This window comes from Scyliorhinus canicula, chromosome 18, assembly GCF_902713615.1.
Source record: "Scyliorhinus canicula chromosome 18, sScyCan1.1, whole genome shotgun sequence".
NCBI classification, from domain to species: Eukaryota; Metazoa; Chordata; class Chondrichthyes; order Carcharhiniformes; family Scyliorhinidae; genus Scyliorhinus; species Scyliorhinus canicula.
This window is the reverse complement of record NC_052163.1, coordinates 112,761,071-113,049,428: the sequence shown is the minus strand read 5'-3', so window position 1 is coordinate 113,049,428 and position 288,358 is coordinate 112,761,071. Positions and strand designations below refer to the sequence as shown.

The following is a 288,358-nucleotide window of genomic DNA, read 5'->3' as shown; positions in this document are numbered from 1 at the left end:
AGAGTGTAGAGGGAGCTTTACCCTGTATCTAACCCTGTGCTGTACCTGTCCTGGGAGTGTTTGAAGGGGACAGTGTAGAGGGAGCTTTATTCTGTATCTAAACCCGTGCTGTACCTGTCCTGGGAGTGTTTGAAGGGGACAGTGTAGAGGGAGCTTTATTCTGTATCTAACCCCGTGCTGTACCTGTCCTGGGAGTGTTTGTTGGGGACAGTGTAGAGGGAGCTTTACTCTGTATCTAACCCTGTGCTGTACCTGTCCTGGGAGTGTTTGATGGGGACAGTGTAGAGGGAGCTTTACTCTGTATCTAACCACGTGCTGTACCTGTCCTGGGAGTGTTTGAAGGGGACAGTGTAGAGGGAGCTTTACTCTGTATCTAACCCCGTGCTGCACCTGTCCTGGGAGTGTTTGATGAGACAGTGTAGAGGGAGCTTTACCCTGTATCTAACCCTGTGTTATACCTGTCCTGGGGTGGCATTGGAGGCGGAGGTGGGATTCCTGGGGGACCTTTGCAACTCACTAGGGGCAAAGGTAGAGGAACAGGAAGATAGATCTAGAAAGCAGAACCTGCGTATCGTTGGCCTGTCGGAAAGTGCGGAAGGCAGGAGTGCTGCGAGATACGTCTCGAGGATGCTGGCTGGGCTGCTGGTGGAGGGTTGTTGGACAAGGCCCCAGAGATGGATAGGGCACACAGGTCCCTAAGGCAGAAACCAAGAGTGGGGAGGCAGCCACAAGCAGTGATTGTGAGGCTCCACAAGTGTGTGGAGAAGGAAAAGAACCTGCGATGGACCAGGGATAAGCGGAACTGCGAATGTCTGAATATATCAGGACATTGGAGCAGAGATGGCAAAAAGGTGCACCAGGTTCAACAGGGCCAAGGCGGTTATTTATGGGAGGTAGATTAAGTTTGGGGTGCTGTTTAGGGGGTGGCAAAGGGAGGTCATTACTAAATTGAGGGACCTGGTTATTGGCGGGAGGTTTGCGGGCCTGGGGGAATTGGAAGATAAATTTGGGCTTCCCCAAGGGAACATGTTCAGATACTTGCAGGTAAAGGTGTTTGCTAGGCGACAGGTAGAGGGATTCCCTCTGCTGCCCTTGCGGGGGACGATGGACAGAGTGCTTTCGGGGGTGTGGGTCGGAGAGGGGAAGGTGTCTGACATCTATAAGGTAATGCAGGAGGTGGAGGAGTCGTCAGTGGAGGAGCTGAAGGCTAAATGGGAGGAGGAACTCAGGGAGCAGATAGAGGACAGGACTTGGGCGGATGCCCTGGAGAGAGTCAACTCTTCCTCCTCATGTGCGAGGCTTAGTCTCATCCAATTTAAGGTGCTACACCGGGCCCACATGTCCGGGACTAGGATGAGTAGGTTCTTTGGGGGTGAGGACAGGTGCACCAGATGTTCGGGGAGTCCAGCGAACCACGCCCATATGTTCTGGGCATGCCCAGCACTGGAAGAATTTTGGAAGGGGGTGGCGGGGACGGTGTCGAGGGTGGTTGGATCCAGGGTCAAACCAGGGTGGGGACTCGCGATTTTTGGAGTTGCGGTAGAACCGGGAGTGCAGGAGGCGAAAGAGGCCAGTGTCCTGGCCTTTGCGTCCCTAGTAGCCCGACGAAGGATCCTGCTGCAGTGGAAGGATGCGAGGCCCCTAAGTGTGGAGACCTGGATCAGTGACATGGCGGGATTTATGAAATTGGAAAGGGTCAAATTTGCCCTGAGAGGATCAATACAAGGGTTCTATAAACGATGGCAGCCTTTTCTGGACTTCCTGGCTCAAAGATAGGTATCTTGGTCAATAACAGCAGCAACCGGGGGGGGGGGGGGGGGGGGGGGGGCACCGGGGGGGGGGGGGGGTGTTCCTTATTGTAGTTTCTATTCTGTAACTTTATATTGTGTTAATTTGTGTTGTTAAAATGCTGTGTTGTTCATGGAGGTGGGGTGAATGTTTATGATTGCTAATATTATTGTTATTTTTGGTATTTTACTATGGTGCGTTACTGTTGTATAAATTCAAACATTTTTCAATAAAAATTATTTCAAAAAAAAAAAGTTTGGGTTGCTGTACCCGGCGAAACTGTGGGTGACTTTTGAAGGGTGGGAGTATTAGTTTGAAACCCTAGGGGAGGCCGCTGATTTTATTAGAGATCATAAACTGGGGGGAGAACTGAATGTTGATGGGAGTCAGAGGAGTTGGAACAATGGAGTTCGGAAGATGCGGGTATTGTGGGGCGGCTTTTTCTCGGGTGGAGTGATTTTGCCATTCTGATTGTTTGCCATGGGGCAATAAGTTTGTAAAGAGGCAATTGCCCCCATCCCCCCCCCCCCCCCCCCACCCTCACACACCCCTCCCCTCTTTTTTGGATCAGTTTTTTTTTGGGGGGGGGGGGAGGCGGAGGTCCACAGGGAGCCATTTACACAGACCAAGGAGGGAAGGGTGGGGGCAGGGTTGGAGCCTTTGGGCACGGGCTGCCACATTGGCAGGTAATGCTGGTGAACGGAAGTGAGGTGGAGGAGATGGCCGCGGAGGGCCAGGGGTGGGCAATGCGACATGGCAGTGTTGGAGGAGGAGCGCGATCATGGATGGAGAAGAGGGCCATCTTGGATGGGCCCAGTTTAGGGCGAAACTAAAGGGTACAGAATCGGCAGGGGAGGATGGCGCACAGTAGAGGGGACGGAGGCGCAAGCCTCCAGGTCAGGTTCGTGATATGGAAGGTACGAGGGCTGAACGGGCTGGTGAAGAGGTCTTGAATCTTTGTGCACTTGAGAATCTTGAAGCCGGGGGTGGTCTTCCTGCAGGACACGCAGCTCCAGGTGAAGGATCAGGTTCGGTTGAGAAAGGTTGAGAAAGGGATGGGTGCATCAGGTATTTCACTCGGGGTTTGATTCAAAGCCAGGGGGTGGCTGTCCTTTTGAGTAAGAAGACGGGGTTTGTAAGTGCCAAGGAAGTGCGGGATCCAGGGGGGAGATACGTGATAGTGAGCGGGGTGTTGCAGGGGACGTCAGTGGCGCTAGTGAATGCATATGCACCATATTGGGATTGTGTGAGATTTGTGAGGGGGTTGTTGGGAGCGCTCCCTGACCTTGGACATGCATCAGTTAATTATGGGAGGGGACTTTAATTGTGTGCTGGAGCCGAGGGTGGACAGTTTGAGCCCCAAATCAATGGGAAGGTTGAGGATGGCGAAGGAGCTGGGAGGGTTTTGTAAAGGATGGGCATGGTGGACCTGTGGAAGTTTAAGAACTCGGGGAGAGGGAGCATTCCTTTTTCTCACCCATGTACAAAGTATACTCCAGATTTGATTTTTTTGTGGTAAGCCGAGAGGTGTTGGTGGGGGTGGTGGGGGGAGAGTATGCGGGAATCGTGATTTTGGACTACGCACTGCACTGGCTGAAGCTTGAGGCAGGAACAGAGACCAAGATGGAGGCTAGACTCAGGGCTTTTAGCGGACAGGGGTTCTGCAATAAGGTGCGGTCGGTGACTAAGGACTACTTGAGCTGAACCAAAAATGGGGAGGTATCGGTGGCCACATTATGGGAGGTATTGAAGGCGGTGGTTCGGAGAGAGATTATCCCGTTTAAGGCAGACGGAGATAGGAGAAGGAGAGAGGAGTATGGATGATTATTGGATGAGGTTGATGGAATATTCAAGGGCCAGCACCGTGGACGGATTGGCGATACAGAAAAAAGTTACAGGGGCAGTTCGACAGGCTGACGACGGGAAAGGCTATTGGGCAGCTACGGAGGACGAGGGGGTGCAGTGTGAATATGGAGAGAAGGCAAGCTGCATGCTAGCCCATCAGCTATGGGGGTAGGGCTGCGTCCAGAGAAATCCTGAGAGTACGGACAGGCTTAGTGACAGAACCGAGGAAGATAAATGAGGCGTTTAAGGAGTACTATGAGGAATATTCAGGACCGGTCCGATAATAGGACATATGTAAAAAATAAATGGGTATGATTTGGTGGGGATCACTCAGTATTCCGAAAGGATAGACAGGATGGAACAGGAGTAGAGTTGCTTTATTGGTTAAAGATGACATCAAAGCTGTATGAAGAAATGAAATTGGCACTGATGGCCAAAATATTGAATCGATCGGGGTGGGAATAAAAAATGAGGGAAAAAACTCCTTGGTAGGAGTAATTTATAGGCCCCCGAGCAATACTTCCAAAGTGGGGCACAGTATAAACCAGGAAATAATGAGGGCTTGTGAGAAAGGCACGATGGTAATCATGCATGATTTTAACATGCATATTGACTGGATTTTTTCTTAGAGTAATATATTATGGAGCCAACCAGGGAATAGGCTATTTTAGATTTAGTATTATAGATCGAATTTACAGTGCAAAAGGAGGCTATTCAGCCCATCGATGCAATGAAGAAGGGCTGATAAGTCTTGTTGTTAAAGATCCTCTTGGAAGGAGTGATCACAGTCTGCTGGAATATCAAATTCAGATTGAGCGAGAGAAGACAGGGTGCCATACTAGAGTTTTCGCGTTGGGCAGAGGTAATTATACAGGCCTGAGGAAAGAGTTGGCCCAAGTAGACTGAGTACAAATAATTGAGGGTAGGACAGTTGAGTCACAATGGCGGATGTTCAGGGAGATATTAAATACCTCTCAATATTCCTGAGAGGAAGAGGAATTACAAAAGGGAGAAAAACGTCCAATGCTAAAACAGGAAGTCAAAGAGGATATCAAGGTAAAAACTAGGGTATACCATATTGCAAAAACTAGTGATAAACTGGAGGATTGGGTGAACTTTAAGGTTCGGCAAAAGGCTACTAAAAATAAAATCAAAGGAACTAAGTTGAATTATGAAAAGAAACTAGCAGACAACATAAACACTGATATCAAAAGCTTCTGTAAGTATATTAAGAGGAAGAGAATAGCTAAAGTCAATGTTGGCCCTTTAAGAGGACGATACTGGTGAGGTAATAAAGGGGAACACAGAGATAACGAAGGCACTGAACCAATATTTTGTCCCTGTGTTCATGGTAGAAGATGATAAAAATGTTCTAAAAACTGCAGTTAATGCAGAGGAACGTGGTGCAATAGCCATCACAAGGGAGAAAATATTGAATAAACTAATAGGATTAAAGGCAGATACATCTCAGGAACCTGATGGACTGCATCCTAGTGTATTAAAGGAGATGGCAGCAGAGATAGTAGATTATACTATTTCAGAATTCCCTGGACTGGAAACACACTAATGTGATGCCCCTATTCAAAAAGGGAGAGGAGCAAAAAGTAGGAAACTGCAGACCGGTTAGCTTGACCTCTGTGGTGGGGAAACTGCTGGAATCAGTAATTAAACAGGAGATGACTGAACATTTGGAAAGACAAAGATCAATCCACCAGTGTCAGCATGGTTTTATGAAGGGTAGGTCATGCTTGACAAACTTGCTTAAGTTCTTTGAGGATGTAACCAGCAGGGTGGATAATGGGGAACCCGTGGATGTGGTATATCCAGACTTCCAGAAAATGTTTGACAAGGTGCCACATAAAAGACTGATCCAGAAGGTGAGACCGCAGGAGATTGGGGGTAGAATACTAGATTGGACTGAGGATTGGCTGACTGACAGAAAGCAGAGTGATGGGTTAAATGGGTCTTTCTCTGGCTGATGAACTGTAACTAATGGGGTGCCTCAGGGTTCAGTCCTCGGACCTCAACTGTTTACAATCTATATAAATGATCTGCAAGAATGTAACATAGCAAAATGTGCGGATGACACAAAATTTTGTGGGAAAACAGGTAGTGAAGAGGAGATAAAGAGTTTGCAGATGGATATAGATAGGCTAGGAGAATGGGCCAAAACGTGGCAGATGGAGTTTAATGTGGATAAGTGTGAGGTTCTCCATTTTGGTCGAAAAGATAGAAAGGCAAATTATTATCTAAATGGAAAGCAGATTCAAGGGCCGGAATTCACCCCTACCCAACGAGGCGGGGGGTCCCGGCGTGTTGGAGTGGCTTGAACCACTCTGGCATCGGGCCGCACCTTTAGGGGCCAAGCCCTCACATTGAGGGGCTAGGCCTGCGCCGGAGTGGTTCCCGCTCCGCCGGCTGGCGTGAACGGCCTTTGGCGCCACGCCAGCCGGGATCTAAAGGAAGTCCGAACATGCGCCGGAGCGTCAGCGGCTGCTGGGTAAGAAAAAGAGTGTCCCCATGGCACAGGCCCACCGGCCGATCGGTGGACCCCGATCGCGGGCCAGGCCACCGTGGGGGCACCCCCCGGGGTCAGATCGCCCCCCCCAGGACCCCGCCGCCCGGCCTCCCGCGCCGCCTGCTCCCGCCGGTAAGGTAGGTGGTTTAATCCACGCCGACGGGAGAGGCTTGTCAGTGGGCGGGACTTTGGCCCATCGCGGGGGATCACTGCGGGGGGCCCGCCGACCGGCGCGGTGCGATTCACGCCCCCGCCGAATCTCGGGTGGCGGAGAATTCGGGACACGACGGGGGCGGGATTGACGCTGGCCCCGGGCGATTCTCCGACCCGGCGGGGGGTCGGAGAATCCCGTCCAAGATGTGTCTGGGCAGAGGGATCTGGCTGTCTTTGTTCTTGCATCGCAGAAAGTCAGTACGCATGCACAGCCTGTAATAAAAAAAGCAAATGGAATTTTATCATTTATTGCAAAATGATTGCGGGGGCAGCACGGTAGCATTGTGGATAGAACAATCGCTTAACAGCTCCAGGGTCCCAGGTTCGATTCCGGCTTGGGTCACTGTCTGTGCGGAGTCTGCATATCCTCCCCGTGTGTGCGTGGGTTTCCTCCGGGTGCTCCGGTTTCCTCCCACAGTCCAAAGATGTGCAGGTCAGGTGGATTGGCCATGCTAAATTGCCCTTAGTGTCCAAAATTGCCCTTAGTGTTGGGTTGGGTTACTAGGTTATGGGGATAGGGTGGAGGTATTAACCTTGGGTAGGGTGCTCTTTCCAGGAGTCGGTGCAGACTCAATGGGCCGAATGGCCTCCTTCTGCACTGTAAATTCTATGATGATCTAAAAGGACTGGAATATAAAAGTAGAGAAGTAGTGTTGCAATTGTACAGGGTGTTGGTGAGACCACATCTGGAGTATTGTGTCCAGTTGTGGTCTCTTTATTTGAGGAAGGATGTGGTGGCAGTTCAGAGGAGGTTCGCCAGATTGATTCCGGGGACGGAAGTGTTGATGTGTGAGGACAGATTGAACCGTTTGGGCTTATACTCGCTGGAATTTAGTGGAATGAGAGTGGATCTGATCGAGGTATATAAAATAATGAAAGGGATTGATAAAGTAAACGTAGACCAAATGTTCCACCTTGTGGGGAAATCTAGAACGAGAGGTCATGGATATAGGTTGCGAGGCGGTAGATTTAAAACTGAGATGAGGAGGAACTACTTCTCGCGGAGGGTGGTGAATTAGTGGAACTTGCTGCCCCATAGTGCGGTGGAATCTGAGTCATTAAATGGTTTCAAGAAGGAGATTGATATTTCTGATTTTAAAAACAGGATAAAGGGAAAAGGGGAACAGGTAGGGAGGTGGATTTGAGATCAGGAAGAGATCAGCCAGGATCTGATTGAATGGCGGAGCAGGCTCGAGGGGCTGAATTGCCTACTTTTGCTTCTAATTCCTATGTTGTAGCTTTCGTGGTCACCATTACTGGAACAAGCTTTGTATCCCAGGTTTGTTTGTTGAAATTAAATTCCACCAGCTGCCTGGTGTGATTTGGACCCCAGGGCAGCACGGTAGCCTTGTGGATAGCACAATCGCTTCACAACACAAGGGTCCCAGGTTCAATTCCCAGCTTGGGTCACTGTCTGTGTCGAGTCTGCACATCCTCCCCGTGTGTGCGTGGGTTTCCTCCGGGTGCTCCGGTTTCCTCCCACAGTCCAAAGATGTGCAGGTTAGGTGGATTGGCCATGATAATTGCCCTTAGTGTCCAAAATTGCCCTTAGTGTTGGGTGGGGTCACTGGGTTATTAGGATCAGGTGGAGGTGTTGACCTTGGGTAGGGTGCTCTTTCCAAGAGCCGGTGCAGACTCGATGGGCCGAATGGTCTCCTTCTGCACTGTAAATTCTATGATATCACAGTTGGCTGCAGGTTTGGAGTCAGGTGTAGACCAGACAGGGGTAGCATGGCAGATTTCCAGACATTTGGATCCTCGGTAATTAGATCTGTTTTTGACAAATCTTTCATCCGAGGTGCAACCAATAAAACAAGGGTGTTTGCCCCTGCCTCTGGGACCCCTCTCACCACATCCATGACTCTCAGGCCCACCTTCATATGTAAGGAGGCAGCTTCCTTGGCAAGGTAGCAATGTGGTTAGCACTGTGGCTTCACAGCGCCAGGGTTCCAGGTTCGATTCCCGCCTTGGCTCACTGTCAGTGCGGAGTCTGCACGTTCTCCCCGCGTCTGCGTGGGTTTCCTCCGGGTCCTCCAACAAGTTCCAAAAGACGTGCTGGTAGGTGAATTGGACATTCTGAATTCTCCCTCTGTGAAGCCGAGCAGGCGCCGGAATGTGGTGACTAGGGGCTTTTCAGAGTAACTTCATTGCAGTGTTAATGTAAGCCTACTTGCGACAATAAAGATTATTATTTTTAAAAAGGTGCTGTCGACAGACGTGACATTAAAGCCATCACAGAATCCATTTGCAGCTACAGGACACTTTTATCGAAAGGTTTTCAGGTCACAAATCTCTGGAGAACTTGCGGAGATGAAAGGAGATTCGTTCAGCAGTGAAACTGCGGGTCAATAGAGATGTATCACAGGGGGAAATGAAAGGGATGCACCTTTTCATTGCTGAACTTCCATTGCTCTTTCTGTGATTCCTTTGCGCACTGAGTGAAACGACTGTGCCATTCAGCTGGAGTGGAAATGGGCAATTTCCTCATCAATCAACTGCTGCCAGTTCCTGGAATCGATTTTACTCTTAATCTCAGTTTGAGCGTGACTTTGATTCGAATCTGATTCTCTGGCAAGTTGATTTGACAAACATCCCCCCCCCCCCCCCCCCCGCCCGCCCGCTCTCTCTCCTGGTGTAAGTCATTGAACTCCCGGGGTAAACCCTCTCTAAGGTCAGCATTGGAATCAGACTGAACTTCCACACACACACACATACACACACACCCCCCCCCTCCCCAGCCAACCGCACAAAGACATCACAACCTGGGGCAGCCTTTCGAAGAACAACTTAATGAATGGATTCTTTCAAAGTCACTTGAACATTTCGTTCACGAGGCTGTAAATAATGAGCACAGAATCCCATTCTCCACTTGTCCGCACTGATTAAAGTGCTAATAATTCTTGCTGTTTGTAAAAGCCCTTCCTATTGATCAGCATGCTGCACAATCTCATCCTATTTGACAAGGTTATGCAGTTGCTGCCGAGCATTGAGTAAATGCCAGTTCATCTCCAGTCTCCTCCTTGGCCCTCTCACATCATCTCTCCCCGCACCCCCCCCCCCTCCCGCCGCCGCGCCCCCGCCACACACACACACACACACACCCCTTTCACTCCACCTGTGTGCCTTCAGCTGACTGGGCCCCAACTCTGGAATTCCCCTCCTAAACCTCTCCACCTCTCTCTCCTGCCAAGCCACTTCTTAAAAATCTACCTCTTTGAGCAAGCTTTTGGTCACCTGTCCTACTATTCCCTAACGTGGCCCAATGTCAGATTCTGTTTGATAATCACTCCTGTGAAGCGCCAGTTTCCTCTGTTAGAGATGTAGGTTATAGTTGCTGTGATTACACCACACCTGGAGCCACCATTCATTCAGTCAAGAGTTCAGAAGAATATTCCTTGCCACCACAAGGGGCGGTTGGGTGAAATGTTTTAAATGCATTCAAGAAGAATCTAAATGAACAGATGAGGGATAAATGAACAGAAGGCAATGGTGGTGAACGGGTGAAATCAAGTAGGGGAGGAGGTGGCTCAATGTGGAACATCACCATGAGCCAGACGGGCTGAATGGCCTCTTTTCAGTACTGGAAACTGTATAATGTTGCTGACTCCCAAATCTGACAGATTCTGCAGTGGCCCAGGTGGCTCAATGGGAGGTCTCCCATTACTGAGTCAGAGAGCTGTGAATTCAAGTCTCTGCCACCCCCCCCCCCCCCCCCCCAAAGCGATTTCAGCACACAATCATGACGACCCAACTCCCAGGGCAGATTTGAGGTTGTGCGGCACCGTGGATGGTGCAGTCCTTTTGATCAGATTGCCCCTTTCGTAGCACGGTGGTTAGCTCTGTTGCCTCACAGCTCCAGTGTTTCCAGGTTCGAGTCCCGGCTTGGGTCACTGCCTGTGCGGAGTCCGCACGTTCTCCCCGTCCCTGTGTGGGTATCCTCCGGGTGCTCCGGTTCCCTCCCACAAGTCGCGAAAGATGTGCAGGTTAGGTGGATTGGCCGTGCTAAATTGCCCCTTCGCGCCCAAAAAGGTGAGGTGAGGGTTACTGGGTTACAGGGATTGGGTGGAGGTTTGGGTTTAAGATGGGTGCGCTTTCCAAGGGCCGGTGCAGACTCGATGGGCCGAATGGCCTCCTTCTGCACTGTAAATTCTAAAATTCTATGATTCTCTACTGCTGATCTCCATCTGAACCGCATCAAACTCTCACATACACACACACACAGATACACGGTGATTGAATCACAATCCTGAGGGGATTGTGAACACTTTAAGCCAGGGATGCTAAAATGGAATTGTTGCAGCCACACTACCCCCGACCTGGACTCCGAGATCTGCCAGCTAAAGCTCAGGGACGTTTCTGTCCTCAGTCTTAAGCAACCTTGGAGGGTCCCTTTGAGCTTGTGGACTGACAGACTCAGGCTGGCTACACAGGTGCTGTGTGTTTGCATTTTGGTTTGCGTTCCTCCCCTGTGTCCTCTGTTGTGACCTTGCATTCCATTCTTTTCTCGTATTCTGCCTCTCCACCAGTTTGCGCTGCTTGTCCATTATTCTCCCATCTGTCGCCCTGTCCCCACAGGGACACAATCTGCACAAGCAAACCGGAGAAATACTCAGCGGGAGCAAAGTGCGTGAAAAGTATTTTCAGAGTAAGGAAGGAGAACAGAGAGAGAGAGAGAGGGAGGGAGGGAGGGAGCAGAGAGGGAAGGAGGATGGACAGCGGGAGAACAGAAAGAGAGCAGGGAGAATAGAGGGATTGGGGGGGGGGCAGAGACGGAGGGGGAAGAATTAGATGGGAGGGGAGAACGATGGAGAGAGTTCAAGAGATGAGAGGGAGAGGAAGAAAGGGGAAAGAAGGTGGAGAGAAAGTAGAGGGGGTAGGCAGGAGCTTTACGAAAGATCACAGTCTGAGGTTGTAAAGAGAAAACAGGTAATGATTTAGGGAGTGAGCAATGGGGATAAGAGAAAGGACTGAGAGAGGAGAGGAGAGAGGGACAGAGGCAAGATTGAGGAACAGTGTGAGTGACAGAGGAACAGTCAATGGATACATGAAGCCAATGGAGAGTTTGAGTGAGGGGGGGAGGGTGGATAGTGAGACAATGTTTACATTAAGGATTACCAAACTCAGCACAGACCTGGGATCCTGACCTCATCTGTGCGCCAAAGCACCATCTCAAAAACACGAGCAGGGGGGCTAATGGTGGGGGTTAGAGCTGTTCGCATTCAGCTCCAATCTGACGAGCTGTGGGAAGCTTGGTCTCTAATCAGAATTGGCTGGAGTTGTTGGGGAGAGTGGGGGGGGGGCTGGAAAATGACAATAGTCATTTATTGAAACGACTCGGCAATCTGGTGGCTCTGGAGAGTTCACTCGGAACCGCAGCTATTTTAAGAACAGCCAAGAACAGCATAAAAAAGATTAAAAGCAAATTCTGCCCCTTCTGCCTGCCAGCATTCATTTGGTGGATCCGCTTTGTTTAACCCGTCCTTGACACCAGAAATATAGGAGCAGGAGTAGGCCACTCGGCCCCTCTAGCCTGCTCCGCCAGTCCATGAATATGGACTGATATTCTGCCTCAACTCCACTTTCCTGCACTTTTCCACATTCCCTGACTCCGGTTGCAGTCTCAAGTATATTCAACACCTGGGCGCCCTCTGGGATAGAGCATTCCAAAGGTTCACAACCCTCTGCGAGAGGAAATCCCTCCTCATCCCAGTCTGAAATGGCCATTCCCTGATGCCCTTATGTTGTTCTGTGTTCTAGACTCACCACGAGAGGCTGACTCTGCACCTTGCCTGGAGGATCCTGAAATAATGACCGTGCAATCATTCTCTCTCACTGCACTGTCCGAGGTCCCGTCTTTCTAATGAGATGTTAAGCCAAGGCTCCATTTTCCCTCTCAGCTGAATAAAAACAATCCTGTTACTCTATTTAGAAGAATAGGAAGAGAGTTTTCCCTAGTTTCCTGGGGCCAATATTTATTCCCTAGACCAACAAATTGCTAAAAACAACTGCTAAAATGAATGCTTCTGCCAGTGTCATTTCCAGTCACTGCCTGGGCTTCATTCTCCCTCCCTAACAGCACAGTGGGTGCACCTACACCACACAGACTGAACAAAGAACAAAGAAAAGTACAGCACAGGAACAAGCCCTTCGGCCCTCCAAGCCTGCGCCGACCATGCTGCCCGTCTAAACTAAAATCTTCTACACTTCTGGGATCCATATCCCTCTATTCCCATTCTATTCATGTATTTGTCAAAATGCCCCTTAAATGTTACTATCGTCCCTGCTTCCACCACCTCCTCCGGCAGCGGGTTCCAGGCACCCACTACCCTCTGTGTAAAAAACCTGCCTCGTACATCTCCTCTAAACCTTACCCCTCGCACCTTAAACCTATGCCCCCTAGTAATTGACCCCTCTACCCTGGGAAAATGTTCTCTGACTATCCAACTACCCTGGGAAAAAGTCTCTGACTATCCAACTGACTGCAGCGGTTCAAGGAGGCAGCTCATCCACCACCTTCTTAACGGCGACTAGGGATGGACAATACATGCTGGTCTAGCCAGCAAAGCCCACATCCAACAAAAGAATGAAAGAACATTCTGGATCTGGCACGTCTATTAGCCGTTTGTCCCAATGATTTGGGCTGCCTGTTTTCTCTGCAAGGGTTCTCATTAAAGGAATGTTAGAGAAGTTTCCTATCATCCCTGAACACATTGCCAGTTTCTCAAATTTTCCCTCCCCTGGATATCTGAGACACAAGAAGATTATGATTGGCTTGCCTTTGCTGCATTGTTTCAAAGTTTCATAGGCACAACAGCACCTATACTTCCTCAGGAAACTAAGGAAATTCGGCATGTCTGATGCACTATCAATTACGACGAGACGAGAGTAGAATGTAATCGAGGCTTTATTATTACACAGAGATGTGTGGCCTCCTACAGCAGCTGCCGAAATGGCTGCAGCTCGGTGAGCCCACACATTTATACTCCGCCTACTGGGCGGAGCCAGCAGGCAGGGATCTACCCCCGTACCTGTAGTACAGGAGCCTTACCGTAATACCCACATATACAATATAATACAACAGGGGCCTTACCGTAATACCCATATATATAATATAATACAACAGGGGCCTTACCGTAATACCCATATATACAATATAATACAACAGGGGCCTTACCGTAATACCCATATATACAATATAATACAACAGGGGCCTTACCATAATACCCATATATACAATATAATACAACAGGGGCCTTACCGTAATACCCATATATACAATATAATACAACAGGGGCCTTACCGTAATACCCATATATACAATATAATACAACAGGGGCCTTACCGTAATACCCATATATACAATATAATACAACAGGGGCCTTACCGTAATACCCATATATACAATATAATACAACAGTGGTGACTACCACATTCACCCCCTGTTAAAAATGAGTCCAGCAGGGATGGTGGAAAAGTATATACATACAGATTGTTTTTAAAATTACAGATAATATTACAAATTCAGGCGGTCCGGTGCCTGGATCTGTCGTTGAGAGCGCCGCAGTGCTGGTGGCGACTCAGGCAGCGGCTTGGTCTTCGGTGACTCCAGGAGCGTGCCAAAATCCTCTTCATCCCCGGGTGGGAGGAAGGGGAGGACGGATTGTCCTGGAGCGGGGGCTACGGTGGGGTGTGCTGGGGGAAGGGAGGGTGGCGCCGGGGCAGGGGGGTTGTGTGGGGACCCAGCTGGTGCCAGATCCCTGAGGGAGCCTGTGTCTTGGAGGCCATCAGGGTACGCCTACATAGGCGTACTGCGGGTTTACGTGGAGTAGCTGTGCCCTCTCAATCAACGGGTCCACCTTGTGGAGCCGCACGTGCTTGCAGAGGAGAACAGGTCCTGGAGCTGCCAGCTGCGTTGGGAGCGAAACCCTGGAATTGGACTTCATGGGGAAGGCAAAGAGACGTTCATGGGGGATTTCGTTAGTCACGGTGCACAGGAGCGACCGAATGGAGTGAAGTGCGTCGGGGAGGACCTCCTGCCAGCAGGAGGCCGGGAGATCTCTGGACCGTAGGGCCAGCTGGATGGCCCTCCAGACCGTCCCATTCTCCCTCTCCACCTGCCCGTTTCCCCTGGGGTTGTAGCTGGTCGTCCTGCTCGAGGCAATGCCCCTGTTGAGCAGGAACTGACGCAGCTCATCGCTCATGAACGAGAATCCCCGGTCGCTGTGGACGTAGGCGGGGAAACCGAACAGAGCGAAGGTGGTGTTGAAGGCTTTGATGACGGTGGCAGACGTCATATCGGGGCATGGGACGGCAAAGGGGAATCGGGAATACTCGTCGACCCCATTAAGAAAGTACGTGTTGCGGTCGGTGGAGGGGAGGGGCCCTTTGAAGTCCACGCTGAGGCGTTCAAAGGAGAGGGAGGCCTTCACCAGGCGCGAATGGTCTGGCCGGTAGAAGTGCGGTTTACACTCCATGCAGACCTGGCAGTCTCTGATAATAGCACTGACTTCCTCGATGGAGTAGGGCAGATTGCGGGCCTTAATGAAGTGGTAAAAGTGGGTGACTCCTGGGTGACAAAGATCGTTGTGAAGGATCCGGAGTCGGTCCATTTGTGTGCTGGCACATGTACCTCGGGACAGGGCATCGGGGAGCTCGTTGAACTTAGCGGGCGATACAAAATCTCGTAATTGTAGGTGGAGAGCTCGATCCTCCACCTCAAGATTTTATCATTTTTGATCTTGATTTTTGATCAGTGTGTTGTTAAACATGAAGGCAACCGACCGTTGGTCAGTGAGGAGAGTGAATCTCATGCCGGCCAGGTAATGCCTCCAATGTCGCACAGCTTCAACAATAGCTTGGCCTCCTTTTCGACGGAGGAGTGCTGAATTTCGGAGGCATAGAGGGTGCGGGAAAAGAATGCCACGGGCCTGCCTGCCTGGTTGAGGGCGGCAGCCAGAGCGACATCTGATGCATCGCTCATGACTTGGAAAGGGAGCGTCTCGTCGACTGCGTGCATCGCGGCCTTGGCAATTTTGGCCTTGATACGCTTGAAGGCTTGATGAGCCTCGGCCGTCCATGGGAAAGTGGTGGATTGAATGAGTGGGCGGGCCTTGTCCGCATAGTTTGGGACCCATTGGGCGTAATATGAAAAGAACCCCAGGCATCGTTTGAGGGCCTTGGGGCAGTGGGGGAGAGGGAGTTCCATAAGGGGGCGCATGCGTTCGGGGTCGGGCCCTAGAACTCCGTTCTGAACCACATAGCCGAGGATGGCTAATCGGTCCGTGCTGAACACGCACTTCTCCTTGTTGTAAGTTATGTTGAGGAGTGTGGCGGTGTGGAGAAATTTGGAAAGGTTAGCATCGTGTTCCTGCTCGTCGTGGCCACAGATGGTGACATTGTCCAGGTACGGGAAAGTGGTCCGCAGCCCGTACCGACCAACCATTCGGTCCATTTCCCGTTGGAAGATCCCGTTGGTGACGCCGAAGGGAACCCTAAGGAAATGGTAAAGGCAGCCGTCTGCTTCAAACGCAGTGTATGGGCGGTCCGCCTTACGGATGGGGAGCTGGTGGTAGGCAGATTTGAGGTCCACTGTCGAGAAGACCCGGTACTGTGCAATCTGATTGACCATATCAGATATGCGTGGGAGGGGGTACGCGTTGAGCTGCGTGTAACGGTTGATGGTCTGACTGTAGTCAACGACCATCCTGTTCTTCTCCCCGGTTTTCACCACTACCACTTGGGCTCTCCAGGGGCTGTTGCTGACCTTGATAATACCTTCCTGCAGCAGCCGCTGGACCTCAGACCTAATGAAGGTCCTGTCCTGGGCGCTGTACCGCCTGCTCCTGGTGGCGACGGGTTTGCAATCCGGGGTGAGGTTTGCCAAAAAGGGAAGGCGGGTCGACTTTAAGGGTCGTGAGGCCGCAAACAGTAAGGGGTGGTAGGGGCCTGCAAAATTTCAGGGTTCGGCTCTGGAGGTTGCACTGGAAGTCCAGGCCGAGTAGCAAGGCAGCGCAGAGGTTGGGGAGGACGTAGAGGCGGAAGCCGCTGAACTCTATGCCCTGGACAGTGAGGGTGGCGATGCAGTACCCCCGGATCGCCACGGAGTGGGATCCGGAGGCCAGGGAGATTCTCTGGTTGGCAGGGTGTACCACGAGGGAGCAGCACCTTACCTTATCGGGGTGAATGAAGCTCTCAGTGCTCCCAGAGTCCAGAAGACAGGATATCTCGTGCCCGCCGACCTTCACCTTTGTCGAAGCAGTCGCGAGGTTGTGCGGTCGAGACTGGTCGATTGTGACCGAGGCGAGACGCAGCTGGTCGTCGGCGGTTGCAGGCGATGAGGTGCCCAACGGGCAGGGGTCCTCAGGCAAGTAAGATGGCAGCGCCCATGTGCCGCACATGTCCTGAGGCAAGTAAGATGGCAGCGCCCATGGGCCGCACATGTCCTGGGGCAGGCAAGATGGCGGCGCCCAGGGGCCGCACGTGGCCTGAGGAGAGGAAGATGGCGGTGCCCACTGGGCACACGTGGGGGGTGCCAGGACAATAGCAGTGATTGAGTGGGCCTGGCACACTGCAGCGAAATGTCGCTTCTTGCCACAGGCGTTGCAGAGCGCGCTCCGCGCCGGGCAGTGCTGCCGGGGGTGTTTTGTCTGTCCGCAGAAGTAGCACTTGGGTCCCCTGGGGTTGGTTGGCTGCTGCGCAGCGCAGGCATGAATGTTGTGTGAGGCGACCGTGAGTGAGAGCGCTAGTTTCTTGGTCGCCGCGAGATCAAGCGTGGCCCCTTCTAAGAGGCGCTGGCAGATGTAGTCAGACCCTATGCCCGTAACAAACGCGTCTCTCATTACCAGGTTCAAATGGTCAGTGGCGGAAATGGCCTGGCAGTCACAGTCTCTCACCAGGGAGAGCAGGGCACGCCAGAAATATTCCACAGACTCACCGGGATGTTGGTGCCGCGTGAACAGGAGGTGCCTGGCATAGATCTTGTTGGTCTGCTGAGCGTAATTCTCCTTCAGTAGCGCCATGGCCTCTGCGTAGGTCGGCGCGTCCTGGGCGAGGGGAAAAACGTTGGAGCTCAGCCACGTGTACAGAATCTGGAGCTTCTGTGCTTTTCAGATTGGGTCTGGCACAGACCCGATGTATGCTTCAAAGCAAGCTAGCCAATGTTCAAAGTCCTTTTTGGCATTGTCTGCTTGAGGATGCAGCTGCAGGCGAAATGGCTTGATTCAGAGGTCCTTCTCTGAAAAATCTCTGTGTAATAAATTGATGCACTTATCAATTACGACCAGACGAGAGTAGACTGTAATCGAGGTTTTATTACACAGAGATGTGTGGCCTTCTACAGCAGCTGACAAAATGGCTGCTGTTCGGAGAGCACACACATTTATACTCCGCCTACTGGGCGGAGCCAGCAGGCAGGGATCTACCCCCGTACCTGTAGTACAGGAGCCTTACCGTAATACCCATATATACAATATAATACAACAGTGGTGACTACCACAATGTCCACATTAACTCTTACCAACTTTTACAGATGCACCATAGAAAGCATCCTATTGGGCTGCATCACAGCCTGGTATGGCAACTGCTCAGTCCACGACCGCAAGAAACTTCAGAGAGTCGTGAACACAGCTCAGTCCATCACACAAACCTGCTTCCCATCCATCGACTCCATCTACACCTCCTGCTGCCTGGGGAAAGCAGGCAGCATAATCGAAGGCCCCTCACACCCGACTTACTCACTCTTCCAACTTCTTCCATCAGGGAGGAGATACAAAAGTTTGAGAACACGCACAAACAGACTCAAAAGCAGCTTCTTGCCCGCTGTTAGAGACTCCTAAACGACCCTCTTTTGGACTGACCTCATTAACACTACAGCCTGTATGTTTTGCCCGATGCCGGTGTTATGTAGTTACATTGAGTACCTTGTGTTGCCCTATTATGTATTTTCCTTTATTTCCTTTCCTTTTCATGTACTTAATGATCTGATGAGCTGCTCGCAGAAAAATACTTTTCACTGTACCTCGGTACACGTGACAATAAACAAATCCAAATCCAAGTTCAAGCTGAGCTCCATAAAGAATGTGGGGCCTGTTCCTCCAGGACCCCGACCGGTGCCACGCCAACCACGCCGGCGCCAATGGCGGCGATTCTCCGCGCTGTGTCAGGGTGGCGTGGCGCGATTTGCGACGGTCACGGGGATTCTCCCCGGGCTGAGAGAATCCCGCCCCCAGTCAACGCCAACCATGTCAAACCCCATCATAATAGTAAAGACCTCTGTCAGGTCACACTTCAAAAATCTTCTCTTTCCAAGGGAAGGACTCCCAGCCTGTTCAGTGTTTCATAGAATCCATTGAATCACGATAGTGCAGAAGCATGCCATTCAGCCCATCAAATCTGCTACTCCTCCGAAAGAGCGCCCTACCCCTAAAACTCCGCGCATTGATCATGGCCAGTCCACCTAACCTGCACATCTTTGGACTGTGGGAGGAAACCGGAGCACCCGGAGGAAAGCCACGCAGACACGGGGAGAAAGTGCAAACTTTGTACAGTCACCCAAGGCAAATTGAACCTGGGTCCCTGGTGCTGTGAGGCAGCAGTGCTAACCACTTCTCTGATAGTTTCCTGATAGTTAGAACCTCTCAGTTCTCGCATCATTCTTGTAAACCAGTTTTGCACCTTCCCTGGTGCCTTTTTATAACATGGATACCAGACCAGAGAAAACTTTATCACAAGTAACTACTGAGGAAAAGGCTCGAACATTAGTTTAGCGGGAACTGCAAAAGTATTTCAGGAAGTTTAATATAAAATGAGATGGGGAAAGGGAAAGAGAAAGGGATAAGAGGGAACACCTACAGGTGATGGGCTGAATGGCCTCTTTTTGGATGTAAGTTCTCAGAAACATTTGTAAATGAAAACCTTCCTCTCATTTGCTGATGTTAATTGTTTCACCATTTTAATATTTTAAAATGGAATGGGCATTAGAGGTCATGAAGAGAGATTGGAGAAGCTGGGATTGCTCTCTTTAGAACTGAGAAAGTTAAGAGGAGATTCAATTGAGGTATCCAAAATTATGAAGGGTTTTGATAAAGTCAATAAGGATAAACTGTTTCCCCCAGCAGAAGAGTCGCTAACTAGAGAGACACGGATTTAAGTTAAATAGCTAAAGAACCAGATGCTTTTAATGCAGCATATCTCATAGAATCTCCACAGTGCAGAAGGAGGCCATTCGGCCCATTGAGTCTGCACCAACCCTCTGAAAGAGAACCTCACCTGGGCCCGCTCCCCAGCCCTACGCAACCTGTACATCCCTGGACACTAAGGGCAATTTATCATGGCCAATCCACCCAACGTGCACATCTTTGGAGTGTGGGAGGAAACCGGAGCACCCGGAGGAAACCCACGCAGACACGGGGAACAAAATGCAAACTCCAAACAAACAGTCACCCGAGGCTGGAATTGAACCCGGGACCCTGGCGCTGCGAGGCAGCAGTGCTAACCACTATTCCACAGTGCTGCCTGGCAGCAGTGCCAACTATTGTGCCACTGTCCTGCCTGTGGTAGTCACCACTAGCAGTATTATATGTATTACGGTAAGACACGTATAATAGAGGTACATGGGTAAATCCCTGCCTGCTGGCTCCGCCCAGTAGGCGGAGTATAAATGTGTGTGCTTGCCGGTGCTGCAGCCATTCTGGTAGCAGCTACAGGAGGCACAACATCTTTGCTCAATAAAGCCTTGATTATTCCACTACTCTTGTCTTTGTGGTAATTGATAGTGCATCACTGCCCTTCTTCATATTGTCGTGATTGGGGACCCACCACTGAAAAGGTGGCGGAAGCTGATTCAGGAGGAACTTTCAAAAGGCAATTGGAAAAATATTGGAATGAGAAAAGAGCGGGGAGAGTAGGACTATTTGGATAGCTCTCTCAAAGGGCTAGTGCAGGCACGATGGGCAGAACGGTCTTCTGCAATGTAAGCTCTTTTGATCCTATGATTAACTGCTAAGAATTAAATGACCAGCCTTTATTTGTTGCCCACGTGACCAGGAAATACTCTCAAGACCCAAGCTGTCAGTTACAGGCCATGTGTGAATGTCACTTTGACGAGAAGTTAACAAAGAAACTCTCCACATTATTGAGAGACGCCATTAACCTTTCACTCAACACTGCCAAGACATTGTCGTGATCAACAGCATTTTCCACTTTATTGATGGGGTGTCAGACATACACAGAATCCTTCAATCATCCTGCGAAGCTCGTACCCTCATGTCACTATTTTTAAATGGAAATAAAGAAATTCATAATTTATCACAATCAAACAGTAATTTATTTTTTTACAATTTCTGTGTCTACAACCTTTCCGCTGCAAATTGAGAATAGAGGTCATTGAAATATGGAATTTGACTTCTTCATAATAATTCGACGGGCGGCTGCTGGTGTGGGTTTTACCTCCTGCAGGTTTCCCCCAGCCTGGTGGACCAGCGAATTGCCCCCAAATGGCCTCCCCCCGCATCCCTCCCCCCCCCACTTGCCCCCTCCACTTGGTGCAATCGAGACCAACTTCCAGACTTTTGTCTGATTCGAGTCGTAATTCTGATTTTCACCCATTTGTGAAGCTGCACTGACTTCGCAACTGGAGAGAGAGAGAGAGAGGCAAATGCGGATAGTACGGTGGGTGTGGGGAGGCACAGTGAGAGAGACTGACACGAACCATGGTGCAGTGAGAGAAGGAGACAATGCGACTCAGAAACACGGCCGGAGAGAGAAAGACAGAGGGAAACACAAGGTGGAGGAAGGCAGAGAGACAACATCATTTAGACAGAGAGAAAAGAAGAAGAAATACGTAAAAAAAAAGAGGAAAGCAGGAGAGAGGGACACGCAGACACACAAGGACGCACACACTCAGACACCCATACACAGCGCATGCACATAAACACACACACACATACAGGCACACAAACATAGATGCACATACACAAAGATACGTACACACAACACACATTCAAAAACACACACAGGCACACACAAACACATAAAAGCACATAGAAAGGCACACACATGCAGTCACACACACAAAGACACAAAGGCACACACAGATACATATAAACACACACATAAAGACATGTACATAAAGGCACACACACACAAAGACATACACAGATGCATGCACACAAAGACACACATACATAAAAACACACACAGATGCACACAAAGACACACACAGAAACACACATATGCAAAGACACGCATACAGACACACAGAAACACACACACACACAGACACATACAGACACACAAAGGCACAAACACAAAGACACACACAGAAGCACACAAACCCCAAAATACACAGACACAAAGATATACACAAGACACACAGAAACACACATACAAAGATACACAGACCCACAGACACACACACAAAGGCACACACCCACAGACACACACACACACACTCAAAGACACTCACAGACACACACAAAGACGCACACAGACGAAGACACACACATGAACACACACACAAAGACATACATACTCTCACACAAAGACACACACTCACAAACATATACAGGCACACACACACACAGATATACACAAAGACACACACACAGAAACACGCACAAAGGCACAAACATACAACACGCACACAATAGACACACACACAAAGAAACAAACAGAAAGGCACACACACACACATCATGGATACACAGACACACACCCACACACAAAGACGCACAAACATAAAGGCACACAAACACAGAATGCACACACACACACACGCACTAGAGACAGAGATTCAGAGAGAGAAGAGGTTAATGTGTTAAAGGCCTGACTTTAATTTATACCCTGGCTGGAAACTGCCAAGATTTGAAGGGAAACCCATTGTCAGTAACCCATTACTCCGCAGTTGTGTTAGAAATCCCAGTGGAGCCCTGGAAATAACAGGGGATTCCCCTGCCTTTTAAACTCCAATTTCAAATCCAATCTCCTTGTTTATAAATCCTCCTGTCAGCCGGTGTTTTGCTCATCAAAGATGGTGGTTGCCACGACAACCAGGCTCCTTTAGAATTTACCCGGGGGGAATTCGACACACATACACAAAAAAAAATCCATGTTATTGAGGAATCAGTTGAAAGCAGGGAATGCCCAGGGATCAAATCGTGTCTGCTGAGTATGATTGATGGAGCAGCTAATGCAGGAAGTATCAACGGTTAAAAATAACTCTGAGTCTCAGAATAAACCAGAGCTGTGAAGAGGCGAGAGGGAAAAGAACCCCATGATTTTAAAAAAAAAATTTCACCTTACTAGAGTTGCCAACCGTTCAGGGTTGCCCTGGAGCCTCCACCAATTAAAGATTAATTTCTCAGAGTCGAAGGCAGGAGAACATTAAAAAAAAAAATTGTGTGTTTTATTCTCATTTTCTTTGAACATTTTATTCACTGTTGAAAATATAGGAGATGGGAGAAAGGCTGTTTGAATGGCGGTCCAGGATCGTCCAATCAGGTAAATCAGAGCCTGTTTGCTACCTAGCCAGCGGTGAAGGTCATGCTGAGGGGTGGGCCCGGCAGAGACTGGAGGTTTAAATCGCCTGGAACGTTTTCAACCTGAGTTGGCAATGCCTAGTTGGATGTTGGAGCAGTGCCCAGGTTAGATAGGGAAAAAATACCTGGAAACATAGAAAATAGGAGCAGGATTAGGCCATTCGGCCCTTCGAACCTGCTCCGCCGTTCATTATGATCATGGTTGATCATCCAGTTCACTAACCTGTTCTCGCTTCCCCCCCCCCCCATATCCTTTGATCCCATTAGCCCCAAGAGCTATATCTGACCCCTTCTTGAAAACATTCTCTCCGGTCTGCCAGCCGCGTGTTCCTCAGCGGCACGTCCTCACCGTCCGTGGGATCCTCCGTTCTGGCGGCCTCCTCAAGCCTCCCGGAAACCCGCAGGTGGGGGTGCGCTACCGGCAGAACGGAGAATCCCATCATCGGAGAATCCCGCCAACAATGTTTTGGCCTCAACTATTCCCTGTTGCGAATTCCGCTAGCTCGCCACTCTCCGGGTGAAGAAATTTCTCCTCGCCTCAGTCCTAAATGGTCTACCCCGTATCCTCAGACTGTGACCGCTAGTTCTGGACTCCCCCACCATCGGGTACATCCTTCCTGCATCTACCCTGACTAGCACCGTTAGAATTTTATAGGTTTCTATGAGATCCCCCCTCATTCTTCTGAACTCCACAAATACAATCCTAACCGATCCAATCTCTCCCCATGCGTCAGTCAGAAACAAACGCTTCCAGATGTAATGGTCACTTAATTTAGTTACGAAGGAAATGCAAGTTGCACAGCGAGATCCCAGAGACAACCTCACGACAAATGACCAAGTACTCTCTTTATGATGAGGAAATAAAGTCCTGGATCTCTGAAATATTGAAGTCTAGCCATTGTTGCAACGCAGGAGATGTGACAGGCAACATGCGCACAGTAACATCCCAGAATGTGATAATGACCAGGTTGAGGGCTGAATATTGGCCCCAGGACTCTGGAAGAGAATCCCCTGCTTTTCAAATAATTTAATGGAATCTTTAACATCCACTCAAATCCTTCAACAGCACCTTCCAAACCTGCAACCTCTACCACTTAGAAGGACAGCAGATACATTGGAACATCGCCACCAACCGCAACTTCTCCACCAAGCCACTCACCATCCTAACCTGGAAATTTATCAACCGTTCCTTCACTGTCGCTCCTTCCCTAACAGCACAGTGGGAGTACGTATGCCACATGGATCCCAGCAGTTGAAGAAGGCAGCGCACCACCACCTTCTCGAGAGCAATTAGTGATGGGCACTAATTTCTGGTCTAACCAACCTCCTATGAATTATTATTTTTTTAAATCACCGAAACAAAGAGATTAGGTCAAGGTTTAACATCTCATCAGAAAGATGGGGCCTCACCAAAACTTGGGGGATATTGGCAGGGTTTTGCGGACGTCTTGTCCAGAGTATTGAAAACAAGGGTGGCCATGACTCCAGGGGTGGCGACTTTTGGGGTTTCGAAGGACCCGGGAGTCCAGGAGGAGAAAGAGGCTGACGTTTTGGCCTTTGCTTCCCTGGTAGCCCGGAGACGGATACTGCTAGCTTGGAGGGACTCAAAGCCCCCGAAGTCGGAGACCTGGCTATCGGACATGGCGAGCTTTCTCGGACTAGAGAAGATTAAGTTCGCCCTGAGAGGGTCACTGTTAGGGTTTGCCCGGAGGTGGCAACCATTCATCGACTTCTTTGCGGAGAACTAATCGTCAGCGGGGGAGGGGGGTTAGGGTAGCGCAGAATAGGGGTCAATTAGGCGGGTCATGATGGGATGGGAGTCGGTGATTTCACCATGTTTATTGTCCTTTGTACATTGTATTATACTGTTGTTGTTTGTAATGCCAAAAATACCTCATTAAAACTGTTTCTAAAAAGAAAGAAAGATGGGGCCTGCAGTAATGCTGCACTCCTTCAGTACTACATTGACAAGCCAGCCTGGATTCCAAACTTGTAAACCAGAGAATATACAGCACAGAAGGAGGCCTATCAGTCCATTATGCCTGTACTGGCTCTTTAGTAGAGCTATCCAGTTAGTCCCACTTCTCTGCTTTCTCCCCATGGTCCTGTCATTGTTTCCGTTATTGTTGCTATTAAATCTGCTTCCACTGCCCTGTCAGGCACCGCATTCCCGATCACAACAACTCGCATGTATCAAAACAATTCTCCTCATGACAATTATCTTGAAATCTGTGTCCTCTGGTTACCGTTCCTCCTGCTACGGGAAACAGTTCCTCCCTACTTACCTTTTTTTTTATAAATTTAGAGTACCCAATTATTTTTTCCAATTAAGGGGCAATTTAGCGTACCCAATCCACCTATCCTGCACATCTTTGGGTTGTGGGGGTGAAACCCACGCAGACACAGGGAGAATGTGCAAACTCCTCACGGACAGTGACCCAGGGCCGGGATTCAAACCCGGGTCCTCAGCGCCGTAGGCAGCAATGCTAACCATTGTGCCACCGTGCCGCCCCCTCCCTACTTACCTGATCAAAACCGTTCATGGTTCTGAATATCCTTGTTCAGTTTCTACTTAACCTTCTCCTGCTGTGAGGACAATGGCCCCAGCTTCTCCCTCACACACTCCCTCATTCCTGGATGCCTCCCACCCCCTCCCCTGCAAAGGCGGAAAGCGAGCTTTCTTCTTCAACTGTTGCGGTCCGCGTTGGCCCGTTGCTGATGAAGGAGCAGGTGATATACATCCAAGGCAGCATGGTAGCATAGTGGTTAGCACTGTGACTTCACAGCACCAGGGTCCCAGGTTCGATTCTCCGCTGGGTCAGTGCCTGTGTGGAGTCTGCACGTTCTCCCCGTGTGTGCGTGGGTTTCCTCCGGGTGCTCCAGTGACCTCCCACAGTCCAAAGATATGCAGGTTAGGTGGATTGGCCACGCTAAATTGCCCTTAGTGTCCAAAAAGGTTAGGAGGGACTATTGGGTTAGGGGGGCAAGGTGAAGTGAGGGCTTAAGTGAGTCAGTGCAGACTCGATGGCCGAATGGCCTCCTTCTGCAGTGTATGTTCTATGTAAGTCAGGATGGTGCCCCACCAGGGCAGCACGGTGGCGCAGTGGGTTAGCCCTGCAGCCTCACGGCGCCGAGGTCCCAGGTTCGATCCCGGCTCTGGGTCACTGTCCGTGTGGAGTTTGCACATTCTCACAGTGTTTGCGTGGGTTTCGCCCCCACAACCCAAAGATGTTCAGGGTAGGTGGATTGGCCACGCTAAATTGCTCCTTAATTGGAAAAAAAATAATTGGGTACTTGTTATAACCTGCCTGCTTACCATTGGATGGGGACTAATGGCAATCCCACAATCCTCTGGGAGTATGAGCTTCCCCAATGAGGGGGGCGGAGAAATCATTAGTAGATTCCCTGCATAAATAAAGCTGGCCAGTTTGGAACCAGCTAGAGGAGAGTGAGCAGCGAAGTAGCTGCTGCTGCCGCCGCCAGAGACTTCGCACCCGCCTTAGCATGGTTTTCCCGGACATTGGCGCAAATGTACGCCACACACAAGAACGGCAGGGACATGGCTTTTCTCGGCATTAGCCGATTCGGCAGTTTGTGCCCGGTGTCCCAGCGATCATTCGGAATTTTGCTGGTGGTGCCCAGTGGGTCTCTGGCGTAATCTTTCGCCAAACGGGCCCTATCTCTGACCAGGTGCAAGCCCAGGGTCGGCTCCAGCGCAAACATGTAGACCACGTTCGGTCCAGAAGACCATCCCTTCCAAAGCTCATTTCTACAGCCACAGAGACTAGACACAGTGGAAAGTATTCCTCACAATCTTCCTCTTTTGCCGAAACCCGTGGCATTTTCATTCCATAAAGTGGCCATGCCAACTAGCTGTTGCTCTGAAATCTTTGCTGTACCCAGGGTTTGATTTGACCCAATTAAGTACGTATATGCACATTGCATTTCATAGAATCAAAGAATCATAGAATTTACAGTGCAGGAGGCCATTCAGCCCATCGAGTATGCACCGGCCCTTGGAAAGAGCACCTTACCTAAGCCTACACCACCCTATCACCATAACCCAGTAGCCCCACCTAACCTTTTTGGACGCTAAGGGCAATTTAGCCTGGCCAACCCACCTAACTTGCACATCTTTGGACTGTGCGAGGAAACCGGAGCACCCGGAGGAAACCCAGGCAGACACGGGGAGAACGTGCAGACTCTGCACAGACAGTGACCTAAGCCGGGAATCGAACCTGGGACCCTGGAGCTGTGAAGCAACTGTGCTAACCACTGTGCTACTGTGCCGCCCATTGTGCTACCGTGCCTCCCATTTCTGGTCATGAATGTAACCATTTTGACAATTTCTGAGGACCCATTCCGAAGCAGGCTTCTCATAATCAGGCCATTTGGCTGGTCCATGCTCTCGTGGTGCATTTGGCCTTGTGCACCTCTTTCAGGGCGGATTCCTCCTTGCATTTTGCCATCCGTTTCTCACTAACATCAAACTCCCTCGCTGCAGTAGAGTGGTTAACAATTTCGCACATGTTAGGACTTTTAGCTAGCAACCAGCTCTGTACGTTATTTCTTTGGCAGGAAGATGCATTTCTGTCCACCAACAGCCGTGTGCAGTCTGCTCTGTGTGAGAGTGGCTCCCGCACATCCTCTTGGCAACATGGTTCGTATCGCCTGCTTGTTCCCATGGGAACTTGTAAGGCAGGTATCTCCCGAAACCTGCATTCTGCACTGGAAAATTGATGCTGACACCTGATGCCAGAATGGCCCTAAACTATTTATTAGCTGAAAAATAAATGGTCGTCTTATATGCCAAATATAGACCTAAACATGCATTGTGGTGCCAATAGAAATGGACAAATCTGATACCCCAAGTTGATTTATACACCAGCAATTACGGTAATCAGATTAGGATTGAGGAACCAACACCAGGCAGCAATCGACAAAAAATGGTCAATGAAACACATTACATCTTTATCAACATGTTACACTCTCACTTCTTGCCATATTTCTCACCCTCCTGTCCCCAGACTCCATTCTCCTGAGTAATTGTTGTAATATTTCCATAGAGGTGTGTGAATTGAGAAAATGTAACTTGTGAGGGTTGAATAAATTGCTTGTGGTTGCAACTTGTAAACAGAGGCTTCTGTTACTTCTGTCTAATTGTAGCTCTGTGAGCACCATGGAATCCTCTTCTACGTTAAATATGCTTTATAAATGGAAGTTATTAAATCCAGGCCTCTATTGGTCAGGCATCTTTCAACCTCTGCAAAGTGAGCTCACTCGAAACCCTGCAGCCTGAATCCTAACTCGTACCAAAGTTCACCCCTCACCCCTGTGCTCGATGATCTGCTGGCTTCCACTCTGGCTGTACCTCAATTTTAGAGTCAGTCATAGAATTTTGTGGCATAGACAGAGGCCCTTCAGCCCATCGTGTCTGTGGAGGCCAACAAGCACTTTTCTATTCAAATCCCATTTTCCAGCATTTGGTCCCTAACAGTGTACGCTACGGCATTTCATCTAAATGCTTCTTAAATGTTGTGAGGGTTCCCACCTCTATCACCCTTTCAGGTAGCAAGTTCCAGATTCTCACCACCCTCCAAAGAACCAAACGTTTTTCCTAATCCGCTCTAAGGTTCCTGCCCTCTAAAACTCTCTTCCGTGTTTCCAAGTCCCTCTATATTCTTATCATCTCAACTCCTCCAGCCCTAAATCTCTGAGATCTCGGCGTTCCGACAAACCTGGCTACTTGAGCACCCCTCTCCGACATTAACAGCCGTACCTTCAGCTGTCTGGGCCGCAATCTCTGGAATTCCCTCCTTAAAACTCTCCTCCCCTGTACCTCTCCCCCCTCCTATAAGACATTTTTAAATCCTACCTCTTTGACCAGGGTTTTGGTCACCTGCCCTAATATTTGTTTTTGTGAGTTAGTTTCAAATTTTGTTTGTTACTGGGTGGCACAGCGGCACAGTGGCTAGCACTGCTGTCTCATGGTGCCAGGAAACTGGGTTCGATTTTGGCCTTTGCTGATTGTGTGGAGTTTGCACTTTCTCCCGTGTCTGTGTGGGTTTCCTCCGGGTGCTCCGGTTTCCTCCCGCAGTCCAAAGGTTAGGAGGGGTTACGGGGATGGGGCGGGGGGATTGGGCCTAGGTAGAGTATTCTTTCAGAGAGTCGGTGCAGACCCAATGGGCCGAATGGCCTCCTTCTGCACTGTAGGGATCCGATGGATCCTGAGGACGAAAGTGACTGCACTTTAAGAGTATTTAATTCTCTCTGAAACACTTTGGTACCTTCTTGGGGTTGTGAAAGGCGCTGGAGAAGTGAAGTTCTTTCTGTCTTCTTGCCCAAGGTAGAACGATGAAAGTATGTAACAATTCTAAGGCTTGTTGCTGTGTCACTCAAAGGCCCAAATGCTGGGCACACTTGGAATGACTCTCATCCCTGTTTGATTCCTGCAACCACACATGGGATACATTTGAACGCAACTCACTGGGGCTTCTGTGCACAACTTCCAGCAACTAGTAAAATTGAAATTTGTTTTATTCATACACAATCCAGTCCATTGCCTGTGGCAAGTGGGGGTATATTGGTTGAAAGCCCCAGTTTAATCCTTCTTGGAGATTTAAGTGTGTGAAACAAATGTCTAAAGTCATCGCTTAGCCCAAAATCATTCATTTGCAGGACTTCATGGGCGCGGTTCTCCCACGCCACGCCGTATGGGAGAATCGGCGTTTGTGCCATTTTTTCCTGCGGCGCCGGTCTGATGCTGGCAGGAGATTCTCCGAGGAGTGGAGAATCGGTGCCATTTGCGCTGGCGCGTTTGGCGCTGCGGAGCAGCCGGGCCGCCAATGATGGGCCAAGCGGCCGCGCAGAAACGGCAGAGTTCCGCCGGCGCCATTCACACCTGCTCGCAGCCGGCGGGAACTCTGCGTGTTGGGTTGGGGGGCCGGCCTGTGGGGCGGGGAAAAACACTCCTTCACCCCTGGGGGGGGGGGGGGGGGGGGGGAGGCGGGGGTGGGGGGTGGGTGTGCCTCCGATGGGATCTTGCCCGCGATCGGGGCTCACCAATCGGCGGGCTGGCCTCTCCAGCCCCGGCCCTATTTTATTACGGGCTGGACCCTGAGCCCCCACGCCATGTTGGGTTGGGGCCGGCGCGTTGAGGAAATACGCTGCGCATTCGCAGTTTTGCCGTGGCCCAACTGCGCATGTGCGGGTTGGCGCGGTGCCCAGTTGGCGCCAGGAAGGGAGGCTGGAGCGGCGCGAACCGCTCCAGCGCCGTGCTGGCCCCCTGTGGGGGGGGCGTTCACGATGGCGAGAGCACTATCTCCATTTCGGAGAATCGCGACCAACACCTCCTCCACAATAGTCCTCAACACCGGGGCCCTGCAAGGCTGCGTACTTAGCCCCCTACTCTACTCCCTGTACACACACGACTGCATGGCAAAACTTGGTTCCAACTCCATCTACAAGTTTGCTGACGGTACGACCATAGTGGGCCGGATCTCGAATAACGACGAGTCCGAATACAGGAGGGAGATAGAGAACCTAGTGGAGTGGTGTAACGACAACAATCTCTCCCTCAATGCCAGCAAAACTAAAGAGCTGGTCATCGACTTCAGGAAGCAAAGTACTGTACACACCCCTGTCAGCATCAACGAGGTGGAGATGGTTAGCAGTTTCAAATTCCTAGGGGTGCACATCACCAAAAATCTGTCCTGGTCCACCCATGTCGACGCTACCTCAAAGAAAGCACAACAGCGCCTATACTTCCTCAGGAAACTAAGGAAATTCGGCACGTCCACATTAATCCTTACCAACTTTTACAGATGCACTATAGAAAGCATCCTATCGGGCTGCATCACAGCCTGGTATGGCAACTGCTTGGCCCAGGACCACAAGGAGCTTCAGAGAGTCGTGAATACCGCCCAGTCCATCACACGAACCTGCCTCCCATCCATTGACTCCATCTACACCTCCCGCTGCCGGGGGAAAGCGGGCAGCATAATCAAGGATCTCTCCCACCCGGATTACTCACTTTTCCAACTTCTTCCATCGGGCAGGAGATTCAGAAGTCTGAGAACACGCACGAACAGACTCAAAAACAGCTTCTTCCCCTCTGTCACCAGACTCCTAAATGACCCTCTTATTGACTGACCTCATTAACACTACACCCTGTATGCCACCCAATGCCAATGCTTATGTAGTTACATTGTATACCTTGTGTTGCCCTATTATGTATTCTCATGTATTCTCATGTATTTTCTTGAATTTTGTTTAATTCCCTTTACTTCCATGTACTGAATGATCTGTTGAGCTGCTTGCTGAAAAATACTTTTCACTGTACCTTGGTACACGTGACAATAAACAAATCCAATCCAAATCCAATCCAATAATTTGTGAAACTCCTCCCCCTTCTCAACCTCCTCCATACAATCTGCAAATCTAAATCTAAGACAGCCACTGCATTATCACTATTTCGTCCTTTGTTTTCACTCTACAAGCTATATTCTTGGACGTCCGACCTTCACGGAGGTTTCACAGCACGTGAGGGTATACAATCACAGTCAGAAATACGCACGCATCTTGGGATGGATAATGACTGCACCATGTTAGACCCAATGAGGCGTGGGGAATGAATTTCACTTCACTGTGCACGCACCCTACATCTCTCCCTTGTGATTAATGTTGGCTCTCTGTTGTGTTTTGAAACAGAAACCCGTAGATTCAGCCGTGAAGCACTGCCATTGAGAGGTCACTCCTCCTGAGCCAAGTAGAAACATTAAGGAAGATGAATGTGCTGGTAATGGCATCTCACCCCTCGCCACCCGTCACTGCCTTTAAAAAATGGAAAGACTTTCATTCCCATAGCTTCTTTCAAAACCTCAGAATTTTTCAAAGTGAAATACTCTCGAAGCGCAGTCACTGTTGTAATGTGGAATCTGGCAGCCAGTCTACCCACAGCAAGGTCCCGTGCACAGCCATGTGATATTGACAAGAGAATCTCTTGGTGGAATTTTCCCTGCATTTGGCAGAGTGCGACAAGGGGGTGGAAAAGGGGGCGTTGAAGCCACTGGCACCAATCCGCCATATCGTTGGAACTATTGAAAATTGAATGGCAAGGTGCGGATTTCCCAGCGTCAGGCCTCTGGGGCAGGCTCAATTTTTTAACAATTAGGGCGCCATTTTTAAAGGGCACATTAATGCATAAAGGTTCATATGGACGCCACCCCATCTACAGCGCTCTCCCCACCACCCAACCTACCCCCGCTCCATGAGCTGCCACCAGGACATACTTGGCACGGTCACCTGCTACTATCCACGTGCTGCCCCCGCTGCCAGTGCAGTGCCAGGGGCAGTGCCTTGGGGCAATGCCAGGGTAGTGCCCGAGCATGACCATCTTCCCCCTGAGTGATGCACTCACCTGTACTCCCCTCGGCGGTTTCCCTGCCAGCTGCACGCCGTGGGGGACCTGTCATAATATACACAAGTCTGCCCTGACGCCGACGGGGTCTAGAGGCCTGATAACGAGACGTAAATGTATTATAATGATGTTCCTGAACACACGAACTTGAACACTTCATGCTTTTATGTCAACACGAAATGGACATCTCGCAAGCTTTTCTGCTCTCATCGCCGATCCCCGCTGATGAAAAAGGGTTATGGTAAAGGGTTACGGTGCTCGAGCGGGAAAGTGGAGCTGAGTCCACAAAAGATCAGCCTTGATCTCATTGAATGGCGGAGCAGGCTCGAGGGGCCAGGTGGCCTACTCCTGCTCCTAGTTCGTACATTCTTAAATCCCCCCCCCCCCCCCCCCCCCCCCCCCATGTTGCTCATGGGTTAAATATTGGTCCAGCACTTGGCCCTTCTTCCAGTGATGCCATGGAGGGAAGATGAGGTCTTGGTTTAAAGTCTCATAGAATTTACAGTGCATTTGGTCCATCGAGTGTGCACCCTTGGAAAAAGCACTCTGCTTAAGCCCACGCCTCCACCCTATCCCTATAATGGCATAATGGCATTTCCAATCACGAGGCGGCACTCCCTCAGTACTGCACTCCAGTCAGACTGAACTTTGTGCTCAAGAGTGGGGCTTGAGGGCAGCACGGTGGCGCAGTGGGTTGGCCCTGTTGCCTCACGGCACCCGAGGTCCCAGGTTCGATCCCGGCTCTGGGTCACTGTCCGTGGGGAGTTTGCACATTCTCCCCGTGTTTGCGTGGGTTTCGTCCCCACAACCCAAAGATGTGCAGGGTGGGTGGATTGACCGTGCTAAATTGCCCCTTAAATGGAAAAAATGAATTGGGTACTCTAAATTTATTTAAAAAAAGAATGGGGCTTGAAACCTTCTGATATAGTGGTGAGAATGCAGGGTCCTAATGCCTGTTTTCAAGGACATTTTGGGTGTCCGAAACTATCCAAGGCCAACACTTGGACATTTTTCAGGCAATCTTGGGGCACTGGTAGAGGCCCTGTAGAATCGTCATTCCTCCCAGACTCCCCCAGTTTCCATCAGGAACAAGGAAGTAACAGTGACGAATTTTGCCCCCAAAGCCTCCAGATGTGTGAGGGGAAACTGTTGTCCTGCACAGGATCTGGAAACTTCTGGAAGCCTGTGGCCGTCCTTCCTTGTCAAGACACTAGTAATTTTCTGGTGGGGATAAGGGAGGGAAAACAACTCTGGAAAAACCATTGGCTTGTTTTAATTTAATCATCGCATCTTGTAGCTGCAACTAGTGTCTTAATGAGTGCTCCAGGTTTAATTCGATGAACATTAATTTCACAGAACAGGGCTAAACATTTTCTTAGTGATTAACACTCTTTCCATGCCCTGGGAACTATGCCAAGCATTTTTCAAATTCAGGTGGATTAGAAGCGCAGTGATTTAGCTACATTAATACACTGTTGAGAAGGTTAATTTGCTGTGAAATGCTTGCCAAACAAACACGAGCACATAAATACTGGAGCAATGATCTCCCATCATTCATATTCGGGGTCCATCTCCCTGAGCCACACTGTGGGAAATTCTGAGTGTTACATTGCTTCCGACTGCTTAAAATGGTTGGAAGTTACTTGTGTTTGCCAAACTTAAGCTCAAGATGGGCAACAAGAATCCTTCACATGACACAGAAGCATTGTTAGCCTGTCTAAATATGTCACAGCACTAATAGTATAGGAAGAGTATTAGGTGATTCAACCTCTCAACCCTCTTCTGCTGTTAAATTAAATCTATGCCTCCACTGCATTTACTTCGCTCCGTCTCCCTCGATACTCTTTCACAAAAATCATTCTATAAATCTCAATCTGTATAAATTTCAGCTGTCACTCGGTGGTATTCCGAATGTCAGTCAAAACTCAGTGGGGAACCATCTTGTACCTGAGGTGAATAGTTGCAAGTTTCTATCTCACTCTAGAAACTTCCAAATATCCGTGATGGTGACGGGAAGTATGAGTCGGGAAAGTTCCCATCTTTGTGAAGCCCTCTCCGTTTATGGAGGCCCTCACCACCCATATTTTCAATCCAGGAAGGTGGGGGGTAGCATGAATGCTTGGCTGAGCTCCAAGATAATGCAGTCAGCTTAGCTGGCAATGTTGACCCTGCCAAGAGGGGAGTTTGACATTTTTATTGCCTTGTAATAAATTATTCTTTCTTTGTGATTTTTCAATACCTGTGTGCTCATTTACACACATTTAAGAAATGAGAAGAGGATAATTACTTCAAGTCACTGATGCTGTGAAAGGCTCTGATTGATTATTTCCTTTATGAGAATGAAGAGGGGCAATGTATTTCAAAGGGAATGTTGGAAGGCTTTTTGATTGGTTCCTGATTGAGGAATGGGTTCCCCCATCATTCATGACTCCTCTGAGAGGCCATGAAAAATGCCTTGTAATAGTTTCTGAAGAGCAGTGGCCTTGTGGTATTGTTGCTGGACTAGTAATCCAGAGATCCAGGGTAAAACTCTGGGGACCCGTGTTCCAATCCCACTTTGGCAGATGGTGAAATTTGAATTCAGTAGAAATCTGGAATTAAAAGTTTAACGATTTATCTATCGGCACTGATGCTCCCAAAAGAGCCCCCTAACCTACCCCAATCTTCCGTCTTATCCCCATAACATCACCTAGCCTTTGGGCACGAAGGGGAAATTTAGCATGACCAATCCACCTAACCTGCGCACCTTTGGACAGTGGGAGGAAACCGGGCACCCGGAGGAAACCCACATAGACAGGGGGAGAACATGCAAACTCCACACAGTCACCTGAGGTCAGAAATTGAACACAGGTCCCTGGCTCTGCGAGTGGGAGTGGAAATCCTAGAACTAGGTCCCACCCACTATTTGAAAGGCCTCCTGACTCAGTCCAACTCCTTGAGTATGAAATCCAGGATGACACCCCCAGGCAGTACTGAGGCAGTGCTACATTGTTTTGAGGTGCTGATGTTGGATGAGTCTTTAAGTTGAGGTCCCCTCTGCCCTCCTAGGTGGACATAATAAACCCCATGGTCAGAATTTAAAGAAAACCAGGAGAGTTTTCCTTGGCCAATCCTTAAGCTTCAATTGACACATAAAATCAGGGTATCTGCTTAATATCACATCGCTGTTCATAGAATCCTGCTATCCATATATTGGTTAATATATTGGTTAATATATTGGTTCACCTGAGGAAGGAGCTGTGCTCCGAAAGCTAGTGTTTGAAACAAACACGTTGGACTTTAACCTGGTGTTGTCAGACTTCTTACTTGGTTAATGGGTTACCTACATCATCATCGTGACTACACTTCAAGAAATTACTTCATTGGCTGTTGAATACCATGGGACGTCTTGCGGTCATGAAAGGCAATTTTGAAATATATTTTTCTTTTAATTAATTGCCCTACCACACACAACCTAGCAAGTGTTTCAGATTTACGGATTGTAGATTTTTGGGACGGGCATGTGAATTAATAGTAAAACCTGTGAAACACTGGCTGCTGGTTATTGAAATTGTTCATAAGCTCAGGGGTAAGGAACAAAAATCGCTTCATTTTCAAAAAAATACACTGATTCTGGACAGGAAGGGAAGTGAACAGGAGTTTCATTTCCCTCTCTTCCCTGTACATTGTGCAGAATGGTTTACTCTGAGCTATATTGATTCTGACCATTCTTGTGCATCCTTGTGGGGTTGACCTTTAGCTAAAGAATTTCACAGAGACACCAATTAGAGGCAAATCTTGGCTTTATATTGAGGTGCTGATTGGAAACTAGATTGTCACTCCAGGCCAGCCATTCCGGCGCCTGTTCGGGTACACAGAGGCAGAATTCAGAATGTCCATTTCACCTAACAACACGTCTTTCAGGACTTGTGGGAGGAAACCGGAGCACCCAAAGGAAACCCACGCAGACACGGGGAGAACGTGCAAACCGCGCACAGACAGTGACTCAAGCCGGAAATCGAACCTGGGGCCCTGGCACTGTGAAGCCATAGTGCTAACCACTATGCTACCGTGCTGCCCTGTTTAGACCTGTTCTGGCAATGGACTATGCCTGAGAGTCCCCTGCAGTGACTTATTAAGAGGCAGTATGAGCAGAAAGCAGTGGTCAGATAATGCACACAGCCCCCCCCAGGGAAGCCTGTTGGCTGAAGGTTGATTGGAGCACTTTGACTGCCAGTTGATGTCTCAGTTTCGGCACTGTCCAGGAGGTGCCCGGAGACACAGATGAATGTGTGAAGAAGTTTAATAGGCAGCTCAGTTAGTCAGAGTCTTTTTCTTGCTCGGCTAATACTGAAACACTTTGACACTCTGCAACCACACCCTGCCAAATCACATTAAAGTTGCAGCTCCTTAACCACTGACTGGGTATTTCCTCTCTCCAGAGCCTCTGGCCTCAGGTCGCAGCAGATACTTCTGGAATCTGAGCTGAAATTCTGATCCTGTGTCCATTTCTCCGTCACTCCATAACATTGCCCACCTCAGTTCCTGCCTCGGCTCATCTTCAGCTGAACCCCTCACCAACCACGCATTTGTTATCTCTAGACAACACTGACCTAGAGCTCTCCTAGCTCCAACCCTGCACCCTTCAAATGATTCAACTAATTTAAAACACTGCTTCCCCCCATCCTACCCCCATCCTAATTCACACCAAATCCCAATCACTCATCACCCCTTGTGTTCTCTGACCTGCACTGCCACCTGCTCAAGTGTGACAAATGTAGGATTTTAGATACATTAGATTATGAACATTTGCCAATTTAAGGGTAAAAGCCTGGATTAAACTGGTGTTTTTAAAAGAATCTTGTTTTGGGAGACCAGAAAGCTTTTCGGAGCCAGAGGTGACATTGACCATCGTAAACTCCTGGGCTAATGCACTATTGTTTGACTAGGGGGGGTCCCTGTGGAGTTACTGTGTTTTCAGGCTGGGTAGTTAACTTGTTTTCAGTCTGGGGAGTTAACTTGCTTTTAGCCTGGGGAGATGATGTCGTTGCGGGGGTAAGGTATTCAGACATTTTGAGAAAGCTTTTGGGTTGAGCTCAGATCTGGCTAACGCTTATATACCACAATTAAAACCATTTGCTTTCACAATAGGAGAGTTAAAAAAAGTGAATAGTATTTAAAGCAGTGCAGACTTGTCTGAGGACATGGGGGAAACTGCAAAAAAAACAGTTAAGGCAGTTTTTTGAAAACATCCAGCCAGAGTCTGCAGGGGTTCTAATAGGAGCCAAATCTGTTCTGGAAAGCAAGTATTACTCTGTGCAAATGGGATGTAGGATGGAATGAGAGCTGTATGTTTTTGTGCTTTTTGTTTGATTGGAATAGAGATAGTAATTAAGAGTATTGTATTTACTGTATTTAGTTTTATTGTTTAAGGGCTAATTGTAAACTAATTTCAGGTGTGATGCGAAAGAGATTAATAATGTGTTCATAATAAAGTTTTGTTTTAAAATACCAAATCCACGGGCGCGATTCTCTGATTGTGGAACTGAGTGTCTGCGCCGTGGTGAACGTCATCGCGTTTCACGACGGTGCGAAACGAGCGTGGGCACTAGCAGTTCTGGCCCCCACAGGGGACCAGCACGGTGCTGGAGCGGTACACCCCACTCCAGCCTCACTTCCTGGCACGCACTGGGGGCGGCGCCAACCCGCGCATGTGCGGTGGCTTTACGGAACGCGCTGGCCCCGACGCAACATGGCGCGGGGGTTCTGGTGCCGGGGGGGGGGGAGAGGCCGGCCCGCCGATTGGTGGGCCCCAATAGCAGGCCCCATCGGAGCCACCCCCCCCCCCCCCCCCCGGGGACGAAGTCCCCCTCCCCCCACCACAGACCGCCCCCCGACCCTTCACACAGAGCTCCCGCCAGCAGCGACCAGGTGTGGATGGCGCCGGTGGGACTCAGATTTTTCCGTGCGGCCGCTCGGCCCATCCGGGCCGGAGAATCGGCGGCCTGGCCTTGTACAGCGGCCTGCGTCCGGCGCCGCGCCAAACTTGCCGGCGCAAATGGCGCCGATTCTCCACACCTCGGAGAATTGCAAACTGGCATCGGGGCGGCATGGCGCGGTTGCGCCGATTCTCCGGCCCAACGCGGGGCTGGGAGAATCGCGGACCCTATTTCTCCTGGAGTGAGGTATCCTTTCCTCACAGTCTTACCAAATAAACTAAAATATTGGGGTTTTGGTCCAGTACCCTCGCCACTGTTGGGGTCTGCGCGGGGATCACAATACAGCCAATGCCTGGATTTTAAAATTGTCACTGTTACTTTCAAATCCCTCGATGGTTCTGCTCCTCCCTATCCCTGTAATAGCCTCCAGTCCTACAACCCTCCCAGGTTTCTATGCTCCTCCAATCCTAACGTCTTCTATTTTAAATTGTCCCCTGTTGGCGGCTGTGCTTTCAGATAGCTGGGCCCTCAGCACTGAAATTCCGTCCCTAAAGCTTTCTGTCTCTCTACCTTTGAGATACTTGATAGAACCTACCTCTTTGACTAGGCTATTACATACCCATCCTGTACCTCTGATTATGTTGCTGTGAAACTTCTTGGTCTTTTTTGCTGTATTAATGCAAGTAGCTGTTGTTGATATAATTAGTGTTGGTGAGAGAGTGACAGAGTTCATCTCCTATTCCAGCTCCTTCTTTCCCCAGAAATTCAGCAGTTTACCCCTCTTCCCTTTTCCTTACCCCCTTCAAGCACCCAAAAGTACATTCTAGGTTATCTCTGCCTCTCACCTTCTCTTGCGGCATTATATTAAAGGCTCTGTATAATTACAAGGTCTTGCTGTTGTTGTTGTTGGTGATGTAAGGCCTCACTTGGGGTGCGTGAAGTTGCATAAGACTGTGCAACTGTTTGTCCAATGCCCTGGAGTACAAGGTAATTTCAAAATTCTCAACATTGTTTTCCAAATCCCTCCCCATCTCTGCCATGTCCTCCAGTACTGCAGCGCTCCAAGATATCAGTGCTCTTCTGAAACTCGCCCCTTGACATTGCTCCGTGTCTTCCGCTGTCTGGGCCCTGAGCTCTGGAATTCCCTCATGAAATCTCTCCAACTCTACCTTGCTTTCATCCCAGAAAACACTCCTTCAAGTCTACCTTTTTGTCAATGTTATGGTCATCTAACTCTGATATTAAACTTTAGAAGGATGAGGGGGGAATCTTATTGAAACTTACAGGATACTGCGAGGCCTGGATAGAGTGGACGTGGAGAGGATGTTTCCACTTGTAGGAAAAACTAGAACCAGAGGGCACGATCTCAGACTAAAGGGACGATCCTTTAAAACAGAGATGAGGAGGAATTTCTTCAGCCAGAGGGTGGGTGAATCTGTGGAACTCTTCGCCTCAGAAGACTGTGGAGGCCAAATCACTGAGTGTCTTTAAGACAGAGATAGATAGGTTCTTGGTTATTGAGGGGATCATGGGTTATGGGGAAAAGGCAGGAGAATGGGGATGAGAAAATATCAGCCATGATTGTATGGCGGAGAAGACGCGATGGGCCAAGTGGCCTCATTCTGCTCCTATGTGTTATGGTCTTATATCCCTTTCTAAGGCGCAATATCACAGCGTTCCTGTAAAGTGCCTTGGCATGTTCCGTTTACATGAAAGGCGCTGTATAATTAATTATAAGTTGTTGTTGTCATGAGGGATTGTGCAGTTGTGCAAACCAGCATCAGTGTTGCATCAGTAGCAACTGTTGACCTCTCTCAGTAAAACATTACCAAATGGAATATTTGCCCTGGGCTTAGATTCAGAGGCAAAAAAGCAATGCAGCCCCTTCTTTGCACTTGCACAGTTGTTAGTTTTCTTCACAAAATGATAAATGATGGAGTGTTTCTGAAGTCTGTACTGCTTCCTGTCGGTTTTGCTTCTTTAAGAGAGGGATCTCCAGTAATTGTGATCTGGTATCTCCATTTCAAACGGCGGGCGCTTTTGTTTAAGTGCAGTCTGATTATCAGGTAAATGCTTTCTGCTTGTTGCTGAATGATCATTACCTACTGCTCAGCATTTCAAAGCCACCAGCACCCACAGAATAGAGGGAAAAAAAAGCTTTTTTATGTAAAGACATCACTGAAATGATGGTTACATAAGGAAAGCAAAGTGTGAAGGGTTTTGGATTAATTTTGAAGATGCGTTGGGTTCGATGTTCCTCGCTTATTGAGGAAAGGAATCTCAGGAAGCGAGAAAGAATGGAAAATGATGAAGAAAGAATTTGGATTTCCTTACCAAAGAGAAAGATCATTCTTTATCTAAAGTGTCAATTCTCTTGGCCATGTTGAAAGAAGTTGTTTTTAAAAAGCTCAGTGATGCATAATCAATGGACACGAAACGTAGATGAAGTCCGAACGATAGGCTTTAATACACAAGAAGTGTACCCGGCAGCAGACGTACAGAAGAAAGGCCGACAGCCGGGAAGCACGGGTTCTTATATCCCACCTCGTAGGTGGAGCTACCTACCTCTCAGCCAATTGGCTGAGAGGCACATGACTTACCCGGTCCAATGGGCAGCGAGTCCTCTGCACCAATGGCAGTTTACACTTTCAGGTACCGTAATACCCCTAGTCATACTACCACACTCTTGCCCCAACCCATTGGCTCCTCTTCTCCAGTGAATATCTCACAGGTATGCCAAGGCCGACGAGCTCCTGTTCGTTGATTAGTTCAGTTTGATCAATTGGCGAAGATGGGGTACAGGGGCTGGGAGGTGGGGGCCAATGGGGGGAGTGGGGCACGAGGCGGGGAGCAGAGTGGCAGGGATTATCAGGCATGTAAATTACACGAGGTTAGGATGGTGTTAGATGTTAGCCAGTTCATCTTTTCTCGAAGAGTTGACGTCTGGACCTAGTTGTCAGCTTGTGTGCAGACTGCAGTGTCTCTCCCAGCGAAAGTGGAGATCATGCCCAATAGAAGCTCCCTGAAATGCCAGTTACTATATACACTGCCAATGCAGTCTCCTAGATTAGAATTTTTGATCCTTCAGCCTATTACATTGACTGCTGGTGGGCTGCAAGGTGACTGACTATTCATGAGGTTCCATTCATCGTAACTAGGTGAGGTAGATTGACAGACCAGTTTGTTTAACCTGCCCTCTTACTTTGTACCCCTGGAACCAAGTCTTGTTCACCCCCATGTGCTCGCTGATCTACACAGGTTCCCAGTCAAACAGTTTTAAAATTCTCATCCTGGTTTTCAAATCCCTCTGTGGCATCATCCCTCCTGATCTCTTTAATCTCTCCTAGACCCTCCGAGGACTCCAGTAATCCTCCGGTTCTAGTTTCTTGAGCAACCTCAACTTTAATTGGTCCACCATTTGCAGTTATGTAGCGTCAATTAAGTAGGCCCTAAGCTCTGAAATCCATCCCCTAAATCTCTCCGCCTCTCCCACCTCCTCTAAGATGCTCCTTAAAACCAAAGTCATGGATGAAGGTTTCAGCAGCAGGTGGACTGTGTTGAGGCAGAGTAGGGGAGGGCATGGGAGCGAAAATAAGTGGGCCTGAGTGACACGGGTATGTGGTTGCAAGTTCATCGTGAAGTCAAATGTGACAGCAAAGTTGTGAATAATAGTGCGATTAAGCCTTGCACAGTTTAAAAATAAATTTAGAGTACCCAATTCATTTTTTCCAATTAAGGGGCAATTTAGCGTGGTCAATCCACCTACCCTGCACATTTTTGGGTTGTGGGGGCGAAACCCACGCAGACACGGGGAGAATGTGCAAACTCCATACGGACAGTGACCCAGAGCCGGGATCGAACCTGGGACCTCGGCGCTGTGAGGCCGCAGTGCTAACCCACTGCGCCACCGTGCTTCCTGAAGCCTTGCACAGTTGCCAGAGAGAGAGAGATGGAGATGACGGCTAGGGAATTGAGTTTGTAGTGGTCTTCTCAATACTTAGCCATAGGAATTTTTTTCTAATCCAGTACTGGATGCTGTATAAGGACTCTGCCAATTCAGAGAAAATGGGTCAAGAGAGGTGGTGGTGAGGCAGCACTTAATAATAATAATAATAATAAGAAGAAGAAACTTTATTAGTGTCAAAGTAGGCTTACATTAACACTGCAATGAAGTTACTGTGAAAATCCCCTAGTCACCACATTCCGGCGCCTGTACAGATACACAGAGGGAGAATTCAGAATGTCCAATTCACCTAACAGCACGTCTTCCAGGTCTTATGGGAGGAAACCGGAGCACCCGGAGGAAACCCACGCAGACACGGGGGGAACGTGCAGACTCCACACAGACAGTGGCCCAAGCCGGGAATCAAACTTGGGACCTTGGCGCTGTGAAGCAACAGATTCACCACTCTCTGGGTGAAGACATTTCTCCTCCCCTCAGTCCAAAAATTTACCCCTCTTCGTCAAACTATGACACGTAGTTCTGGACTCCCCCCACCGTCGGGAACATTCTTTCTGAATCTACCCTGTTAGAATTTTATAAGTTTCTATGAGATCCCCTCTTACCCTTCTAAACTCCAATGAATATAATCCTAACAGACTTAGTCTCTCCTCATAAAACATCCCCGCTATCCATGCAATCAGCCTGGATTGATGTACGGATCCAGGCCTGATTTAATTCAATGACAGAATAGCCTGGAGGCGCTGAATGGGATATTCTTATTCCGGGAGCCGGATCCATAATGCATGCCGACACTCCCAATGTTGTACTGAGGTGGGTGCTGCACTGTCAGAGGTGCTGTCTTGTGGATGGGACGTTGAGCCAAGGAGACCTCTTGGGCAGATTTCAAGGGCCCCATGACACGTGGTTTTGGTTGAGAAATGAAAATTGACCCTGGAGAACTCCCCTGCTTTTCTTCAAAATAGTTGCCATGGGATCTTTTATACCCATGTGAGACTCTTAATCATACCATAGAATTTACAGTGCAGAAGGAGGCCACTCGGCCCATCGAGTCTGCACCGGCTCTTGGAAAGAGCACCCTACCCGAGGTCAACACCTCCACCCTATCCCCATAGCCCAGTTACCCCACCCAACACTAAGGGCAATTTTGGTCACTAAGGGCAATTTATCATGGCCAATCCACCTAACCTGCACATCTTTGGACTGTGGGAGGAAACCGGAGCACCCGGAGGAAACCCACGCACACACGGGGAGGATGTGCAGACTCCGCACAGACAGTGACCCAAGCCGGGAATCGAACCTGGGACCCTGGAGCTGTGAAGCAATTGTGCTAACCACAAGACGATGGGTGGGTATTTTCAGACCTTTTGCGCCGGCGGGATCTTCCCTGGGGTGTAGACTTTGGCGGGAATGGCAGATTCTGCCGACAGCCAATGGCAAACTGATTCTGCTGCCTGGGGGCGGGTGGGGATGGGAGGCGGCTGCGGAAAGACCTGCCTGATGTTTTGGTTTAACATCTGATCCTGAAAGACTGAATTCTAAGAAACTGTGGCTCTGATGTTGGTGTTTTTCAGGATGATTTTCTTCAGTGCAGACAGAATATGCTTTGCTCTGTTAAAAGATAAATGTTAGCCCCCCCCCCCCGCCCCCCACCCTCACAAAACCACTTGTTGAAGCTTTCTTGAAAATACTCTAGAATTTTACTCCCACTCTACATATCTAATGAGAGAAAGAGAGGGAGAGACAGCATCAGTTTAATATTCTCCCCCTGCTCAATATTCACTGTGGATTAATTTAAGCATCTTAATTACCCCGACTAAAGAAGAGGACTGTTCTGGAGAGTTCTTCCTGCCATTAAGGGATGAGAATTAAACTGCAGTGGGCAAGACAGGGAGTGAGGTGAACAAATTTAATCCAAAAACAGATTCTGCCTCCTCCTTAACACAGCGCACTGTGATTGGGGAGCTTTGGATTGGCAATCGGAGATTGGCATCTTTCTCCATCGACTGGATTTGTTTTAAAAGCGACACTTGCCCGGGTGGACGATGCGGACTGGAGGACAACCTGCGGTGTGTCGCAAGGTAAGGAACCTGCAACTTAAAAAAAAAAGATTTGTAGTCTTTCCTGATGCCAGAATGGAGGACAGTTTGTTAAATCTGTGGCAGTACAGCTGCCTCCCTGATCCAGTCACAAACCTCGCAGAGCGAGACAGATAACGGAAAGATGCTTGGGAAAATACACAGCATCTGTAGATTAACCATTCCAGATACAGATCCTCCGATTCCACAGATCTGCAGTGTTTCGAACACACGTTGTCTTTAGGCTGGAAAGGGGAGAGGGGGTGGGGGCGCGACTGATTAGATGTCAGCCATTCGCTTAATGAGGCGTTTCTCTGCGTTAGAGGCTGATTATTCATCTCCTGAGGTGAGTGTCTGCCTTTCCCTTTCTCAATTGCCCATTTAATCTCAATTTTGAGACAAAACAGTTGGTTTGCATTGTTCTGTAGCTGCTCGCCTTTTTATTCTGTGTGTCTGTCTTCCATGTCTATGTGTGTATTTTCCATGTTTATGAATGTCATTGCATGCTGGTCTAAGCGTGTCCGCATAGGGTTTTCCTTTGATGTGTGTGCCTTTACATGTCTGCACATGTATGTCCAGAGCAAAGCAGTCCATTTAATTGACACCCCACCCCCCCATCTTAAATACTCACCCCCGCCGCCAGCCGAGTGTGCCATCTATGAGAGGCAATGTCGCGACTCGCCAAATACCCTTCGACAGCACCTTCCAAACCTGCAACCTCTATCACCTAGAAGGACAAGGTCAGCACGTGCATGGGGGCATTACCACCTGCAAGATCCCCTCCAAGCCACACACCAACCTGTCTTGGAGCTATTAATTATTCTTTTACTGGGTCAAAATCCTGAATCTCCCTAACGATGGGACTGCAGCGGTTTTAGAAAGTGGCTCACCCCTACCATCTCAAGGACAATAAATGCTGCCCCTGCCAGCGACACTCACATCCCATGAACAAATAAAATAAAAGCATGTTTATGGAGCCTTGCTGTGTGCCATTTATTGTATAACCTTTACGACCTTTGACAAGATACCAAAGCAACCATGTAAAGTGAGACCTGTTGAAAAAAATGGGTGTTTTCTCATTTCAGTCCAAACCACCACAATCTAATTTGTGCTGTGCCAACTCAGTCCAAACCAGGACAATCTCATCTGTACCGTGCCAACTCATTCCAAACCAGGGCAATCTCATCTGTACCGTGCCAACTCATTCCAAAACAGGACAATCTCATCTGTACCGTGCCAACTCAGTCCAAAACAGGACAATCTCATCTGTACCTTGCCAACTCAGTCCAAACCAGGACAATCTCATCTGTACCGTGCCAACTCATTCCAAACCAGGGCAATCTCATCTGTACCGTGCCAACTCATTCCAAAACAGGACAATCTCATCTGTACCGTGCCAACTCAGTCCAAAACAGGACAATCTCATTTGTACTGTGCCAACTCATTCCAAACCAGGACAATCTCATTTGTACTGTGCCAACTCAGTCCAAACCAGGACAATCTCATTTGTACTGTGCCAAATCAGTCCAAAACAGGACAATCTCTTCTATACTGTGCCAACTCATTCCAAACCACCACAATCTAATTTGTACTGTGCCAACTCATTCCAAACCAGGACAATCTCATTTGTAATGTGCCAACTCAGTCCGAACCACCACAATCTAATTTGTACTGTGCCAACTGAGTCCAAAACAGGACAATCTCATCTGTACTGTGCCAACACAGTCCAAACCAGGACAATCTCAACTGTACTGTGCCAACACAGTCCAAACCAGGACAATCTCAACTGTGCTGTGCCAACTCAGTCCAAAACAGGACAATCTAATTTGTACTGTGCCAACTCAGTCCAAACCAGGACAATCTCAACTGTGCTGTGCCAACTCATTCCAAAACAGGACAATCTCATCTGTACTGTGCCAACTCAGTCCAAAACAGGACAATTTCATTTGTACTGTGCCAGCTCATTCCAAACCACCACAATCTAATTTGTACCGTGCCAACTCATTCCAAAACAGGACAATCTCTTCTGTACTGTGCCAACTCATTCCAAACCACGACAGTCTGATTTGAACCATGCCACCACATTCCAAACCACCTCAATCTAATTTGTACTGTGCCAACTCATTACAAACAAGGACAATCTCATTTGTACTGTGCCAACTCAGTCCGAACCACCACAATCTAATTTGTACTGTGCCAACTCATTCCAAAACAGGACAATCTCATCTGTACTGTGCCAACACAGTTCAAACCAGGACAATCTCAATTGTACTGTGCCAACTCATTCCAAAACAGGACAATCTAATTTGCACCGTGCCAACTCAGTCCAAACCAGGACAATCTCAACTGTGCTGTGCCAACTCAGTCCAAAGCAGGACAATCTAATTTGTACTGTGCCACCACATTCCAAACCACCACAATCTAATTTGTACTGTGCCAACACAGTCCAAAACAGGACAATCTCATCTGTACTGTGCCAACACAGTCCAAACCAGGACAATCTCATTTGTACTGTGCCAACTCAGTCCAAACCAGGACAATCTCATTTGTACTGTGCCAACTCAGTCCAAAACAGGACAATCTCATTTGTACTGTGCCAACTTAGTCCAAAACAGGACAATCTCATTGGCACCGTGCCAAATCAGTCCAAAAGAGGACAATCTAATTTGTGCTGTGCCAACTCATTCCTAACCAGGACAATCTAATTTTTACTGTGCCAACTCAGTCCAAACCAGGACAATCTCATTTGTACTGTGCCAATTTATTCCAAAATAGGACAATCTCATTTGTACTGTGCCAGCTCATTCCAAACCAGGACAATCTAATTTGAACAGTGCCAACTCAGTCCAAACCGGGGCAATCTCATTTGTACTGTGCCAATTTATTCCAAACCAGGACAATCTCATTTGTACCGTGCTACAACATTCCAAACCACCACAATCTAATTTGTACTGTGCCAACTCATTCCAAACCAGGACAGTCTCATTTGTACTGTGCCAACTCATTCCAAACCACGACAGTCTGATTTGTACTGTGCCAACTCATTCCAAACCAGGACAGTCTCATTTGTACTGTGCCAACTCATTCCAAACCAGGACAGTCTCATTTGTACTGTGCCACCACATTCCAAACCACCACAATCTAATTTGTACTGTGCCAACTCATTCCAAAACAGGACAATCTCATTTGTACTGTGCCACCTCATTCCAAACCAGGCCAATCTAATTTGTGCTGTGCCAACTCATTCCAAACCAGGACAATCTAATTTTTACTGTGCCAACTCAGTCCAAACTGGACAATCTAATTTGTACTGTGCCAACTCATTCTAAAGCAGGACAATCTCATTTGTACTGTGCCAACTCAGTCCAAAACAGGACAATCTAATTTGTTCTGTGCCAACTCAGTCCAAACCAGGACAATCTCATTTGTACTGTGCCAACTCAGTCCCAAACAGGAAAATCTCATTTGTACTGTGCCAACTCAGTCCAAAACAGGACAATCTGATTTGCACAGTGCCAACTCAGTCCAAAACAGGACAATCTGATTTGTACTGTGCCAACTCAGTCCAAAACAGGACAATCTAATTTGTGCTGTGCCAACTCATTCCAAACCAGGACAATCTCATTTGTACTGTGCCAACTCAGTCCAAACCAGGACAATCTCATTTGTACTGTGACAACTCAGTCCAAACCAGGACAATCTAATTTGTACGGTGCCAACTCAGTCCAAACCAGGACAATCTAACTTCTACTGTGCCAACTCAGTCCAAACGAGGACAATCTCATTTGAACTGTGCCAACTCATTCCAAACAAGGACAATCTAATTTGTACTGTGCCAACTCATTCCAAAACAGGACAATCTCATTTGTACTGTGCCACCTCATTCCAAACCAGGCCAATCTAATTTGTGCTGTGCCAACTCATTCCAAACCAGGACAATCTAATTTTTACTGTGCCAACTCAGTCCAAACTGGACAATCTAATTTGTACTGTGCCAACTCATTCTAAAGCAGGACAATCTCATTTGTACTGTGCCAACTCAGTCCAAAACAGGACAATCTAATTTGTTCTGTGCCAACTCAGTCCAAACCAGGACAATCTCATTTGTACTGTGCCAACTCAGTCCCAAACAGGAAAATCTCATTTGTACTGTGCCAACTCAGTCCAAAACAGGACAATCTAATTTGTGCTGTGGCAACTCAGTCCAAACCAGGACAATCTGATTTGTACTGTGCCAACTCAGTCCAAAACAGGACAATCTAATTTGTGCTGTGCCAACTCATTCCAAACTAGGACAATCTCATTTGTACTGTGCCAACTCAGTCCAAACCAGGACAATCTCATTTGTACTGTGACAACTCAGTCCAAACCAGGACAATCTAATTTGTACGGTGCCAACTCAGTCCAAACCAGGACAATCTAACTTCTACTGTGCCAACTCAGTCCAAACCAGGATAATCTAACTTGTACTGTGCCAACTCAGTCCAAACCAGGACAATCTCATCTGTACTGTGCCAACTCAGTCCAAACCAGGACAATCTCATCTGTACTGTGCCAACCCAGTCCAAAACAGGACAATCTCATTTGTACTGTGCCAACTCATTCAAAACCAGGACACTCTCATTTGTACTGTGCCAACTCATTCCAAACCAGGACAATCTCATTTTTACTGTGCCAACTCAGTCCAAACAGGTCAATCTAATTTGTACTTTGCCAACTCATTCTAAACCAGGACAATCTCATTTGTACTGTGCCAACTCATTCTAAACCAGGACAATCTCATTTGTACTGTGCCACATCATTCCAAAACAGGACAATCTCATTTGTTCTGTCCCAACTCAGTCCAAACCAGGACAATCTCATTTGTACTGTGCAAACTCAGTCCAAAACAGGACAATCTAATTTGTGCTGTGCCAACTCAGTCCAAACCAGGACAAACTCATTTGTACTGTGCCAACTCAGTCCAAAACAGGACAATCTCATTTGGACTGTGCCAACTCAGTCCAAACCGGGGCAATCTCATTTGTACTGTGCCAACTCATTCCAAACCAGGACAATCTCATTTGTACTGTGCCAACTCATTCTAAACCAGGACAATCTCAGTTGTACTGTGCCAACTCATTCAAAACCAGGACAATCTCATTTGTACTGTGCCAACTCATTCTACACCAGGACAATCTCATTTGTACTGTGCCAACTCAGTCCAAAACAGGACAATCTCATTTCGACTGTGCCAACTCAGTCCAAATCGGGGCAATCTCATTTGTACTGTGCCAACTCATTCCAAACCTGGACAATCTCATTTAAACTGTGCCAACTCATTCCAAACCAGGACAATCTCATTTGTACTGTGCCACATCATTCCAAAACAAGACAATCTAATTTGTTCTGTGCCAACTCAGTCCAAACCAGGACAATCTCATTTGTACTGTGCAAACTCAGTCCAAAACAGGACAATCTAATTTGTGCTGTGCCAACTCAGTCCAAACCAGGACAAATTAATTTGTACTGTGCCAACTCAGTCCAAACCAGGACAATCTCATTTGTACTGTGCCAACTCAGTCCAAAACAGTACAATCTCATTTCGACTGTGCCAACTCAGTCCAAACCGGGGCAATCTCATTTGTACTGTGCCAACTCATTCCAAACCAGGACAATCTCATCTGTACTGTGCCAACTCATTCCAAAACAGGACAATCTCATTTGTACTGTGCCAACTCATTCCAAACTACCACAATCTAATTTGTACTGTGCCAACTCAGTCCAAACCAGGGCAATCTCATCTGTACAGTGCCAACACAGTCCAAACCAGGACAATCACATTTGTACTTTGCCAACTCAGTCCAAACGAAAACAATCTAATTTGTTCTGTGCCAACTCATTCCAAACCAGAACAATCACATTTGGACTGTGCCAACTCAGTCCAAAACAGGACATTCTCCTTTGTACTGTGCCAACTCAGCCCAAACCAGGTCAATCTCATTTGCACCGTGCCAACTCAGTCCAAAAAAGGACAACCTAATTTGTGCTGTGCCAACTCATTCCTGACCAGGACAATCTAATTTTTACTGTGCCAACTCAGTCCAAACCAGGACAATCTCATTTGAACTGTGCCAACTCATTCCAAACAAGGACAATTTCATTTGTACTGTGCCACCTCATTCCAAACCAGGCCAATCTAATTTGTGCTGTGCCAACTCATTACTAACCAGGACAATCTAATTTTTACTGTGCCAACTCAGTCCAAACTGGACAATCTAATTTGTACTGTGCCAACTCATTCCAAAACAGGACAATCTCATTTGTACTGTGCCAAATCATTCCAAAACAGGACAATCTAATTTGTTCTCTGCCAACTCAGTCCAAACCAGGACAATCTCATTTGTACTGTGCCAACTCATTCCAAAACAGGAAAATCTCATTTGTACTGTGCCAACTCAGTCCAAAATAGGACAATCTCATTTGCACTGTGCCAACTCAGTCCAAACCAGGACAATCTGACTTGTACTGTGCCAACTCAGTCCAAAACAGGACAATCTAATTTGTGCTGTGCCAACTCATTCCAAACCAGGACAATCTCATTTGTACTGTGCCAACTCAGTCCAAACCAGGACAATGTCATTTCTGCTGCGCCAACTCATTCCTAAACAGGACAATCTAAGTTCTACTGTGCCAACTCAGTCCAAACCAGGACAACATCATTTGTACTGTGCCAACTCAGTCCACAACAGGACAATCTAATTTGTGCTGTGCCAACTCATTCCTAACCAGGACAATCTAAGTTTTACTGTGCCAACTCAGTCCAAACTGGACAATCTAATTTGTACTGTGCCAACTCATTCCAAACCAGGACAATCTCATTTGTACTGTGCCAAATCATTCCAAAACAGGACAATCTAATTTGTTCTCTGCCAACTCAGTCCAAACCAGGACAATCTCATTTCTACTGTGCCAACTCAGTCCAAACCAGGACAATATCATTTGTACTGTGCCAACTCAGTCCAAAACAGGACAATCTAATTTGTGCTGTGCCAACTCATTCCAAACCAGGACAATCTAAGTTTTACTGAGCCAACTCAGTCCAAACCAGGACAATCTCATTTGTACTGTGCCAACTCATTCCAAACCAGGACAATCTAAGTTTTACTGAGCCAACTCAGTCCAAACCAGGACAATCTCATTTGTACTGTGCCAACTCATTCCAAACCAGGACAGTCTAATTTGTACCGTGCAAACTCAGTCCAAAAAAGGACAATCAAATTTGTTCTGTGCCAACTCAGTCCAAACCAGGACAATCTCATTTGTACTGTGCCAACTCAGTCCAAAACAGGAAAATCTCATTTGTACTGTGCCAACTCAGTCCAAAACAGGACAATCTCATTTGCACTGTGCCAACTCAGTCCAAAACAGGACAATCTCATTTGTACTGTGCCAACTCAGTCCAAAACAGGACAATCTAATTTGTGCTGTGCCAACTCATTCCAAACCAGGACAATCTCATTTGTACTGTGCCAACTAGTCCAAACCAGGACAATCTCATTTGTACTGTGCCAACTCAGTCCAAACCAGGATAATCTCATTTGTACTGTGGCAACTCATTCAAAACCAGGACAATCTAATTTGTACTGTGCCAACTCATTCAAAACCAGGACAATCTCATTTTTACTGTGCCAACTCAGTCCAAACAGGTCAATCTAATTTGTACTGTGCCAACTCAGTCCACAACAGGACAATCTCATTTGTACTGTGCCAACTCAGTCCAAAACAGGACAATCTCATTTGTTCTGTGCCAACTCAGGCCAAAACAGGACAATCTCATTTGCACCGTGCCAACTCAGTCCAAACCAGGACAATCTGATTTGTGCTGTGCCAACTCATTCCTAACCAGGACAATCTAAGTTTTACTGTGCCAACTCAGTCCAAACCAGGACAATCTCATTTGTTCTGTGCCAACTCAGTCCAAACCAGGACAATCTCATTTGTACCGTGCCAACTCATTCCAAACCAGGACAATCTCATTTGTACTGTGACAACTCAGTCCAAAACAGGACAATCTAATTTGTGCTGTGCCAACTCAGTCCAAACCTGGACAATCTAATTTGTGAGGTGCGAACATAGTTCAAACCAGGACAATCTAATTTGTACCGTGCCAACTCTGTCCAAAACAGGACAATCTCATCTGTACAATGCCAACCCAGTCCAAAACAGGACAATTTCATTTGTACTGTGCCAGCTCATTTCAAACCAGGACAATCTAATTTGAAATGTGCCAACTCAGTCCAAACCGGGGCAATCTCATTTGTACTGTGCCAACTCAGTCCAAACCAGGACAATCTCATCTGTACTGTGCCAACTCAGTCCAAACCAGGACAATCTCATCTGTACTGTGCCAACCCAGTCCAAAACAGGACAATTTCATTTGTACTGTGCCAGCTCATTTCAAACCAGGACAATCTAATTTGAAATGTGCCAACTCAGTCCAAACCGGGGCAATCTCATTTGTACTGTGCCAACTCAGTCCAAACCAGGACCATCTCATCTGTACTGTGCCAACTCAGTCCAAAACAGGATAATCTCATTTGTACAGTGCCAACTCAGTCCAAACTACCACAATCTAATTTGTACTGTGCCAACTCAGTCCAAAACAGGACAATCTCATCTGTACTGTGCCAACTCAGTCCAATCCAGGACAATCAGATTTGTACTGTGCCAACTCAGTCCAAACCAGGACAGTCTCATTTGTACTGTGCCAACTCAGTCCAAAACAGGACAATCTCATTTGCACTGTGCCAACTCAGTCCAATCCAGGACAATCAGATTTGTACTGTGCCAACTCAGTCCAAACCAGGACAATCTCATTTGTACTGTGCCAACTCATTCCTAACCAGGACAATCTAATTTTTACTGTGCCAACTCAGTCCAAACCAGGACAATCTCATTTGTCCTGTGCCAACTCATTCCAAACCAGGAAAATTTCATTTGTACTGTGCCAACTCAGTCCAAACCAGGACAATCTCATTTTGACTGTGCCAACTCAGTCCAAAACAGGACAATCTAATTTGTACTGTGCCAACTCAGTCCAAACCAGGACAATTTCATTTGTACTGTGCCAACTCATTCCAAACCAGGCCAATCTCATTTGTACTGTGCCAACTCATTCCAAACCAGGACAATCTCATTTTGACTGTGCCAACTCAGTCCAAAACAGGACAATCTAATTTGTACTGTGCCAACTCAGTCCAAACCAGGACAATTTCATTTGTACTGTGCCAACTCATTCCAAACCAGGCCAATCTCATTTGTACTGTGCCAACTCATTCCAAACCAGGACAATCTCATTTGTACTGTGCCAACTCAGTCCAAACCGGGACAATCTCATCTGTACTGTGCCAACTCAGTCCAAACCGGGACAATCTCATCTGTACCATGCCAACACAGTCCAAAACTGGACAATCTAATTTGTCCTGTGCCAACTCATTCCAAACCAGGAAAATTTCATTTGTACTGTGCCAACTCAGTCCAAACCAGGACAATCTCATTTGTACTGTGCCAACTCAGTCCAAAACAGGACAATCTAATTTGTACTGTGCCAACTCAGTCCAAACCAGGACAATTTCATTTGTACTGTGCCAACTCATTCCAAACCAGGCCAATCTCATTTGTACTGTGCCAACTCATTCCAAACCAGGACAATCTCATTTGCACTGTGCCAACTCAGTCCAAACCGGGACAATCTCATTGTACTGTGCCAACTCAGTCCACAACAGGACAATCTCATTTGTACTGTGCCAACTCAGTCCAAAACAGGACAATCTAATTTGTTCTGTGCCAACTCAGGCCAAAACAGGACAATCTCATTTGCACCGTGCCAACTCAGTCCAAAACAGGACAATCTAATTTGTGCTGTGCCAACTCATTCCTAACCAGGACAATCTAAGTTTTACTGTGCCAATTCAGTCCAAACCAGGACAATCTCATTTGTACTGTGCCAACTCATTCCAAACCAGGACAATCTAATTTGTACCGTGCAAACTCAGTCCAAAAAAGGACAATCAAATTTGTTCTGTGCCAACTCAGTCCAAACCAGGACAATCTCATTAGTACTGTGCCAACTCAGTCCAAACCAGGATAATCTAACTTGTACTGTGCCAACTCAGGCCAAAACAGGACAATCTCATTTGCACCGTGCCAACTCAGTCCAAAACAGGACAATCTAATTTGTACTGTGCCAACTCAGTCCAAAACAGGACAATCTAATTTATGCTGTGCCAACTCAGTCCAAACCAGGACAATCTCATTTGTACTGTGCCAACTCAGTCCAAAACAAGACAATCAAATTTGTGCTGTGCCAACTCAGTCCAAACCAGGACAATCTCATTTGTGAGATGCTAACTCAGTTCAAACCAGGACAATCTAATTTGTACCGTGCCAACTCTGTCCAAAACAGAACAATCTCATTTGTACTGTGCCAACTCAGTCCAAAACAGGACAATCTCATCTGTGCCATGCCAACTCAGTCCAAACCAGGACAATCTCATTTGTACTGTGCCAACTCAGTCCAAAACAGGACAATCTTATTTGTACTGTGCCAACTCAGTCCAAACAAGGACAATCTCATCTGTACTGTGCCAACTCAGTCCAAACCAGGACAATCTCATCTGTACTGTGCCAACCCAGTCCAAAACAGGACAATTTCATTTGTACTGTGCCAACTCAGTCCAAACCAGGACAATCTAATTTGTACCGTGCCAACTCTGTCCAAAACAGGACAACCTCATTTGTACTGTGCCAACTCAGTCCAAACCGGGACAATCTCATTTGTACCGTGCCACCACATTCCAAACCACCACAATCTAATTTGTACTGTGCCAACTCATTCCAAACCAGGACAATCTAATTTGTACTGTGCCAACTCAGTCCAAAAAAGGACAATCTCATTTGCACCGTGCCAACTCAGTCCAAACCAGGACAATCTCATTTGTACTGTGCCAACTCAGTCCAAAACAGGACAATCTAATTAATGCTGTGCCAACTCATTCCAAACCAGGACATTCTAATTTGTACCGTGCAATCTCAGTCCAAAAGAAGACAATCTAATTTGTGCTGTGCCAACTCAATCCAAACCAGGACAATTTCATTTGTACTGTGCCAACTCAGTCCAAACCAGGACAATCTCATTTGTGAGGTGCTAACTCAGTTCAAACCAGGACAATCTAATTTGTACCGTGCCAACTCTGTCCAAAACAGGACAATCTCATTTGTACTGTGCCAACTCAGTCCAAAACAGGACAATCTTATTTGTACTGTGCCAACTCAGTCCAAACCAGGACAATCTCATTTGTACTGTGCCAACTCAGTCCAAACCAGGACAATCTCATTTGTACTGTGCCAACTCAGTCCAAACCAGGACAATCTCATCTGTACTGTGCCAACTCATTCCAAACCAGGATAATCTCATCTGTACTGTGCCAACCCAGTCCAAAACAGGACAATTTCATTTGTACTGTGCCAGCTCATTTCAAACCAGGACAATCTAATTTGAACTGTGCCAACTCAGTCCAAACCGGGGAAATCTCATTTGTACCGTGCCACCACATTCTAAACCACCACAATCTAATTTGTACTGTGCCAACTCATTCCAAACCAGGACAATCTCATTTGCACCGTGCCAACTCATTCCAAACCAGGACAATCTAATTTTACTGTGCCAACTCTGTCCAAAATGGACAATCTAATTTGTACTGTGCCAACTCAGTCCAAAACAGGACAATTTCATTTGTACTGTGCCAACTCAGTCCAAAACAGGACAATTTCATTTGTACTGTGCCAACTCATTCCTAACCAGGACAATCTAATTTTACTGTGCCAACTCAGTCCAAACTGGACAATCTAATTTGTACTGTGCCAACTCATTCCAAACCAGGACAATCTCATTTGTACTGTGCCAACTCAGTCCAAAACAGGACAATCTCATTTGTACTGTGCCAACTCAGTCCAAAACAGGACAATCTAATTTGTGCTGTGCCAACTCATTCCTAACGAGGACAATCTAATTTTTACTGTGCCAACTCAGTCCAAACCAGGACAATCTCATTTGTACTGTGCCAACTCATTCCAAACCAGGACAATCTCATTTTGACTGTGCCAACTCAGTCCAAAACAGGACAATCTAATTTGTACTGTGCCAACTCAGTCCAAACCAGGACAATTTCATTTGTACTGTGCCAACTCATTCCAAACCAGGGCAATCTCATTTGTACTGTGCCAACTCATTCCAAACCAGGACAATCTCATTTGTACTGTGCCAACTCAGTCCAAACCGGGACAATCTCATCTGTACTGTGCCAACTCAGTCCAAACCAGGACAATCTCATCTGTACCGTGCCAACTCAGTCCAAACCGGGACAATCTCATCTGTACCGTGCCAACTCAGTCCAAAACTGGACAATCTAATTTGTACTGTGCCAACTCATTCCAAACCACCACAATCTAATTTGTACCGTGCCAACTCATTCCAAAACAGGACAATCTCATCTTTACTGTTCCAAATCATTCCAAACCAGGGCAACCTCATTTGTACTGTGCCAACTCAGTCCACAACAGGACAATCTCATTTGTACTGTGCCAACTCAGTCCAAAACAGGACAATCTCATTTGTTCTGTGCCAACTCAGGCCAAAACAGGACAATCTCATTTGCACCGTGCCAACTCAGTCCAAAACAGGACAATCTAATTTGTGCTGTGCCAACTCATTCCTAACCAGGACAATCTAAGTTTTACTGTGCCATCTCAGTCCAAACCAGGACAATCTCATTTGTACTGTGCCAACTCATTCCAACCCAGGACAATCTAATTTGTGCCGTGCAAACTCAGTCCAAAAATGGACAATCACATTTGTTCTGTGCCAACTCAGTCCAAACCAGGACAATCTCATTTGTACCGTGCAAACCCAGTCCAAAAAAGGACAATCATATTTGTTCTGTGCCAACTCAGTCCAAACCAGGACAATCTAATTTGTTCTGTGCCAACTCAGTCCAAAACAGGACAATCTAATTTGTACTGTGCCAACTCAGTCCAAAACAGGACAATCTCATTTGCACCGTGCCAACTCAGTCCAAACCAGGGCAATCTCATTTGTACTGTGCCAACTCAGTCCAAAACAGGACAATCTCATCTGTACTGTGCCAACCCAGTCCAAAACAGGACAATTTCATTTGTACTGCGCTAACTCAGTTCAAACCAGGACAATCTAATTTGTACCGTGCCAACTCTGTCCAAAACAGGACAATCTCATTTGTACTGTGCCAACTCAGTCCAAACCGGGACAATCTCATCTGTAGTGTGCCAACTCAGTCCAAACCGGGACAATCTCATCTGTACCGTGCCAACACAGTCCAAAACTGGACAATCTAATTTGTACTGTGCCAACTCATTCCAAACCACCAAGATCTAATTTGTACCGTGCCAACTCATTCCAAAACAGGACAATCTCATCTTTACTGTTCCAACTCATTCCAAACTAGGGCAATCTCATTTGTACTGTGCCACCTCAGTCCAAACCAGGACAATCTCATTTGTACTGTGCCAACTCAGTCCACAACAGGACAATCTCATTTGTACTGTGCCAACTCAGTCCAAAACAGGACAATCTCATTTGTTCTGTGCCAACTCAGGCCAAAACAGGACAATCTCATTTGCACCGTGCCAACTCAGTCCAAAACAGGACAATCTAATTTGTGCTGTGCCAACTCATTCCTAACCAGGACAATCTATGTTTTACTGTGCCAACTCAGTCCAAACCAGGACAATCTCATTTGTACTGTGCCAACTCATTCCAAACCAGGATAATCTAATTTGTACCGTGCAAACTCAGTCCAAAAAAGGACAATCAAATTTGTTCTGTGCCAACTCAGTCCAAACCAGGACAATCTCATTTGTACCATGCCAACTCAGTCCAAAACAGGACAATCTAATTTGTACTGTGCCAACTCAGTCCAAAACAGGACAATCTCATTTGCACCGTGCCAACTCAGTCCAAAACAGGACAATCTAATTTGTACTGTGCCAACTCAGTCCAAACCAGGACATTCTAATTTGTACCGTGCAATCTCAGTCCAAAACAAGACAATCTAATTTGTGCTGTGCCAACCCAGTCCAAACCAGGACAATTTCATTTGTACTGTGCCAACTCAGTCCAAACCAGGACAATCTCATTTGTGAGGTGCTAACTCAGTTCAAACCAGGACAATCTAATTTGTACCGTGCCAACTCTGTCCAAAACAGAACAATCTCATTTGTACTGTGCCAACTCAGTCCAAACCAGGAAAATCTCATTTGTACCGTGCCAACTCTGTCCAAAACAGGACAATCTTATTTGTACTGTGCCAACTCAGTCCAAACCAGGACAATCTCATCTGTACTGTGCCAACTCAGTCCAAACCAGGACAATCTCATCTGTACTCTGCCAACCCAGTCCAAAACAGGACAATTTCACTTGTACTGTGCCAGCTCATTTCAAACCAGGACAATCTAATTTGAACTGTGCCAACTCAGTCCAAACCGGGGCAATCTCATTTGTACTGTGCCACCACATTCCAAACCACCACAATCTAATTTGTACTGTGCCAACTCATTCCAAACCAGGACAATCTAATTTGTACTGTGCCAACTCAGTCCAAAAAAGGACAATCTCATTTGCACCGTGCCAACTCAGTCCAAACCAGGACAATCTCATTTGTACTGTGCCAACTCATTCCAAACCACCAAGATCTAATTTGTACCGTGCCAACTCATTCCAAAACAGGACAATCTCATCTTTACTGTTCCAACTCATTCCAAACTAGGGCAATCTCATTTGTACTGTGCCACCTCAGTCCAAACCAGGACAATCTCATTTGTACTGTGCCAACTCAGTCCAAAACAGGACAATCTCATTTGTTCTGTGCCAACTCAGGCCAAAACAGGACAATCTCATTTGCACCGTGCCAACTCAGTCCAAAACAGGACAATCTAATTTGTGCTGTGCCAACTCATTCCTAACCAGGACAATCTATGTTTTACTGTGCCAACTCAGTCCAAACCAGGACAATCTCATTTGTACTGTGCCAACTCATTCCAAACCAGGATAATCTAATTTGTACCGTGCAAACTCAGTCCAAAAAAGGACAATCAAATTTGTTCTGTGCCAACTCAGTCCAAAACAGGACAATCTAATTTGTACTGTGCCAACTCAGTCCAAAACAGGACAATCTCATTTGCACCGTGCCAACTCAGTCCAAAACAGGACAATCTAATTTATGCTGTGCCAACTCAATCCAAACCAGGACAAATTCATTTGTACTGTGCCAACTCAGTCCAAACCAGGACAATCTCATTTGTGAGGTGCTAACTCAGTTCAAACCAGGACAATCTAATTTGTACCGTGCAAACTCAGTCCAAAAAAGGACAATCAAATTTGTACTGTGCCAACTCAGTCCAAAACAGAACAATCTCATTTGTACTGTGCCAACTCAGTCCAAACCAGGAAAATCTCATTTGTACTGTGCCAACTCAGTCCAAAACAGGACAATCTTATTTGTACTGTGCCAACTCAGTCCAAACCAGGACAATCTCATCTGTACTGTGCCAACTCAGTCCAAACCAGGACAATCTCATCTGTACTCTGCCAACCCAGTCCAAAACAGGACAATTTCACTTGTACTGTGCCAGCTCATTTCAAACCAGGACAATCTAATTTGAACTGTGCCAACTCAGTCCAAACCGGGGCAATCTCATTTGTACTGTGCCACCACATTCCAAACCACCACAATCTAATTTGTACTGTGCCAACTCATTCCAAACCAGGACAATCTAATTTGTACTGTGCCAACTCAGTCCAAAAAAGGACAATCTCATTTGCACCGTGCCAACTCAGTCCAAACCAGGACAATCTCATTTGTACTGTGCCAACTCAGTCCAAAACAGGACATTCACAGTTGTGAGGTGCTAACTCAGTTCAAACCAGGACAATCTAATTTGTACCGTGCCAACTCTGTCCAAAACAGGACAATCTCATTTGTACTGTGCCAACTCAGTCCAAAACAGGACTATCTTATTTGTACTGTGTCAACTCAGTCCAAACCGGGACAATCTCATTTGTACTGTGCCAACTCAGTCCAAACAAGGACAATCTCATTTGTGCTGTGCCAACTCAGTCCAAACCAGGACAATCTCATCTGTACTGTGCCAACTCATTCCAAACCAGGATAATCTCATCTGTACTGTGCCAACCCAGTCCAAAACAGGACAATTTCATTTGTACTGTGCCAGCTCATTTCAAACCAGGACAATCTAATTTGAACTGTGCCAAATCAGTCCAAACCGGGGCAACCTCATTTGTACCGTGCCACCACATTCCAAACCACCACAATCTAATTTGTACTGTGCCAACTCATTCCAAACCAGGACAGTCTCATTTGTACTGTGCCAACTCATTCCAAACCAGGACAATCTCATTTCCACCGTGCCAACTCATTCCAAACCAGGACAATCTAACTTTACTGTGCCAACTCAGTCCAAAATGGACAATCTAATTTGTACTGTGCCAACTCAGTCCAAAACAGGACAATTTCATTTGTACTGTGCCAACTCATTCCTAACCAGGACAATCTAATTTTACTGTGCCAACTCAGTCCAAACTGGACAATCTAATTTGTACTGTGCCAACTCATTCCAAACCAGGACAATCTCATTTGTACTGTGCCAACTCAGTCCAAAACAGGACAATCTAATTTGTGCTGTGCCAACTCATTCCTAACCAGGACAATCTAATTTTTACGGTGCCAACTCAGTCCAAACCAGGACAATCTCATTTGTACTGTGCCAACTCATTCCAAACCAGGACAATCTCATTTTGACTGTGCCAACTCAGTCCAAAACAGGACAATCTAATTTGTTCTGTGCCAAATCAGTCCAAACCAGGACAATCTCATTTGTACCGTGCCAACTCAGTCCATACCAGGACAACCTCATTTGTACTGTGCCAACTCAGTCCAAAACAGGACAATCTCATTTGCACCGTGCCAACTCAGTCCAAACCAGGACAGTCTCATTTGTACTGTGCCAACTCAGTCCAAAACAGGACAATCTAATTTGTACTGTGCCAACTCAGTCCAAACCAGGACAATTTCATTTGTACTGTGCCAACTCATTCCAAACCAGGGCAATCTCATTTGTACTGTGCCAACTCATTCCAAACCAGGACAATCTCATTTGTACTGTGCCAACTCAGTCCAAACCGGGACAATCTCATCTGTACTGTGCCAACTCAGTCCAAACCGGGACAATCTCATCTGTACCGTGCCAACTCAGTCCAAACCGGGACAATCTCATCTGTACCGTGCCAACTCAGTCCAAAACTGGACAATCTAATTTGTACTGTGCCAACTCATTCCAAAACAGGACAATCTCATCTTTACTGTTCCAACTCTTTCCAAACCAGGGCAACCTCATTTGTACTGTGCCACCTCAGTCCAAACCAGGACAATCTCATTTGTACTGTGCCAACTCAGTCCAAAACAGGACAATCTCATTTGTACTGTGCCAACTCAGTCCAAAACAGGACAATCTCATTTGTTCTGTGCCAACTCAGGCCAATCGCATTTGCACCGTGCCAACTCAGTCCAAAACAGGACAATCTAATTGGTGCTGTGCCAACTCTTTCCTAACCAGGACAATCTAAGTTTTACTGTGCCATCTCAGTCCAAACCAGGACAATCTTATTTGTACTGTGCCAACTCATTCCAACCCAGGACAATCTAATTTGTACCGTGCAAACTCAGTCCAAGAAAGGACAATCACATTTGTTCTGTGCCAACTCAGTCCAAACCAGGACAATCTCATTTGTACCGTGCAAACTCAGTCCAAAAAAGGACAATCACATTTGTTCTGTGCCAACTCAGTCCAAACCAGGACAATCTCATTTGTTCTGTGCCAACTCAGTCCAAAACAGGACAATCTAATTTGTACTGTGCCAACTCAGTCCAAAACAGGACAATCTCATTTGCACCGTGCCAACTCAGTCCAATCCAGGACAATCTCATTTGTACTGTGCCAACTCAGTCCAAAACAGGACAATCTCATCTGTACTGTGCCAACCCAGTCCAAAACAGGACAAGCTCATTTGCACCGTGCCAACTCATTCCAAAACAGGACAACTCATTTGTACTGTGCCAACTCAGTCCAAACCAGGACAATCTCATCTGTACTGTGCCAACTCAGTCCAAACCAGGACAATCTCATCTGTACTGTGCCAACCCAGTCCAAAACAGGACAATTTCATTTGTACTGTGCCAGCTCATTTCAAACCAGGACAATCTAATTTGAACTGTGCCAACTCAGTCCAAACCGGGGCAATCTCATCTGTACTGTGCCAACTCATTCCAAACCAGGACAGTCTCATTTGTACCGTGCCAACTCATTCCTAACCAGGACAATATAATTTTACTTTGCCAACTCAGTCCAAACTGGACAATCTAATTTGTACTGTGCCAACTCATTCCAAACCAGGACAATCTCATTTGTACTGTGCCAACTCAGTCCAAAACAGGACAATCTCATTTGTTCTGTGCCAACTCAGGCCAAAACAGGACAATCTCATTTGCACCGTGCCAACTCAGTCCAAAACAGGACAATCTAATTTGTGCTGTGCCAACTCATTCCTAACCAGGACAATCTATGTTTTACTGTGCCAACTCAGTCCAAACCAGGACAATCTCATTTGTACTGTGCCAACTCATTCCAAACCAGGATAATCTAATTTGTACCGTGCAAACTCAGTCCAAAAAAGGACAATCAAATTTGTTCTGTGCCAACTCAGTCCAAACCAGGACAATCTCATTTGTACCATGCCAACTCAGTCCAAAACAGGACAATCTAATTTGTACTGTGCCAACTCAGTCCAAAACAGGACAATCTCATTTGCACCGTGCCAACTCAGTCCAAAACAGGACAATCTAATTTGTACTGTGCCAACTCAGTCCAAACCAGGACATTCTAATTTGTACCGTGCAATCTCAGTCCAAAACAAGACAATCTAATTTGTGCTGTGCCAACCCAGTCCAAACCAGGACAATTTCATTTGTACTGTGCCAACTCAGTCCAAACCAGGACAATCTCATTTGTGAGGTGCTAACTCAGTTCAAACCAGGACAATCTAATTTGTACCGTGCCAACTCTGTCCAAAACAGAACAATCTCATTTGTACTGTGCCAACTCAGTCCAAACCAGGAAAATCTCATTTGTACCGTGCCAACTCTGTCCAAAACAGGACAATCTTATTTGTACTGTGCCAACTCAGTCCAAACCAGGACAATCTCATCTGTACTGTGCCAACTCAGTCCAAACCAGGACAATCTCATCTGTACTCTGCCAACCCAGTCCAAAACAGGACAATTTCACTTGTACTGTGCCAGCTCATTTCAAACCAGGACAATCTAATTTGAACTGTGCCAACTCAGTCCAAACCGGGGCAATCTCATTTGTACTGTGCCACCACATTCCAAACCACCACAATCTAATTTGTACTGTGCCAACTCATTCCAAACCAGGACAATCTAATTTGTACTGTGCCAACTCAGTCCAAAAAAGGACAATCTCATTTGCACCGTGCCAACTCAGTCCAAACCAGGACAATCTCATTTGTACTGTGCCAACTCATTCCAAACCACCAAGATCTAATTTGTACCGTGCCAACTCATTCCAAAACAGGACAATCTCATCTTTACTGTTCCAACTCATTCCAAACTAGGGCAATCTCATTTGTACTGTGCCACCTCAGTCCAAACCAGGACAATCTCATTTGTACTGTGCCAACTCAGTCCAAAACAGGACAATCTCATTTGTTCTGTGCCAACTCAGGCCAAAACAGGACAATCTCATTTGCACCGTGCCAACTCAGTCCAAAACAGGACAATCTAATTTGTGCTGTGCCAACTCATTCCTAACCAGGACAATCTATGTTTTACTGTGCCAACTCAGTCCAAACCAGGACAATCTCATTTGTACTGTGCCAACTCATTCCAAACCAGGATAATCTAATTTGTACCGTGCAAACTCAGTCCAAAAAAGGACAATCAAATTTGTTCTGTGCCAACTCAGTCCAAAACAGGACAATCTAATTTGTACTGTGCCAACTCAGTCCAAAACAGGACAATCTCATTTGCACCGTGCCAACTCAGTCCAAAACAGGACAATCTAATTTATGCTGTGCCAACTCAATCCAAACCAGGACAAATTCATTTGTACTGTGCCAACTCAGTCCAAACCAGGACAATCTCATTTGTGAGGTGCTAACTCAGTTCAAACCAGGACAATCTAATTTGTACCGTGCAAACTCAGTCCAAAAAAGGACAATCAAATTTGTACTGTGCCAACTCAGTCCAAAACAGAACAATCTCATTTGTACTGTGCCAACTCAGTCCAAACCAGGAAAATCTCATTTGTACTGTGCCAACTCAGTCCAAAACAGGACAATCTTATTTGTACTGTGCCAACTCAGTCCAAACCAGGACAATCTCATCTGTACTGTGCCAACTCAGTCCAAACCAGGACAATCTCATCTGTACTCTGCCAACCCAGTCCAAAACAGGACAATTTCACTTGTACTGTGCCAGCTCATTTCAAACCAGGACAATCTAATTTGAACTGTGCCAACTCAGTCCAAACCGGGGCAATCTCATTTGTACTGTGCCACCACATTCCAAACCACCACAATCTAATTTGTACTGTGCCAACTCATTCCAAACCAGGACAATCTAATTTGTACTGTGCCAACTCAGTCCAAAAAAGGACAATCTCATTTGCACCGTGCCAACTCAGTCCAAACCAGGACAATCTCATTTGTACTGTGCCAACTCAGTCCAAAACAGGACATTCACAGTTGTGAGGTGCTAACTCAGTTCAAACCAGGACAATCTAATTTGTACCGTGCCAACTCTGTCCAAAACAGGACAATCTCATTTGTACTGTGCCAACTCAGTCCAAAACAGGACTATCTTATTTGTACTGTGTCAACTCAGTCCAAACCGGGACAATCTCATTTGTACTGTGCCAACTCAGTCCAAACAAGGACAATCTCATTTGTGCTGTGCCAACTCAGTCCAAACCAGGACAATCTCATCTGTACTGTGCCAACTCATTCCAAACCAGGATAATCTCATCTGTACTGTGCCAACCCAGTCCAAAACAGGACAATTTCATTTGTACTGTGCCAGCTCATTTCAAACCAGGACAATCTAATTTGAACTGTGCCAAATCAGTCCAAACCGGGGCAACCTCATTTGTACCGTGCCACCACATTCCAAACCACCACAATCTAATTTGTACTGTGCCAACTCATTCCAAACCAGGACAGTCTCATTTGTACTGTGCCAACTCATTCCAAACCAGGACAATCTCATTTCCACCGTGCCAACTCATTCCAAACCAGGACAATCTAACTTTACTGTGCCAACTCAGTCCAAAATGGACAATCTAATTTGTACTGTGCCAACTCAGTCCAAAACAGGACAATTTCATTTGTACTGTGCCAACTCATTCCTAACCAGGACAATCTAATTTTACTGTGCCAACTCAGTCCAAACTGGACAATCTAATTTGTACTGTGCCAACTCATTCCAAACCAGGACAATCTCATTTGTACTGTGCCAACTCAGTCCAAAACAGGACAATCTAATTTGTGCTGTGCCAACTCATTCCTAACCAGGACAATCTAATTTTTACTGTGCCAACTCAGTCCAAACCAGGACAATCTCATTTGTACTGTGCCAACTCATTCCAAACCAGGACAATCTCATTTTGACTGTGCCAACTCAGTCCAAAACAGGACAATCTAATTTGTTCTGTGCCAAATCAGTCCAAACCAGGACAATCTCATTTGTACCGTGCCAACTCAGTCCATACCAGGACAACCTCATTTGTACTGTGCCAACTCAGTCCAAAACAGGACAATCTCATTTGCACCGTGCCAACTCAGTCCAAACCAGGACAGTCTCATTTGTACTGTGCCAACTCAGTCCAAAACAGGACAATCTAATTTGTACTGTGCCAACTCAGTCCAAACCAGGACAATCTCATTTGTACTGTGCCAACTCATTCCAAACCAGGGCAATCTCATTTGTACTGTGCCAACTCATTCCAAACCAGGACAATCTCATTTGTACTGTGCCAACTCAGTCCAAACCGGGACAATCTCATCTGTACTGTGCCAACTCAGTCCAAACCGGGACAATCTCATCTGTACCGTGCCAACTCAGTCCAAACCGGGACAATCTCATCTGTACCGTGCCAACTCAGTCCAAAACTGGACAATCTAATTTGTACTGTGCCAACTCATTCCAAAACAGGACAATCTCATCTTTACTGTTCCAACTCTTTCCAAACCAGGGCAACCTCATTTGTACTGTGCCACCTCAGTCCAAACCAGGACAATCTCATTTGTACTGTGCCAACTCAGTCCAAAACAGGACAATCTCATTTGTACTGTGCCAACTCAGTCCAAAACAGGACAATCTCATTTGTTCTGTGCCAACTCAGGCCAATCGCATTTGCACCGTGCCAACTCAGTCCAAAACAGGACAATCTAATTGGTGCTGTGCCAACTCTTTCCTAACCAGGACAATCTAAGTTTTACTGTGCCATCTCAGTCCAAACCAGGACAATCTTATTTGTACTGTGCCAACTCATTCCAACCCAGGACAATCTAATTTGTACCGTGCAAACTCAGTCCAAGAAAGGACAATCACATTTGTTCTGTGCCAACTCAGTCCAAACCAGGACAATCTCATTTGTACCGTGCAAACTCAGTCCAAAAAAGGACAATCACATTTGTTCTGTGCCAACTCAGTCCAAACCAGGACAATCTCATTTGTTCTGTGCCAACTCAGTCCAAAACAGGACAATCTAATTTGTACTGTGCCAACTCAGTCCAAAACAGGACAATCTCATTTGCACCGTGCCAACTCAGTCCAATCCAGGACAATCTCATTTGTACTGTGCCAACTCAGTCCAAAACAGGACAATCTCATCTGTACTGTGCCAACCCAGTCCAAAACAGGACAAGCTCATTTGCACCGTGCCAACTCATTCCAAAACAGGACAACTCATTTGTACTGTGCCAACTCAGTCCAAACCAGGACAATCTCATCTGTACTGTGCCAACTCAGTCCAAACCAGGACAATCTCATCTGTACTGTGCCAACCCAGTCCAAAACAGGACAATTTCATTTGTACTGTGCCAGCTCATTTCAAACCAGGACAATCTAATTTGAACTGTGCCAACTCAGTCCAAACCGGGGCAATCTCATCTGTACTGTGCCAACTCATTCCAAACCAGGACAGTCTCATTTGTACCGTGCCAACTCATTCCTAACCAGGACAATATAATTTTACTTTGCCAACTCAGTCCAAACTGGACAATCTAATTTGTACTGTGCCAACTCAGTCCAAAACAGGACAATTTCATTTGTACTGTGCCAACTCAGTCCAAAACAGGACAAATTCATTTGTACTGTGCCAACTCATTCCTAACCAGGACAATCTAATTTTACTGTGCCAACTCAGTCCAAACTGGACAATCTAATTTGTACTGTGCCAACTCATTCCAAACCAGGACAATCTCATTTGTACTGTGCCAAATCATTCCAAAACAGGACAATCTAATTTGTTCTGTGCCAACTCTGTCCAAACCAGGACAATCTCATTTGTACTGTGCCAACTCAGTCCAAACGAGGACAAAAATTTGTACTGTGCCAACTCAGTCCAAACCAGGATAATCTAACTTGTACTGTGCCAACTCAGTCCAAACCAGGACAATCTCATCTGTACTGTGCCAACTCAGTCCAAACCAGGACAATATTATCTGTACTGTGCCAACCCAGTCCAAAACAGGACAATCTCATTTGTGCAGTGCCAACTCAGTCCAAACCAGGACAATCTCATTTGTACTGTGCCAACTCAGGCCAAAACAGGACAATCTCATTTGTACTGTGCCAACTCATTCGAAGCCAGGACAATTGAAACCAACGAACAGTTTAGATGACCCTAACGAACTATTATTTCAGTTCTTAACCTTCAATCTACCAATCTCCTGACTAAAGGTTGTCAGTCACCTATCCAGCCTTTGACTGGGGTCCAAACCCTAAATGGACATCTCCATTCTGTGTATTTTTTAAAAGAGCTCTTTTCTTTCATCTTTCCCTGTGCCTCCCAATGAGTTAATCTTAGTGATTCGGTTTGTCAGTGAATCATTAGCAATAGTAGAATTCAGAACTAGAACCTGGATTCCACACCATTTCTGTCTATATACAAACTCTGTGTTGACCACTTTGTTCATGCCAGTAGTACTTCTACCTCGGCCGCTGTCCTGCAAGGTGTCTGCTCTTTCCCTCCCATCAGTTGTCTTCTTATATATCTATTCCAATTCTCGTCCATATCTTACCTCTGCTCCTGCCCATATTTTACCCTCAATCCTGTCCGTTTTGTGTCCATATCATAGAATCCCTACCGTGTAGAAGGAGACCATTCAGCCCATTGAATCTGCACCAACCCTCTGAGAGAGCACTCAAAATAGGCCCACTCCCCTGCCCTATCCGTGTAACCCCATGACCCCACCTAATCTGCATATCTTTGGAAACCAAGGGAAAATTTTAACATGGCCAAACCACCTAACCTGCAATTCTTTGGACTGTGAGAGGAAACCGGAGCACCCGGAGGTAGCTCACGCTAACACGGGGAGAATGTGCAAACTCCACACAGTCACCCAAGGCTGGAATTGAACCCGGAGACTTGGCGCTATGAGGCAGCAGTGCTAGCCACTGTGCCAACGTGCCGCCCTTCCGGCAATCTTGCCCAGTCGAAGATTACTCAGTGTCTAACTGTGCAGTTAACCTGCTTACAATCTTTCAAGTATAGAAGGTCAAGGGTGATCTAATTGAGGTGTTTAAGATGACCAAAGGATTGAATGAGGTAGGTAGAGAGAAGCCATTTCCTCTGCGGGTGGGGGGAAGAGGTGTAGGGAGGGGAGTCCAGAAGAAGGGTGTGGGATCTTAATTTTAGAGCCAGATCATTCAGAAGTGATGTCAGGACGCACTTCTTGACACTAAGGGAACCGGCTCCCCACATCCTGTCCGTTTTGTGTCCATGTCATAGAATCATAGAATCCCTACCGTGTAGAAGGAGACCATTCAGCCCATCGAGTCTGCACCGACCCTCTGCAAGAGCACCCAAAATAGGCCCACTCCCCTGGGGTGAAGTTGGAGGCCAATTGAAAATTAGAGAGTCATGGATTTCTGTTGGGGAAGATGATTAAAGATGACAGTTTCAGGGCGGGTAGATGGAGTTCTGATAAGTGATCTGATTGAATGGTGGTGGAACAGGCACATAGGACAGATTGGCGTCTTCCTGTTCCTGGGTTGCCAATCTTACCCATATTTTGGGTAAATGCCCTGCCCATATTTTGCCCTGTGCCATTCTGGATTGGCGGCAGCTGATAATTCTCCTCCGAAGTTGATCTTTCTCAACAAGTGTTTGGCATTATTGAGCACACGATGGTGTCTAGATGGGGTTGGTAGTTTGGGGGTGGAGTGGAGGTGTAGGGTTGGGTCGGACACAAGAGGAGTACTGCCTGGTGTAACGTTCCTTTTTAAACTCTGCCTTTTCCCAGAGCTGACAACACTCAGACTTGTGGTTCCTTTTTATTAACGATTCTTTGAAGCAAATCTTTTTTTAACACCCTCATCATTCCTCACAATGACACCCAGAGGAAATTGTGCAATGACAGCGGAAAAATGGAAATAAATCTATTTCAATTATTTATTTACCTCTGATGAGGGGAGTGGATGGAGAGCTAAACACTGGACTGGATCCACCTTATAGGAACGGGACGCAGATTTTCGATTTCTTTCAGAAAAACCTAGATTAAATTAGCGCTCAGGAGCACAGGACCAAGGTTTTCCAGCGCTTCCTGCCCGGCAGGATATTATGGCCCCGCTAAATTAACCAGCAATTAAAATGGCCCACCGTGTCCACCAGGGGGAGACACACTGTGGCGGGACTGTAAAATCCTGGGCGCTGGTAAAGACGTAGAGGAACTGGAAAAATGATCAAGAACAGTTGAACATTTTGAAACGCTAGGCAGGGCCGGCTCAAGGTACCGGCAACTCGGGCAGTCGCCTGGGGCGCCATGTGCTAGGGGGCGCCATCAAGGAGTGCGGTTCCCGCGCATGCGCAGTTGGGCCGGTGCCAATCAGCGCATGCGCGGTGGCCGCCCTCCCTCAGGCCGCCCCGCACAAACATGGCGGATGGATCCCCTCGGGCCCCCTCCTCCCCCCCCCCGCCTCCCCCCCCGGCCCCGGCCCCCCCGGCCCCCCCCCCCGCCCCCCCCCCGCCCCCCCCCCCCCAGCCCCCCCCCCCCCCCCCCCCCCACCCCGGCCCCCCCCGGCCCCGGCCCCGTGGTGTGGTGTGCTCTGTGGTTGCTGGCTCTTCCTCCCAGAGGTCGTTCTGCCATCTGCGTCATCCCTTGTTATCCTTTTCTTCCACTCCATCATGTTGAGCTGCATTTGGTTGGTCCGCTGCTGCACTGGTCGGTGGCTGCCACCCTAATCTGTTTTGTGCAGAGTGGGAAAAAAAATGTGTGTCTCCCTGTCGGTTCTTTAGCTTCTTCCATCCATGTGTGGCTGGTCGTGAAGTCCTCTATGGCTGATGAAGAGCATTCCACTGACATGAATGAGGTTTAACGATGCGCTCACCCCTGCGTTTCGCTGTCGGCAATGGACGGCTACAGCCTGGTTCCAGCATCTTTTGTGGCGTTGGAATGCTGCATGGGAGTATGTTCAATGGTTGCAGTGTTGACCGGCAATGCCCACATTGGAGCTGGATAGATAGATAGATAGAGAAATACAGAACAGGCCCTTCGGCCCACGATGTTGCGCCGAACTTTTGTCCTAGGTTAATCATAGAATTTTGGACAATTTTTCATGGCCAATCCACCCAACCTGCACATCTTTGGACTGTGGGAGGAAACCGGAGTACCCGGAGGAAACCCACGCAGTCACGGGGAGGATGTGCAGACTCCACACAGACAGTGACCCAAGTCGAAATCGAACTTGGGACCCTGGAGCTGTGAAGCAATTGTACTATCCACAATGCTACCGTGCTGCCCTTAAGAAGTTAACCTACACTCCATTATTCTACCCTAATCCAAGTGGATGTTGAGACTCATCAGATTGCAGATTGTACCCCTGGAGGCATCATGGTTACCTCTCTGCCCAAAAAGTGGCCTGTCAGTTGTTCAAAGCCTGAGGTATTTTAGTTACAGTTCTCTGTCTAACAGAACTGCTGCACTGGCTATTGTATCAAAGTTACAATTTGTCAAATGGCCACTGGCGGAAATGTCTGCTTTCCACAATCCTGTTTCATTGAAAGCACTCGGTAAACTTGCAGGACATTGATCTTGCCTGTGGGGGCACTCCGCTCCACTGTGTTGGCATGGACGCTCTGCTGGCTGCTTCAGATATTTTGTTTTCCCTAACTTGGATTATCTCTGGCCTGGATTTTCTGATCCTACCCTCTGCGGTGAGTTGCCAATGGTGTGCTGCCTCTGCCGCAGGTAGGGTCTTCCACTTAGGTTGTGCTGCCAGGCAACCCAATGCGGGGGGGGGGGGGGGGGTCACCTTTGGCAGAACCAGAAGATCCCACCCCCTGTGCCTTTGCTGCTGAACTAGCTGGGCTGTGTGTTGACCCGTGCACCACAATTGTTTTTTGTGTGTTGCTCACAGAGTTCTGATTGCCTAACTATCTGGATGGCCTTTTCCAGGGTTAGATCTTCCGGTGCTTGCAGGAGGTCAGAGGCTAAATTATCCACTATCCTATCATTATTCTGTGTCTGATGAGTTCTGATTTAAAGTCTCTAGACTCTTAATCTTCTGCCGTCCTGTATAGATCATTGATGGAATAAATCAATGGGTTCTCCTGGCTGTTGGACTCTTTTATTGAATTTAACTCTTTCAGGTAATTTATTGACTCTTAGATTGAAAAAAATCTCGAATGATTCTAGTACCTCTTTGAATTTTACAGCTGGCTTATTAATTCCATGTCTTGCAATGATGTAATCTACAATAAAGCCTACCGAGTAAAGCACCGTGTTCACCTTTTCCTCTGCCTATTTATTTAAACCCGAAGCGATGCTGTACTTTAAGATTCTTTTCCCAAAAATGCCCGATTTTGAGATTGATCTGGATTTTGGACCAGTACAAATTGACTTGCCAAGTGTAGAATTCTGATCCACGTTCAAAATTTAAAAAGTGTACGTTCTGCTTTAAGAGCTGCGGGATTTCAAGATGGCGTCAGCCTTCATTCAGAGCCGAAAGGGATATCTCGTGGGCTCCACAACAATGGTGATGATGCTGAGCTTGGGAAAACCATTTCAACGATGGCTGCCTGGAACAGCTGTGTGAAGTTTTCTTGCTCAGTGTTTTGGTTTTTCACAGTAACTTCATTTGAAGCCTACTTGTGACAATAAGCAATTTTCATTTCATTTCATTTCATGAGCGCAGTTGGCTGGGAGGCTTGTTCGTGCTGCGAAGTGATGCCAAGAGCGTGGGTTCAATTCCCATAGTGGCTGAGAGTGCCACCTTCTCAACAAAGAAATGGCAGACAAACTGAATAGTTACTTTGCATCAGTCTTCACAGTGGAAGACACCAGTGGGATGCCAGAGGTCTAGGGGAATTAGGGGGCAGAGGTGAATGCAGTGACCATCACTGAGGAGAAGGTTCTGGGGAAACTGAAAGGTCTGAAGGTGGATAAATCACCTGGACTGGATGGACTACACCCCAGGGTTCTAAAAGAGACAGCTGAGGAAATTGTGGAGGCTTTGGGGATGATCTTTCAGGAATCACTGGAGGCAGGAAAAGTCCCAGAGGATTGGAAAGTGCTAATGTAACACCACTGTTTAAGAAGGGAGGGAAGCAGAAGATGGGAAATTATAGTCCGGTTAGCCTGACTTCGGTCATTGGTAAGAGTTTAGACTCTGTTATTAAAGATTAAAAATTTTTTTTTTAGTGTATCCAATTAATTTTTTTCCAATTAAGGGACAATTTAGCATGGCCAATCCACCTAGCCTGCACATCTTTGGGTTGTGGGGGCGAAACCCACGCAAACCCATGCAAATAGGGGCTGGTTTAGCACAGGGCTAAATCACTGGCTTTGAAAGCAGACCAAGGCAGGCCAGCAGCGTGGGTTCAATTCCCATACTAGCCTCCCCGAACAGGCGCCGGAATGTGGTGACTAGGGGCTTTTCACAGTAACTTCATTTGAAGCCTACTTGTGACAATAAACGATTTTCATTTCATTTCATTTTACAATGTGCAAACTCCACACGGACAGTGACCCAGAGCCGGGATCGAACCTGGGACCTCAGCCCCGTGAGGCTGCAGGGCTAACCCACTGCGCCACCGTGCTGCCCCCGAGTCTGTTATTAAAGATGAGATTGCGGAGTACTTGGAAGTGCGTGGTAAAATAGGACCGAGTCAGCACTTTGTCAAAGGGAGGTCATGTCTGACAAATCTGTTTGAGCTCTTTGAGGAGGGAACAAGGAAGTTAGACAAAGGAGAACCAGTGGACGTGATTCATTTAGATTTCCAGAAGGTCTTTGACAAGGTCCCGCATCGGAGACTGTTAAACAAGTTAAGAACCCATGGTGTTCAGCGTAACATCCTGGCATGGATAGAGGATGGTTGACTGGCAGAGGGCAGAGAATGGGGATAAAGGGATCTTTTTCAGGATGGATGCCGATGACGAATTGTGTGCCTCAGGGGTCGGTGTTGGGACCACAACTTTTCACAATATATACTAATGATCTGGAAGAAGGAACTGAAGGCACTGTTGCTAAGTTTGCAGATGATACAAAGATCTGTAGAGGGACAGGTAGTATTGAGAAAGCAAGGGGGCTGCAGAAGGATTTGGACAAGCTAAGAGAGTGGGCAATGAAGTGGCAGATGAAATACAATGTGGAAAAGTGTGAAGTTTTTAGGCACAGACTGTTTTCTAAATGGGGAGATGCTTAGGAAATCAGAAGTACAAAGGGACTTGGGAGTCCTTGTTCGCGATTCTCCTCAGGTTAATGAGCAGGTCCTGTCGGCAGTTAAGAAGGCAAATACAATGTTAGCATTCATGTCAAAAGGGCTAGAATACAGGACCAGGGAGGTACTTCTGATGCTGTATAAGGCTCTGGTCAGACCCAATTTGGAGTATTGTGAGCAGTTTTGGGCCCTGTATCTAAGGAAGGATGTGCTGGCCTTGGAAAGGCTCCAGAGGAGGTTCACAAGAATGATCCCTGGAATGAAGAACTTGTCGCATGAGGAACGGTTGAGGACTCTGGGTCTGTACTTGTTGGAGTTTAGGAGGATGAGGAGGGATCTTATTGAAACTTACAGGATTCTTCGAGGCCTGGATGAGGAGGAATTTCTTCAGCCAGAGGGTGATGAATCTGTGGAACTCTTTGCCGCAGAAGGCTGTGGAGGCCAAATCACTGAGTGTCTTAACACAGAGATAGATAGTTTCTTGATTAATAAGGGGATCAGGGGTTATGGGGAGAAGGCAGGAGAATGGGGATGAGAAAATATCAGCCATGATTGAATGGCGGAGCAGATTCGATGGGTCGAGTGGCCTAATTCAGCTCCTATATCTTGTGGTCTTATGGTTTTGCCCCTCGTTTGAGGTGTGGCGACCCTCAGGTTAAATCACCACAGGTCAGCTCTCCCTCAAAAGGGTCTTCCGGGTCAATGGCGACTTTCATTTCATTTCACTTCTGACTCTCAGGACTCGCTGCAGCCTGGAGTTTAAAAGTTTTAGCTCACCCCTGCTGACTCTGTACTCTGGGATTTGAAGCTTGATTTCCAAAGGAGATTCACTGGAGTCTTCTGCTGCAGGAATGAATTTTAAATTTATGCCTCTGACAGTGCGGCACTCCCTCAGTACTGACCCTCCGCCAGTGCAGCACTCCCTCAGTACTGACCCTGTGACAGTGCGGCGCTCCCTCAGTACTGACCCTGTGACAGTGCAGCGCTCCCTCAGTACTGACCCTGTGACAGTGCAGCGCTCCCTCAGTACTGACCCTCTGACAGTGCAGCACTCCCTCAGTCCTGACCCTCTGACAGTGCGGCACTCCCTCAGTACTGACCCTCTGACATTGCAGCACTCCCTCAGTACTGACCCTCTGACAGTGCAGCACTCCCTCAGTACTGACCCTGTGACAGTGCGGCACTCCCTCAGTACTGACCCTCTGACAGTGCGGCACTCCCTCAGTACTGACCCTCTGACAGTGCGGTGCTCCCTCTGTACTGACCGTCTGACAGTGCGGCATTCCCTCAGTACTGACCCTCTGACAGTGCGGCACTCCCTCAGTACTGACCCTCTGACAGTGCGGTGCTCCCTCTGTACTGACCCTCTGACAGTACGGCACTCCCTCAGTACTGACCCTCTGACAGTGCGGCACTCCCTCAGTACTGACCCTCTGACAGTGCAGCACTCCCTCAGTACTGACCCTCTGACAGTGCGGTGCTCCCTCTGTACTGACCCTCTGACAGTGCAGCACTCCCTCAGTACTGACCCTGTGACAGTGCAGCACTCCCTCAGTACTGACCCTCTGACAGTGCAGCACTCCCTCAGTACTGACCCTCTGACATGCAGCACTCCCTCAGTACTGACCCTCTGACAGTGTGGCACTCCCTCAGTACTGACCCTCTGACAGTGCAGCACTCCCTCAGTACTGACCCTGTGACAGTGCGGCACTCCCTCAGTACTGACCCTCTGACAGTGCAGCACTCCCTCAGTACTGACCCTCTGACAGTGCAGCACTCCCTCAGTACTGACCCTCTGACAGTGCAGCACTCCCTCAGTACTGACCCTCTGACAGTGCAGCGCTCTCTCAGTACTGACCCTCTGACAGTGCAGCACTCCCTCAGTACTGACCCTCTGACAGTGCAGCGCTCTCTCAGTACTGACCCTCTGACAGTGCAGCGCTCCCTCAGCACTGACCCTCTGACAGTGCGGCACTCCCTCAGTACTGACCCTCTGACAGTGCGGCCCTCCCTCTGTACTGACCCTCTGACAGTGCGGCACTCCCTCAGTACTGACCCTCTGACAGTGCGGCGCTCCCTCAGTACTGACCCTCTGACAGTGCGGCGCTCCCTCAGTACTGACCCTCTGACAGTGCTGCACTCCCTCAGTACTGACCCTCTGACAGTGCAGCACTCCCTCAGTACTGACCCTCTGACAGTACGGCACTCCCTCTGTACTACACTGAGAGTGTCAGGTTTGATTTTACGCTCAGATCTCCGGGATCACGAACCTGCGACCTTCTGACTCAGAGGCAACAGAGGGCTTTTCCACAGAGCCAGGTTAATTTGAAAGGAATAAATTAAAATTTAATGGTTCAATGGAGAAAATTATCAGGGGAATATTTGCTTTTAGTTGGGTTGGCCTTTGAACCCTTTGTTACTCTGTCCTCATCCAAGAAGCCACTTTGTGAGAAAATGGATTTAATTACCAGCCATTATAACCGAGGATGAAAGATGAGAGGCTCACCCTGGCATCTGACAGATGGCTCCTGCTCCAAATCTTACCTTCTCGTGGGTTTTTAATGGACTTAATATAATTTGATACTAATTTGGATTGAATTATAGGCCATCTATCTGACAAATGCGGCTCCTTCTAGAAGGCAAAGATACACACAAAAGTTCATTCTTTAAGTCAGTCAATCAGCTCGGATGGTGCACACAGTGGGGTGGGGGGTGGGGGAGGGGGGGGGGGAGAACAGGGGTGGAATTCAGGCGTAATGGGTTGGAGGATGAGGGGACCGGGGGGGGAGGTTAGACCAGGGCATGTGGCTCCAATTCACATTCCAGTTTAAACTCATCCACTTACCTCCTGTCGCTAAGCGATAAGGGACGTCAGGAGAGAGCGGCGAAGCTGGGATTGTACCCCTTGGCGCAGGAAAGGTTAAGGGGAGAAGTGTTTAAAAGTCTGAACAGATTTAAGGGTCAATAACCGGAGGGTCACAGAGTTGAGATCATCGACAAAAGAAGCAGAGGGTGAGATGAGGAGACAATGGCCAGGACGTCTCCTCCCACTGGAGTAAACAGCAATTTAAATGACCAGCCACATCATCCGGGGGGGATTTGCGGGGGGGGGGTCTGTAAAATTCTGGCCAATATCTCACACAACGCATTCTGGACTGTCACAACCCCCTGGGACTGTTCCCCTGGGAGAGAAGGAGGCTAAGGTTAGATTTTACAGAGATGTTCAAAATCACGAGGGGGCTGGGCAGACTAGATAGGGAGGAGCTTTTCCCCCTCGTAAAGGATCAAGAACGAGAGGGCACGGATTTGAAGCGATTTGCAAAAGAAGCAAATGCGCTGTGAGAAAAAAACCTTGGAATGCACGGCCTGGACGTGTGATGGTGGCAGGTTTAATCGAGGCATTCAAGGGGGCATTAGGTAATTCTATGAATTGAAACAATGTGTAGGGGTACGGGGAAAGGGCTGGGGAATGGCACTAAGTCATGATGCACGTTTGGGGAGCCGGTGCAGGCACGATGGGCCAAATGGCCTCCTATTACCTTAACAATTCAATGATTCTGCAGCACAATGCCTGGGAAAAGGCCCAACAGGTGAAAGGATATAGTAATGGAGTTGTAGCCATCAAATTATTATGGTGCAGGAGGCCAATTGGATCATTGACTCCAGGTAGAGGAATCCAGTCAATCCCATTAAGCAGCTTCATTCTCACAGGCCCTGTAAGTTTATTTTCCTCAAGTACCAAACTAATTTCCTTTCAAAACCACATACAGAAGGCAGCCAGCAGACAGTGCCAACCATGGTTCGGCAGGTAGCATTCTCACCTCTGAGTCGCAGCGTCGTGGGCTGAATTCCCACTCTAGAAAGCCGAGCACGTAATCCAGGCCGTCGATCACTCGCAATGCAGCACTCAGGGAGCGCTGCCGTGTCAGAGGTTCCATCTTTCGGTTGAGATATTGTAATGAGGCTCCCATCCGCTCTCTCAGGTAGACGTGAGAGATCTCACCATCGGCATTTTGATAATGAGCTGGGCGGATCTCCAGGACAATACTTATCCTTCAAACAACAAAAGCAAAGAGACAGATGGCCTAGTCATTATCAAAGTCTGGGAGTTTGCTGCGTGCAAATTGGCTATTGCACTTCCTAAATGATAGGAGTGACCACTCCTCAAAAATATAGCTGTAATCCTCCCCGTGTCTGCGTGGGTTTTGCCCCCACAACACAAAGATGTCACTGTACCTCGGTACACGTGACAAGAAACAAATCCAATCCAATCCAATCCAAGGTGGGCGAATTGACCACGCTAAATTGCCCCTTAATTGGAAAAAAATGAATTGGGTGCTCTAAATTTATTTTTAAAAATATAGGTGTAAAACACGTTGGCCAGAACTATCCGTTCCCATTGGAGACAGGCAGGTAGACAGCGTGAGCGGAAAATATTGTGAAACGGCTTAGACGCGTTTCCCAGCGGCATAAATGCAGAACACGGTCGTCCTCTCCCCTCAGTCAGTGGTGGGCTACGTTTCCTGCTGATCAATATTAGGAACATCATTATAATACATCAGCATATCATTATTGGCATCATACCCCCGTGTCACACAGCGCCTGCCCGGTGGTGTGATGTCAGAACGGCGGGATGTATGACTGCTCCTGACGAGCGAAACTCCGAGGAGTTTCCTTACTTGAGAAAGGACGTACTGGCGCTGGAGGGTGTGCAGAGGAGATTCACTAGGTTAATCCCAGAGCTGAAGGGGTTGGATTATGAGAGGTTGAGTAGACTGGGACTGTACTCGTTGGAATTTAGAAGGATGAGGGGGGATCTTATAGAAACATTTAAAATTATGAAGGGAATAGATAGGATAGATGCGGGCAGGTTGTTTCCACTGGCGGGTGACAGCAGAACTAGGGGGCATAGCCTCAAAATAAGGGGAAGTATATTTAGAACTGAGTTTAGGAGGAACTTCTTCACCCAAAGGGTTGTGAATCTATGGAATTCCTTGCCCAGTGAAGCAGTTGAGGCTCCTTCATTACATGTTTTTAAGGTAAAGATAGATAGTTTTTTGAAGAATAAAGGGATTAAGGGTTATGGTGTTCGGGCCGGAAAGTGGAGCTGAGTCCACAAAAGATCAGCCATGATCTCATTGAATGGCGGAGCAGGCTCGAGGGGCCAGATGGCCTACTCCTGCTCCTATTTCTTATGTTCTTATGATAGATCAGAGCTGAGTGTACTCAAGCTGGCTCAGTGCTTGTGGAGCAGCTCTGTGTCTTCAGGGTGAGGGGGGGGAGGGATGAGGGGGGTTGAGTGGGGGGGTGAGTGGAGGGAGAGATTGGTGCGGGTGAAGGAGGCAAGTCTGCACAGCAGCCTATTCAAGGCTGCCTTCTGGTGTGAGGCCATGGGCACCTTTGAAGGGTTTGAGAGAGGGAAGCCTGGGGCATGGGCACTGGTGGATGGTGTGGGTGAGTGCTGTGGCAGTTCGTCTATTTCAGCATCCGTGAATGCCTTTTCTGTGTTGCTCTCGGGGCTGGAGGTGAAGTCCTGGCACTTGGACCTCCTCAGCTGCTTCCCAGATGTGCCTGTGGAAGAAAGGAGGCCATTAGTGCAGGGCAGGGGCCTGAGGGACAGGAGACGTTGTTGCCTGATGGATGATGCAGTGCTGGATCCTCCATTAGTGCAGGGCAGGGTCCTGAGGAACAGGAGACGTTGTTGCCTGATGGATGATGCAGTGCTAGGTCCTCACTTGGTTTATCGCTGCCGACCTCACCTCAGTACAGGAGATCCGACGTCTCCCCCGGCCGGCTGGTTGCCTTGGTCCTCGGAGTCCGCAAGAACCCTCAGTTCTGGCTTCCCTTTGCCTGCTTCGGCTCTCTTCCTCTTGTGAGTCAGCCTGTCCTGCATGAAGACAGATGGAGAGAGTGCCAGCAGGCTGCGTGCCAGGGCAGGTGATAAGGAGGCCTAAGGAGGAGTGGATGGTGAGTGAAGGCAGTGAGGTGATGAGGACACGGTGAAGAGGTGTGTGGGAGATGGCCCGTTGGTGTCCCTCGAGCTGGCAGTGAGTGAGTTCAATGTGTGATGGGTGTGTGACATGAGAGTGATGGGAAGACTGACTTACCCTGGCAGAACGGAGGAGGTGATTCATCCTCTTGTGGCACTGGATGGCTTCTGCAGTATGTTGGCACTGGCAGCACTGTAATTGCCCCCCTCCATGGGCAGCCTCCACTGCATCCAGCAAGAAGGTCTGAAATTTTGGTTTTCTGGGTCGGGTGGCCACGAATTCCCAGTGAACGCCCAAACGTGCTCGCTGTGTGCAGGGCAGCTTTTGAATATGGTGCCTGGATCGCTGAAGCGCTGAGGTGATGGCGAGACAGGTGACTCAGAGGCCACCCGCCAGCAATACAGCATGGCACCCGTGATAGAGCAGCCCCTTTGAGGGGGTGGACTCCGTGGACCACGTGACCAGCTCTGGGCCATTCGTGCAGGAGGCTTCGTGATGCAGGGGTCTGCCTAAAACACGAAGAAATATACTTTTCAGGCCTCTGAAGTGACATACCTCGAATGTTAGATTGATGTGACAGGGTTGCACCCCTTGGAAGAAGAGGGCAAGGTCATGCGAGGCGTCCCTGCATCCAGAAATGTCTGCGAGCTTAAGTGCTTCCTTGGTATGGTCAATTACTATGAAAGGTTAATTTCGAAACCAACCACAACATTGGCACCATTACACCAGCTAGTGAGGAAGAAGCAGCAGTGGTGATGGAGGGCACCCCAAGAGGAATCTTGCTGAGTTGTGCAGCTAGCAGTCCAGTCATCAAACCTTTTGCTGCAAGGATCCTTCCTGCTGATTCCCTTCTTTCCCCTATCTTTATCGATGCTTTAAGTCTTGAAGTCAAGCAGCAGAGTGAATGAGGAATTCAAGAAGTTGCAACATGGTGTATGGTGCTGCTGGTTTTGGACAGCAAGATCCAGACTTTTCGGCACCCAAAGAGATGGGTGGGACTCAGTTCGATTGGTTGACTGGTGGCCAATGAATTGGCCACAATGCTGCATTCTGCCCGGTAACAGGTGGTAATTGAGTCCAGCCTGAGTGGGATGATTTTAGAGACCCAAGGAACTCAGTTTGAATCCTGGACACTCAGGAGAAAGGACCTTCTCAAGCCCCCCCCCCTCTCTCTCTCTCACTCTTTGTCTCTGTCTCTGATGTCTGTCTGTCTGTCTCTCTCCAGAAAGGCTGTGGGTTGATGTATTTCTGAACCGACAGAGAACCGGACTGGATGAATCCACAGTGAAACCAACTATAGGCTTCAAACAGAGACCTGGATCTGAAAGGTTACTTTGAAGGAAGGTCTGCTTAAAGACAGCCATCTGAAACAAAGACTCTTTTTTCTTTTAATTAGTATTTGTACTCATCTCCACCCCTCTGCGTTTGTCTGCTTTGTGTGTGTGTATATAGAGTGTGTGTGTGGGGGGAGGGGGGGCAAGTTAAAGTGGGGGATTAGGAATTAGATAATAGTTAACCAGTTGTATGTGTTGCATATTTTATTGTACCTCTGGTTATAAATAAAACGTAACTGGCCGTGATTCTCCCCCAATCAGCGGGCTGTACTGGCGCCAAAGAGAGGCGTGACCCACTCCGGCGTCGGGTCGCCTGGAAGTTGCGGAATCTTCTGCACTTCCGGGGGCTAGGCCGGTTCTGGAGTCATTGGCACCACACCAACCGGCAGCAAAGGGCTTCTGCATGATGCCGCATGCGCGGGAGCGCCAGCACGTTAGAACATAGAACAGTACAGCACAGAACAGGCCCTTCGACCCTCGATGTTGTGCCGAGCCATGATCACCCTACTCAAACCCATGTATCCACCATGTAACCGGCACCGGGGTATTTAGCAGCCGGCGTCGGAACGGTGAGCCAGGAGTCACACCGCCCCCCCCCTCCCCACCCCGGCGATTCTCCGACCCGGCGGGGGATCGGAGAATCCCGCCCCCTGTGTTTAAATTTACAAACCTGGTGACTGTAATTATTGGGAAGCCAAGGGTCAAAGACCTTGGACACCTTTCCAAGAAATATTGGTTAATTCAACTGTGTTGTGATTCCGGGTCAAGTGGGGCAGGAATTGACCGCGGCCCCTAGCCCAGAATGTCATAACACTGGTGCATTTTGATCACATGTTGACATGTGATGCCTCTCCTTATGGTCTCGGGGCTGTTTTATCCCACAAAATGGGAGATGGTTCAGAGCACTGTACCGTCATTGCTGAAAGGACGTTTTCTGAATCACAACAAAACTAACCCCAGATTGAGAAGGAGGGCTTGGCGGTTACATTCGGTGTAAAGAAATTCCACCCGGTATGTGTACAGTCAACAGTTCGACATAGTGACCGACCACAAGCCATTACTGGGCTTACCCATACCACCCACCCATAGCCTTGGTGACGGTGCAGCGTTGGAACCTGCTGTTGGTGGCTTCCAACAATACTTTTCAAGGGGCTCCTCCTTCAGGAGCTACACAACACCCACCCAGGGCACCCAGGGCAGACAAAGGTGAAGATGTTGGCACGGAGTTACGTCTGGTGACCAGACATAGTCATTGAAGAAGCAGTACACCAGTGCCACCCTTGCCAGGTGTAGCAATCTTTACTGCTTTCTGCCACCCTTCACCCGTGGGAATGGCCAGGTTGTCTGTGGACCGGAGTCCACGTTGATTAAGCGGACCCGTTCCTGGGCAAGGTGTTTTTGGTGCTGGTGGATGCTCACTCGAAGTGGCTGTCAGTTCTAGAGATCAGATCCACTACCTCAGCGGCCTCACTAGATGCAGTACACTAAGCGGCCTCACTAGATGCAGTACACTAAGCGGCCTCACTAGATGCAGTACACTAAGCGGCCTCACTAGATGCAGTACACTAAGCGGCCTCACTAGATGCAGTACACTAAGCGGCCTCACTAGATACACTAAGCGTTTGCCATTCATCGGCTTCTTGAGTCAATTGTCTTGGACAATGTCACCCCCTTCACTGTTCAGCCTGTTGCATCTGTCAAGGTCGGTGAGGCCAGTTCTTGTGTCGTTGAGGCAGTGCCTCCTGAGGTGGCACCGACTGTGGACCACTCGATCACCTAAAAGTAGTGCCGTACCTACAGCTGGGCTATGGAGTTCTGGGAGGACCTGGAGTTATCTGGACTAGTTGATTTTTAAAAATGTAATTTCTATCCTTGGTCGCCCCTGTTAACAATTGTAACTTTTGTACATAGTTTTTGGAATAGTGTATTAAGGGGCTTGAGGGGGAAGGGATGTGGTAGCGCTGCCCTCTCAGGGGACAGGCTGCATAGACCATGTGACCAGCACGGGGCATGGGAGCGCACGAACTCCGGCCAATAGCGTTTGCGTGGGACACTTGGAGCAGGACCCCGGCCAGTGTAGATCAGGGAGCTGAAGTGTAAAGACCTGGGGCAGGATTCTCCCCTACCCGGCAGGGGGGGGGGGGGGTCCCAGCGCCGAGGAGTGGTGTGAACCACTCCGGCGTCAGGCCCCCCGAAACGTGCGGAATCCTTCGCAACTTCAGGGGCAAGGCCGGCCCCGGAATGGTTTACGCCACGCCGGTCAGCGGAGAAGGAGCTTGGCGCCCAGCCAATCGGCGCCGAAGGGCCTCCGCCAGCCGGCGCGAGTTGGCGCATACGTGGGAGCGCCAGCGTATGCTGGCGTCATCCCAGTGCATGCACGGGGGGGGGGGCTCATCTCCGCGCCGGCCATCATGGAGGAATAGCAGCTGACGTGGAGCAATTGAGTGCCTCCATGGCACGGGCCCGCCCGTGGATCGGTGGGCCCCGATCGTGGGCCAGGCCACCGTGGGGGAACCTCCTAGGGCCAAATCCCACCACACTCCCCCCGAGGACTCCGGAGCCCGCCCACGCTGCCAGGTCCCCCGGTAAGGACCTACTCTAATTTACGCCGGAGGGATCGGCAAGAAAAAAACCAGGCGGCCACTCGGCCCATCGCTCGCCGGAGAATCGCCGGGGGGGGGGGGGGGGGGGGGGGGTGCTGCCAGCAGCCACTGACCGGCGTGACGCAATCCCACCCCCGCCAAATCTCCGATGCTGGAGAATTCGGCAGCCGGGCGGGGGGGAGGGGTCGGAGAATCCCGCCCCGTTGCATCGTGTTCCATGCCTGTTATCAAACTGCAATTGCCTTTCATCAATAAACCCCTTTTGTTAACTACTGGAACCTCCAGTGTATGTCTCGAGCCGCCGCAGAGCTCATGTCTGCAAATCCTTTTCACCAAGTGCCGCATAATATTGCAGAAAAAGGCCGTCACTGCCATTGGCGAGCCGGATAATGCTTTCCCTGCCCGGAATCGGGCTATACCGATTTTTGAGATGATTCGGCCCTTTGAGACATCCTGAAATTGTGAAACGCTCCTGAAAAATGCAAGGTCTTTATTTCTTTGACGCTCCCCAACCTTCAGGAGAATTCAGAGGACACAGGAATTAAAATATATCTCAGTGGGGAAAGGGGGGGGGGGGCAGGAACTAGAGCTTTGAGCTGGAGAGCTTCCACGTTCCGACCCTGGATTGCAGAGGAAGGGCACAGCTGTGTTTTCACACATGACAGGCAAACAATGATTTATTTTTATTTTTTTTCTGCCTGCCAGAGTCGTCTCTCGTTCAATCTAACGGGACTGCAGCTCCTGCAAAGCGGCCAAATATAGCGGCGATGATGCTTTGGGATTTGCTGCAGGATTTCCTGCGCTGAATCCATCGCTGGGTTGTTGTGATTCACATGTCACTGAGATTCATAATGACTCAGCGAGATTCACACTGACTCACTCACACGCTGCTCAATAGCTGCTCAACTGAAAGAGGTCCGAGTCGTTGGTGGGGAATAATGGAAAACGTGGCGCGGACTCTGACAGAGAACGAAAGGAACCTGCATTTCTGTAGCGCCGTCCACCACCTCGCCACCCCAAAGCGCTTCAGAGCGAAGGAAGCACTCTTTGAAGAGTGGTCACTGCTGTCGCGTAGGAGGCGCCGCGTCACCTAATTGGCCCACAGCGACCTCCAAAAATTGGTAACGCGATAATGAGCAGATCGTTTGTTTTCAGTGACGTTGATTGAATGATAAACATTGGCCGTGACATGGAGGAGAACTCTCCCGCTCGTCTTCAAAATAGTGCTTGGGGCCTTTCGCTTTAGCCCAATGAACAGACAGGACCCCAGTATAACATCTCATCCCAAAAGACAGCCTTTGTGACAGTGCAGCATTCCCTCAGTACCCCCTGCATCTCGGATCTGTAATGTTGCAGCGTGCACATATTATGATGCATCCCGGATGGATCCGAGGTCCGGACATCTACAGGAAGCAAACCCTGTGAATCACAGTCGGGCCACACAGGAGGCATCCTGATGGCTTTATAAGTAACTCTGCTCCCATTAGAGACATACACAGGGCTAGCCCCAGAATGGATACGCAACAGAGGGATTTTATGGAAGGTAAATCTCTCTCACACTGACCACTTCAGCATGTGCCCCATTGGGGGTGGCGACCAACACCACCAATTTTAATCAGCGGAAAATTATTAGGTTGTTTAGCAAGAGTGAGTTGCGCAGTGGGTTAACTATGACCTTTCAACTCTAACCTGCACCTGGAACCAGGTGACTGGGATGAAAGCTACATCTCTTTGTGTCAATTCCCACAGCACAAAACTTCCACATATTATTATCTAATAAACTGTGTGAGTGTTTATCTCTCTCTCTCTGCGTGTGTGAGTCCCTGTGTCTGTGTGTTTGTCTGTGAGTATCTGTATGCGTGTACACGCACCTGCCTGTGTAAGTATGTATGTGCGTGTGCCTGTATGTGTATGTGCATGTGTATGTGTGCCTATGTGTGTGTGAGAGACAGTGTTTGTGTATCTGTGTGTGAGTGCATGTGTATGTTGTGTGTCTGTGCGTGTGTGTCGGTATGTGTGCCTATGTGCTTGTGTCTGTGAGTGCGTGGGTGTTTGTGTGAGAGTGTGTGTGTATGTGTGTTTGTGTCTGTGTGTGTGTGAGTGTGTGTGTCTATGTGTGTGTCTGTGTGTGTATGTTGTGTGTACATATTTGTGTGCATTTGTATGTATGATTGTGTTTCTGTGAGGTCTGTGTATGAGTGTGTGTGAGTGCATGTGTGTTTGGCTGTGTGCACGTGTGAGTATCGATGTGTGTGTCTGCATGTCTGTCTGACCTGTGTGTGTTTGCGTTTCTATGTGCATATCTGTGTGCGGGTTTGGTCGTTTGAGTGTGTCTGTGTTTGTAAGTGTTTCTGTATGCATTTGTCTGTGTATGTGTATATGTGTGTCAGATTGTGTGTGTGCGTGTGTGAGTGCATTTGTGTCTCTCCATGTATGTGTGTCTGTGTGTGTGAGTGTGTGTGTCTGTGTGAGTGTGTTTGTGTGTCTGTGTGTGTCTTTCTGTGAGTGCAGGTCTGTGTGTTTGCATGAGTATGGTGTGTCTGTGTGTTTGAGAGGGTGTATGTGTGTCAGATTGTGTATGTTAGTGTGTGTCTGTGTTTGTGTGTCTGTGAGTACATGTGTGTGTCTGTGAGCGTGTTGTGTGCCTGTGCGTGTGGGTGTGAGTATGAATGTGTGTCTGTGAGTGTGTGTCTGTCTGTGTCTATGTATGTGTGTGTGTGCCTGTGAATCCGCGCCTGTGTCTTTCTGTGTGAATGTGGGTGTCTTTGAGTGCGTGTGTTTGTGTGTGTATGAATATGTGTGTGTGGCACTATGAGTATATTTTTGTGTCTGTGAGTGTGTTTGTGTGCCTGTGTATCTGTGTGTGCTTGTGTGTGTCTGTGTGAGTGTGTGGATGTCTGTGTGAGTGTGTGTGTGAGTATGTGTCTGTGTGAGTGTGTGTGAGTATATGTGTCTCTTTGTGTATTTTTGAGTGTGTGTGTCTGTGTGAGTGTGTGTGGGTGTCTGTGAGTGCATGTGTCTGTGTGAGTGTGTGTATTTTCTGTGTGTGTCTCTGTGTGTGTCTGTGTGCGTGAGTGTGTGTGCGTGATTATGTGTGTCTGCGTGAATGTGTCTGTGCGTGTGTCTGCATGAATATGTGTGAGTGTGTGTGAGTACGTGTGTCTATGTGTCTGTGTGTACATCTGCATGAATGTGTGTGTGTCTGCATGAATGTGTGTGAGCATGTGTGGCTCTGTGTGTCCGAGTTTGTGTTTCTGTGTGAGTGCGTGTGAGTTTGTGTGTGTGTCTGTGAGTGCATGTGTCTGTGTGAGTGCATGTGTTTTTGTGTGTGTCTCTGTGTGTCTGTGTGAGTCTGTGTGCATGAGTGCATGTGCGTGAGTATGTGTGTGCGTCTGCGTGAATGTGTGTGTGCATGTGTGAATGCATATGCGTGAGTATGTGTGTCTGTGTGTATGTGTCCATGTGTGTGTTTGTGTGAATGTGTGTGTGAGTGCGTGTGTGTGAGTATGTGTGTCTCTGTGTGCGTGAGGCTGTGTGTGTATGTCTGCGTGAATGTGTGTGAGTATGTGTGGCTCTGCTTGTGTGTCTGTGAGTGCGTGTGTCTGTGTGAGTGTGAGTTCATGTGAGTGTCTGTGAGTGCATGTGTCTGTGAGTGCATGTGTTTCTGTGTGTCTGTGTGACTGTGTGAGTGTGTGCATGAATGTGTGTGCATCTGCGTGAATGTGTGTGTGCATGTGTGAATGTGTGTGCGTGTGTATGTGTGTCTGTGCGTATGTGTTCATGTGTGTGTTTGTGTGAATGTGCGTGTGAGAGTATGTGTTTCTCTGTGTGTGAGTGTGTGTCTGTGTGAATGTCTGTGAGTATGTGTGTCTCTGTGTGTTTGTCTGCGTGAATGTGTGTGTGCATGTGTCAGTTTGTGTGCGTGAGTATGTGTGTCTGTGTATGTGCCCGTGTGTGTGTCTGTGTGAGTGAGTGCCTGTGTGTGAGTATGTGTGTCTGTGTGAATGTCTGTGAGTATGTGTGTCTCTGTGTGTTTGTCTGCGTGAATGTGTGTGTGCATGTGTCAGTTTGTGTGCGTGAGTATGTGTGTCTGTGTATGTGCCCGTGTGTGTGTGAGTGAGTGCCTGTGTGTGAGTATGTGTGTCTGTGTGTGTGTGTCTGTGTGAATGTGTGTGATTAAGTGTGTCTGTGTGAATATGTGTCTGTCTGTGTGTCTCTGTGTGAGTGTGTGTTTGTGTGAATGTGTATATGTTTGCCTGTGTATGTGTGTCTGTGAGTGTGTATGTGTCTATGTGAATGTGTGTGAGTGTGTGTGTGTGTCTGTGTGTGTGTGTGTCTGTGTGTGTGCGTGTCTGTGTGAATGTGTGTATGTGTGAGTGTGTGTGTTTGTGTGAATGTGTGTATGTGCATCTGTGAGTGTGTATGTGTGTCTATGTTAATGTGTGTGAGTATGTGTATCTGTGTGTGTGTGTGTCTGTGTGAATATGTGTGAGTATAATAATAATCGCTTATTGTCACGAGTAGGCTTCAATGAAGTTACTCTGAAAAGCCCCTAGTCGCCACATTCTGGCACCTGTTCGGGGAAGCTGGTACAGGAATTGAACCCACACTGCTGCCTTGTACTGCATTACAAGCCAGTTGTTTAGCCCACTGTGTGTATGTGTGTCTTTGTGTGTGTGTCTGTGTGTGTGAGTATATGTGTCTGTGAATATGTGCGAGTATGTGTGTATGTGTGAGTGTATGTGTATGTGTGTGTGAGCGTGTGTATGTGTGTGTCTGTGTCTGTGTGAGCGTGTGTGAGTATATGTGTCTGTGAATATGTGCGAGTATGTGTGTCTGTGTGAGTGTGTGTGTGTGTGTGTGAGCGTGTGTATGTGTGTGTGTCTGTGTGAGCGTGTGTGAGTATATGTGTCTGTGAATATGTGCGAGTATGTGTGTCTGTGTGAGTGTATGTGTGTGTGTGTGTGAGTGTGTGTATGTGTGTGTGTGTGTCTGTGTGAGCGTGTGTGTGAGTGTATGTGTGAGTGTGTGTATGTGTGTGTGTGTGTCTGTGCCTATGTGAACGTGTGTGTGAGTGTGTGTGTGAGTGTGTGTGTGAGTGTGTGTGTGTGCCTGTGTGAGTGTGTGTGAGTGTGTGTGTGCCTGTGTGTATGTGTGTGAGTGCGTGCATGTGTGTGTGTGTGCCTGTGTGAGAGTGTGTGTGTGTGTGTGCCTGTGTGAGTGTGTGTGTGCCTGTGTGTGTGAGTGTGTGTATGTGTGTGTGTGCCTGTGTGTGTGAGTGTGTGTGTGTGAGCATGTGTGTGTGTGTGAGAGTGTGTGTATGTGTGTGTGTGTGTGCCTGTGTGAGCGTGTGTGTATGTGTGTGTGTGTGAGTGTGTGTGTGTGTGCCTGTGTGAGCGTGTGTGTGAATGTGTGTGTGAGTGTATGTGTGTGTGTGTGAGTGTGTGTATGTGTGTGTGTCTGTGTGAGTGTGTGTGAGTGTATGTGTATGTGTGTGTCTGTGTGTGTGTGTGTGCCTGTGTGAGTGTGTGTCTGTGTGAGCGTGTGTGTGAGTGCATGTGTGTGTGTGTGTGTCTGTGTGTGTGTGTGTGTGTGTGAGTGTATGTGTATGTGTCTGTGTGTGTGCCTGTGTGAGCGTGTGTGTGAGTGTGTGTGTGAGTGTATGTGTGTGTGTGTGTGCCTGTGTGTGTGTGTGCCTGTGTGAGTGAGTGTGTGTGTGAGTGTGTGTGTGTGTGCCTGTGTGTGTGTGTCTGTGTGAGTGTGTGTGTGCCTGTGTGTGTGTGTCTGTGTGAGTGTGTGTGTGTGAGCGTGTGTGTGTGTGAGTGTGTGTGTGAGTGTATGTGTGTGTGTGTGTGTGCCTGTGTGAGTGTGTGTGTGTGAGCGTGTGCCTGTGTGAGTGTGTGTGTGTGAGCGTGTGTGAGTGTATGTGTGTGTGTGCCTGTGTGTGTGTGTCTGTGTGAGTGTGTGTGTGAGTGTATGTGTATGTGTGTGTGTGTGCCTGTGTGTGAGTGAGTGTGAGTGTATGTGTGCCTGTGTGTGTGTGTGTGTCTGTGTGAGTGTGTGTGTGAGTGTATGTGTATGTGTGTGTGTGAGTGTGTGTGTGTGAGTGTGTGTGTGTGTGTGTGTGCCTGTGTGTGAGCGTGTGTGTGTGTGTGTGTGCCTGTGTGAATGTGTGTGTGTGAGCGTGTGCCTGTGTGAGTGTGTGTGTGTGAGCGTGTGCCTGTGTGTGTGTGTGTGTGTGTGTGTGTGCAATTCCAGGTTCTGCTACAGAAATACAAGTGAGTTGCATTTCACTATTTTTCCAAACATGAGGATGTCCCCAAACCCTTGGGGTCAATAATGTCTTTTCCTGCTGCGGTGCAGCCAGTACTGTAATAAAGGAGAGAGCCTGGGATATCCCCTTTTGTTGCCCAACAGATGGAAACACCAGTGTTATCTCACCTCAGTGTGAATGATTTCTCTGCACTATGATTATGTAATCAAGGTCACAATTACATGGCAGCTGAGGACAGTCCAACTGTTCCACTGATCATAGTCCTTCAGCGCTGTGGACAGTCTGCTCAATGCAAGGAGGGGGGGGGGGGGGGGGGGCAATGTTCCCTCCCGAGTACAGCATCACTGCCATTAATCCCACTGGATTACTTGTGACAAAAACAAAGTACTTGGCTTTCTGACTGTCCTTTTAAACAATAGAGAAAGTGCGAAAAGGTGACAGCTGGTGATTTCCAGTCCCCAGTCTAAATCGATACAAAGGTTATGAGCCTTTGATCAGTTGTCTCCAAGGTTACAGGTTTGAGAGAGGAACCATGCTACATAATTTAAACATAAGGCACCCTCTGTGATTGGTGCAGCTGTGGACACAGCTCAGACCTCCTCCCTGCAGTGGGTTTTCAGTGAATCTCCACCTACTGACTCAGGTATTTCAAAACATGTATTGCTCAAACTGGAGAGGATGACTTTGCAACTCTCCCTCTCTTTACTTCTCTCCTTCCCTTTCTCTTCCCACGTGCCCTCTCCCTCCCTTCTCTCTCTCTCCTCCAGTGCATTCCCTTCCATCTCTCCACTTTCTCTCAGCATTTCATACCAGGGAATGTAATGCAACTGGGACCCAGGCCAATTCTGCTGCCTCAGTCCCTCTGCGATGTCAAGGAGCCCCTGCTGCCAGCCCAGCTAGCTCAGCGAGCTGGAAACCTGCTGGCCCTGACAACAGGTTGTGCCTCTGCCCTCTGGATTATCGGAAGAGACAATTCTGTTTCCCCTCCAATCTCCCTCAAGCACCAAACAGATCGGAAACAATCACTTTCCCTCGCCCTCCCCGCTCATCTACTTAAACATAAGGACATAAAAGCACCGAGAGGAAACTCACGTGGATCTGTGAAGACCGTGCAAACTCCACACAGACAACCGCCCACATCCGCAATTGAACCCGGCTCCTTGACGCCGTGAGACCGCAGTGCTAACCACTGTGCCACCCATTTCGTAACTATGGATATCCTAACTATTGGCCAGGCCACGAGGGAAAACTCCCCAGCTCTTCTTCAAGGTAGAGCTGTGAGATGTGGCATCCACCAAGGCAGACAGATGGGGTCTTGGTTTAACGGCCGCACCGTGGTTAGCACTGTTGCTTCACAGCGCCACGGTCCCAGGTTCAATTCCCGGCTTGGGTCACTGTCTGTGCGGAGTCTGCACGTCCTCCCCGTGTCTGTGTGGGTTTCCTCCGGGCGTTCCGGTTTCCTCCCACAAGTCCCGAAAGATGTGCTTATTAGGTAATTTGGACATTTTGAATTGACCCTCAGTGTACCTGAAGAGGCGCCGGAATGTGGTGACAAGGGGATTTTCACAGTAACTTCATCGCAGTGTTAATGTAAACCTACTTGTGACAGTAATAAAGATCATTATTATGTGTCATCTGAAAGAAGGCAACTCCAACTGTCCTTCACTCCCTTGGCACTGCCCTGCAGGGTCAGTCTTGTGCTCAGGTCCTGGGTGAGACAAACTCCTGGCTCTCTCACTCATTGAGGAGTGTGCTACCTATTGAGCATGGATTAGATAAATGAAAAATAATCACCTTAATGCTTTACTTTGTGCGTTAGAATAGATTTTTTACTGATTAATCACATTGGTTACGTAAGTCATTATATTTTGAGGTTGCCTTAATTAGATTCCATTCCAGGCCCAGTTTTCTGAGATCTATTCTCATAGGAGTCTATAACCTGGCAATTGGTATGGTTAACGTTGGAGACCAGTTGGCAAACTGCCAGCATTGGCTCAAATCTCCAGGAATTCAGGAATAAGCTCATTCCTTGTATACCCGTGATTGCTTTGCACTGGTGTGGTTTTATTCAGCAGTGTAGGGGCCACTTAGCTGGGCGGCACGGTGGCACAGTGGTTAGCCCTGCTGCCTCACAGTGCCAGAGACCTGGGATCAATTTTGACCTGGGGTCCCAGTCCATGTGGAGTCTGCACGTCCTCCCCGTGTGTGCGTGGGTTTCCTCCGGGTGCTCCAGTTTCCTTCCACAGTCCGAAAATGTGCCGGTTAGCTGGATTGGCCATGCTAAATTGCCCCTTAGTGTCCAAAGATGTGCATGCTAGGTGGGGTTTTGGGGATAGGGCGGGGGACAGGGCGGACGAGTGGGCATAGGTAGGATGATCTTTCAGAGGGTCGGTGCAGCCACGATGTGTCGAATGACCTCTTTCTGCACTGTAGGGATTCTATTCTATGGTTCACTGTGTAACTGTACAGAGTCACTGTTTATTCAGGGTAAGGATCACTCACTGTGTAACTGTGCAGAGTCACTGTTTATTCAGGGTAAGGATCAGTCACTGTGTAACTGTACAGAGTCACTGTTTATTCAGGGTAAGGATCACTCACTGTGTAACTGTACAGAGTCACTGTTTATTCAGGGTAAGGATCACTCACTGTGTAACTGTACAGAGTCACTGTTTATTCAGAGTAAGGGTCACTCACTGTAACTGTACAGAGTCACTGTTTATTCAGGGTAAGGATCACTCACTGTGTAACTGTACAGAGTCACTGTTTATTCAGGGTAAGGATCACTCACTGTGTGACTGTACAGAGTCACTGTTTATTCAGGGTAAGGATCACTCACTGTGTAACTGTACAGAGTCACTGTTTATTCAGGGTAAGAATCACTCACTGTGTGACTGTACAGAGTCACTGTTTATTCAGGGTGAGGATCACTCACTGTGTAACTGTACAGAGTCACTGTTTATTCAGGGTAAGGGTCACTCACTGTGTGACTGTACAGAGTCACGGTTTATTCAGGGTGAGGATCACTCATTGTAACTGTACAGAGTCGCTATTTATTCAGGTAAAGATCACTCACTCTGCAACTGTACAGAGTCGCTATTTATTCAGGGTAAAGATCACTCACTATGTAAGTGTACAGAATCGCTGTTTATTCAGGGTATGGATTACTCACTGTAACTGTACAGAGTCACTGTTTATTCAGAGTAAGGATCACTCACTGTAACTGTACAGAGTCACTGTTTATTCAGGGTGAGGGTCACTCACTGTAACTGTACAGAGTCACTGTTTATTCAGGGTGAGGATCACTCACTGTGTAACTGTACAGAGTCATTGTTTATTCAGGGTGAGGATCACTCACTGTGTAACTGTACAGAGTCACTGTTTATTCAGGGTAAGGATCACTCACTGTGTAACTGTAGAGAGTCACTGTTTATTCAGGGTGAGGATCACTCACTGTGTAACTGTACAGAGTCACTGTTTATTCAGGGTAAGGATCACTCACTGTGTAACTGTACAGAGTCACTGTTTATTCAGGGTGAGGATCACTCACTGTGTAACTGTACAGAGTCACTGTTTATTCAGGGTGAGGATCACTCATTGTGTAACTGTACAGAGTCACTGTTTATTCAGGGTAAGGATCACTCACTGTGTAACTGTACAGAGTCATTTTTTATTCAGGGTGAGGATCACTCACTGTGTATCTGTACAGAGTCACTGTTTATTCAGGGTAACAATCACTCACTGTGTAACTGTACAGAGTCACTGTTTATTCAGGGTGATGATCACTCACTGTGTAACTGTACAGAGTCACTGTTTATTCAGGGTGAGGATCACTCATTGTGTAACTGTACAGAGTCACTGTTTATTCACCAGTGTAATGATTATTCACTGTATCACAGTGCAGTCACTTTATTCAACAGGAAAATTCACTGCCATTTGTAAATGCTCTAAATGGTTGAGTCAATTTTTTTACCCAGACAAGAAAGAGTGAAAAACTAAAAGAATCTCACAGCTTACTGAGCTGTCAAGTATTAGGTAACTGGGGGAAGAAGTGATGTCTCAGTGCTGAGGCTTTCTATCCACCTAGTCGGTCTGAGAAATGCTTTCTTAAAGAACATTCTATTTTTATTCAACCCTGTCTTTTTCTGGTGTTGTGTGGGAGGGTGGGCTCACCCAATGATATACTCAGGCTATATTTAGTCAGGGTCCGTTCTGACTGTCAAAGGCGATGGCTACGGTTAAAAACTAAAATGGAATAAATTATTCATATTTATGTTGGCAATTACACTGAATGCAACAACCAGATAGCAAGCAAATGCAACAACTGCAATGGGTCAAGAAACCTTCAATTACTTAATGAAATAGATTTGGTTTCAGATTGAATGCAATGGACTGTAACCCTTTCAATGTTTCCACTGCAAACCAACCTTAAATTTCTCTCCTTGTCAATCTATTCTTTTTTAAAAAATCTATCCTTTTTTAAAATAAATTTAGAATACCCAATTCATTTTTTCCCATTAAGGGGCAATTTAGCATGGCCAATCCACGAACCCTGCACATCTTTGGGTTGTGGGGGTGAAACCCACGCAGACACGGGGAGAATGTGCAAACTCCACACGGACAGTGACCCAGGGCCGGGATCGAACCTGGGACCTCGGCGCCGTGAGGCATTGTCAACCTATCCTGCCCAACATCCTTGTCTCCATTGGGTTAACTGCTCGCTTATCCCACGACCTATTTGGGGGATCTTACTGTGCATGCATCGATTGCCATACCTGCCTGCAGCGACTTTGCTTCACATCGTATTCGTTGGCTGTGAAGGGCTTTGGAATGTAAGATGCCCCTGTTTTGTTTCACATTCTTTCGTTCTAGCATGGATTATGTCTGTGATTGCAGGATTTCAATTCAATTGAAGAACTAAAGGTGAGGGTTCAAGGCAGAAGATTTTAGAGTTTATTGAATATACAGCACAGCAACAGGCCTTTCAGATCTCCTGGTCTATACTGGTGTTCACGCTCCAGAGGAGCTTCCACCCACCGTCTTATTGAATCCTTCAATGATAGAGGAATAATCCATAAAATTCCTTTGAATGTTGAACTCATCAGATCCCTTTTGAAATGGAAGAGCGAACAGGAAGGGGTAGACTGTTCATACTCTCTGAGTCTTTACTATGATTCAAACTCACTGAGGGAGGTGAGCAAGGGAAGAACCGGTTCCTTATTTCTTCAATGTTTGTGTCCAGCTATCATCATAGAATTTACAGTGCAGAAGGAGGCCATTCGGCCCATCGAGTCTGCACCGGCTCTTGGAAAGAGCACCCTACCCAAGGTCCACACCGCCACCCTATCCCCATAACCTAGTAACCCCACCCAACATTGAGGGCAATTTTGGACCCTAAGGGCAATTTAGCATGGCCAATCCACCTAACCTGCCCATTTTTGGATTGTGGGAGGAAACCGGAGCACCTGGAGGAAACCCACGCACACACGGGGAAATCCAGAGCAAGGAGGAATATTCCTAAAATGAGAGCCAGGCTGCTCGGGGATGATATCAGGGAATGTTTCTTCACACAGCGGAGAATGGAAATCTGGAACTCCCTCCCGAAGGTGTTGTTGAGGTTGAAGGTCAATTAGAAATTGCAAAATTGAGATTAATGGATTTTCTGTTCGGTGAGGGGATTTGGGTTACAAATTAAGGGGAATAAATAGAGTTAAGGTAGAGATCGACACCGACCTAATTGACTATCAGGGCAGATTTGGGAAGCTGAATGGCCTTCAGTTCCTGTTTCTCCTTTTGATCCTCCTGTTCACTTTTACTCCCTGGTTGAGCACATATGACAAGGAAATTCAAACACATGCTATTTCTGAAAGGCATGTAACAATCTCATCTGCCAGGGACAGCGCGTAACACAGGTCTCCCCCCTTCTCTCTCCTGGAATTATATTAGGCTGTGTTGAGCCAGTATTTCTCTTGAATGGATAAAAGGGTCATGTTTGTGTAAGTGGATATTTATCTCCATGCACAATACACCTGCAGCTGATAACTGGCCTTGTTTTTACCTGGTGAGATGCTATCAGTTACCCTCATGTTTCTCAATACTGCCCAGTGCTGATCCTGTGTTCACTATCCCATTCTTGGCTGCCTACATTTAACTGCGTGATCTGGTGGTGCAATGTATCTCAGTGATAACACTCGCGTGGTAGAATCAGATGCCTGTGGGTTCCTACAGACTAGTTAAGCAATAGCCTGACATTGTCTGTATGGCATGATTCAGTGAATATGACTATGTCCTAGACTTCTCTATTACTGTCCCACATGCAGGGCAGACCCACCAGAGTTCGCGGAACGGTGGCATGCAGTCAGGAGGGAGTTGCCCTAGGAGTTCTCAACATTGACTCTGGACTCCATGAAATCTCATGGTTTCTGGTCAAACATGGGCAAGGAAACTTCCTGCTGATTACCAAGTACCGTCCAACCTCAGCTGATATGTCAGTACTCCTTGGAACACCACTTGGAGGAAGCACTGAGGGTGACAAGGACACAGAATGTGCTCTGGGTGGGGAACGTCAATGTCTATCACCAAGTGGCTCGGAATCACCAGTACTGACCGAGCAGGTTGAGCCCTGAATGACATTACTGCTGAATAGGATCTGTGAGGGGTGGTGAAGGAACCAACATGGGAAAAATCTACTTGACCTCGTCCTCACTAATCTACTTGTACATAGAACATAGAACAGTACAGCACAGAACAGGCCCTTCGGCCCTCGATGTTGTGCCGAGCAATGATCACCCTACTCAAACCCATGTATCCACCCTATACCCGTAACCCAACAACCCCCCCTTAACCTTACTTTTTAGGACACTACGGGCAATTTAGCATGGCCAATCCACCTAACCAACACATCTTTGGACTGTGGGAGGAAACCGGAGCACCCGGAGGAAACCCACGCACACACGGGGAGGACGTGCAGACTCCACACAGACAGTGACCCAGCCGGGAATCGAACCTGGGACCCTGGAGCTGTGAAGCATTTATGCTAACCACCATGCTACCGTGCTGCCCCATTTGGATGTACAGATGCATCTGTTCAAGACAGTATTGGTAGTCAACTATTTTTTTAAATTATAAATTTAGAGTACCCAATTAATTTTTTCCAATTAAGGGGCAATTTAGCGTGTTCAATCCACCTACCCTGCACATCTTTGGGTTGTGGGGGTGAAACCCACGCAGACACGGGGAGAATGTGCAAACTCTACATGGACAGTGACCCAGAGCTGGGATCGAACCTGGGACCTCAGCGCTGTGAGACTGCAGTGCTACCACTGCGCTACCATGCTGCCCTCTGGTAGTCACTATTGACACACAGTGGAGACGTCACTTTGAGGAGATCCTCCATTGTGTTGTGTGGCACTAGCACCAAGCTAAATGGGATAGATTCAGAACAATTCTAGCACCTTAAAATTGGGCATCCACGAGGAGCTGTAGGCCATCAACATCAGCAGAATTGTATTCATTCATCTTCTGTAGCCAATGAAGTTCAACATAAACTTGAGGAACAGCACCCCATTTTTCCATTAGGCAATCTACAGCCTCTGGTTGCACTTTGAGTTCCACAATTTTAGATTGTAATCAATGCCTCAATTTTATTTCTCTGTTTTTGCAGGTTTATTTTTGCTTTTGCGTGCCAACTCTTCATCATCCGACCATTCCCGCCTCCTCTGGCCACATCCTTTATTTCTTTACTGGCCTAATTATCACTCCCTTCAACCCTGCACCATCACCTCTTTTGTCTTTTAATCGCTCTTATCTTCCACCCTATTGCGGACACTTTCCATTTGATTCATCCCCCCCCCCCCCCCCCCCCCATCCTGCCCTTTGCTTGTTGAAAACCTACTACACTCCTAACATTTCCCAATTCTGATGAAAGGTCATCGACCTGAAATATCGGCCTGGATTTCCATCTGTGAGACGGGTAGGGGGAGTCGAGAAAATTCTGGGCTTGGTCTGAATGTCTTGGCAGAAAGTGCCCAGCAAGGTGGCCTCTTCATTGCTGGGAGCTGTATGGGCTGAATTTGGGCGAGCCAATCTGGGAAGAAGTGCAGAGGTAGTCACAGAGGCTGCCGGGTGTGGGACGGTGCTCTTTAAAAGGCTCACCTTGGCGCTGTGGGACTTCATGCCAGCCCTCACATCCCTCATTACCCATGCCTCATCCAAGACGTCCTCATGCCCCCAAGACAAACTCTGGCACTTCCATGCCTCTTGGCACACTGGACACTTCCTAGAACCAATGACTATCACAGAGTAAGGTGCGAAACTGTAAAAATATCTGGTAAAACTGTACTCCATTGATAAATTTCTCCTATAATCAAAAGGTCTGGACTGAACAGTAATAAAGTGTCAAACATCCCTTTGAAGTTTCCTTAACCACAAAACACAAGTACTTGAATTCACTTAACTTGTGTCAACAAAATTATGAAATTATTGCAGAGCGCCTGAGCTGTCAAACAAAAATTGTTTCCACTGGGGAGCAGGTGTTCTGTTAATCAAATAGATGTCTGGACTCCCAGCTAAGCGTTTATAATAAGAAGGCATAAGGGGTGTATGGGCATGGTGGGGCTGATATGTGGGCATAAGGGGTGTATGGGGAGTGGTAGAACCAGGCATGGGGGCATGAGGGGACATAGGGAGTAAGCAGAAGGGCAGAGCCTTGCATGGGGGCATGAAGGAAACTTTTTGAACTTCTCTTTTAAAAGGTCCCCTTGTGCATTCTGGGGTTCACGACACTTCTAAGGGGCCATGAACCACAGCTCCTTTAAATCCTGGCTTGATTCCATGAAAATTACGGAGGAAGAGGAGATATCTATCTCCAAAATGGAGCCGGCCAGGTCAGGATTGCCAGGTGTGCACTTCGGACAGGAAGGCATTCCCAAAAATCGGGATGGGGTCAGAAATCGCAGAACCGGGACCCGCCTACCATTTTTAAAGGGCCCTCGCGTCAACCCAACTGGGTGAAAAGCGAGCCATTAACTCTGATCCTCTCTTCACAGATGCTGTCGGACCTGCTGAGTATTTTCTGTTCTTGTTTCAGATTTCCAAAATCTGCAGTATTTTGCTAATGTATTCAACCATATTCTGTAATCTCATGGCCTGACGTATCCCTCACTCTATCATTACCATCAAGCCAGAGGATAAATCTTGGGGTAATGGGGAGTGTGAGAGAGCTGCAGCAGGCATACCTAAAAATGATGTGCTAACCAAAGTGACCAATTGTCCCAAACTTAGCAGGATAGTCCCATACCCGCCAGTTGTCCCCTAGCCCCAGTTGTTCGAGGCTGAAAAATCATTTTTTCCTTTAACTGAGCTATCAAAGCTTTAAGTATGCGCAGTACGCGCTGTGAATAAGCATTGCCCTGTATGATCTCCCCTCTGGTGGCTTTAAAACATCTGACAACGCCCCCGTCCCCTGCCCCATCCACACACCTACTCTGTCTGGCAGCAGCCCCACCCTGCCCTACAATCCGCCCTTACAGATTCACCCCAATGCCAAAGTGCCCGTTAAACTTTTTGCTGGCACTTGGTCACCCTGATATAAACCTGGTGAAACCACAATACAGGGTGACACGTGAATAGACAGGGCAAAATGATTTCCACGACCGATGGATCAGATCAGGGGCGCGATCTGATGTCCTTGATGCATCCGACGCGACGAGGCCCTTAAATCTCACAAGAGGCCTCGCTGGCCGGGAATGTGGGCAGGATTGCTGGAGTCCACGGTGAGACAAGTGGGATTTCCAATCCTGGTTTTATCACATGACCATCAGCCTCTAACTGCCCCGCCCCCAGCCTCTCACCATTGGCTATCTGACACTTGTATCCTTATGAAGCCATACCTTCCCACAGCCAATTAACATAGAACATACAGTGCAGAAGGAGGCCATTCGGCCCATCGAGTCTGCACCGACCCATTTAAGCCCTCACTTCCACCCTATCCCCGTAACTCAATAACCCCTCCTAACCTTTTTGGACATTAAGGGCTATTTATCATGGCCAATGCACCTAACCTGCATGTGTTTGAACTGTGGGAGGAAACCGGAGCACCCGGAGGAAACCCACGCAGACACGGGTAGAACGTGCAGACTCCACACAGGCAGTGTCTCAATGGGAAATCAAACCTGGGACCCTGGTGCTGTTAAGCCACAGTGCTAGCCACTTGTGCTACCGCTACCATTTATTTTTTACTCCATCGATTGATTCTTTTTAAAAATGAATTTAGAGTACCCAATTTAGTTTTTCCAATTAAGGGGCAATTTAGCGTGCCCAACCCACCTACCCTGCACATCTTTGGGTTGTGGTGGCGAAACCCACGCAAACACGGGGTGAATGTGCAAACTCCACACCAACATTGACCCAGAGCCGGATTAAACCTGGACCTTGACGCCGTGACGCCGCAGTGCTAACCATTGCACCACCATGATGCCCACACCAAGCAATCGATTCTTGACTGTCCGTCAAACAGCTCTGGTTTTCTGCCCATTCTCCTGCACTTTTACAACAAATAAAAAGAATTAAAAGATTTTTAAAAATATATATTAGTTTCCTCTTCCTCAAATGGTAATTGGTGCTCAATCAGTTGTTAGTTTTCAATCTGAGCGATTGAAAAATGTGTCATTAATCAATCTTTTATCACTTTGTGTGTGCAGATATGATTTCTACTTTGGCTCTAATTTTTAAATTTAACCCCCTCATCCAAGACTCCCCAACCAGTGGGAATGGTTTCCCACTATCTAACTTTTCAATTCCCTTTAATACCTTGAGAACTTTGAAATGATTCCATAACTTTCTGAATTCCAGGGAGTACAAACCTAATTTCTACAATTTTGCCTAATAATTTATCCATTGAAGTGTACGTATCATTCTGGTAAATGTGCACTCCACGCATTACCAGTATATCCTTCCTGCGGTGTGGGGCACAGAACTGTTCACAGTGACTCCGGGTGTGGCCTAACTAGGGTTTTGTGCAGCTGAAGTAGGACTTCTACCCCCTTGTATTCTAGTCCTCTAGAACTACCCCATGTGCAACTGTCCGCGTGTACGCCTTACTGCCAACTGATGAGTCGGCCACATCACGTGACCAAGGTCTGATGCCACCAGCTGGTTATTCACAGACATATCACAAGGGTGACCTCACATTTACACACATTGACATCCATTTGCTACAGTTTTGCCCATTCATTTAATCTATCAGTATCTCTTTGTAATTGTATGCTTCTGTCCACCTGCGTACAATGCTGCCTATCCTGTGTCATCAGCAAATTTGGATAGGTGGCTTTCTGTCCCATCATCTAAGTTGTTAATGAGCACAGTGAGAGGTTGAGACCCTGACGGGGGTGAGTGGCCTTCTTCTGTGCTGTATCTGGGCAGCACAGTGACACAGTAGTTAGCACTGTTGCTTCACAGTGCCATGGTCCCAGGTTTGATTCCCGGCTTGGGTCACTGTCTGTGCGGAGTCTGCATGTTCTCCCCGTGTCTGCGTGGGTTTCCTCCGGGTGCTCCGGTTTCCTCCCACAAGTCCCAAAAGACGTGCTTGTTAGGTGAATTGGACATCCTGAATTCTCCCTCAGTGTACCTGAACAGGTGCCGGAATGTGGCGACTAGGGGATTTTCACAGTAATTTCATTGCAATGTTAATGTAAGCCTACTTGTGACAATAATAAAAAAATTTTAAAATGATTATCATTCCACGATTCTTTGAACATCCAGGCACTCCATTTTGTGGTCTAATCGAACGTGACTATTATCTTGTAAAGATCTCGATCACAGGGGAATTATGAGTCAGATGAGGTGCTCTAATCAAGTCTGACTGTGATGCAGCATGGGTAATTTCCTCCCAGAATGATGTATTTATTGACATTCTGACACAAAGGCAGATTTAATAAAGGCTGTTTATGCCAACATCAATACAACTTATTAGCAAAACCATGCCACTGTTACACCGGGCACAGCACTTGCTACAGGCGGATCCCCATGCACAAATCTTAAAGAGGAACCTTAACATAACGACTGGTGCCTTGGAATGGAGAACTGAACTCCAGAAATAACAGGAGCCACCAGGCCGAGTATTACTCCTTTGGACAGAGGCCTGACCCTCTTCAGCTGAGATATTGTATACCTTTAAAAGTTTGGTCAAAGTGATCGGTTTCAATGAGTATCTTAGAGGAGGAGAGTGGGGGGGGGAGGGGCAGAAAGGAGCACAGGTTTCAGTGAGAAGATTCCCGATGACCCAGTTGCCCTGAGAAAGTAGCGATGATTGATCCTCCCCGATGCGATTGTTTTTCCAAATGGCAAGGCAGCTGTAGAGAACGTCTTGAGTCCCACGTAAGCTTAGCTGGGGGAGGTCGGTATCTACACCTCACACCACTTGCGGTTCGGGCCACCTGGGGACTGAGGTTCTGGAATTCCCTCCCTGAACATTGCTGCCTCTCTCGCTCTCTCCACTTTAAAGATACTCCGTGAAAATTGCCTCTTTGATCAATCATTTGGTCGCCTGTCTCTATATCTAATTATCTGGCCCAGTGTCAACATTTGTCTGGTTGCACTCCAATGAAGCACCTTAGAATGTTTTAACTACATTGAAGGTGCTTTATAAATGCAAGTTGTTGTTGTTGGTCCTTTCCCCGACAGATGCTAGTGAACCATTTGGAATTTTACAAAATAGAACCAACCAGGCTGAGGTGTCCCTCACCGATTCACAAAGGGCTCCTACAAACAGCAGCTGAGTGTTCATCATTGATTCTTGACTTCCCTTTGAAGGGACCCAGCAAGCATTCCACTGTCACAGAGTTAGGAAGGATGGTGTTTAAGTTTGGAAATGCAATCATTACTACGTGCCCTTTATGGCTTGCTGTGGCTATGTGACCTCTGCCACGAGGGAGCCCCTGCAGGCAGCCATTTTACATTCAGTTCAATAAAGACATTACATGGTGTCAGAAGTGGAGCTGAGATTGAGGTTTGAAAAGCTGGACGGGAAGCCACAGCGACTGAAAGAGGGACATTGAAATGTTGCAACCTGCGAAAAGCTGCTGAAGGGGGGAAAAGAACACAGATGAGGAGAAGTGAGCGCAAGCTGAAGGCTGCGTGTAAAACATTGGAGGAGACAAAAATGGACAAAGATTTTCCACTCCCAGCTCCTGTTGAAATGAGCGGGGATATGCGGCAGAACTGGCAATCTTTTCACTTGCAATGGCAAAACTGTGAGATTGCAACAGATTTAGTTAACAAGCCAGAGTTGATACAAGAAGCAACACTTTTAACACTACTTGGGAGAAACAATGGGCGCAATCTAACCAAAAACAGAGTCCATTCTGGGTGAGATTAGCAGGGTCATTCCCGGCGCTTGTAGGCAGTAGAGTCATTATCCCGAAGGGGATGATAGGAGAGATTCTGAAGTGTATCTATGCAAACCATCAAGGAATTGAATCGAGTCTGAGGAAAGCAAGAGAAGTGCTCCACTGGACAAACATGAGCAATGAATTTAAAGACCACATTGGCCAGTGCGGTGCATGTAACAAGAACCAAGCTGAACAACTAGAGAGCCGTTGCTTACACATGTTAGCCCAGACCAAGCATGGATGAAGCTGGTAGACCTTTCACCGGAGCAAGAACTGATTATCTTGTCACTACAGTTTATTCTGACTGCTGAAAGATAGACCAGCTGACTTCAATGGCTTTAGGAGAGCTCGTGCTCGAAAGCACACTTCAGTCATTGCAGCATTCAAGGCATTGTCATGAGTGATTATGGCCTTCAAGGCATTAGTGTCAATGGCCCTCAGTTCAGAAGTGAAGAATCCAGCCACGTCACAAAGGAATTGGAAATTCACTGTACATCATCTCCGCTCTATCCCCAGGTAGGATGGAAAGGCTGAGGCAGCAGTGGGAATCATCAAAGGATCATCAAGAGAACAAGCAAATCTGAAACAAATGTACACATGGCAATCCTCGAGTGGAGAAACTCTCTGACTGGAGGCATGGAAAGTAGTCCAGTCCAAAGACGAATATCATGTCACACCCAAACTATTCTTCAAATAGCAAAAAAGCTACAGAAACCAGAAGTAGTAACAGGAATGAGTGAAAAAAATCAAGGTGAAATGACAGAAAGCCAAATGTCAAGTTGACAAGGCTGCCAAATCATTACCAGCATTTCTTTTCAGAAAATATTTTATTGCTGCATTTATAATTTTAACATTTTAAACAACAGAGAGATCCGACACACACAAAACCCCCACAATAACATACCCAACTCCCCCCAGCCCTAAACCCTAACTACCCATATCTTAGATTCCCTGCCCTTATATGGCACTTCCATGCCCCCCCCCCCCCCCCCCCCCCCCCCCCCCCCACCGACGGTCAATTCTCCTTGAAGAAGTCGATGAACGGCTGCCACCTCCGAGCGAAACCCTGTAACGAGCCCATTAAGGCAAACTTACTTTTCTCGAGCCTAAGAAACCCTGTCATGTCGCTGACCCACACTTTGGAAGCTCCGAGCCTCTCCATCTCAGCAAATGGCCTCTCTCCACCCCCCACCCCCCCACCCCCCCCCCACAGGCTCCGGATCTTCCGACCCTCAAAATATTGCCATTTCTGGACTCGGAATCCCCTCAGCCTCGGACATGCCCAAAACATATGTACATGGTTCGCAGAACTTCCCCCCCCCACACCACCCACACAGTCCTCCACCTCCTGAAAAAAACCTACTCATCCGGGCCACAATCATATGAGCCCTGTGAGCACAGGGCTAAATCATTGGCTTTGAAAGCAGACCAAGGCAGGCCAGCAGCAGAGTTCAATTCCCGTATCAACCTCCCCGAACAGGCGCCGGAATGTGGTGACTAGGGGCTTTTCACAGTAACTTCATTTGAAGCCTACTTGTGACAATAAGCGATTTTCATTTCATTTCACCTTGGACTGTATCAGGCTCAGCCTGGCCCACGACGAGGATGCATTGACTCTCCTCAGGCCCTTTTCCCATAGCCCAACTTCCAACTCTTCCTCCCACTTCCGCTTCACCTCCCCAATTGGGACCCCTTCCCACTCCCATCAGTTCCTTGTATATTTCTGAGACCCTCCCCTCCCCGACCCCTGTTTTTGACATCACCTTGTTCTCTAGTCCCCTTAGTGGGAGGTGAGGAAAGCTTGGGACCTGCCTGCGAATAAAATCCCGTACCTGCAGGTACCTGGACCCGTTCCCACCCGGCAACTCAAACTCCTCTTCGAGCTCCTCCAGGCTCGGGAGGAAACCCCCCTCAATGAAGAGATCCCCAAATCTCTCAATCCCTGCCTGCTGTCACCACCTGAAGCCCCCAAACAGCACCCCCCCCCCCCTCCAGAGCGGACCAGTGATTATCACAGATCGGCAATCACACCGACGACCCTTCCAGTCTCACGTGCTGCCTCCATTGGGGCTGGTTTAGCTCACTGGGCTAAATCGCTGGCTTTTAAAGCAGACCAAGGCAGGCCAGCAGCACGGTTCAGTTCCCGTACCAGCCTCCCCGAACAGGCGCCGGAATGTGGCGACTCGGGGCTTTTCACAGTAACTTCATTGAAAGTGAAAGTGAAAAGTGAAAGTGAAAATCGCTTATTGTGACGGGAAGGCTTCAAATGAAGTTGCTGTGAAAAGCCCCTAGTCGCCACATTCCGGCGCCTGTTCGGGGAGGCTGGTTTGGGAATTGAACTGTGCTGCTGGCCCGCTTGGTCTGCTTTCAAAGCCAGCGATTTAGCCCTGTGCTAAACCAGCCCCTACATTGAAGCCTACTCGTGACGATAAGCGATTTTCATTTCATTTTCATTTCATTTCATTGCCCCCACACTCTCAGGGCTGCCACTACCACTGGGCTTGTGGAGTATCGAGCCGGCGAGAACGGCAGAGGTGCTGTTAACAAAGCCTTCAGACGCATGTCCTTACAAGATGCCACCTCCACTCTCTCCCACACCAACACCTCCCCCACTACCCATTTCCTCACCATCGATACATTAACCGCCCATTAGTAATTAATAACGTTCGGAAGGGCCAAGCCCCCCTCTCCACGCCCCCGCTCTAAAAGGACCTTCTTCACCCTCGGGGCTTTCTCGGCCCATATAAAACCCGAGATCGGTGCATTAATTTTCCTAAAAAATGCCTTGGAAGACACTGAAACACAAACAGCAATCTCGGGAAGACTGTCATTTTCACAGTCTGTACCCTCCCCGCCAATGACAGCAGGAGCACGTCCCACCTATGAAAGTCCCCTTTCATTTACTCAATCAACCCGCCCAAATTTAGTTTATGAAGCTGACCCCAGTCCCTTGCCACTTGAATCCCCAGGTACCTAAAACTCCCTCCCACCATTTTGAAAAGCATTGCCCTCAGTCTCCTCTCTTGCCCTCTTGCCTGGATTCAGTTTGCAACCTGGGAACCGACCAAATTCCTCCAATATCCCCATTATTCATGCAATTCCCCCAATGGGTCTGTTATATAAAGGAGCAAATCTTCCGCATAGAGCGAGACTCTATGATCCACCCCCCCCCCCCCCCCCCCCCCCCTCTCTCACTATCCCCCGCCAAACGTTCGATGCTCTCACCGCCATTGCCAAAGGCTCTACGGCCCGGCCAAACAGTCGTGGGGAGAGTGGACACCCCCGACACAGACTAAAATATTCCAATCGAACCCGGTTTGTCCTTACATTCGCCACCGGTGCTTGAGATAGCAACCTGACCCAATCCACTGCGACAACGGATGAACGGACACCGCAGACAATTGCCAGGCAGGAACGTTCCCTTCCAGTCGGGGAACACTTCAGCAGTCAAGGGCATTCAGCCTCTGATCTCCGGGTAAGCGTTCTCCAAGGTGGCCTTCAGCACGCGTGACAACGCAGAATCGCCGAACAGAAATTGATAGCCAAGTTCCGCACACATGAGTATGGCCTCAACCGGGACCTTGGATTCATGTTGCATTACATTTAACACCCCCCCCCCCCCCCCACCCCCCCCCCCCCCCCCCCCACCCCCACCACCACCACACATCTGGCCTGGGCTTGTGAAATCCTACCAACTGTCCTGGCTTGAGACAATTCACACCTCTTTAACCTGGGCTTATTCCTCTCTCCAGTCGCTCTGCCTGGACCTGTAAAGACTTAATTACCTGCAAAGACTCACATTCAAAGTATCATCTTGCATCATTGACTTTGTCTATATATGGGTTTCTGGAGCCCATCTCTTCATTCGCCTGAGGAAGGAGCTGCACTCCGAAAGCTAGTGATTCGAAACAAACCTGTTGGACTTTTTTCTTTAAATTTGAGAGTACCCAATTCATTTTTTCCAATTAAGGGGCAATTTAGCGTGGCCAATCCACCTAGCCTGCACATAGAACATAGAACATAGAACACTACAGCACAGAACAGGCCCTTCGGCCCTCGATGTTGTGCCGAGCCATGATCACCCTACTCAAACCCACGTATCCACCCTATACCCGTAACCCAACAACCCCCCACTTAACCTTACTTTTTAGGACACTACGGGCAATTTAGCATGGCCAATCCACCTAACCTGCACATCTTTGGACTGTGGGAGGAAACCGGAGCACCCGGAGGAAACCCACGCACACACGGGGAGGACGTGCAGACTCCGCACAGACAGTGACCCAGCCGGGAATCGAACCTGGGACCCTGGAGCTGTGAAGCATTTATGCTAACCACCATGCTACCGTGCTGCCCCCTAGCTACCGTGCTGCCCCCTATGTTTGGGTTGTGGGGGCGAAATCCATGCAAACACGGGGAGAATGTACAGACTTCACATGGACAGTGACCCAGAGCCAGGATCGAACCTGGGACCTCGGCACCGTGAGGCCGCAATGCTAACCCACTGCGCCACCGTGTTGCCCTTTCTGTTGGACTTTAAACCTGGTGTTGTAAGACAACTTTCTGAGGAACTCCTGCAGTGATATCCTAGAACTGAGGTGATTGATGTCCAACCAGCACAACCAACTTCCTTTGTGGCAGGTATGACTCAAACCAACAGAGAGTTTTCCTCCTGATTCCCATTGACCAGTTTAGCTAGGGCTCTTTGATGACAGACTCAGTCAAATGCTGCCTTGATATCAAAGGCAGTCACTCTCACCTCACCTCTGGAGTTCAGTTTATTTTTCCCATGTTTGAACCAAGGCTGTCATGAGGTCAGACGACAAGGGGACTGGAGAAGGGGGTAGTGTCAGCGGTGTACGGAGCTATTTTGGAAGAGGATAAGGCACCACTGGAAGGGATCAAAGTAAAGTGGGAGGAAGAGGTGGGAGAGGTTATAGAGGAGGGGGTCTGGTGTGAGGTGCTCCAGAGAGTAAATGCCTCCACCTCATGTGCGAGGTTGGGGCTGATACAGCTGAAGGTGGTGTACAGAGCACACCTCACGAGGGTGAGGATGAGCCGATTCTTTGAAGGAGTAGAAGATGTGTGTGAACGTTGCGGGGGGGAAGGTGGGGAGGGGGAGGGGGGGGGGGGGCGCTAATCACGTTCATATGTTTTGGTCCTGTCCATAGCTAGAAGATTACTGGAAGGAGGTTTTTAGGGTAATTTCCAAGGTGGTGCACGTGGAACTGGACCCGGGTCCCCGGGAGGCCATATTCGGGGTGTTGGACCAGCCAGGGTTGGAAACGGGTGCGGAGGCAGATATCATAGCCTTCGCCTGGTTGATCACCCGAAGGTGGATCCTTCTGAGATGGAGAGCAGCCTCTCCACCCTATGCCCTGGCATGGCGGGGGGACCTGTTGGAATACTTGACCTTTAAGAAGATTAATTTTGAACTGAGGGGAAGGACGGAGGAGTTCTACAAGTCATGGACATTATTCATTATGCACTTTCAAGAACTGGACAACATCGAACATTAGTTGGGGGGGATGGGTGGGAGGGTTGGGGGGGGGAGGGGGGCTGTGTATATTCAGGGTGACTATGGGTGATTCCTGATTCCTTTTTGTCATTTGTTTATATAAACATGCAGGCTAATGTTTGGGGGTTGGTCGGAGGATGGAATCGTTGTTATTGTTATGGGGATTGACATATCTGTTACTGATTATTGTTTATTGTTGGGCGGTGTGTGTAAATTCAGGAGAAAATGTGGAAAAGGAGGAGAATAAAATGTTTTTTTTAAAAATCGATTTGGGAGGAACTGCCCATAATAGTTGACTATCCTGAGGAAAGATCTGTGTTCTGAGGTGTTCCTAAGGGCCAGTGCCTCCTTATTTTCTCTCACTTTGCCTTCCACAGGGTGTAACCCCTGAGCATCCACCCATTCACCAAGATAAACCACCTTGTTTGCTTTGGAGGTTCACTTCTCTCTTTTTAAGCGCAATCTTGCTCTTGAAATCTCTTCAAAACCTCTCCCAAATTGGCCAGATGTTCCACTTCAGTGGATCCCATTATTAAAATGTTGCCCAAATAAATGACAACCCTGGGAAAACGCAGCAGCAAACTCTCCATAGTTCACTTGAATGTGGCATAAGCCATTGAAACCCCAAACGGTAGATCTGTATATTGCTCTAACCCCCTTATGAGTATTTATGGTGACATATCTCTTGATGTGTCGTTCAGTTCTAACTATTGATAAGCAGGACTCATATCCAACTTGGTAGATGTGAAACCCCCAGCCAACATGACATATAGATCCTCTATTTTGGCAATCTGGTACCTATCCAGTTTCACAGCTTGACTTACCGTCAGCTTTTAATTTTTGCAGATATGATGGTCTGGTCTGGTTTGACCACTGGTACAATGGATGCTGCCCACTCTGCAAATTGTAATGGCCTAATGATGCCCAATTCTTCCAGTCATTTTAGTTCTGCCTCTACCTTCTCTACTGATGCGTAGGGCACAGATCTTGCTCTAAAATATATCGCAGTGGCTTCCGGCTCCACATGGATTTATGCTGGCAATCCTTTGATCTTTCCCAAATCCCCCTCAACACATCTTGGATTTTTTTATAACTTTGTGCAAGCTGCTTTCTTTCAATGAAAACATTTCCAGCCAGTTCAACTTGATCTCGTGGAGCCAGGCATGCTCCATTAAACTTGGTTCTTGGCCTGAAACCACTAGCTGTGCAGTCTGCTGTCTATAACGCACTGGAGTCTTAGTCACCTCTATTATCATACAGCTTCTCCGGTATACACTCCCACGTCTACCCCCATCTTCAGTGGCTGGTCGTTCACTAACAACACCATTGTAACGGGGGGTATCTTGCCCACTTTCACATTATTCAGCAACAAAATGATCCATTCACCCACTGCGCAATCCTCTAAACTATGCACTGGGGCTGGGTTATTTACTCTGCAGGATCTGCGTGTTCTTACACCAGTGCCTCAAATGTCATTTTTATCCACACGTGAAGCACTCAGCTTCTCTAAATCTACACATTTCTGGGGAGTGACTTCCCCTGCATCGATAGCACTCTATTATTCCTAGGCTATTGTTTAAATCTTCTGTACTTTCCAGCTTCTGCTTTATTCCCTCTACTTAAACCAGCAACTTCACTCTTGGCACCCCTGCTGCTCACTGCTTCTCGCCCTAACTAGTGAACCTCACCATCTGTGCACTTTGCAGTTCCTGTGTACCTGTTGTGGCGCTCTCTATCGCTGTCACCATTTCCAGCTCTTTTTAAAGAGTTAACTCGTATTTACCTAACAATTTTCTCTGTACAGCAACATTGTTTAGACCACATACCAATCAGTCCCTTAACATGTCATTCAACGCTGACCCAAAATCGCAATACTTCTCAATTTGTCTTAGCTTTGCTACCGAGGTTATAATCGTCTCCCCTGAACTTAGCCAGTGGTGTTAAATTTGTACCTTTGTAATATTACATGTGATGAATGTAGAAATTGTTATATATTATATTTAATAATAATAATCACTTATTGTCACAAGTAGGCTTCAATGAAGTTACTGTGAAAAGCCCCGAGTTGCAGTAATATTTTTAAATGCTTGGGTTAAGTAAGGTATATATTATTACAGAACCTAGGTTAAGGTACTCAGACTGTGTGTCTGCTAAAGCTGTAATTAAGGAGTCATAAAAGAGTGAGGTAATTATTGATTTTAACCACTAATTTGGTTACAGATAAAGGGCTAATGGAATCATGTTTTGATTGGTGGAGATTCCCTGGAGTGTAGTTAATTTATGAGGGAGTGCTATTTAGTCCTAGCTAAGCAGGCCATGGAACTTAGTGAGATACAGATGATGTAATTAATTGGAGAAGACAGGTCTGTCCATAGTTTTGCAGTCTGTTTTGGATTATAAGTTGAACAGCAGTTTTGTCAAATATGGTTAGGTTGAGCACAAGTGTACTGGATCTGCTCTTGAAAGGAATTCTCTCCAAAAGGCTCTACATACCTAAGCAAGTAAACCTGTTTTGTTAACTTTATTTACAAGTGGGGTTTGAACTTTATTGTGGTGCTTAATTCGAGCTTGTCACAGGTATAGCGAGTAAGTTTAGGTTTGTCCTTGTATTTAAGACCTGTTTAACTGATAATTGTAAAACTGATTTATTTGCTGTTAATGTGGTTAATTTTGTGTTTAAATTAAAGATGGTTTTTAAAGATGGATACCGATTGGTCAGAGTCATCACTCCTATGGGAATCCTTTCCTCACAGTTTTAGAAATAGAAACATTGTTTGGGATTCTTGTCTGGTATCCTAACAAGTGTTGGTTTCTGGTTCCGTATCCTAACAAAATTGGGGGCTCTTTACCGGGATTAAAAAGTGCAATTGCTCGTTTGGTTTGGGGTTATTGAACTTAAAAACAGAGTGAGTGAGGCACTGGTGCTTTCTTCTAGGAGTTGATATTCTTATCAGTTTAAATAGGGAGTGATTGTTAAAATGGCTCATTCAGTGGCTGAGAATTGCCTGGGTGTGGCAGAGGTCACTCTGGTTGGTTTACAATGGTTGGTTAAAACAAAGCTTTTGGATTTGGCGATCAAGCTAGCTGTTGAATTTACCTGAAGGGGTGAGGAAGGTAGAGATAATTCAAGCGATTGCTCAGCATTAATATTTTGCCAGATACGCAGTCTGAATCATTAGAATTAGCTAAAATACAATTACAAATGAAACAGTTGCAACATGATAAAGAAATTTAACAGCTTGAATTGGAATCAAAAGGAAAAGATAGAGCGAGATTGGCAATGCTGGAAGAGAAGGGGAGAGACAGAGTGCAATGTGGAAGCAAAAGAAAAAGAGAGAAAATTTGATCTTCGGAAAATAGAGCTGCAAAGAGATTATAAACTTTAATGGTTGCAGTTAACAATGGATGTTGAGGAAGGCGTAGAGGAAGGAGTGGCCCCTCTTAGTCAAAAGCCTAATGGGAACATGTTTAAATGGATTCAAGAACTGCCAAGGTTTGACGACAAAGACATGGAAGCCTTTTTCAAAATCTCATTTGAGAAAGTAGCTAAACAATTGAATTCGCCAAAATCCATGTGGGTATTGTTGGTTCAAACAAAGTTAGTAGGTAGAGCTAGTGAAGTGTGTGCATCAATATCCAAGGTACCTCACCTTGAGATTATAATGAGGTGGGCGGCACGGTGGCGCAGTGTTTAGCACTGCTGCCTCACGGCGCCGAGGTCCCAAGTTCGATCCCGGCCCCAGGTCACTGTCCATGTGGAGTTTGTACATTCTCCCCGTGTTTGCGTGGGTTTCGCCCCCACAACCCAAAGGTGTGCAGAGTAAGTGGATTGGCCACTCTAAATTTCCCCTTAATTGAAAAAAAAAAGAATTTGGTCCTCTAAATTTAAGTAAAAAGGAGATTATAACGAGGTGAGAAAGAACACATGAACCACTGCCATTAGCCTATAGACAGAAGATTAGCAATCTAAAGAAAGAACCAGATCGACATATATAGAATTTGAAAGAATTAAACAAAATAATTTTGATAGATGATAAGAGCATTAAAAATAGACCTAAAGTATGAAGCTCTTTGGGAAACGGTTATTTTGGAAGAATTTGGAAGGAATTTGGTCAAACATACATGGAGTTTGAAAGGATCCAACAGAGTAATTTTGATAGGTGGATAAGGGCTTTGAAAATAGACAAAACGTATGAAGCTCTCAGAGAAATTATACTTTTGGAGGAGTTTAAAAATTCAATTCCTGCAGTAGTGTGAACTCACGTGGGAGAGCAAAGTGTTAAAACTGCTAGACTGGAACATAAATGGCAGTTAATTTTGATTTAGTTCATAAATCAAGGTTTGGTTTTCGACATCAATTTCAATCTGTAAAAGATAGAAACTGGGGAAATGAGAAATCTACGGGTGGGCAAGGTAAAGAAGTTCTAGTTGGAGATAATAAAGAGAGTTTCCCTCAGGTTAAATAGGAAATGTATGAGGGTGGGAGAGAGGTAAGAAAACTTAAATGTTTTCATTCTTATAATGCTGGACACAAGAAGTCACAGTGTTGGGGTCTTATAAAAAGTACTGGGAAGACACAGTCTTTAAAACAGTATAAGCCTGTGAAGTTTATTAAAGTGGCCAAAAAAAACATGTCCTTTGGGCGGGGCTGTAGGAATGGAACAGAGGATTGGGACTAATTAGGGTGCTCTTTCGAAGGGTCAGTGCAGACTTGATGGACCGAATGGCCTCCTTCTGCACTGCAGGGATTCTATGATTCTATGATGGTTGCAGCTGAAGAGGTTCAAAAGAGTGTACAGCCTATTCAGAGGTTGGTTGAAAAGAAGATGTCAGATCTTTTTAAAGATTTTATTTGTGTGGGTAAGGTGTACAAGGTGCAAGTAGGTGAGGAGGTTAAGATCTCAAGGGATACAGGAGCAAGACAATTTTTAACGGTGAGAGATAAGGAGATATATAATTCAGAAAGTGTATTGCCGGAAAAGGTGGTAATACGTGGGATTACTGGTGGAGTGAGTAGTATTCCATTATGTAACGTAATGTTCGAGAGTCCAGTCAAAAGTGGTAAAGCGGTGGTAGGAGTAATAGAGAAATAACTTTTTTCAGAAATATCGCTTTCCTGGATACTGATATAGCTGGATCACAGGGGGGGAGTGAAAGAGAAAATGCTGGAAAATCTCAGCAGGTCTGGAAGCACCTGTAGGGAGAGAAAAGAAACCAAACAGCAAATTACTCAAAATGCTTAACTCGTTGAGAAAATCACTTTTTTTCCAACCTGAATGTTTGGCAAAAATTATTAAATTTTGATGCAAGCCACTCTGAAAACAAACTGCAAATTACTCAAAATGCTTAACTCGCCGAGAAAATCACGTTTTGAGTCTGATGACTCTTTGTCAAAGTTAACAGACAGAGCAAGTGGGAAATATTTATAGATGAGCAGTATTCCTTCAGGGTAGGCATTCCTGGAAGAGAAGTGGCAGTGAGTTAAACACGGGATAAAAGCAAATGACTGCGGATGCTGGAATCTGAAACATAAGAGAAAATGCTGGAAAATCTCAGCAGGTCTGGCAGCATCTGTAGGGAGAGATGCCTAATGTGGTTGAAAAGCTGGTGGAAATTCAAATAATTGAGGTATTGCAGCAAACATATCCTGGGTGTTTCCAGGTTGTGTTGGAACAAGATCACAAAGCCACAGGTTGACACAGAAGGAGGAGAAATGAAGGACTAAAGATAGGGAGGCTGAGGTTCAGTCATCAGTAACAATCTTTGACCAGATGGTTGACAAAGAACAATTGCAGGTGGACAATGAAGCGGATACCTTTAGCTCAGGAATATTCGTGGAATTACAACAGAAAGATTCAGAGATAAAACAGTTGTATCAGAAAGCATACACAGAAATAGAATCTGAGTGTATTACATTGGAAATGATGTATTAATGAAGAAGGGGAGACCTTTACATATTCAGGCAGATGAGAAAAGGACAGAAGTTCATCAAGTTTTATTACCATTGGCTATAAAAATAAGGGGTGGGATTCTCCGAGGCTCCGCACGGCAAACGTGCTCGGCATGGGGGCGGAGACTGGGCATTGACGACCGAAATTCGGCGCGACACCGCTCCCGTGATTCTCCGGTCACCGGAGAATCAGCACCAATTGCGCCAGTCGAAAAAGGCCGTTACGGTGATTCTCTGCCAGCAACTGGCCGAGTTCCCGCCGGTGTAGTTCTAACATGGTTCCACCCGGCGGGCACTCGGGGTGGCAGCTGCGGACTCAGTCCGCGACCGCACTGGTGGGGGGGTGGGGGTTCCGTCACCAGGAGGAGCCTCCACAACGGCCAGGCTCGTAATCGGGGGCCACCAATCGGCGGGCGCGCGCGATCTGCGGGGTGGGCCTATATTGTGGGGGCCGGTCCTCTGTGTGGGTCTGCCATGTTTCCAGGGGCTAGCGCCGCAGGCGGCCGCCGCGCTCATGCGCGGACTCGCAGCTGGAAGTGCAGGGCCCCGTATCTGCAGCCGGAGCTGTGCGGAGCACCCCAACGCCCTGCTGGCCCACTTGTGGGCTACAGAATTGCTGGGCCAAGGGGCCTGTTGACGGTTGCGCGAAATGCTCCAGTGTTTACGCCGGCATCAACACTTAGCTGACGTTTTGGAAAATCTGCCCAAGGTTTTGTGGGTAGCGCATGAGGTTCCAGTAGTGGGTCATTCAGGAGTAAGAGACTCCAGCAAAAATACAAAAACATAGTTATTGGCCTGGGCTATAAAAGGATGTTATTGAATTTTTCCGTGCATGCCGCACATGCCAGGTAACAGGAAAATCTCAAGCGGTAATCAAACCAGAACCCTTAATAGCCATTCTGGTATTTAAAGAATCTTTTACTAGGCTCCTAATTGATCGTGTGGGACCCCTTCCTCGAATGAAAAGTGGAAAACAGTGTTTGTTAACCATAATGGATTTCTGGAGTCCATTCCATTACAAAATATTACAGCTAGCAGTGTTATAAGGTGTTAACTAATTTAAAAAAAACTAGATACAGAGTACCAAATGAAGTCCAATCAGATCAGGGGTCCAATTTTATGACAAGTTATTCAGGGAAGTTATAGATAGATTTGGAGCAAAGTTATTTAAATCAACTGGGTATCATCCTGAATCACAGGGAGCGTCAGGAAGCTGGCATCAAACATTAATGACCATGTTGAGGTCCTATTGTCAGGATTATCCAGAGGATTGGGTTAAAGGAATTCCAGTTGTACAGTTTGCAATTATGGATGCATCTAATGAATCAACTAAATTCAGTCCATTCAAATTGATTTTTAGTCAGCAGGTAACAAAGAACAAAGAACAAAGAAAATTACAGCACAGGAACAGGCCCTTCGGCCCTCCCAGCCTGCGCCGATCCAGATCCTTTACCTAAACCTGTCTCCTATTTTCCAAGGTCTACTTCCCTCTGTTGCCACCCGTTCATATACCTGTCTAGATGCCTCTTAAATTATGCTATCGTGCCTGCCCCTACCACCTCCGCTGATAAAGCATTCCAGGCACCCACCACCCTCTGCGTAACAGGACCACTTAAATTGACAAAGGAGAAATTGATGGTCAGTGGAGACTACGTTGTTGGACTAAGTATCTAACTTTAGGCAGAGATTAAATAGGGCTGGTGAGTTGGCTAGAAAACAGTTAAAATTGTCACAGCATGTGCTGAAAAAAAGGCAGAAACAATTCAAAAACTGATAGTTTTGTTATTGGGGAGAAAAGATCAGTATTGTTACCAGTGACAGGTGAACCATGAAACGCAAGATTTAGTGGGCCTTATCAAATTGAAAGGAAATCGAGTGAGTGAGTTATTTGATAAGAATACCAGATAGAACGAAAACCCACTGAGTGTGGCATGTTAATATGCGCAAAAGGTATTTTGATAGGGAAGGAAAGAAGAAAGAGTGTTAATGGTGGCACAGGGATTAGCACTGCTGCCTCACAGTGCCAGGCACCTGGGTTCGATTCTGGCCTCGGGTGAATGCCTGTGTGGAGTTTGCACATTCTCCCCGTGTCTGAATGGAATTCCTTCGGGTGCTTCGGTTTCCTCCCACAATCCAAAGATGTGCAGGGTAGGTGGATTGGCCATGCTAAATTTCCCCTTAGTCTCCAAAAGCAAAGGGTTGGGGCATGGGCCTAGATAGGGTGCTCTTTCAGAGGGTCACAGCAACCTCAATGGGCTGAATGGCCTCCTTCTGCACTGTCGTGATTCTATGATTTTATGAAAAGAGATAAATTCATATGATTCTGAACTTCACATTCCTCAAATTAGATTGGACAATGAGGAACTAAACAGATATTTGAATAAATTTCTGAGTTACCGTCCGGAGGGAAATCAGATTGACCTGAATGAGTTATTACAGTCACATACAGCTATATGTGGGAACATACTAGGAAGTACAACAGTAGAACATAGAACAGTACAGCACAGAACAGGCCCTTCGGCCCTCAATGTTGTGCCGAGCCATGATCACCCTACTCAAACCCACGTATCCACCCTATACCCGTAACCCTGTCCCTCATTTGGATGACTGTATTGGAAAGGTGGGACAAGCAAGATATATTACCAAAATTGACTTTCTACATGATACTGGCATGATACCTTTATCAGAAAAGGTGAAGGAGGTTTTGGCTGTTGTACGCCAAATGGTCTGTATCAGTTTAAAGTTTAGATTGAAGAAAGTGCCAGCAACATTCCAAAGACTAACCAACAAGGTCATTTCTAGACTAAAGGTTGATGCAATTTACGTAGATGATGTGTCGTGTTCAGTCAAACGTGGAAGGAGCATTCGGAACATAAAAGGAATTGTTCGATTGGCTACTGGAGGTAGGCTTGATGGTAAACTTGACGAAAAGTGAGTTTGACAAAGCCCAAGTCACATTCTTAGGCCATACTCTTGGACATGGTCAGATGACCTCACAGAATGTGGAAACGAAAGGTATTGGGGAGTTACCAATACCATTAACAAGAAGAGAAATTCTGACATTTCTGGGCATGAGTGGTTCCTACTGTAAATTCATGCCAAATTTCAGCAGTATGGTTGCTCCACTGACTGAACTTTTAAAAAAACCCAGAAATTTCATTGGATTCATAATGTCAGGAGGCATTTGACCATCTGAAAACTGTATTAATCACTGCACCAGTTTTGGCAACACCGATATATGCCAAGTAATTTAAAGTAGCAATTGATGTGTGTGATGTGGGCATTGATGCTGTACCATTACAAGAAGATGATAAAGGTATAGAAAGACCTGTTGGTTATTTTTCCAGAAAACGAATTACTCATCCAAAGAGGCATTCGACCCATTGAGAAGGAGACATTGAGTTTTGTATTGACGTTGCAACATTTTGACATTATGTTGCCAACAATTCATCAGAGACAATTGTTTATCCAGAACATAATCCATTGAGGTTTTTGGAGAAGTTTAAAGATCGAAGTGCAAGGCTATTTCAATGGGGTTTATTGCTACAACCATTTGATTTGAAAATTATGCATGTAGCAGGAAGAGAAAACATGATTGCAGATGCTTTCTCATGATTGTGAGATTGAAGAACTTAAGATTTGAGAACATTCAAAGAAGAGAAAAGAAGACCAAAATGAACTATACAGATGTTTATATTTGCATGCATAAATATGTTGAGATATGCATTATACAGTGTAATAATAGTGTTTAGTAATGAGTAACATTTAAAGTGCTTTTTTTTCCTTTTTTTAAAATAATTTTTTTTTGAGAAACCAATTAATTTTTTACAATTAAGGGGCAATTTAGCGTGGCCAATCCACCTACCCTGCACATCTTTGGGTTGTGGGGGTGAAACCCACGCAAGCACAGGGAGAATGTGCAAACACCACACAGACAGTGACCCAGAGCCAGGATCGAACCTGGGACCTCGGTGCCGTGAGGCAGCAATGCTAACCACTGCGCCACCGTGATGCCCTAGAGTAATATTTAAAGTTGAAACGGCTTTAGAAAATGAAACCATCTTTTCACATTGCTGGTTCATTTTTTTAAGGAGGGAGGTGTGATGAATGTAGAAATTGTTATATAATATATTTTATGTCGGTTACAGTAATATTTTTGGAAGCCTGGGTTAAGTGTACATTTCTTGCAGTGATATTATCAGATAACCTCAGTTAAGATATCCAGACTGTGTGTCTGTTAAAGCTGTAATTAAGGAGTCATAAATTATTGATTTTAATCACTTGGCGACAGATAAAGGGCTAATGAAATTGTGTTTCAATTGCTGCAGATTCCCTGGAGTGTAGGTAATGTATGAGGGAGTGCTATTTAGTCCTAGCTAAGCAGGACATGGAATTTAGAGGGACACATATGATGTAATTAATGGGAGGAGCCAGGTCTGTCTGTAGTTTTCCAGTCTGTTTTGGATTTTAAGATGAACAAAGGTTTTGCCAAATGTGGTTATGTTGAGCACAAGTGTATTCGATCTGCCCTTGAATGGAACACTCTCCAAAAGGCTCTACACAGCTAAACAAGTAAACCTGTTTTGTTAACTTTATTTATAAGTGGGATTTGAACTGTATTGGGTTGCTTAATTGGAGTTTGGAGTGGATATAGATAGTAAGTTTAGGTGTTTCCTTGTGTTTAAGAACTGTTTAACTGATAATTATAAAGCTAATTTATTTGATGTTAATGCGGTTAATTCTGTGTTTAAGTTAAAGTTTGTTTTAACATAAAAGATAACTATTGGTCAGAGTAATTTCTCCTGTTGTGAAGTATCCTTTCCTCACAGTTTTACAAATAGAAAAATTGTTTGGGATTCTCGTCCGGTATCCACACAAATGTTGGGATCTGGTCCGGTATCCTAACAATACAGAGGGTTTAGGATGGTAATGCTAGCTCAACGATCTCTGCAAATGTTTGGTAGGAACCGGGGCGTTGAACTTCTGATCAAGTCTGTGTGCCACATGCAGTCAGGAATATAACTTTCTTATCCTCCCCCCTCTATTTTGTTAGCACAGAAAGAATATTCCAAATGCTACTCATATCCACTCTTCAGTAGCAGTGTTGAAAGCTTCTAATTTTCCGAAGAGAGATATGGTAGTAAATACAATAATTGATGACCACCTGATAGTTGACTTACAATGACGGGTCTGTGATCAATACCAACTACATACAGAGCACTATAATTAATGTCCTCATTCTCAGCAATGGGATCACCAGAAACACCGGCTGCAAAAGCCCGCGCTCTGCACAGAGATCCCAGCGCTCGTTCCCCATTGGATGATCGGTGCACATGGCCCTTCCGATGCATGCCCCCTTAAAGGGCTAGCAACTACATTTACTAATGAGTGAGAGCAGACTGATGGGATGTTCAATAATTGGTCGGGTTGGATTTATCCTGTTTTCTGTGTACGGGACACACCTGGGCAATTTTCCATATTGCCAGGTGGATGCCAATGTTGTAGCTGTACTGGAGCAGCTTGACTACAGGTGTGGCTAGTTCTGGAGCACAAGTCTTCAGTATTATTGCTGGAATATTCTCAGGGCCCATATCTTTTGCAATATCCAGTAACTGCAGCATTTCTTGATGCCACGTGGAGTGAATCATTGACTTAAGACTGACAACTGTCAACCTGGAAACCTCCGGAGGAGACCGAGATGGATCACCCACTCGGCACTTTTGGCTAAAGGTTGCTGCGAATGCCTCCACTTTTTCTTTTGCACAGATGTGCTGGGCTCCTCCATCATTGAGGATAGGGATATTTGTGGAGCCTCCTCCCCCAGTGAATTGTTTAATTGTTCACCGCCATTCATGACTGGACGTGGCCGGACTGCAGAGCTTAGATTTGACCAGTTGGCTGTTAGGGCCATTGCCCACTGGAATTTAGTTCTCTAAACCATTTGCATTCTGCCCTATGGTAAAGAAAGAAAGAGCCTGCATTTATATAGCACCTTTCACAAACTCATGGTGTCCCAAAGTGCTTAACAACCAATGAATCAGTTTTGAAGTCACTGTTGTAATACTGGAAATGCGCCAGCTAATTAGTGAAGAACAAACTCCCAAAACCAGAACTGAAATAAATGATCCCTGTGGCAATTATCTGTCTTGAGAGGCAATGGTTTGCCCCTTGATGCTCAACTGTGTATTCAGTAAAACTGGAGTATTCCCTCCAAGGTGCAAACCCGGATAAAAACTAAGGAGGTCCTGGGCTCCCCAAACCTCAGGGCCCCCCTCTCCACCACCCCGGTTGAGTCCAAAGGAATGCAAAGTATTACGGGCGAAATTCTCCGACCCCCACGACGGGTGGGAGAATAGCGGGAGGGCCTTCCCGACATTTTTGCCGCCCTCCCGCTATTCTCCCCCCCCCCCCCCCCGCCGAAGTCCCGACCCGAATCGCTGCCGCCATTTTTTTACGGCCGGCAGCGATTCTCAGCTGTTAGATGGGCCGAAGTCCCAGCCCTTTGCGCCATTTTTACGAACGGCAAACACACCTGGTCTTGCCGTTCGTGAAAACGGCGTCACAAACTCGCTATTAATAACCATGGCACCGATTGGCACGGCAGTACCATCGGTGGGCACCGATCGCGGGCAGCGGGCCCGATGCCCGCGCACTACTTGTCCTTCCGCCGCCCCGCAGTATCCATTCGCCATGGTGCCATGGGCCCGCGATCGGTGGGCACCGATCGCGGGCAGCGGGCCCGATGCCCGCGCACTACTTGTCCTTCCGCCGCCCCGCAGTATCCATTCGCGGGGTGGCTGAGGGGCAACCCGGCCCGCGCATGCGCGGGTTTCGCGCAAAAACGCGATGACGTCACCCGTGCATGCGCGGGTTGGAGTCTTCCAAACTGCGCATGCGCGGCTGACGTCATATGACGCGTCAGCCGGCGCTAACTCCGGCAAGCGGGCTTAACGATTTTCGTTAAGCCCGTCTTGCCGGAGCCTACGGCGTCGGGCTGCTAGCCCCGACCGGGGACCAGAATCGGTCCCCGGTCGGGAAGGGGCGCGCTGCCGTAAAACCCGCCCGGGTTTTACGCCAGCTTTACGATTTCTCCCGTTTTGGGAGAATCTCGCCCTACGTTTGGCACCCACCCGGTTCCAGGAATTAACAGAAGGATGACATATTTAGACATCAGTCCACCTTCGGGCTCCACTCCAGATTATTTGTCAGGGTTTACTCCTCCACGAGGTATCCACACGCCAGTGGAACTATTCACCAATAGTAGTGAGATTGGTCACAGATTGTGTCCGCATTGCTAGTGGGGTCACACACGGAATATCTGGGGCAAAACCTCCTCCAGGATTCCTCTGAAGCTTTAGCCCAAGGTCTCAAGGGACTCAGATCCCATGTGTCAGCACGAGGCGCAGGGGACTTGCCGTTGGAGAGGCTGCGTGGAGAGATTTACACATCTGATTCTCGTTTTCACACTGTGTCAGCCAGCAATGTGGGCTGAAAGTGAGGAACACACAAAAAGCGAGGAGCATGCTATCTCCCTGCACCAATACACCAGATATATAGCATTGATCTGTTGATCTCACAATAAAATCAATGACCAGAGTATCTGATTCTGTTGTTGGTTTAGGGATAAACACTGACCAGGGGACTGAGCAGTGTTCACCCGTTCTTTGGCAAAGAGTGCAGATCTTTTATGTTCACCTGAGATAGCAGACACATCTAATCCAAAAGGCAACACCCCCATTGGGGGGGGGGAGGGGGGGGGGGGGGGGGGGGCTGTGAGCCACCGAAACCTCCGTTCACACTGGTGGGACCGGAACATCCCAGCGGCATGAAGGGCTGGAAAATTCCGGCTTCAGCGAGACAACCCGGAACTTCTGCTCAAATCCTGGAGTGGGACTTGAACCCACAACTTTCTGACGCAGAGGGGATACTGAGGCACGGCCGATACAGGACTTCAAGGCCTTCAGCTCATCTGAATTTATTGATCTTCCAATACCCGAATGTTCTTTTCCCCCTCTTCATTGTCAGATCCAACAGGCTCATTCTGGGAATGTTGCGGGCAGTTCCATCACTGGCAAAGGATCTGTGGGTGGAGGGTGGAATGTTATTTACATGAGGTGGTTTGAACAAGTGCAAATTGATATTCTGATGTGTGAGGTCCTGTGTGTCTGAAACTCTGAATTTCAGAGTCAAATAAATAACATTACCAGCTGGTTATAGACACCAGGGGGTGTGCAGGAATGTGCTGTCTGTAAGGGTGCTAGAAGCAGATTCGGTGGTAACTTTCAAAGGAGTATTGGCTCCATCTGAAGTATGTCACGGCTCTGTAATCAACATCCTGAGGGAGGAAGATGTCAGCACCGTCCGATGTTTTCAGGAACAGCAAAAACCTCTTCTGTCAGATTGTATGACGTGAAGCACATAGAGAGCATGGCCTCCCTTCCTGTCCTCTTTCGCAGAGGTCTTAGATGACCATATCCGGGAGAGCCTTGACAAAAGGCTGACTCTGGAGAAGCTGACTGAGGCCCTCGAGTTGTTCGAGATGAGCAAAACTCAAAACTGAGTTGTATTCTACTTTATGGAACTGGATTGGCCCGTTCCTGATGGAGGTGTACAAAGAGTATGCTGTTGGCCAGCAACATGCCAGAATCCATGAGGAAAGGCATCACTATTCTCACCTAGAAGCGGAACAGGAAAATGGGGGGGGGGGGGGGGGGGGGGGGGGGGATTAGAAACTAGTGGCCCATTTCATTCTGAACGTGGTTGACAAAACTCAGTCCCAGGTTGTTGCCAATTGGGTGAAGTCTGCTCTGGGGTTGGTGATCCACCCTAACCAGGCCTGTTTACTGCCCAGTCGGAAGATCTTTGAGTGCCTTGTTTTACTCAGGGATATGATTGCCTGTGTGCACATTGGGCTGTGAATACTTGCCTCCTCAGCATGGACCAGGAGAAGACCTTTGACCAAGTATTGGACACCTACATGGTGGATGTGCTCTCCAAAATGGGATTTGGGGAGAGAATCCGCAATGGGGTTCAACTGCTCTACACAGACATCAGTAGCACAGTTTCAATCAACGGCTGGGAATCTGAAAGCTTTCCAGTCAAATCTGGAGTCAGGCAGGGCTGTCCTCTCTCTTCTGTCCTGTTTGTGTTCTGCATCGACCCGTATGCCAAGCCCATCAGGAAGGATTTGAGCATAAGAGGAGTGATGACCCCAGGCAGTGGAGGCATCAGGTCAAAGCCTCCCTGTGCATGTACCATGTCACCGTCTTCTGCTCGGCTCCACTGTCAGTGTGCAGACTGATGAATATCTGCAACCAGTTCAAATTTCCCTTAGGAGCCAAGGTAAATCACAACGAGAGCAACTTTTTTGGAAATGGGCTGACCAGTCGCGAGTCCCCTTCGCCGTCAGGTCTGACTACCTGAAGGTGTTGGGGGTATGGTTGGTCGGTACCAGGACATGTACTAAAAATGGAGGGAGCGAGTAGCTAACGTAAAACAACAAGTGGACATGTGGGAATGGTGCCCTCTGCGGGTAAGACCGTGGCATCAGATATGAAGCCCTCTCAGTGTTGGTGTATGTGGCACGGGTCAGGCCCATTCCTCATTCCTGCCCTAGGTCAATCGCCTTAACCATTTACCATTTTATCTGGAGGTTGGAAATAGGCTGTGTTTGCAGGATATGATGTACAAACCTCTAGATAAAACGTGATAAAACATAGCCAATGTTGCCTTCATGCTGATGGCCACCTTTGTGTGTGGCTGCATCAAGGTATGCATAGACCCTTGGTGTGCAAACCAAGGGTCTACCTTGGTTGTGTTGAGGTTCTACCTGTCCTCAGTGTTGTGAAGGATGTGTCTGGCCTGGTTGCGACACAATATTCCAAGCAGCGGGACCCTGCTATACCACCTACCCCTTGTGGAAAGGTTTATGCAGGAAAACACCTTTGGCCGCAGGTCCATCAGGCAATGGCCCTAATGGAACATCCAAGTGGGCAAATAAGATGGTGGATCCTGTCAGATGGTTCTGGAAACAGCTGCAGTCATTTCTGTCGAGGTCCACCCCGAACAGCTCCACCCCCCCTTGTCCCCCCTTGGTGGGCATTCCTGGGAATAGCTCTATGGGCTATTCCCAGGGACGCCCACCGAGACAAACATCAACAGTTTCATAAAATCCCTACAGTGCAGAAGGAGGCCATTCAGGCCATTAAGTCTGCACCAACCCTCCGAAAGAGCACCCTACCTAGGCCCACTCCCCTCCCCTATTCCTATAACCCTTTAGCCCCACCTAACCATTGGACTTTAAGGGGCAATTTATCATGACCAATCCACCTAATCAGCACATCGTTGGACTGTGGGAGGAAACCGGAGCATCTGGAGGAAACCCACACAGACGCAGAGAGAACGTGCAGACTCCACACAGACAGGCGCCCAAGGCCGGAATTGAACCTGGGTCCCTGGAGCTGTGAGGCAGCGGTGCCTGGAGTTTCTGGAGAATCATCAATTCGGAGAAAAGCACTTTGGTCTGCCAGCAACGTGCTGGTCTTTCCAGTGCAAAAAGTTGCCCCTGACCGAGTGTTACAGACTAGCAAAGTCCAGTGCTATGTGCTGAGGGAGGCACTAAAGCTTGGGACAGCTGCCTCGGAGGCACAATGAGGAAGTTGGCTGTTTCAGCCAGAATGATCTGAAGGGCTGACAATTGTATACAACCCCTCAGCCTGTGAGTCTGACAAGAATCGTACATGGTAAATAGCAAAGAATATTGAAATTGTGTTGAGGCACTGCAGAACATGCTGTATGGAGACAAGTTGAATTTTATTGCACTTTCTGTAATTTGCAACTCAAAATGTTTTGGGATGTACTTTCATAAATATCATGAAAAAAATGTGTCCAGTTCTGGACGCTAGACAGTAGGAAGGATACCTTGGAGAGGGTACGAGAATCTTACCGGGAATGTGGGACTTGAGTCCTGTGGAGAGACTGGAGAAGCTGGGATTGTTCCTCTCTGAGCAGTGAAGGTTGACGGGAAATTAAATAGAGGTGTTCAGAATCACAGAGGAGTTTTGATAGCAGGAGGGTCGGATAATAATAATCTTTATTGTCACAAGTAGGCTTACATTAACACTGCGATGACGTTACTGTGAAAAGCCCCTAGTCGCCACATTCCGGCACCTGTCGGGTACACAGAGGGAGAATTCAGAATGTCCAATTCACCTAACAACACATCTTTCAGCACCTGTGGGAGGAAACCAGAGCACCCGGAGGAAACCCACGCAGACACGGGGAGAACGTGCAGACTCCGCACAGACAGTGAAACAAGCCGGGAATCGAACCTGGGACCCTGGCGCTGTGAAGCAACTGTGCTAACCACTGTGCTAACATGTCGCCCTATTTAAGGTGGTTGGCAAACGAACCAGTGGATGAGATGAGAATTTTATTTCAACGCAGAGAGTTGTGATCTGGAAGGTGCTGCCTGAAGTGGATTCAATAGGGGAACTTTCAAGACAGAATAGTTGAAAAGGAGAAATTTGCAGGGTAATGGGAAAAGAGCAGAGAAGTGGCACTAATTGGATAGTTATTCCAGAATGGTATGATGGTCTGAGTTGCTACCACTCCATTTTGTAAGATATTAGGAGGAGGTTGGTGTTTGATACGACAGAGGAATGAAGGTTTGAGGGAGAATTGATAGAAGTCTTGAAAATCATGAAGCTTTGTAAGGAGTCTGGACAGAGTAGATATGGAGAGATTATTCCGATTGGTGGAATGTTGAGAATAAGAGGCCACTGATTTGAGGGGATCAATAGAAGAACACGAACCAACATGAGGAAAAATATTTTTGCACGCCGAACGGTCCGAGTCTGAAATCTTTATGACACATTATGACCCTTATCATGAATGGGCGGGGAGCAGAGGGATACAGATCCTTAGAAAATAGGCGACAGTTTTAGATTGAGGATCTGGATCGGCGCAGGCTTGGAGGGCCAAAGGGCCTGTTCCTGTGCTGTAATTTTTCTTTGTTCTTTGAAATTCACTGCGAGAGGATGGCCGATCCAATCATGGCTTCCAAATAGGTTTTGATTCACAATCTGATTGCACAGATACAGGGAAAAGGGTGGTTTGGAGGGATGGGACTAACTGAGTTGCTGTCACAGAGAGTTGACAGTCTGCACGACATCCTCCGGTGCTGTAACTGTTCCATGATTCTACATAGCTGATTCTAAAAAATATGTTAAGAAGCTAGACTATAGGGCAGCACGGTGGTGCAGTGGTTAGCACAGCTGTCTCACGGCACTGAGGTCCCAGGTTCAATCCCGGCTCTGGGTCACTGTCCGTGTGGGGTTTGCACATTCACACCGTGTCTGCGTGGGTTTCGTCCCACAACCCAAAGATGTGCAGGGTAGGTGGGTTGACCACGCTACATTGCCCTTAATTGGAAAAAATGAATTGGGTACTCTAAATTTATATATTTATATATTTCGGGCAGCACGGTAGCATAAGTGGATAGCACTGTGGCTTCACAGTGCCAGGGTCCCAGGTTCAATTCCCTGCTGGGTCACTGTCTGTGCGGAGTCTGCACGTTCTCCCCATGTCTGCGTGGGTTTCCTCCAGGTGCTCTGGTTTCCTCCCACAGTCCAAAGATGTGCCGGTTAGGTGGATTGGCCATGATAAATTGCCCTTAGTGACCAAAGCGGTTAGGAGGGGTAATTGGGTTACGGGGATAGGGTGGAAGTGAGGGCTTAAGTGGGTCGGTGCAGACTTGATGGGCTGAATGGCCTCCTCTGCACTGTATGTTCTATATAAAAAAAGAAGCTAGACTATCAGAAACAATTGTGAGCCAGGAGTTTGTGTGCCTTGTGTAAGTTCTGGGACTGGTTTGATGGCTGAGTGTTTCCAATTGAAATGAAATTTGACAGTCTGAAATTAATGTCACTTCTTTAATTTTATTTTAATACAGGGTTTGGACCCATTCCAGAGCTGAATCTCAGAAAGGACCCAACCATCTGATGCTGCCCAGGGATCAACTGAGTGCACTCTCCAGTTCACCCGGGGTTCAATACCTCCATCGCCTCGACCCCCCCCAAATCAGGATATGACTGAGATTTAAGGAAGAGTCTACGAGACCCCCCTCTTGGACGTTTTGACCCCTTCAACTCACTCAGTGAACCCTCTCTCCACCCACACCCACCAATCTGCTCTGTGTGGATGGAGACTTTCCATTTTGGTGACTAGTCTAAGGCTATATAAAAGTCTAGGGAAGTGAGTGGCCAGCCCAACCTGTGAAAGCTGCCTTCTGACTGGATTAATTTTAAAATTTGATCATTCTACCTATTCCCCAGCAGTAATCCTTCCCCATTGGTAAAGTTAGGTGCTGGTTAATTGAGTGAATCAGTCAGAGGCCCCTTTAAATTTTTGGGCGAGGGAGGGAAGGAGGGGGAAAGCGTCATGCGGGTTGTTTTGGTCCTGCCGACCAATGAGATTGGCAGTCTGGGCTGGAGGGCCGAGCGGTGCCCGGGAGTGGCGCAGGTCCCGGGCGCGGTGCAGTGCGCAGCCGGCAGTGCCATGGAGCCAGAGGCTGCCGAGGAGCCGGGAACAGGGGGGGCGGCCCGGGGCAGCGGAACACATTCTCAGCATCATCACAGGAATCAGTGTGTGCACAAGCATTGCTGGCACAGCAACCAGAGCCAGGCTGCAGAATACCAGGTAAGCAGCTACGGACAGACAGAGGGACAGTGAACACACACACAGGGACACACACACACAGGGACACACACACACAGGGACATAGAGATTCACACAGAGACAGAGAGAGAGAAATACACACAGGAACAGAGCGGGATACACACACAGGGACACACACACAGGGTCAGAGAGAGAGACACAGACACAGAAATACACACAGAGACAGAGAGAGACACAGGAACAGAGCGAGATACACACACAGGGACAGAGAGACACACGGACACAGAGAGTGACACACAGGGACAGAGAGACACACACACACAGGGACACAGAGAGTGACACACAGGAACAGAGAGATTAACACAGGGAGAGAGAGAGAGAGATATACACACACCGGGACAGAGAGAGACACACACATACACAGAGAGAGAAATACACACAGGGATACAGAGAGAGTAACACACAGGGACACAGAGAGAGTGGCACACAGGGACACGGTGTGACACACAGGGACACAGAGAGAGTGACACACAGGGACACAGAGGGTGACACACAGGGTGTGACACACAGGGACACAGTGACACACAGGGACACAGAGTGACACACAGGGAGTGACACAGGGACAGAGAGAGAGTGACATACAGGGACAGAGAGAGACAGAGGGGGAGACACACAACAGGGGCAGACACACAGAGAGAGACACACACAGACACAAAGAGAGATACACAGACACAGAGAGGGACCTACACACACAGAGACAGATAGAGAGACACACACAGAGACAGAAACACACCGGGAGGCACACACACACAGGGACAGACAGGCACACACAGGAACAGAGAGAAACAGACACGGGGACAGAGAGCCACACGCACAGGGAGACAGACCGACACACAATGACAGAGACAGACACACGGGGGCAGAGACAGGCACCCACACAGGGGGGAAACCGATCGAGAGACTCACATGGACAGAGAAAGCCTGGGGAGACAGATAGACCCACACACAGGGACAGACCCACACACGGGCAGAGGGACACGCGCAGGGAGACAGAGAGAAACACAAGGACAGAGAGAGACACAGATATAGGGAAGGAGCCATTCGCACAGAGACAGATAGACAGAGAGAGACACCAAGGAACACAGAGACAGACATGTACAGGGAGGGGGAGCGGTACAGAGACACAGAGTCACACACAGACGGTTAGAGTGCGGTATTTTGTGTCTACATATCTGTGAATGTTTATCCTGGGATCTAACCTGCGCCAGGTAACGGTGGCCATCCTGCAGTAGGAAAAATCTGCACCCAGAGAGAGAGAGAGAGGAGACTGCCCGTCTCCTCGGGGTGAGATTAATCATCCGAAGCTTGATGCAGATGTCTCTGTATTGTGTGTGTGTGTGTGTGTGTGTGTGGGGGGGGGGGGGGGGGGGGGGGGGGGGGGGGGGTTCTGAATTGCCAAATCTTTAGCCAGTATTGGGAGAGGAGGCGGCCAGGAGTCGCAATGCTGTTTATTTTTGAAATCAATGTGTGTTTGGAGGGAGTGTGGAGGATGCAGGGTCTGAGTGGCATCTCCAAACCAGCGGCGAGGAGGACAAGCAAAACCTCACCCACACTCCCGGAAAATGATCCGTCCCCCCCGACAGATGACCAGGAAATGCGAGCTGCACATTCTGCAGCCTCCAGCCTATTGCAGAGTGGGGGTCTTCCCGATAGGAGACGTCCCCTCTCCCGGTTACCTGCCTGCAGATAAAACCTTCCCGAGACATTCCTCTGACCTTTCCCCAATCCCTGAATGTCTATCAGAGATCCCCTTTTGCATCCGGCTCCAAGATATCCTCTGGCTGTTTGACACTTGCTTCTGCTCAATGCGGGAGTCGAGACTCTCTCTAAATTGCGTTCCTGTCTCAATCGCACAGTTTAATATATGTAACAAAAACACACACCAGGCAGGGACGAGGATCAAACTGTGTCCCATCAGGCTGACAGGCGCAGGAATTTGTGCATTTCCCCCCTCCGGATTATTCGCTACATTCCCAACCTTTACAGCAAGGGCTGTGAAAATCCAATACCGTGTTTGCCTATCAGACTCTGCTGATTTAATGTTCAGGGTCTGGAGCTGTGGCTGCTCTCTCTCTCTCTCTGGCCACGCACTGTACATCAGTCAGCAGTCTAATTGTGCGAAGATTTAAATGTAACTTTTGTATCTTGCACTCAGATTTTTATTTTAAACATGCCCAAGGGACTATCACTGAGAAGAGGCCGATTATCCTGAAGATTTCTCCTAAGCAGAAGCTCAATGTAATATGTATAATTAAATATTCAGCAGCATTTCATTGTAGATGACAGGATACAGCCTCCTCTCTCTATCACACGCATTCAGTCTCTTGCAGGGTATCTGCAGCATGTACTTATTGGAATGGGAAATCCATCCCACCTTGCTCCCCTAATCCCACTGAATCCCACCTACCCCATCCCCAAATCCCCCCAATATCATTAACCCACTTTCTCTCCATATCCCTCAACTCCAATTACTCACCTTCACCCCATCCCTCTCACCCACCTACCCACCTTCACCCCATCCCTCTCACCCACCTACCCACCTTCTCCCCATCCCTCTCACCCACCTACCCACCTTCACCCCATCCCTCTCACCCACCTACCCACCTTCACCCCATCCCTCTCACCCACCTACCCACCTTCTCCCCATCCCTCTCACCCACCTACCCACCTTCTCCCCATCCCTCTCACCCACCTACCCACCTTCTCCCATCCCTCTCAACCACCTACCCAACTTCTCCCCATCCCTCTCACCCACCTACCCACCTTCTCCCCATCCCTCTCAACCACCTACCCACCTTCTCCCCATCCCTCTCACCCACCTACCCACCTTCTCCCCATCCCTCTCACCCACCTACCCACCTTCTCCCCATCCCTCTCACCCACCTACCCACCTTCTGGCTGCATCCCTCGAATTCCTCCTTCTCGCTCTATCCCTCCTTCTCGCTCTATCCCTCCTTCACGCTCTATCCCTCCTTCACGCTCTATCCCTCCTTCTCGCTCTATCCCTCCTCCTCGCTCTATCCCTCCTCCTCGCTCTATCCCTCCTCCTCGCTCTATCCCTCCTCCTCGCTCTATCCCTCCTCCTCGCTCTATCCCTCCTCCTCGCTCTATCCCTCCTCCTCGCTCTATCCCTCCTCCTCGCTCTATCCCTCCTCCTCGCTCTATCCCTCCTCCTCGCTCTATCCCTCCTCCTCGCTCTATCCCTCCTCCTCGCTCTATCCCTCCTCCTCGCTCTATCCCTCCTCCTCGCTCTATCCCTCCTCCTCGCTCTATCCCTCCTCCTCGCTCTATCCCTCCTCCTCGCTCTATCCCTCCTCCTCGCTCTATCCCTCCTCCTCGCTCTATCCTCCTCCTCGCTCTATCCCTCCTCCTCGCTCTATCCCTCCTCCTCGCTCTATCCCTCCTCCTCGCTCTATCCCTCCTCCTCGCTCTATCCCTCCTCCTCGCTCTATCCCTCCTCCTCGCTCTATCCCTCCTCCTCGCTCTATCCCTCCTCCTCGCTCTATCCCTCCTCCTCGCTCTATCCCTCCTCCTCGCTCTATCCCTCCTCCTCGCTCTATCCCTCCTCCTCGCTCTATCCCTCCTCCTCGCTCTATCCCTCCTCCTCGCTCTATCCCTCCTCCTCGCTCTATCCCTCCTCCTCGCTCTATCCCTCCTCCTCGCTCTATCCCTCCTCCTCGCTCTATCCCTCCTCCTCGCTCTATCCCTCCTCCTCGCTCTATCCCTCCTCCTCGCTCTATCCCTCCTCCTCGCTCTATCCCTCCTCCTCGCTCTATCCCTCCTCCTCGCTCTATCCCTCCTCCTCGCTCTATCCCTCCTCCTCGCTCTATCCCTCCTCGCTCTATCCCTCCTCCTCGCTCTATCCCCCCTCCTCGCTCTATCCCCTCCTCGCTCTATCCCTCCTCCTCGCTCTATCCCCCTCCTCGCTCTAATCCCTCCTCCTCGCTCTATCCCTCCTCCTCGCTCTATCCCTCCTCCTCGCTCTATCCCTCCTCCTCGCTCTCTCCCTCCTCCTCGCTCTATCCCTCCTCCTCGTTCTCCCCTCCTCCTCGCTCTAATCCCTCCTTCTCGCTCTATCCCTCCTCCTCGCTCTATCCCTCCTCCTCGCTCTATCCCTCCTCCTCGCTCTATCCCACCTCCTCGCTCTATCCCACCTCCTCGCTCTATCCCTCCTCCTCGCTCTATCCCTCCTCCTCGCTCTATCCCTCGAACCCCTCCTCCTCGCTCTATCCCTCGAATCCCTCCTCCTCGCTCTATCCCCCCTCCTCGCTCTATCCCCCCTCCTCGCTCTATCCCCCCTCCTCGCTCTATCCCCCCTCCTCGCTCTATCCCCCCTCCTCGCTCTATCCCCCCTCCTCGCTCTATCCCCCCTCCTCGCTCTATCCCCCTCCTCGCTCTATCCCCCCTCCTCGCTCTATCCCTCCTCCTCGCTCTATCCCCCCTCCTCGCTCTATCCCCCCTCCTGGCTCTATCCCCCCTCCTGGCTCTATCCCCCCTCCTGGCTCTATCCCCCCTCCTGGCTCTATCCCCCCTCCTGGCTCTATCCCCCCTCCTGGCTCTATCCCCCCTCCTGGCTCTATCCCCCCTCCTCGCTCTATCCCCCCTCCTCGCTCTATCCCCCCTCCTGGCTCTATCCCCCCTCCTGGCTCTATCCCCCCTCCTGGCTCTATCCCCCCTCCTGGCTCTATCCCCCCTCCTGGCTCTATCCCCCCTCCTGGCTCTATCCCCCCTCCTGGCTCTATCCCCCCTCCTCGCTCTATCCCCCCTCCTGGCTCTATCCCCCCTCCTCGCTCTATCCCCCCTCCTCGCTCTATCCCCCCTCCTCGCTCTATCCCCCCTCCGCTCTATCCCTCCTCGCTCTATCCCCCCTCCTCGCTCTATCCCCCTCCTCGCTCTATCCCCCCTCCTCGCTCTATCCCCCCTCCTCGCTCTATCCCCCCTCCTCGCTCTATCCCCCCTCCTCGCTCTATCCCCCCTCCTCGCTCTATCCCCCCTCCTCGCTCTCTCCCCCCTCCTCGCTCTATCCCCCCTCCTCGCTCTATCCCCCCTCCTCGCTCTATCCCCCCTCCTCGCTCTATCCCCCCTCCTCGCTCTATCCCCCCTCCTCGCTCTATCCCCCCTCCTCGCTCTATCCCCCCTCCCTCGCTCTATCCCCCCTCCTCGCTCTATCCCCCCTCCTCGCTCTATCCCCCCTCACTCGCTCTATCCCCCCCTCCTCGCTCTATCCTCCCTCCTCGCTCTATCCCCCCTCCTCGCTCTATCCCCATTCCTCGCTCTATCCCCATTCCTCGCTCTATCCCCCCTCCTCGCTCTCTCCCCCCACCTCGCGCTCTCCCCCCTCCTCGCGCTCTCCCCCCCCTCCGCTCTCTCCCCCCTCCTCGCTCTCTCCCCCCTCCTCGCTCTCTCCCCCCTCCTCGCTCGTCTCTCCCCCCCTCCTCGCTCTCTCCCCCCTCCTCGCTCCTCTCCCCCCTCCTCGCTCTCTCCTCCCCCTCCTCGCTCTCCTCCCCCCTCCTCGCTCTCTCCCCCTCCCTCCTCGCTCTCTCCCCCCTCTACTCTCTCTCCCTCCCCCCGCCTCGCTCTCTCCCCCTCCTCGCTCTCTCCCCCCTCCTCGCTCTCTCCCCCCTCCTCGCTCTCTCCCCCCTCCTCGCTCTCTCCCCCCTCCTCGCTCTCTCCCCCCTCCTCGCTCTCTCCCCCCTCCTCGCTCTCATCCCCCCTCCTCGCTCTCTCCCCCCTCCTCGCTCTCTCCCCCCTCCTCGCTCTCTCCCCCCTCCTCGCTCTCTCCCCCCTCCTCGCTCTCTCCCCCCCTCCTCGCTCTCTCCCCCCTCCTCGCTCTCTCCCCCTCCTCGCTCTCTCCCCCTCCTCGCTCTCTCCCCCCTCCTCGCTCTCTCTCCCCCTCCTCGCTCTCTCTCCCCCTCCTCGCTCTCTCTCCCCCCTCCTCGCTCTCTCCCCCCTCCTCGCTCTCTCCCCCTCCTCGCTCTCGCCCCCCTCCTCGCTCTCTCCCCCCTCCTCGCTCTCTCCCCCTCCTCGCTCTCTCCCCCCCCTCCTCCTCTCCTCTCTCCTCCCCCCTCCTCGCTCTCTCCCCCCTCCTCGCTCTCTCCCCCCTCCTCGCTCTCTCCCCCCTCCTCGCTCTCTCCCCCTCCTCGCTCTCTCCCCCTCCTCGCTCTCTCCCCCCTCCTCGCTCTCTCCCCCCTCCTCGCTCTCTCCCCCTCCTCGCTCTATCCCCCCTCCTCGCTCTATCCCTCCTCCTCGCTCTATCCCTCCACCTCGCTCTATCCCTCCACCTCGCTCTATCCCTCCTTCCTCGCTCTATCCCTCCTTCCTCGCTCTATCCCTCCTTCCTCGCTCTATCCCTCCTTCCTCGCTCTATCCCTCCTCCTCGCTCTATCCCTCCTCCTCGCTCTATCCCTCCTCCTCGCTCTATCCCTCCTTCCTCGCTCTATCCCTCCTTCTCGCTCTATCCCTCGGATCCCTCCTTCTCACTGTTGAAATGCTGCTCCTGTACAAACCTCTGAAGGTAGATTTGACCTGGCCCCACACTGTCAACAGGAGCCTGTAGTTCACGACCATGTGTTTGAAAATTGCAGGTGCGCTGTCCCCATTTTGCAATTCACGTTGGCTGCACACAATGCCTCAAATGGTTGCATAGGCACTTTGAAAGACTTGCCTTTCAGTGCAGCAATCCAAATCCTTCAGCCGGCTATTGCAACTGCATCGCTGCCTCGGTCAAATAGGTGGGTTGATGAGCACTCTAATAGAAAGCAGCAAAGAACTGTGCACTAGCCATTAACCAGTGCACTCCCAAAGGTAAATAAACCCCAGGAATGTCACCTGTCCCTATTGTATATGGTGCAGTGCACCGTCCTGTCCACAAACTGTGGGAGTGGGGGGGGGGGGGGGGTGCAGTGAAAAATCCCTGAATTATAGTGGGGCTGAAAGGGTTAAATGATGAGGACATGTTGCACAGACTAGGCCTGTATTCCCTCGACTTTAGATTAGGAATGATCTGATTGATGGGTTTAAGATGTATGAGTTGATGAGGTGGATAAAGAGAAACTATTTCCTCTGACGTGATGAATCCAGAACTAGGGGCAGAAGCTTACAATTCGAGACAGGCCGGGCAGGGTGATGTCAGGAAGCAGCTGATCACACAAAAGGGAATGGAAAGGGAGTGAGCAACCAAGGTGGCTGGATGGAGTTAAGATTCAGATCAGCCCAATGGGGATCCTCGACAGAATAGTCTCTAGGAGGGAAGAAGGGGAGGGCAGAGTCTCGGGTATATATAAGGTGCTCATGAGGGAGGAAGGGTCCCAGACAGAGGAACTGAAACTTAAATGGGAGGAGGAGCTAGGCGGGGAAATGGAGGATGGGCTGTGGGCAGAGGCCCTGAGTAGGGTAAATTCGACCGCGACATGTGCTAGGCTCGGGCTGATCCAATTTAAGGTCGTTCACCGGGCCCATATGACGGTGGCTCGGATGAGCAAATTTTTTCGGGATAGAGGACAAATGCGCTAGGTGCGCGGGAGGACCAGCGAACCATGTTCACATGTTTTGGGCATGCCCTAAGCTGAGGGGGCACTGGGAGGGATTTGCGGGGGTCATGTCCCAGGTGCTAAAAACAAGGGTGGTGATGAGTCCAGGGGTGGCAATCTTTGGGGTTTCGGAAGACCCGGGCGTCCAGGGGGAGAAAGAGGCCGATGTTTTGGCCTTTGCTTCCCTGATAGCCCGGCGACGAATATTATTGGCGTGGAGGGACTCAAAGCCCCCGAAGACTGAGTGGTGGCTTGCGGACATGTCGAGTTTCCTGGGGATGGAAAAAATTAAGTTCGCCTTGAGGGGATCTGTGCAGGGGTTCGCTCGGAGGTGGCAACCATTTATTGACTTCTTTGTGGGAGAGTGAGCGTCAGCAGGGGGGTGGGGGGGGGGGGGGGGAGTAGAGTAGAGTAGAGTAGAGTAGAGTAGAGTAGAGTAGAGTAGAGTAGAGTAGAGTAGAGTGGAAAATATGGCGGGTAGTACCGGTGGGAGGGGAGCGGGCTTGTGCAATATGTTACGATGGAAGTATTGAAAGTACGTGGATGTTTGCACATTTTTGCCTTTTTTGCTTTCTTTCTGATGATGTCTGTAACTGTTTATAAAGCCAAAAACTACCGCAATAAAATTGTTTATTTAAAAAAAAAGATTCAGATCAGCCATGATCGAATTGAATGGCACATCAGACTGACTCAAGGGGCTGAATGGCCGCCTCCTGTTCCTGTCGGTTCACTCTTTCTCTTAGCTGACCGCCTGTCCGCAACAATACATTTAACAAATCTCTGCCTCCGCTGACCGTCACTGGGATCGTCCATGTAAAAATATTCAAACCTGGAAGATGGACATTTGGGGGAAAGGCTGGCATTAGTGCCAAGCCCCATATGTCCTGAGACGTTAGGTGATGGTCCCTCCAACACTGATGTTTTTATTTCCACCCCTCTCCCTCTTTCCCTCACCACCTTTCATTCCAAATACCTCGCCCCTCCTTCTCTGAAACTCGCTTATCGTTTCTTTTTCTCCTACCCTGACGTCACATGAAGGCATTTGCGACCATTTTCGAAAGTGCAATATAAATGCATGATTCAGTTGGCTGTTGCTGTGTCTGGTTAACCCAGCTGCTGCCACCTCCCTCTCTGGATTCAAGCTGCATTCCAGGATGGGAGCTAATTCATAACCTATGGCTGGCATTCTACACCAATATGGAGAGCTGGGTGCTATCTTTGGTTTATTTAATCAAACGTAAGTAAAATAACTCATTTTAAAGAGAGCAGGAAAGTTCTCCCAGTGTCTTGGGGCCAAGATTCCTCCCTCAGTAAGCACAGGTTACATTACATCACATTTACAGTTCAGAAACAAGCCATTCAGCACAACTGGTCCATGCTAATGATTCATATGAGCCCCACTAAGGCTGGAAGACAAGAGCAGGGATGTCCTTCTGAGGCTGTATAAGGCTCTGGTCAGACCCCACCTGGAGTATTGTGATGAGTTTTGGATCCCGTATCTAATATGTGCTGGCCTTGGAAAGGTCCAGAGGAGGTTCACAAGAATGATCTTTGGAATGAAGAACTTGTCATATGAGGAGCGGTTGAGGATTCTGGGTCTGTATTTGTTGGAGTTTAGAAGGATGAGGGGGGATCTTATTGAAACTTACTGAGGATACTGAGAGGCCTGGATAGAGTGGATGTGGAGAGGATGTTTCCACTAGTAGGAAAAACTGGAATCCGAGAGCACAGCCTCAGACTAAAGGGATGATCCTTTAAAACTGAGATGAGGAGAAATTCCTTCAGCCAGACGGTGGTGAATCTGTGGAACTCTTTGCCGCAGAAGGCTGTGGAGGCCAAATCACTGAGTGTCTTTAAGACAGAGATAGAGAGGTTCTTCATTAATAGGGTGATCAGGGGTTATGGGGAAAAGGCAGATGAATGGGGATGAGAAACATATAATAATAATCTTTTATTGTCACAAGTAGGCTTGCTTTAACACCACAATGATGTTACTGTGAAAATCCCTAGTTGCCACACTCTGACCCTGTTCGGGTACATGGAGGGAGAATTCAGAATGTCCAATTCACCTAAAAAGTACTTGTGGGAGGAAACCAGAGCACTGGAGGAAATGCGCGCAGACACGTGGAGAACGTGCAGACTTCACACAGACAGTGATCCAACCCAGGTCCCTGGCCTGTCAAGCAACAGTGCTAACCACTGTGATACCGTGCCATGGTTGAATGGCAGAGCCGACCTGATGGGCCGAATGGCCTAATTCTGCTGCTATGTTTTATGATCTTATGGTCTCTCCACATAATCCCATTATAACATCGTACCATTCCTTACATAGAATCTCACCCCCCAACCCTCGATGGCGTACTTAATCTTCTCCAGGTGGAGAAATTCCGAGAGGTCAGCGAGCCAGTCTGCAGCTTTGGGTGGTGCTGCCGATCGCCAACCGAGCAGGATTCTCCGGCGTGCAATTAGGGAAGCGAAAGCAAGGGCGTTAGCCGCCTTCCCCATGTGTAGCTCCGGCTACTCCGATACCCTGAAGATTGACACTATTGGGCATGGCTTCACCCTCACCCCCACAACCTTGGACATTGCCTCGGAGAAGGCTGCCCAGAACCCAACAAGTTTGGGACAAGCCCAGAACATGCGGGTGTGCTTGGCCAGGCCTCTCTGGCACCGTTCACATTTGTCCTCTACCTCCGGGAAGAACCTGCTCATTCAGGTTCTGCTCTGTGCACCACTTTGAGCTGCATTAGGCTTAGCCTTGTGCAGGAGGAGGTGGAGCTCACCTTGCTCAGTGCTTCACTCATCAGCTTTTATTCGTGTCACTATTTGTGCATCTCACTTTGGTGCTCATGGGATCTTGCTGTGTACATTGGCTATTGTGTCTGTCTACCTGACTGTGGTTCGAATGGAATTGAGTGGCTATGAAGGACCTTGGATATGTTGAGGATGTGATGAGGATGTTGCAGGACAATGTATCATTCATTAATTTAAAAAAACTTTTTAGAATACCCAATTATTATTTTTTTAAATTAAGGCGCAATTAAGCGCGGCCAATCCACCTAACCTGCACATCTTTTGGGTTGTGGAGATGAAACCCATGCAGACATGGGGAGAATGTGCAAACTCCACACGGGCAGTGACCCAGAGCCGGGATCCGAGTATCATTCATTAATGATATTGTACATTTCTATGTGTAGATATATAAAATATCATAAATGAATGAATGACGGGGGTGGCACAGTGGTTAGCACTGCTGCCTCACAGCGCCAGCGACTCGGGTTCAATTCCGGCCTTGGGTGACTGTCTGTATGGAGTTTGCACTTTCTCCCCGTGTCTGCGTGGGTTTCCTCCGGGTGCTCCGGTTTCCTCCCACAGTCCAAAGATGTGCAGGTTAGGTGGATTGGCCATGCTAAATTGCCCCTTAGTGTCCCTAGGCTAGGTGGGGTTACAGAGATGTCGCGGTGGAGTGGTTAGGGCTCTGTTTCAGAGGGTCGGTACAGACTGGATGGGCCAAATACCCTCCTCATGCACTGGAGGAAGCCTAATTCAATGGATACCATTGCACCAGCCTGGCTCTTTCTTTGAAGCGTTATTCAATTAATCCCACTCACCCACTCTTTCTCCATAGCTCTGCAAAATCTTCCCCTTTTAATTATTTCTCCAATTTGCCTTTAAAAGATTGAATCTGCTTCCACCGCCCTGTCAGGAGGCAACAGATCATCCGGTTATTATCACGTTGCTCTGTGCAAATTGGCTGCTGCATTTCTAATATTACGACAGTGATTACACTTCAAGCAGTACCTTATTGGCTGTGAGTGTTTTTAGGACTCTGAGCTGCTGGAAGACACCTGCTTAAATGTAAATCTTACTCTTGTTTGTTGGGAGCTGGAAATGCTGGAAAGCCTCAGCTCCCGTGGGTTAATTGTGCTAACAAAGGTTAAGTGTCTACAGCAGGGGTGGGCAAACTTTTCCGTGCAAGGGCCACATTCAGAAATTCACAATTTTAAAGGGCCGCATAGTATATTAAGTAAAATAATTACTTCACCCGGTTATGATTCTGGGCGCCTCATATAGAACATAGAACAGTACAGCACAGAACAGGCCCTTCGGCCCTCGATGTTGTGCCGAGCAATGATCACCCTACTCAAGTCAACGTATCCACCCTATACCAGTAAGTAACCCAACAGCCCCCCCCATTAACCTTAAAAAAAAATTTTTTTTTTAAATTAAAATTTTTTTTTAAAAAAATGACTTGGTGGGCCGCATAAAGACCTTTGGCGGGCCGCAGTTTACCCACCCCTGGTCTACAGGTAGGGGGAACTCATTGGATAACAATTTATGCTCATGTACTTTTGGGGCGTCCAATGGCTCAGTTGGTAGTGTTCTTGTCTCCGAGCCAGAAGCTGCGGGTTTGAGGTCCACCCCAAGATTTGATGGCCAAGGAAGGTTAATGATGGCCACACAAGTTAATGTCAACCCGCAAATCCTTCCAATACACTCCGATGGCAGGTGGAAAGGGTGGGAGAAATTCTTGGTCAGCCATGGGATGAAAAGAATATTGGAGTCTCTGCCTTCACTATCCACTGCTCCAAACGACAACATGCATGTAAAATGTATGTTGCCGATATGGGTCCCGGTTTAGCTCACTTGGCTGGACAGCTGGTTTGTGATGCAGAGCGGGGCCAACAGCGCGGGTTCAATTCCCCGCCTACTCAACCTTGCCCCTCGCCTGAGGTGCGGTGACCCTCAGGCTAAAATCACCACCAGTCAGCTCTTTCCCCCCCCCCCCCCCCCTCAAAGGGGAAAGCGTCTGGGACTATGGAGACTTTACTTTTATGTTGCCATAGCAACTTGCACTCCTCGAGTGGGGGTGCCAGTTGGCTGGATGTCTGGTGTGGATTAGACCTGCTGCCAACAGCACCAGGCCCAATCCCTCCTCCAACCGGGATGGATCCGGGACCTGCTTCAAAATAAATTAGTGACACCTTCCTTGCGGGACTGCCTGTGAGCTGAGGTGGACATGAACAGATCCAGGCAGGGGGCGGTCGAGAATGTTGTTTATCCTGACTGCCATCCTCCCTTCCGTGATTAGGCCTGTGCCTCGGTGACCCTGGGGAGGGAACACATGGTGTCCGCTGGCCTGCTTGACGCATTCTGCGACTATTAGGTGCTGGAGAGGGCTGGATTAGATAAGCAATAATCGGAATGACATTTTAATTTATGTTTTGTTTTCTGTAGAACTCCGTATGAAACGGAGCACTTAATTGGTTAATGGGTTTGACAAAAGACCTAGGCTTTAGTGGCACGGGTGGATTGGAGAGTGAGCAACTGTAAATTTGTAATGTGTCATTTTGTGAATAGGTCTAAAACTGAGTAAAGATTAATTTCTGCTCACGTCCTTCACCAAATGGCTATAAGAAGTTGAACCTTCCTTTCCTCTCACAGCCTGGTGGCCTTTGGAACCCAAGATTCTAGCCCCTAATTCTTGTTCCTAGCTTCCCCTCCTGCACCTTGAGTTTCCTGTGCATCTAAGTTGTTGGGGTGGGAATCCCAAGCAGTAAAAATTATGTGGATGAGAAAATGCACTATCCCATACAGAGCATTACCCACAGCAAGCTGTTGTGATCCAGAAGGATCTGCCTGAGAGGGCAATGCAAGCTGATTCAATATGGACACTACGGTAGCACAGTGGTTAGCACTGTTGCTTCACAGCGCCAGGGTGCTTGCAATTGGATAGCTCATTCAAAGAGCTGGCACAGACATGTGGGCTGAATGGCCTTTGGCACTGTATCATTCTCTGATTCTGTACAGTATCATAACAGAGCTTACATTATTGAATGCTCTGTTTTACAATGCGTTAACTTGTACACAGCTGGTATAAAACTGCAGTCCCCATGTGGAGCCTCACCTGACCGGAGCGCACATCTGGAATTCCAGTGGGTCTCCGATAATCCTTCATGATGGTGTTGACTAATTCCAATACGTGGGCTACTGTCAGCAGGCATCAGCTGGTAAACACCTGCAGTGCCAGCACACAATCTGCTGCTATCCACTGCCTTGTTGCAGACTGCAGCTGGATATGGCGTATGGGCTGCTGCAGCACCACAGCCTGTCTCAATACCATCAGCTGCAATGTCAGCTTTCACTCCCTATCAGCAGAGATCTTATCAAGTAACATTCCCAACCCAGAGTTTTCCATGGAACAAATATGTACCACGTTCAGACATGAGTAAGTTGAAATTTTGAATTGTCTGTTGCAAAACACCCGAGTACTGTACTGGTGGGGAGAGGTCTGTCACTGTATAACACTGGGGTACAGTACTGATGGGGAGGGTCTGTCACTGTATAACACTGGGATACAGTACTGGTGGGGATGGGTCTGTCACTGTATAACACTGGGGTACAGTACTGGTGGGGAGAGGTCTGTCACTGTATAACACTGGGGTACAGTACTGGTGGGGACAGGTCTGTCACTGTATAACACTGGGGCACAGTACTGGTGGGGATGGGTCTGTCACTGTATAACACTGGGGTACAGTACTGGTGGGGACGGGTCTGTCACTGTATAACACTGGGGTGCAGTACTGGTGGGGACGGGTCTGTCACTGTGTATCACTGGGGTACAGTACTGATGGGGAGGGTCTGTCACTGTATAACACTGGGGCACAGTACTGGTGGGGACGGGTCTGTCACTGTGTATCACTGGGGTACAGTATTGGTGGGGAGGGGTCTGTCACTGTATAACACGGGTACAGTACTGGTGGGGATGGGTCTGTCACTGTATAACACTGGGGTACTGTACTGATGGGGACAGGTCAGTCACTGTATAACACTGGGGCACAGTACTGGTGGGGACGGGTCTGTCACTGTGTATCACTGGGGTACAGTACTGGTGGGGACGGGTCTGTCACTGTATAACACTGGGATACAGTACTGGTGGGGATGGGTCTGTCACTGTATAACACTGGGGTACAGTACTGGTGGGGGATGGGTCTGTCACTGTATAACACTGGGGTACAGTACTGGTGGGGACAGGTCTGTCACTGTATAACACTGGGGTACAGCACTGGTGGGGACAGGTCTGTCACTGTGTAACACTGGGGTACAGTACTGGTGGGGACGGGTCTGTCACTGTATAACACTGGGGTACTGTACTGGTTGGGACGGGTCTGTCACTGTACAACACTGGGGCACAGTACTGGTGGGGATGGTCTGTCACTGTATAACACTGGGGTACAGTACTGGTGCGGATGGGTCTGTCACTGTATAACACTGGGGTACAATATTTGTGGGGATGGGTCTGTCACTGTATAACACTGGGGTACAGTAGTGGTGGGGACAGGTCTGTCACTGTATAACACTGGGGTACAGTACTGGTGGGGACGGGTCTGTCACTGTATAAAACTGGGGTACAGTACTGGTGGGGATGGGTCTGTCACTGTATAACACTGGGGTACAGTACTGGTGGGGATGGGTCTGTCACTGTATAACACTGGGGCACAGTACTGGTGGGGACAGGTCTGTCACTGTATAACACTGGGGTACAGCACTGATGGGGACGGGTCTGTCACTGTATAACACTGGGGTACAGTACTGGTGGGGATGGGTCTGTCACTGCATAACATTGGGGTACAGTACTGGTGGGGACAGGTCTGTCACTGTATAACACTGGGGTACAGTACTGGTGGGGACTTGTCTGTCACTGTATAACACTGGGGTACAGTACTGGAGGGGACAGTTCTGTCACTGTATAACACTGGGGTACGGTACTGGTGGGGATGGGTCTGTCACTGTATAACACTGGGGTACAGTACTGGTGGGGACAGTTCTGTCACTGTATAACACTGGGATACAGTACTGGTGGGGATGGGTCTGTCACTGTATAACACTGGGGTACAGTACTGGTGGGGAAGGGTCTGTCACTGTATAACACTGGGGTACAGTACTGGTGGGGACAGGCCTGTCACTGTATAACACTGGGGTACAGTACTGGTGGGGATGGGTCTGTCACTGTATAACACTGGGGTACAGTACTGGTGGGGTCGGGTCTGTCACTGTATAACACTGGGGTACAGTACTGGTGGGGATGGGTCTGTCACTGTATAACACTGAGGTACAGTACTGGTGGGGACGGGTCTGTCACTGTATAACACTGGGGTACAGTACTGATGGGGGCGGGTGTGTCACTGTATAACACTGGGGTACAGTACAGGTGGGGATGGGTCTGAGACTGTATAACACTGGGGTACAGTACTGATGGGGACGGGTCTGTCACTGTATAACACTGGGATACAGTACTGGTGGGGACGGGTCTGTCACTGTATAACACTGGGGTACAGTACTGGTGGGGACAGGTCTGTCAATGTATAACACTGGGGTACAGTACTGGTGGGGACAGGTCTGACACTGTATAACACTGGGATACAGTACTGGTGGGGACAGGTCTGTCAATGTATAACACTGGGGTACAGTACAGGTGGGGACAGGTCTGTCACTGTATAACACTGGGGTACAGTACTCGTGGGGACAGGTCTGTCACTGTATAACACTGGGGTACAGTACTGGTGGGGACAGGTCTGTCACTGTATAACACTGGGGTACAGTACTGGTGGGGACAGGTCTGTCACTGTATAACACTGGGGTACAGTACTGGTGGGGACAGGTCTGTCACTGTATAACACTGGGGTACAGTACTAGTGGGGACAGGTCTGTCACTGTATAACACTGGGGTACAGTACTGGTGGGGACAGGTCTGTCACTGTATAACACTGGGGTACAGTACTGGTGGGGATGGGTCTGTCACTGTATAACACTGGGGTACAGTACTGGTGGGGACAGGTCTGTCACTGTATAACACTGGGGCACAGTATAGGGTTTCAATTTGTGTCCTGAATAAGCATTAAGTCACGGGTAACCTAGGCATGACCCAGCTTGGTACCCCATGGCTGGGTTTCTGTTCAATAGCAGGGATTCTCTCAATGAGTTACCATTTTTACTCCATTTGAATTGTCTCCTGGACACCCAGTGAGAGGTCCTCTGAAACTATTCAAGTTGAGGTTTTGGGATCAGAAGGAGGAACTCTCCATTTTCGGCTGTGTAACTGTGTTCCATGCATTCTGACTCGCGAACACTTAAGGAAAATCTCCCCAACAACAATGAAAAAAGCAGACAAGCATTCCCGAAACTTTCAGCCAGGAGATTGCGTGTTATGTTCCTACCAATACTGGGTCACTCGCGAAAAGCCAAGTTCCTGGCCAGAGACTAGCAAAGAAACTTGGGGTGCGGGTAAACTTCCTAACCAACACATTAGGCCACAGGAACAAGCACAGGCTGTGTCATGTCAATATGATGAAACAGTATCACAGCTGAGAAGGAGGCGAGCGTGTATCAGTCTGTCCAACAGTAACAGATTTGGAGAATGACAGGAACAATGAAGATTAAATGGAGGGAGACGTGGGTGAAGGCCACATTGAACCCCCTTACTGTCCAGCTAGCAAACTCTGATATGTTACTGAATGTGTAGCATTACTTCGTGTATAGTGACACCTGGGAAACTCGCTTCGAGCAACCTGAAGCCCTTTTCCAGAAAGTACAAAGTCACAAGTTCGCCAAGACTCAGGTGGCGGGTCAAGGACAAGCACTCCCCACAGCTGCAAAGGTGCGAGCGGCAGTATTGGTTCCCATTCCCTCAACAGGGTGGGAAATCAGGGGACGTATTGGTTCGAAGCAAGTTCACCCCAAACTTCCGCAAAGTTACTGCGGAAAAGAACAAAAGTAGTATGGGCCAAAGCAATGGCAGGTATTTCGAGAAGTTGAGAGCCTTTTTAGTAAACAACCCTTTGCTATCGGCTCCATCCTTTGACTGAGCAATTGAAGCAGACATCGATGCTAGTGGCATTGGATAGGAACTGTCCTCTAGGAGGATGAGTCAGGAATAGAGACACCAATCGGAAACTTCTCCAAAAACACTGAACAAACACCAGAAGCGTACTCCGCAGGAGAAAAAACAACCCTGGATTTGTTCCAGGTTCTCAAACACTCTGAGATCTCTGTGTCCAAAATGGATGCCGAGAGTCACGAGCTTGTACTGATGATAATCCTTTCACCTTTACGGGGAAATTCAAAACTCAGAATGCAAGGTTATTCTGTTGGAGTTTGTTTCTCCAACCGTATCACCTACAAAATCGCCTGCGTTGCAGGAAAATTGAATGTGATTGTGGATGTCCTGTCCAGCACCTAAAGTCACCCAGTTAGAACTGATGGTTAGAACTGATGGGAACTGGTGGGGGGAAAAAAATCCAGACCAAGGCTAGAAAGTGAATGCTTTTTTTGGTATTTCTATACCTTGTAATGAAAGGAGAGTGAATCTCGTTTTATTTTTTTCTGATGGGGTGGGTATCATGAGGCTATGCCACTTTATTTTTGAAAGTATGATTTCAACTGACTGGAAGTTTTGCAATTTGAATGGAGCCAGAGCAAAAACGCAAGGCCACGTTCCACAGTGAATGTGAGAAACAATGAAATCACCATTGAAGGGAGTATGAAGAGAAACATTTCCTACAATCCAGGCACCCAGTGAAACCCATAACTATCGAAGGAAGAGACATTAAAAAGGCCAGTTGCTGGATATTGAAACAATAGCTGCCACTGTCAGATCCACCCAAACTCTCTTGGATGGCAAGTGACACAGGCAGTGCTAAGGAAGTCTTCAGAAGGGAAAACAGGCTAAAGGTTGCTCTCCCACTTTCGCTTTTTTGGAATAACCGTGTCACCCGGTTTGGGCATCCAAGAGGCCAGGACCAAATGATTGAGCTTGCATTTTTGTTATTTTCTCATGGATTTAATGGTTTATTAAATTTGCCCTTTTCTTTGATTTGGGAGGTTTTTTTCAATTGGCTCATTATTGCTCACAGCTCAAATCGTGAAATGGGTTTGGAAAAGGCATATCCTTGTGAAAAAGAAATCTCTTTCTTTCTTGTGAGCAGCCAAGGGGGTTGAATAGAGAAGAGCAGATCACCTCTTCTCATCTGGTCATCGCACTATCTAACACTGGGGTACAGTACTGGTCGGGATGGGTCTGTCACTGTATAGCACTGGCATACCGTACTGGTGGGGACAGGTCTGTCGCTGTCTAACACTGGGGTACAGTACTGATGGGGACGGGTCTGTCACTGTATAACACTGGGGTACAGTACTGGTGGGGACGTGTCTGTCACTGTATAACACGGGTACAGTACTGGTGGGGACGGGTCTGTCACTGTATAACACTGGCATACAGTACTGGTGGGGACGGGTCTGTCACTGTATAACACTGGGGTACAGTACTGGCGGGGATGGGTCTGTCACTGTATAACACTGGGGCACAGTACTGGTGGGAATGGGCCTGTCACTGTATAACACTGGGGTACAGTACTGGTGGGGATGGGTCTGTCACTGTATAACACTGGGATACAGTACTGGTGGGGATGGGTCTGTCACTGTATAACACTGGGGTACAGTACTGGTGGGGATGGGTCTGCCACTGTATAACACTGGGGTACAGTACTGGTGGGGATGGGCCTGTCGCTGTATAATACTGGGGTACAGTACTGGTGGAGACAGGTTTGTCACTGTATAACACTGGTGTACAGTACTGGTGGGGACAGGTCTGTCACTGTATAACACTGGGGTACAGTACTGGTGGGGACGGGTCTGTCACTGTATAACACTGGGGTACAGTACAGGTGGGGGCAGGTCTGTCACTGGATAACACTGGGGTACAGTACTGGTGGGGACGGGTCTGTCACTGTATAACACTGAGGTACAGTACTGGTGGGGACAGGTCTGTCACTATAACACTGGGGTACAGTACTGGTGGGGACAGGTTTGTCACTGTATAACACTGGGGTACAGTACTGGTGGGGACAGGTCTGTCACTGTATAACACTGGGGTACCGTAGTGGTGGGGACAGGTCTGTCACTGTATAACACTGGGGTACAGTACTGGTGGGGTGGGTCTGTTCCTGTATAACACTGGGGTACAGTAGTGGTGGGGACGGGTCTGTCACTGTATAACACTGGGGTACAGTACTGGTGGGGACAGGCCTATCACTGTATAACACTCGGGGACAGGTCTGTCACTGTATAACACTGGGGTACAGTACTGGTGGGGGTGGGTCTGTCACTGTATAACCCTGGGATACAGTACTGGTGGGGACAGGTCTGTCACTGTTTAACACTGGGGTACAGTACAGGTGGGGATGGGTCTTTCACTGTATAACACTGGAGAACAGTACTGGTGGGGACAGGTCTGTCACTGTATAACACTGGGATACAGTACTGGTGGTGTGGGTCTGTCACTGTATAACACTGGGATACAGTACTGGTGGGGACAGGTCTGTCACTGTATAACACTGGGATACAGTACTGGTGGGGTGGGTCTGTCACTGTATAACACTGGGATACAGTACTGGTGGGGATGGGTCAGTCACTGTATAACACTGGGATACCGTACTGGTGGGGACAGGTCTGTCACTATATAACACTGGGGTACAGTATTTGTGGGTGATGTGTACCCTAGCCATATACAGTGGGAGAACTACGTCTTTTGAGTGTTGAATCATTGCAGGGAACTGCTCACTCCAGAATCCTTGTTTGAGAGAGCAGATTCTGTAACTGTTCCTCTGGTTGTTACTAACAGTTTGACTGAGCACAGTATGAAATGTTCACACACCCACCCTTATCCTGCACTGCCAGTGATGACACTCCGGGTGATGCTTTGCATTTTAAACATTTCTTCCCTTGTTGCTTTCAGTATAACAAACCCCGATAAGAATCTTTGCCAAATCACACGGTGTGAAAGCAGAAATTTTCAGAGCATGTGACTGGGCAACGGTTTGTTAACTGTTCCAGGATGTGACTCGGAAACATGCAGTGAGGAGTGAATTTGAATGTTACTATCGTGACTGCAGTGTCTCAGCATCATTAGCTGCTCCTGACAACTCGACGTGTTTTCCTGTTAAAGATTTGCGATGAGTCAAACAGGGAATCATAGATCCAGTGCCCTTGTACAAATATTATTGTATATTAACAGGCTGCCCCAGATAGCAAATCGTTTCAGTGTCCCCTTGGTTATTTAATCATATTGTTGGGAAAAACAGACGATTCATCACCAGTCCTGCCCAAAATACATTCCTGATTCTCTCAAAGTGATTTAGCAGCTGTTTAACGATAAAATGCTACAATAAAACTGTACACTCACTGTATATTCAGGGTAAGTGTAACTGTAGAGTCACTGTTTATTCAGGGTAAGGATCGCTGTCTGTGTAACTGTACAGAGTCACTGTTTATTCAGGGTAAGGGTCACTCGCTGTGTAACTGTTGAGTCACTGTTTATTCAGGGTGAGGATCACTCACTGTGTAACTGTACAGAGTTACTGTTTATTCAGGGTAAGGATCACTCACTGTGTAACTATACAGAGTCACTGTTTATTCAGGGTGAGGATCACTCACTGTGTAACTGTACAGAGTTACTGTTTATTCAGGGTAAGGATCACTCACTGTGTAACTATACAGAGTCGCTGTTTATTCAGGGTGAGGATCACTCACTGTGTAACTGTACAGAGTCACTGTTTATTCAGGGTGAGGATCACTCACTGTAACTGTACAGAGTCGCTGTTTATTCAGGGTGAGGATCAGTCACTGTGTAACTGGACAGAGTTACTGTTTATTCAGGGTGAGGATCATTCACTGTGTAACTGTACAGAGACACTGTTTATTCAGGGTGAGGATCACTCACTGTGTAACTGTACAGAGTCACTGTTTATTCAGGGTGAGGATCACTCACTGTAACTGTACAGAGTCACTGTTTATTCAGGGTAAGGATCACTCACCTGTGTAACTGTACAGAGTCACCGTTTATTCAGGGTGAGGATCACTCACTGTAACTGTACAGAGTCACTGTTTATTCAGGGTAAGGATCACTCACTGTGTAACTGTACAGAGGCACTGTTTATTCAGGGTAAGGATCAGTCACTGTAACTGTACAGAGTCACTGTTTATTCAGTAAGAAGTCTTACAACACCAGGTTAAAGTCCAACAGGTTTGTTTCAAACACGTTTGTTTCATTCACCTGAGGAAGGAGCTGTGCGCCGCAAGCTTGTGTTTGAAACAAACCTGTTGGACTTTAACCTTGTGTTGTAAGACTTCTTACTGTGCTCACCCCAGTCCAACGCCGGCATCTCCACATCACTGTTTATTCAGGGTAAGGGTCACTCACTAAAACTGTACACAGTAACTGTTTATTCAGGGTGAGGGTTACTCACCTGGCGGCTTCTCCGTACACTGGATCGGCCGCACGATATCGTTTGCCTCCTCATCAACTCCTGGTGCTCGGACATGGTGACTCCTGGCGAACTGCTGCTCCCCAGACAAGGAATACCTTAACGGGAAGTGCAGCCCATACTACCTTCCACAGGACTTCACTTCTGCCATCATCACGGCGGTCTACATCCTACCCCAAGCGGAAGATGAAGAAGGTGCTTGCTGAAATGTACACCGCTATAAATAACAATGAAACAGAATACCCAGAGGCCTTGTTCATCATGTCCGGGGACTTCAACAAGACCAACCTCAAGAGTGTACTGTCAAAGTTCCACCAACACATCTCCTGTCCCACCAGGGCCCCGAAATCCTTGATCACTGCTACACAAATATCAAGGGCGCCTACCGATCCAGCCCTGACCACACTTTGGAAAATCGAACCACAAGGTGGTGCTCCTTCTCTTGGAATACAAACTGAAACTTAAGCAGGAGAATCGGGTTAAGAAGATCATGCAATGCTGGTCCGAGGCAACAGAAGAGCTCCTACGTGACTGCTTGGAGTCAGTGGACTGGGCCATATTCAAGAACTCAGCAGCCAACCTAAACGAATATGCCACCACTAACACAGATTTCATCAGTAAGTGTGTAGAAGATTGCCTGTCAAAGAAGGTAGTACATGCGTTCACCAACCAGCCACCATGGTTTAACCAGGAGATCCACTCCCGACTGAAGGCCAGATCTTCAAGACAGGCGACCCTGACCTACACAAGAAATCCAGGTATGACCCACGCAAAGACATCAGGGACGCCAAGGGACAATACCAGACTAATCTAGAGTCAATAACTAACGACACCGACTCTTATCGGCTGTTGCAAGGCTTAAACATCATGGGCTGCAAAGCAAAGCCGAGTGGAATCTCTGGCAACAGCGCACCCCTTTCTAATGAACGTACTGAATTCTATGCTCGTTTCTAACAGGAAACCAACAAACCATTTCCAACTGCCCCAACAGCCCCGGACACACCCATACCCATCATCACAGCTTCCAAAGTCAGAGCGGCCTTCTTGAATGTCAACTCACGGGAAGTGACGGGTCCTGACAGAGTCCCCGGTCGTGCACTCCGATCCTGCATGGACCAACTGGTGGGTGTGTTTGCCAACATCTTCAACCTCTCCCTACTCCTTCTCCCTACTCCGTTCCGAAGTTCCCACTGGTTCAAGAAGACCACCATCATACCGGTGCCAAAGAAGGTTAGGGGGGGGGTTGTTGGGTTACGGGTATAGGGTGGATACGTGGGTTTGAGTAGGGTGATCATTGCTCGGCACAACATTGAGGGCCGAAGGGCCTGTTCTGTGCTGTACTGTTCTATGTTCTAAGAACCAGACAACTTGCCTCAATGACCACCGTCCGGTGGCCTTGACACCTGTCATCATGAACTGCTTCAAGGGGGTGGGTGGGGAGGAGGAGGGGGGTGGGTAGAGCCTGCAGGTCATTCCGGGGTGATGTCAGGAAGCATTTCTTCATCACACAAAGGGGAAGGGAAATCAGGAATTTCCTCCCTCAACGCTGGGAGCTCTTTTGTAAATTTCAAAGCTGAGATTGCTGAATGTTTATTGGGTGAGGGGAATTAAGGGCAATGAATCCAAAGCGGATAGATGGAGTTGGACAGAGATCAGGCATAATCAGTGGAACAAGCTCGAGGGGCAGAATGGCCTCCTGCTGTTCCTATGACAGAAGAAGTTCCAGATTTTTGGGAAAACAATCAGCTTTAATATCATTCCATGATAGACTCGTATATTGATTTTGGGTTTTAATTGGCCCAAATCATGTTCTACAGTGGAATCAGCATGAAATAAAAGCATGGTTTAATTAACAACCTTTCATTGCTTAGTGCTGGTTAAGTGTGTGCACTGTAATTGGCCTGTTCCCCGTCATGCTTCAGGTTTGTATGGGCCATCGATCTGCGGTAAGTCTACATCATGGACATGTGGGGAAGCAGTTCAATGATCAGGGCCAGCGTGATTCTCCAACCTATACCCACTCCCTCTGCTGGACTGGCTTGACTTCAACATCTATTGTTTAATGATTTGAATACAGGGTGCGATCTAACGGCTGCGTCGGGCATGGATCCAAGCGAGCCGGTTAGGTCACGGGAGCGCCCGAAATCTGGAACCGCGTCGGGCGTCGACCGATTTCCGATCTATCCAGCCCGCTCCGGTTGGCGAGATCGGGATCCCGCCGCAGCATGGCGAGAATCCAATAATCACCAATTAAGGCCAATCTCCATCTCATTAATGGCACGTACCCCCCCCCCCCCCCCCTCCCCCTCCCCCATCTAACGGCCTCCCGTGATCCAACCGGCTTCCCAGTGACTGGTCACACGGGCGCCTTTTAGCATGCCTATTTAAAAATGTCAAGCAAGGGAAATGTCTGCTGTAGGGATTGGAGGAGGTGAGTAGCCATCTTTGAAATTGGACAGTCAGCCCAGGTACACAGGGAGGGGGTGTGGGAGTCGGCGGGGGGGGGGGGGGGGGGGGGGGGGGTCGGCCGCCATCGGTTGGGAGGGGTGGTTGGTTGGGGTTGCCTCTGGGCTGGGGGGAGGGGTGTGGGGTGGGGATCTGACATGCCACCCTTGGGTAATGTATACCCATACCAGAGGCAACTTCAGCTTCTGCCTGTCCGTCCCATCGACCACCCGCAGGACAGAGCCCTGTCTGTGGAAATGTGGTGAATGTTACCTTAACCCCCACGGACCCTGCCGGCTTCTGGCCGCACAGCTGAAGGCCATCGCGAATAGGGAATTGGCAAAGTCAGTAATGTGAGCATTTCACAGCTCCCAAGTGGATTCCTGTGAGTTGACGTGCCATGTCACAGGTGGGTGTGACTGCCTAGCATCCCAATAAGACTGTGAGGCCTGGACACTGGAGGCTGCACAATTGCAGGGGCAGTAGCCAACAATCAAACACCCAAGCGCTGGGCTGCAACAAGGGGGTACGCCCGCGACCAATGGATGGGTGTGTGGATTGGGCGGGGGTGGTGGAGGGGTTGGGGGTCTGGGGTCTAGTACCCAGGGGCCCCTGCTGTGGCTGGGAGTGTTTGTGCAGGGCAGGTGGTAGCCCATGTGCAGGTGCCACGCATTGCCGACACCCGTAACCTTTGGGGCTTCTCCAATCGGCTATGGACCCGCTGGAGTGTCGCTGACATCCCACTCTGAATCTCTCAGCTGCACCCTAACGTTTGCATCAGCGCCGGACCAACCTGGTCCAAAGGCTCAACATCGGACTGGGACCCAACTAGGCCCTGGGATGCAGCAGACGGCCGACTGCTGTTACCCCGGATGTTCCTGCCTCCACCTGATGTGCATCAGCAATTGTGTGGTGCTCGCCACATTGTGCCCCAGAGGCCTGTCCACTACCTCCACCCACCAAGGTGTTTGTCTCCACGCTGGTGGAGGGTGGGGATGACAGCCGTGAGGCCTTGATGGTGGCATCCTCGGAGCTCTCCATCGAGGTGTTGGACGGGGGGGACGGTGGGGGACGGGGGGATGGGGGGGGGGGATGGTGGGGGACGGGGGGATGGGGGGGGGGATGGTGGGGGACGGGGGGATGAGGCAGCAGAACGGTTGCTGGGGGGGGGAGGCACATCCCGGATGGGCTGGCAACATCAGATGGAAAGCCTGCTGGGGAATGGACATGTGGTCAGCGTGAGTGAAGGATGCATAATGTCTGGCATGAACAACCTGCGTGTGAGAGGTCATCTGGGTGGGGCTGGTGGATCCTGACCCCTGTGGCCAATCTCCACGTCAGTGACCGATCTGTTGCGGCCGACCCTGCGACCTCCCAAGGCACGTTCCTCGTAGGGGGTGAGGACTCGGATGTCCGGCACCCGCTACCCGCCAGGGCCCTGTCCTGTCTGTTGTGAGATAATCCCTCCTGGGAGGACAGAGAGAGGCATTGAGAGCTATACGGTGGTTGCATCGCGGGGGGTGCAGTGGCAGGCCGGACCAGTAGCAGTGGACCGATGCCAACTCAACTTTGCGGCCCAGAGGAGGTTGTTGAGCTCCTTGCGGCCCTGGATGGCGGTCCTCCCGGTGACACTCCCCGTGTTGGAAGCTGCTGCACTGCCACCCAGTCAGCACTGACTGACCCTCCGACCCCCTCGAGGGAACAGGGTACCCCGGCTGGACTCCACTGTGTCCAACAGTCGGGCCAGGTCGACACCACTGAAACATGGGGCCAGTGTGCGTGGTGGCATGGCTGTGGTGCTCTCTGGGGTTTGTTCTGTGGGTAAGAGCTGCTCTTCCTTCATTAGCGGGGAGCTGCAGAGTGCGATCCAGGCAAATCAACTGGTGGGACAGTGTTTTCAGGAGTGAAGCCCATGGGGCATCATTAAGTGCCCTAATTAACGTGAAATACCGGTGACGGCCTTCGCGGGACAGCCATCGGGAAAAATCCATCTGTTCCCGCTCACTATCACACTTAGAAACTTTTCCGTTAGATTGTGCCCATAATTTCACCAACTGGCCTTTATCCACGGCAGCATGATAGCACAAGTGGTTAGCACTGTGGCTTCACAGCGCCAGGGTCCCAGGTTCGATTCCCAGCTTGGGTCACTGTCTGTGCGGAGTCTGCACGTTCTCCCTGTGTCTGCGTGGGTTTCCTCCGGGTGCTCCAGTTTCCTCCCACAGTCCAAAAACGTGCAGGTTAGGTGAATTGGCAATGCTAAATTGTCCTTAGTGTCCAAAAAAGGTTAGGAGGGGTTATTGGGTTAGAGGGATAGAATGGAAGTGAGGGCTTAAGTGGGTCAGTGCAGACCTGATGGGCCGAATGGCCTCCTTCTGCACTACATGTTCTATATCAGTGTACTTTAAACTTTTTTTCCGGGGACCCATTTTTACCAACCGGCCAACCTTCGGGACCCAACCCGGCCGACCGGCGCGACCCACCATTTGCTCTTACCTTGTTTGCTGCTGATAAAAATGGAGGAAATGGTTTTGGGTCCCTTTGGCCCTCGTACACGCTCCCCCAATGGAACCTGTTGGATGAAGGTGAAGCCTTACGGTGTCGGAAAGTATGGAGTCTCCATCTGTCCAAAGTTCTGCATTTTTTTCCTGTAAACTTTTATCAAGTAAAACCACCCCAAACTTGTAAAAAAAAATGAATAAGATAAATGAATAAAAACCCCCTGAACTTGTAAAACAAAAAGCTGCGACCGTTTAAAAAAAATAGCGGCAGCACTGCGCATGCGCACCCGATCATCGGCGCGCATGCGCATAGTTTTGCGCATGCGCAATGCGGCTGAATTGTTTTAACATGTTTGCGGCCATTTTAAAGGCCGCTTGCAGCCGGCGTTATTAAAAACCGGCGGCTGCGCTGGGATTTGCACGATCGTGAGCGCCGTGAAGGAAGGCTCCGCGACCCTCCTGGTACCCACCCGCGGGTCGCGCCCCCGACTTTGAAGAACACCGTTCTATGTTCTATCCCCAGCTGCCATGAAAGACCAAATGAATTTGTGAGTTTGTACTACCTGGAGCTCCTGCCCTGAATAGACCCCCCCCCCCCCCCCCCTCTTCCTGCACATAATCCTAGCGATTCCATGTACTTCATGGACCCCACCCTCACATTCCTGACATTGATTCCCCCAACATAATAGACCAATGAATAAGGCCAGAGAATGTGGAGTCAGAGGAGAAGTGGCAGATTGGATTGCGAAACTGGCTTCAAGACAGAGAACAGAGAATGGGAGCAAAGGGTTGTCATTCAGAGCGGCAGTAGGTAGGAAGTGGTGTTCTGCGTGGATCAGTGCTGGGATCACTGCTGTTCACAATTTACATTAAAGATGTGGATTTTACTATCAAAAACACAATTTCTAAATTGATGGGCGACTCTAATTGGGGAGAAATAGTCAATGTTGAGGAGGGTGGCACCAAATTACAGGAGGACATTAATCTTGTGGAATTGGGAAACAATTGAGAAATTAAGTTCAACACGGAAAAATATGAGATGGTCCATTTTGTGAGGAAAAATAGAGAGGTCCCTTATTACTTGAAACCTTTGAACCCACTGTGGCCTGGCCCGCGATCGGGGCCCACCGATCGGCGGGCGGGCCTGTGCCATGGGGGCACTCTTTTCCTTCCGCCTTTGCCATGGTCTTCACCATGGCGGAGGCGGAAGTGACCCCCTCCCCTGCGCATGCGCGGGGATGACGTCAGCAGTCGCTGACACTCCGATGCATGCGCGGACTTCCGCCGGCCGGCGAAGTCCCTTCGGACCCGGCTGGCGTGACGCCAAAGGCCTTCCACGCCAGCCGGCGGAGCGCCAACCACTCCGGCGCTGCCCTAGCCCCTCAATGTTAGGGCTTGGCCCCTAAAGGTGCCACTCCAACACGTCGGGACCCCCCGCCCTGCCGGGTAGGGGAAAATCCCGGCCCTGGTCACCATATTATAAAAGTGATGTTGAGGCACTGGAAAGGTGCAGAGAAGATTTACAAGAAAGATAACCGAAATGTGTGGGTTTACATATCAGGAAAGGAGTGATTGGCTGGCTCTCTTTCTCTCTGGGAGGGTGACCTTATAGAGGTCTTCATAATTCTGAAAGGCATTAATTAACAGAGTCAAAGGACTACCAATTAGCTTTTCTTTTTAAATAAACAATTTTATTGAGGTAGTTTTTGGCTTTGTAAACAGTTACAGACATCAACAGAAAGAAAGCAAAAAAGGCAAAAATGTGCAAACATCCATGTACTTTCAATACTTCAATCTTAACATACTGCACAAGCCCGCTCCTCTCCCACCGGTACTACCCGCCATATTTTCCCTCCTGCTCTACTCTGCCCACAGCCCGTCCTCCATTTCCCCGCCTAGCTCCTCCTCCCATTTAAGTTTCAGTTCCTCTGTCTGGGACCCTTCCTCCCTCATGAGCACCTTATTAATACCCGAGACTCTACCCTCCCCTTCTTCCCCCCTAGAGACTATTCTGTCCAGGATCCCCATTTGCGGGAGGCGTGGGAAAGATGGGACCTGTCTACGAACAAAGTCCCACAACTGTAGGTACCTAAAATAATTTCCCCTTACCACCCCAAATTTCTCCTCCAAGCTCCTCAAACTCGCAAAGTTCCCTTCCAGGAACATATCACCCACCCTACCCATACCAATTAGCTTTTAATGAAATAATAAATCATTTATTAAACAAAAAAGGTTTTATTACAGTACAGTACTCCTTTGCACCATTTAGATTTTCACAAATGTACCCAGATTTTTAAGGATAGCACAACTTAGAGAATAGACCTTGTGCTCTAATGTTCTCAGTACGTACACAGTCCATGTAAAGCAACAGGCCAACTTTGGTCAAAAACACAACACTCTGAAACCAAGTGGCAGGCACCACTCCAAACTATTTCTATAGATTTATCATTACTTTTCCCCAGATGCTTGTCACACTGTGAGCCAACTGGTATGACTCCCACGAGGGTTTCCAATTCCACTCTTGATAAAACACGTCTCAAAATCTTCTCCCAAGCAACATTTTCTCTCAGATGCTTCACAAGGATCCACTTCCAGGGTTTCAATCTCTCCTTTCAGTATTCTCCTGCCTTTGATTGCCACATGCATTCAAGTTTCCATGAAATCTCTCTGAGGTACACTTAAAAAATCTGTGTACATTTGTGAAGATATAGGTGGTTGCAAAGGAATATTGTATTACAATCAAACGTTTCTTGCTTAATAAACGGTTTATCCTTTTGTTAAAAGCTAATTGGCAGTCCTGCGACTCTGTTCATTCACGATTTTAAAGAAAATAACAGTTGTGGTTTTTTGAGCCAGGGTTCTATCCTGGGACCTTCCTGTGCAGTAGTAACATCAGCTGGGATCATACCACTGGGAATGACTCATAGGATTACATTTATATTCCAGATTGAATTTAAATTGCACCAGCTGCAGTGGTGGGATTTGAACCCGTGCCCCCAGAACATTGGCCTGGACTTTAGGGTTACTTGTCCAGTGTGCGACACCATCACCTTCCCATTTTCTTTCACTGTGAGAGAGCAGGTTATCATGTGACATTTTTTATCCATATTTTGCAGACTTTCACAGCGAATGCTGTATAATTTTGGGTTTGATGTCTGTGAGCTTCAGTCCATGAACTATAATTAGCTTGAAAGCTCGATGCATTTTTCAGGCCTCCAACAATGATTTTTTGACATGTGGTGGAGATGCTCAAACAATCTCAACTCAACCAGACGTCTGTATTTGTGTCTATCAGTTTGTGAGCTGTAATTAATGGCACAATACACTATGTCACTCTGAGATGTTGGGAAACTATCCCATATCCATTTTAAACAGTGGGATACTGCCGCCTTGATACGTGCCCTACAGCCTTGGTGTCAGATTGGCCCAGAAGATTTTTTCCTGTATATATTTTTATTTGCGTTTTAGTAACGCAACAAACCCTCAAACTGATGCAATGCTGTATAAATGCTCCTGTGTACATGAGTACAGAAAAAGACAGGCGACTACCAGCTCAGTTGGTTCAATTTAATCATTAAACTTGGTGCTCCCGAACATACAATGAAAAACAAATGATTGGATAAGCTAGAGGATGTGGGAGAAGAGAATAGCGCCATGGAAACATGGTAATATGATGCACATCACATGTAGCATTGAAATGCTACGTAAGTTATGGAAAACCTTGTAGGAGCAAGAAAGATATAATGGAACCTATAAATTTGAGACGGGGGCCCTATACTTTTCAGAATGCACCGGATTTGGAATGGAGAATGCAAGTTCGGAACCTCACAGGGATACATTCTATGATTTTTATGCCCGTTCTGAATTGAACGAGATTTAATAATAATGATTTTTATTATTGCCACAAGTAGGCTTGCATTAACACTGCAATGAAGTTACTGTGAAAAGCCCCTAGTCGCCATATTCCGGCGCCTGTTCGGGTATCACTAATCCAGGAGTAAAGGATGCTCTTCCGTGCTACAAAAGTTAGGATGCTATGCAGTCTATTTTTATTAGTGTCAATAATTTTCCCCTCCATAAGGGCATCACGGTGGTGCAGTGGGTTAGCACTGCTGCCTCACAGCACTGAGGTCCCAGGCACGAACTCGGCCCTGGGTCACTGTCCGTGTGGAGTTTGCACCTTCTCCCCGTGTTTGCGTGGGTTTCGCCCCCACAACCCAAAGATGTGCAGGGTAGGTGGATTGGCCACGTTAAATCACCCCTTAATTGGGAAAAAATGAATTGGGTACTCTAAATTGCACAAAAACAAAATTGTCTATCCGTCAATAATTATCGATCAATAATTTTCCTATCTGGGAGCCCCAGAATTCAGAACAAAGGATCTAATTCTATAGCTTCTAAAGTATGCCAAACCAATAGGATTTAATTTTGACACATGACCACACACAGTTTATATAGTCTCCCTTGACTACCATACATTGTTAGCACAGCGAGAATATAGAAGAATTCAACCTGTGTCCCAAGCTTTGTGTGATATGCAGACGGTATATTTTGACCTGAGTCTCCTTTGTTCTATTACAGACTGACATTCTACTGGGATTTTCCCATATATTACCCCAAGTCTCCTCATCAATATGGACTGCAAAGGTCTTTCTCCTAAGACTGCAGTGTTTCTAATATATTCGCATAGGATCTAGAACTTAACATGCCAGAAAACTTGCTGATTAATTGCTTAGGTTCCATAGATATCAGGAGTTTTTCCACCAGGGAGACTGAAGTGTCAAGATGCAGAGTTGTCTTATTCAGGATAAAGTCTCAGAGTTGCAGATATTTGTAAAAGCTGTGTCTTGGGATTTTGGCATAGCTGCTTAAAAGGTGACCAGGAAGCACTAATAAACATGTTGTCCAGCCTACAAACGTCTCTATCTCTCCAGATATTGAATCCATGGTCCACAAGACCTTGTGGGAAATCCAAGTTTCCCTGAATGCGAGACAGAAGTTAATTTTGATCTCCCTTCCAGCTGACAGATCATCCTCCATGCTCTTAGAGTATTGATTAATATAGGATTTTCGCTCTTAAAATCTGTGTGAAACAACAGGGCCTGTAAAGAGTATACGGACTGCACTGCTGTAGTGTCCAGCCAAATGGAGGAGAGGTCCCCTCTGACCCATTCCTTTCTGAATTTAAAATGAGAAGCTAATTGATGCAATTTAATATTCAGCACCCCTAACCCTTTCAGGAGCCAGAGCGATACAGTTTAGCCAATTCCGAGCGAGGTTTCTTTCTGTTCCGTATAAATGATCTGAGCATCCCATTGATTTCCTTTAGGACCCCAACAGACAACAAGGTTGGCAGCATCTGTCAAGGATACAATAACCTAGGCAACATATTCACCTTAATCAGTGCTATCCTGCCCAATCACAATATTGGTAAAGGAGGACCAGCGGTGCAGGTCCCACTTAATAGACGCGAGGTGGGGGTGGGGGATGGGTTTCTTCTCGCAATACAAATGTCTAAAGGGCAGTGTAACCACAATACCCAAATAAGTAAACCCCAAATGGGAAATTAGTAAAGGGGATGGTCTCCCTCTTGAGTCCTCCCAATGGCATAGCCTCAGACTTTGAAAAATTGATTTAATAGCCAAAAGAGGTTTAATCTACCCACCACTACAATAATAGCGGTAACAGAAACATCCAGCCTAGATACAGAGAGCAACATGTCATCTGCTTATAGCGTAATCTTATGTTGCTGCCCTCCACTATGCAGCCCAAAAATTGAAGCGTGCTGTCTAATTGTCTCCTCCAGGGGCTCGATAGCTATTGCGAACAGTAACGGGGATGACAGGACAACCTGCCAAGTCCCTCGCTGAGACAGAAATTCTCAGACCTATAACCGCTCATGAGACCTGCCGCCAGAGGGCGTTATTAAGCGCCCGCATCCACCTAACATAGTCCTCCCCGAACCCAACTTCTGCAGCGTATAAAATAAATTCCATTCCACCCAGTCAGAGGCTTTCTCTGCATCTAAGGAGATCACTAACCCACCTCGCGTCCACTTTTGAAAGAGCTGATGACATTTAATCTCCTGACATTGATGCACAAATTTTGGCCCTTTTGGAACCCAGTCTGATCGCCCTGGATGATAGAACATAGAACATAGAACAGTACAGCACAGAACAGGCCCTTCGGCCCTCGATGTTGTGCCGAGCAATGATCACCCTACTCAAGTCAACGTATCCACCCTATACCAGTAAGTAACCCAACAGCCCCCCCCATTTACCTTAAAAAAAAAATTTATTTTATTTTTATGACTTGATCTTGGTGGGCCGCATAAAGACCTTTGGTGGGCCGCAAGCGGTCCGCGGGCCGTAGTTTGCCCACCCCTGTGATAGCCAGTTACTTATCCAATTGGCCAAATTTCCCTCTATCCCACACCTCCTTACTTTCTTCATAAGCCGCCCATGGGGAACGTTATCAAACGCCTTACTAAAATCCATGTATACGACATCAACTGCTCTACCTTCATCTACACACTTAGTTACCTCCTCAAAGAATTCAATTAAATTTGTGAGGCAAGACTTACCCTTCACGAATTGAACATTCTGATCAAAGAGAGGATTCCTTCTGGGCGCTGCGCCAACGCTTGAGACAACCATTAAAAATTTACGTTCAGGAGCGAAATGGGCCTGTAGGATATGCACCCTTCAGGATTCTTGTGTGCCTTCAGAACTGAGGAAATATCTACTTCTCGGAGAGTCTGCAGCAACAGACCTGCTCCAAATGAGTGATGAGACATGCCAATCAGCGGATCCATTTCGCAAGTATTTAAATTCTTTATAAAATTCACATCCAAAGCTATCAGGCCCTTGGGCCTTACCAGGTTGAAGCTCCCTCAGGGCAAGAGTCACCTTCAGAGATTGTTGGGAGATTGAGGAGAGGAAATGCAATCTCAAGTGGGAGAGGGGGGGGGTTAAGTAAAAACTCTTGGAAAACAGGAGAATGGGTGGAGATCACAATACTACTTGGAGCAGAAAGCCACCAAGTGTAGGGTTGTTTTTGGTCGGAAGTAATAGTCGATTCCAGTATGACATTGGTGGGAAGCAGAAAAAAGAAGTGAATTCTTCATCCTTAGGATGAAGTGTTCACCGCACATCCGAATGGCCCACCTTCTCACAAACCGGTGTTTAAAACTTTCACGTTGTAGGGGGGGGGGGGGGGGGGGGGGGGGGAAAGGGGATTCTGATTACTGGGAGTTTGTCCAACAAGAAGTTAAGGTGACAGTTGAGGTTTCCACCTATAAAGGAATCAGCCAACACCAGATCAGCAAAGTCCATGAAGACTTTAGTAACAAAGTCAGGGGAATAATTTGGTAGACTGTACACATTCATTATCGATGCAAAAGCCCCTCAATAATCACAACCCCGCCCAAGCCCAATTGTCCTTCACATGGTCCTCCACTTTGAAAGGCACTTTTTTTTATTGACTAAAACCTTCAACACCCTGACGACAGGTTAGGAACGAGGCAAAAAACACCTGCCCCACCCAATCCCTCTTACACCCTGAGTGCTCCTTGTCATCTAAATGAGTTTCCTGCAACAAAGCTATGTCAACTTTCTCTTTTTTTTAGGGAAAGACAAGGGTGTCGATTCAGCGACCTCATTGCATCCGACACGGATCGGGGGTGCAAAGGGTGAACCGCGCGAGTTCCTCAAATCGGGCTGATCACTAGTCACTTGACTGGCTCTGTCCGGCGCAATCTGGATCTTGCCCTCGCTCATTGAATACCCGGATGCTGGATTTATCCGATGCACAGGACTCAATAGCCACTCCTGCAAGACCTTGCCAGGGTGCTGTTTAGGATTGGTCCTCACAAACGTGGACATCGGTGGGGGAAGGGGGTTTGCAGGCCATCGGAGACCCTTGGGTGGTCAGCAACAGGGCAGGGTGGCACCCTTGTACTCCCGGGCACCTGGGAGCCTTGCCACTGCCAGTCTGGCACCCTGGCAGTACCCTGGGTGATGCCAGGTGGGCAGTGCCAGGGTTCGGCCCCAGGGGTGGGCCTAACCAAGTGGATGGGGGGGACGGGGTGAGGGGGAGTTCACAGGGGCCTCGAAGGTTGGGGTGATGAGGGGAGGCAGAAAGCGAGGGAGGGCATGAAGGGGGAGGGGGAAATCGGGGTTGTTTATAAAAATGCCTCCCCGATCTGTGAATAGATGGCAGAGAGATGCTCCCCCAGGCCAAAAAAAATGGCCGTTAAATTGCGGGGCAATAATAGGGTGATGTAGTCCCTGAGCATTCCAGGAGCGAATTTTCAAAGTATCTACAGGACTCAATCAGCTAAAGAAAATCCATAGAATCCATAGAACAGTACAGCACAGAACAGGCCCTTCGGCCCTCGATGTTGTGCCGAGCAATGATCACCCTACTTAAACCCACATAACCCGTATACCCGTAACCCAACAATCCCCCCATTAACCTTACACTACGGGCAATTTATCATGGCCAATCCACCTAACCCGCACATCTTTGGACTGTGGGAGGAAACCGGAGCACCCGGAGGAAACCCACGCACACACGGGGAGGACGTGCAGACTCCACACAGACAGTGACCCAGCCGGGAATCGAACCTGGGACCCTGGAGCTGTGAAGCATTGATGCTAACCACCATGCTACCGTGAGGCCCCGAAAATATAGCATAATATTTCCGTGTGCCATTTGGGCGTGCATCAAAATGTACCTCCCCCATCTCCAGTTGTACCAGACGCACCAGTGACACATTAAGACATGTTTTTCTCGCATAGGAGATCTGCCTGTACCATTGCAGGAGCCGGTCAACAACTCTTTAACCCCAAAACAGAAAGAATACAAATAAATTCTGAGCACATGTGAGGAACTGTAGGACTATCCCTACAACCTTTCCGTCCCTCCACCCAGGAGTCATACTCCTCAAAAAAGAGGAGGTAAGCTACGCCAGAATAAGAATGTGTACTGAATGCCCTTCCCACACTCTGCCCCCACCCATTAGGACTTAACCACTTGCCCACCTCACGGCAGTGGCACTACTGATAGTTATCATGATTAAGGGCAGGAGACCATAAAGCACAAACTGCCATCATGGGGGGGGGGGGGGGGGGGGGCACGGTAGCACAGTGGTTATCACAGTCGCTTCACAGCTCCAGGGTCCCAGGTTTGATTACCGGTTTGGGTGACGGTGCGGAGACTGCACTTCCTCCCCATGTGTGCGTGGGTTTCCTCCGGGTGCTCCGGTTTCCTGCCACAGCCCAAAGACGTGCAGGTGGATTGACCATGCTAAATTGTCCCTTAGTGTCCAAAAAGGTAGGGTGGGGTTGCTGGGTTACGGGGATGGGTTGGAGGTGTGGGCTTAGGTAGGGTGCTCTTTCCAAGGGACGGTGCAGACTCAATGGGCCAAATGGCCTCCATCTGCACTGTAAATTCTATGATTCTATAAATACGTGGATAAGAAGAAAAGATGGATATCTATCACACAGCGCACCCCATAATTAGAAGGAGCATGCTGTAACGTGCTTTCAATTCAAGATAAATGGAAGTCCCTGGGATTTTTAAGGATAAAACATATATTATGTTGCTTCATTGTTAAGACGTCCCTGTTAAAATGATAAATAGCAATATAAGATCAGGCAGGAAATATAATAGCAAGGGATTGAATCTGGATTTCACAGTAAATGGCAGATTGTTAGTACAAGTTATTGCCTTCCATGGAGTTCACAAAAGCCAAGGCATTAGCCGGATTGTCGAATGTCTTTACAGAGTTGTCGGACACCACCCTCAGTGTTGTGTTGCCGCCGAGAAATCTTGGAAGAAAGATGGAGCGTGGCGCAAGTCCCCATTACGCCTCGCCGCGTTTGATACTCTGGCGATCTTTAAAGTTATGAAAATGAATAATTATAGGTCGGGGACGCTGATTGTCCCTTGGCCTCAAAGACAGGATGGCGATGTGCCCGTTCTAACTTAATGCACCCAGCTTTCATATCCAGCTTAAGGAAGCGTGGCAGCTAGCTCTCATAAGAATTTAAGAGGGAGCTTACCCGCCACTCCTGGCAAACAGACAACCTGGAATTCTTCTTCTGGCATCGGTTTTCCGGATTCCTCGGGAATTCTGATATGTCGCGTGCCAAACTTTCCAAGGGTTGTAAGAGGGCCGGAACTGAGGAAGTTACATTTTCGACAGCCTGGATTCTGTCCTCCGTTTTATCAAGCCTCTTACTAGTATTCTGCAGTTCAATCTCATGAGCACTGCTATTCTGTGGCAACTAGCCGAGTGACTTTAATAATATTAGCAGTCATCAGCTGTGATGCCTCCGAGACCACCGGATTGCGGGCCTTTTCAAGGATCAGCTCGCCATGTTGAGGCGTCAACTCCACCCAAGTTGCTTCTGACTGCTCACTTTTGTTGACCATTTTCTTAGGATTCCTCAGCATGTTGTCACCAACGCCGAGCCAGGAACCTTCCCAGGGACATTCTATGGAGTATTCTCTCCCAGATTAGGTAAGTATGGGCCATGTAAGAATGATAAATGAGAGGATTAAACGATGAGTAGCGGCAGAGTCCACAGAATCGCTGCTGTTCCCGCGGTTATGTCGCGTGACCCTCGCCCCTGAAGATTTTAATGTCAGCGATTTACCATTGTTGACATCTGTACCGGGGTCAGACCCTTTCAGAAGGCTACAGACAGGAAATGAATAGCAAGAACAAAGGAGTACGGTGAAATGTCTTGCCCTGAATTGTCAGATCTGAAATGTTCCAGTCCCTACATTTTATAGCCGAACCGTGTATCTTGATGAAGAAGGAGTCGGCACTCTGTAACAACCACCCTAAGGGCTTGGTAAATGGAGACGTTACACTCTGCCAACATGGAACAGAACCTTCTGATCTCATGTGAAAGAGAATAAGAGCCCTCGGCCACAACAACTTGTATTCATATAGCACCTTTAACATTGCAGAAATGCCAAGGTGCTTCACAGAAGCACTTACCATACAAGATTTGACAGCCAGCCACAGGAGATTTTAGTTCAAGTGACCAAAGCTTGGTAAAAGGTTTTTTAAGGAGCATGTTTTAAAGAGAAAGAGGTGGAGAAGTTTAGGGGGGGGGGGGAATTCCAGAGCGTAGGGGTCCTGGCAGCTGAAAACTCAGCCGTCAGTGGTGGAGTGAGGAAAAATCAGATGTGCAAGTGGCCGGGATAGGAGGACCGCAGAGATCTCGGATGGTTGTAGGGCTGAAGGAGGTTACAGAGACTTACAGGGTGGAGTGTGGCCAGCAAGGGGTTTGAAAACAAAGATGAAAATTTTAAAATGGGAGTGCTGGTCAGACTTGCAATCAAGTCAGTGAGCACATGGGGTGATGCGTGAACGGGACCTGATGCAAATTAGGAAAAGGGCAGAAAGAATTTGGAAGAGCTGAAGTTTGTAGTGCACGGAAAGTGGGAGGCTCAGCTGGAGTGTATTCAAATAGCCCAGTCTGGAGGGAAGAAAGGAACGATGAGGCATTTCACAGCAGACGAGCTAACACAGGGCTGGAGTTGGCCAATGTTATGGAGGGTGGAGTAGATGAATAGGGAAAGAAAAAGCATCGCATTTCTACAGCATCTTTCACACCTGTCCTAAAGAAATGGCTTTTTGTGACGTGTAGTCACTGTTGTAATACAGGGATTGGATTGGATTTGTTTATTGCCCCGTGTACCGAGGTACAATGAAAAGTATTTTTCTGCGAACAGCTCAACAGATCATCAAGTACATGAAAATAACGTAAAAGAAAATCCATAATAGGGCAACACGAGGTACACAATGTAAATGCATACACACCGGCATTGGGTGAAACATACAGGGTTGTAGTGTCAATCAGGTCAGTCCATAAGAGGGTCGTAAGAAATGTAGGATTCCGTTTTTGAACAGGAGTGACCCATAAACAGCAGTGATCTAGATGTCAGTTGAGGAATAAGTATTGACCAGTGGGAACTCCCTCGCTCTTCTGCAAATAATAACCATGGATCATGGAACCATGGATTCCCGTACCAGCCTCCCCGGACAGGCGCCGGAATGTGGCGACTAGGGGCTTTTCACAGTAACTTCATTGAAGCCTACTCGTGACAATAAGCGATTTTCATTTCATTTCTTTTAAATTCACCTGAGGGGGCAGATTGGCCCGTGGATCAGTGTCCCAACCAAAAGACGGCAACCTCTGGGAGTGCAGCACTCCACCTTTATTGGACTTGAGGGTCAACCAGGGTTCTGTGCTCTTGCTTGGGGTCTTGAGCTAACAACTTTCTGACTCCGAAGCACAAGAGTGTGATCCATTGATCGCCAATGTAAATACATGAATATGAACCATCGTTAACATACAGGATCTGGGGAAAATACAAAGTGGTTACAGCTTCATGAAGCCGCTTTGCTAATTAGTATTCATTCTCGGAGGAGCTAGAAGTCAAAAAATATTGAATGTGTTCCAAGTTGACCTCGGGCTAGCATGAACAGGGCATGTGTTCTAAAAACAAAACTGACTCTGTGGCACCAAGACTATGCTATTGACTTCCCAAATTCTTTATTTGGTTTACCTTTAGGTGAACACCAGCGACTTCCATCGTTTGCACCATGCTGGATCCAAACACAGCTTCAGCGAGAGTAACCCTTTCACTGAGATAGCCATGACCAGCTGCAAGTATAACGGAGGGGTGGTGAGACCTCTCAGTAGCCTCGGCTCCTCGCACAGGAACCTTCATGACCTGGACTCAGAAACGCAGCCTCTGCAGACCAACTCAGGCCTGGAGGTGGTGGTCTCCAAACCGGACCAGAACAATATCTCCAACGACAGCTTGGTCAACGAAGGGAGAAAATCGCCCAAAAAGTCACAGAATATCGGCCACAAGCTGGGACACAGGAGGGCCCTGTTTGAGAAAAGGAAACGCCTGAGTGACTATGCACTGATATTTGGAATGTTTGGGATTGTTGTTATGGTGACAGAGACAGAATTGTCATGGGGAGTTTATACCAAGGTAAGTCTCGCTTCCTTTTTTTAATGACATTGTCCCTGAAAGACTTTTCCCAGAAGCAAGATGCAGCCTGTGTGCCAAAATCTAACAAAAACAGGCTTCAAAAGCACAAGTAAGAGCCCGTGACTGTGTACATGCTTAGCGCCAAGTCCCTGAACTGCCCTCCTGATAGTCAATTGAGTTCAGTGAACATGGCCATTTGTTGGGAAGCATCAGGAAAATGACTAGGAAAGTTGTCGTGAAAGCCCAACAGGTTCGGGAATGTCCTTCAGGGGGAGGAATCTGCCAGCTCTTCCCCAGCAGCTCTGGCGTACACAAGAACACATGAGAGGGAGTAAGAGTGGACCATTTGGCTCCTCGTGCTTGCTCCATTCAGTACAATCGTGGCTGATCTTGTACTTCACCACTTTTCCGCCCGCTCTCCGTATCCCTTGGTCCCCTGAGGGACTTGCACTCACTCCAGTTCTACACTCTGTGGTTGATTCTTGGGACAGGAACGTTTGGACAATTAATATCAGAGGTGCAAGTGCCACCAACATTCCTCCTACGATATATTCAGGAATGCTTGCTGGAACACCTGGTTGTTAGTGCAGACAAACAATGGGCGGGATTCTCCGACCCCCCCCCCCCCCCCCCCCCCCCCCCCGCCAGGTCGGAGAATTGCCCGGGCCGGCGTCAATCCTGCCCCCGCCGTGTCCCGAATTCTCCGCCACCCGGGATTCGGCGGGTCGCCGGCTGCGCCAGTCGGCGGGCCCCCCGCGGCGATTCTCCGGCCCGCAATGGGCCGAAGTCCCGCCGTTGACAAGCCTCTCCCACCGGCGTGGATTAAACCACCTACCATACCGGCGGGATTGGCGGTGCAGGTGGGCGCCGGGGTCCTGGGGGGGGGGGAGACGCGGGACGATCTGACTCCAGGGGCTGCCCCCACGGTGGCCTGGCCCACGATCGGGGCCCACCGATCGGCGGGCGGGCCTGTGCTGTGGGGGCACTCTTTTTCTTCCACCTTCGCCATGGTCTTCACCATGGCGGAGGCGGAAGAGACCCCGTCCCCTGCGCATGCCCGCCGGTATGACGTCAGCAGCCGCTGACGCTCCGGCGCATGCGCGGACTTATGCCGGTCAGCGAAGTCCTTTTGGCCCCAGCTGGCATGGCGCCAAAGGCTGTTCACACCAGCCGGCAGAGTGGGAACCACTCCGGCTCGGGCCTAGCCCCTCAATGTGAGGGCTTGGCCCCTGTCTCCGCACCTTTGGGGCGGCCCAACGCTGGAGTGGTTCACGCCACTCCAACATGCCGGGACCCCCCGCCCCGCCGGGTAGGGGAGAATCCCGGCCCATCCGATGGTGTAAAAGACATATTCGTTAAAATGTGAGATCAAGTCAACCACCAGAGTAGCACATTTAGTTTCTGATAATTCCTGCGAAAGAGGCAGCATTTAATAAATGCCGTTTTTAAACTGCAATTCGTAAGTTTTGTTAGACAAAGGTGTCGAGGGTTATGGAACCAAGGCAGTTGAATGGGGTGAAGATACAGATCAGCTGTGATCTCATTGCATGGTGAGAGAGTCTTGAGGGGCTGAATGGCCTCCCCCTCTTCCTATCTCTGTATGGTCCTCTGCAGCAGTGAGCCATTCGGACGTGAAAGGGCCCAGGCGCCAAATCTGGTCTTTACCTGAATTAGCTGAACTCCACCATGTTGCCACACAGGAGGGAGGGAGAGTTTGGTGGGGCCATAATTGACCTCTGTGTTTGAAAGCTTGGGAGCAGAAAAGAGCTAATTGAAATCCACACCCCTGATAGTTCCGAGTGGTCTTGTTGGGAAGTTTGCTTCTTACTACATCAGCTACTACATTGATGCCTGCACTCTCAAGTCAAGTCTGGGGGATAACATCCCAGACAAGGTTCTGTATAGTGATGCCAATCCAATGGGATCTTTTGGAATCCGAGTATGCAGTTGCTCCCAGAACCACATTTTCCTCACAGCCGGCAAAAAAATGCTTGGTGCTTTCCATTAGCGCTAAGCTTTTCAGGAGCATGGGCATCATTGTAGCGGGTGTCCGCGGTGCTCTGTGGCCTCCAGATAGGTGTCATCACCAAGGATTTTCAGGATGGTGTGGGTTCGGCGCCTGCCACCCTGAGACTCGACGTGTAACCCATCTCCATCAGCCCCAACAGGCCCATTTCACACTCAATTAGTTTTGATTGGCAGCAGGCGGGGCTTCCTACGCCTTTGGAAAACTGTTGGCTAATCTAGCCCCTCCAGGCACAGCTCTGCAGTAGCCGGAAAAGTTACTGCAGCACTGTGCCTGGACCTCAGTCCCGGGACCCCACTTCAGCTAAGCACTGGGGGGGGGGGGGGGAGGGGAAGGAAGGGTAGGCGATGCCCACGGGGGAGGGGTGGGTGGAATCAGTGTCTGGGGTTTAGGCCGAGATGGGGTGGGAAGAGTGAGGGGGGGGGGGGGGGGGGGGAGAGGACGCCCAAAACCTGAAATAACCTTCTGATTCATAACATCCATCCAATTTTAGACCCCTCTTCCCGCCCAACCTCCAAACCCACCAGGGCAGCGCAAAATTCTGGCCTTGGCTTCAGACACAAAAACTAAATGGACCAACACTCCCTGGGGTCAGGTGTCTCATAGCACAGGCCATAGACTTAATCCCCTCATTCTTCAGCTCAAAGTGTTTTGTCCTGTAACTTGCTGAAGGTGCTAATGAAATGAAATTAAAATCGCTTATTGTCACAAGTAGGCTTCAAAATGAAGTTACTGTGAAAAGCCCCTAGTCGCCACATTCCGGCCCCTGCTCGGGGAGGCTGGTACGGGAATTGAGCCGTGCTGCTGGCCTGCCTTGGTCTGCTTTAAAAGCCAGCGATTTAGCCCTGTGCCAAATCAGCCCCTATAACGGCATTGCAGAGGCTATGGGGCACCAGTGATTTCAGTGCATAACGGGACCAGCAGCCAATTGGACAGAAAGGAAAAGTAAGAGCTAGACGTAACATTTTAAATTGTGAAAGAAAATCTTAACCTCTCCGAACAATTTTCGACCTGCAGAAATGAGATTGAACAGTATAAATTGTTTTCTTTTTGGACCTCAGAGGTTGGACACATTGTATTGGTAATGATTATTTTAAAGGGGTATTTACACTGTTCAATTCCAGCCCTAATCTTTTGCAGAGAGTTTAATTTGAGTTTAACATGTCAATCTTGCAAGTTCTTTCAAATAACGGGAGGGCACAGGGAGAGATGTGAAGCTAGCTGTGGAGTGACGTCAATTGAGCAGCAAAGTCTGAAGATTTGCAACTCTCGGTGTGACTCCTGTACATGCTGGCAAATTTGAGGATTAATACTGGAGTCCATCGTAAACCCAGGATCACCTTTACAGGAATCCACTGATCCTGAAATTAGCGCTTCAAAAAGATCTGGAGCAGGTACAATGTTCAGCGAGGGATCTACCAAACTGAGGGACTTTGTTCCAGTCTCAATGTAATTTCCCATAATGCGAGGGGAGTGAACGGACTACTGCCAAGTTTGCGGATGGCACAAGACGAGATGCAAAGGCAAGTGCTGAGGATGGCACCGGGTCTACAGAGGGATATAGACAGTTTATGAGAATGGGCAAAAACTTGGCAGATGGAAAATGTCAAGTAATGCACTTTGGTAGGAAAAATAAAGGAGCTGAATATTATTTAATTGGAGAAAGACGGCAGAAAACTGTAGCACAGAGGAATTAAGGGGTCCGCGTGCATAAATCACAAGAAACCAGCGTGCAGGTTCAGTGGGTAATCGGGAAGGCAAATGGAACGTTGGCCTTTATTTCAAAGCGAATGGAGTATAAAAAAAGCTAAAACTATACGAGGCACTAATTGGACCACACCTGGAATACAGTGAACAGTTTTGGTCCCCTTATCTAAGGACAGATATACTGACATTGGAGGCAGTCCAGAGAAGGTTTACTCGGTTGATACGAAGGGATTTTCTTATGAGGAGAGGTTGAGTAGATTGGGCTTGAAACCATTGGAGAAGAATGAGCGGTGACTCTAATAGCCCGCACGGGGCCAACGGAGGGGGGATGATTATCTTCCTCGTGGTCCTTGTGGAATGTGAATGCCTCTTCTAGGGACGGGGGATCTCTGTTAACCTCTGAATAAAAGATCAGCCAGTGAGGCACCAAGCAGTGAGGAAACCGGAGGGATCTATTGGCCTGTGGCTGTATCATGTTGGAAACAACGTTTTTGTTGTTGTTTCTTTTGTTTACTCAGTGTGGACTCTCCGAGCCCTTATTATAGCGACCATATTGAGACATATAGGATTCTCAGGGGGTTTAACAGGGTAGATTCTGAGAGGTTGTTTCACCCTTGTGGGATAGTCCAGGACAAGAGGCATAATCTCAGAGTAAGGGGTCGCCCATTGAATACAGAGACGAGGAGGAACGTCTTCTCTCAGAAGGTAGTGAATGTGTGGAATTCTTTACCGCAGAGAGCTGTAGAGGCTGGGTCGTTCAGTGGGTCGTTCAGTGGGTCGTTCAGTGGGTCGTTCAGTGGGTTCAGGGCTGAGATAGACAGGTTTTTCACTAGTAAAACAAACGAGGGTTATGGGGATAAGGCAGGAAAGTGGAGTTGAGGATTATCATATCCGATCCGTCATGATCTTATTCAGTGGCGGGGCAGACTCGATGGGCCAAGTGGCCTACTTCTCTTATTTCTTATTGTCTTATAGTGCGTTAGCAGCTCAGGTGGAGAATGTAGCTCCAATTTTTCGCTATCCAGTCCTGCCTTACCCCTATTGACTGGGACACCTGTGTTTCTGTGGCTAGTCTCGCTTCTCTCATTTAGGTTGTGGGTTCAAGTTAAACTCCAGGGGCGGAATTCTCCGCTCCCCACGTGGCGTGGGAGAATCGTGGGAGGGCCTCCCGACATTTTTTACGCCCCCCTGGCGCCCCCAGCGATTCCCCCCCCCCCGCTCGGAAAAATCGCCGCTCGCCGTTTTTCATGGTGAACGGCGATTCTCCGAGCCCGATGGGCTGCTGCATTCGTGAAACGGGCGCCAGATGCCCGTTTGGGGCATCCAGGGACCCGATTTGGACGGGAGCACCGCGACTGTGCTCCAGAGGGGACAGGCCCGCGATCGGTGCCCACCGATCGTCGGGCCTGCGTCCAAAACAGACGCACTCTTTCCCCTCCGCCGCCCGGCAAGATCAAGCCGCCACGTCTTGCCGGGCGGTGGTGGAGAAAGACGGCACCGCGCATGCGCGGGTTCGTGCCGTCTGCGCGGGAACGATGGGAGCCCGTTCCTACTCCCCGGGTTGGGGTGAACCTCGGCCGAGTTCACAACGGCCTCCGCGATTTTTGGACCCAGCGGAGAATTCTGCCCCAGAAATTTAAAATCTAGGTTTATACTCCCAGGACGATACTGGGGAAATGCTGGTGGTGCTGTCTGTCAGATGAGGCATTAAACCGACACCCTGTCTGCTCGGAGGCACTGTGGCACAGTGGGTAGCACTGCTGCCTCACAGTACCAGTGATCCGGGTTCAATTCCCACCTCTGGTGACTGTGCGGAGTCTGCACGTTTGTCCCCATGTCTGCGCGGGTTTCCTCCGGGTACTCCGGTTTCCCCCCACAGTCCAAAGATGTGCAGGTTAGGTGGATTGGCCATGATAAATTGCCCTTAGTGTCCATAATTGCCCTTAGTGTCCAAAGGTTATGTGGGATTATGGGTTTGCCGTGGAGTGGGCCGAGGTAGGGTGCTCTTTCAGATGGTTGGCGCAGACTCTGTGGGTCGAATGGCCTCCTTCTGCACTGTAGGGATTCTATGATTCTTTCCGTGGACGTATATAATTGGCACTATCTGGAATTATCCTGGCCAATATCTATTGCTCAACTTGCAAAACCAAGCTTATTTCATCATTAGCTCATTGCTGCTTGTGAGATCTTGCTGTGTGAATTAGATGTGCTGTTGCCAATGTTTCGACAGTGATTACACTTCAAGATGTTCTTCATTAGCTGTAATGCTCTGAGGTCAAGGAAAGTGGTGTAAGATCATAAGAGTACAAGAAATAGATTTAAGAATAGGTCACTCACCCTATCGAGCCTGCACTGCTATTTGATAAAATGATGACTTGATCTGATTGTGGCCTTAACTGCACGTTCTTCCCTGTCCCCCTTAATCCTTGACTCCCTGGTAGATCAAACGTCTGTCTAACTCCGCCTTGACTAGAAGACGTAGGAACAGAAGAGGCCATTCGGCCCATCGAGTCTGCTCCGCCATTCAGTGAGATCATGACTGATCTGATATGATGATCCTCAACTCCACTTTCCCACTTTCTCCCCAATAAGGCCATAAAACATAGGGGGAAGAGTGTATATCCAAAGACCCAGCCTCCACTGGTTGCTGGGAAAGTAAATTCCCAAGTCTACCCACCCTCTGAGAGAAAGAATTCCTCCACATTTTCATCTTAAATGGGTAACCTCTTGGGCGGGATTCTCCGAGCCCGCGCTGGGTCGGAGAATTGGGGGGGGGGGGGGGGGGGTGGCGCGAATCCTGCCACGCCGCTCCATTGCTGGGCCGCAGATTCTCCAAACAATCGCGGTTGCCGTGGCGCCGGTCGGGGGCCGGTCTCTGCGCTCGACGGGCCGAGTGCCCGCCGAGTTCTGCCGGCGTCGTTCGCATATGTTCCTCCTCACCGGGCACCTGTAGGGCTCCGCCATGTTGCCCGGGGGTCGGTGCCAACACTTGCCCAGATTTCGGAGAATCCCGGCCCTTATCTTTAAATTTTGCTCCATAGTTCTAGGTTCTCCCACGAGGGTAATAATCTCCTCAGCATCTACCCTATCAAGCCCCCTCAGAATCTTAGACGTTTCAATAAGGTCACCTCTCACTCTTCTAAACTCCAGTGAGTGCAGATCCAACCTTTCCTCGTAAAACATAAAAAGTAGAAACAGGAGGAGGCCATTCAGCCCTTCGAACCTGCTCCACCATTCATTATGATCATGGCTGATCATCCAACTTGCTAACCTGTTCCCGCATTCTTCCCATCCTTTGATCTCTTTTGCCCCAAGAGCTACAGCATAGAGTCATAGAATTTACAGTACAGAAGGATGCTATTCGGCCCATCGAGTCTGCACTGGCCAATGGAAAGAACATCCTACTTCAGCCTATCCCAGTAACCCCACCTAACCTTTTTTTGGACACAAAGGGCAATTTGGCATGGCCAATCCTTGTGGGGGTGAGACCCAGGCAGACACATGGAGAATGTGCAAACTCCACATGGACAGTGACCCAGGGCCGGGATCAAACGCGGGTCCTCAGTGCTGTGAGGCAGCAGTACTAACCGTTGCGCCACCGTGCCGCCCCATTGAAAGCCTTTTGAAAGTCCAAATAAACCACATCCACTGGCTCATCAACTCTGCCAGTTACATCCTCGAAGAATTCCAGTATATTTGTAAAGCATGATTTCCCTTTTGTAAATCAATGCTGACTCGATCTGATTCTGCCACTGTTTTCCAAGTGCACTGCTATTAAATCTTTTATAATGGACTCTAGAATTTCACCCACTATCGACACAGGCTGACTGGTCTATAATACCCTGTTTTCTCTTTATCTCTGTTTTTAAATAGCAGAGTTACATTAGCTGCCCTCCAATCTGCAGGAACTGTTCCAGAGTCTCTAAATCCTGGAAGATGACCACCAATGCATCCACTATTTCTAGGGCCACCTCCTTCAGTACCCTGGGATGTAGATTCTCAGGCCCTGGGTATTTATCAGCCTTCAATCCCATCAATTCCCCCAACACAATTTCTCTACTAATACTCATTTCCTTTCGTGCCTCCCTCTCAGTAAATCCCGTGTTCTCCAACATTTCTGGTATCTTGTTTGGGGTCCTCCTTTGTGAAGACAGAACCAAAGTATGTATTTAGTTGGTCAGCCATTACTTAGTTCCCCATTAATAAATTCCCCTGTTTCTGACTTCAGACATTTGGCTTCACCAATGTTTTTCCCCCTCACATACCTATAGAAACCTTTACAGTCAGTGTTTATGTTCCCACAAACATGCTCTCATACTCTATTTTCTCCTTCTTGGTCATTTCCTTTGCTGAATTCTAAACTGCTCCCAATCCTCAGGCCTGCTGTCTTTTCTGGCCAATTTGTAAGTCTCTTCCTTGGATCTAATACGATCTCTAATTTCCCTGCTAAGCCGTGGTTTGACCACTTCTCCTGCTTTATTTTTGCACCAGACAGGAATGAATAATTGTTGCAGTTCACCCACGCGCTCTTTGAATGTTTGCCATTTCCCATCCATCTTCGTCCCTTTTAAGTAACGTTCCCCAATCCATCATAGCCAACTCGCGCTTCACACCACCATAGTTTCCTTTATTTAAATTCAAGACCCTAGTCTCCGAATCAACTATTTTACTCTCCATCTCAGTGATTATATTATGTTCGCTCAATGCTCGAGGGACCTCGCACAACTAGATTGCCAATTATTTCTTCCTCATTGCACAATACCCAGTCTAGGATGGCCTGTTCTCTAGCTGGTTCCTCAATGTACTGCTCCAGAAAGCCATCCCATAAACATTCCAGGAATCTCTCCTCTACGGTATTGTTACTAATTTGATTTGCCCAATCTATTTACAGATTGAAGTCACCCATAATTACAGACGTTCCTTCATCGAATGCCTCTCTAATTTCCTTGTTTAATGTCATTCCCAACATCACCATTACAGTTTGGAGCCTATATACAAATCCCACAAACATCTTTTGCCCTTTGGCGTTTCTCAGCTTTACCCTTCCAGATTCCACATTGTCGGAGTTTATTTCCTCTTTAACCAGCAATCATAGAATTTACAGTGCAGAAGGAGGCCATTTGGCCCATCGAGTCTGCACCGGCCCTTGGAAAGAGCACCCCAGAGGAGCCCACACCTCCGCCCTATCCCCCGTAACCCAGTAACCTCACCTAACCTTTTTTTGGACACTAAGAGCAATTTAGCAATGCAACCCTATTGTCATTTCCCTTTTTGTCTGTCCTCTCTAATTACTGAATACCTCTGGATATTCAATTCCCAACACTGGTTGCCCTGCAGCCATGTCTCTGCAATCTCAACTATATCGTACCAGTTTACAGCTATTTGCGTAATTAATTCATCCACTTTATTGTGATTGCTCGGCGCATTAAAGCCGGAGACTTGTCTTTTTAACATTCCTTGTCCCGTTCCCACTATTTTTGACTCTGGCCCTGTTTGATTCTGGCCTTTTAATTTCTCTGCCTTTCACTTTTCTTATTCCCCCTTCTATCTTTTGCTCTTGTCCATGTTTCCCTCTCCTCGGGCTTCTTGCACAGGTTCCCAACCCCCTGCCATTTTAGTTTAAACCCTCCCCGACCACTCTGGCAAATACTCCCCCGAGGACATCAGTCCCAGTCCTGCCCAGGTGCAACCCGTCCAGTTTGTCAGTCCCACCTTCCTCCAGAACAGGTTCCTCTGTCCCAGGAATCTGAAACCCTCCACCTCACATCATCTTTTCAGCCATGTATAAATCTGATACATCCTGCCATTTCTGCTCTGACCATCTCTTGAGGTCCCAACTTTTCTACTTACTTCCTAATTCCCTGAATTCTGTTTTTTAAAAAAGTTTTTTTACTATGTCATTTGTACCGATGTGTACCATGACCACAGGCTGTTCACTCTCCCCCTCCAGAATGCCCTGTAGCCGCTCTGATACATCCTTCACCCTAGCACCATTGAGGTGACACACCATCCTTGTGTCTCGTTTGCGGCCACAGAAATGCCTACCTATCCCCCTTACAATTGAATCACCGATAACTGTTGCATTCGTATTGTTACTCCACGCTTGTGCAGCGGACCCAACCGTGGTGCAGTGAATTTGGCTGTTGCTGCTTTCCCCTGAGAGGCCATTCCCCCCAACAGTATCCAAAGCGGTATATCTGTTTTTCAGGGTATGCCCAAAGGAGATTCCTACACAACAACCTAGTTGTCTTGCTCTGCCTGATTGTCACCATTGCCTTCCTACATGTGGAGTCTTAGCCTGCGGTGTGACCACCTCTCTATCCATGCTATTCATGATACTCTCCATCTTGTGGCTGCTCCACAGCGTCCCCAGGCATTGTTTCAGCTCCAAAATCCAGGCTTCCAGAAACTGCACCTGGAGACACTTCCTGCACACAGGCTAACACTGGGCACTGAAAATATTCTGAGCTTCCCACATAGAGCAGGAGGAACATACCATGGTTTCAAACTCTCCTGCCATGACCTACCCCATTAAAGTAAATCTTTTGGAAGATACCTAAAATTAAAAAATATCTGGCCCTCCTTCCCTGGTCCTTGTTACTGCAGAATATAGCCCTTATGAACTATAGACCGCAAATATAGACCCCTACAAACGATACGCATTAAAAGTGGTAAATACTTATCCGACCGTACTCGCCCTACCAGCTTCTTCCACTTGCCCGGTGCCACTTTTGAATCCTGATGTTCTCTAAGGATCTCCAAGCTAGCTCTGAGTCTCGCACTTTCTCGTAGGAATCAGCCTAGTGAATATTCTCTGAATTGCAAGTATATCCCTCCAGTAAGGAAGCAAAACTATACCCAGTGCTCCAGATGTGGTCTTATCAATGTCATGTACAGCTGTTGCATGACTCCCCTATTTATACTCCATTCACCTTCAATAAAGGCCAACTAGGGGCTGGTTTAGCTCACTGGGCTAAATCGCTGGCTTTTAAAGCAGACCAAGCAGGCCAGCAACACGGTTCGATTCCTGTAGCAGCCTCCCTGGACAGGCGCCGGAATGTGGCGACTAGGGGCTTTTCACAGTAACTTCATTGAAGCCTACTCGTGACAATAAGAGATTTTCATTTTCATTTCATTTCATTTCAGTCCATTCGCCTTCCTAATTACTTGCTGTGCCTGCATGTTAACATTTTGTGATTCACATACAAGGTCACCCAGGTTCCTCTGTACCTCCAGAATTCCGCAACCTCTCTCCGTGTAAATGATTTTCTGCTTTTCTATTCCTCTTGCCAAAGTGGAACACCTCCCATTTTCCCACATTGTACGCCATCTGCCAAATATTTGCCCAGACACTTAAACAACCGAAATTCCTTGGCAGGCTCTTTGTATCCTCCTCATAGCTTGCTTTCCTACCTAACTTAGCATCGTCAGCAAATTTGATACAGTACAGTCAGTCCCTTCCTCCACGTCATTGGCAGAGGTTGTAAATAGTTGAGGTCCCAGCACTGATCCCTGCAGCACTCCAGTAGTTACTGTTTCCCAACCTGAAAATGACCCTTTTACCCCAACTCTAGATAGACAATTCTCTATCAATGCTATTATATCACCCGTAATTCTATGAGCTCTTATCTTGTACAGTAACCTTTCATGTGCCACTTTATTGAATGCCTTTTGGAAATCCAAATACTCTACGGGTGGGATTCTCCGGCCCCCCCCCCCCCCCCCCCCAGCTGCGTATTTCTCGGTGGCGTGCTGTTCACTGGCGAGGGTCTTCTCTCTTCCAATTTCCCCCTCTTTATTATTTTCTGGTCATCCGACACCAGTTACGACAATTTTCCCAATCTTCTGGCCTAATACTAATCTTTGCAGCATCGTATAGCTTTTCTTTCAACTTGATACCAAATGCAATCTTTCTCTTATGATACTGGAATGTGCATATTGTACAATGAATATTCACGACACAATTCAGTATATAATATTCGCCACACGACCTAAGTCCTATATACTTAGATAGAGGTCGGGTGCAAGTCATTATCCTCGTTCCTCATTCATCTGGCAGAACTTTTGTGAGTCAGTTAAGATTGTGGTGAATGCTCCATCTTAGTCTCATCTCATCTTTAGCAGAGGAACAGGAGGAAGCCTTATAACCCATCGAGCCTGTTGCACCATTCAGTTAGTCCATGGCTCACTGACCGTTTTATTTTGGTATTAGCTATTAGGAGAAATTAGGTGGACTGGAATTGTTTTCTATGGAACAGAAGAGGCTGAGTGTACAAAATTATAAAAGTGCATATGGAGTGGATAGGAAGGAATCATAGAATCCCTATAGTGCAGAAGGTGGCCATTCGGCCCATTGAGTCTGCACTGGCTTTGGAAAGAGCACCCTACCTAAGCCCCTACCTCCAACCTATCTCCACACCTCCACCCTATCCCCATTACCCCATCTAACCTTTTGACACTAAGGTGCGATTTTAGCACGGCCAATCCACCTAACCTGCACATCTTTTGTGGGATGTGGGAGGAATCCGGAGCACCCGGAGGAAACCCACGCAGACACTGGGAGAACGTGCAAACTCCACACAGTCACCCGAGGTCGGAAACGAACCCAGGTCCCTGGCGCTGTGAGGCAGCTGTGCTAAGCACACCTGGATTTATTCCCTGAGGCAGAGGCCACTGATGAGAGAAGAGATTTAAAGTAACTTGCAGATGGATTAGAGGGGAGTTAAGGAGAATTTTTCACCCAGGTGGTGATGGGTATCTGGAATTCACTGCCTGAAAGGATGATAGAAGTAGGAACCCTCATCACATTTAAACTATACTTCGATATGCATTTGAGGTGCTGTAACCTGCAGGGACAAGAACCAGGAGCTGGATCTTAGAATGATAGACTTTACAGTGCAAAAGGAGGCCATTCGGCCCATGGAGTCTGCACCTGCCCTTGGAAAGACCATCCTATTTAAGCCCATAGCTCTATCTTATCTCCGTGCCTCCACCCTATCCCACCTAACCTTTTTTTGTACACTAAGGGCAATTTAGCATGGCCAATCCACCTAACCTGCACATCTTTGGACTGTGGGAGGAAACCGGAGCACACGGAGGAAACCCACGCAGACACGGGCAGAACGTGCAGACTCCGCACAGACAGTGACCCAAGCTGGGAATTGAACCTGCGACCCTGAAGCTGCGAAGCAGCAGTGCTAACCACTGTGCTACCATGCTGCCCAGATCTTAGATTCAGATTGGATAGCTCTTTTTTTTTAACGGCCACAGCTGGGCAGCATGGTAGCATTGTGGATAGCACAATTGCTTCACAGCTCCAGGGTCCCAGGTTCGATTCCGGCTTGGGTCACTGTCTGTGCAGAGTCTGCACATCCTCCCCGTGTGTGCGTGGGTTTCCTCCGGGTGCTCCGGTTTCCTCCCACAGTCACAAAGATGTGCAGGTTAGGTGGATTGGCCATGATAAATTGCCCTTAGTGTCCAAAATTGCCCTTAGTGTTGGGTGGGGTTACTGGGTTATGGGGATAGGGTGGAGGTGTGGACCTTGGGTAGGGTGCTCTTTCCAAGAGCCGGTGCAGACTCAATGGGCTGAATGGCCTCCTTCTGCACTGTAAATTCTATGATAATAGTGGGACAAATGGCTTCCTTCTGGGCCAGGAATTGCTCTCAATCTCTGATTCTGTATCTCAACTTAATCCATCTGCCCTAATTCAAAACCTCTAAATATCCTCACCCAACAAAAATCTACCAAAAAATGGGTAATGAGCTCTTCCCAGTCATTAATGTTGATGTTCTCCCCTCTTACAGAGGGCGGAGTCCAGAGCAAGGAGCAGAATGTTTAAAATTGCAGACAGGCCGTTCAGGGGTAATGTCAGGATGCACTTGAAGGGTAGTGGAAATTATTAGGACATTGTTTGTTCGATGTGTCTGGATCGTTCTGTTTGTTTCCTGTTTATTCCCTTATTTCCCCTTTTATTTTTGCTGGTATATTTTTGAAACATGGAGGATTAATGGACCTGCAACTTTAAGGCAAAGCAGCTTGTAAGTGGCCTGTGCCTTTAATTCGAGCAGAGGATTGCAGCAGCAAGAAGGCATCAGTGATGACTCACTTTTATTGACTTGGCGGGTGGATTGATGAATTGGTTCAAATGTCTGTGCCCTGCCCGGTGACCAGTGGTGACTGGTTCCGATTTCACTGACATGTTTCTCAGTGTGTCGCAAGGCTAGACTTAGTTTTACTTTGATTCTGAAGCCTAGATGGAGGACTTCCAACTCTCTCTCTAAAAGATCTGATGAATTCTCTCCAGACATCCAGTATAAGAGCTCTTCTGTCTCTCACAAGTCTGGGCATGTTTCTCTTGGGACTGAAGAGAAGTGAAGTCAAACCACGGTCTGGAAGCAGGTTTGATGAGACAAAGGGCCCAATCTACTGGCCGCCACCCACCCAAACAGGGGCGCGACATGGCCGTTAGATTCCGGGAGAGGCCTCGTCCGGGATTTACCTGGCTCGCCTCGTGAGATCTAACGGGATCTCGCAAGACTTTGTGATCTGGATCTCGCCCGTTCTAACTAGTCTCACTCTGTTATGCAGCTGGCCTGATCTACCCGAGGCGTTGGGATCTAATCTCTTTGCCTTGGAGACCTTCGGCAAACACCGTTCAGTACTGCTCCCCACGAAATGGGAACGTCACTTGGTCAGGCCTCTCAGGGGATCGGAGGCACCTGGGTGTTAGCCTGGCACTACCAAGGTGCCACTGACAGGCTGGCATTTTGTCCGTGCCAAGGATTGGGCCCAGGGGTGCCCTGCCCGTGTGAGGTGGGGTGGGGGGGGGGGGGCTGGCGAGGATCTCCTTGTCGGTGAGCTGGGGCTTTGGTGGATCCGGGAGTTGCATCGGGGTGGTCGTGAGATCGGGGCGCCATTTAAAAATGGCCTCCCAATCTCCTCCACACTGAGGAATTCTGGTGAGCAGAGCTTCTCCGTGCAGGAAACAGGACTAAGTGCGGCCTCGGTGGGGCATTCCCCGCTGAAGACCCGGATTGCAACAGAGTTCCGTTGAATATTGTGGCCTTTATTGACGCTGCGAGCGTCGGGAAACACCTGACAAAACACACTCGACCTGTGACTCTGTTGCAACTCAGTTAGATCGCGCCCAAAGTGTCTCAAGAAGAAAATAGGCCTGAATGTGAATCTTCGAGTTGACAGCCCAATTTAATAGAAACTGAAGAAAAACGCCTGCTGCCTGTAAGTACCATACTGAATGAATGACTCTGCAAAGAAGACCATTACCAGCTGCAACCCAGAGGCTTTGAACAACCAGTGTGCTGGCAGGAAAGCCTGCTGCAAAGAACTCATCATCAGAAGCAAAGACCTTTAACCTTTGACCTTCATCTTCATTATTTTCGTTCCCTCCTCCCCTTCTGTGTTTGTTTGTCTTGTGTGTGTGGGTAGAGGGTGGGGCAGCTAAAGGGAGAGTCAGGTATTCACTCGCCGTAACCTACTTGTTTTGCTGCATATTCTATTTTTATTCCTGCTATAAATAAGCAGTAAATGTGTTTCAATTTACAAATCTGGCGACTGCAGCTAAGGGCCAAATATTTTGGAAATTTTTACCATAATTATTGGTTAATTCACTTGGTTGTGACTCCGGGGCCTGTGGGACTGGAATTGACCGCGCACTAGCCCAGGGTGCCATAACAGATCTTCAACACCTTGATTAGATAACCCCTTAATCTTCTGTATGTCAGGGATACAAGCCTAGCCTATGTTACCTGCTCTCATAATTTAACCCTTTTAGCCCCGATATCCTTCAGTTTTGAAATCCCTGCCTCAATATTCTTTTATGTGTGGGGGAAAGTGCCCCAGATTCCCACTATCCTTTGTGTGGTAAAGTGCAAACCGACTTCATTCCTATATATATTTGGGGAAAAGGTGCTCTATAGGGTGGTAACTGCATTGCAATCACATACTTGAGTGAATGGAATTGACTTAGTGATTGGAATGCACTTAGCTCTCTTTGATGTGGTTGATGTTTGTAAACATTGGGGTTTCAGCACTTAGAGTCACTCATCCATGAAGGAAGATGAATGAATCAAGGCTGCAGCTGTTTTGTGGAAGCTGTCAATCACAGCCCACTACAAGAAATGAATGAATGGCTTGCAGCTAATGGACCCGAGGGGTTGAAGCACAGGCCACAGCTGTTCTCCTTCCAGGAATGGACATGGGGATCTTCCAGGTAAGTGTTACAGCTGTAATCTTTGTCACTGCCCCTGTCTGGACTGCTCTCTAGCTTCCAGACAGGCGTCCCTTTTCTGGGAGGAGTCTGTGGGTGGGTCCCTGTGGGGTGTCCTTTAATTAACCGGTCTCTGTGGGGGGTTCCTTTAATCAGGGGACCCTGCGGGGGTCCCTTTAGTTAGCGGGTCCCGGGGAGATATCCCTACTAGTGGGTCCCTGGGGTGGGGGGGGGGGGGGGGGGGGTTTCCCTAGTTAGGGATTCCTGCAGGGGAGGGGGGGGGGTCAGTTTACCCCTGTATTTGGGGAAAGTGGGGGCACCCAGGAAATCTGGGGGTGGGGGGCTGCTCTGCTGTGGGGGTGGGGAGGGTGCGGGTGTGGTTGCAGGGCAATGGACCCGAGCGTGATTCCCTAGAAGGTCCCTCATATTCCTTGCCATGCATACATTTGTACGGCAATGTATACCGAATTGCTTCCTCATTTGTGCTCCGTAAATCGGTAGCAATTGTCCTCCGGCGGGAGAATCTCCAAATGGAGAATCTCACCCATGGTGTTCCATGTGCTCACCTAAATGCTTCTGAAATGTTGTGAAGTTTCCCCCCTCTACCTCCCTTTCAGGCAGAGAGTTCCAGATTCCCACCACCCTCTGGCTGAAAAAGCCTTTCCTCAAATCCACCCTAAATCTCCTGCCCCTTACCTTAAATCAACTACCCCTGGTTATTGGACCCTCTATTAAGGGCAAGAGTTCCTTCCTATCTATGTCCCTCACAATTGTATACACCTTGATTAGGTGCCACCTCAGACTTCTCTGCTCGAAGGAAAACTACCCCAGCCTGTCCAGCCTCTCTTCATAGCTGAAACACTCCTGATAACATCCTGGTGAATCTCCTCTACACCCTCTCTAGTGCAATCACATCCTTCCTATAGTGTGGTGACCAGAACTGCACACACTACTCGAGCTGTGGCCTAACCTGAATTTTATGCAGCTCCATCATAACCTCCTTCCCCTTATATTCTGTGCTCTAGCAAATAAAGGAAAGTGTCCCATTTGCCTTCTTAACCACCTCTCTACCTGTCCTGCTGCCTTCAGGGATCTGTGGACATGCCCCCAAGGTCCATTTGGTCCTCTGTATTTCCTCGCATCCAATAGTTCATTGTGATGTGAGACTCCCAGGCCTGTAATTACCTATTTTTTCCCTACTTCTCTTCTTGAATAATGGTAGCACATTAGCTGTCCTCCAGTCCTCTGGCACGTCTCCTGTGATCAGAGGATTTGAAAATTATCGTCCAAGCCCTTGCAATCTTCTCAATTGCCTCCCACATCAGTCTGGGATACATATCATCTGGGCCTGGGGATTTATCCAATTTTAAGCCCGCTAAAACCTCTTCCCTCTCAATGCTTGCTTGTTCAGTTATATCCCTTCCTGATTTCTATATTTACATTATCCTTCTTCAGAGTGAACACAGGTGCAAAAACTCATTTAAAACATCACCTATGTCTCATGCCCCCCACACAGATTGCTACTTTGGTCCCAAATGGGCCCTACTCGTTCCCTGGTTACCCTCTTGCCATAAGAACACAAGATGTAGGAGCAGAATTTCGCCATTTGGCCCATCGAGTCTGCTCTGCCATGCGATCATGGCTGATAAGTTTCTCATCCCCATTCTCCTGCCTTCTCCCCATTACTCTTTTTTTTTAAAATAATTTTTATTGAAAGAGTTTTTCCATACAAACATTTACCCCTACTAATTTTTAAATTATTTACAACACAATCCCTCTAGGCAAATGTCCCTCCCTCGCCCGCCCTCTCGCGCGCACCAGTCCTCCCCCCCCCCCAGGCAACCTTAACAAACAAGGCAGCCTACAGTTTCAGACATGAGCAGCGAGCAGACTTGCCCGCGTTACAGTCGTGCATGTCCCCCCACGACCCTTGCTGCCCCCCCCTCCCCTCCCCCCCTCCCCTCCCCCCCCCTCCCTCCCCCCCCTCCCTCCCCCCCCCCCCCCGGGTTGCTGCTGCCACGACCCCGAACGTCTATCTCTGATCTAAAAAGTCAAGGAAAGGTTGCCACCCGCCTGGAGAATCCCTGTACCGACCCTCTCAGGGCAAATTTGATCCTTTCTAGCTGAATATAGCTAGCCATATCGTTAATCCAAGTTTCAACGCTTGGAGGCCTCGCGTCCTTCCATTGAATTAATATCCTTCGTCGAGCCACTAGGGACGCAAAGGCCAGTATTCCGGCCTCCCTAGCCTCCTGTACCCCCGGTTCTACCCCGACCCCAAAGATTGCAAGCCCCCATCCTGGTTTGACCCTGGACCCCACCACCTTCGACACCGTCCTTGCCACCCCCTTCCAGAACCCTTCCAGCACCGGACATGCCCAGAACATATGCACATGGTTCGCTGGGCTTCCCAGACATCTGACACACCTGTCCTCACCCCCAAAGAACCGGCTCATCCTTGTCCCCGTCATGTGAGCTCTATGCAGCACCTTAAATTGAATGAGGCTCAGTCTCGCACACGAGGAGGAAGAGTTGACCTTCTCCAGTGCATCCGCCCACGTCCCGTCTTCTATCTGCTCTCCCAGCTCCCCTTCCCACTTGGCTTTCAGCTCCTCCCCTGATGCTTCTTCCGCCTCCTGCATTATCTTGTAGATGTCTGATATCTTCCCCCCTCCGACCCAGACCCCCGAGAGCACCCTATCACTCGCCCCCTTACTGGGGAGCAGGGGAAACCCCTCCACCTGCCGCCTAGCAATGCCTTCACTTGTAAATATCTGAACATGTTTCCCGGGGGGAGCTCAAACTTCTCCTCCAGCCCTCCCAGGCTCGCAAACCTCCCCTCTATAAACAGGTCCTTCAGCTGCCGTATGCCCACCCTGTACCAGCTCTGAAATCCCCCGTCGATGTTCCCCGGGATGAATCTATGGTTCCCTCTTATTGGCGCCGCCAACAGACCTCCCATTTCCCCCCTATGTCGCCTCCACTGCCCCCATATCTTGAGGGTGGCCGCCACCACCGGGCTCGTGGTGTACCTCGTGGGGGGGAGCGGCCATGGTGCCGTTACTAGGGCCCCCAGGCTTGTGTTGCCACAGGACGCCCTCTCCATTCGTTTCCAAGCTGCCCCCTCCCCTTCCATCATCCACTTGCGCACCATTGACACATTTGCCGCCCAGTAGTACCCCGAGAGATTGGGCAGTGCCAGCCCTCCACTGTCCCTACTCCGCTCCAAAAAGACCCTCCTCACCCTTGGGGTGCCATGCGCCCACACGTAGCTCATGATGCTACTCGTCACCTTTTTGAAGAAGGCCCTAGGGAGGAAGATGGGCAAGCACTGAAATAAAAACAAGAACCTTGGGAGGACCGTCATTTTGATTGACTGCACCCTCCCCGCCAGCGACAACGGTACCATGTCCCACCTCTTAAATTCCTCCTCCATCTGTTCCACCAGCCTGGAAAAGTTCAACTTGTGGAGGGTCCCCCAGTTCCTTGCCACCTGCACCCCTAAGTACCTAAAGCTCTTTCCTGCTCGCTTGAAGGGGAGTCTCCCAATACCCTCTCCCTGGTCCCCCGGGTGTATCACAAAAACCTCGCTTTTGCCCAAATTTAGTTTGTACCCCGAAAAGTCCCCAAACTCTGCTAATAGTTCCATTATCTCCGGCATTCCCCCTTCTGGGTCTGCCACGTACAGCAGTAGATCATCCGCATACAGCGATACTCGATGTTCCTCCCCTCCCCTAGTCAGTCCTCTCCACCCCCCTGAACCCCTCAGTGCCATCGCCAACGGTTCAATCGCCAGTGCGAAAAGTAGGGGGGATAGGGGACATCCCTGCCTGGTCCCTCGGTGGAGCCCGAAATACTCCGACCTCCTCCCGTTTGTCACTACACTCGCCGTCGGGGCCGAGTAGAGCAACTTCACCCACTTAATAAACCCTTCCCCAAACCCAAACCGTTCCAACGTCTCCCACAGGTACTCCCACTCCACCCTATCGAATGCCTTCTCCGCGTCCAGCGCTACCACTATCTCAGCCTCCCCCTCCACTGCCGGCATCATAATTACATTCAGCAATCTCCGCACGTTCGTGTTGAGCTGCCGCCCCTTCACGAACCCCGTCTGGTCCTCATGGATTACCCCTGGCACACAATCCTCTATTCTAGCTGCCAGGATCTTTGCCAGCAACTTGGCATCCACGTTCAGAAGCGAGATAGGCCTGTAGGACCCGCACTGCACGGGGTCTTTATCCCGCTTCAATATCAGGGAGATCAGAGCCTGCGACATTGTCGGGGGCAGAACCCCCCCCCTCTCGCGCCTCATTAAAGGCTCGTACCAGTACCGGTCCCACCAAGTCCACATTTTTCTTATAGAATTCCACCGGGAACCCATCTGGCCCCGGCGCCTTCCCCGCTTGCATCTGACCTATTCCCTTGACTAGCTCCTCTAGCCCTATTGGCGCCCCCAGCCCTTCTACCAGCCCCTCCTGGACCCTTGGGAACCTCAATTTGTTTAGGAAGTCCTCCATTCCCCCTCTCCTCGTCGGCGGTTCAGACCGATACAACTCCTTGTAAAAATCCCTGAAGACCCCGTTCACTTCTTGCCCCTTCTGCACTACCTTCCCGCCCCTCTCCTTCACTCCCCCAATCTCCCTAGCCGCATCTCGTTTGCGAAGCTGGTGTGCCAGCATCCTGCTCGCCTTTTCCCCATACTCAAGTGCCCTTCTCCACTGCGTCTCTGCCTTCCTGGTGGTCAGCAGGTCGAACTTGACCTGCAGGCTGCGCCGTTCTCCCAGCAGCCCCTCCTCTGGTGCCTCCGCATATCTCCTATCCACTTCCAATAGCTCCCCCACCAGCCTCTCCCTCTCCTGCCTCTCCTTTCTTTCTCTGTGCGCCCTTATGGAGATCAGCTCTCCCCTGATCACTGCCTTCAGGGCCTCCCAGACCATCCCCACCTGCACCTCACCCGTGTCATTCAAGTCCAGATAGCTCTCAATGCTCTTCCGGACCCTTTTACACACCTCGTCGTCCGCTAACAGCCCCACATCCAGCCGCCACAGCGGGCGCTGGTCCCGCGCCTCCCCCATTTCCACATCCACCCAATGTGGTGCATGATCAGAGATCGCAATGGCCGAGTACTCAGCTTCCCGTACCCTCGGGATCAGCCCCCTGCTCAACACGAAGAAATCGATTCTGGAGTACACTCTATGGACGTGGGAGAAAAAGGAATACTCCCTCGCCCTCGGCCTACCAAACCTCCATGGGTCTACTCCTCCCATCTGCTCCATGTACCCCCTCAGCACTTCTGCCGCTGCCGGCCTCCTATTGGTCCTTGAGCTCGATCTGTCTAGCCCGGGGTCCAGCACTGTGTTAAAGTCCCCCCCCATGATCAAGCCCCCTGCCTCCAGTCCCGGAATGAGGCCCAATAGGCGCCTCATAAAACCCGCGTCATCCCAGTTCGGGGCATATACGTTGACCATCACCACTTTCTCCCCCTGCAGCTTACCCTTCACCATCACATACCTACCCTCCTTATCCGCCACCACCTCCTCCGCCACGAACGACACCCTCTTTCCCACCAGAATCGCCACCCCCCGGTTCTTTGCGTCCAATCCAGAGTGGAACACCTGTCCCACCCACCCCCTTCTCAGGCGAACCTGGTCCACTACCTTCAAATGGGTCTCCTGTAACATTGCTACATCAGCCTTCAGTCCCTTCAGGTGTGAGAATACCCTTGATCTCTTGACCGGCCCATTCAACCCCCTCACGTTCCAAGTGATCAGCCGGGTCGCGGGACGACCCGCCCCCTTCCCCTGCCGATTAGCCATGTCCTGTTCCCTGCTCGCCCCGGGTCGACCCTCCCCTTCTGACCCGCTCCCCATGGCGATGTCCCCCTCCCCCCACCTCTCCAGTCCTCCACTTCCCGTTTCTGGTCTTTTCAGCAGCAACCCGGTGTCCCTCCCTAACCCCCCCCCCCCCCCCCCCCCCCCCCCCCCAGGCTAGGACCCCTCCTAGCCGCGATGTACCCTCCATCGTACTCCCGTAAGTCAGCTGGTTCACGCTGACCCGGCTGCTCCTGCCACACTCCGACTCCCCCCGGCTCGGGGGGGGGGGGGGCCTCCCCCCCCTTGCCACTCCTCCCTGGCCCCGCTCCAGCGCGGGAAAGGTCGCCATTGCTAGCCACGCCCCGCACTCCTCCCCTCCCCCCTCCTCTGCCCCGCGCGCGGGAAAACAGAGGAAAGCCCGCGCTTTCGCCCTGCCACACCCCACCCCGCCATCTTCAGTTCCACCCCCGTCCCCGTCCATGCCTGTAAAGAACCCCCCCTAGGAGCCCATATCCCCGATCTGCTCTCCCCCCCGTCCCACCTCCCCAACTTAACATTATAAATAACAGATAAATAACAAATAACAATGTACTTAACAGTCGCCCTCTACCAAACAGCATAAATAACCATAAATAACCATGAATAACCACAATAACAATAACTAAGGGAAGTTGGCAAAGGGGGAAAAAACATCAGAAGAAAAACCACAGCAAGAGTTCAAAATCCAAACAAAGAATTCAGCTGAAAGTACCCGAGCGGCTACGGCCGCCAAGTATCCCCTGGGTCTAATTCGAGTCCAGTTTCTCTTCCTGTACAAAGGCCCACGCCTCCTCTGGGGACTCAAAATAGTGGTGTTGGTTCCTGTAGGTGACCCACAAGCGCGCTGGCTGCAGCATTCCGAACCTGATCCGTTTTGCATGTAGCACCGCCTTCGTCCGGTTGTACCGGGCCCGCCGCTTTGCCACCTCCGCACTCCAGTCCTGGTAGACCCTCACCGTCGAATTCTCCCACTTGCTGCTCCTTTCCCTCTTGGCCCACTCCAGCACTCTCTCACGGTCGCTGAGTCGCTGGAACCGCACCAGCACCGCCCTCGGGGGCTCATTTGCTCTTGGCCTCCTAGCCATGACCCTGTAGGCCTCTTCCAGCTCCAGGGGCGAAGGGACGGCCCCTGCCCCCATCAGGGAGCTCAGCATTTCTGCTACATATCCCGGGAGGTCTGACCCCTCCAGGCCTTCTGCCAGGCCCAAGATCCTCAGGTTCTTCCGCCTCATTCGGGTATCCAGCTCCTCAAAACGGCTCTGCCATTTCAGGTGGAGTGCCTCGTGCACCTCTACCTTTCCCACGAGGACCGTGGCCTCCTCCTCCCTCACAGTCATCTCCTGTTGCAGCTCCCGAATCGACGCCTCTTGGGTCGCCTGGGCTCCCATCAGCCTGGTGGTCGTCGCATTCATTGACTCCAAGAGCTCCATTTTCAGCTCCGTAAAGAAGCGCAGGAGAGCGGCCTGCTGCTCCTCCGCCCATTTCCTCCATTCCTCGGGTGCGCCACCGGCCGCCATTTTGGTCTTCTTCCCCCGCTTTTTTTTGGGAGCTGCTGTTGCTTTCTTTACCACCCCACTCCGGGTACCGACCATAAAGTTGGTCTGGTTCTCTTCAGGGAGCCTTCCCCCACCGGGATTTGTCCTTACAGCGCCGTTGGGGCCCTCCAATCGGCCCGAAAACACCTTTGTAGCAGGAGCAGCCAAACGTGCGACTTAGCTGGTCATAGCCGCAACCGGAAGTCCTTCTCCCCATTACTCTGACCATCTTATTAATCAAGAACCTATTTATTTTTGTGTTAAGGACACTCGGTGATTTGGCCTCCACAACCTTTTGTGGCAATGTGTTCCATAGATTCACCACCCTTTGGCTGAAACAATTCCTCCTCATCTCAGCTTTAAAGGGTCGTCCCTTCATTCTGAGGCTGTGCCCTCGGGTTCTAGTCTCTCCTACTAGTGGAAACAGCTTCTCCATGTCCACTCTGTCTAGGCCTCTCAATGTCCTGTAAGTTTCAATGAGAACCGCCCTATATCCTTCTAAACTCCATTGAGTACAGACCGTTCCTCATGCAACAAGTTCTTCATTCCAGGGATCATTCTTGTGAACCTCCTCTGGACCATTTCCAAGGCCAACACATCCTTCCTTAGATAGAGGGACAATACTCCCAACGGGGTCTGACCAGAGCCTTATACAGCCTTAGTAGTACATCCCTTCTCTTGTATTCTAGTCCTCTCGAAATGAATGCTAACCCATTGCAATTGCCTTCCTAACTGCCAACTGAACCTGGATGTTAACCTGAAGAGAATCATGAACTGGGATTCCTAAGTCCCTTTGTGTTTCATGTTCCCGAAGCCTTTTCCCATTTAGAAAATAGTCTATGCCCCTATTCTTCCTGCCAAAGGGCATAACCTCACACTTCTCCACATTGTATTTCATCTTCCACTTCTTTGCCCACTCTCCTAGCCTGTCCAAGTCCTTCTGCAACCTCCCTGCTTCCTCCACACTACCTGCCCCTCTACAGATCTTTGTATCATCTGCAAACCTAGCAACAATACCCTCAGTTCCTTCTTCCAGAATGTATATCGCAAATAGTTGTGGTCCCAAGAATGACCCCTTTATCCCCACTCTTTGCCTTCTGCCAGTCAGCCAATCCTCTATCCATGCCAGTACCTTGGCTCCAATGGGCTCTTATCTTATTTAGCAGCCTCCTGTGCGGCACCTTGTCAAAGGCCTACCAGAAATCCAAATAGATCAGATCCACTGGCTCTCCTTTGTCTAACTTCCTCGTTACCTCCTCAAAGAATTCTAACAGGCATGACCTCCACTTGAAGCCATGCTGGTGTATTTTACCATGCATTTGCAAGTACTGAGCAATCCCATCCTTTAACAATGGACTCCAGAATCTTACCAACGACTGAAGTCAAGCTAACCGGCTTATAATTTCCTGTCTTCTGCCTCCCTCCCTTAAACAACGGTGTTACATTAGCCATTTTCCAGTCGTCTGGGACCCTCCCCTGACTCCAGTGATTCCTGAGAGATCACCACCAATGCCTCCACCAAGTCCTCATCTATCTCCTTCAGAATCCTAGTCCATCCGGTCTGGCTGATTTATCCACCTTCAGACCTTTCAGCTTTCCCAGTACCTTCACCTTAGCGATGGCCACTACACTCGCCTCTGCCCCTGACTCTCTTGAAGTTCTGGTGTGCCACTAGTGTCTTCCACTGTGAAGACTGATGCAAATTACCTATTCAGTTTCTCTGCCATTCTGTTCCCCATGACTGCATTGCCAGCTTTATTTTCCAGTGGTCCAATGTCCATTCTTGCCTCTCTTCTTACTTTTTATATATCGAGAAAACCCTTGCAATCTCTTATATTACTAGCTTACACATATTTCATCTTGTCCCCCCCCCCACCTTTTTTTTTAAGTTGTCCTCTGCTTGCTTTTAAAAGCCTGCCAATTTTCTCACTAATCCTCACCATATTGTCTGCTTTTTCTTTTGCTTTAATATCATAGAATTTACAATGCAGAAGGAGGCCATTCGGCCCATCGAGTCTGCCCCGGCTCTTGGAAAGAGCACCCTACCCAAGGTCAACACCTCCACCCTATCCCCAGAACCCAGTAACCCCACCCAACACTAAGGGCAATTTTGGACACTAAGGGCAATTTATCATGGCCAATCCACCTAACCTGCACATCTTTGGACTCCTGATCTCCCTTGTCAGCCATGGTGGCCTCGTCCTCCCCTTAGCATGAATAATAATAATCTTTATTCATGTCACAAGTAGGTTTACATTAACACTGCAATGAAGTTACTGGGAAAATCCCCTAGTCGCCACATTCCGGCGCCTGTTCGGGTACACAGAGGGAGAATTCAGAATGTCCAATTCACCTACTAGCACATCGTTCGGGACTTGTGGGAGGAAACCGGAGCACCCGGAGGAAACCCATGCAGACACAGGGAGAACGTGCAGACTCCGCACAGACAATGACCCAAGCGGGAATGGAACCTGGGACCCTGGCACTATGAGGCAACAGTGCTAACCTCTGTGCTACCATGCCGCCCATATGTTTTCTCCTCCTTGGGATGAATAACCCGCCCCCGTGAGCAGACAGTTGCTGTGTCGGTGCCAGTTTATAGCACTGTCGACAACACTTTCCACCACTTTACTGATGATGAGAGTAAACTGATGGGGTGTTAATTGCCTGGGTTGAATTGGCCCTGCTTTTTGTGTACAGGACACACCTTGGCACATAACGAGGATGAATTGACTCGCTTCAAGGCTTTTTCCCACAGTTCAATTTCCAGCTTTACTCCAAGCTTCCCTTCCCACTTCCTTTGTCAGCTAGATGTCAGTTTTGTAGCTGTATTGGGACAACTTGGCTAGGGGCACGGCAGGGTCTGGAACGCAGGTCTTTAGTATCTATTTTTTTTAGAAAATATTTTATTGAAGCATTTGTAATTTTCACAGTTTAACACCTTAACATTTCTTAAACAAACCGTGTGGGCCCACACACGCCAAACACCTAAAAGAACAAAAAAACGGAAAACATTGTCCCATACTACCCCCACCCTATTCTTTAAATATTCGTATACTAAGTTCCATGTCCCTATCTAACATTGCCATGCCTCCTGTCCACCCCCCCCCCCCCCCCACCTTTCCCCTCCCCCCTCCTTTACTGCTTAGGTTCAATTTTCTTTGACGAATTTGAGGAACGGTTGCCATCTCCGGGCGAACCCCTGTATGGATCCTTTCAAGGCGAACTTGATCTTTTCCAGACCGAGAAACTCTGCCATATCACTGACCCACACTCCTGACTTCGGGGGCTCCGAGTCCTTCCATCCCAGCAAAATCCGTCTCTGGGCCACCAGGGAGATAAAGCCAGGACATCGGATCCCTCCCCCAACTGGCCCCCGGATCTTTCGATACCCCAAATATTGCCAGTTCTGGACTCGGAGTTACTCTCCCTTCCAGGACTTCTGACATAACGTCCGCGAATCCCCTCAATTTTGGAGATGCCCAAAACATATGTACATGGTTCGCCGTGCTACCCCCACACCTGTCCTCCACCTCCTCAAAGAACTTGCTCATCTGAGCAGCCGTCATGTAGGCCCTGTGGACCAGCTTGAACTGAACCAAGCTACGCCTGGCACATAACGAGGATGAATTGACTCTCTTCAAGGCTTTTTCCCACAGTTCAATTTCCAGCTTTACTCCAAGCTTCCCTTCCCACTTCCTCTTCACACCTCTGATAGGGGCCCCTTCCCACTCCATCAACTCCTTGGGGCGGAATTCTCCGCAACGGCCGACGCCGTCGTGAAACCCGGAGTGTTTCACAACAGCATCGGAGGCCGCTCCTCGCCCCCTATTCCCCCCCCCCCCCCCCCCCCCGGGGGGCTAGGAGCGGCGTTTCGTCAAACTTGGCTGCCGGGCCTTGATGCTGGCGTCAAGGCGGCGCGGGGAAAATGACGTGGCCAGCGGCGCCTAATGACATCAGCCGCGCATGCGCAGGTTGGCCGGCTCCAACCCGCGCATGCGCAGTTGCCATCTTCCCCTCCGCTGCCCCGCAAGACGTGGCGGCTTGATCTTGCAGGGTGGCGGAGGGGAAAGAGTGCATCTCTTGGAGACGCCGGACCGACGATCGGTGGGCACCGATCGCGGGCCAGTCCCCTCCCGAGCAAGGCCGTGGTGCTCGATCCCCTCTCCGCCCCCCCCCCCCCCCCACAGGCCCCAAACTCACCTTTCGCACGCTGTTCATGCCGGCAGTGACCAGGTGTGGTTGCCGCCGGCTTGAACCTGTCGGGGTCGTCGGGCCACTCGGCCCATCCGGTCGCCGGGAAAAACGGTGAGTGCCGATTCTCCGTGCGGAGGTGGGAGAATCGCGGGGGGTGCCAGAGCGTCCCTCCCGCGATTCTCCCACCCGGCGTGGGGAGGGGAGAATCGCGCCCCTTGTGTATCTTCAAAACACTCCCCTCACCAACCTCTGTTTTTGACATCACCTTGTTCCTGTAGCCCCCTCAGGGGGTGGCGAGGAAAGCTTGGAACCTGCCTCTGTACAAAGTCCCGCACCTGAAGGTACCGAAACCAGTTCCCACCTGGCAACTCAAACTCCTCCTCTAGTGCCTCCAAGGTCCGAAAGCCCTCCTGGATGAATAGGTCCCCCAATCTCTCAATCCCTGAGGTCTTTAGTACTATTGCTGGAATATTGTAAGGGCCCATAGCCTTTGCAGTATCCAGTGCCTTCAGCCATGTCTTGATATCACATGGAGTGAATTGAATTGGTTGAAAACTGGCATCTGTGATGCTGGGGACCTCCGGAGGAGACCGAGATGGATCATGCTTGTGACACCTGCGGCTGAAGATTGTTGAAAATGTTTCAGTCTTTTTTTGTATTCCCCATCGTTGAGGATGGGAATATTTGTGGAGCCACCTCCCACAGTGAGTTGTTTACTTGACCATCACCATTGACAATTGAATGTGGCATGGCTGCAGAGCTTAGATCTGATCCCTTGCTTGTGGACATGCTTAGCTCTGTCTATCACTTGCTGCTCCTGATGTTTGGCACACAAGAAGTCCTGTGTTGTAGCTTCACTAGGTTGATATCTCATTTTTAGGTATGTCCGATGTTGCTTGTGCCCCCCCTCTGCACTCTTCATCCAACCAGGGTTGATCTCCTGGCTTGGTGCTAATGATAGAGTGGGCGATATGCCAGGCCATCAGGTTACAGATTCTGGTTCTGCTGCGGCTGATGGTCCACATCGTCACATGGATGCCCAGTCTGGTGTTGCTAGATCTGTTTAAAAACTATCCAATTTAGCACGGTGGTCGTGCCACGCAACACAATGGAGATGACCCTCAATGGAGGAGTACTGATTCATCAGCTGAGCGAGCAGGGTACGTGGTAATCTGTAGGAGGTTTCCTTGTCCACATTTGACCTGATGCCATCAGACTCCATGGTGTTAAGAGTTGATGTTTAGGACTTCTGGTGGTGGCTATGAAGAAGTAAGTCACACATTTGGTGGACCCCTCTCGGGTCGGACTTTTGGACCTTTTCCCCCGATTTTTTACCGGACATGATTTGAAAAATTGATGACAGAGGCAATTGTGTACTGGATTCCCACATCGGTGCACGGAGAGGGGGATTAGAAGTGCTTGTAAAGGCAGAAACAGAAAGACAGAGAAGGCTTGGGCTGAAGCTGCAGCGGGAGACAGCATGGCGGAGGGCCCGACCTCTGGTTTGTCGACCCAGGTGTCAACGGAGCATTTGATGCAAGTTATCCAGGAGGGCTTCACCAAGCAGAAGCAGGACTGCTTGGACCCGATTAAAGAGGAAATTGCGCGGCTGGAGCATAGATTGGATGCCCAAGATCGGATGATCCAGAAAGTAGAGAAGGCGCTGGCTGACCAGGAGGAACATCAAAACTGCGGTGGAGTTGGAGGTGAGGATGCTGAGAGACCAGCAGAAAAAGCTCCTGGAGAAGGTGGAGGATCTAGAGAACAGGTCCCACCGGCTGAGCCTGAGGATTGTTGGGCTCCCGGAGGGATCCGAAGGAGCGGACGCTGGGGCATACATAGCGACCATGTTCGAGAAGCTGCTGGAGGATGGGGCATTCCCCCGACCCTTGGAGGTGGACAGGGCTTACAGAGCGCTTGCGAGAAAGCCGCGAATGGGAGACCCCCGGAGGGCAATGGTGGTGAGATTCCACAGGTATTTGGATAAGGAGCATATTTTACAGTGGGCCAAACAGACATGGAGCTGTAAATGGGACAACAGTATCCTGCAGTCTATCAAGACCTGAGTGCGGAGGTGGCCAGGAGAAGAGCGGGGTTTAACCAGATAAGGCCGACCCTTTTCAAGAAAAAGGTGAAGTTTGGGCAGCTATGGGCAGCACGGTAGCATGGTGGTTAGCATAAATGCTTCACAGCTCCAGGGTCCCAGGTTTGATTCCCGGCTGGGTCACTGTCTGTGCGGAGTCTGCACGTCCTCCCCGGGTGTGCGTGGGTTTCCTCCGGGTGCTCCGGTTTCCTCCCACAGTCCAAAGATGTGCGGGTTAGGTGGATTGGCCATGCTAAATTGCCCATAGTGTCCTAAAAAGTAAGGTTAAGGGGGGGGTTGTTGGGTTACGGGTATAGGGTGGATACGTGGGTTTGAGTAGGGTGATCATGGCTCGGCACAACATCGAGGGCCGAAGGGCCTGTTCTGTGCTGTACTGTTCTATGTTCTATGTTCGGGCTGTTGTATCCGGCCCACCTCTGGGTCACATACGAGGAGCAACATTTCTATTTCGAGTCACCTGAGGAAGCGCTGGACTTCGCGTTAAGGAAAGGACTGGTGTCGGACTGAGAACTTTGAACTTTGAATTTTGCTGTAACGTTTATTTTTTGAAAAGAGTTGATGTTTAGGACTCCCTGGGCAACTTGCTCTCCGCTCTATACCACTGTACCACACCACCTCTGCTGGGTCTGTGCTGTCGGTGGGACAGGGCGTATCCAGGTATGGTGGTGTCTGGGACTTTGTGTGTAAGGTATGATTCCGTCAGTCTGTGGGACAGCTCTCCCAGTTTTGGCACATGCCCCCAGATGTTAGGAGGATTTTGCAGGGTCGGCAGGGTTGGGTTTGTAGTTGTCATTTCCGGTGCCTAGGTTGAGGTGAGGTGGTCCAACTGGTTTCATTCCTTTTAGAACTTTTAGCAGTTTTGATACAATTGAGTGGCTTGCTCGGCCATTTAAGAGTGAACCACATTGCTGTGGGTCTGGAGTCACGTGTAGGCCAGACCAGGTATGAATGGCAGATTTCCTTCCCTAAAGGACTTTAGTGAACCAGGTGGGTTTTTACGACAATCGACATTGGTTTTGTGGTCACAATTAGACTAGCTTTTAATTCCAGATTAATTAATTACATTTAACTGCTGTGGTGGAAGTTGAACCTGTGGCCGCTGAGCTTTCGCCTGGCTCACTGGATTACTAGTTCAATGATATTACCAATACACCACTGAGTCCCTACAAAAGTCACAATGCCACATTACAATTCTGGGTTTAGAGAATTATGATTGCTGCATTAGGAGTTTCTTCACTTTTTTTTTCTTAATTTGATGCATTGAAAACCACAAGGTCCTGAAGATGTGTCTCTTTCATCTTTTATTACCCTCTATGCATCACTTTTTTAATACATCCCGGCTTCCTGGATTTCTACATCCTTCATGTTGGCCACTTATTTTTCACATAATCCTACAAATTTACAGCACAGACAGAGAAGCACTTTGGCCCATCATGCCTGTGTTGGCAGTTTTATAGAGCAGTGCTTCACCTCACACCCCTGTCTTTATTCCATAACCCTGTGGGCTCCTCACCCTCCGCTACCTGGGCAGTGTCACTTTTTAAAATCTCTTCTGTTTTCTCGAATTGAAAGCAGAAGCTGCAAAGACCAAGAGAAAACGGTTTCGTATTCGACACAGAAACAACCAACAGATCTTCAGGGGTATAAGAACATTGTTAGGACCATGTTCAGGAGACTGTACCCCAGATTCTTATACCCAGAGTATCCAGAAATACTCTGGATCTAACCCCATGCTGTACCATTCCTGGGAATATTTGATGGGGACAGTGCAGAGGGAGCTTTATTCTATATCTAACCCCGTGCTGTACCCGTCCTGGCAGTGTTTGATGGGGACAGTGTAGAGGGAGCTTTACTCTGTATCTAACCCCTTGCTGTACCTGTCCTGGGAGTATTTGATGGGGACAGTGCAGAGGGACCTTTGCTCTGTATCTAACCCTGTGCTGTACCTATCCTCGGAAAGTTTGATGGGGACAGTGTGGAGGGAGCTTTACTCTGTATATAACCCCATGCTCTACCTGTCCTAGGAGTGTTTGATGGGGACAGTGTGGAGGGAGCTTTACTCTGTATATAACCCCATGCTGTACCTGTCCTGGGAGTGTTTGATGGGGACAGTGTGGAGGGAGCTTTACTCTGTATCTAACCCCGTGCTGTACCTGTCCTGGGAGTGTTTGATGGGGACAGTGTGGAGGGAGCTTTACTCTGTATCTAACCCCATGCTGCACCTGCCCTGGGAGTGTATGATGAAATGAAAAAAATGAAAATGAATATCGCTTATTGTCACAAATAGGCTTCAAATGAAGTTACTGTGAAAAACCCCTAGTCGCCACATTCCGGCGCCTGTTCGGGGCGGCTGGTGATGGGGACAATGTAGAGGGATTTTGAAATGGACTTGTTTGACCCTTTGAAAAGTGTATGTAAAAATTATATTGAGACCATGGTTTGGCTCCCTCCGTATTCCTCTTTTTGACCTTAATTCCCATTCGTGTGTGGGAGGTATTTTAGATTTAATAACAGACAAAAGGTGCAAATGTCCAAAATTACCACCTGTCTCCATTCCTCCTCTGCAGTACTGGTGTTGACAGTACTGTCTGTGATTGGAGAATTGAAGTGTTCTTGTGCTGTCATGACTGATCTGACTTAATGACTTAATCTCGTGATGACAGTTGTCCCATTTAATGTTCAAAGAGCTGGAGCCATTGGGAGAGCCTGTTGGGAATTCAGGTGTGTATTTGTGTATTCCTGACTTTTTCCAGTCGCTCCACCATTGGCCACCTGCCTGCCGCCTTGGCCTGAACTCTGGGATCCCTCCATAAACATCTCCACCTCTTTCTGCTCCGTGTGAATTATTTTATAACCACTTTGACCAAGCTTTTAGTCAACTGCCTTGACATCTCTCGATTCACCTCGATGTCGGTGTTTTGTCTGATTACATCCCTACAAAGCACCTTGGGACATTTCTAATCTGAGAGGCGCCATATAAAGGCAAGTTGCACTGTGATTTCCCATCCTGGGTACATGCCTGCAAGCCCAGCATTTACTCTCTGATGGGTTCATATGTGAGCAGGAACCTGCCTTATGAAATTAACTCTTCATTTCCCCTCTCCAGAATCAGCACTTAGAAGAAAGCCTTCGCCTCTCTCCCCAACTCCAATTTGTAGCTGAAAGTGGCAAAGACATCAGCCCCCTCCAATGGCCTCAGCTATTAAAAAGTGTGAGTCCACACAATGTGAGTGCGAGGGGTGGGGGGTTGTGATTGGAGGTGTTACATTGATGCGGAGCAGTATGGATGTTCATTAGAACAATCATTAGTGAGAAGCTTGGCAGATTTCTCTGTAGCATTAATCCAGGGCAGAGATGTCCTCTATGACCAGCTGCACACTGAACCTGGATGTTTTGTGCCGTGTCAGGCTCTGTTCTACTTCTCGCTGCTCAGTGATGTGTGGCAACAGTTGCGAGGTTTGGGATGTAGATGTGCATTTATAAATAGCATCTACCACAACCTCAGAATACCCCAAAGCATATTAGACCCAATTCAATACTCCAGCCTCGTCACGGTTTTGATGTTGTGATACGCAGCAGGTAGACTGCGCATAGCAAGATCCCACAGACAATGCGATGATAACCAGATAATGTGATTTAGTGATGTTGGTTGAGGGATGAATATTGGTCAGGAGGCTGGGGAGAACTCCTCTGCTGCTCTTCTTTTCAATCATGATATGGAAGCTTTTATATCCAAGATGGAAGGTGGAACCACGGTTAAATGTCTTTTCCCAAAGATGAGGGGCTGGATTCTCTGCCCCGCCGAGCCACAATTCTGCCTCAACCCGCTGGTGGGATTCGCCCTTACGTCGGCCGGTCAATGGGGTTTCTCATTGTGGGGCAGCCCCACGCCGTCAGGAAACCCCCAGGCGCCGGCAAAACGGAGAATCCCGCCCATAGGCCTCTGACAGTGCAGCAGTCCCTCAGCCCTGACCCTCTGACAGTGCAGCACTCCCTCAGTACTGACCCTCTGACAGTGCAGCACTCCCTCAGCCCTGACCCTCTGACAGTGCAGCACTCCCTCAGTACTGACCCTCTGACAGCGCAGCATTCCCTCAGTACTGACCCTCTGACAGTGCAGCATTCCCTCAGTACTGACCCTCTGACAGTGCAGCACTCCCTCAGCCCTGACCCTCTGACAGTGCAGCATTCCCTCAGTACTGACCCTCTGACAGTGCAGCACTCCCTCAGTACTGACCCTCTGACAGTGCAGCGCTCCCTCAGTACTGACCCTCTGACAGTGCAGCACTCCCTCAGTACTGACACTCCGACAGTGCAGCACTCCCTCAGTACTGACCCTCTGACAGTGCAGCACTCCCTCAGTACTGACCCTCTGACAGTGCAGCACTCCCTCACTACTGACCCTCTGACAGTGCAGCACTCCCTCAGCCCTCACCCTCTGACAGTGCAGCACTCCCTCAGTACTGATCCTCTGACAGTGCAACACTCCCTCAGTACTGACCATCGGACAGTGCAGCACTCCCTCACTACTGACCCTCTGACAGTGCAGCACTCCCTCAGTACTGACTCTCTGACATTGCAGCGCTCCCTCAGTACTGACCCTCTGACAGTGCAGCGCTCCCTCAGTACTGACCCTCTGACAGTGCAGCACTCCCTCAGTACTGACCCTCTGACAGTGCAGCACCCCCTCAGTACTGACCCTCTGACAGTTCAGCACTCCCTCGGTACGGACCCTCTGACAGCGCAGCGCTCCCTCAGCCCTGACCCTCTGACAGTGCAGCGCTCCCTCAGCCCTGACCCTCTAACAGTGCAGCACTCCCTCAGTGCTGACCCTCTGACAGTGCAGCACTCCCTCAGTGCTGACCCTCTGACAGTGCGGCACTCCCTCAGTGCTGACCCTCGACAGTGCGGCGTTCCCTCAGTACTGACCCTCTAACAATGCAGCACTCCCTCAGTGCTGACCCTCTGACAGTGCAGCACTCCCTCAGTGCTGACCCTCTGACAGTGCGGCACTCCCTCAGTGCTGACCCTCGACAGTGCGGTGCTCCCTGAGTACTGACCCTCTGTCAGTGCGGCGCTCCCTCAGTACTGCATCGCAAGTCTGTGGAGCGGGCCTGGAACTCGTGACCTACTGATTCAGAGGTGCGAGTGCTGCCAGCTGAGCCACAGTGGGGAAACCCATTCCAGTGCCTCATGGTCCTGCAAATTGATCCCAGAATGTGAAGGCGGGTGAACCCAGGAGTTGGCAAAGGTGAGTTCTCCAAAGCCATGTTGATCAACCTCCAAATGATCTGGGATCGCCATGACCCCTGACCTCCATCGGCTCCACCACCACATTCCTGTGCTGTTTGTGGAATCTTGCTGTGTGCAAAAATGGTGTCCACTCTTGGCCACATAACAAATCGCTGCCTTTTAAAGTAAGCCAACTGGAGATAATTGTTCAAGGCATGCAAGTCTCTTAACTGAGAAACTGCAGTTTGTCCCTCTCTGCCAAGTAATAGCTCATGTGTCACACTTAGAAGACTCCAGCTGTAACACATGATCTCCATGGCACACTCCATAGGGTAGAGGATATTTCAGGCAGTGTCACTCAGCTCCAGAAAGATTATTTTCACTTGGATTCTTTAAGGCATCTCGAAAGATGGCTCAGTCTGCGCTTAAAAGAAAGAACTTGCATCTCTACAAATGGCAACACCATAATGACAGGAGAACCTGTTTCAATATTTTGATGTTTGATAGCTTCTGCTGGAGCCCAGCTCGTGGGAAACTGTGTCGGTGTTTGTGAAAGTGGCTGAGGGAGGGTGGGGGTGGGGGAAGAGAAGAAAGATTGCAAATGAGCAATAGCAAAAAAAAAGGATGGAAAGAAAGAGAGGGAGAGTGGGAATGTGAGGGCAGGGAAAGGGAGGGTGTGTGAGAGAGAGAGCGAGAGAGAATGACTGAGGAAGGGTGAGTTTGAGACGAGTGTGAGGTGAAGCAGAGGATGAGGGAGCGATGGAGAGAGATTACTACGAGGATGAAGTGGGAACCGAACACTTGTCGAAGGTATCAAATTTCCTGGTGGTTAGTTAATGATTGGATGAGGTGTCAGCCGTACCAATGGACTGACACTAAGTACTGCAACCAGAGACCCTGACATCCTGTATCTCAGTCAAGAGAACAACAGACGGGGATTTTGTACAAAAAGCAAAAATACCACTGGGCAGCGGGAGATCTGAACGAGAAGATGGTGCCGGAGCTCAGTAGGTCAGGCAGCATCTGGGGAGAGAGCACACATCAGATTTACATCCCAAGGGTAAGACGTTGCAGACAAACAGCCTTTAACAAGAAATGGACCAAGAGGGAAGAGGAGGAAATAAAACAATCCCACACAACACCGTTACACAGGAAGGATGAATTCCTGGGTTTCCAGTCCAGGAGTGAAATCTGTTTCTAATTGATTGGGGGCTGGGGGTGGGGGCGGGGTGGGGGGGGGGGGGGGGGGGGGGCCGCTGTGCGAAAAGGGAAGCAGGTTCAACAGGAACTTTCAAAAGGGAATCAAAGGAGGAACCGTTGCAGGGCCACGAGGGGAAGTGGGCCGAAGTGAATAAATCAAAGAGCCAGCCCGGGGACAATGGGCTGAATGGCCTCATGTAAGATTCTGTGATGCTCGATGGGCACCGCAGGGGTTGGATTGTTTTTTTTTAAAATTTAGATTATCCAAAAGGGGCAATTTAGCGTGGCCAATCCACCTACTCTGCACATTTTTGGGTTGTGGGGGCGAAACCCACGCAGACACGGGGAGAATGTGCAAGCTCCACACGGACAGTGACCCAGAACTGGGATCGAACCTGGGACATCAGCGCCGTGAGGCAGCTGTACTAATCACTAGGCCACCGTGCTGCCCTGGGGTTGGATTGTTTTATCAATCCTACTATTCACACATTGATTTAATGTTTAAAAAAAATAATTTAGAGTACCCAATCAATATTTTCCAATTGAGGGGCAATTTTAGCGTGGCCAACTCACCTACCCTGCACATCTTAGGGTTACATAGAACAGTACAGCACAGAACAGGCCCTTCGGCCCTCGATGTTGTGCCGAACAATGATCACCCCACTTAAACCCACGTAACCCGTATACCCGTAACCCAACAATCCCCCCATTAACGTTACACTACGGGCAATTTAGCATGGCCAATCCACCTAACCCGCACATCTTTGGACTGTTGTGGGGGCGAAAACCATGCAAACACGTGGAGAAATTGCAAACGCCAGATGGACAGTGACCCAGAGCCAGGGTCGAACCTGGGACCTTGACGCCGTGAGGCAGTAGTGTTAATCACTGCGCCACCGTGGTGCCCTTGATTTGATATTTGTAAGTTTCCGTTTCTCTTTTGTTATTTTTGGGCTGTGCTCCTACTAGGAGCGGCCCCTTTTGAATTTGTCCCTTCATCAAATTTCTGTTAATCTATTTAATTGTACTGCCCAATCCCATTGTGCACTGTCAGAGGGTCAGTAATAACATTGTGTGTAAGGTTCTGTGATTCGCTGCTTCCAGAAATACGTCATCGAGGTGGCGGTGGTCGTTAAGAAGTTTTTTTCCTCGTTCCTTTGAACACTGCTTGGTTGGGAGATAGGAAAGTGAGGCCGGTTGACTGTCTTGCGTCATTGCATTGTGATAATGAAGAGGCTGTTTGCTCTTAAATGAACTGCATATTTGGGGAGGGCGATTGAGGATGAACATGTCAAGTGAACGTCAGTGGGAGCAGAGCATGTGAAGGAAGGTGTGTGATGCTGAAATGCCAAGGTTGTAGCTTCTTTTCACTCCTAGGCGGAACCTTGCGGAGGCGATGGGGGTCCTGGCTGCCGGCTGGAGAGTGGCCCACGTCGCCTCTTTTTGGGATGGCCCACCGCATCTGGTTCCACTCCGGCACTTGACAGGTCAATAGGGTGCCTGACCTGGCAGCAGGGCCTTTCCCCAATGGATTCAATTGCTGTGGACGCGGGTTTTCGGCCGGGGTTCCTACCCACCACCCACCTGCCTGATTCAATGCCCCCTGTCACCAAACGTGCCAGGGGTTAGGGCATCCAGGTTCCTCCCTTACAGGAGCAAAATAAATACTGCAGATACTGGAAATCTGAAATAAAAGCAAACCGCTGGAAATATTCACCAGGTCGATTCTGAGGTAATCTTTTGGGGTGATGACCTTTCATCAGAACTGAACATAGGGATGTGACAGGTTTTAAGCAAATGCAGAGTCAGAATGTGGGAAAGAAGAAATGATAAAAAGGAAATGTCGGGATAGAGTGGGAGACGGAAAGGCAGGCGATATTAAATGACAAAAAGGGATAATGGTGTACGGCAAAAGGAGATAACGATTGGACAAGAAAATAATCAAAAACAGAATAGTAAATGGGAAAGGCAGAATCACCGACACCAACTGCTGTCCAAAAATAAAATAACATTTTTTAAAATGAGGCAGTTGTTAAGGCCTAAAATTGTTGAACTCCGTGTTGAATCTGGAAACACACCGAGACTTGCTGTTACGACAGCCTGGGCTAGTGCGCGGTCAATTCCAGCCCCGCAGACCCCGGAGTCACAACACAAGTGAATTAACCAATAATTCTTTTGAAAGCACATTGGATCTTTAGCCCTTGACAACCCAATAATTACAGTCACCAGGAACAAATATTAAATATGTAGTGAAACAGTTGGTTCAATTTTCTTTACCACCTGACTCCCAATTACTAACCCCCCCCCCCCCCCGCACACACACACACACACACAAACAGACGCAAGACAGACAAATACAGAGGGGAAGGAAAAGGGTAGAAAAAAATAATAGGGTTTCAGGTGAAGAGATAAAAGTCCTTGCTTCAGTTGATGAGTTCTCTAGTGCACTCACTTCACCATGTGAGTGTGGGTTAAAGTCTCTGCTCTGGATTACAGCATGTGATGACCATCTTTGCAGCTCGGCAGTATCTTGCTCACAGGTATCTCAGGAGAGGCCTCTGGCATCACAACGGCCTGTTTTTGGAGAGGGTTATCAGACTCTGGTCTCTGCTTGCACATCAGCCTCTTTTCAGAGAGAGAGCGTTATCAGTTGCTGGGTTCTGCTCTCTCTGCCAGCTCCCCAAGAGAGAATTATCAGACTCCGGTTTCTATTTCACACCAGCCTTCTTTGAAGTGTGAGAGAGGGAGAGAGCGCTCTTGCACTGAATATCTAGAGAATTAATCAGTTCTTTGAGAGAGGGGTTCAAGCTCCTCCATCCAGGCTTCAGAACCAAACGTGAAACAAACTCCAGCCTTATGACACCGAGAAACATGTCAGCGAGATCACAACCAATCACCAGCAGCGACCGGGCAAAGCACAGCATTTCGAGCCAATTCAATGGCCACCAGCCAAGTCCATCAATCTGAGTCATCATTGATGTCAGTCTAAAACCGTACAGCCCTCTGGGCATAGGTCATGGCTTCCTTAAAGTGACAGGTCCATTAAACATTCATGAATCAAAATGGTAATAGCAAAAAGAAAAGAAAGTTCAAAATGGGGAGCAAACTGGCCTTAATCAGGAGTATCCTTACATATCCAACCCCCCCCCCCCCCGGATGTTTCATTATGAGGTCTTCAAGACATAAACCACAAACACATACCCATCAAAATCATCCCCTGTATGCAAGTTCCCTACCCAGTCTCCGCACCGGTAACTAGCCAGCCTTTAAAATCCGCTCAGAACACGTTATCCTTCCTGGGAATATGTACAAGTTTAACTTTAAATTGTGGAACAATCTTGCGTTCCGGGTTTTAAACATCTCTAAAAATGCAAGTGTGCCAGCACCGATTCATCCTCCAACAGGGTCATCAATCTCCAAAACTCTGCTTGATGTTCTGTGGACCAAAGCGGTTTCATCTGTTTCTGCAACACGTCCAACATGCATTGTATCTCAGTCTCTAGCTGAGCCAGTCTCTGTGGTTTTAATCGAGGTGGATGTGGCTTTCGTGGTTCAGGGTTTCTTAGGTCTACACCATGAGTAGTTAACAGGGTGCTCCCTGGTGTTTCCCTACAACGCCGCCTATACTCTTTCAGTATCTCCAGATAATGCAGTCAGTCTTTCCTGATTGTCCAATGACTGTTTAACCAAATTTCGATGATCTTCCACAGTCAAACTACAAGCGGTATTGTCAATGCTGAGGGAAATATTTGGTTCATTTTTAACCAAAAACACACCAACGCCTCCAGCTTTACATTCCCCCTTGTCCTTCACATGGCTACCTTCAGCAACAAGTGTAGCTGAGGGTTTAATCCTCTCCGAGTTGTCAATTTTGCACCATTCTTTGACAGCTTTTACCTCCTCATCGGAGTTTCTGTAATCACAGCCCTTTCCCATTCGGTAATTGGGACTGAAACGATTTGTACTTTCCAGATTTCATTTGTTCCACTTTACTTCCATAATCTGAGGATGCCATGTTATCGACATCATGAACTTTTTGGCTGTCGTTAACTACCACATGGTTCTCCATTCACCTTCCTCTTAATTGTTCAAAGGAATTGTTCACTGATGATTTCATCTCTTTGCTGCTTGCTTCTGTTACTCCGAAGAGGCACTGTGGACCTTCAAAAGGATGTGGGGGTTAACCAGCCGTTCGCTTAGTATCACTTCACTGTCCTTGTCTTGGCTAACTGATGCCAAGCTATCCTATATATTTTTCTTCAAAGCAGTCATACTCCGGGAAATATTTGCATCTGCAAGAGGCTGTAGCAAAGTAAGTCCAGTATACTTTCTTATTCCAGTTTGCTATCTTCTTTACTATCTTTGGAGGAAATATTTGGTATTTGTTCAAGATCAGTTAGTGACAGGTCTATTTGGTAACAGTTAATTATCGTTACATCATAATCGGAACCAAGATTGAAGTCAAAACTCTCTGACTTACATCCCTGCCGCTGCACTCAAACCCGGACTCCTCTTTCTTATAGTCACCTTCGGCCTGGGAATTTTCCTCTGATATGTGATCGAGGTCTGTCAACATTTCGTTCTTTGTGTCATTTACTGCCCAATAAGTTTTCCTAACTCTCTCATGCACTGCCACTGGCATCTCACGGACATCTATCTGCAATACTTCCTTTGAACTCTCTGTAACCATGAGTGAAGCTACAACCTTCACTTGCGCTAAATCGTTCCCCGAAAGAAACTTAAGGAATCGCTCATAATCATCAGCCGTAATTGCTGCTTGCCTAGCAGTCTTTACTCATGGGTTCTTAGTATAGAAGGTAGGGAATTCTTAAACTCCTCCAGGAGAATAACCTTTCTCAGAGCCTCATAGGTAGTTTCAACTCCTAATGCTCGCACCCACCTATCAAAATTGTTCTGCTTAACCCTTTTGAATTCTGCGTAAGTCAATCCCGGCTGCCTCCTTAATTTCCAAAACTTTTGCCTATCTGCTTCGAGAACCAATTCATATGCATCCAGAATAGCCCTTTTTACCGTGTCATAATCCTTAGACCTCCTGATCTGACATAGACTGATAGAATTTAAAGTGCAGAAGGAGGCCATTTGGCCTATCGAGCCTGCACCAGCCCTTGGAAAGAGCATCCCACTTAAGCCCACGCCTCCACCCTATCCCTGTAACCCAACCTAATCTTTTGCACACTAAGGTCAATTTAGCATGGCCAATACATCTAACCTGCACACCTTTGGGCTTGTACGCAGTCAATTCCAGCCCCACAGGCCATGGATTCACAACACAACTGATTTAACCAATAATTCTTGTGGAAATACACAAACGACTGCTCAATAATTACAGTCACCAGGTTTGTAAGTTTAAACACAATAGTGTTTACTTACAATTGGGACAAATATGAAATATGCAGTGAAACAGCTGGTTAAAGGTCCTCTACCACCTCACTCTCCATTAGCTGTCCCGCTCCACACACACGCGCACACATAGAAGACTGACAAACACAGAAGGGAAGGAAAAGGATGGAAAAAAAGAATGTTTTGGGTGATGCAATAAAAGTCCTTGCTTCAGTTGATGGGTTCTCCAGTGCACTCAGTTCACCATGTGAGTGTGGGTTAAAGTCTCTGCTCTGGATTACAGCATGTGATGATCATCTTTGCAGCTCGGCAGTATCTTGCTCACAGGTATCTCAGGAGAGGCCTCTGGCCCCACATCAGCTTGTTTTTGGAGAGGGTTATCAGACTCTGGTCTCTGCTTGCACATGAGCCTCTTTTCAGAGAGAGAGCGTTATCAGTTGCTGGGTTCTGCTCTCTCTACCAGTTCCCCCAGAGAGAATTATCAGACTCTGGTTACTATTTCACACCAGCCTTCTTTGAAGTGTGTGAGAGAGAGAGAGAGCTCTTGCACTGAATTTCTAGAGAATTCATGAGTTCTTTGAGAGAGGGGTTCGAGCTCCTCCGTCCAGGCTTCAGAACCAAACGTGAAACAAACTCCAGCCTTATGACACCGAGAAACATGTCAGCGAGATCACAACCAATCATCAGCAGCGACCGGGCAGAGCACAGCAGTTCGAGCCAATTCATTGGCCACCAGCCAAGTCCATCAATCTGAGTCATCATTGATGTCAGTCTAAAACAGTACAGCCCTCTGGGATCAGCTTGTTTTAATTGAAGGCACAGGCCATGGCTTCCTTAAAGTCACAGGTCTATTAACCATCCATGAATCAAAACGGAAAGAAAAGGGAAAACCAAGTTTAAACGGGAGGATCCTTACATTGCTTAAAATCTGTTCCATCTCTAACTTTTTCCAGTTCTGATGAAGGGTTATCGACCTGAAATGTTAACTCTGTTTTGTTTGTTCTCTCTCCACAGGTACTGCCAGACCTGCTGAGTGCTCGGCATTTTCTGTTTTTGTTTCTTTTCAATTCCGTTGGCAGACCTGACCCAGTGTAATGCGAAGGCCAATACTTGTACCAGTGTGTCTATAATAAAATTCCTTCTGGGGCGTGCCTTCCCCCAAGGTCACAGCAGTAACTGGGAGATAAATCCCTCCATTAATAACATCAGTCTCTAAGTTTTGATTGCTGCCAGTGAACAGACTGAATGACAACACTGGCAAAGTCCTGTCAGGGCCATGTGAACCTGTGTACTAATTGGAACCAAAGGCTAGCCACAGTGGGCGAATGGGGCAAATGAGGGAGAAACTCCATCCACCATTTGCATTAATATAGCGCCTTTAATGTAGTAATGTCCCAGAACAGTGGGCAGCACGGTAGCACAGTGGTTAGCACAAACGCTTCACAGCTCCAGGGTCCCAGGTTCGATTCCGGCTTGGGTCACTGTCTGTGCAGAGTCTTCACATCCTCCCCGTGTGTGCGTGGGTTTCCTCCGGGTGCTCCGGTTTCCTCCCACAGTCCAAAGATGTGCAGGTTAGGTGGATTGGCCATGATAAATTGCCCTTGGTGTCCAAAATTGCCCTTCGTGTTGGGTGGGGTTACTGGGTTATAGGAATAGGGTGGAGGTGTTGACCTTGGGTCGGGTGCTCTTTCCAAGAGCCGGTGCAGACTCGATGGGCCGAATGGCCTCCTCCTGCACTGTAAATTCTATGATAATCTATGAAACATTTCATAGGAGTGATTATCCAACAACATTTGACACTGAGCCACTTGTGGAGGTACATTAGGACAGGTGACCACAAGCTTGGTCAAAGAGGTAGGATTGAAGGGGCTCTTAAAACCTCTTGTACCTGTAAACATTTTCCAGTTCTGATGGAAGGTCACCGACCTGAAGCATTAACTCTGTTTCTCTGTCCACAGATGGTGCCTGACCTGCTGAGTGTTTCCAGTATTTTCTGTTATGATTTCAGATTTCCAGCATCTGCTATATTCTCCTTTTTGTATGCTATTTCGCTCCTGGTTTGCACCTAATCCAGGATTCCGTCGCTCGCACCCCCTCACCTCCCTGCTCCCCTACCCTCCCTGACAGCACTCTTTCAAACTGACACTTTAACCTTGTGGAATCTACACTGGGTTAGATGACCGGGAGTGACTACATAAACCAGGCTGGTGTTTCATGGATTATAGGAGATTCAAGGCTGAGATTTTCTTTAAGCCTTTCAAAGAAATTGAGAGGGTAGACAATTATTTTTCTGGGTGAGGGCGGGGTGGGGGGTGGGGGGGGGGGAGGGGGGGCAACGATGGAGAAGAACGAGCACAGGTCAAGGGGACGTGAGCTTAAACTCAGAGACGGGCCGTGAAGGAGCAAAGTTTGGAAACATTTATAACACAAAGAGTGGGGAGTGTGTTGGAATTCCCACACAGAGAAAAAAGCAATCAGTCGTTTTAGACAAGGACTATTAAGGGATCTGGAGCCAAGGCAGCTAGATGGAGTTGGGATGCAGATCGACCATGATCACGTTAAACTGCAGGACAGTCTTAGAAGGGTTGAGTGGCTTTTTCCTGTACATTCCTAAACCATTGAGCTTTGCCAGGGAGACCACGATGCTTGAAACATCCCTGAGCAGGTGTGGGTGTTGAGACGCAAGATTTCAGTAATTATTCCAAATGATATCGCCTTGACCAAGAAGTAAGGAGGTCCTGTCTTTGCATGGAACCACACAATGCCATGGTGTGACAGAGAGAGAGAGAGACACTCCAGAATAAATTGGACAAAAAGAACAGGTGTTAAACCCCTCAAACTTGCCTGCTGTTCGGTAAGATTAGACTGACTAACCACCTTGACTGCACTTTCCTGCCCAGACCCGACATTCCCTTAGTAGCAAAAACCCATTGACCGCTATCTTGGACATTCTCATTGATGGAGCCTCTGTTGTTCCCTGGGGAAGAGAATTCCAATGATTGGCAACCGCCTTATCCTAAGACAGTGGGCCCTTGTGCTGGGCTCTCCAGTCAGGGGGAAAGAGCCTGCCAGTATCAGCCCTGTCAGGCCCACTTGTGAACTGAGATCAGTTTGCAAATTGACGATTGCGGCCATCAGCTGGGAGAAATTTCATCGGAGGGCATTGAATCCATTTACCTTTTCATTTTCTTTGCATAATTTTGCTTCTTAGTCATCAAGACAGTACGGATGGACGTTAAAGCTGTTTGACTAACATTTTTTTTTAAAAAATCAGCCAATTGGCTGATGTCCGGCAGTTTTCCAACCGGCCCCCAGATGGAAGTAGACTTCCACAAGGAGTGGCATGTTGGGTGACTGTAGGGGGGGTGGGGGGGGGGTGTGTGCATTGGAGGGTGGGAGGCCATGTGATTAAATATCTAGGAATCCGGTGATCTGACCCTTAACCCCATCCCTTTACAGCTGACCTCTGACCCCAGCCAACCTCCCAGAACCCAGGGTGGGAACTTGGTACAGATGAGGGACGGTGCCCATTCGGAATCTGAAGCCATTGGCAAATTCCGATTGTTCTATTTTGCCGGGGATGTTGCTTTGCGTTTCCTCTGGAGATCACATTCCTCCTCCGCGCCCCCCACACAGACACTCAGCTGGTTTATTGAGATTGATTTGAGAGAAAGGTCCTTGGCATGTTAAATGAACTTGAGTTTAAACTTCTAGTTCTCGATGGCTTTCCTGAGATTTGACCACACACTGTAGCCCCATCACTGATAGGCTGATTTATAAATCTGTTGAACAAACTAGTCAGCACATGTCAACGAGAATTCCGCACAGGGTCGAAGGCAAATTACTGAACAATTTATTTTTTCAAACGTTGAATCTGCTGCAGAGACTCTGGGAGCATATTAGCATATCAGTTCCTGAAATTGAATACATTATGCAAATAAAAGAGGTACAGATAACTGAAAATGTGTTCAGCGAATTGTGTCAGACCACAAGCATTAGAAACTGTAATATTTGGTCTGATCTCAGTATGTTTTCTGTAACTGTTTATCAGGACTGTTAATTTCTCGGTCTCTATCTTCTCGTTGCTGTCTCTGTGTCTTTCTCATTTTTCTTCTTATCCCAAAGTGCTTGAAACTCTCCATTCTGCCCTCCAACACTGTGCTCAACTGTGTGTCTGAGGTTAGTGTTCTGTCTGCTCTAGTGTGTCTGAGATTAGTGTTCTGTCTGCTATAGTGCATGTGAGATTAGTGTTCTGTCTGCTCGAGTGTGTCTGAGATTAGTGTTCTGTCTGCTATAGTGTGCACCTGAGAAAAGTGTTCTGGTTGCTCTCGTGCATGTGAGATTAGTGTTCTGTCTGCTCGAGTCTGTCTGAGATTAGTGTTCTGTCTGCTATAGTGTGCACCTGAGAAAAGTGTTCTGGTTGCTCTCGTGCATGTGAGATTAGTGCTCTGTCTGCTTGAGTCTGTCTGAGAGTAGTGTTCTGTCTGCTATAGTGTGCACCTGAGAAAAGTGTTCTGGTTGCTCTCGTGCATGTGAGATTAGTGTTCTGTCTGCTTGAGAATGCGCCTGAGATTAGTGCTCTGTATGCTCTAGTGGCATCCGAGATGAGTATTCAGGCCTGCTCTAGTGCATCTGAAATTGGCATTCTGTCTGCTCCAGTGTGTTTCTGAAATTAGTGATCTGTCTGCTCTAGTGAATTTCTGAGTTGAATGGTCTGTCTGCACTTGTGTGTTTTGAGATTACCGTGCCATAGAATTTACAGTGCAGAAGGAGGCCATTGGGCCCATCGAGTCTGCAACGGCTCTTAGAAAGAGCCCCCTACCCAAGCCACCACCTCCATCCTATCCCTGTAATCCAGCAATCCTATCTAACCTGAGGGCAATTTAGCATGGCCAATCCACCTAACCCACGCATCTTTGGACTGTAGGAGGAAAGTATATGTTGCACGTATAGAATCCCTACAGTGCTTGTCTGCACTAGTGTGTCTCAGATAAGTGTTCTGTCTTCTCTAGCGTGCGCCTGAGATTATTGTTCAGTCTGCTCTCGTGTTTTTCTGAGAAAATTGTTCTGTCTGCTCCATTGTTTGTCTGAGATTAATGTTCTGTCTTTTCTAGTGTGTCTGAGACTTGAAGTCTGTCTTCTCTAGTGTGGGTTTGAGATGACTGCTCTATCTTCTCTAATGTGGCCCTCAGATTAGGTCTCTCTCTTCTCTAGAGTGGGCCTCAGATTAGTGTTCTGCCTGCTCTTTTGTGGTTCTGAGATTGGTGTTCTGTCAGGTCTAGTGTGCCTGAGAATAGTTTTCTGCTTTTTCTCGCGTGGGTCTGAAATTAGTGTTCTGTCTGCTCTAGTGTGTCTGCGATTAGTGTTCCGTGTTCTCTCGTGTGGGTCTGAGATCAATATTCTGGCTGCTGTAGTGTGGGTCTGAGATTAGTGTTCTGTGTGCTCTAGTGTGTTTCTGGGATAAATGTTGAGTCTGCGCTTGTGTGTCTGAAATTAATGTTCTGTCTTCTCTAGTGTGTTTCTGAGACTAGTATTCTGTTTGTTCTAGTGTGTCTGAGATTAGTCTTCTGTCTTCTCTCATCTCTGTCTGAGATTCGTCTTCTGTCTTCTCTAGTGTGGGTCTAAAATCAGTATTCTGTCACCTCCAGTGTGTTTCTGAGATTAGAGTTCTGTTAGGTCAAGTGTTGGTCTGCTCTGGTGTGCCTGCAGTTAATGTTCTGTCTTCTCTCGTGTGTTTTGGAAATTAGTATTCTGCCTGTTCTAGTGTGTGTGCGATTAGTGTTCTGTCTTCCCTTGTATGTTTCTGAGATTAGTGTTCCGTCAGCACTGGTGTGTCTGAGATTGTTTTTTGTCTGCTCTAGTGCATCTGAGATTAGTGTTCTGTCTGCTCCCGTGCATCTGAGATTAGTGTTCTGTCTGCTCTAGTGTGTTTCTGAGATGAATGTTCTTCTGCTCTAGTGTGTTTCTGAGATTAGTGTTCTGTTTGCCCTCGTGTGCATCTGAGATTAGTGTTCTGTCTGTTCTAGTGTGTCTGAGGTTCATGATTTGTCTGCTCTAGTGTGCATCTGAAATTAGTGTTCTGTCTGCTCTAGTGTGTTTTTGAGATGTTTTTTAAAAAAGTTTGAGGTTTCTGTTCTGTCTGCTCTAGTGTGCCTGAAGTTAATGTTCTATCTTCTCTAGTCTGTTTCTGAAATTTTAAAAAATAAATTTAGAGTACCCAATTACCTTTTTTCCAATTAAGGGGCAATTTAGCGTGGCCAATCCACCTACTCTGTACATCTTTGGGTTGTAGGGATGAGACCAATGCAGGCACGGGGAGAATGTGCAATCTCCATGTGGACAGTGACCCAGAGCTGGGATCGAACCTGGGACCTCGGTGCCGTGAGGCAGCAGTGCTCAGCATGCCGCCCGCGTGTTTCAGAGATTCATTTTCTGTCTGCTATAGTGTGTTTCTGAGATTAGTGTTCTCTCTGCTCTAGTATAGATTAGTGTGTATTCTGTAATGTGTTTCTGAGATTAGTGTTCTGTCTGCTCTAGTGTAAATCTCAGATTAGTGTTCAATTTACTGTAGTGTGCCTGAGATTAATGTTATGCCTTCTGACATTAATGAGACTAAATTCTGAGATGAATGTGTTCTGTCTGCTCTGGTGGGCCTGAGGTTAATGTGATGCCTTCTCTAGTGTGTCTGAGATTAGTGTTCTGCCTACTTCTGTATATCTGAGATTAGTGTTCTATCTGCTCTAGTACTGTCTGCTCGACCGTATTTCTGAGATTAGTGTTCTGTCTGCTCTGGTGTGTCTCAGATTAATGTTCTGTCTTCTCTATCGTGGGTCTGACATTTGTGTTCTGTCTATTCTAGTGTGTCTGAGATTAATCTCATTAACGTCCCACACACAGCAGACAAGACATAACACTAATCTTAGACACTCAGCTCTTGTATGTGTCTGAGATCAGGGCTCTTATTGTTTCTCCTGCTCTGGCCTGGGTCTGAGTTTAGTGTTCTGTTTGCTGTAGTGTGTTGAGATTTGTGTTCTGTCAGCTCCAGTGATTTCTTAGGTTACTGTACTGTTTGCTCTAGTGTTCAGACTACTCTAGTGTGTCTCAGATCAGTGTTCTGTCCGCTCTAGTGTGTGTCTGAGAATAGTGTTCTGCCTGCTCAAGTATGTCTGAGATTTGTAAATTGTTTTCACTAGCATGTATCTGAGATTAGTGTTCATGCCTCCTCTGGTGTGTGTCTTTGATTATTATTCTGTCTGCTCTAAAGATTACTGTTCAGAATGCTGTTCTGTCTGCTCAATTGTGGGTCTGATATTAGTGATTGGACTACTCTAGTGTGTCTCAGATCAGTGTTCTATCTGCTTTAAAGTGTGTCTTCTGCCTGCTCCAGCCTGTTTCTGAAGTTAGGGCTCTACCTGCTCTAATGTGTTTCTGAGACTAATGTTGTGTCTGCACTTTTATGTATCATAGATTAGGGTTCTTTTTGATCAAGTGTGTGTCTGTGATTTGTGTTCTGTCTGCCCCAAGTATGTCTGAGATTAGTATTCTGCCTTCTCTAATGTGTATCTAAGATTAATGTTCTGTCTGCTCTAGTGCATGTGAGATTAGTGTTCCGTCTGCTCTAGTACGTCTGAGACTAGTGTTCATGCCTGCTCTAGTGTGTGTCTGAGATTACAGTTCTGCCTGCTCTAGAGATTAGTGTTCAAAATTCTGTAGAGTGCCTTATATTAGCATTCTGTCTGCTCTTGTGCGTGTCTGAGATCAGGATTCTGCCTGGTCTAGTGTTTCTGAGAGAAGTGTTATGTCTGCTGTAACATTTTTGAGATTGGTTTGTATGCAGTAGTGTGTCCGAGATCAGTGTCCAGTCTGCTCCAGTGTGGGTCTGAAATTAGTCTTCTGTCTGCTCCAGTGTGTCTCAGATTAGTGTTCAATCTGCTCTACTGTGTTTCTGGGATTAGTGTTCTGCCTCCTCTAGGGTGAGTCTCAGATTAGTGTTCTGTCTCCTCTAGGGTGAGACTCAGATTAGTGTTCTGCCTCCTCTAGCGTGGGTCTCAGATTAGTGTTCTGTCTCCTCTAGGGTGAGACTCAGATTAGTGTTCTGTCTCCTCTAGGGTGAGACTCAGATTAGTGTTCTGTCTCCTCTAGGGTGAGACTCAGATTAGTGTTCTGTCTCCTCTAGGGTGAGACTCAGATTAGTGTTCTGTCTCCTCTAGGGTGAGACTCAGATTAGTGTTCTGTCTCCTCTAGCGTGGGTCTCAGATTAGTGTTCTGTCTCCTCTAGCGTGGGTCTCAGATTAGTGTTCTGTCTCCTCTAGCGTGGGTCTCAGATTAGTGTTCTGTCTCCTCTAGCGTGGGTCTCAGATTAGTGTTCTGTCTCCTCTAGGGTGAGTCTCAGATTAGTGTTCTGTCTCCTCTAGGGTGAGTCTCAGATTAGTGTTCTGACTGCCCAAGTGTGTTTCTGAGATTAGTATTTTGTCAGCTCCAGTGTGTGCCTGAGATTAGTGTTTGTTTGTTCCATTATGTCTGAGATTAGTGTTTGATCTGCTGTAGTGTGTTTCTGAATTTGTGTCCTGGGCCGGGATTCTCCCCTACCCGGCGGGGCGGGGGGTCCCGGCGTACCGGAGTGGTGAGAACTACTCCGGCGTCGTACCTCCCGCACCTTTAGGGGCTAAGCCCGCGCCGGAGTGGTTGGTGCTCCACCGACCGACGCGAACGGCCTTTGGCGCCCCGCCAGCCGGCGCGAACGGCTGGCCGAAAGGCCTTCGCCTGCCGGCCTGAGTCCGCGCATGCGCCGGAGCGTCAGCGGCTGCTGACGGCATGCACAGGGGACGGGGTCTCTTCCGCCTCCGCCATGGTGAAGACCATGGCGAAGGTGGAAGAAAAAGAGTGCCCCCACGGCACAGGCCCGCCCGCCGATCGGTGGGCCCCGATCGCGGGCCAGGCCACTGTGGGGGCACCCCCCGGGGGCAGATCGCCCCGCGCCAGGACCCCGGAGCCCGCTCGCGCCGCCTGCTCGTATGTCAATATTGGGTCTGAGATTAGTGTTCTGTCTGCTGTAGTGTGTGACTGAGATTAGTGTTCAGACTACTCTAGTGTGGCTGAGATTAGTGTCCTGATTGTTCCATTGTGTCTGAGATGAGTGTATGGGCTGCTCTAGTGTGTGTCTGAGATTCGTGTTCTATCTGGCCTAATGTGTGTGTGTGAGATTAGTGTTCTGTCTGTTCCTATGTTCTCTATGTTCCGTAGATTAGTGTTCTATCTGCTAGAGTGTGTTTCTAAGATAAGTGTTCTGTCTGCTTTCGTATAGATCTGAGATTAGTGCTTTTTTTCCAGTGTTTTTCTGAGATTCATGTTCTATCTTTTCTAGTGTGTACCAGATTAGTGTTCTGATTGCTCTAGTGTGTTTCTGAGATTAGTGATCTGTCTGCTCTAGTGTGTCTCAGATTAATGTTCTGTCTTCTCCACGTGGGTCTGACATTAGTGTTCCGCCTACGCTAGCGTGCGATTAATGTTCTCCCTGCTCTACCGTGTTTTTGAGATTAGTGTTGTGCCAGCTCTAGTGTGGGTCTGAGTTTAATGTTCTGTCAGCTCTAGTGTATGTCTGAGATTAGTGTTTTGTCTTCTCTAATGTAGATCTGAGATTAGTGTTCTGTCTGCTTTCGTGTGGATCTGAGATTAGTGTTCTGTTTGTTCCAGTGTTTTTCTGAGATTAGTGTTCAATCTGCTCTCGTGTATTTCTGAGATTAATGCTCTCTCTGCTCTAGTGTGTGTCAGTTTAGTGTTCTGACTGCTCTAATGTGTTTCTGAGATTACTGTTCTGTCTTTCGTGTGTTTCTGAGATTAATATTCTTTCTGCTCTAGTGTGTTTCTGATATTAGTGTTCTGTCTGCTGTTTTTGTGATTAGTGTCTTGTCTCTTCTAGTGTGTCTGAGATTAGTGTTATGGCTTTTCTACTGTGCGTCAGACATTAGTGTTATGTCTGCTCTAGTTTTTCTCAGTTTAGTTTCTGTCAGCTCCATTGTGTGTCTGGGATAAGTGTTCTGTCTGTGCCATTGTGTCTGAGATTAGTGTTTGGACTCCTCTAGCGTGTGTCTGACGTTAGTCTCCTGTCTGTTCTCATATGTGTCATTGATGAGAGTTCAATCTACTTTAATGTGTCTGAGATTAGTATTCTGTCTGCTCTAGTGTGTTTCTGAGATTAGTTTTCTGCCTTCTCTAGAGTTGGTCTGATATTACTGTTCTGTTTATTCTAGTGTGCCTGAGATTAGTGTTCTGACTGTTCCATTGTGTCTGAGATTAGTGTTCTGTCTGCTTCAGTATATCTGAGATTAGTGTTCTGTCTGCTTCAGTATATCTGAGATTAGTGTTCTGTCTGCTTCAGGAGATTTGAGATTAGTGTTCCGTCTGCTTCAGTATATCTGAGATTAGTGTTCTGTCTGCTTCAGTATATCTGAGATTACTGTTCCGTCTGCTTCAGTATATCTGAGATTAGTGTTCTGTCTGCTTCAGTATATCTGAGATTAGTGTTCCGTCTGCTTCAGTATATCTGAGATTAGTGTTCTGTCTGCTTCAGTATATCTGAGATTAGTGTTCTGTCTGCTTCAGTATATCTGACATTAGTGTTCTGTCTGTTTCAGTATAACTGAGATTAGTGTTCTGTCTGCTTCAGTATATCTGAGATTAGTGTTCTGTCTGCTTCAGTATATCTGAGATTAGTGTTCCGTCTGCTTCAGTATATCTGAGATTAGTGTTCCGTCTGTTATTTTGTGCCTGAGAAAAGTGTTCTATCTGCTCTAGCGTGTGTCTGAGATTAATAGTCTTTCAGTTCTTGTGTGTTTCTGAGATTACTGTTCTGTCTGCTCTGTTCATGAGGTGTGTGTTCTGTCTCTTTTAGTGTTTCTGACATTCGTGTCATGCTATCTCTACTGTGCGTTTGACATTAGTGTTAGGTCTGCTCTAGTGTGACGCAGTTTAGTTTCTGTCACGTCCACTGAGTCTGGGGTTGGTGTTCTGTCCATTCCTTTGTGTCTGTGATTAGTGTTTGGTGATTAGTCTAGCATCTGGCTGAGATTTGGCTTCTGTCTGTTCTCATATGTGTCATAGATTAGAGTTCTATCTGCTCTAATGTGTCTGAGATTATTGTTCTATCTCTTCTAGTGTGTTTCTGAGATTAGTGTTCAGCCAGCTCTAGTGTGCCTGAGATAAATGTTCTCTCTGCTCTAGGGTGTGTCTGAGATCAGTATGCTGCCTGCTCTAGAGTGTCTGTGATCAGTGTTCTGTCAGGTCTAATACGTGTCTGAGATTACTGTTCTGTCTGTTCCATTGAGTTTGAGATTAGTGTTTTATCTGCTCAAGTGTGTCTGAGGTTAGTGTTCTGTCTGCTCTAATGTGGGTCTGAGATTAATGTTTTGTCTGCTCTAGTGTGTCTGAGATTAGAATTATGTCTTCTCTACTGTGCGTCTGACATTAGTGTTATCAGAACCACACTAAAGCCACAACATTAATTTCAGACACCCACTAGAGCTGACAGAACACTAATCATAGAAACACACTAGAGCAAATAGAACACTCATCTAAAACACATACGGGAAGAGGCCGAACACAAGTTTCCAGAATACACTAGAGCAGAGAGAACACCAATCTCAGACCCCATACCAGAGCAAACCGCACACTAATCTCAGACACAATGGAGCAGACAGGACACTATTCTCAGATGCTCACTGGAGCTGACTGAAGGCTAATCTCAGACCCACATAGAGGAGGCAGATCACTACTCGTAGAAACACAGTCGAGCAGATTGAACGCTAATCTGAGACACGAATCTGCTCGAGTGTGTCTCAGTTTAGTTTCTGTCAGCTCCACTGTGAATCTGGGATTAGTGTCCAGTCTGTTCCATTATGTCTGAGATTAGTGTTTGGACTCCTCTAGCATGCGTCTGAGATTAGTCTTCTGTCTGTTCTCGTATGTGTCATAGATTAGAGTTCAATCTACTTTTTTTTTTTGTGAATATTTTTATTCGAAATTTTTACATCATAAATAACAGAAAAGAAAAATAGAAATAGAAGAAAAAACAAACCCCCCTCCCACCTCTGAACAGAGCAATGAAAACAGCGAAAATAAATAAACAATGCAATGTACAATGAGCAATAACCAATAAACAATAATAGATCCCCAACCAAACATAGACCCCCCTCCCCCAACATCTCACACACCTATCTTCACTCCCAAAGAACCGGCACAGCCTTGCCCCGGTCGAGTTCAATCTACTTGAATGTGTCTGAGATTAGTGTTCTATGTGCTCTGGTGTGTTTCGAGATTAGTGTTCTGTCTGCTCAAATGTGTTTCTGAGATTAATATTCTGTCTGCTCTACTGTGTCTCAGATTAGTGTCCTGTCTTCTCTACTGTGGGTCTGACGTTAGTGTTCTGGATTTCCAGTGTGTGTCTCAGATTAGTGTTCAATCTCCTCTACTGTGTTTCTGAGAGTAGTGTTCTGCCTCCTCTACGTGGGTCTGAGATTAGTGTTTGGTCTGCTCTAGTGTTGGTCTGTGATTAGTGTCCTGCCTACTGTAGTGTGGGTCTGAGATTGGTGTTCTCTATGCTCTACTGTGTTTTTGCGATTTGTGTCCTGTCTCTTATCGTATGTGTTTTAGATTAGTGTTCCATTAGCTCTAATGTGTGCCTGAGATTAGTGTTCTGTCAGCCATAGTGTATCTGAGATTCGGGTTCTGTCTGCTCCAGTGTGTTTGAGATTACTGCTTTGTCAGCTCTAATGTATCTGAGGTTAGTGTTCTGCATTCTCTACTGTGGGTCTGAGATGAATGGTTTGTCTGCTCCAGTGTGTTTCTGAGACTAATGTTCTGTCTGTTCTAGTGTGTCTTGAGATTAATACTCTGCCTGCCTGAGTATGTGTCTGAGATTAGTGTTCTGACTGCTCTAGTGTGTGTCTGAGATCAGTGTTCTGACTGCTCTAGTGTGTGTCTGAGATCAGTGTTCTGACTGCTCTAGTGTGTGTCTGAGATCAGTGTTCTGACTGCTCTAGTGTGTGTCTGAGATCAGTGTTCTGTCTGCTCTAGCGTGTGTCTGAGATCAGTGTTCTGACTGCTCTAGTGTGTGTCTGAGATCAGTGTTCTGTCTGCTCTAGTGTGTGTCTGAGATCAGTGTTCTGTCTGCTCTAGTGTGTGTCTGAGATCAGTGTTCTGTCTGCTCTAGTGTGTGTCTGAGATCAGTGTTCTGTCTGCTCTAGTGTGTGTCTGAGATCAGTGTTCTGTCTGCTCTAGTGTGTGTCTGAGATCAGTGTTCTGTCTGCTCTAGTGTGTGTCTGAGATTAATATACTTTCTGCTCTAGTGTATTTCTGGGATTAGAGTCTGTCTGTCCCATTGTTTCCGAGATTAGTGTTCTGTCCTCGTATGTGGCATAGATTAGAGATCAATCTACTCTGATGTGTCTGGGATTAGTTTTCTATCTGCTATAGTGTGTTTCTGACATTAGTGTTCTCTCTGCTCTAGTATGTTTCTGGGATTAGTGTTTTGTCAATTTTAGTGTGTCTGAGATCAGTGTACTGCCTGCTTTTGTGTGTCTGAGACTAGTGTTCTGTCTGCTCTAGTGTGTGTCTGAGATTAATTTTCTGATTGTTCTAATATGTTTCTGAGATTTTGTATTCTGTCAACTCTAGAATGTCTGAGATTAGTGTTCTGTCTGCTTCAGTATATCTGAGATTAGTGTTCTGTCTGCTTCAGTATATCTGAGATTAGTGTTCCGTTTGCTTCAGTATATCTGAGATTAGTGTTCTGTCTGCTTCAGTATATCTGAGATTAGTGTTCCGTTTGCTTCAGTATATCTGAGATTAGTGTTCTGTCTGCTTCAGTATATCTGAGATTAGTGTTCCGTCTGCTTCAGTATATCTGAGATTAGTGTTCTGTCTGCTTCAGTATATCTGAGATTAGTGTTCTGTCTGCTTCAGTATATCTGAGATTAGTGTTCTGTCTGCTTCAGTATATCTGAGATTAGTGTTCTGTTTGCTTCAGTATATCTGAGATTAGTGTTCCGTCTGCTTCAGTATATCTGAGATTAGTGTTCTGTCTGCTTCAGTATATCTGAGATTAGTGTTGTGTCTGCTTCAGTATATCTGAGATTAGTGTTCTGTTTGCTTCAGTATATCTGAGATTAGTGTTCCGTCTGCTTCAGTATATCTGAGATTAGTGTTCTGTCTGCTTCAGTATATCTGAGATTAGTGTTCTGTCTGCTTCAGTATATCTGAGATTAGTGTTCTGTCTGCTTCAGTATATCTGAGATTAGTGTTCCGTCTGCTTCAGTATATCTGAGATTAGTGTTCCGTCTGCTTCAGTATATCTGAGATTAGTGTTCTGTCTGCTCTAGTGTGCCTGATGTCAGTGCTATGTATGCTTCAGTGTATCTGAGATTAGTGTCTATCTGCTCTATTGTGTGCCTGAGTTAAGTGTTCTTTCTGCTCTAGCGTGTTTCTGATATTAATATTCTTTCTGCTCTAGCGTGTTTCTGAGATTAATGTCGCCACATTCCAGCGCCGGTTCGGGTACACGGAGGGAGAATTCAGAATGTCCAAATTACCTAACAAGCACGTCTTTTGGGACTTGTGGAAGGAAACCAGAGTACCCGGAGGAAATCCACTCAGACACGGGGAGAACGTGCAGACCCCACAAAGACAGTGTCCCAAGCCGGGAATCGAACCTGGAACCCTGGCGCTGTGAAGCAACTGTGCTAAACACTGTGCTACCATGCATCCCATGTTATAGTGTGGATCTGAAATAAGTGTTCTCTGTGCTCTACTGTGCCTTAGATTAGTGTTCTGTGTTTCTGAGATTAATGTTGTGTCTGCTCTAGTGTGTCAGAAATTAATGTTCTGCCTCCTCTTGTGTATCTGAGATTAGTGTCCTGTCTGTTCTCATATGTATCATAGATTAGTGTCCTATCTGCGCTCGTGAGTTTCTGAGATTAGTGTTCTGACATTTGTGTTCTCTCTCCTCTTGTGCGGGTCTGCGATTAGTGTCCTGTTAGCTCTAGTGTGCGGCTGAGATAGTGTTCCATCTTCTCTAGTGTGTTTCTGAGATTTATGTTCTGAATCTAGTGTGGGTCTGACATTATTGTTCTCTCTCCTCTTGTGTGATCTGATATTAGTGTTCTGTCTCATCTCGTGTATGTCTAAGATTAGTGTTCTATCTACTCTAGCGTGTGTCTGTGATTAATGTTCTGCCTGCTCTACCATTTTTCTGAGACTAGCGTTCAACTGCTCCAGAGTGTCTGAGATTAGTGTTCTGTCTGCTCTAGTGTGTTTCTGTGATGCGTTTTCTGCGGCTCTCATATGTGAGTCATGTGTTCTGTCTTCTCGAATGTGGGTCTGAGATTCTGTCTCCCCTCCAATGTGTCTTAGATTAGTGTTCTATCTGCTCTAGCACGTGTCGGAGATTAGTGTTCAACTGCTCGAGTGTGTTTCTGGGATTAGTGTTCTGTCTTCTCTAGTGTGTCTGAGATTAGTGTTCTGCATGCCCTAGTGTGCATCTGAGATTAGAGTTCTGTTTTCTCTCGTAAGTGTCTAAGATTAGTGCTCTCTGCTCTAGTGTGTCTGAGAGTAGTGTTCTGTCTGCTATAGTATGTGTCCAATTAGTGTTCTGTCTGCTCTAATGTGTGTGACATTAGTGTTCTGTCTGCTCTAGTGTGTGTGACATTAGTGTTCTGTCTGCTCTAGTGTGTGTGACATTAGTGTTCTGTCTGCTCTAGTGTGTGTGACATTAGTGTTCTGTCTGCTCTAGTGTGTGTGATATTAGTGTTCTGTCTGCTCTAATGTGTGTGACATTAGTGTCCTGCCTGATCTAGTGGGCGGGATTCTCCTACCCACCTCCGGGTCGGAGAATCGCCGGGGGGGGGGCGACGTGAATCCCACCCCTGCCACTGGCAGCGACCCCCCCCCCCCCCCCCCCCGGCAATTCACCGGCCCGCGATGGGCTGAAGTCCCGCCCGTTCTACGCCGGTCCCGCTGGCATAGATTGGAGTTGGTCCCTTACCGGCGGGATCTGGCGTCGCGGGCGGGCTACGGGGTTCTTGGGGTTTCGCAGGGGGATCTGGCCCCGGGAGGTGCCCCCACGGTGGCCTGGCCCGCCGGCCATGCAAGCCTCCGCAATGGCTGGTGCGACGGTGAATCCCTCTGCGCATGCGCGGGGATGACGTCAGCAGACACTGATGTCCTGCACATGCGTGGACCCGCGCCGGCCGGCGGAGTCCCTTCGGCTCCAGCTGGCACGGCGCCAAGGCCTTCCATGACGGCCGGCGGGGTGCCAACCACTCCGGCGCCATCCTAGCCCCTGAAGGTGCGGAGGATTCCACGCCTTTGGGGCGGCCCGACGCCGGAGTGGTTTCCGCCACTCCACTGCGCCGTTTCTGCCCGTCCCACCGATTCCTGGAGAATCCCGCCCAGTATGTCTGTCATTAGTGTTCTGTCTTCTTTAGTGTGCATCTGAGATTAGCCTTCTGTCTTTTCTCTTTTTTTTAGAAAATATTTTATTAAGGCATTTATAATTTTAACACTTTTAAACAGAAAAATCCAACAAAGACAAAAAACACACAGTAACATAGCCATCCCCCAACAAACACAGACCCCCAACCAACATGGCCCTCCGTTCATTGATTTTCCTTGCTCCATTCCCCCCCCCCCCCCCCCCCCCCCCCCCCCCCACTTGCTGACAGACTAATTTTCCTTAAAGAAGTCGATGAACGGCTGCCACCTCCGAGTGAACCCCTGGAATGAACCCCTTAAGGCAAATTTGATTTTCTTCAATCTGAGAAACCCTACCATGTCTCTTACCCATTCCCCCGACTTTGGGGGCTCCGAGACCCTCCATCCCAGCAGAATCCGTCTCCGGGCCACCAGGGAAGCAAAGACCAAAACGTCGGCATCTCTTCCCCCCCCCACCCCGGGCTCCCGGATCTTCAGACACTCCGATGATCGCCACCTCTGGACTCGGAGTCACCCTCCCTTGCAGGACCTCAGACATGACGTCCGCAAATCCCTGCCAAAAGCCGCTGAACCTCGGACACGCCCAGAACATGGGCACCTGATTCCATGGGCAGGACCCCACCCCACAGCGCCCACACCTGTCCCCCACCTCCTCAAAAATCCTCCTCATCCAGGCCACGGTCATATGAGCCCTGAGGAGCACCTTGAAATGGATCAGGCTGAGCCTGACTGCTATCTTCTCTAATGTGTGTTGTGTGTCCAGTATTAGTGTTCTGTCTGCTCTAGTTCGCATTTGAGATCAATGTTCTGTCTGCTCTACTGTGTATCTGGGATTAGTGCTATCTCCTCTAGGGGCTGGTTTAGCTCACAAGGCTAAATCGCTGGCTTTTAAAGCAGACCAAGCAGGCCAGCAGCACGGTTCGATTCCCGTACCAGCCTCCCCGGACAGGCGCCGGAATGTGGCGACTAGGGGCTTTTCACAGTAACTTCATTGAAGCCTACTCGTGACAATAAGCGATTTTCATTTTTCATTTCCTCTCTAGTGTGTTTCTTAGATTTGTGGTCTGTCTGCTGTCGAGTGTGCCCGACATTAAGGTTCTGTCTGCTCTAGTGTGTGTGAGATTAGTATCCTGCCTGCTCTACTGCGTCCGTGATTAGTGCTCTGTAAACTCTAGTGCATTTCTGAGATTAGTGTTCTGTCTGCTCTAGTGTGTGTCTGAGATTAATGTTCTGTCTGCTCTAGTCTGTCTGTCAGATTAATGTTCTGTCTTTTCTAGTGTGGGTGTGAGATTAATGTTCCATCTGTTCTATTGTGTTTCTGAAATTAGTGCCCTGTCTGCCCAAGTGTGCCCATGATTAGTATTCTGTCTGCTCTAGTGTGTTTCTGAGTTTAGTGTTCTGTCTGCTCTAGATTAGGCAGCACGGTAGCACAGTGGTTAGCTCTGTTGCTTCACAGCGCAAGGGACCCAGGTTCGATTCCCAGCTTGGGTCACAGTCTGTGCGGAGTCTCACGTTCTCCCCGTGTCTGAGTGGGTTTCCTCCGGGTGCTCCTGTTTCCTCCCACACATCCCGAAAGACGTGTTTGTTAGGTGAATTGGACATTCTGATTTCTTGCTCAGTGTACCCGAACAGGCACCGGAGTGTGGCGACTAGGACATTTTCACAGTAACATCATTGCAGTGTTAATGTAAGCCTACTTGAGACACTAATAAAGATTATTATTAGTGTGTGTCTGAGATTAATTTCCGTCTGCTCTAGTCTGTCTGAGATTAATGTTCTGTCATCTCTAGTGTGTATCTGAGAGTTGTGTTCTGTCTGCTCAAGTGTGTCTAAGGTTAATGTTCTGTCTGCTCTAGTGTGAGTCTAATATTAATGTTTTCTTTCCTCTAATTTGAGATTAGTGTTCTGTCTGCTCTAGTGTGTTTCTGTTATTAATTTTCTATCTGCTATAGTCTGCGATTATGTTTAGACTTTTCTAGTGTGAGTCTGACCGTGTTCTGTCTACTCCAGTGTGGGTCTGACATTAATGTTCTGTCTGTTTTATTGTGTGCTTGCGATTAGTATCCTGTCTTCTCAAGTGTGGATCTGAGATTAGTGGCCGTCCTCTCTAGTGTAGGTGTGAGATTAATGTACTGTCTGCTCAAGTTTGTCTGAGATTATTGTTTTGTCTTCTCTAGTGTGGGTATGAGATTGGTGTTCTACCTTCTCTAGTCTGCATCTGAGATCAGTGTTCTGCGTTTTTTGGTGTGTTTCTGAGATTAGTGTTCTGTCTGCTGTAGTGTGTGTCCAACATTAGTGTCCTGCCTGCTCAATTGTGCTCTTGTGTGTGTCTGAGATTTGTGTTATGTCGGCTCAAGTGTGTCTGAGATTCATGTTCTGTCTTTTATAGTGTGTGTCTGAGATTAGTGTTCTGTCTACTTTGGTGTGTTTCAGGGATTAGAGATCTGTCTTCTGTAATGTGGGTCTGAGATCAGTGTTCTGTCTCATCTTCTGTGTGTCTTAGTTTAGTATTCTATCTCCTCTAGCGTGTGTCTGAGATTAGTGTTCCAGTGTAATGTGAGATTAGCGTTCTGTCTGTTCTGTATGTGTCTGAGATTAGTGTTCTGCCTCATCTTGTACGTGTCATAAATTCGTGTTCTATCTACTCTAATGTGTGTCGGAGATTCGCGTTCTGTCTGCTTTACTGTGTTTCTGAGATTAATATTCTGTCTGCTCTGGAATGCCTGAGGTAAATGTTCTATCTTCTCTATTGTATTTCTAAAATTAGTGCTCTGTCTGCTCTAAAGTGTGTCGGAGATTAGTGTTCTGTCTGCTCTAGTGTATTCCTTAGATTTGTGGTCTGTCTGCTCTAGTGTGCGTCTGACATTAGTGTTTTGTCACCAGTAGCGAGTGTCCAAATTTAGTTATCTGTCGGTTCTAGTGTGTGTGAGATTAGTGTCCTGCCTGCTCTAGTGTGTGCATGATTAGGAGCCTGTCTGCTCCAGTGTGTGTCTGAGATAAATTTTCTGTCTGCCTGCGATTATAAAACATAGAACATAGAGTGCAGAAGGAGGCCGTTCGGCCCATCGAGTCTGCACCGACCCACTTAAACCCTCACTTCCACCCTATCCCTGTAACCCAATAACCTCTCCTAACCTTTTTGGTCACTAAGGACAATTTAGCATGGCCAAACCACCTACCCTGCACGTCTTTGGACTGTGGGAGGAAACCGGAGCACCCGGAGGAAACCCACACAGACACGGGGAGAACGTGCAGACTCCGCACAGACAGTGACCCAGCGGCGAATCGAACCTGGGACCCTGGCGCTGTGAAGCCACAGTGCCATCCACTTGTGCTACCGTGCTGCCCCATTATGTTCTGACTTCTCTACTGTGAGTCTGAGATTAGCGTTCTGTCTGCTTTAGCGTGTGTCTGAGATTAGCATTCTGTGTGCTTTAGCGTGTGTCTGAGATTAGCGTTGTGCCTGATCTTGTATATGTCTAAGATTAGAGTTCTACTTTTATTTGTTTCTGAGATTGCATTTTGTCTGCTCTCGTGAGTTTCTGAGGTTAGTGTTCTGCCTGCTATAGTGTGTTTCTGAGATTAGTGTACTGTCTGCTCTAGTGTGTTTCTGAGATTAGTGTTCTCTCTGCTCTTTAGTGTCTGTCTGTTTCACTGGTCTGATGCTCATGTTCTGTCTGCTCCTGTCTGTGTCAGGGGTTAGTGTTCTGTCTGCTCTACTGCATGTCTGGGATTAGTGTTCTGTCCGCTGCAGTGTGTGTCTGAGATTAGTGTTTGTCTGATACTAGTGTCCTATTTACTCTATTCAGCAAATGCTCTAGTCTGTTTGTGATCCGTGTTTTCCAGCTCTAGTGTGTGTCTGATATTAGTGTTCCGTCTACTTCAATATGTCTCAGATTAGTGTCCTCCCTGCTCTAATGTGCTTCTGGGATTAGTACCCTTTATCTCTATTGTATTTTTGAGATTAGTGTTCTGTCTGCTCTAGTGTGTTTCTGTGATTAGTGTTCTGTTTGCTTCAGTGTTTTCTGCTTCAGTGTGTCTGAGATTAGTGCTCTATCTGCTCTAGTTTATGTCTCAGATAGTGTTCCGTCTGCTCTAGTGTGCGTCTGCGATTAGCGATTTGTCTTCTCTTGTATACGTTTGAGATTAGTGCTCTGCCCAATCTGAGATTAGAGTTCTGTCTGCTTTTGTGTGTTTCTGAGATAGTGTTCTGTTTCTCTCCTATGTGTCTGAGATTAGTGCTCTTTCTGTTGGGCGACACGGTAGCACTGTCACTTCACAGCTCCAGGGTCCCAGGTTTGATTCCGGCTTGGGTCACTGTCTGTGCAGAGTCTGCACATTCTCTCCGTGTCTGCGTAGTTTTCCTCTGGGTCCTCCTGTTTCCTCCCACAGTCCAAAGATGTGCCGGTTAGGTGGATTGGCCATGCTAAATTGCCCTTAGTGTCCAAAAAAGTATAGGTGCGATTACTGGGTTACGGGGATAGGGTGGACGTGTGGGCTTCAGCAAGGTGCTCTTTCCAAGGGCCGGTGCAGAATCGATGGATCGAATGGCCTCCTTCTACACTGTAAATTCTATGATTCTATGCTCTCGTTTGTGCCTGGGATTAATGTTCTGTCTGCTTCAGTGTGTCTGAAATTTGTGTTCCGTCTGCTTCAGTGTGCATCTGAGATGAATGTTCTGTTTGCTCTAGTGTGTTTCTCAGGTTAGTGTTATGCCTGCTCTAGTGTGTGTCTCAGATTAGTGTTCTCTCTGCTCTCATGTGTTTCAATGATTAGTGTTCTGTCTACTTCAGTGAATTCTGCTTCAGAGTGTTGGAGAACAGAGTGTTTGTTCCAGTGTGTTTGAGGTTAGTGTTCGGTCTGCGCTATTGTGAGTCTGAGTTTAGTGTTCTGACTGCTCTCGTGTGTTTCTGAGATTAGTGTTCTGCTCTCATTTGCATCTGAGATTAGTGTTCTGTCTGCACTAGTGCATTTCTGAGGTTCGTGTCCTCTCTGCTCAAGTGTGTATCTCAGATTATTGTTTCTGCCTACTCTCATGCCAGTCTGAGTTTAGTGTTCTGTCTGCTCTAATGTGTTTCTGCGGTGAGTGTTTTGTCTGCTTCAGTGATTTCTACTTCAGTGTGTTGGAGATTAGTGTTGTATCTGCTCTAGTGTTCATTACAATGTTAATTTAAGCCTACTTGTGATACTAATAAAGATTATTATTATGTTATGTCTGAGGTTAGTGTTCTGTCTGCTCTAGTGCGCGTCTGAGATTACCGTTCTGTCTTCTCTTGTATACGTCTGAGATTAATGCTCTGCCTAATCTGAGATTAGTGTTCTGTCTGTTTTTGTGTGTTTCTGAGATTAGCGATCTGTCTGTTTTTCTGTGTTTCTGAGATTAGCGATCTGTCTGTTTTTGTGTGTTTCTGAGATTAGCAATCTGTCTGTTTTTGTGTGTTTCTGAGATTAGCGATCTGCTCTCGTATGTGTCTGGCATCAGTGTGCTTTCTGCTTTAGTGTATGTCTGAGATCAGTGTTTTGTCTGTCTAGTGTGCGTCTGAGATTAGTGTTGTGTCTGCTCTCATGTGTCTGGGATTAGTGTTCTGCCTATTCTTGCAGGCACCTGTGCTTTGCTTTCTTTCTGCTCTAGTATGTGTCTGGAATTAGTGTTCTGTCTTCTCTCGTATCTGTCTGATCTTAGTGTTCTGTCTGCTCTATTTTGTTTTTGTGGTTAGCGCTCTCTTTTTTTGTGTTTCTGAGATTAGTGTTCCGTCTGCTCCAGTGAGTTCCTGAGATTAATGTTTTGTCTGCTCTGGTTGTGCGTCTGAGACTAGCATTCTCTCTGTTCGAGTGTGGGTCTGTGTTTAGTGTTCTGTCTGATCTATTATGGGTCTGAGATTAATGTTCTATCTGCTCTAGTGTGTCTTCTGTAGTATGTGTCTGAGATTAGTGTCTGTCTGCTTTAGGGCGCGATTCTCACGCCGGGTGAGAGAATCGCGGGAGGGCCGGGCGAATCACGCCACGCCGCCCTGGCACCCCCCGTGATTCTTCCACCCCCCCCCCCCCCCCCACTCCCCCCAAATGGCGTTTCGTGTTTTTCGACAGGCCGCTCGGAAAATCGCCGCTCGCCGTTTCTCACGGCGACCGGCAATTCTCCGGCCCGAATGGGCCGAGCGGCCTTCCGAACCCGACCGGTTCACGCCGATGCCAACCACACCAGGTCGCTGCCGGCGTGAACAGTGCGCGACCGGTGAGTGTGGGCCTGTGGGGGGCAGAGGGAGGAGCGAGCACCACGGGCGTGCTCAGCAGATGTCTGGCCGCGATCGGTGCCCACCAATCGTCGGGCTGGCATCTCTAAAAGATGCACTCTTTTCCCTCCGCCGCCCCACAAGATAAAGCCGCCATGTCTTGCGAGGCAGCGGAGGGGAAGACGGCAACCGCGCATGCGCGGCTGACGTCACTTCGCCGCCGCCGGCCACGTCATTCCCGGTGCGCCGCTTTGACACAAGCGTCAAGGCCGGTCGCTCAGAATTCACGCGTCACTGCTCCTAGCCCTCCGGGGTGGGGAGAATAGGGGGCGAGGAGCGGCCTCCCACGCCGGAGTAAAACACTCCGGGTTTTACTCCGGCGTCGGCACTTAGTCTCCCACTGGGAGAATCGCGCCCATAGTGTCTGAGATGTTCAGTCTGCTCTAGTGTGTCTGAGATTAGTGTTCTGTTTGCACTGTTGTGTTTAGAGTTAGTGTCCTCTCTGCTCTAGTTTGTGACTGAGATGAGAGTTTGATCTGCTTGTGTGTCTAAGCTTAGTGTTCTGTCTACTCTAGTGTGTGGGCTGGATTCATCCGCCCCGCCCACCACAAGACGCGGACAATGGAGACGTCCATTGACCTGAGACGGAATCCCGCCCTGTGTCTGAGATTAGTGTTCTGTCTCTAGTGTGCGTCTGAGATTAGTGTCCTGACTCGAGTTTGGGTGTGTGTTTAGTGTTCTGTCTGCTCTTGTGTGTGTCTGTGATTGGTGTCTGTCTGCTCTAGTGTGTGTCTGAGATTAGTGTTCTGTCTGCTGCAGTGTGAGTATAATAATATTTTGTCTGCACTCGTATGTCTTAGGTGAGTGTTCAGTCTGCGATGGCATGTGTGAGATTAGTTTTCTGTCTGTGCTGGTGTGTGTCTGAGTTTAGTGTTGTTTCTATTCTTGTCTGCCTGTGATTAGGTTTCTGTTGCTCTATTATGACTGTGATTTGTGTCCTGTCTATTGCAGTGTGTGTTGATATCAATGTCCTGCCTCTTGTCCTGTTTCTGCTGTCAGTGTGGTCTGAGTGCACTGTTACTGTGATGTAAATATTGCGCATGTTATTAAAAAGGCAACTAAGAAGATGGGTTTTCACTTGAGGACATTTTTAGTTTGACAACACAGAGTAGTACTGAGGGAGTACTGCCTTACTGGCGGTGAGATCTTTCAGACGAAATGAAAATCGCTTATTGTCACAAGTAAGCTACAAATGGGATATTAAACTCAGGCCCTGACTGATCTATCGATGGTAAAATGTCCCACGGAATAACTCAACTCTGAGGAGTTTGCCCTGGATTCTTTGCCTACATTTATCACTAAAATAATATTGCTTATTTCAAAACCGATCATCTGGCCATTTACGTCATTGCTGCGTGTGGGATATTGCCTTATGCAAATTGGCTACTCATTTCCTATGGTACAACAGTGACTACACTTCCTAAGTACATAATTGGCTGTAAAATGCTTTGGGATAGCCTGAGGATATGAAAGGTGCTAGATCAATGCAACTTTTTATTGTCATAATGACTTGTTTACCCAAGTGTCAAATATGCTTGATGGTCACCCAGTGAGACTGCGAGATGTACATCTTAACACAGAGTGCTCAATAATCAACATTTCTTCCTTAACTGTTTCCATATTGTTTGAGCGTGACTAGATGATTGAAATCCTAGTTAAAAGAAAGTGATTTATGACAAAAGGTTGAGGAAAGCAGGCTTCTTCTCTGTCACTGTGTTACACTGGGGTACAGTACTGGTGGGGATGGGTCTGTCACTGTATAACACTGGGGTACAGTACTGGTGGGGACAGGTCTGTCACTGTATAACACTGGGGTACAGTACTGGTGGGGACGGGTCTGTCACTGTATAACACTGGGATACAGTACTGGTGGGGACGGGTCTGTCACTGTATAACACTGGGGCACAGTACTGGTGGGGACAGGTCTGTCACTGTATAACACTGGGGTACAGTACTGGTGGGGAGGGGTCTGTCACTGTATAACACTGGGGTACAGTGCTTGTGGGGACAGGTCTGTCACTGTATAACACTGGGGTACAGTACTGGTGGGGAGGAATCTGTCACTGTATAACACTGGGGTACAGTACTGGTGGGGACAGGTCTGTCACTGTATAACACTGGGGTACAGTACTGGTGGGGACGGGTCTGTCACTGTATAACACTGGGGTACAGTACTGGTGGGGACGGGTCTGTCGCTGTATAACACTGGGGTACAGCACTGGTGGGGACGGGTCTGTCACTGTATAACACTGGGGTACAGTACTGGTGGGGACGGGTCTGTCACTGTGTAACACTGGGGTACAGTACTGGTGGGGACGGGTCTGTCACTGTGTAACACTGGGGTACAGTACTGATGGGGACAGGTCATTCACTGTCGAACATTGGGTACAGTCCTGGTGGGAACGGATCTGTCAAGACCAAACCTCATAAAGTGTTTGTTTATGTTCGGTGTTGTTACTGAACAACATTGCGAGTAGGGATAAGCGTAAAGGAAAGAAGTTGGGTAGGTGATTTTTAGGGGTACAGGGAGAAAGATGGTACTGAGGGGTCTGGGGAGAAGGCGGGTTGGTGGGACTGAGGGGGCTGGGGAGAAGGCGGGTAGGTGGTACTGAGGGGTCTGGGGAGAAGGCGGGTAGGTGGTACTGAGGGGTCTGGGGAGAAGGCGGGTAGGTGGGACTGAGGGGGCTGGGGAGAAGGCGGGTTGGTGGGACTGACGGGTGTGGGGAGAAGGCGGGTTAGTGGGACTGAGGGGGCTGGGGAGAAGGCGGGTAGGTGGGATTGAGGGGTGTGGGGAGAAGGCGGGTTGGTGGGACTGAGGGGTGTGGGGAGAAGGCGGGCTGGTGGGACTGAGGGGGCTGGGGAGAAGGCGGGTTGGTGGGACTGAGGGGTGTGGGGAGAAGGCGGGTTGGTGGGACTGAGGGGGCTGGGGAGAAGGCGGGTTGGTGGGACTGAGGGGTGTGGGGAGAAGGCGGGTTGGTGGGACTGAGGGGTGTGGGGAGAAGGCGGGTTGGTGGGACTGAGGGGTGTGGGGAGAAGGCGGGTTGGTGGGACTGAGGGGTGTGGGGAGAAGGCGGGTTGGTGGGACTGAGGGGGCTGGGGAGAAGGCGGGTTGGTGGGACTGAGGGGTGTGTGGAGAAGGCAGGTTGGTGGGACTGAGGGGTCTGGGGAGAAGGCGGGTTGGTGGGACTGAGGGGTGTGGGGAGAAGGCGGGTTGGTGGGACTGAGGGGTGTGGGGAGAAGGCGGGTAGGTGGGATTGAGGGGGCTGGGGAGAAGGCGGGTTGGTGGGACTGAGGGGGCTGGGGAGAAGGCTGGTTGGTGGGACTGAGGGGTGTGGGGAGAAGGCGGGTTGGTGGGATTGAGGGGTCTGGGGAGAAGGCGGGCTGGTGGGACTGAGGGGTCTGGGGAGAAGGCGGGTTGGTGGGACTGAGGGGTGTGGGGAGAAGGCAGGTTGGTGGGACTGAGGGGTGTGGGGAGAAGGCGGGTTGGTGGGAATGAGGGGTCTAGGGAGAAGGCAGGTTGGTGGGACTGAGGGGTGTGGGGAGAAGGCGGGTTGGTGGGACTGAGGGGCCTGGGGAGAAGGCGGGTTGGTGGGACTGAGGGGTGTGGGGAGAAGGCGGGTTGGTGGGACTGAGGGGTGTGGGGAGAAGGCGGGTTGGTGGGACTGAGGGGTGTGGGGAGAAGGCGGGTTGGTGGGACTGAGGGGTCTGGGGAGAAGGCGGGTTGGTGGGACTGAGGGGTGTGGGGAGAAGGCGGGTTGGTGGGACTGAGAGGTGTGGGGAGAAGGCGGGTTGGTGGGACTGAGGGGTGTGGGGAGAAGGCGGGTTGGTGGGACTGAGGGGTGTGGGGAGAAGGCGGGTTGGTGGGGACTGAGGGTGTGGGGAGAAGGCGGGTTGGTGGGACTGAGGGGTGTGGGGAGAAGGCGGGTTGGTGGGACTGAGGGGTGTGGGGAGAAGGCGGGTTGGTGGGACTGGGGGTGTGGGGAGAAGGCGGGTTGGTGGGACTGAGGGGTGTGGGGAAGAAGTAGCGGGTGGTGGGACTGAGGGGTGTGGGGAGAAGGCGGGTTAGTGGGACTGAGGGGTCTGGGAAGAAGGCGGGTTGGTGGGACTGAGGGGTGTGGGGAGAAGGCGGGTTAGTGGGACTGAGGGGTGTGGGGAGAAGGCGGGCTGGTGGGACTGAGGGGTGTGGGGAGAAGGCGGGTTGGTGGGACTGAGGGGTGTGGGAGAAGGCGGGTTGGTGGGACTGAGGGGTGTGGGGAGAAGGCGGGCTGGTGGGACTGAGGGGTGTGGGGAGAAGGCGGGCTGGTGGGACTGAGGGTGTGTGGGAGAAGGCGGGCTGGTGGACTGAGGGGTGTGGGAGAAGGCGGGTAGGTGGGACTGAGGGGTTTGGGGAGAAGGCGGGTAGGTGGGACTGAGGGGTGTGGGGAGAAGGCGGGTTAGTGGGACTGAGGGGTGTGGGGAGAAGGCGGGCTGGTGGGACTGAGGGGTGTGGGGAGAAGGCGGGCTGGTGGGACTGAGGGGGCTGGGGAGAAGGCGGGTTGGTGGGACTGAGGGGGCTGGGGAGAAGGCGGGTTGGTGGGACTGAGGGGTCTGGGGAGAAGGCGGGTAGGTGGGACTGAGGGGGCTGGGGAGAAGGCGGGTTGGTGGTGAGGGACACTGGGAAAAGATGGGTAGGTTGTTCTTCAGAAAGCCGAGTCGTGAAGTACAGAACTGGAGCCAATCTCTGCACACTTTTCAACAACCATATACTCACAGAGATCCACATCAGAAACATGAACCTCCCAACCCAAGTACAGCCGCACTAGTACGGGTTTCATCTGTTCTTATTGGTACTAGCACAGCTGAATCCCCAGTAAATGCCCACTTCCTGCAAACAATTAAATACAATTAATATAGAATTACCAAAGTGGGATTGTGGGTTTTGTGCAACGGTAGGTACACATGAGATTCATGAATCCAAATAGACTTCTTGTTCCTAGCATACGTATTTTTGTAGCTGAAGTTGCCTGTTAGAGAGACGGTCGTTGAAACATTACTGCCAGCTCTGTTAGATAAGTGCTGTGTGTGGCTGTAACCAGTTCTCTCTCTTCTATTGCAGGCGTCTCTGTATTCCCTCGCACTCAAATGCCTTATCAGCCTCTCCACTGTAATATTACTGGGTCTCATTGTTGTCTATCATGCTCGAGAGATTCAGGTAAGTCCTAACCTTCCGTCCAAGTCTTTCTCGCTTTCTGCCTTGCCCGCCTCCTGCCCCCACACACACACACACACACACACACACACATGCACACAAACACACACACATCCTTGGCAGATGGTGCAGCTGACATACCTCATGTTTGGGGTTGGATAGTACATTGTCAGTAGGTTGTTCCCCCACGTCAAGTATCACGGCCAAGCTCTGCTCCGACATGCTTTCTACATGAAGCTTGTGTCCGGCTCTCGATCTTTCTGATGTGCTGTTTACCTGTTCGTGCTGTGCGACTTTGTACTTCACCTTTTGAATGTTTCATCACCCTGACTCTCACAGCTTCCTTTTCCCCAGAGGGCGCAGGGTGCGGACACCTTAAGAATTTGTTGCTACCAGTGGGCGGCACGGTGGCGCAGTGGTTAGCATTACTGCCTCACGGCACCAAGGTCCCAGGTTCGATCCCGGCTCTGGGTCACTGACCGTGTGGAGTTTGCACATTCTCCCCGTGTCTGCGTGGGTTTCGCCCCCACAACCCAAAGATGTGCAGGGTAGGCGGATAGGCCACGCTAAATTGCCCCTTAATTGGAAAAAATTAATTGGGTACTCTAAATTTATATATTTTTTTATTAATTGTTGCTACCTAATGGGGAACCCCCCCCCCCCACGACTCTCCCCAAGACTGAGCTCAGGGGCTCGGGGACCTCCCTAGTTTGTGGGTCTAGCTTTCTACTGGGTACAACAAGCACTAACTGAGTCAGTTGGGCCCTCCTGTGCTGGAGGACCCCCTCACAGCAAGAGCGAGAGATTGGCAGCCCCTCTGTACAAACCAATATGGGCTGCACCACGTAATGAGCTGTTTTTGAAAGGGAACTCATTTTGAAAAGTTCCTTTTGAAATCTCTTTTGGAACCGATCCAGCCCAACTTAATAATTCATCTTGGATTAGCATGACTTTCTTCTCTCTCTCTCTCTCCCCCTCCCATTTAATCATTTATTCTGCGACTGGATTCAAAGGAACAAAGGCAGCTTTGGACACTGTTCATTCAGAGTAAAGACACTGAGCACTAAAACTGAATGCTGAAATTTCCCGTCCAAATCCCACACCATCCTGACTTGGAAATATATCGGCCGTTCCTTCACTGCCGCTGGGTCAAAATCCTAGAACGTCCTCCCTACCAGCACTGTGGGTGTACCTACACCATGTGGACCTCAGTGGGGTTCGAGAAGACCGCTCACCACCACCTTCTCGGAAGCAATTAAGGATGGGCAATAACAGCCCTCCTCCCAAAAATGAATAGATTAGGTGGATTGGCCATGCTAAAAGATTGCCGCCTGATGCCACAAAGATGTGCAGGTTAGGTGGGGCTAGGGGGAATAGGGTGACGGAATGGGCCTAGGTAGGGAGCTCTTTCAGAGGGCCGGTGCAGACTCGATGGGCTGAATGCCGTCCTGCTGCATTCTATGATTCTAAAACAGGAGAGGTGCTCAGCCCATTGATAGTTACTATTTTCTTGGAGCTCAAATTCTGCCCCTCCAATGAACTGAAAGGTGGATTCCTTCATGTTGTCACATCCTGTTCATCATGCATCAGCAACAGCGCTAAACAGATCAGAGTAACAACTTGCATTCATACAGCACCTTAAACATAGTACTAAACATCCCAAGGTGCTTTTGAGACTGAGCCACAGAAGGAGATATTAGGACAGGTGAACCTGGCCAGAGGTAGATTTGAAAGATCTTCTTAAAGGAGGAGAGGGACAGGGAGGTTTAGGGCGGGGAATTCCAGCGCTGAGGGCCCCAGGCTACAGAAGGCACAGCCGACAATGATGGAGCGCTGAAACTTGGGCACGCGCAGAAATCCAGAATTGGGGAGTGAGTGGTTAGATCTCGGAGGGTTATGGGACTGAAGGATTCTACGGAGATGGGAAGGAAGGAAGCCACCGAGGGGCTGAAAAATAAGGATGGAAATTTTACAATCGTGAATCTGCCACGGGAGGCAATGGGTGAAGAGGACTTGTGCGTTATGATAGCGGGAGCTGAGATTTAGGTCAGCTCTGGTTTATAAGGGGTACAAGGTGGGAGATTAGCCAAGAGAGTGCTGAAACTTAGTGCCAAAGGCTTGTCAGAAATTGCTGCTGCTGTTGTTTGCCGTTAAGCTTGAATTTAGCAACAGAACCACTTCAATAACTCTTGGGGTCTTGAGCCCTAGAAATACTGGTGACCTCACAGTCACCCCTAATGAATTCCATTCCCGATCCATAAATATCCTTCTTAAGTCGACAGGTTCATTCCCCGTCACTCGGTTCCAAAGGGACTTGAAACTAGACATCTTCAAAATAACATGTGAAATATGTTAAGCTATCCAGTGAAGCATTAAGCGTCTAATGATTTATGTCTAAACAGTTGTGTTAATTGAAAAGCATTCTTATTAAAATAATTTCTGGTGGAACTACCTGGCATCTCTTTCATTAGCTGTTCAGAATTTCAGTGTTCAGTCTCCCAGGGGAAAGTTGCTGTGATGTCCTGGAGGTGAACCTTTAATTGCCGGAGACCCCAGGTGAATCCTGGAGGCTTGGCAACCCATTCCTAATGCATTATCTTGTCAGTGTCCCTTTCATGAGCTTTGTGGGTCCCCCGACACCTTGTTACTGAAAGTTAGATTTTGATCATTGATTGACAATGGTGAAAGAAGATCTTCACAGCTGATCCTTCTGTGTGAAACTGTGTGTGGTGTTGTCGTGAAAACTCTCTGGTTTGACAGCACATTATCTACAGGGACAGCCTCTGGCACTGGGATGGAAGATGCATTATACACAGGGGTGAGAGGGAAGAAGCGAGGGGTGGGGGTGATGGGGAAATGTGACAGTCTAGGAGATTTCCGAAGCAACCATCTAACTATCAACACTAAGATCTGTACCAGAGAGTGTTGGAGTCGGACTCTTTTGCATTCAGTGACCAGGCTGCTCACCAGAATGAATAATTAAGAACATTGCTTGCGATGGAGAACAATGCTTTTGAGTTTTCGGCTCGGATCAGGGATTTCTCACAATAGGAGTGAAAGGGGATTGATTTATTTGCCCTCGCCCAATTGACAAGCCACTTCTATGTGCTGGATTTGAGACAAGGCCTCTATTCTCTTCGATTCTCGGCGATGATTGGTCCCAATTTCTCTCAGGCGGTACCCAGGCAGCTTTTACTATTAATCCTGTCGGATTAACACCCGAAAGAGATGAGGGGAAGAAAAGCTAAAAGTGAAACACTGGAGTTGCACTAAATTTGAAACTCTCGGCAGGTCAGGTGACTTTTGTGGAACGAGAAAGAGAGTCAATAACCTTCCATCAGAACGGGACGGGTTTAGAGATTTAGCAGCGTTCGAGCTTGTACAGAGAAAAGGGAAACATTCGCTGATAGCTTTTCAACATTTTATCCCTCTTCTGCCACCCTATCACAGACTCTCTCTCTCTCTCTTCCCCTTGATCTCCCCCCCGCCCCGCCTCCCTTGCCAGAAAGCCTTTTGAGGCTGAGAGGAGAGGAGTCAATGAAAAATGTCAAAACAGACACTGAGATACCTTTGTTGGGTTTTGGGGAGGAGGGTTTGGAACCAAGGCAGGTAAGATACAGATCACCCACAATCCAGTTGAAAGGTGGAGCACCCTCTCTAGGGGCTGAATGGCTTCTTATGTCACCCTCTAGCCTAATCCTGCCATCTGTTTGTTGCCTTCCAGCTCTTCATGGTTGACAATGGAGCCGATGACTGGAGGATAGCCATGACGTACGAAAGGATATTTTTCATCTGCCTGGAGCTGCTGGTGTGTGCAATTCACCCGATCCCTGGGCAGTACATCTTCACATGGACTGCACGTCTCGCCTTCACCTATGCGACGTCAATGGCCAACGCAGACGTGGACATTATCCTCTCCATCCCTATGTTCCTAAGACTCTATCTGATTGCCAGGGTGATGTTGCTCCACAGTAAACTATTTACGGACGCCTCGTCTCGAAGCATTGGAGCTCTAAACAAGATAAACTTCAATACTCGCTTTGTAATGAAGACTCTCATGACAATTTGTCCAGGGACTGTGCTCTTGGTCTTTAGTATCTCTTCATGGATTATAGCTGCCTGGACTGTCCGCGTGTGTGAAAGGTAAGGCTGCTTCAGTCCTGCTGACCATTTCCTCCAGTATCGCAGCCTGGAGACAGTCTAGACATAGAACTACAATCAGGGCTCTCTGGCCGACGTTGACACAAACACAATCACGAGATAGAGTTCAGGTTAAACCCTTTTCATTTCCTTGCCAGGGTATTTTCACAATTCGGAGCTCTCTGGGAGAACCTGCACCCATACAGACCATCCGGAGAGATCTGCAGCTCCTCAATCTCAGTGTTACAGGCCACAGGCAGTATCCTGTTCAGAGAACTCACACACAGGTCCTTATTTATTGAATTTTATGTTTATCAACATGGTGTTATTATCCGAAACGGGAGGATTTACCATTTTTGACAACTTGTGAGAGCATCACAGATAGCAACTGCCCTCATTCAACTCCCAGGACAGGTACAGCTCAGGGTTAGATACAGAGTAAAGCTCCCTCTGCACTGTCCCAATCAAACACTCCCAGGACAGTACAGCATAGGGTTAGATATAGAGTAAAGCTCCCTCTACACTGTCCCCATCAAACACTCCCAGGACAAGTACAGCATGGGGTTAGATACAGAGTAAAGCTCCCTCTACACTGTCCCCATCAAACACTCCACTCCCCCTCAAAGGACAAGTACAGCACGGTGTTAGATACAGAGTAAAGCTCCCTCTACACTGTCCCCATCAAACACTCCCAGGACAGGTACAGCATGTGTTTGTGTTTTTGGTGTGGGAGTGTATGTGTTTTTGCGCCTGTGTGTTTATGTGTGTGGGTGGTATGTGTGGGTGTGTAGAGGTTGGTGTGTGAATGAGCAAGTGTGTGTGGGTGTGGGTATGGGGGTGCACGAGTGTCTGTGGATTTGTTTGTGGGTGCAAGGATGTGTGTGTGTGAGCGAGTGGGTATGAGTATGGGTGGCGTGTGTGTGTATCTGTGTGTGTGTGTTTGTAGGTGTGTTCTCTGAAGGACAGAGTGGGTGGACGAGGGCAGTGTTGCCGGTGTTTATTGGGACTTCAAAAGGCGTTTCGCAATGTAACACATCATGGACTTGTTGGCAAATTTGGGGAACTCGAGCTTGAGGGGACGATGGCAGCTAAGGAACAGAAGGCAGATAACCGTGGCAAATGGTTGTTTTGCAGACTGTAGGGGAATATACAGTGCTGCACCCCAGTGGCTGGTGATGGAATCACTGCTCTTACTGAAATACAAAATCTGACCTGGAATTCATGGTGCAGGATCTCAAAATTTGCATGACACAAAACATAAATGGTAAAGAGGATAGTAACAGACTTCAGGAAGACATAAGACTGGGCTGCTACATGGCCGATGAGATTTAATAGTGTGAAATGTTAAGTGATTTGTGTTCATGGGATGAATGGGGAGAGCTGATATAAACTGAAGGGTTCAACTTTAACTGGGCTGTGGGAAGAGAGACTGAGGTCTATGTACGGAAATCTTGTGAGGCAGTCGGACAAGTGGAGAAAGCTGGGGGTTTAAAAAAAAAGATTCCTGGCTTTATTCAAAAAGACACAGCGGGATTTTCCAGTTCTTCCCAGCCGTGGGATTTTCCATTCCCGCTGACGTCAGCCCCTGCTGCATGCTCCCAGGCCGGGCAGGCCGGGCAAGCCAAGCAAAATGCCATGGACCTCAGCCGCAGGGAAAACTCGCCACGGGCGGCTGGAAAATCCCGTCCACCGGAGCAAGGAATTTGTGTTCTAATGACAACCATCTTGCGTTAATATAACTCCTTTAACACTGTGAAACGCCCCATGTCGCTTTACATGAGCACCAGAAAGGATCATTTTTAAGGAATTCTGGAAAAGGAGAAGAGAAAAGACGAAAGGGCCTAGCGAAGCAATTCAGGAGCCTGGGGCCTTGGCAGGTGAAGGTACAACTGCCAGCGACGTGCAGCACGGTGGTGCAGTAGTTAATGCTGCTGCCTCACGGCACCAAGGTCCCAGGTTCGATCCCGGCTGGGTCACTGTCTGTGTGGAGTCTGCACGTCCTCCCCGTGTGTGCGTGGGTTTCCTCCGGGTGCTCCGGTTTCCTCCCACAGTCCAAAGATGTGCGGGTTAGGTGGATTGGCCATGCTAAATTGCCCGTAGTGTCCTAAAAAGTAAGGTTAAGGGGGAGTTGTTGGGTTACGGGTATAGGGTGGATACGTGAGTTTAAGTAGGGTGATCATTGCTCGGCACAACATCGAGGGCCGAAGGGCCTGTTCTGTGCTGTACTGTTCTAAATTCTAAATTCAACCCAAAGATGTGCAGGGTAGGTGGATTGGCCACGCTAAAATGCCCCTTAATTGGGAAAAATGAATTGGGTACTCTAAATTTATTTTAAAAAAACAATAGAGTGGATAGCCAGGTACTTTTCCCCAGGATGGAAATGGCTGTCACAAGGGGACATAACTTTAAGGTGATTGGAGGAAGGTATAGGGGTGATGTCAGAGGTAGGTTCTTTACACAGAGTGTGGTGGGTGTGTGGAATGCACTGCCAGCAGAGGTGGTGGAGTCAGTCATTGGGGACATTTAAGCGACTCTTAGACAGGCACATGGACAGCAGTAAATTGAAGGGGTGTAGGTTAGGTTGATCTTAGATTAGAATAAATGGTCGGCACAAGATCATGGGCTGAAGGGTCTGAACTGTACTGTACTGTTCTATGATTGATGCGACCATTAATTCACTTGAGACGTGAGTCGAAGTAAACCGTGGCTTTAATCAACTTAGAACAGTGCCTGCCTGCGCCTGAACCAATACTGAGAACTGCCTACAGGTCGACTGCTCTTTATACCTCCCTCCAAGGGGAGGAGCCCATACATGCCCCAACATGTTCCCCTATGGATAATGCCATACAATGGCCCATAGGAGAAGCCCACAAGGGCAACAGCATAGCACAGATACAAATACACTGGTGGATTATTGGTATAATACATTCACTACGATGTTCTATATTCTCCGTTCCCCCAGCCGCGTGTTCTTCGGCCACGCGCCGTCCGCTGGCAGTAGGATTCTGTCTTCCCGCCGCTTGTCAATGGGATTTCCCATTGAACCCCCCCCCCCCCCCCCCCCCCCCATGCCGTCGGGAATCCCACTGGCAGGGGTTCTGTCCGAGAAGAAACCGGTGGATTAGGGAGTGAGGGTTGCAGTTGGAGATGGAAAACAATGTCTTCCGTCTTCTAAATGTTTAGTCAGAGGAAATATCTGCTCAGATGAGCAGTCTCAAAAACAGGAGGCAGTGGCGTTGTGGTAATGTCGCTTGACAAGTAAGCCAGAGGACATGGGTTCAAATCCCACCAGACAATTAATAAAAAGTCCAAAGATGTGCGGGTTAGGTGGATTGGCCATGCTAAATTGCCCGTAGTGTCCTAATAAAAAAGTAAGGTTAAGGGGGGGTTGTTGGGTTAAGGGTATAGGGTGGATACGTGGGTTTGAGTAGGGTGATCATGGCTCGGCACAACATTGAGGGCCGAAGGGCCTGTTCTGTGCTGTACTGTTCTATGTTCTATGTTCTATGTAAAAAGACTGGAATTAAAAACTAGCCTAACAGTAACTATGTTGTGAAGGGGGCCTTTAGTGGGGAACGCATGGCTGAGACCGCTCAAAGCCCCTGTTCTGTACACTGGTGAGCTCAGCTCGCCGGGAACTCCCCAATGTAGCGAGAGATCGGGGCGCCATTTTTAAATGGCGTTCCCAACTCGGAGGCCCGATCTCCAAGACCACCGAAGTAAGCCCCGACCTTCCCTCCAGCCCAAACGCACTATGGGAGGGAGCGCCCCCCCCCCCCCCCCCCCCCGCACCCCTCCCCCCAACACCATGCAGGGCAACCCGGCCTGATGAGCACGCACCCAGAAAATGCCAGATTGCCACCTTGGCAGTGCCAACTAGCACCCTAGCAGTGCCCATGCCAGCTGGCAGTGCCACCTGGTGGTGGATCACTTCGGGGGCCTCTAATGTCATTTGTGACTGGTAAGGGTGGTTTCTGGAGGGTGTAAGTGGAAACCTTTTAAAAAGTTAAAGTTCCCAATTCTTTCTGTTCCAAATTAAGGGGCAATTTAGGTAGCACAGTGGGTAGCACAGTTGCTTCACAGCTCCAGGGTCCCAGGTTCGATTCCCGGCTTGGGTCACTGTCTGTGCGGAGTCTGCACATTCTCCCCGTGTCTGTGTGGGTTTCCTCCGGGTGCTCCGGGTTCCTCCCACAAGTCCCGAAAGATGTGCCGTTAGGTAATTTGGACATTCTGAAATCTCCCTCTGTGTACCCGAACAGGCGCTGGAGTGTGGCGACTCGGGGATTTTCACAGTAACTTCATTGCAGTATTAATGTAAGCCTACTTGTGGCAATAGAGATGATTTTTAAAAAAAAATTAATGTGGCCAATCCACCTGCCGTGCACAACTTTGGGTCGTGGGGGTGAGACCCACGCAGACACGGGGAGAATGTGCAAACTCGCACAGACAGTAACCCGGGACCGGGATCGAACCCGGGCCTTCCGTGTCTTGAGGCAGCAGTGCTAATCACTACGCCACCGTGCCGCCCTGTATAAGGGGAAACCTGATTGGAGAGCTGCTGCAGGAAAGGTGGAATTTGGGAGGTGACACGTTGCCAAGAATGTTGGAGAGAAAAGTGAGGTTGCAGTTGTTTCCAGGGACCGGCGGACAAAGTGTTTGTTTTTGAGGAGAAGGCTGATGGTGGAAGATTTGAAGGAGGTGTGCAGTACGCAAGGAGAGGAAACTGTTCACAATGTCAACTAAGATAGGGGAAAAGGAAGGGAGCTGGGTGGTGGGACTAAGCAGATGGTGGGTCTCATTATAAAACATTTAGAAATCACTGACCAGACTACAGCTGGGACGGCTGTGTTCAATTTTAAACACAACACAAGGCCTTGGAGAGGGTGGATAGGAGATTTACTCGATTAGTTCCAGGGATGGTGGACTTCAGTCACATGGAGCAACTGGAGTAGACCGGAGAGATGTTGAAAGGGAAATTTAATATAAATGTTCAAATATTTCAAGGGGAAATAAGGCTAAATTGTGTCGAAGGGCAAGCAACAATGGATAATTAATGTTGGCCTTGTAGCAACCCCCACTCATGGATGAATAAATATATGTTGAGAAAGATGAATGCATAATGAAATCGGAAATTCACAGTAGGTTAACATCGATAATAACTGATTTAAGGTGATTGATGTGGCATTGAGGAAAGAAGGTTTGACACTGTGGATTGTTGCGATCTGGAAAATGCCAAAGGTAGTGAACCTGTGGAATTCTCTACCGCGGAAGGCTGTGGACACTAAGTCACTGAATGGACTCAGCAAAGAGATAGATGACATCAAAGGATATGGGGAGAAAGCGGGGATATGGCATTGAGATAGAGGATCAGCGCTTATCCTATTGAATGGTAGAGTAGGCTCAAAGGGCTGAATGAACGACTCCTGTTCCTAGTTTCTGTGTTTCTACGAAGCCCAGATAAATCCTGTTCTGTGTCTTCAAACGTATACATGCTTCCCTTTACCCCTCATGGTGAATCCTGGGGGCTTACTGTGGCTATCAGCAAGGTTAGAAAGAGCAGGGGACAGAACAAGAAGACACAGGAGAATTTTTTAATAAGTGCGAGATAGTAAAATGTCCACCGACTTACCCCTGGGTACCTCCAGCTAAAATGGAGCTGCCCTTGCCCCATTGTCAACGTAGCACTGAGGTTTTCCAGGAAGAACGTACATTGGTGTGAAAACATTATCTCAATAGCTTCTCAAAAGCTTGCTCATTCTCTGTTTTAGAGAGTTTGCCAAGCTTCTTTGACAGCATCCTCCAAACCCTTGACCCCTATCACCGAGGGCAACAGGACCATGGGAACACCATCACCTGCAAGTTCCCCTCTGGCCACTCACCAACCCGACTTGGAATATATCGGCCGTTCCTTCACTATGGCTGGGTGAAAATCCTGGAACTCCCTCCCTTACAGCACTGGGGGTGTACCTACGCACAAGGACTGCAGTGATTCAAGAAGGTTAATCACCTTCAATGCCACATCAATCACCTGAAATCACCTTAATTCCACCACCCTTTGATTGAAACGTTTAAAATTCTGACAGGGCTGGACTGACTGGACGCAGGGATGTTGTTTTCCCCTAGCTGGGGGTGGGGGGGTGGGGGGGGGGGGGGGGGAAGAGAAGAGAGAGAGAGAACAAGGGGTGACAGTCTCAGGATATGGCGTAGGCCATTGAGAACTGAGATGAGGAGAAATGTCTTCACTCAGAGGGTGTAGAATTCACGACCACAGGAGGCTGCGGAGGCCGAGTCAATGAAAGCATTTATGAAAGAAATCGATAGATTTCTAGACTCTAGGGGCAGCACGGCGGCGCAGTGGTTAGCACTGCTGACTCACGGCACCAAGGTCCCCGGTTCGATCCCAGCCCTGGGTCACTGTCCGTGTGGAGTTTACACATTCTCCCTGTGTCTGCGTGGGTTTCGCCTCCACAACCCAAAGATGTGCAGGGTAGGTGGGTTGGACACGCTAAATTGCCCCTTAATTGGAAAAAATGAATTGGGTACTCTAAATTGAAAAACAAGATTTCTAGACTCAAGGTGTCAAGGGATTATGGGGAGGGTATGGGAGTACGGCTTTGCGACAAAAGATCAGCTATGATTATGTCGAGTGACGGAATGGGCTCGAAGGGCCAAATGGCCTCCTCCTGCTCCTATTTTCTATATTTCCATTTTTAATTGGGGATGGGCAATAAACTGCTGGCTTTGCCAGAAATACCCTCATCTCATGGATGAGTAATTAAATAAAAAATAGTTTCACAATGTACAACAAAATTAGAAATCACAGCAGGTTGTTTAGAATGTGAAGGAGAAGGGATTCAAATTGACAGCATTCGCTGAACTGGTAACATTCTCAACCCTCAGTACACTGCAACTCAGGGAGCTGGCAAAAGGGCCGGGCTTCTTGCTCTTGATTGATATTCACGGAAGAAAGAGTTGGAATTCTCCGTGCTAGCTCTGTGGTCAAGTTGGAAATAATGGAAGGCAATCCGATTTTGGCATTCGTTTCGTGTGCCAGCCTGGTTCAAATTCTCCTTGACGATGTTCAGTCAATCAAGAGAAAGTGCATTAGCTTTCTGTGTTCAGTGACACACCGAGTTTAAGGAACCTAATGCCAAGAAAGAAAATCAAAGCGGCCACGAAGACCAAATCAGAACCTAATTATCTAGAAAATAATGGGTTCCTTTACTAAGAAAAATATCAGCGTTCCTTATTATGATAGCAATTCTCTGAGGGAAAACAGGAATGGTGCCAGCAACAAACACATCCACTAAAAATACACGATGAGGGCTGTATGTCACGACTATTTACAACAATGCTCTCACGTTTCTCACTTGTTCAGGATGATGTCTGCAGCCCAAACAATTCGGATTCAGTCTTGGTTCTTTGTCTGCGGCACCTGCATTAATTCATCACCACTGTACCCCAGTGTTATACAGTGACAAACCTGTCCCCACCAGTACTGTACCCCAGTGTTATACAGTGACAGACCCATCCCCACCAGTACTGTACCCCAGTGTTATACAGTGACAGACCCGTCCCCACCAGTACTGTACCCCAGTGTTATAGAGTGACAGACCCCTCCCCCACCACTACTGTACCCCAGTGTTATACAGTAACAGACCCTTCCCCACCAGTACTGTACCCCAGTGTTATACAGTGACAGACCCTCCCCACCAGTACTGTACCCCAGTGTTATACAGTGACAGACCCCTCCCCACCAGTACTGTACCCCAGTGTTATACAGTGACAGACCCGTCCCCACCAGTACTGTACCCCAGTGTTATACAGTGACAGACCCACCCCCACTAGTACTGTATGCTAGTGTTATACAGTGACAGACCCGTCCCAACCAGTACTGTAACCCAGTGTTATACAGCGACAGACCCATCCCCACCAATACTGTACCCCAGTGTTATACAGTGACAGACCCATCCCACCAGTACTGTATCCCAGTGTTATACAGTGACAGGCCTGTCCCCACCAGTACTGTACCCCAGTGTTATACAGTGACAGGCCTGTCCCCACCAGTACTGTACCCCAGTGTTATACAGTGACAGACCTGTCCCCACCAGTCCTGTACCCCAGTGTTATACAGTGACAGACCTGTCCCCACCAGTACTGTACCCCAGTGTTATACAGTGACAGACCCATTCCCCACCAGTACTGTACCCCAGTGTTATACAGTGACAAACCCGTCCCCACCAATACTGTACACCAGTGTTATACAGTGACAGACCTGTCCCCGCCAGTACTGTACCCTAGTGTTATACAGTGACAGACCCGTCCCCACCAGTACTGTACCCCAGTTTTATACAGTGACAGACCCACCCCCACTAGTACTGTATGCTAGTGTTATACAGTGACAGACCCGTCCCCACCAGTACTGTAACCCAGTGTTATACAGCGACAGACCCGTCCCAACCAGTACTGTACCCCAGTGTTACACAGTGACAGACCCGTCCCCATCAGTACTGTACCCCAGTGTTATACAGTGACAGACCCGTCCACCAGTACTGTATTCCAGTGTTATACAGTGACAGACCCGTCCCCACCAGTACTGTATCCCAGTGTAATACAGTGACAGACCCCTCCCCACCAGCACTGTACCCCAGTGTTATACAGTGACAGACCCCTCCCCACCAGTACTGTACCCCAGTGTTATACAGTGACAGACCCGTCCCCACCAGTAATGTACCCCAGTGTTATACAGTGACAGACATGTCCCCACCAGTACTGTACCCCAGTGTTACACAGTGACAGACCCGTCCCCACCAGTACTGTATCCCAGTGTTATACAGTGACAGACCCGTCCCCACCAGTACTGTACCCCAGTGTTATACAGTGACAGACCCGTCCCCACCAGTACTGTATCCCAGTGTTACACAGTGACAGACCCATCCCCACCAGTACTGTACCCTAGTGTTATACAGTGACAGACCCGTCCCCACCTGTACTGTATCCCAGTGTTACACAGCGACAGACCCATCCCCACCAGTTCTGTACCCCAGTGTTATATAGTGACAGGCCCATCCCCATCAGTACTGTACCCCAGTGTTATACAGTGACAGACCCGTCCCAACCAGTACTGTACCCCAGTGTTATACAGTGACAGACCCATCCCCACCAGTACTGTATCCCAGTGTTATACAGTGACAGACCCGTCCCAACCAGTGCTGTATCCCAGTGTTATACAGTGACAGACCCGTCCCCACCAGTACTGTACCCCAGTGTTATACAGTAACAGACCCGTCCCCACCAGTACTGTACCCCAGTGTTATACAGTGACAGTACTGTACCCCAGTGTTATACAGTGACAGACCCCTCCCCACCAGTACTGTACCCCAGTGTTATACAGTGACAGACCCCTCCCCACCAGTACTGTACCCCAGTGTTATACAGTGACAGACCCCTCCCCACCAGTACTGTACCCCAGTGTTATACAGTGACAGACCCCTCCCCACCAGTACTGTACCCCAGTGTTATACAGTGACAGACCCGTCCCCACCAGTAATGTACCCCAGTGTTATACAGTGACAGACCTGTCCCCACCAGTCCTGTACCTCAGTGTTATACAGTGACAGACCTGTCCCCACCAGTACTGTACCCCAGTGTTATACAGTGACAGACCCATCCCCACCAGTACTGTACCCCAGTGTTATACAGTGACAGACCCATCCCACCAGTACTGTACCCCAGTGTTATACAGTGACAGACCCATCCCCACCAGTACTGTACCCCAGTGTTATACAGTGACAGACCTGTCCCCACCAGTACTGTACCCCAGTGTTATACAGTGACAGACCCATCCCCACCAGTACTGTACCCCAGTGTTATACAGTGACAGACCCATCCCACCAGTACTGTACCCCAGTGTTATACAGTGACAGACCCATCCCCACCAGTACTATACCCCAGTGTTATACAGTGACAGACCCATCCCACCAGTACTGTATCCCAGTGTTATACAGTGATAGACCTGTCCCCACCAGTACTGTACCCCACTGTTATACATTGACAGACCCGTCCCCACCAGTACTGTACCCCAGTGTTATTCAGTGGCAGACCCATCCCCACCAGTACTGTAACCCAGTGTTATACAGTGACAGACCCGTCCCCATCAGTGCTGTACACTCTGAAGTTGCTGTGGAAGCCACTGGCTAAGATTTTTTTGCCGTTCTGGGGCTCCAGTCCTATATTGCTCAGTTGAAGGGTCCCTATGTTATATTACAGCTCTCAGGCCCATACCTGATCAATGTTGAACCTTCCTCGCAATCAAACCCTCAGTATACCGTAACTTCCATCAGTTGAGTTGCCTGTCATCACGAGCGCTGCCTAGGGTTCCCAGCTGTCACCCCCCTCTGCTCCCTCTGCCCATCAGTCACCGTGTACCTTTGAATGAGGGGATGTCCTCAAGCAACTCAACAGGGTTTAATTTTCGCCCTTTCGCCTGCCAAGTCCTCAGCCCGCCATTGGCTTAATACCAGCCGCAGTGGGAAGAGGCCCTTAAGGGAGCATTAATTGCCCACTTAATGCGCTTAATTGGAGACGTCCTCGCAGCATCCCATCGCAGACCAAACTGGGGCGCAGACAGTAAACCAGCATGGATGCCAAGCACCACCCTCTTGCCAATAAAATGAACCACCTGACCTTGCCACCAACCTTGCAACAGCGAAGGGCATTAAACTCCGGCCTTGATATGTAGAGAGACATTGGTAATCAGAGGGCTAGCACGGATAATGAAGCGTTATCGGAGTGTGAATCAGTGTCTCCAGGATATAGCAGGATAGTGGGGCCATCTGGAGCAATAGAATGGCTGTGGAGAAGGAGAACTGTAAACAGAGTCAACGGGGACAGATAGGAGAGCCTCTTTTCTCATTGTGAATTTTTCTAAATAATTACGAATGCTGAACCTTTGTCAAAATTGTGAGCATCTGTGGATGTGCTTTCTGAATCCAGTGAACAATGAGTTCAGTTCTGGGCATGGCTCCTCAGGAAGAATACCCTGGCCTTGAAGGGGGTGCCGTGCAGTGGCTTTCAAAGCAACTTCAGAGTACACAGTACTGGTGGGGATGGGTCTGTCACTGTATAACACTGGGATACAGTACTGGTGGGGACGGGTCTGTCACTGTATAACACTGGGGTACAGTACTGGTGGGGATGGGTCTGTCACTGTATAACACTGGGATACAGTACTGGTGGGGACGGGTCTGTCACTGTATAACACTGGGGTACAGTACTGGTGGGGATGGGTCTGTCACTGTATAACACGGGTACAGTACTGGTGGGGATGGGTCTGTCACTGTGTAACACTGGGGTACAGTACTGGTGGGGACGGGTCTGTCACTATATAACACTGGGGTGCAGTACTGGTGGGGATGGGTCTGTCACTGTATAACACTGGGGTACATTACTGGTGGGGATGGGTCTGTCACTGTATAACACTGGGATACAGTACTGGTGGGGATGGGTCTGTCACTGTATAACACTGGGGTACAGTACTGGTGGGGATGGGTCTGTCACTGTATAACACTGGGATACAGTACTGGTGGGGATGGGTCTGTCACTGTATAACACTGGGATACAGTACTGTTGGGGACAGGTCTGTCACTGTATAACACTGGGGTACAGTACTGGTGGGGATGGGTCTGTCACTGTATAACACTGGGGTACAGTACTTGTGGGGATGGGTCTGTCACTGTATAACACTGGGGTACAGTACTGGTGGGGATGGGTCTGTCACTGTATAACACTGGGGTACAGTACTGGTGGGGATGGGTCTGTCACTGTATAACACTGGGATACAGTACTGTTGGGGACAGGTCTGTCACTGTATAACACTGGGGTACAGTACTGGGGGGATGGGTCTGTCACTGTATAACTGGGGTACAGTACTTGTGGGATGGGTCTGTCACTGTATAACACTGGGGTACAGTACTGGTGGGGAGGTCTGTCACTGTATAACACTGGGGTACAGTACTGGTGGGGATGGGTCTGTCACTGTATAACACTGGGATACAGTACTGTTGGGGACAGGTCTGTCACTGTATAACACTGGGGTACAGTACTGGTGGGGGCGGGTCTGTCACTGTATAACTGGGGTACAGTACTGGTGGGACAGGTCTGTCACTGTATAACACTGGGGTACAGTACTGATGGGGACAGGCCTGTCACTGTATAACACTGGGGTACAGTACTGGTGGCACAGGTCTGTCACTGTATAACACTGGGGTACAGTACTGATGGGGACAGGCCTGTCACTGTATAACACTGGGGTACAGTACTGATGGGGACAGGCCTGTCACTGTATAACACTGGGGCACAGTACTGGTGGGGACTTGTCTGTCACTATCTAACACTGGGGTACAGTACTGGTGAGGCGGGGTCTGTCACTGTGTAACACTGGGGTACAGTACTGGTGGGGACGGGTCTGTCACTGTATAACACTGGGTTACTGTACTGGTGGAGACGGGTCTGTCACTGTATAAAACTGGGGTACAGTACTGGTGGGGGCGGGTCTGTCACTGTATAACACTGGGGTACAGTACTGGTGGGGATGGGTCTGTTACTGTATAACACTGGGGTACAGTACTGGTGGGGACATGTCTGTCACTGTATAACACTGGGGTACAGTACTAGCGGGGATGGGTCTCTCACTGTATAACACTGGGGTACAGTACTGGTGGGGAAGGGTCTGTCACTGTATAACACTGGGTTACAGTACTGGTGGGGATGGGTCAGTCACTGTATAACACTGGGGTACAGTACTGGTGGGGATGGGTCAGTGACTGTATAACACTAGGGTACAGTCCTGGTGTGGACGTGTCTGTCACTTTCTAAGACTGGGGTACAGTCCTGGTGGGGACAGGCCTGTCACTGTACATCCCTGGGGTACATTACTAGTGGGGATGGGTCTGTCACTGTATAACATTGGGGTACAGTACACGTGGGGCGGGTCTGTCACTGTATAACACTGGGGTACAGTACTGGTGGGACAGGTCTGTCACTGTGTAACACTGGGGTACAGTACTGATGGGGACAGGCATGTCACTGTATAACACTGGGGTACAGTACTGGTGGGGAGGGGTCTGTCACTGTATAACTCTGGGGTACAGTACAGGTGGGGACGTGTCTGTCACTATCTAACACTGGGGTACAGTACTGGTGGGGCGGGGTCTGTCACTGTATAACACTGGGGTACAGTACTGGTGGGGACGGGTCTGTCACTGTATAACACTGGGTTACTGTACTGGTGGAGACGGGTCTGTCACTGTATAAAACTGGGGTACAGTACTGGTGGGGGCGGGTCTGTCACTGTATAACACTGGGGTACAGTACTGGTGGGGAGGGGTCTGTCACTGTATAACACACTTGTACAGTACTGGTGGGGAGGGGTCTGTCACTGTATAACTCTGGGGTACAGTACTGGTGGGGACGTGTCTGTCACTATCTAACACTGGGGTACAGTACTGGTGGGGCGGGGTCTCTCACTGTAAAACACTGGGGTACAGTACTGGTGGGGACGGGTCTTTCACTGTATAACACTGGGTTACAGTACTGGTGGAGACGGGTCTGTCACTGTATAACACTGGGGTACAGTACTGGTGGGGAGGGGTCTGTCACTGTATAACACGGGTACAGTACTGGTGGGGGCACGTCTGTTACTGCATTACACTGGGGTACAGTACTGGTGGGGACGTGCCTGTCACTATCTAACACTGGGGTACAGTACTGGTGGGGAGGGGTCTGTCACTGTATTACACTGGGTTACAGTACTGGTGGAGACGGGTCTGTCACTGTATAGCACTGGGGTAAAGTACTGGTGGGGACAGGTCTGTTACTGTATAACACTGGGTTACAGTACTGGTGGAGACGGGTCTGTCACTGTATAGCACTGGGGTAAAGTACTGGTGGGGACAGGTCTGTTACTGTATAACACTGGGGCACAGTACTGGTGGGGGCGGGTCTGTCGCTGTATAACACTAGGGTACAGTACTGGTGGGGACGGGTCTGTCGCTGTATAACACTGGGGTACAGTACTGGTGGGGATGGGTCTGTCACTGTATAACACTGGGGTACAGTACTGGTGGGGATGGGGCTGTCACTGTATAACACTGGGGTACAGTACTGGTGGGGACGGGTCTGTCACTGTATAACACTGGGCACAGTACTGGTGGGGACGGGTCTGTCACTGTATAACACTGGGGTACAGTACTGGTGGGAATGGGTGTGTCGCTGCATAACACTGGGGTACAGTACTGGTGGGAATGGGTGTGTCACTGTATAACACTGGGGTACAGTACTGGTGGGGACAGGTCTGTCACTGTATAACACTGGGGTACAGTACTGGTGGGCATGGGTGTGTCACTGTATAACACTGGGGTACAGTACTGGTGGGGACAGGTCTGTCACTGTATAACACTGGGGTACAGTACTGGTGGGGACAGGTCTGTCACTGTATAACACTAGGATACAGTACTGGTGGGGATGGGTCTGTCACTGTATAACACTGGGATACAGTACTGGTGGGGATGGGTCTGTCACTGTATAACACTGGTGTACAGTACTGGTGGGGATGGGTCTGTCACTGTATAACACTGGTGTACAGTACTGGTGGGGATGGGTCTGTCACTGTCTAACACTGGGATACAGTACTGGTGGGGACAGGTCTGTCACTGTATAACACTGGGATACAGTACTGGTGGGGACAGGCCTGTCACTGTATAACACTGGGGTACAGTACTGGTGGGGACGGGTCTGTCAGTGTATAACACTGGGGTACAGTACTGGTGGGGATGGGTCTGTCACTGTATAACACTGGGATACAGTACTGGTGGGGACAGGCCTGTCACTGTATAACACTGGGGTACAGTACTGGTGGGGATGGGTCTGTCACTGTCTAACACTGGGGTACAGTACTGGTGGGGATGGGTCTGTCACTGTATAACACTGGGGTACAGTACTATTAAAGCATTAAATGATAAACACAGGTCGCATAGTCTAGGCCTGTGTTCCCTCAGGTTTAGAAGATCAAAGGGTAATCTAATGGTGGGTGTTTAAGATTAAAGGATTTGATCGGGTCAATAGATTGAAACTATTTCCTCTGGTTTGGGGAAGGGCAAAACCGGAGGCAGAACCTTAAACCTTAAAATCAGATCCATGGGCTGATGTCCGAAAGCACTTTCTCTCACAACAGAGAGGGGAATCTGGAACTGTCTCCCACAAAATGCTGTCGAGACTCGGGGTAAGTTGAAAATGTCTTAAACTGAGCTTGACATGTTTGTGGTGGGTAAGGGGGATAAAGGATGACATAACCAAGGCGGGTACATGGAGTTCTAATGCGGAGCTGCCATGAATGGTGGAACAGATTCAAAGGGCTGAATGGCCTCCTCCTGTTCCCATATTCCCCGAACCACTGTTTCCCATTTGACCTTGTTTTGCTGTACTGCACTGTGGGCTATTCACCCTTGGTGTTCTGCACTGACAGCCTCTATTCTTCTATTAGAGTAAGTGAAGGACAGGGCACACCGGCTTTAATCTGGTTCCTCAGATACTGCCCTGGAATATCCCTAACGGCGTCTGTTCTGAACCCAAACAGATATCACGATAAACAGGAATATCCCTAACGGCGTCTGTTCTGAACCCAAACAGATATCACGATAAACAGGAAGTCACCAGCAACTTTTTGGGAGCGATGTGGCTAATTTCAATTACGTTTCTGTCGATTGGATACGGAGATATGGTGCCTCATACATACTGTGGGAAAGGAGTCTGCCTGCTCACAGGGATTATGGTAAGATTAAATGATAAATTTATCATGAACAACGAGAAGGTGGGGTTGGGAGGAAGGTGGGATTAAGGGGTATGCAGAGAAGGTGGGATTGAGGGGTATGCAGAGAAGGTGGGATTAAGGGGTATGCAGAGAAGGTGGGATTAAGGGGTATGCAAAGAAGGTGGGATTAAGGGGTATGCAGAGAAGGTGGGATTAAGGGGTATGCAGAGAAGGTGGGATTAAGGGGTATGCAGAGAAGGTGGGATTAAGGGGTATGCAGAGAAGGTGGGATTAAGGGGTATGCAGAGAAGGTGGGATTAAGGGGTATGCAGAGAAGGTGGGATTAAGGGGTATGCAGAGAAGGTGGGATTACGGGGTATGCAGAGAAGGTGGGATTAAGGGGTATGCAGAGAAGGTGGATTAAGGGGTATGCAGAGAAGGTTGGGATTAAGGGGTATGCAGAGAAAGTGGGATTAAGGGGTATGCAGAGAAGGTGGGATTGAGGGGTATGCAGAGAAGGTGGGATTGAGGGGTATGCAGAGAAGGTGGGATTAAGGGGTATGCAGAGAAGGTGGGATTAAGGGGTATGCAGAGAAGGTGGGATTAAGGGGTATGCAGAGAAGGTGGGATTAAGGGGTATGCAGAGAAAGTGGGATTAAGGGGTATGCAGAGAAGGTGGGATTAAGGGGTATGCAGAGAAGGTGGGATTAAGGGGTATGCAGAGAAGGTGGGATTAAGGGGTGTGCAGAGAAGGTGGGATTAAGGGGTATGCAGAGAAGGTGGGATTGAGGGGTATGCAGAGAAGGTGGGATTGAGGGAGAAGGTGTGTAGACAGAATTGATCTATGAAGAAACATCTAGTAGTCTATTCATTTTTTTCTTGTTAACATAAATTCTGCGCTCTGCAGCTAAACTTTAAGTAGCCACTAAACATAAATATGGCTTAAATATCATGATGCAAGCATTAATTTTATAGAGACCACGCCTTCATTAAAATGTTGCAGCTTGTGTCAGTGTTTACCCTGATTGGGTTCCCGCAGACCTCTATGTCCCAGTTCCTGATCCCATCTTTCTTCCTACACCCTCTTCCTGTGTTCCTCCGGATCATTGACAGAATTGGCAACTGGCTCGGCCCTGAGCATGCAATTTAGCCTCAAATTCACCTCCTTCCACCTCCAGTATATCCCCTTTCACAACCTTGGCTCAATCCCGTGGCCAACCAAACTCCTCAACCGCCTCCTTGTCACCTGGAGATGTGATGGTTCCCGTCTCAATTAACTCTCCTTTAATCAGTAAACTAAGCAGGGAATCTTACAGGAGCGCTTTGACCAGCCTTGGGCTGATATCTTTAGCAGCAATTCTGGGCCAGTGCAGTCTTCCTTCATAATGTGTTGGGGAGCTGCAGAGCTGGTTGCATAATAAGAGGTGTTGGAGTTAAACTGATGTTGGCCATTGTGAACCTTTTGGGAGGAATGAAGAGGAAATCCTAGGAACAGCACAATGGGGAGACACTAACGAGCCAGTGTGTAGAGGAGGAGAGGGTTGGAGATTTGAATGAACAAGGCAGACACAATAACTGGGGGCAATGACCATCCTGATTGCGTGTCCATACTTACTGCCCAATGCACCAATTGGTTACATGTAACTGTCAGTAACTGAGTGACTGGGGATGAAATTTGCTTTGAACAATCAGCAACAGATAGCTCAGTTTTACACCTGATTTACTGCTACATTGAGTACACTTGAAGAGTGTTGAAAAACTAGCATCTGATTCACTGGCATCCATGCAGTGCTCACTCCCAAGATCAATTTTACATCCATTGAGGGTAGGAATCACCGGCAACTCTAATTGGACATATTCCTGGAGGTTTAATCAGTAGTTATTTTCGCCTCCAACTAGCCCGTTCTCTCATATTCTCACCCATCCTTGCAAAGCCCCATCTCCAACACCAATCAGAAAGACAGCAGGATATTTACTATCCAATGGGATGATTTCAGGCTGTCGGTCAAACCGGTCAATGGTTATAAAGAAAGGAAGACCTATAGCACCTTTCAGGTCCTTGGCGCAGTTCCTTACAGCCAATTAAATACCTCTTTGAAATATAATCAATGTTTTAATGGAGGCAAAATAGCTCTAAAGTAAATCCAATAAACAAATAATTAAAGGAAAATGAATAAAAAGGCTTTTTTTAAGTTCTATCTTCCAGTGTGATCTTCCTCCTGTTTTCCTCTTTGCGAGATTAACCTCTAGATTCTGGAGACTCCCAAGACTGCATGGGAGTGTTGGCGATTCTAATTAAGGAGCGGGGAATGTGCTTGTTTACTTGTATATTTGTGTATTGTAATTTTGATTCTTTTGAAGGGAGCTGGGTGCACAGCACTGGTGGTCGCTGTGGTCGCTCGGAAACTAGAACTTACCAAAGCTGAGAAGCACGTGCACAACTTCATGATGGACACACAGCTAACGAAGCGGGTAAGAGTTCCCTTCCCTCCTTGATCCCAAGGGACAATAGAATTTGCAATTAAAAAGCACCTTGCTGCATCCTCTGGAATTCCAATCTTGTCATAACCAGTGAAATGTTCCACTGAGGGAGAAATGTTGATCCAAGTTACCAGGGATAGCTCCCCTGCTTTGCTTTCAAAGCAGCAGCCATGTGATCTATTCAATCCACCAGAGAGGGCTGGGAGGGCCTCGGATTGATGCCTCATCCGAGCGTAGCGCTTCTTCAGGGCAGCACGGCAGCAGAGTGCTTAGCACTGTGGCTTCACAGCGCCAGAGTCCCAGGTTCGATTCCCCACTGGGTCACTGTCTGTGCGGAGTCTGCACGTTCTCCCCGTGTCTGCGTGGGTTTCCTCCGGGTGCTCCGGTTTCCTCTCACTGTCCAAAGACGTGCAGGTTAGGTGGATTGGCCATGATAAATTGCCCTCAAAAGGTGTCCAAAAGAAGGTTAGGAGGGGGTTATTGGGTTACGGGGATGGGGTGGAAGTGAGGGCTTAAGTGGGTCGGTGCAGACTCGATGGGCCTAATGGCCTCCTTCTGCACTGTATGTTCTATGTTCCATATTGGAGAAAGTTAGATTGAATAAATGGGCCAATGTTCCCTCTGTGTTGGCCAGCTACAGAGCAACTCAAAATCTCTCAAAAGTTGGCCTCTCCGATTCACCGTGCAAAATAAAATCTGAAGGGTCCACACATCTGAACAAATTGGCCATACGGTACCGTGCCAGAAGAACACCAGGGTAACTTGCTTGACAGGGATTCCGTCTTCCAACACTAGTCGCTGATCTCCAGTTTATTTCTTTCAGGTAAAAAACACTGCTGCTAATGTACTCAGGGAAACGTGGCTGATTTATAAATACACCAAACTGGTGAAGAAGATTGACCACGCCAAAGTACGCAAACACCAACGGAAATTTCTACAAGCTATTCATCAGTGAGTAGATGGCCTCTGAAGTTCTCTCCGCAGGCTTTCCTCGTGCTATTTTTGCGAATGTTTTCTAGAACCCCACCTCTCAGGCATTGACTTGCATCATTGCTTCAGTCAGTTGTGCAGTTTTTAGGAGGTCACGGAATCTGTGATAACTATGCGTAATTTCACCCGACTGGTGAATGGGCATTTTAGATATTTAACGGTAGAGAAATTCTATTGCATCCCCACTGTCCACTCGTTAGTCTGATAGCATTCGACAATTCCTATCATCGTTGGGTATCCATTAGCCCAGTTCTACAATCCTCGCCCTAAATTCAAATTGGAAATCTCTTCCGTATGTGATTGATCTTCATTCACTGGCTCTCCAACTTTCCATTGACTCACCTGTGGAATTCACCCATCTCGACAATACAATGTTATCCTTCGCACTGCTCTACTCTCTGATTCAACACATTTTTTTATTTTTTTTTGTCTTGCCTTTCTACGCTGATGAAAGCAAGGGCAGATGTTCAAACTCCATGTCCCTGTAGCTGGTCTGTGTATATATTGTGCACATCGCTTCATCTCTCAGTCTGTCCATGTGTCTGCCCATTTATTGGAAAACATTTCAATAACCCTTCGGATTTCAAGTTTCCCGAGTGGCCAGTTTTAATGAGGAATAGCCAGCACATCGAATCCTGAGCACTCGCTGTGTCTGTGTAAGCGCACTAGCTTGAATGCGGCTATAAGTGGCTTGTTTTGGCAGTGGGAGCAAGAAGAGTGTTTCACAATAAAGGAGGTCAAAGGCATTACAGCCCTAATACTTACAGGGATGGGTGGGTGGGGGGTAGGGGGAGAGAGAGGGAGAGACGGTGTGAGGGAGGCTGGAAACGGCAGAGAACCCCCCTCCCCTGTTAGGTGAACGTCTGCTTGTTGGGCAGAAACCAAGCAGCCGTTGTGGAGGGAGGAGGGAAGGAGGGGGGGGTTGGGGGAGAAGGAGGGAAGGGGGAGGAAGAAAACGGGGGGGGGGGGGAGAAGGAGAGGAGGGGGAGAAGGAGGAGGGGCTGGGGGCGAGTGGAGCTGGAGGGAAGCGGGGGAGTGAAGGCGGGTAGGGGAGGAGGGGGAGAAAGAGGAAGGGGTAAGGAGGAGTACTGGGAAGGGGAGAGGAGGGGTGGGAGGTCGAGGAGGGGGTGTGGGCTATAATAGGCACAGTGAGAGAGTGGTTTGGGCTTGCTGGGGGTGGGAGGGTGGTATAGGCTGTGGTTCTCTGCACAGTAGAGAGAACATTGGGGCTGGGAGATTGAGGAGCAGCCGCAGGTTGGAAGTGTCTCGCATCTTTGTTCCAGCCATCAATGAGGCAAGCTTTTTATTTTTTCATATTAGGTGGGCATAGCTGGCAAGGCCAGCATTTATTGTCCATCCCTAATTGCCCCTGAGAAAGTGGTGGTGAGCTGTCTTCTTGAACCGCTGCAGTCCGTGTGGTGTAGGTACACACAGAGTGATGTTAGAGAGTGAGTTCCAAGATTTTGACCCAGTGGCAGTGAAAGAATGGCCAATATATTGAAACATCAGGTCGGTGTATAAACCCAGTGTGGGGAGGGGAGCAGTGAACCCAGTGTGGGAGGGGAGCAGTGAATCCAAGGTGGAGCAGTGAACCCAGTGTGGGGAGGGGAGCAGTGAACCCAGTGTGGGAGGGGAGCAGTGAATCCAGTGTGAAACAATAAACCCAGTGTGGAGCAGTGATCCCAGTGTGGAGCAGTGAACCCAGTGTGGAGCAGTGATCCCAGTGTGGAGCAGTGATCCCAGTGTGGAGCAGTGTGGGAGGAGAACGGTGAACCCAGTGTGGAGCAGTGAACCCAGTGTGGAGCAGTGAACCCAGTGTGGAGCAGTGAACCCAGTGTGGAGCAGTGAACCCAGTGTGGAGCAGTGAACCCAGTGTGGAGCAGTGAACCCAGTGTGGAGCAGTGAACCCAGTGTGGAGCAGTGAACCCAGTGTGGAGCAGTGAACCCAGTGTGGAGCAGTGAACCCAGTGTGGAGCAGTGAACCCAGTGTGGAGCAGTGAACCCAGTGTGGAGCAGTGAACCCAGTGTGGAGCAGTGAACCCAGTGTGGAGCAGTGTGGGAGGAGAGCGGTGAACCCAGTGTGGAGCAGTGAACCCAGTGTGGAGCAGTGAACCCAGTGTGGAGCAGTGAACCCAGTGTGGAGCAGTGTGGGAGGAGAGCAGTGAACCCAATGTGCCCGGCACGGTTGCGATGGGCCGAAGGGCCTCTTTCCATGCTGAAAAACTCTGACTCCATTACTCTCTATGACTGTACGGCCCCAGCCCACTGCTGGCCAAGAACAAGAGATGCTCATCAAGAACAGGGAGGCCTCAGCGTACGCTGGAAGCAGCACATCGAAGATTTAACAGAGACTCTGTCTTCAACGTGAGTGTCCTCGACTCCATCCCTCAGCATGCTACCCGCTATCATCTCAGCACAACCTCAACCAGGTCAAAAGGCCCATCCGACAGCCAGAGAACAACGAGGCACCAGGAGCAGATGGAATCCCCGCCAAAGATCGAAAACATGGCAGATAAGCACGATTGGCGTGAATACACAACCTCACTTACTACATCTGGAGGGTTGAGACCTTGCCAGGAGATCTCCGAGATGCCGTAATCATGACGATCTTCGAGAAAGAAAGGTGAGCAGTCCGACTGCATTAACTACAGAGGAATTTCCCTGCTGTTGGTCACAGGGAAGGTCATCGCAATAATCCTCCTTAATCACCATCTCCCTGTGGCTGATGCGCTCCTCCCAGAGTCGCAATGCAGACTCCGCCCACTAAGGGGCACCGACAAGAGACAGCACCAACCCTTGCACATGGCCTTCTTTTACCTCACAAAAACATTCAACACTTTCAACCACAAGGGATTATGGAACATTCTTTTTGTAGATCACAGTGTTTTTAAAAGGAAATAAAGTTTTATTACAATAACTATTATTTACACAGCATGAACGATCCCAGCCGGGAGTCTCCTGTCAGTACTGGCTTTATACAGTAGACAATTATACATGGTTTAGGGTTCCCCACTCCCTTTAATGGGGGATCCCTTATTCGGCGAGGCTTGTGGGGAGCAAGTCCCGTGCGGGTTATGACATTCCACCTCCATTTCGTGGCCCCCAAAAGTTTTTCACCATCTTCTGTCTGCTCCATGGTGACATACAAGCCGTGATCCTGACCAATGGATGCAACACAGACACGATTAAAGTTCGGACTGGAGTTAAGCAAGCCTGCGTCATCTCACCGATCTCCTCCATCTTCCTTGCTGCACTGCTCAATCTCGCCCTCGGCAAGCTCCCCGCTCGAGGGACGCTAAACTTCAGAACAAATGGCAATCTGTTCAACCTCCGCCACCTGCAGGTCAAATCCAAGGTCATCCCACCCTCTGTCCTGGAACTGCAGAACGCAGGCGATGCTTGCACCTGTGCACACTCGGAGGCTGAGCTCCAAACCGTCGTCAACACCGTCACCAGTGTATAAGAGAGCATGGGCCTCACACTAAACATCAACAAGACAAAGGTCCTTTACCAACCTGCCCTTGCCACACAGCACTGCAGCACCCCCCTCCCACCCACCCCTCCCCCGCAGTTATCAAAATCCACGACGAGGCCTGTACATTGTGAACGGAGTGTCAAACTGACAGGTTCCACACTGCTTTCAGTGTAGCAGCTCAGCCTTTGGTCACCTGGGGTAGAGAGTGTTTGAAGAGCAGGATCTCAGACCAGCAGCAAACTCGTAGTTTAAAGAGAAGTGGTGATATCCACTCGCCTACAGGGCTATGTACAGCACCTCGAAACCCTGGAGAAATACCACCAGCGCTGACTCCACATGATCCTGCCAATTGGCAGGATAGGCACACCAACATCAGCGTTCTGACTCAGGCCAACATCCCCAGCATCAAAGCACGATCAGCTCCACTGGGCGGGCCACATGGTCCGCATGCCTGACTCCCGAGACAAGCGATCTACGCGGAGGTCCGATAAAGCAAGCGAGGCCCAGGAGGGCAGAGGAAATGCTTCAAGGGCACCCTCAAAGCCTGCTTGAAAAAGCGCAACACCTCCACCGACACCTGGCCCAAGAGCGGCCGAAGTGGAGGAATAACATCCAGAGTTTCATCTCCAAGAACCAACTAAAGTCAAGTGTCGACAACAAAAGAGGCACGTGCCCCCCCTCCACCCTGGGCACCCACCCACTGGCTACTCCGACCACCGTCTGCCCCACCTGGGACACAGACTGTAGGTCACACGTTGGAATTCTCAGTCTCCTGGGAACTCCGTTTTATTGTGGAAGTAAGTCATCCTCGACTCCCGAGGGATTGACTAAGAGAGAGAAAGAATTGCAGGAGTACAGAGATCTCGGGGCTTTGTGAGGCTGGAAGAAGTCTCCTATAAAGGTCAGCACTTCTGACATTGTAGCACTCTGTCTGGAGTACCAAGTTAGATTGTGGCCTCAAACTCTCGGGGAAGCTTGAAATTGCAGCCCTCGAACTCCGACCATTACCAAATAAGCATTTGAGCTCATAATGCAAATACGTATCTATAATAATAGCTTTTATGACCCTGTATAATGTAACATTCCAGCTTTTTGCAATTTCTCTCATTGTGTATGATTATCGATCCCATCGTATGAAATGTTGATATACGTATATCGTACAGTAGCTCAATAAACGAGCATTAGAAACTCAAAACAAATGTCCCAAGTAAGTTGGGCAGGGTTTGAAATTGTGTAGGGTTAACATTCGGAATAACCCTGGGCAGCACATTATCATGAAGAGATTAACTCTACTTCTTCAGTTAATTCTTCAGTCCAATCTCTATCTTGTTCACCCACATTTTCCTGACATCCCATGCATTGCGTTTCATACGTTGTTTCCATCCCAGCTCCTAATCCTTCTCACAATCATCAGCTCGTTGGACAGTTTGAACATGCGGAACGACATCTCTGGCTTTTGTTATCGGAAAGGATTTTGAGACAGAAATATTGACGCAAAGTGCAATTAGTTTGAACCCATCCCCTGGGATTAATTAACCACTTAATTAATCAAGATTGCGCCACACTGAAATGGAACTTTGTGCTATTATCACAGACCGTTGCCAGTTTTCCTGAGAGGAGACTGGTTCTGGGGCAGTGTGTTAGACACTAACTACAGAACCTGTTGAATCCAGCTCAAACTGAGCCAATTGCAATGTTCTCTCGTTAATAATCTGAAGTGAGAAGATGTAAAGCAATTTCAAGCAAATTCCCACTAGGTTGACATTCAAAAGACTAGAACAATGCATAATTATGTTACTAATTGCTTAAAATTCACCAGTTCTTTGAGTGCCAGTGCAATGGGACATGGGAATGGAATGGAGTGGAGTAGCCGATACTTGTTAAAGCACTGTGTCGGAGAGCTCAAAGCCAATGTGATTCCAGTGCATACAATCTTGTGACTAAAGCCAGGGAACAGTTTCCTGCATCAACCGCATCAACTGAAGCACAGGCTCCACTGGGAGCTCCTCTAGGCAATTGATGTAGAACATTCCAACCACCAGTTCATGCCTTTGGGACCTCTTGTGTTGAACTCCACCCACAAGACAACGTCAAACTCACGTTGGAGAAATGAACCACTCACTAAAATGCTCACTGATCAATGAAACTCCCGTATTAATGGGATTGGGGATGTTAATATTAAACCTGTACATTAACTGCAGAAGAAGTTGTCCTATGGGCCCACTATCAGATTAATGTTAAATATTGGTCTAATTTAAACACGGTTTTATCCCAGTGAAATACCTTGCATAAAATGATTTCAGAGTCATGAAACTTAATAATTGAAGCTGATTGAGGAATCAGGTTACCAGCCAAAATATCCTGCCATTTATTTTAAGTTATCTCTTCCTCTGTTCCATTGTATCACTGCTCTGATGCAATAGCAACAAGGCCTCTTTCACATGATATTGACGTGGTATCACAAGAATTTTTTTCCATTTGTTTTTTGTTTACAGTATAAAAATGTAACCAAGAGGCTCCGGCCTTCACGTTTTGCCCAATAAACCTGATTTGAGTTTTTTTTTTTAAATCTCCTGAATGACTCTCCATCATTAATACCATCAACTGCAACTGGACCTTGTGGTGTTAGGGTCGCCAACCACCCCCCCAGAATTCCTCTGAAGTCTCCAGGAACTAGGGATTGGCCTTCAGGACACTACAGCGAGCAAAGCCCAGGGAGAAAAATGATAATGTTGTGTCCCTTCGCTTTTGAACAGTGTCATTATTTAGAAAAATATTGGAAACGCGAAAATTTGACCATTTGAGCAACGGTCAAGATTCATCCAACCCCGACTCTGTTCTTTGTCCAATTGGCTGTGGGAAGGCAGGATTGTGGTCAGGGTGGACAGACCAAATAGCTAATAGCCAGAGTTCAGGAGGTGGGGTGGTTGGAGGTCATGTGATGAGCCTCCTGAAATATGGCCAAGCCAAACTGGCAATTCCACTTGTGGTGACATCGCTGGAAATGAGTGAATTACTAACCGCCCCTAGGCAAGGTGTGGAGATGTACATGTCCTTCACTGTGAGCTCTGCTGGTAAATGCCCAGACCCAGCAGTCAGTGACCCGTCCCAGCATGACTCGACATCTCTTTTTACAGAGGAGTAAAGCAACTGGGGTGCGAGGTGCAATGGTCACCGCCTCAAGAACTGAAGGTTTCTTGGGTTGTGGGTCAGTCACTCTGTCGTGGGGAAAAAGCAAGTTGTGAACTAACCAAATGCAAGGAGATGTCTGCACATTGACACCCCTAATGTCTCCAGTAACCAAAAGTAACCACCAGGGAGTGAGAACTTCCAAATTGCTAAGAAGGAAATATAGGTTCCTTTATTTTGTTGCTAGTTATCATTAGCTACAGTGCGGTAACGATACCTGGGGTCAGGGCCACTGCCAGGAACCAATGGTGTTTTTGTTTTTTTTGTTCACGTGGGCGTCGCAGGCTGTGCCAGCACTCCGTGCCCATCCCTCATTGCCCTTGACGGAGCATTTAAGAGCCAACCACATTGCTGCAGGTCTGTAGTCACATGTAGGCCAGACCAGGTAAGGACGGCAGATTTCCTTAGTGACCCAGATGGGTTTTTACAATAATCGACAATGGTTTTCATGGTCATTATTAGACTTTTACATAGAATTACATAGAATTTACAGTGCAGAAGGAGGCCGTTCGGCCCATCGAGTCTGCACCAGCTCTTGGAAAGAGCATCCTACCCAGGTCAACACCTCCACCCTATCCCCATAACCCAGTAACCCCACCCGACACTAAGGGCAATTTATCATGGCCAATCCACCTAACCTGCACATCTTTGGACTGTGGGAGGAAACCGGAGCACCCGGAGGAAACCCACACAGACACGGGGAGGATGTGCAGACTCCGCACAGACAGTGACCCAGCCGGGAATCGAACCTGGGACCCTGGAGCTGAGAAGCAATTGTGCTATCCACAATGCTACCGTGCTGTCCCCAATTTTAATTGCAAATTTTTATTTAATTCAAATTTCACCATCTGGCAGGGTTTGAACCTGGGTCTCTGGTTTACTAGTCCAGTGACGATACCGCTATGCCACCGCCTCGTCATGTTCAATCCAATATTCTCTGATTCTGATTTAGTGCCATTTCTTTGTGATCAGTGTATTATCGATAACTTTGATGTTAACTTTTAAAACAGTGATGTCAAATGTTATAATATCTCAGAGTCACACTTAATATTCAAGGAAACCAAGATTAAAAGACCTTTTTGTGTATCTGTGGCACTATTCACTGCCTCAGGATACCCCAGTGTTTTCCAGTGAATGAGGTACTTTTTGAAGTACAGTTGTAATGTAGGGAATGTGGCAGCCGGTTTTCGGCCAAGTTCCCACTTTGTTTTAGTGATGATGTTTGGGGAATAAATTTTGTCCCAAGCCACCTTCGCTTCTTCCAAGTAACGGCTTGGAATCTTTAACATCCATCTAAGAGAGCAGATAGGCCTCAATATAACGTCTCATTCAAAAACACCTCTGACAGCACAGCCCTCCCTCAATAATGCACTGGGAGTGTCAGACAGGACTATCATAGAATTCCTACAGAGCAGAAGGAGGCCATTCAGCCCATCGAGTCTGCACCGACCCTCTGAAAGAGCACCTAACCTAGCCCACTAGGCCGGCCCTATTCCCGTAACCCCATCTAATCTACATATCTTTGTACGCTAAGGGGCATTTTAGCATGGCCAATCAACCTAACCTTTGGGCAGTGGGAGGAAACTGGAGCACCCGGAGGAAACCCACGCAGACACGGGGAGAAAGTGCAAACTCCGCACAGTCACCCAAGGCCGGAATTGAAACCCAGGTCCCTGGTGCTGTGAGGAAGCAGTGCTAACCACTGTGCCACCATGCCGCCCATTGCGTGTTTGTATCTCCCGAGTAGGACTTGAACAACTGATTCAGAGGTATGAATCTGAGCCATGGTGATGAGTGAATCAACCTGAATAGCACGGTGGCCAGAGAGGCTCCAAAGTGGCAGTGTAATGATTGCCCTGACTTTCTGTGTTGTTGCCTCTAGTACATTGAATTTTGTTCAATGGAAGGATTCCAATATCAGTAGAGTGTTCTGTAGAATCTTTTGGGAATGCTATGAATTGGGTCTTTGATGACTCAGCTGGGATGACAGTAGAGGTGACACAATTGCCCTCTCTTACCCTGACACAGGAGAGCAGAGGATCACCATGGAATCTGTGTCCTAGCAGCAAGAATCCCAGAGAGAGGAACGGGATGAATCTGAGTCAGGGGAGGGGGCGTGGTGGGAACGCTTTGAATGCTAGTCCTTCGCATTTCAGTCAAACCCTTGGCACTTGTACAGCCCCCCACAACCAAGGACCTAAAACAAGCTCCAATCTGGCGCGTGCCTCCTTCGCCCACTGTCCAAATCCTGACCTCCTCGTGGGCTGTTGGTTAAGAAGCTTCAAAGTCAGGGGCTGAGAAGATTCATGTGAGAGTGGTTGGATTATTGTTAATTGTCGTATGTTCCTTTATCCCTGTGTCTTGTCGTATTAATCCTGTGATGTGTTTTTGTCCTTTTTTTTCTGTTCTGTTTCGCTAACTCAATGCAGAGGCCAGAAGTAAGTTGTGTTTGATTTTATAATCTTACTTTTCCTTTTGCATGGGGAGTGGGGTATGATGTTTAGGAGCTTGTGTGTGGCAGTAGGAACCAGTCGGACAGGTATGCCTGTGCCCTCACCATGCCTCTCCTACCCTGCTCATCCAATGCGGCTGCCCTGCCCTGTTAGACAGTATGTTCTCCAGATGTGCCAACATGTTCTTGTCTCGCAATCAAATCCAAGAGTGAAGTCAAAGTTGAAAATTTCAAATTGAATTCATAGAAACAACAGTGGGTTGGAGGGTGGGGTGAAGGGAAATGGGAGCCACCATCTTGGGGCAGGGAGGGAAGCAGAAACCACCCAATGAGATGGTCCGTGGTGCATCCATACTAATTCCAAAATGGTTCCTACAAGCCTGATGGGGCTAATTTCCAATATACTTCCTCGTACATTGGCGTAGTAATGGGTGAAAGGGATCATCTTTGACATGGACTGTGCCAACCTTAAATTTCCAATTCTAAATTCCAGCACGTCTCCTCACCAAAATCTTATTACATCCCCACCTCCCCCTACGCTATGGCCTTTTTACACATCGAACTCTATTGAATACCGATTCCGGTCCATTTCGCATAACCAACACTCATCCCGCTGTCCCTCGATTGAAAGGCTAAACAGTTGGGCCCTGAATTATGGACTACTGGACACATATATGCTGCCCACTATTCTGCGCCCATGTATTTCACTGCTGCAGCTGTGTGCCTTGTCTCACTAGCAGCATAGAGACTTGTGAAATGTGCCCCTCTACATGGCTTCACATAGACTAAGGTCAACAAAGAACGTTCATGTGTGGAGATCAAAGCAGGAAATGTACACATGCAAAGTAACCAGGTAGTGAGCCATTGTTCAATCACAGTCAGCATCAATAATAAACTCCTGACACTCATTAATTTGGGGTGTAAGTGTGTCGTAACTAAGCACCATTAATGTCTCCAGCCACATTGTTCCTTAATCTAAACAAGGTATCAATGGCGCACATGTTATTTCCAGGGTTAACCGTGAATACAAAATGTATTAAAGGTTATGAGGAAATGGGAATTGAGCAGAAGTTAGGACCAGCACAGAGGGCGATTGGCCTTCTTCCAGGCTGAACTTTGTGTAACTTGTATTTCTTTTGAATTGAAAGTTTGGTGGTCTGAGCAGAGAAACGCCAATCACAAACTAAATGCCCCGAGTGACTGAGAAGCCAAGGGCCTGAGAGGGAGGCCTGCACTTTTAGAGTGAGTCTGTCCATTGAGGTAACTCTCAGATTAGGGGAGGGCAGGACGACACTTATTCTCACAAGACGCTTGAGGAGAAAATGGTGAATTAATTCGCCCAGGTCTGATACCTCATTGGTAATCTGCCCAAAGCGCAGGTGTACAATAAGCAGAGAGCCCCAATTAAACACAGTCAATATCTGAGCCGCCTTGAAGCTGTGGCCTGGATTGATCTGAATTCTCATCTTCTGAACCCCCGTCTCAGTCCGTCCCATTGTCCCTGAGGGAACATGTTGGAAGGAGCAGCAGGCACACGCATGGCACTGATGAATATCCTATTGCACTGAGGTTTTTGTACTTGCAGATGTTGTCTTTAAATGTTTGCAAGTGAGCTCAGTGAGGCGGCAGTGACCGACAATCGATTGTGCCACATTGCTGGGAAGGCAGGAGAAAGGCCAATTGGTCCACCGACTCGACCAATTGGTCTCCCGTATCAAGAAAGCTCAAATGTGCCTGGGAGCCACTAAAACGTTGTCCTTTGCATCCTCACCGAGCTTCTCCTTTGGCCCCTTGTGCGAGCACATCCTCAGAGATGGGGGGGCCTGGTCAATGGATTCCAATGTGTCAGAGAATAGCCACAACCACCTGACCACCTTCTGTTCTTCCTCTGCCTGTTCCATGGAGCAAAGTTTAGAGGGGAATCCACGAAGGGAAATCTCATTTTGTATCCATTCTGATCTGGCGGACGTACCTCCGCTGGAATTGGGATTGCTACACAACTGACCAAAAAAACAAAATAATATACATTTTGATAAATAAGGGCGGGGGGGGGGGATTTTAACCTAACTCACTAGGCGTGTAGAGTAATGGTTGTGTTAATTAGACAATGATGTTAAGAACTAAGAGCAGGAATCGGCAATTCAAACCTCGAGCTCACTCCGCCATTCAACACGATCATGGCCGATCTCCTCTCAGCCTTAACTCCACGTTCCTGCCCGTCCTCCAACCCATTAAATATCTGTCTACCTCCTCCTTAAATGAATGATGATGTGACCAAGAGGTTCCAAGACAGCAAGACAGAGAACAGCCTGTGTCCAGAGAACACTGTGCTGACCATGAGGTCTTGGATGTAAATAGCTCTAAATAAATAGTTTCAAGAAAAACTAAATAGTTACTGAGCTCCAAGTCACTCATAGGGTAAGAGAAACCTCATCCAGTCCAGAATAACCAGACAAGTAAAGGGCAAAAGCACAAATGCGGTCACGGCCTGAAACATGGTGGGACACCCGTCGGATCAGGTGGAACATCCTGTTCAATATCACTGTCTATCGAGTTGAGTAGAGAGTGGAATAGCGGGGGGGTGGGGGTTGAGAGTGTAAAGCAGTATCACACCTAATTCCATCCGTTTTCTTACTCTCCAATCAGATTAAAGTTGTCCCGAAGAAGAATTCTGCAAAGCTTTCACATACTGTTCCACTATCCTTAAATTTACTCCCGCCATTCCTCCTTTCCCCAGTAACTATGGGCTGATTGACAATTCGTGTTGGGCATAAATGAGGTGAAAATTACAACAACAAGATCAGTGAAATATTGACCACTTTGTTTCAATGCGACAACCTAATAGAACGGCTGGGGTGGTGCTGGGAGAGGGGGGGGGCGGGGGGCGGGGGGGGGGGGAGGTTCTGTGGGGGGGTGGGGGGGGGGGGGGGGGGGGGGATTAAAGGGAGCAGGACCTCCGTGAGATGAAAAACTCTCCAGCCTTTGCACCCTCTCCTTCCTTGAAGGTTCCCCACTGCAAGTCGGAAGAAACAGGAAATCAAAGCATTCATCGGCTATGAATGACGCTCTCTCCGAGCGAGTGACAGAGGCTCAGGGACTGAAACAACGCCGGAGACTTAAGGGACAGGAGAAGAGGATTACCCAGGCGAGAAAGGCCACAGGAGCAATGGGGGACTACCAAAGGAAGGGAGAGAGATACTGAGGGAGTGGTTACCGGGGGTTGGGGGTGGGGGGGGGGGGGGGGTGGGTGGGGGGGGGGGGGGGTGGGGAGAGGTTACGGGAGAGAGTGAACGAGTATTTGAACTGGAAGAAAAGCATCTGAACAGTTTGGAATGAAATCCAAGCAAAATTAAGATCGCATTTGGATGCCTATGATGGGATTTGATCGAGTACATCCAGGGAAATCATTCCCGCCTGTTTAGGAGGGTCAGTAATAAGAGATTTAAAGCAATTGACAAAAGAACTAGAGAAGGAGATGAGGAGAAATTGTAACAAGTTGTTATGATCTGGAATGTACTGCCTCTAGGCCAGTGGAATTCAATAGTAACTTTCACCAGAGAACTGCATAAATACTCGAAAGGAGAGATTTGCAGGATTATGGGGAAGAGCTGAGTGGGGAATTAGATTGCGCTTTCAATGAGGCACTGACACAGTAACGCTGCCTTTGACAAAGTAATTCAATTTTACCTCTTCTCGTCAGCCCCTAAACATCAATCCTTTAAGATATGTATTTGTGGATTTGGAGTTGACCGAACATCTGGACATTGTAGCAATTTCTGACAGAAAGGGGAAGTTCGCCACCATAACAGGACATGACCGTGAGGCCCAAACAGGAAGTGTTGATCAAAACCAAATAAGTTCACATTTTTTGTGTCAAATACAAAACAAAACAGGAAAATGTTGGGAGAGGGGCCTAGTGACAGGAGAGGGATTTGAGTGCAGAAATTTACAGACAGGAACCTCAAAACAGCACCCCTTTCCCTCCATTCGGGTGGGGTTTTAAGACCAGCATGGCCTAGATTTTGGCTGTGTGTAGGGTGGCGCGAGTTGGTTGAATTTCGGATCTGTGAACCCGACCTCTTAAAAATATCTCAATGAATGTCAGATTTCCGATCTAGTGTTAGGACCAACACAACACTGTGTTGGTCCCAGTGTTCCCTGGGAGTTTGGCCAGGCAACCCCTGAACAGTAGCCGAGGCCAGGCTGGCACAGTGATCCAGCAATGTGGTGACGTTTAAAACAGAAAAACATAAAACAGTCCTCCATCCCGCACACACTCTCCATGCCATCTCACGCCCTCTGACCATCCCAAGACCCCTTGTATCCTCCATACCACCTATGCACACCCCCAAAGTTGCTGATACCCTTCTTGTCAACCTACGCCCCTCTGACCACACCCGATGGCCTTGTATAATCCTTTGGCCAACTTCATACCAATTTATGTCAATCTGTGATTACCCCCCCCCCCCCCCCTCGCCCCACACCCTCTGCCCTTACACCTACCATGTCTACTCACCCTATATCCACCATGGGTAGACCTCAAGAGCCATGCTGAGATTAAAGATAATAAAATTCCACGTGTCTATTGCAGACTTATTACAGATCGAACCAAATTGCAACAGGGTTTCGTATCAAGCGCGTTTAGCCGGGTCTTTGTGCCACTCACGCAGCCGAGAAAGACCAGGCTATTGGACGGGGCTCTGTTGCAATCCGGGGACTCAGCAGGGAAGGCCCCGCCAAGGCCACACCCCCTGTGCAAGAGGAGACCGGGATGGCATTTTAAAATGACACTCTGATCTCTTGACCCGCCGCCCCTCCCCCAATGCCCGGCGCCCCCCCCCCCCCCCCCCCCCCCCCCACCCCCCCCCCCCACCCCCCCCCCCCCCCCCCCCCCCCCCCCCCCCCCCCCCCCCCCCCCCCCCCCCGGAAAGGTCAATTTGCCTATAAGGGGGAACCCCCCCGGGTCCTCCCCCCCCCCCCAACCTGGTCCTCTCCTCTCTTTCTCCCCCCCCCCCCCCCCCAGGTCCTCCCCTCTCTCTCCCCCGCCCAGTCCTCTCCTCTCTTTCCCCTGCCCCACCCCTCCCTGTGCACCATACCTCACGCAGACAGGGCAATCTCAGGCCCGATCCCTGGCATGTGCATAATGCCAGCTTGGCACTGCCAGCCTAGTACCCTGAAAGCACCTCTGCCTGCCTGGCAGTGTCCTTTGGCAGTGTCAACATGCCCAGGTGGTACCAGCACTGGAAGGGTGCCACCCTGCCCAGAGGCCAAACGCCTAGGCGTCCGACCCCCTGGGAAACACCCCCAAGTGCTGTTCCGCCTGGTCCCCGTTTGTGAGGACCAGTATTGAACAGCGCTCGCCTAAGGTCTCCAAGGCAAAGGGGTTAGATCCCAACACCTCGAGTGGATCAGGCCAACTGCATATTAGAGTGAGACTAGCTACTCACTCAAATATGCAGTTTTACCAAATACTGATCCCGCCCAAAATGGTGAGGTGAGGCGCACCAGCTAAATCCCAGAAGAGGCTTCTCTCGGCATCCACCGGCCGCATCGTGCCCATGCTCAGGCGGGACGCAGCCGGTCGATTGTGTCCCATATTTGAAAAAGTTCTCATTCATAAAACCAATTTACTACATTTACATTCCTTCAACTACATTATGCCTTTATAACTACAAACATTTTGCATAATCCCAAGTAAAAACAAGCATTGGAATTCATGTTACCGCTTCTAAAATTCCATAACCACTTGAAGCTGTCAATCAAGCTGAAGCTGTCAATCAAGCTGAAATGGGAGGCAGCCACCAGTGAAAATGGGCAGCTGTGAAATCATTTATGCAGCACTAATGCAGTAATGGCAACCGTACGGATTATGTCAACAGCCACAGTGAAATATCAAGCAAACATTTTTTCATGCCCCTAACAGCTTTTTTCGATGAGTTAAGAGTTCTAAATGCCCTGACAGCTCGACAGATCCCTTTGACAGTTCATCTTGACAGTTCGACAAAGTTTCACAGTTCCAATGAGTTTATGCACTTTTTACGCACATTCATGCCTAATTTTAACACTTTTGAGGAGGTACATGATCTCTCTCAAAGCCTCCACCAAATGTGTCCTGGGCCATATCCAAAGGGACACATTACCTCTCCAAAATAGCACCTTGGCTATCCAAATGGACCCACACAGTTCCGACCTGCTCCTAATCTGCGCACCTCAAACTTCAGACACCTCTCCCAGCAAAATCACCCAAGGGATGCAGCTGCTGATTTCAACGGCAGCTGCCTCGGTGAAATGTGCACGCACAAATCCCAACCCGTGCCCATTCCCACCCCTATGAAAATGGCAGGTGACCTGTTTGGGGTGGAACTTCCGGATTCGGACCTCTTATGCCTTTTGTCCCACACGGGGGAGGTGGGGGTGGTGGTGTCTGTCGTGATGCAAATCCAGGCCGTAAACCTTGTCCGGTTTGCGTTTTAGAAATTTCCAGATGACCCTACTCCAAAAACAGCAGCAGAATTCCAAATGTAAACGGGATGGGAGCGGTCGGGGAAGCAACCCTGTGCTATATTATTAATAACATTTTCAAACTGCGTACATTCTGCACTTACCATCCAATTATTGAACCTGCGTCGAGAATAAATGCGGAAGATTTGGGAATCCAATAAAAATGATTTGTCTCTGTGTTAAATTCTTAAAAACGTTGTTATATTCTTGGCAATAATGCTGAAGATTTAGTTCAGTCAGTTAGTTTCTTTCAATATTTCCGACAAGACCAACAATTATTGCCCTTCCCCTCAGTTGTCCTTGGGAAGGTGGGGTGGGCCTTCTTTTTGAACCACTGCAGTCCCAGCGTGTTACAAAGAGAATTCCATGATTTTGATATTGTGTATATAAATCTCTCCTTAACATTCCTTGTTCTAAGTAGAATAAGTTAGGAAAAAGGGGTGAAAGTAGGCCATACAAGCCCCCATGGCTGCTCCTCCATTCGCTAAGTCCATGGGGGGACCTGTACATCAACTCCTCCTTCCACCCTCTTCCCCATTCCCCTGGATTTAATCAATCTGAAGAGAGCAATGCCAGACTCTCCTCATACTGAATTCCCTCCTCCCCAGCACCATTCTGATGAAATCGCTGTCTCGTACTAACGGTTGATGCCCATAAATGAACACAATAATCCAGATGCGGCCTAACCAATGAAGGGTTAGCATAACCTCCGGGCTTCTTTATGTTATAAAGCCAATGATGCTTTGTAACAGCCTGATCGACTTGTCCTGCCGTCTTCAAAGTCGTCTTTTGTTGTCTGTACTGATGCTGGAGATTCACTTGCAAACCTTCAAGCCAGCTATAGAAGGGCAAAAGAGACTAATTAAAACGGGTCTTTTAGATCATCGATATTTTTGGGCAACCCGCCAGGTCACAAGGACACACAACCCGGAGTGGGATGAGAACGTGGAGCTCAGCCAGTGGCTGAGGTGAATCGTATCGATGCGTTTCAGTGATAACCACACAAGGGAGAAAGGAACAGAAGGAGAGGCTGCTGGGGTGAGATGAAGGAGGAGGCCCGGTGCAGTGTAAACACCGGCATAGACCAGGTGGGCTGAATGACCTATTCCTGTGGATGAGTTTGGCAATAAAAACACCAAACGGCTCAGCCAGTAGGATTTTGACCTGACAATTTTCCTATGAGGGTCTATTAGGAGGAGCCGGAGGACGTGGGGGTTCACCGCAGACATCAATCATGAATATAAAGAGTGTGCAGTTAGAATTGTCTGCTCACAAGACCTTAAATTGTTGATTAAATCTCTGGTATGTTCAACGTGACTTTCACTAAAAAGATTCTCGCATCTCTCCCAATCTCCCCCACTCATGGGAGATTATCTTGTGACTTCCTCCAGACAACCTTGACTCTCCCCAGGCAACCTTGGCTCTCCCCGGACAGGCTCAGCTCTCCCCAGACAACCCTGACTCTTCCTGGTCAACCTTGACTCTCCCCGGACAGGCTCGACTCTCCCCAGACAACCCTGACTCTCCCCGGACAACCTTGACTCTCCTTGGCACCCCCGACTCTGCCCAGGCAACCCCAACTCTCCCTGGGCATCCTCGACTCTCCCCGTGCACCCCCAACTCTCCCCAGACAACCCTGACTCTCCACAGACAACCCTGACTCTCCCCGGGCAGCCCCGACTCTCCCCAGACACCCCTGACCCTCCCTGGACACCCCCCGACTCTCCCTGGACACCCCCTCCCCTCCCCGGACAGCCCCAATTCTCCCCAGACACCCCCGGCTCTCCCTGGACAGGCTCGACTCTCTCCAGACAGATGTGCAGTTTGCCTTTTGTTGTTTCCTTGGTTTATTTTAGGGTCCAATTAACTTAATAGATGAACAGAAATTAACTCTGGGACAAATTAAAAGCGGCCGCTCCTGGTAGGGGCACTGCCCAAAAATTACAAAGCACAACGGAAACTTCACAGCACCAAATCGGAATGTGAAAAGAGGGGTCAATAGAGCAATCCAACCTCTACGGTGCCCACCCGGTACGGATTTGTCGTTCCTTGGTCCGGGGAACGGCCCTGTGCCCGTGCGCAGTAGTAAAGAATTATCGTGCCCAAACACCATTGAAATTCAGGTCAGATGAGCAGAGCAGGAGCACCGTTACAGAGGACGTGACCCACTGAATGGGAGACAGCAATGGGGTCTGGGGACTGATCCTAGAGCCTCCAGAGGTAAAGGTAAAGGAAGCTGACAAGTTAAGGAAAGATCGGCAAAGGGAGAAGCAAAGCGGACTTGAAAGAAGCCGTGAAGATCAGAGGAGGCAGCCGAGGGGTGGTGATCCCTTACTGCCAGCCTGTGGAGAAGAGGGGTTCAGCCTGGCATGGCCGAAGATCTGAAAGTGTTCTTGGAAGGTGAAGCTCGAGTGCACGTGGACATCCAAACTAACTGCCGATGGTGAGATTGAAATCCTGGGGGTGAACAACGTGCCAAGCCTATCTGTCTTTCCGCATCGTCGGACCACTCTCCAGACTCGGCTTGTTTTGTGTCTGGGTGTTTTGCTTTTGTTCCCTCAACATTCCGCTCTGGACGCCTCAAAGTGGCAGGTTAACAGCATTTAAAATGAAATAAAACAACCCAAATCTGTAGTGAATCACAGTCCGTGTCATTCACACTGTTATTATATATGATGTACTGTGTCTGTGTAAGCTCGGTATACGAGCAGTTGCGCGGCTCTGCCCCTAGGGGGAGATGAGGAGTTTGTACTGGGCTCCACCCTTGGCTCCGCCCGTGGCTCCTCCCACTAACCGGAAGTATAAAGCCTGGCAGTCGGAGCCTGCCTGCCAGTTCATCTCGGCACAGGCAGGCTCCGTTGTAAGATCATTAAATTGATGTGACCATCAATTCACACGACACGTAGTTGGAAGTGAACAGTGGTTTAATGATCTTACAACGGAGCCTGCCTGTGCCGAGATGAACTGGCAGGCAGGCTCAGACTGCCAGGCTTTATACTTCCGGCTAGTGGGAGGAGCCATGGGCGGAGCCAAGGGTGGAGCCCCGTACAAACTCCTCATCTCCCCCTAGGGGCAGAGCCGCGCAACTGCTCGTATACCGAGCTTACAGAGACACAGTACATCATATATAATAACAGTGTGAATTACACGGACTGTGATTCACCACAAAATCCACCGGCCTACTCCGTACACACTGCAGCGTGACGGGAAAAAGGCCTCATCAAAATTGCAAACAGCTGCCCACAGGAAACGGGAGAATTTCTAAAATCTCCAAAGCCTCACGGAACATAATTAGTTCAACCGACAGGCCAAAGGCAACCTTTGGGTCATGAAATGTGGGTGATCAAAATAGCGATGACAAGGATGGCAGAGCGAATCCGGGGGAGCAAATGCCCGTAGACAATAGTATTAGGATGTGTGATGGGTTGATGGATGCACTGGGGCAATGTGCATTTATAAGTGAGAAAGAAATCATGTCATTCTGTAAAACAAAAGACGAAACGCATGAAACAAAAACTAACTATTCAAGAATGTCTGCCAACAAAGCACATCGACACTCTGAACCCTCTCCCACAAGCAGTATCAAAGAAGGTGCCACATTTGGGAATGTATTACAAGTACCCTGCATTTATTATTAAGTGATACATTTTACTTTTCTAACCATTTTATTGACTTTAGGCTTAGGCTATTGTAATATAAATAGGCCTCACACTACAGGTCGTAAGGGTGAGGCCTATTTATATTACAATGGCCTAAGCCTAAAACTGAAATTATATGAAATCCGAAAAGCGATTGGCCCCGAAGTTCTCAGATAACGGATTATTGACCTGTAAAATGTGGCAGAATCAATTTCTAGCTGCGCTAAAGACTGATTCAAAGTACCGCACCGTTCCTATTAAAATGTCTACCGCCTACCGGCACTGATATTTTTCCTTTAAAAAGCATGGTTTACTGATTTTTGGGGACTCAAATGATTAATACATAGGAAAACAACGCAAGAGTTAGAAAGGAAACGGCCTACACATTTTCTTAGATCTCCTGCACCTCAAAGGGCCCCACTGCACCCTGGCCCCGGGGTTGTTGAGCGCAGAATGGAGGCTATCAGACTCTTCACAACTGTTCTTGCCCAGGGCACAGAAAGGGTTAAGCAATCTCTCGGGAAAGGAAAATTACACAAAACCCTCGACTAGAATGCCGACTGCTTGTACCTGGGGCAGATGCTGCTTGCTGCCTGCCTGCCTGTACTTTTTATTTAGTCATTTGTGCATTAGCTGCGACGAGAAATGTTCAGTATAAAATTAATGCTGCATTTCCCACACAGATTAAGAGGTGTTAAAATGGAGCAGAGGAAATTAAACGACCAAGCGAATACACTGGTGGATCTGGCCAAGGTTGGTAATGCAACAAACTGCACAAAAATCCTGGGGGAGATATGGAGAGGATTCTTTGTCAACTGGGGGGGGGTTCCAACTCTGATTGGACTCATTCCTGGTGCCCTTTCTCAAATTGCACCCCCCCCCCCCCCCCGCCTCCAGTGGTCATCTGGCATGTCCATCCTCATAGCACCCCACCTTAACATAGCCAATCAGAAATCAAACCGACTCATCATTGTGATTGGATGAACCTAATCTTCACTATCAGTCCAGCGGCCTTCAAGTCCACCTCTGGTAAACTAAACGACAATTTTTGTTTCAAATTGCTCTTGCGATTTTTCTCCTGGGTGTTGCTCGCAGCAGTATCCTGGAGATTAATCTTCAATTCCTGGAGAAACCAGAATGATCCTGGAAGTTGGCAATTGCTACCCTCAATATGTCACCAAAGCCTACAATAAGCCTCCATGCTCCTGGGCGAGGATGGTGGGGGGGGGGGGGGGGGTGTTACATAATTGACCCGGGCGTCCTGCTCATGGTGAATCCTGCAGCAAGGTGTGGGGGCAAGGTGCAGAGGTACTGAGGGCTAGAGGGGGCGATTGTTGGTTGAGGACCGGATTGGATGGGGATGTGAGTCCGTCCCACTGTTGAACAATGTGTCAGCACTCCGTGTACACTCACACGCCGAGATTGGTCACCATGGCAACCATGGCGAGGCCTCGGAGGGGATGCTGGAGCCTCCAGTCTAATTTAGCACATTTGGGAGAGGGGTAAGGGAAAATCTCATATCACAACAATAACGTACATTGATGTAGCGCGTTGAAAATCAGCCCCAGGTGTTGTACATGAGCAATTATCCAATAACATTTGACATCGAGCCACATGAGGAGATATTAGGACAAGTGACCAAACATCTGGTCAAAGAGGTCAGTTTTAAGGAGCTCTTGAAGGAGGAGAGAGAGAGAGAAACATTTATGGAGGAAGTTCCTGAGCTTTGGACCTTTGCAGCTAAAAGCACAGCTCCAATAGGGAGGGCAATGAAAAGCAAGATTCTTCAAGAGGCCAGAGTTAGGGGATTGCAAAGATTTTGGAGGTTAGTAGATCTGGAGGAGATTACAGAGATAGGAAGGGATTGGAACACAAGTGGCAGAATTTAATTGAGGTGCCAGGGGGTCTTGCTGTTGGGGTGTTGCTGCCAGCAATCAGAGGCCCAGGGTCAATGAGGTAGGCCTTAGGCTGAGTGAGAGCATGGTGGGGATTAGAGTGAGGGGGTCGCTGGCTAATGGGGGGGGGGGGGGTCGGAAGAAAGGTCAGTTTGGTGGCTCTGAGCAGGAGCCCCTTCCTGACACCCGGGGCGGGATTCTCCCAGCCCTGGGCCGGGCTGAGAATCCCCGCCACCGGGCCCCGACGCCGGCACGCGATTCTCCGCAGAGCGTTGTTGGCGCGGCGCCGGTCACGGGCTGCTCTACGCGGCCGACCCGCCGATTCTCTGGCCCGGATGAGCCGAGCAACCGTGAAAAAAATAACTAGTCCCACCGGCGCCGTCCACGCCTGCTCGCAGCCGGCGGGAACTCTGCGTGCAAGGGCCGGGTTGTGGGGGTGGGCACGGGGGCTCTGACCCCGGGGGAGGGGGGGGGGCCCTCCGATGCGGCCTGGCCCGCAATCGGGGCCCACAGATCAGCAGGCCGGCCTCTCTGTCCCCCAGCCTATTTTCCTACGCTAATGTGCCACCGCGCATGTGCGCGTTGGCGTCGGTGCCACTGAACATGCGCGGATCCTGCGGCAACACAGTTCACGCCGGGATCGGCAGCTGGAGCGGCGCGAACCGCTCCAGCGCCGGGCTGGCCCCATGTAGGGGCCAGAATTACTCCCGGCAGCGGCCCGTTCACGCCGTCATAAAACGCGACGGCGTTTACGACGGTGTGGACACTCTGCCGCGGGATGGGAGAATCCCGCCCTCGTTGCCTCAATCAGGCATGAACCACAGGAGCTGACTGGCAAACTCACTGGGTTTACTCTTCAGGCTCCCCACATGGCGTGTCCTCACACCTCTGAAGAATATTACACACTCACATTGTGTCCCCGTCTTTTTTTGACTCATGCTTATTTGTGCCTCCTGTTCACAGACACAGAATGTGATGTACGACATCCTGTCAGAACTGCAGGAAAAGAATGAAGACTTAGAGAAAAGGATTGTGACTCTGGAGACCAAACTGGACTCACTAACTGTCAGCCTCCAGGCGTTGCCTGGACTGATCACCCAGGCTGTTGGCCAACAGCAGCGCGACTTCTTTGAGACTCACTTGCACAGGTTTAAACCGGTCACATACAGTTCGGAGAGGTCATGGACACCAACACGAAGGCGTCGATCGCCGTCCACAGCACCGCATACATCTTCTGACAGCAGCTAGGGGCCTTCAGAAGTAGATAATCTGATCTCACTTGGCCATTGTATGGCTTACAATGTTAGCTTTTTTCTATAAAGCCATCTCTAATTTATAAGTTTGGATTTTAGGATACCAGAGTGAAGCTGCAGGTTACCATTAATATTTAAAAGGGTAAAGCAGCTCCCCAGGCTTTTGCCAAGGGGTTCGGGCCAGTATATATAGGTTGAAGCCATCTTCCTTAAGCCTCCTGTTCTCCACCCCTCCCCTCTCTCCCTCCAACCCACCCCTGACACACAAGAGTTTGGGCTGTCCAGGATTGAGCAGGCAATGAGCAAAATCATCCCAGTCCCATAGAGCTCAATTCAGTGCAAGACCTGAGAGTCCTCAAATCAACCAAATTAATCATTGGGTATGGTTTAAAAAAGGGTATGGGAAGATCCCGTTAACCCTAGACTCCGGAAAGACTCAAGTTGCCACTGTGGAATCAATCCTATTTACTGTACTCAATGGGAGTATATGCAGGTTGCTGGGTCGTTGGTATGTGGGCAATCTGTAGGTGGTTTTGGGGCACAGCACTGTCTCTGTGTGGCCCCAATTACTAATGTTCAAACACAGCTAGCGGCTCCCACTATGGTCAAGTCGGATTGACTATCCCTGAGTGGTGTGTGAACACGTGCCCAGGTTCAGTCTAGTTCGAGCTGAGGGCCTCAGCAGACCGTAGGGTCAGAGGTTAAAGGTATGCCAGGGTTCCGCCTGCCAATCGTGAGCCAATGGCCAGCCCCCCCCCCCCCCCCCCCCCACCCTCCCCCAATTGATAGGGAAACTGCCCAGAATGGGCTGCAGGATTGTGCTTCCTGCTCCATCTGCTCAAACAGCCTCTCAACAACCAATGCCTAGACTTGCATTGCAAAGTCCATAACATAGCAAAACACCTCGAGGCGCCTGACGGGAGAGACCCAAACACAATTTGACACCAAGCCACATAAGGACAGGAGAATAAAGGCTTTCTCAAAGAAATGGGTCTGAAGTGGCGAGAAAGGTTTGGGTAGAGAATTCCAGAGTTTACGATCCAGTCAGCTGAAGGAACGTCTCATCAATGGTGGAATGACAAAAACTGGGGTTAGGCAAGAAGGTCAGAATTATTATAGGAGGGTAGAGATGTCAGAGAGTTGTTGTGGGGGGGGGGGGGGGGGGGATTGTGGGTGAGGGGAGGAAGTTGCAGAGCAAGAGAGGGGCGAGGCCCTGGAGCGATTCGAAAATAAGGGCGATAATTTGGAAATCGGGGCATTGCTGGAGCGGGAGCCAACACAGATGAGCGAGGGCAAGGGCGTTGGATGATCAGGATAGGTGATTGGCCCTCTATAGCATTACCAGAGACTTTCCCACAGATGGTAACCCAGAAAAGGTCAGCATAGGGTGAGACTGGTCTTCAGCAAGTGGAAAAGCAGTTGGCTTGATACAGCGCCTGATTCGCTACTTCCTGCTGTATGTGATCATCATGCTGACTTCTCTCCCAATGTCTTTGGGGTGGGGGGAGGAGAAATAGGAAATTAAATTGAATATTAGGCAGAGCTTACAGTTGAAATAATTGGTAAATGATGATCTGGGACAAGTAAATTTTTAAATATTGCTGGATTTTTGCTACTTGTCCAACAATCTGCTACCAAGAAATAGAAAAGAGTAGGGAGGTTATAATAGCATTAGACAAGTCCGCAATGTTTACCGCATGGACTGCAATGGTTAAAGAAGGCAGCTTACCACCACCTTCTCAACAGCCAACTAGGGATGGGCAATAAATGCTGGCCTTGCCAGCAACCCTCACGTCCCAAGAATGCATATATAGTTTTGGAGCAACTGACCAGCCAAACCATTGGTGCAGTCATTGACTGCCAAGAGTAACAATTTCTACTGAAGGGTGGCCATGCAGTGGGTCTCCTAAAGATGACATGAGTAGACATCCTTCCTTAACCCAAAATGACCATGGACGTCTGGGGGACGAGGTTTAGGAGTTCTGAGGGAACAAGAGGAAATAATAAGTGTTATCAAAGCAGGCGATAGGTCATTTGTAAAGGAAAATATTATTCAGGAAAATCTACATTTAGCACAGATGACCGGGGTCAATTGAAGGTCACTGGTTTCATTTCGGCCACAGGGATGAGCAAATATCAATATTGAAAAGAAAGAAAATGGATACGAGTTGTAGTTTCTGTTCTGGGTTTAGCAATACTCTTAAAATAACCAACTCGTCCACTAGAAAAATGGTCATTGCCCCCAAAGCCTCCCCCATTCTTTCTTGCACCGCCCTGTCCACCTGTAACCCTGGCCCCATCATCCCTGCCACTTCATTCACCAACTAACCCAATTAAATGGCTGTGGCATCATTTAAAATGGTCGCCTGTCCTGTCCTTGCAAAGTGAAGTGAAATTAATATTATTCCATTGGTTCCATTCTCCTGCCGTCTCCTACCCCGAGTCTTCACCTTCTTCGTTCCCATCTTCCCTCCTTCCTACCCTTCCCCACTCCCGCCATGCCTTCCCCCTGCCGCCACTTTCTCCCCACCTCCTAGCTTCCCCAGTTCCATCTCCCCTCCCCCACTCCTCACCCCTCCCCTTCCGCCAGCCACGCTCTCCTACCTTTTTCACACCCCACACCCTTCCAGTCGACCCTCTTGCGTTTTCTCCTCCCCGCCCCACCACTTCCCCTATCCAAACACCTCACCCTCCCCTCACCTCTACCTCTTCCCCCAACTCTCCAACCCACCCTCATCTTCTTCCCTGTCCCAGACAATGCTGCCGCCGCCATTGATGCTGCTTCCACCTGTCAATCATTCAAACGTGAACCAATGAAAATTCTAATTGGCATGCCGCCAGGGTCAGGACTCAACCAATCGGAAATTGGGTTACATTGATGCCTCCTAAAAAATGTCAATGCTCAATAAAGATCCCAAATGTCTCAATAACTGGCTCAGTGTGTTTACTGCCTCAGCTCAGAACGTGTATAGTGATATAAATGAATGAAACCAGTTCTTACCCATAGATTCATCACTCTGTAATTTTTGTATGTGGCAGGTTAGTCAATTTAAAAACCGATTCCCTCCCAAATTTGATTGAGAAGCCCCCCCCCCCCCCCCCTCCCTTCACCCACAATATTCCCTCAAAAAACAAACTCGGATGTTGTCTTACCACATCCATATTAGGGGCAGCACGGTAGCATTGTGGATAGCACAAATGCTTCACAGCTCCAAGGTCCCAGGTTTGATTCCCGGCTTGGGTCACTGTCTGTGCGGAGTCTGCACGTTATCCCCGTGTCTGCGTGGGTTTCCTCTGGGTGCTCCGGTTTCCTCCCACAGTCCAAAGATGTGCAGGTTAGGTGGATTGGTCATGCTAAATTGCCCTTAGTGTCCAAAATTGCCCTTAGTGTTGGTTGGGGTTACTGTGTTATGGGGATGGAGGTGTTGACCTTGGGTAGGGTGCTCTTTCCAAGAGCCGATGCAGACTCGATGGGCCAAATGGCCTCCTTCTGCACTGTAAATTCTATGATTACCACACCTCTGACATCAGCACGTGACCACAGAGAGCGCACATTGCAATGACATCACCAGAATGATGCAGCCTCCGGATCCAATCCTGAAATGAAAAAGATTTTAAAAAGAAGGAAAGGGCAAACTGTTTTGAACTGGAAACAAAGCTTCTTTATATCAACAACTTGCATTCACGTAGCGCCATTAATGCAGCAAAACATCCTGAGGCGTTTCAAAGGAACGATTATCAGTTAAACGTTGACACCAAACTACCTCGGGTTATTTTACGAGCAGAGACTAAAGGGCGTCAAAGAGGTAGGTTTAATAGTGGGTCTGAAAGGAGGAGAGGGAATTCCACAGCTCAGGGCCCCAGGCAGCAGAATGGTGAAGCGATGAAATCAAGGATGCACAAGAGACCAGAATTGGAGAATCGGAAATATCATAAGACAAAAGAGCAGAATTAAGCCACTCGGCCCATCGAGTCTGCTCCGCCATTCAATCATGGCTGATATTTTTCTCATCCCCATTCTTCTGCCTTCTCCCCATAATCCCTGATCCCCTTATTAATCTGGAACCCATCTATCGCTGTCTTAAAGACACTCAGTTATTTGGCCCCACAGCCTTCTGAGGCAAAGAGTTC

The 288,358-nt window shown here is 48.6% G+C and overlaps 1 protein-coding gene across 5 annotated transcripts; it reads left to right on the top strand.

Moving 5' to 3' along the window:
• The first annotated feature begins 128,993 nt into the window (after window positions 1-128,993).
• LOC119953337 (small conductance calcium-activated potassium channel protein 2-like) lies at window positions 128,994-284,980 on the top strand. 5 transcript variants are annotated; one of them, XM_038777509.1, is made up of 12 exons: window positions 129,040-129,140; window positions 166,421-166,500; window positions 168,570-169,001; window positions 201,756-201,875; window positions 238,313-238,408; window positions 242,130-242,548; window positions 258,233-258,374; window positions 260,715-260,825; window positions 261,658-261,785; window positions 270,918-270,926; window positions 281,763-281,832; window positions 283,938-284,980. In XM_038777509.1, exons 3-12 carry the CDS (start codon window positions 168,654-168,656, stop codon window positions 284,220-284,222), a joined length of 1,728 nt encoding a protein of 575 aa, XP_038633437.1. In that variant the 5' UTR covers window positions 129,040-129,140; window positions 166,421-166,500; window positions 168,570-168,653; the 3' UTR covers window positions 284,223-284,980. The 5 variants fall into 5 exon arrangements, with proteins under 5 accessions (XP_038633433.1, XP_038633435.1, XP_038633434.1 ...); XM_038777505.1 differs by lacking the exon at window positions 166,421-166,500 and having other exon boundaries at window positions 128,994-129,140; XM_038777507.1 differs by lacking the exons at window positions 166,421-166,500; window positions 201,756-201,875 and having other exon boundaries at window positions 128,994-129,140.
• The last annotated feature ends 3,378 nt before the right edge of the window (window positions 284,981-288,358 follow it).

Excerpts from the sequence above, each read along its gene's own strand:
- LOC119953337 (XM_038777505.1), top strand. The coding sequence starts at position 129,000 with ATGGAGCCAGAGGCTGCCGAGGAGCCGGGAACAGGGGGGGCGGCCCGG. Across the intron at positions 242,549-258,232 it reads ACTGTCCGCGTGTGTGAAAG|ATATCACGATAAACAGGAAG; the intron begins GTAAGGCTGCTT and ends GAACCCAAACAG. Across the intron at positions 260,826-261,657 it reads ACACACAGCTAACGAAGCGG|GTAAAAAACACTGCTGCTAA; the intron begins GTAAGAGTTCCC and ends TATTTCTTTCAG.